This window comes from Ovis aries, chromosome 6 (genome assembly GCF_016772045.2).
Source record: "Ovis aries strain OAR_USU_Benz2616 breed Rambouillet chromosome 6, ARS-UI_Ramb_v3.0, whole genome shotgun sequence".
NCBI classification, from domain to species: domain Eukaryota; kingdom Metazoa; phylum Chordata; class Mammalia; order Artiodactyla; family Bovidae; genus Ovis; species Ovis aries.
The window spans coordinates 103363901-103609898 of record NC_056059.1 but is presented as its reverse complement, the minus strand read 5'-3'; the positions used below and the strand labels follow the sequence as shown (position 1 = coordinate 103609898).

Here is a 245998-nt window from a genome sequence, read left to right as displayed (position 1 = left end):
TGTGGGAAAGATCTCTAGGTGGGTCTGAGGGCCCCATTCTATACCCTTCTTCACTTCGGTTGGCCCCCTTTGCCGAGTTTTCTTGGGGGACTTCTATCCCCTCTCATGCTCTGGCCCACGCCTGGGTCAAAACCCTCCCCCTGGGTTCCCTGTCACTGACGTGAGGCTGGACCAGGGTGGCACACAGCATCGTGAGTCCGGCTGGCTTATGAGGAGGTAACACTCTCCCTGGGCCCCTGCACGGCTCGCCCCAGCGCCCCTTGCCGGGTTCCCACCACACGCTGCCCTGTGTATCCCTGCTGGGCAGGAGCACCTTCCCCGACACCCAGAGGATATCTCAGGCTCCTCCCTGTTCCACTTCCTCTTCCTTCTCTGCTCCTTCCCATCTGGCTTCCATGTAGAAGCTCTTGTCCACTCCCTAAGAGCTAAACACCCTAGAGTCGCTATCCCTGGGTAAGCCCAGCATTTATATTCTGCTCAGTCTCAGCCCTGCCTCTCCTAGCCTCTCTGCAGCCCTGGTCCCAGCACTGAGCTTCCCACCAGCCCCACCGCAGGGCTGCAGACCACCCCCTGAAGCCGGGGCTTGAGGACAGGGGACGCCATGGATGGGGTCTCGCTCCTGGGCTTGGGACCCTTCTCAGGCCTGGGACACTGTCCCAGTCTCTGTGTTTCTCTCTAAATCTGGGACCTGGGTACTTGTCTCCTTTTCTTTTCACTTCCCGGCTGCCTCCCCCATTCTGCCCTTGGGGATTCTGCCCCCCAAGGTGGTGCCCGATTGCCCCAGACCCCCCCTTGAATGCTGCTCTGGGGAGGACAGGACAGGCCCTTTGATGGTGACCAGTCCCCCCAGGCAAGAGTGACAGGGACTTGCATGTGGGCCAGTGGTAGGGTCCAAGTCCCCAGATCCCAAGCACCAGCACCCACAGGCCCTTGGCATGGCTCCTGGGACTCTACTCTCACCCGGAGGTGCCCCCCGGAAACCCTTGGATTCCTGCTGTCTGCCTGTTGTCCCCTAAAGTGAGGCTTTTTTGTTTGTTTTGATTTGATTAAACCTCCCCATCTCCCTGCTTGGCCTCCTTGAGGGTCTCTGTCCCCACCATGGGGTCTGAAGGCCCTGCCCAGGCATGTAATTGACTCCCATGGGACCTAGAAACTCTCAGAGGTTCTTAGCGCTCTGGCTAAAGCTGGATATCTATAGGACCCCCTCCACCCAGGGGTGTCTTCACCTCTCCGCACAGACTCACCTGTCTGCCTGCCCTCAGGCTAGATCCTCATCCCAGCTGCCCCTTCTCCTGAGTTTTCTATCCTTTTCTGGACTTGCCTCACAGAGTTCATTGTCAGTACATTTGTTGAGTCATTTCCTGTCCTGAGTGTGTGGATGTTTGAGGGCGGGTCATTGCCACCACCACAGAATCAGACCCTGATCCCATTGTAATTGGCACGCTGAGTGGGTATCTATCTTTTCCATCATTAGGACTGTTTGCTGGTAGTTCACAGAAATGAACTGGCTGACTCTGGCTGAAAAGCGCTACTGGAACTGAAAACAAGGGCTTCTCAGGGAGTTGTCCGATCACAAGCATTGCTACTGAGCTTAGGTCTGGCTGCCTGCTGCTCAAAATCAAAACACGAGTGGCAAATATTGTTAGAAATGGAAAACCCTGCTTTTAATCAGAAAGCCAACAATTTGGGGAGATGAGGCTCAGTGTCCGCAGAAAATCAACTCTGAGGGTTTTTCTTGGTGATGGAAGTTTTTAAAAGATAAAAAGGGATGTAATCTTAGTTAATCATTGAGATGGGAGAGGGGTAGGGTCATCACCATCTCCTCCTGTTACAGCCTCCTTTGCAGCCTTGTTGAGTCCTTGTGATCTTTCTTTAGAAACTGTCTTTCTTGTTCACATAGTTTGTTGATGAGATCACTGAAGGAGAAGCCAGGGAAGAGATCTGGTCATCTGTTAATTACTTATTCTTTATTTCTACTCTTTAGAACTACAGAAGGGACCAACATATTAGGCAAGGTATTAAAAGATTTGAAGGGTGGATTTGGGCCGGAGGTGAGTAGACCATGGTAGGGAGGGGGGCGGTGGCCTGGTTTAAAAATTAGTCTCAATGTAGCTTTGCTAAAGTGACAGGACAAAAGGGGTTTCCTGCTGAGGGCTGTTTCCTGTTAAGAGCTGCTTACAAACCCCCCTCTGTCAGATAATCATTTCATTTCTAGGGGATTACGGATGAAGGTCCGTTTTCTGTAACCGCATCATGCTGAGATTGGGGGCCGAGGTCTCAGCTGAAAGATATCAACATGAGTTTGAAGCATCTCTCTGGGGACAGTTTTAGTTGCCCATTTACGTATACAGGCAGAACAAGCATCTACAATTATTTTGATGCTCATAAAGATATAGATGATGAGCAATAGTGTTTGTCTCATTCTCTTGAGGCCAGTTCTTGGAATTGTTCTAGCCCGAGATTCAGTGCTGCTCAGGATGGAGCATCTTAGGTCATGGCTGCAGCCTGGTCATCACGCAGTTAGCTGTTCCCTCTGTGGCAGCCATATAGCATCTGTAAAACGACTCAGGAATATCAGATATTGAATCTGAATCTGTGACTGTAGGGTCCTAATCTCTGACTGATTGAGCCTGCTCGAGCTTGCTCTTCTGTGATTCAGGGAGGCCCGAGAGACTTCACTCTATGAACAAGAGGCATGGGACACAGAGGGGCCTTAGTACTTGGGAGGGCCTGCAAAGATCTGCTCAGTTCCAGCATTAGAAGGAAGCATCATCACTCTGATTTTCTTTATCCCTCGGAGGTCCCCTTCTTCTCTGGTAGTAAACCCTGGTCTTGAGCTGGACCTTTGAAACAGCCCTGTTTCCAGCTTCCTCTGCATGTTTCTAATTTCTGGCTACTGGGAACAATTAGAAGGCATACAACATTCTCCTCCTGGCCTGAGAGTCAGGGGAGAGGTTGGGTTGGCCTTGCTTGGGTCATCCACTGATCCCATGACTAAACAGGGCAAGACATCTGGGCCAACTCTGCTCTCAGCCTGAACACATGAGGGAGAAGAAATTTCTCCCAAGCCAGTTCATAGCCGAATTACCAGTAGAAGGGAAAGTGGCTGGTGCTGGTGATGAACAACACCGTTGCCATGCCCTCCCAGGTTGCAGGCAACCCAGGCTCTGGCCAGCAGTGCCAGGGGTCCCAGGGATGCATGCAGACCTCAGACCATCCTCCTGGGGGGTGTTGGTGGTCCCGTTCAGCCTCCTGCAGCAGCCTCTCTTCCTCCCCTATCTCCGCTTCCCCCAGCCCCCTCCTACCTCCTACAAGCTGTCCTCCCATCCTTCTCACAAGGTCTCTTCATTCTCATCACGGACGCACGCTATCCTGATTTCTCTCAGGGGACCAAGCTGCAGGGTTTAGCAAGACTTCCCTGAAGCTTGGTCCCAGTGTGAGGGAAGAGCGATGATGTCATTAAACAGGCTTCCAGGGGGCCCATGCTCTGTGCTGACCACTTATGCAAGGATCTTCTTGTTTAATCTGCACTACCCCATGAGATAGGTACTAACATTCTCCGTGCTTTGCGGATGAGAAAACTGAGGTGTGGCAAAGGTTGGTAACATCCCCAAGATCCAGAGCTGCCATCAGGGCCAGGATTTGAATCCCTGAGCTGGACACCAGTGTCCCCACCCTGAACCACTTAGCCTCTGTGCTGCTCACCTAGTGGGTGCCCAGAAAATATTTGTTGAATGAACAAATGAGTGATTAAGCAAAGACAAATGGTGAAGTCAGTTCTTATTTGGCACATCTATAAATAATGCTATCATTTGCACCTCTCACAGGCACTACATGTGCATGAAATGAGTAAGCCACTTCTCCAAACATCCATCTCCATTTTGCATGTTTGGACGTCTTTTTGCTTAATTTTGCTAATGGATTCCTTTCCATTTTTATTCTCACTTCTGCCCTTCCAATATTGCTGCTTTTTGTGGATGTCAGTTCTTCTCTGAAATCCAGCATGTCACTTGACTGTGTGGGCCCAATGTGGAAATCTAACAGCATCCAGGTAGAGACAATGGGGCTTTGTGTTTTAAAAAGGACATGGCTGTTTGAAATGAATCACTCACAACTGGGGCAATTATCTGGAGCTCTGAAAGCTTCTCAGTTGCTAGGAAACCACCTCTCCAAACTGGTAAGCCTTTGCTAAACTTTTCATCAAGCGGTTGAACTTCTGCAGGTCCTGACCTAGCCTGCCATTCTAAGCTGTGTTCCTGGCAGAGGACACGCAGGAATAGTGGCCCAAAAACATCCCTCAGACACCACCTGTGGTTCAGTGGTCCAGGACCCAAAGTGATTCAGTCCAGGACAGAGTTTGGAGACACACTGCCTGGGGTCAGATCCCGGCTCCAGCACCCACAGGTTTGTGGCCTTGTGAGAGGTACTCCTTCTCTCCTGGTGCCTTAGTTTCCATCTCTGTAAGATGAGCATCCTCTTTCATGGTGAGTTGCTGATGAAATGAAATGAGGCATACGGTGCTCTCAGCACAGTGCCTGGAGCAGCCCACACCTCAGAAGTATCTGCTGTTAATACAATAACGACTAATGACCTGACCTGTGCTGGGTAAGAAAGCTGACGGGGCAGCTGGGCAGATCACTGAGAGGCAAGCATTCCAGGTCAAGCCTCAAAGAGTGGCCGGTGGGCATCAGGAGCCTCAGAGCCTTCAGGGCTCAGGGAAGACAGGTAACAGCTAGGCTTTCATCTGAGCAGAGGCTGGTCTGTAGTTGGGAGAGATTGGGGAGGGAAACAGAGTTTAGGCCTTATTCCATGCACCTTTGAAGAAAAGTTATGACCAACCTAGAGAGTATATTAAAAAGCAGACATTGCTTTGCCAACAAAGGTCCGTCTAGTCAAAGCTCTGGTTTTTCCAGTAGTCATGTATGAATGTGAGAGTTGGACTATAAAGAAAGCTGAGCACTGAAGAATTGATGCTTTTGAATTGCGGTGTTGGAGAAGACTCTTGAGAGTCCCTCGCACTGCAAGGAGATCCAACCAGTCCATCCTAAAGGAAATCAGTCCTGAATATTCATTGGAAGGACTGTTGCTGAAGCTGAAACTCCAATACTTTGGCCACCTGATGCGAAGAGCTGACTCATTTGAAAAAACCCCGATAAAGATTGAAGGCGGGAGGATAGAGGGGCGACAGAGGATGAGATGGTTACATGGCATCACCAACTCAATGGACATGAATTTGAGTAAACTCCAGGAGTTGGTGATGGACAGGGAGGCCTGGCGTGCTGCAGTCCATGGGGTCGGCAAGAGTCGGACACAACTGAGCGATTGATCTGAACTGAACTGAACTGAACTGGATTGCTCACCCTGTGGCCCGCCCACAGCTCAGCCCAGGGCCTGGCTTGGAGGAGGGGGCCCATCCACACATGCAGCTCCCCATGTGTACCTGGCCTTCTAGGAGCCCCACCCACCCCTCTGTGCCACCATCTGGCTGCCAGCCCCCAAGTATTGCCCAGAGTACCTTGGCAGGACCCTCCGCCCTGGCTGCCTTCAAGAAAGGCAATGTGGAGGCTGGTCCCACCTTTACTGCTGGGGTTTAGGCAGGTATTTGGATCTTTCTGGGATCCTCATCTGTGAAAGTGGGCAGGAATCTGCTGAAAAGGTTGACTGTGAGATCAGAATGAAGGTACCTGAGTGTGTTCATTTCCCAGGGCTACTGTGACAAAGGGCCACAAACTGAGGGGTTTAAAACAACACACGTCTTCTCCTACAGTTGGGGGTTCAGAAGTCCCACGTGGTCTTATGAAATGAAAATGTCTCCTGCCATATTAATAAATAAGAAATGTCACAACCATCTGTGATCACTGGCCTCCAAACGTGAATGAGGGCTCCCCAAACTGGAATCCAACGGATGCTGCCCCTCCCCAGTGGTGATGGCTGAGGAGCTGGGGGAATGAATGCAAGAAGCAGCCACCTGCCACTCCTTCAGGTAAACAAGGAAACAGGATGGGCCCCAGACAGCTGAGGTGCACAGGAAAAGAATGAATTCAGTGAGCCCAGAAGCTTGCATCTCTGCCTACATAGAGTGCTTAGTTCTTTGACACCTGGTCTTTGATGTTTAGACTGCTTGCTCCCTCTGTTGCAAACCTGAGTCTGATTTCCCCTCCTACCTCATTGGAGCAGTTTTCTCAGAGATAACTGAGATGCTGTCTTCTGGGTTTGGAGTCCTAAACATTCCCACCAAACAAAATAACTGTCAGCTTTCAGGTTGTGACTATATTTTCTAGTTGACAGTCTCACTGGGCGAAAATCCAGGCGTCGGCAGAACTGTGCTCCTTCCGGAAGTTTTAGGGGAGAATCCATTTTCTTGTCTTTTCTGGCTTCTGGAGGCCACTCACGTTCCTTGGCCTGTGGCCCCTTCTTCCATCTTCAGAGGCAGCAGTGGAAGGGGGAGTCCTCATTGCTTGCTGCCTCTCCCTATGAGTACAATCAACAGAGGTCCTCTACCTTCTGGAACTCATCGGAGAGACTGTTCTCCACTGGATAACAGAGGATATGCTCCGCATTGTGGAGCCCTGTGCCAAGGTCACAGGTGTGGAGCTGTGTACCAAGGTCACAGGATAAGAATCTCTGACCAAGCCACATAGCAACTGTTGCCATGAGCTTCCAGATCTAGATTGGCCAGTTCCCTGACCCCATATTATGTAAAATACCCACCCTACTATCCACCTTATAGCATCCTAACCAACCACCTAATGCCACCATTCCAGCAGGAATTTTCTCTGTCTTGAGGCTATAAAAATTGGCTGCTAGCCTGCGAAACGGTTCAGCTCTCCCTTGAGCCAGCCCGCTGTGTCTCCCATTCTAATCAACTTTATTCTCCTCTCATTCTGCCTCATGTCTGAAAATTCTTTCCCAACCCACACATGGACCACGACACCCATCTCAGGTCCATAACCTTAATCACACCTGTGAAGTCCCAGAGCTGGTGCTCAAGTCAGCGCTGGGTGGGGCTGAGATCACGGTGTCATCACAATCGTCTAGGCATCCACCTATGCTTTCATCATCTGAGTTTGAATCCAAGATCCTCCACTTATGTTCAAGTTCTATGAATTTCGGCACAAGTTAAATCTTAATCTAAGCCTTAGTTCTTTCACGTATAAAATGGGTTTAACAATAGTACTGCCCCTTCTGCCGCAAAAGGCATAACATGAAACCTGAATGAGATACTATGCGTAAAATCCCCAGACGGTGGGGCCGCAGAGCTTAACAAGGCATTTTTTCACTACCTCACTAGTCTTCCCTCATGAAGAAATGGCATCACCCTCTATTTTTAATCTTCCCTACTTGCTCAGATGGTAAAGAGTCACCCTCAATGTGGGTCAAGAAGATCCCCTGGAGGAGGAAATGGCAACCCACTCCAATATTCTTGCCTGGGAAATCCCATGGACAGAGGAGCCTGGCAGGCTACAGTCCGTGGGATTGCAAACAGTCAGACATGATTGAGTGACTAACACACACACACCCCTTCTATTCACACATGGAGTTCAGAGGTTAGCCCCATGTCCAAGGTCACACAGACCAGAAGTGGCTTTTCCTCCTTTCTCCTCTGTCCTGGAGTGGAGAGGTTGATGGAGAACTAAGTCAATCAAAATCCTGCCAGCAGACCCACCAGGGCAGCTGCTGACTTCCTCCCGCTGGGCCTGAAGTTAAAACCTCTTCTTGAAAGTGAAGAGGTGAGGCCTGGGCTCCCAGAGGGGTGCAGAGGAACCATGGGGGACGTGAAGGGCTTCCCCACACATCCTCCGGCTTATCTCAGCCATCGCAGCAGGCGGGGCTGAGCCCCTCTGGCTTCTAGAACTAATTCAGATGCCCTATAGCCTGGCTCCTCCCAGCTCTTGTTCCTTGGGACACGGAGGCACGTGTGTAGCGGTACCGTTGGGTGAGCACTATATTAGGAGTTAACTGGGCCCAACTAGAAACTTGGCTCCAGCATCTCCTAGCTGTGTGATTCTGAGCCGGCTCCCTAACTTCTCTGAACCCCAATTTCCTCATCTGTACCATATTCTCAAGTTGGATGTGAGGGTTAGAAATGATCATGGGAGAATCTGGCAATATTTGGAAATCACAGTAGGCTATGCTCACTTGCTCCAAAACATAACAAAACAAGAAAACGAAACAAAATAAAACAATTGTCATTTATTGAGCGCTTATGTGCCTGGAACTGTTAAATTTGTCCAATTTAATCTTGCCCTTTCCCCCACAACCCCCAAACCACAAGGTTGGTATTATTATTAGCTCCATTTCCTTAGTGATGAAATAAGAGCTGAGGAAGGTTAAAAGTTGCATTGGGAGCTGGAGGCCGGAAAGCCTGGAGGTGAACCCCACTTTCACGTGTGTTCCCACCTGCCATGTGCCTCTTGCTGGGAGCCCATTAAAAACAAACAGCATTCCGAGCCTCATTTTCGATGTAACATTTGTTATTTTATTGGAAAAAGCTGGTATTAACATATTTATAATTTTATTCAACAGGTGGATAGTTTGTGAGACACCCAAGAAAACGAGAATGCACCTATGAGTTACAGAGTCCAAAATGGTCAGGCCTGTCTAATCTACCACCACGTATCCGAAGCCACCGAGCAGTCAGTCCTCAGAGAGTATTGAAATGAAAACGAAAACAACCCAACAACTTCACAATGACTATGTGAACGCGCGTACATTCAAAAAGAGCAGGAAGTTTAAACAGGAAGGAAGCAAAGTTTGTGACTATGTTACTGGCCCTTCTGCCATGTCTACTGTTACATCTTCCCTCGTCAACATCTTTTCTCAACACACATTTTACTCACAATGCTTTTATTCATTACGCTTTGGACATCATTATTTTCCAGGGATCCAAAGACATGCTTTTTCTTCTGAGAAGATCTTTTCCTTTCTTCTCCCTTTTTGGTTTGGTGTCCACAGTTTAAAACAGAGGAAGGAACCAGGAACTGTACTGAGACCTCCTTTTGAATGCAGTGTAAGCTTTGAGCTTTGTAGAAATGGTCCGTGTTAAATCTATGATCTGATCAGTAACCTCCATCTGCAAATGCAAATTGCCTCTCAGCATCTGAATCACAAAGGGAAATGATCGGTGCCAAATATCCGAATAATTGTATAAGGCCCTCAGAGCTGGATTTTGGCTTCAACAAGATTTCTATACAATTTATCACATTCTTGAACCTCTTTACAAAGGGAAAAAAAGGAATCCAATCCTGTGATTGTTAGTTTTAATTAGAATAGATATGTACATATAATACTGTCCAGGTCACCTGGATTTTACAGTGATATATAAACAAACATTCTTCATTCATGTTGATTAAAAAAAAAATCAATGGACCCATTTCCTTGTGTAATTATTGTATGGCTGGAAGTGAGTGCACATGCGTTCTGTGCTTTGACACACACAAAAGTAGACCATTATCGCTGAGAAAAATCTTGAGTTGGGTCTATTTCCTGGGTTAGGTTACATCTTGTTAAAAACAAACAAAAAAAAAGATTCAGTCGGGCCTCTGCACTCTGCTTTCTGAATCAAAATGCAAGCCACGTGGTTCCGCTGGGAGTTCCAAGGGCAAAGACAGGTTGGCGTGGTTGGCGGGTGGGCCAAACCGATCCTGACAAAGTAGGAGGGAACCGTCCTGGAAACACCGCATTCTCACTGGCCCACGAGGGGTCAGAAAAGAAAAGGTATCTTAAAATGGTCATAACATGCAATTTTCTTTTGGAGACAGTTCAGTGCATCTGGAAAAGGAGCTGGGGTCCACATCTGAGGTGGAGAGAGGGCAGAGTTCCTTATCACCAAACAAGCGAGGAGACCTGGGGGGCGGTCTTCTCCTTTCTGCATCTCAGTTCTCCCCGACCCTCATCATCATCCTGCCTCCTCTGTCCTACTTCACAAGATGAAGAGATGTTTCCAGAACCTTCCAGGCTGGAATGTTGCTTTAACATGAGCCACCAACATGGTGGGAGGGAAAGGGTCTTGTGGGAAGGCCTGGACGGAATTCCTGGCCCCTCCTTGGTTGATGCAGGCCTTGGGCCTCAGTTTTCCCATGCACACAGTGGGGAATGACAAGTTATTCAGCTTTAATCCCTGGCATGGAGCCTGGCACTCAGTGTGCAGTTGGCACGTATGGAGGAAATGAACAGGCCCTCGCTTCTCAGGGTCATGACGAAGATTCAGGAAGATCACAGAGGGAGCCAGGACGAGTTCCTGGATCTCCTGCATCCAGGAGATGCAGAGGACAGCTGCAGAATGAAAGGCGAGCCGGCACAGAGGCCATGGGGGTTACACCCGCTGGCCTGGAGGGCCGGCACCATGCCTAGCACTGGGCAAATGCTCTGAGAAGGGTGGTTAAGTGGTGAAGAAAAGACGCACCCACTGTAGGGGGATTCGGCTCCCCTTCCTCTCGAGAAACTGTAAGGGACCTGGGATATTCTGAAAGACATTAAAATAACCTAAAAGAGGAGCTCGCAAGTTCTCAGCATGGATTCACGATCCAAAATGCAAAAAGGTGAGACCCTCGGCTCTGAGACAGTGGCAACTGCTCCATTTAGCATCAGAAGAATCCCTGGCTGGCTTGTTTGAGCTTCGTTATCTGTCCCCGGAGCCCTGAACTGGGGCCAGTGAGGCGCGAAAGACACACCACTCCGGGGCTCCCGAGGCCCGCAAAAAGGAAACCGCTGGCGTGGAAAATGAACGCGCAGACGGAAAACATCCTACGAAGGCGGGAAAGACTGCACGCGATTAAAGTACGGGATGCAAGAAGTGAACTTCCAGGCCGACGATCCCGTCGGTTTACTGTGACTCCTTGTTTGTCCTGTGTTCCAATAGAAATCATCCGCAAAGGTGGGTCCGGTCCTGGGATGCTTGGAGGGACGGGGCCCGGCACTCCCCCCCGTCCCCGCCCCTGCCAGTGGCCGCTCCGGCGCGTGGCCGCTGGGGCGCCTAGTGCATGTCGGAGTTCACCTTGTCCTGGAAGATGTACAGGTTGTTGGTGGCTGCGATGGCGATGATGTTCTCGGCCGGGTGCCAGGCCGTGTGCAGGATCTTCTTGGTGAAGTCCAAGCTGTCCACGCTGATGTCGTCTCGTCGCCGCTTGCCGCCCACGCACACCCGCCGCGGCTTGAGCACCGCCCGGGGCTTGCTGCTCTCCCGCGAGGCCTCCAGGGTCACATCCCGCTTGGTGTTCCGGTCAAACATGCGGAAGAAGTTGTTGTAGGCTCCAGTCATGATGACGCTGGCGGGAGAAGGAGAGGCAGGCGTCAGCTGGGGCACGGAGGAGGAGGAAGGAAGCCAGCCGCTCCTTCCCGGGGCTGCAGAGCTATCACCGCAGGAATGGGGACCCCGTGGGAGCAGACGGGGACAGGCCTGCCTCCTCCCACCTTCTCTGGGGTGGGGTGGGGGGGTCCTCTTGTCCCCACACCATATCTGGGCTGCATCAGCACACAAACTTAGAGCCGGGAGCTGAGACCGTTGAAAGCTCGCCCCAAGCATCATAAAAACATTCCCTTGTACTTTGCCCTGTATCCCAGGCGAGAGAGCCCTAGACTTTCAATGAGACTAGGCAACAGCAGAAGGAGGGCAAAGGAAAACAAACAGTAGACACAGGGCTATATAAACTCAGCACCAAAAAAGGGCAGGCCCCCTGAATCAGCCAGACATATCCTTCCGGTAGAAACCTAGGACCCTCCTGCTGTCTGAGCAGTTGCGTGACTAACCGATCACTCCGCACACCATCCACGTGCAGGCATTCACAGACACAACCCCCGCCCACGTCCAGCTAAAGCGCATTCTCCATTTTTCTATTCACTGCCCACCTCTTCTCCCCCACCTCCCCTAAGGAGAAGGCATTCCTGTTGAATCAGAGAAAGGATGTTAATCTACACAGTAAGAGCTGGGAGAGTAAGAGTAGCAGCTACATGGATCTGGGCCTGGAGAAAGAAGGGGGTTAAGGATTTGGAGCATCTGGGGGTAGAGAATACAAAGTCACTGGGGAGGTGGGAACAGATTCTGGAAAGCAATACTGAGGGTACAGAAGTGATCCCCTTCAGTGTTCTTCAGGAGAGATGTGGGTTGATTGGAACCCCTCCTCCCTTTTGGAGATGAACTGTGCTTCCTGATGGTGTCATTGCTCCCAGAGGAGCCACAAGGACCCCTAGGGTTATGCACGTGAGCCATGGCTTCAGTATCATCTGAGCTACAGGAATAATCCCATGTGGAGGAGACGCAAGAGGGCAGGGGTCCACCTGGGTGGACCAGGAGAGTGTGGGAGCTGAGGCTCCGGCCTGTAGCATCTTTATGGGAGACCTGGGCAAGCCCATGTCCCTGGGGCCCACCTGAGAATGGACAAGTTGTGATTAAGTCACCTCACCAAGGCTATAGTTTTTCCAGTAGTCATGTATGGATGTGAGAGTTGGACTATAAAGAAAGCTGAGCACTGAAGAATTGATGCTTTTGAACTGTGGTGCTGGAGAAGACTCTTGAGAGTCCCTTGGACTGCAAGGAACTCCAACCAGTCCATCCTAAAGGAGATCAGTCCTGGGTGTTCATTGGAAGGACTGATTTTGAAGGTGAAACTCCAATACTTTGGCCACCTGATGCAAAGAACTGACTCATTAGAAAAGACCCTGATGCTGGGAAAGATAGAAGGCAGGAGGAGAAGGGGACGACAGAAGATGAGATGGTTGGATGGCATCACCGACTCAATGGACATGAGTTTGGGTAAACTCCGGGAGTTGGTGATGGACAGGGAGGCCTGGCATTCTGCGGTTCATGGGGTCGCAAAGAGTCAGACACGACTGAGCGACTGAACTGAACTGAACTGAACTGGACTGAACTCACCTGTGGACCATCTCTCACGTTGGTCTCTGCTGGATGGGGGTGGCCTGGATGTGGGTTGGGGAGGGAGGCCCTGCCTGGTCACTAACGCTGCTCAGGGAGAGGGGGCCCCCGGCAGAGGGCCGAGGGGCACAGCTCTGTGTCTCCTTTCTCACTGATCAGTCTTGCCCTCTGAGTTCTGATTCTTCACAGAAAGGACATTTTCCTTGGCTTGGGGCCTGGCGCGTCTGGGCCAGGAGCTCTCTTTTGGTTCCAGCCACGAGTGGCTCCCTGCCCAGGCTGCGTGTTTCCTGGAGACGCCGTGCACCCATGACCTGCTGCCAGAGTCACAGCTGCAGTGTTAGTGATTGGCGCCACCTCCTCTTGACACCCAAACTCTCTCTGACCTCGTGTTCAGAGACGGGTGGGTGGGTGTTTGGGGGCCATGAGGATGCAACTCCCCTTGCACAAAGTGGCTCTTCCGAGGCTGTTCTGGGGGCATCCAGGCAGAAGGGGGCAAGGCTCACTACGGCCCCAGTAGGGGGCAGAGGGCACATGCCAACTGGGTGCTTGGAGAGGAGCTCCATAAAAGGACTGTTCACACATGTTCTGGAAGGTTCTAAGGGAATCCAGGGAAAGTGCTGTGCCCAGGGACTGGTACATTTCCAGGTTTTGAAACCCGCCCCCACCCCCTACCCCCAGGCCTGAGACATGAAGGGAGGGAGGAGTCATAGGAAAGAGAGAGAGAAAGAACCAGAGACAGGGAAATCTGTGTGAAGGGGGCTGTCCTCTGAAGGAGGCTGTGCCCTAAGGGACACGGTTAGCCAAGATGACAGGGAACAAGGGGGATGAACACTCCAGCCTCTCTCGCCACCCTCAGGCTCCTTCTAGTGTGCCCCATGGTTAAACCCAGCCAGAGGCCAGCGGGCATGCAGGCCTGAGGATGCCCCACAGGGTCATCCAGACACAGTCTCTTAGGAGGAGGAGGGTGGAGACGGGAGCTGGAGGGGTCAGGGGTGGGGGACACTTCTGGGCTCACCTCGAAACACTAATTCATCATCCACAGGCAAGCATCCACCTGTGCTTCTGTCTCCACACCAGGCGGGGGCTCCGGGGGCACGTGTGTCTTGTTTGAGTCCCCAGGGCCTGGCTTGGCCCTCCTAGGGGTAAATGGTCCTTGAAGGAAAGACAACCCCCAGCAACAGCCAACAGGAGCTGACCAAGCAGAGGACAACTCCCTCCTCCCAACCCATGAAGATTAAGGATGCATCAATGCTTCGTAAACCAAATGGACTGAAGGGCCAGAAGCTTCTCTTAGTCACGGCCAGACCTGCAGGTTCAGAATGTACCTGCCCCTCATAGGTCTCGTAGGTATCGTGCAATCAGTATCTGCCGAATGAATGAATGAATGAACAAATGACTGACCGAGTGAATAAGCGAATGCCATGGAAGGGTCACTCACAGCTACAGCCACGCTTGGAAGGAAAGCTATGACCGACCTGCTGCTGCTGCTGCTGCTGCCGCCAAGCCGCTTCAGTCGTGTCCGACTCTGTGCGACCCCATAGACGGCAGCCCACCAGGCTCCGCCATCCCTGGGATTCTCCAGGCAAGAACACTGGAGTGGGTTGCCATTTCAAAAGCAGAGACATTACTTTGCCAACAAAGGTCAGGCTAGTCAAAGTTCTGGTTTTTCCAGGAGTCATGTATGGATGTGAGAGTTGGACCCTAAAGAAAGCTGAGCACTGAAGAATTGATACTTTTGAACTGTGGTGTCAGAGAAGACTCTTGAGAGTCCCTCGGACTGCAAGGAGATCCAACCAGTCCATTCTAAAGGAAATCAGTCCTCAATATTCATTGGAAGGACTGATGCTGAAGCTGAAACTCTAATACTTTGGCCACCTGGTGTGAAGAACTGACTCATTTTAAAAGACCCTGATGCTGGGAGATTGAAGGCAGGAGGAGAAGCGGACGACAGAGGATGAGATGGTTGGATACCATCACTGACTCAATGTATATGAGTTTGAGCAAACTCTGGGAGTTGGTGATGGACAGGGAAGCCTGGCGTGCTGCAGTCCACGGGGTTGCAAAGAGTCGAACACAACTGAGCAACTGAACTGAAGTCTTAGAAAGGCATGAAATGCCCTGCTCAGTCCCCCTTCTCCCCCCACCCCCAACGGACAGGGGACAGACCAGGGGTGGGTGGGGCGGCTTCTCTGACACTATGTGGGGGAGCGATGGGGGTAGGGTGGGGCTGGCAGTCAAATGGTTCTCCTTTTAAAGAGACTCATCTAATCCCTGGAGGTGAAGGGAGGGTGGGTGGAGAATTCTAATGTACTTTCTGGCTCTATTCTTTTCTGTTTTAAAATCTTAATCGGTGTGAATAGATCTGAGTGTTGTTGAGACAATGAAATGACAAGCCCCTGGAGGTGCTGAGTGGGAGTAAGGAACCCACCCCTTCCAGGCCCGCTGGCTGCTGTTCGGTTGGTGGAGAGGGTGCCCTCGGCGCCCTCCTTCCCAAAGTGGCCCCTCTTCTCTCCCTTGATGTCAGCTCACCCCGGAGAAGGCTCGGTGGGCTCCTATGTCACCTAAGTTATGACCCGTGAGGCTTCCCGACAGTGTGACCCCCCTCCCCCCCGCAGTGTGGGACAGGGAGTGGGCTGAGCCTGAAAGTGAAAGTAAAGTTGCTTAGTCGTGTCCGACTCTTTGCGACCCCATAGATGGTAGCCTACCAGGCTTCTCCGTCCATGGGATTCTCCAGGCAAGAATACTGGAGTGGGTTACCATTTCCTTCTCCAGGGGATCTTCCTGACCCCAGGATCAAACCCCGGGTCTCCCACATTGGAGGCAGACGCTTTAACCTCTGAGCCCACCAAGACTCCCCCAAATCAGAGAGGATCTGGCACCTGAAAGTCACTGAAGCTGGAGTCCGGGTCTCTGGGGCTGACCTAGGGATCCTGGGTGTGCCAGTGGCTGCCCCTTGGAGTCCTGGCATGTGACCCTTGGCCAGGTCATCACCAAATGTTATTGCTGTTCAAGTCGCTAAATTGTGTCCGACTCTTTGTGACACCATGGACTGTAGCCCAACAGGCTCCTCTGTCCTCCACTGTCTCCCGCAGTTTGTTCAGATTCCTGTCCATTGCGTCAGTGATGCCATCTGACCAGCTCATCCTCTGCTGCTGAAATGCATTCATCACCGCCGTGCCTACCCCTTAACCAGTGGCTCTGCCAGCCGTGGCATGCCAGTGTTCAGGCTGGAGGACAGGGAGGAGGGTGGGGTGAAGTCAGCAGAGGGACCATCCTACCACCCAGTGCCCAAGCGTCCCAAGGCCAGGGGATGGGACAGGGGAGCAGGGGGGTGCATGGACAGGTTGACCCTTGCCACCACAAGCAGATGCTCAGGGACGACCCCACAGAGCTTGGGAGGTGACACAGGGTACCGCTGCCCAGGCTGCACCCTCCGTTGCCCCTTCTTCCCTCCTCTCAGACACAGCAGGGCTATGAATGAGGAGAGCTGGGCAGGGGAGTGGGTGGCAGTGACCCGGGTCCCCCGTGGGTATGAGGAAGCCGGGCCAGAGTCTCCATGTGCGGGACAGACAGCAGGGCAGTGAGCATGGCCGGGGGGGCTAGCAGGGCTGGGGAGAGGCCTAGACCCCCACCCAGGCAGCGCCTTCTGCCAGGAGCAGGAGGCAGAGGCAGGGAGGAGAGAGGGCGAGGTGGGCGAGGTGCCAATGTGCATGCGTGTGTGTGTGTGTGTCGGGGGGCGTGGGGGTGGGTATGCCTGTGCACACCTGCAGAGAGAATCCTCAGGCCTAGAGGTTACCAGCCAGGATGAACTCTGACCTCCATACCCCAGGGCAGCAATCCCACCAGGCCTGTCTGGCTCTGCAGACAAGAGTGGGCCTGCCCGGGACCCTGGCAGACGCCCTGTCACTGCCCCAGCTGGTGTGCACTGGTGTAGGGCTCTGTAGGCTGGGTCACAGGGCTGGCCCGTGCAGTTTTCCCATCTATGAAACGGGGTAACAAGGGACCCCAGCCCCTGGTGAGAATAGCCCCAGGAATGGATTAGATAATATGCTAAAATGCTTAGAACAGTGCGGGGGTCAGGAAATTCCACCTCCTCTTATGTATTAAATGCCAACAGGTATTCATGGTGCTAGAGGAGACTCTTGAGAGTCCCTTGGGCAGCAAGGAGATCAAACCAGTCAACCCTTAAGGAAATCAACCCTGAATATTCATTGGAAGGGCTGATGTTGAAGTCACAGAGGATGAGATGGTCATGGCGTCACTGACTCAATGGACGTGAGTTTGAGCCAACTCTGGGAGATAGCAAAGGACAGGGAGGCCCAACGTGCTGCCATCCATGGGGTCACAAAGAGCTGGACATGACTGAGTGGCGGAACGATGAACAACATTTATGGATTCTAACCATCCCTGTGGCCCACCTGTCTGACTAGGCGCCCAAGACTATGGAAGCAGAAGGGGGAGTGGGTGACGGATCCCATAGAAGGGTGCTGCCTGCTGAGGGGCTGGACTGGGGGCCTCTCCCTTCCCTCTGTGCCTGCAGGGGCAAGAGAAGGGAGAAGGCAGCCCCCTGGTTCTCCAGGGAACACTTCATGGAACCCAGTGGGCACTGTCACACCACACCCACCCTTCCCCTGAGCCACCAGGGAAGGGAAAGTGAGATCATTAAAGTCATTTGCAACCCACACAGCTGCTAATCCTCCTTCCATTCAGGTGCGGGATCCAGAGGACACCCCTGGGGAGGAAGGAGACCCCCCCCCACACACACACCTGCAGAGGAAGGGGTTTCTTCTACCTCAGAACACCAGGTCCCAGCATCCTGCAAACCACGCCAGGTCAGACTGACCCATTGCTCCCCTTCTTAGGCATGCTCTAACACCCCAGAAGGTTCCTTTAACAGGGAAAAGGGGAGTACCTGCCCTGGCTTGCATCTAAGCAAGTTGCTTCATCTCTTCCAGTCTCGTTTTCCTTGTCTGCACCTGAAGACCACAGCCTTGGCTGCCCTGATCGTCAGCCTCTCTTATTTCCACTGGGAAAGACTCCTGCCCCATCCCTGTGGGGCTGGAGGGTCTGTCAATCATGATGCTCTACTGCTCCCTTCTGGCCAACTGTGGCATGCAACAGATCCTGTCCATGCTAAAATGGTGCAAAAGCAAGCATGTGACCCCAACAAAGCCAATCAGATCCTTCTCTGAGAATTCTTCCATATACCTAGAAGGGGAATTGTGGTCCAGAAGGACAAAGGAAGGGGGACTATTTGGGGTCACCATCCCCAACTGCAAAGGGGAGCCAGCCATAGTCAGGGAGGAATAACCTAGTGTGTAAGAAGCAGGGAGGCTCTGAGATGGGCGTGGACAGAGAAGAAATGGCCCCAAAGGTACAGTATGAGCTCTGAGATAGTCTTGCTGGAACTTATAAGAACAAACTTAGGTTTGCTTGTCTGATTCCTGCAATTGGAAGATGCTTAAAGTATTAGTCGCTCAGTCATGTCCAACTCTTTGAGACTCTGTGGACTGTAGCCTGCCAGGCTCCTTTCTCCATGGGATTCTCCAGGCAAGAATACTGGAGTGGGTTGCAATTCCCTTATCCAGGGGATCTTCCCAGCCCAGGAATTGAACCTGGGTCTCCTGCATTGCAAGGAGATTCTTTACCATCTGAGCCACCGGGAAAGCTGGAAGATGCTTAGTTGACACAAATCCCTTTTTCCCAGGCAGAACGAATCAAGGAGAACTTCCTAGAAGAGATGGTATTTGTGGTGGGTCTTGAAGGTTCAGCAGGGTTCTTTAAGACAAGACAGACAACAGGCCCATGTGTGCCAATCATTGGACTACCCGCTGCCAATACAGAGCATGGCCTTGCCAGGAGCATCACACACAAGGTCTCATCCTCAAAGCAGCCCTTGGAAGATGTGGTCTATTTGAACCACTTTCCACGTGAGCAGACTCAGAGAGATCAGACTGCTTCGGAAAGATTGAAGGCAGGAGGAGAAGGAGGTGAAAGAGGATAAGACAGTTGAATGGCATCATTGACTCAATGGACATGAGTCTGAGCAAACTCTGGGAGATAGCGAAGGACAGGGAAGCCTAGAGTGCTGCAGTTCATAGGGCCGCAAAAGTCAGATACGACTGAGTGACTGAACAACAGCAACAATTAAGCAAGTAGCTGGAGACTGGTAGAGGGTGGTCTGGGAATGCAGGGTGTCGGACCCAAAAACCTCTGCTCTTTCCTGTCCCCCGGGCTGCCCATTCGGGTCTTGCTGGAGTTGGGTAAGAGGCGCTGTGAGCGTTATCAGATGTCCACTAGCTCTTTGCTGCCACATATACAATCGGGATGCTGGAAGTTTCCCATTAACATAAGAAGGACAGGAAATGCTGAGCTATAGGATTCAGAAGGTTGGCTTTGGTCTGCAAGGGTGGGGGCCCTGAGGGGCAGTACTTGCTTCTCCCCTTAGCCTCTGAGCTCTTGGAAGGCAGGGATCAGGCTTTATTTATCTTGGGATCCTCCTCTATGGGCTTTCCTGGAGGCTCTGACAGTAAAGAATCTGTCTGCAATGCAGGAGACCCAGGTTCAATCCCTGGGTCAGGGAGATCCCCTGGAGAAGGGAATGGCAACCCACTCCAGTATTCTTGCCTGGAGAATTCCATGGACAAAGGAGCCTGATGGGCTACAGTCCATGGGCCGAAAAGAGTCAGATGCAACGGAGTGACTAACACACACACAAACACACACACACACACACACACACACACACACACACACACACACCCCTCCTCTATGGGGCTTGCTGGGCTCATAGGATGCTTTCGATGAAGTGGAAGGAAGCTGCGCATCCCTTTACCTTCCAGGAGGTCAACAGTAATTGACTGGACACTCTTGAGGCTTTAACTCAGGGGCCTAGAATGGGCTGAGGTACAGTCCCACTTCCAGGGGCACTCCAACCAGTGGGAAAGAGGCAAGGTGAAAATGTGTAATAAATGCAAAGACACAGAAGGAAAACCCAGGGGTTTTCGAGGGGGTGTCGAGATGGAGAGGAACACCCTGAGGGCTTCCTGGGGGAGGTGGCCTTGGGTTGAGTCAGTCATTTGAAGTGACAGTAGCAGTGAGCCAGGTATAATGCAGTCAGGGTTCCAGAGGGGTAGGAGCAGAGTAGGCTGTGGAGGTGGGTGGCAGGGACTGCCAGGGCTGGGGTGGCTGGCATGGCAGGAAGAGGTGGGTGAGAAGCAGGACAGCTGAGCTGCAGTCTGGGCCCCCAGAAAGACAGGAAGAGAAGGCAGCTCCCATCTCTGGAAGCCCGGCATTCACTGTTCATGGTTGCCCCCTGGTGGTGACATGGAGGAAGGGCGGGCAATGGTCACGATCAGGAGGGAGCCCAACACCAGCAGACAGACAGACACACACGCACGGACCAGTGTTGGGATCCCCTTTTCCAGCAGCAAGTCTGTCTTCTGAGACTCTAATAGACTCCCAGACCTGCTGCCAGTGTTCACTGGGGGACCCCCAATGTGTCAGCCTGGGTACAGGCCCCCTGAGGGAGCGCCGTGTCCCTCGGACCCAGCAGCATCAGTCCAGTCCCAGGCCAGGGCCTCCACTTGCTTTTCCAAGCATCCTTCAGTGGACCCCCTGTGCCCACCATTCTAGTCTGTATGAGAGCACTGTCCACGTGGAGACCCCTCAGCCAGGTGAGCCCCAGGATGTTGGCAGCAGCTCTAGGGGGTCCTCCACCCCTGGATACAGCAGGTTGGTCCCACTTGGGGCCAGCCTGCTCCAAGGGTGCCCTTCAAGTCTTGTCCCTGTGGTTCTGCCACTTCCCCCACCCGCCTTCCCTGACGGTCCCAAGGGGCCTGTGCTCACAGCCACGCAGCATCACAGCACAGAGGTTCTCACAGGACCACGGCGATGCCAGCCACACTTAGAGCCCAGCCTTCTCATGACCAGACGCTTGGGACTGATGGAGTCCACACCCCTGGATACACCCGAGTGGAGGGCTGCTGGCTTGCACCCTGTCCCTTCTCACCCATCACAGCCCTGCTCTGGTTGTGAAGTGTGATGGGTGACGTGCTGACGTCCGGGCCCAGTGTGGTTTTCATCCCCGTGTGGTCTGGTTACCGAGTCCCTGCCCTGGACCTTCCCTGTCCACACTTGCCCTGGGCTGAGCCGGGTGATGGGGAAACAGGAACTCAAGTCAGGCTCAGGTCCATTTCCCAGGTGGGCAGGGCTGTGAGGGGCGGGTACACCTGTGGAAGCCCCCTTGTCCCAGAAGATGCAGGAGCTGGAAGCGCCCTCTGGAGCCCCTGTGGGCTGGAAGCAGAAGCCATAATAGCTGGAGGCAGGTGTAGACCAGTGGCGAAAGCCTTCTGCCCCACAGGGGACGTGGCACTAATATACCCCTCACCCTTGACAGCCTGGGGAAGAGGCTGCGGGGTGAGGCACCCAGAATTGTCTGAAGATGCTTCTACTGCTGTTCAGGAGAATGGGGCTCCAAATGGATGTAGTTCCATACTGTGAAGTTTCATTTCCATCCTCGAACTTGAGAGCCCAGAGCTTGAGCCTGTCTACAGGAAAGGCTGGGGCTCCTTGGAACACCTTGTTCCTTTGGCTGGATAACAGGGAATTCTGGCCCCACCTACTCACCACCCCCCCCGCCCCGCCCCACGCCAGATCAGCAACTGGGCCCACAGGGCGAAGGTCCAAGGTCTGAGGTTACCTGTCACTCCCATTCCAGGCACATTCGAACTTGTCAAAAATGCAGTCGTTCTCATACAGGGAACAGAGTTTGCTCCGAAGGTAATCATGGACCTGGCGGGAGAAGGGAACGATGGGGTGAGTCAAGGGGATGCCTGGAGAGTCCTGGTCCCCTGTCCATGAGGAGGGTCTCACTGAGCAGGGCTGTGCCCTCCGGGGTCTGGATGGCACTCCTGACTCAGCCCTGATCACTGGGAAGGGTCCACAGCCTGGTACATGGCCAACCCCTGAGCTGTGGCCAGACGGGGACAGTCACAGTGACGAAGGGAACCACTTCCTGGCTCTGCCCCTCCCTGGCTGTGTGCCCCTAGACAGTGACTTTACCCCTCTGAGCTGTGGTCTGTTCCTCCTTAAAGTGATAAGAGCACACACCTCATGTGCTGTTCTGGGATCAAATGTAAGTGATGGGAGTCGGGTCTTGTCCTCTGGGGACAATAGTCACCGTGAGCACACTGGTGACCATCACGGAGAAAAAGAGGACGCTCACACAGGCCTCTCAAGTGTGATCTCAGTAGGTGCTATCTGTCCTGTTTATAGATGAGGCACTGAAGCTCAGAGAGGTTAAGTAACTGGCCTGAAGTCACACAGCTTACAAGGGGAAGACCAGGATGCTCTCCCAGGGTAACCTGACACCACAGGAGAGTTGGTGACCCGATCGTGCAAGCTCTGTGCCCACGGGGCCTCCTGCGTGCCAGCTCTCTTCAGGGACATGGTCCTGGCCTCTGGGTGGGGGGAGTACATGCATGCTCAGTCAAGTCCGACTCTTGGCAGCCCCATAGACTGTAGCCCGCCAGGCTCCTCTGTCCATGGAATTTTCCAGGCAAGAATACTGGAGGGGGTTCCATTTCCTACTGCAGGGGATCTTCCCCATCCAGGGATTGAACCCACGTCTTTTGTGTTCTCTACATTGGCCACTCTACCACTGAGTCACCTGGGTGGGGGAGGGGCAGGTAAATGGGTAATCTGAAGCCTGAACGCCTGGCTCTGTGTGTCTTCATGACCCAGGAGAGTCACTTAGCTGCCTGGAGCCTCAGGTTTCCTGTCTGAAAAGGGGGTCATGAGATCCCTCCCCTGGAGAAGAGTGTGAGGATTCCAGGAGACGGATGCAGGGCAAAGCACCGGGGAGCTATCTGTGACCCCAGTTACCTACAGAGGGATGGAGAGAAAGAAATGTCCAACTCCTGCTAGGCAGTGACGGTGGAGGGGGGAGGAAAAAGCAGGTTTTCATCCTCTTCTGTCTGGGAATCTCTTATTCATCTTTAAAAACTCAGCTTTAGAGGAGGTGCCCTCCTCTAGCAGAGCTTCCCGGGTGGCGCTAGTGGTAAAGAACCCACCCCCCCACCCCGCCAATGCAGGAGACGCTAGAGGCATGGGTTCAATCCCTGGGTCTTAGAAGATCCCCTGGAGAAGGGAATGGCTACCCACTCCAGTTATTCTTGCCTGGAGAATCCCATGGACAGAGAAGCCGGGTGGGCTACAGTCCACGGGGTTGCAGAAAGTCGGACACAACTGAGCGGCTGAGCACACTGAACGCCTCCTCTGACAGCCTCCCTGGATTTCCCCAGGCTACACATCTCTGTCTGACTCTTTCCTTGGGGCACCGGAGGCTCTTGACCTGACTTTGTGTTTATGTTGACCCCACAGCCTAGAAGTTTCTTTCTTTTTTTTTGGTCTCAGAATCAATTTTAATTATTTTTATTTTTTCATGATTGTGATTTTGTTGTTGTTTCCAGGCAGCTTTTCTTTATTTATTTTTAACTGAAGGATAATTACTTTACAATATTGGCTTGATTTCTGCCAGACTGGAAGGTTCTTAACCCAGGACTTCCTCAAGCCTTGGCCAACACACCCCTCCCCAGAGAAGGTTCTCTGCCCGCCCCGCCCACAAAGCTTGCTCTCCCATCCTTATCTTCCCATCTGACCTGCGCTCTTGTTTTAAATTCTGTCCATAGGCTGACATCACCCAGATGTTTCTCTCCAGCCAGGATCTCTCTCCCAGAAGCCCACACTGGACTGTCTAGCTGTCTACAAGGGTGGGCCAGAGAGCCCTTAAGGCTGAGCATGGCTGAGCCCTGGTGGTCCTTCTATCCCTCATCCTTCCACTGGTACAAAGGCTACAAATGACCATGTTTTTCCTTATCTCTCACAGCGACATTCAGCTTGTCCAGGATTCACAGTGATCCGGAGCCAGTCCCTCTCACCACATCTGTCCTACGCTGCCAGCCTGCTCCAAGCACCCCCACCCAGCTTATTGCAAAAGCCCTCCTGGTAGCTCTGTGTCTGCTCCCCACGCCCCCCAGCCTCGGTCTATCTTATAGGCAGCGAGAGGGATTCCTTGGAAACTAAGCTGGACCATGTCATGCCTCTACTCAAAACCCTCCAGGGCACACAAGTCCCCCTGGTCACCTCTCTGGCCTCAGGCTTTCCTTCCCTCCCATAGGCTAACTCTGCTCCAGCCGGCTCCTCACCATTCCTTGCATGCACTAACCGTGTTCCTGCCTCAGGGCCTTGGCACTTGCTGTTCCTGCCCCTGGGAACACCCTCCCTGCGGAAGGCTCACGCCCTTACTTCTCCTAGGCTCCAGCACGCCTGTTTCCTCTGCCGCAGCCTCTGGTTTATTTGCCATCCTTTGGGAAGCCTGTGACTATTTCACCTGCTTGTTTGCTTGATTTCTGGGCATCTTTCCTGCTGGAATGGATGTCCCTCCGGCAAGACCTATTTGTCTCGTTCCCCAACAACTTCCCAGTGCGGTGCAGAGGGCCTGGCACATCACAGGGCCTCAATACAGTTTTTAAAAAGTGAACGAGTGGTATCAGAGGCAACTGGAGACGGCGTGGCTGGGCTCCCCAGGTGGGCCACTTGTCTGAAAGAAGGAGCGGGGTCCCTCCCCAAGCCTTTCCCCTTCCTCCACTCTGCTTCCGTAACAGCCCTCGGTGACTCTCCTCCGGTGTGTGTCTGTGGCCTGAGGCCTCCTGAGCCACGGGCACACCAAGCCCAGGCTCACTGTGTTCCTGTCGGCTGGGGCCCTGGAGGGTGAGGTGGGGGCTCCTACCCTCCCTCTGAGCCCAGGGTCTACTGGGGCACGGAACGCTGGCCCAGGGTGTGGAGCGACTAAGATGAATGGGATAAACGGTGCCTGGCCTCATCCCTGGCCGCAGACTGTGGGGTGCTCAAGTTCGCCCGCCAGGCTGGCACGTGTGTGTGCTCCATGCAGTCACGGCAGCCTCACTGATGCGCTCGTCCAAACACACGGGCTCTTGTCTCCTGCACACTGAGTGCCTCCCGCCCTCTGGTGGCAGGGTAAGGAAGGGCGTGGGCTCTGGTGTAAGGAAGATGTGAGCACCGATCTAAGGTCTGTTGCTTGCTACTCTACCACCACAGATATGCCATTTAGCTCAGTTTTCTCCAAATAAAATGGGATCGAGAGAACACCATTCCCACCTCCCAGGGCAGCAGGGAGGCTTAGAAGAGGAAAGTGTGCCAAGGTCTTTGATCAATGCAGCACATGCCAAGGGCTGGCTAACTCAACACCCCTTTCTCCCTGCCTTCTTCAACCACAGAGGCCATAAAGCTACTAATTTTCCCAGTTTGGTCGTGGGCTCATCCTAGCCAATGAGTTGAAAGAGGTCTTCTGAGGAATGTTCTGGGAAAGCTTTTGAGTTCCTGATAAAATATGCCACAGATCCAACTAGCACAGCCTTTCACATGTCCTCTTATTTTCCTGCCTGGAAGGTTGGCATCGTTCCTGGAGTTGTGGCAGCCATTTTCCCACCATGGAGTATCACTCAGGAAGGTAGAAAACCAACATCATGCAAATGATGGGGAATTAAATCACCAAAGCAGCTGCTGGGACACTAAATGGGGCAGGAAGCCACTCGCTCTTTTGGGACACTCCAACTTCTCTAAAGAGAGAAAGGCTCTTATCTAGTCAGTGCTGCAAGTCAGCCAAACACAGATCTGCAATACACAATTTCCAGTGCACAGCAACTAAAGACATTAGGTACTATGTTGGTTTTATGTAGCTATTACTATTTTAGAATCAAGAGGTCAGTGGGGCCAGAAGCCAAGCAACCAGCTTTGGGCTTTGTCCTCGAGAGCAGTGATTCTCCTGCTTTATTGGGTCCTCATGTGCTTTGAGAATCTGAAGGCTCTGGACTCCACCCCTCCCCCCCCAACGCCAAAATGCTCATATTCAACATCTAGTTTCAGGGTCTGTGGGCCTTTGCTGCCTCTAAGGACATGAAAGGCTGGTGCGGGGGGAAGGTGCTAAGGGAGCTGGAACACTCCTGTCCCTGGACAGGCTCTAGGAAGGCATCAGAATGGTTATCCCCACAGGCCTGAGCAGGGGTTATGTCATTCCTGCCCCAGTCTCTGACCCCTGCACTCCTGAGCGTCAGAGGAAGAGCTGGTCTATTCCTGGGCTGTGCCCTGGGAGCAGGAGGCCTGCCTGGGTCAGAACTGGAGGGAGTGGCAGGATTTCTGGTAAACATATGTGGCTAACAAAGGAGCCCTTTCATGAATCCATTGTCCTGAGGAAGCTGGGGGGGCAGGCAGGGGGAGGGCACACCAGAACCTTCTGAGACATTGTTGTGAGCATGAGGCTGCCAGGAGCATACGTGTCCAAGGTCAGACTATGAACCCCAATCCTCCCCTCTCAGCTCTGTGCCCCTTCCCAGTGGGGCCCCTCCCTCTCCTGGGACATGCTGCACCCCTGGCCTTGGCACGACAGAGGACAGGGAAGGGGGCTGTAGGGCTCCCATCTGGGCTCCAGGTCTGCCCAGCTGTGAGGAAACTCCCCATATCATCACCTCTCAGTACCCCAGGTTCCTTCCTGCCAAATGGGGCCCATGGTGCCCTCTTGACAGGGGCAGTAAGGAATAGAGGTGACAAGTGTAGGTGGCACCCTGTATGCACCTGATGCTTGGTGACACTAAGAATTGGGCTGGGTCTTCTGATGAGGTCTTTTCCTACTCTTATCTGCATGACTGAGTCCTACATGGTTCAGAACAAATGTCACCTCCTCCAAGAAGCCTTCCAGATTGCCCCAGATAGAAACATAACTGGAGCAGCTATAAAGCAGCTTTAAAACAGTCCTATATTTTTACCAAATTGTAATATCACATGAATTTTGTCTTTCATTCCCTCATATATATGGATGAATCATAGCAGAAAAGAACAAACAACTTTCCAGGCAGGTGTCCCAGGCTTCATCCTATAGGCCTGGCTGAAAAATCCTGCCCTGAAGATTTAGAAATGTACCAAGCTCCCATTTCACCACTGCATCACCAGCTAAGGATGCTCCCTGGGAAAAGGCAGTGCTTAACCTGCCTTAATGGTAGGACTGCAGACACTGGCTACAGGGGAGGGAAGCCGTCGTCTGCACTCTCAAACTGAGCCCACTGTGAGGTTCATCTTTGTCCTCTGGGGCCTGAACTGAAGGCCTAGTCACAGCCCTGCATCTGAGCAGGAGCCAGTAAGCAGAGGCTCCTCAGCGCCCCGTGAGGTGAGGCTGAGCTTGCCCCTGGGCTGAGCTATGTGAGATGAGCTGCTTGATTTCTTGAGCCTCAGTGTCTTCACCTGCAAAATGGGCTGATGAAAGCCGCTGATAGCTGGGAAAGCCCCTCCGTGCAAAAGCACAGGGAAGAGCTGGGGGTCTCCCACCCACAGAAGGGCTCCCAGGTTTTCCAGGTCACGGCACCCACCTGGTAGGTCTCTATGGGGCGTGCCTCCATGTTCAGGTCCCAGACCTTGACCGTGAGGTAATCGCGGGTGAGCATGTACCGGCCGCTGTGACTGAACTTCACGTCTGACACGGAGGAAATTATTTCTGAGAAGAAGGAGCGGTTACTGGGGTCCTCAGGCTCTTCAAATACTGTGGAGACAGAAACAACCAGGTCACTGGGCTGCTCCCGCCTGTGAGGTTCGAACAACATACAGCTCCGTTTCCGCCCTGAGCTCATGTAGTCGTTTATTCATTCATCAAACCTATAACTAAATACTGGCAGGCACAGGCCAGAATGAATCCTCCAAGTGGGGAAGAACTAGCTCTTGGAACAGTATTTATAGAGGTCTACTCTGATCCAGATTCTGCGCTGAACTTTCCCAAACATGACCTTATCTAATCGACACTTTGGTATCTAACCAACACTTTGGCCACCTGATGCGAAGAACTGACTCATTGGAAAAGGTCCTGATGCTGGGAAATATTGAAGGCAGGAGGAGAAGGGGATGACAGAGGATGAGATGGTTGGATGGCGTTACCAACAAGAGGGACATGAGTTTGAGTAAACTCCAGGAGTTGGTGATGGACAGGGAAGCCTGGTGTGCTGCAGTCCATGGGGTCTCAAAGAGTCACACACAACTGAGCGACTGAACTGAACTGAATCCCCCAATAAAACTGTCAGGTTGGTACCATTAATATTCCCGTCTTATAGCCAAAGAAACAGGCATGGATGGTTAAAAGCCATGCCGGAGGTCTCAGAGCTGGAGTAGCGGTGCTCACTGTGCTGCTCTCTGCTGCCTCCTGCTGGCAATTCTGAACTCCAGGACCGTGAGGCGTCCAAGCATCCTGGAAGGTGCTGGGCCACGCTCTGGACCAGGTGGGGCACGCTGTGCGGTTCTAACTGGCTCAGGGGCCTCTGAGTGCTGGGCACACATGGCCGAATCCCACTCTAAGGTGTGTTGTTTGGCTGCCACAGGGGTTGCAGCAAAATCAGATCTTGCCGCCCCAAGTACAACCTGTGAGTCCCGTTGGCCTCCCACCTCCCATATTACTGCAGGCCCGCTGCTCCACACAGGACATTGCTTTCCTGGCCCCTGAAGGCAAGAGCTTCCTGCCCCTATCAGACATCCCAGAGCTGGGTCCCCAAGTAGTGTCTCCTCCCTGCCGTCTCTGTAAGCAGGCCTTCCTGACACACAGAGGTCCCTGTGCAGCGGGATGAGCTCTTCCAGGCTCAGATCTGTTGCTGGCTGTCCCATCAGTTTGCCAACCAACACCCTCACTGGCCAATCAGACCCTATAGTGGCCCTGGTCCTGTGGCAGGATGGACCTTACGGTCCCTGATGACCAAGTAGGACCTGGGCTGTGGATGGCCCTGGGCTCAGGGAAGAGGATGGGGTGGTGGGTGGGCAGCCATATCTAGCCAGTCTAGAAGGACTCAAACGTTTGATGACCTGTCCAGCTGTCCCCACGGGGCACCAACTGGGTGAATGTTCTGCCTGCTGGTCTGCTATGAGCCTCCAGGCTTCAAACAGGGAGCACAAGGTTGACCACGTGTCCCCAGAGGCTCACCAGAGTGCCCCATTTACTGGTGCCTCTTCTATGGGGACGTCCCATACGCCACTTGCCAGGTCCGTCCCAGCCCCTTACACCCCATCTGGGAACCCAGTTTCCCACTTGTCCAAGGTCGACACTGCTCCTGCCTTTCCCAGAAATACAGCCCCTGCCCAGATTCCCCTCTGCAGGGTGGCAGGGAATGTTTCAAGGCCAATCTGATGGTCTCGTGTGCTCATATCTGCAGGCATGCATTCGTTCTCTCAGTTAGCCAGTCCATGCTGAGCACCCACCATAACCAGGCACTGCTTGAGGGCCTGCGGTGCTGCACTGAGCAAGGCCCCCACTCTACTGGGGCCCCTATTCTCCTCCCAAAGACAGACAGTGAAGCTCAGTGACATGCTATACTGCGGGGGCAGTGGTGAGTGCTGGGAGGCAAGACAAAGCAAGTGAGGATACAGGGAGAATGACGGGCTGGTGATTTGAATGGGGCCTCTATGGGAGAGAACATCTGAGCAGAGATGTGAATGAAGTGAGATACCAGGGAGGAGAACTCCAGGCAGAAGTCATATCATGTGCAAAGGCCCTGGGGCAGTGATGAGCTGAAGGCCAGGGAGATTGAGAAAGGCGTGAGCCTGGAACTGTAAACCAGGGGAAGCGCGTCATCCCACGGGCAATGGGAAGACACAGCAGGGCTTGGAGAGAGGGTGGGCAAGGCGAGCTGTGGGTTTCTTCAGGATTTTGCTCCCTGTGGTGGTGAGGAGACCTCCTGGTGGGTCACCTTTAGCCTCTAAAACCTCTGGATTTTGACTGGTCATCTCACATAACTGTGTTTTGTACCTGGTAATAGTAATTAAACTGATATCTTTATTTCTGCAGATATCAACATTCATAATGTTTCTTTGTTAAGCCCCAAATTAAATCAATGACATTTCCCTCTTCTCTCAGATGCCTGGAGTAAAGAAAAAAAAAATTCAATACTGATTCCCTACTTAAACTAAAGCAGTGAGATTCTGTATTGTCTTTAAATGAACAGGGATATGGACCTAATATTTGGGGGCAAGGGGGCAAATGGATTTAAAGAAGTGTACCCCAAACTCTCAGCAGGGACCTGGGTGGTGCCCTGTACTTCCCCAGGTATGTGGCAGGAATTCTCTCTCGATTGAATCAGCATCTCTGCTGACAGAGATAAGAAGGTAAGATATAAAAGCATGGATAGTAGTATTGAAACATAGTCATTGGGCTTCCCAGGTGGTGCTAGTGGTAAAGAACCCATCTGCCAATGCAGGAGACATAAAGAGACCCGGGTTCGATCCCTGGGTCAAGAAGACCCCCTGGAGGAGGAAATGGCAACCCACTCCAGTATTCTTGCCTGGAGAATCCCTTGGGCAGAGGAGCCTGGCAGGCTATGGTGCATAGGGCTTCAAAGAGTCAGATGTGACTGAGGCAACTTAGCATGTACGCTACCATATGTAAAACAGATAGCCGGCAGAAGTTTGCTGTGTGATGCCAGGAACCCAAAGCCAGTGCCCTGGTGCAACCTAGAGGGGTGGGCTCGGGAGGGAGGTGAGAGGGAGGTTTAAGAGGAGGACGTGTGTGTATGCCTGCGGCTCGTTTACGTTGATGTATGACAGGAACCATTACAATATTGTAAAGCAACTATCATTACCCTCCAATTAAAAGTAAAATAAAAAATTTTTTAAAATATAAAAAGCATAAAGTGGGGTCTGTCTCTTGCACCCTGACTTTGTACCCTTGCCTGCTTCACTGGTTCCCTCTGGCCTCCACCCAAACCACGAGGTCTGGTCCAGCTCACTGCACTCCCACCTCCCAGAGCTCCCACACCTTGTGGGAGTTTGGTGACCTACGGGGGCCAGAATCACAGAGGAACATCCATATGGGATGTCACAGGGCCATGGCTGTGTCTTCTGCCAGCTTTAAGGAGCATGGAGCCACAAAGGTCAAAGGCTGAGAGGATGATCGAATCCATAGTTGAAAACAGAAGCTCCCAACAGCCCACGGCAACCTCAGTTCTGGCTGTCCGTGGGCATTTCTGATGGTTTGTTTTAAGCACAAAAGCACCAGAACTGAAAAAGATTAGTGGGAAGGGGTATTAACAAGCCTGAGAAAAGTTATACAGATAAGCTCTCAGCTTTCTTTTCAAACATTTCTATGACATTGTTTTGTTGCTGTTATTTTAATGTGTTTTTAAAATTTATTCTTATTGGAGTACAGTTGCTTTTCAATGCTGTGTGAGTTTCTACCGTACTGCAAGGTGAATCAGCTATACGTACACATATAGCCCCTCTTTTTTGGATTTCCTTCCCATTTACGTCACCACAGAGCACCAAGTAGGGTTGAAGTTTTCAATACAACTATTTTTGTTGTTGAAAGACTGCAGAATCTTCTGCATCAATCCCCACCCCTACTCCCACAGCCTGAACATCCCCAGGGCATTAATAAGAGACAAGGGGATCTCCCTTCTGATTGACAGAATCACTGAGGACATTTTATAGTAATTATGGCCAACAAGAGTTTAAAGAAGTGCATCCCAGAGCGTGGCGGGCTCCATCACACCTTGTCTCCCCTGCCCTGATTATTTTAAAGTTGAGAGACTCTGGAACAGCAGACACCCATGTCTCATCCTTTTTTAAAAACTAATGTTGCATAATGAAGGCTCCTGTGGCCCTAGCTGGTTCCCTGACAAACACGCCCTCCCCTCTGGGTGTCGCTGCTGTCACACATTGGAGAGGTGTGAGGAGCCCCCTGCCTGTCATGCTCGCCTGAGTGAAGAAAGGGACCCTGGGGAGGTTCTGAAGCACCTGGGATGCAAGAAAAGGGAAGTGAAACCTGAGGTAGGGCCCCGCCTCATACACAACTTGGACGTGTCCTTCTGCTTAAAGCCCTCCGTGGCTCCCAGTACCCACAGGTCCAAGGTGCAAGCTCCCACATGTAGCCGACAAAGCTCCTTCCTAATTGGGCTCTGCTGCTCCAGTCTCATAAACCCAAATTCCCCTCCTGCAGCCACATGCAGACCCCTATTCCCACCAGGGTCCCAGGGCCTTGAATAGGGTGAGGCAAGCAGAACCCGAGGGCAGGCGCCACATTGAACAGCTCACTCTTGGGGTCGCCTGAAATGAATGTCTCCTTCCATGGCACGACTTAGGCATCTCACTCGCCTTATCCTAGCCCTTGCCCTGCCATATACTAGGCAGCAGAGTGGCCAAGCTCTGTGTGACTTCAAGCAAGCCCCTTAACCTCTCTGAGCCCAAGTTTCCTCACCTGGGGGGCAAGCATGGTGAGACCTCCAGAGGTAACACCTGGAAGCACCTGGCTCAGTGAGGTGCTTGAGTAGCTGCTCAGTAAAAGAGTTGTTTTTCCCATTGTTTTTGCTCCTTTTTTCTTTCCTACCTGTCTTTCCTACCAACTCCTATACACCCTTCAGTACCCCAACTCAAATATCCTGTTCTCTGTGCAGCTTGTCCAGCTGTTCGCCAAAGAAATCAAATGCTGCCCCCTGTTGCTGGCATAGCCCAGGGGTGCCCTCTTGTATGGCATCAGTGAGGATAACCTGGTTACCCCGTGGGGCTGTGAGCTCTTGTCAGCCTGTGGATGACAGCCCAGCCTATCTTCTCTGGGCACGGATGGGGAGGTGGAGGGTTAACTGAGCAGGCAGAACTGACCAAGTGGGACTGGGAGGAAGGGAGGTTCAGGGCTGATGGAAGAATGGCCCTGGCTTGAGCCACATGCTCAGGGACAATGGTGCAGGGCAGCGAGACCCTGGAAAGAAACATGGACGGACAGAGGTGGGGCTGCAGGGCTGCGGAGGTGGAGAGCCGAGATCGGCCTGAAGGAACAGATGGGTCCTGCCTGGTCCATGCTTCTGGCTGCCCTAGCAACAGGTCCCTCTTCTGCTCTGACATTACGAGAACATCCACTTGAAAGATGAACACGTGTGTCCAGGCAAGTCCCACCTTGGGCTCCAGGATTAGCAAGGGGGTGGGCCATGGATCCTGTTAAAACACAGCCAGGCCAAAGCGCCCCGTGGTTTCCTGTGCTTTCAGAGTAAACCCAGAGCACCCCACCAAGGTCTGTAAAGCCCTCGTCACGTGGATTCTCCTCTCCAAGCACTTCTGACCTCACCCCCCACCTTCCCTGACTCTGCTCCTGCCACATGGGCCTCGGGATCCAGCTGCAGGGCCTTTGCACTGGCTGTGCCCTCAGCTGGGGGCTCTGCCCTGACTCATCCCCAGACATCAGGAGCCTCCCCAGCAGAGAGAGGGCTGGGTCTGGTCTTTCCACCCCAGATCCATTAGCAGGGGTGAGTTCTGAGAATCTACCCCATCCAGCCCCTTTAAATGAACCTGGTTCACCCCTAACTCCCATGAGTATTCTTTATTCTCAAGGATGCTGTGAAGAGCAAGTGATAAAGAGCACAGGCAGATAGGCATGAGACTTCTGGAGCCTCTAATAGGCTCTGCTTAGCTGTGTGACCTGAGGGGGATGTCTTAACCTCTCTGGGCCTCTGTGTGATAAACAATAACAGCCCCCAAAGATGGCCACATCCTCATCCCTGGGACCTGTGCGTGTGTTACCTAACATGACAGAAGGCTTTGCATATGCAAGTTCAGGATCTGGAGCTGCAGAGATTATCCTGGACTCTCTTGGGTGGGCCAGCCCACTGGTAATCATGAGGAGAGGAGGACAGTCAAAGGCAGAAGAGACGACAGCACGGAAGCGGGGGTTGGAGTGATGCATTTGAAGACAGAAGAGGCCACAAGCCAAGGATCACAGGTGACCTCTAGAAGCTGGAAAAGATAGAGACCGATTCTTCCCTGAAGCCTCCGGAAGGAATGCAGGCCTGACAACACTGAATTTTGGACCTCTGCCCTCTAGAACTGTCGAAGAATATATTCATGCTGTTTTAAGCCACTGAGTTCATGGCAATTCGTTACAGCAGCCACGGGAAAACAATACACTCGGTTTCCTCATCTATAAAATGAATAATCGAGGACTTGCATCATAGCACAGCTCTCAGGACTTAATGAGATGTAAACTTTGAGCAGCACTTGGTGGGTAGCAAGCCCTGGACCAACATCATCTGTGGTTCCTGCTTCACCCAGCACGGGGCTGGCACGGAGTAGGGGGCCCACCAGGGGTAGCGACTGTCATTCCTACCTATTCTAGGGAATCTTCATGTCTCTTGGCAAGGCCCTTCCTTTTGGCAGACTCTGTGCTGTGAAAAGCAGAAGTGTCTGTCTATTTTGAGGATTCAAGCACAGTTGTTTCCATGGTTACACTGCCATTACGACTAGCAGACAAAAGACCCAGCTTTCTACTGCTTTGGAGGACAGGAATCTGTGGGTTGGGGAGCAGCCTATGCCCCTTGGCTCTGCCCCTGATGATGGGGAGGGGCCTGGGGAAGCCACTGTTTCCCTGAGCCTCGGTTTCCTCATCTGCCCAAGGACAGAGGTCAACATGTGATCCACTTGTGATCTGGGATGCCCTTCCTTCAGTGAACAGAAAATCACAGACTTACCCATTGGAAAAATGATGCCTGGACCATTCATCTCTGGGATATCACTATCAGCCATCCCCTGAGTCCTGAGTAGTAACTAAATGGGTAGAAGTGAGATGTAAAGAACAGGTCCTAGCCTCCAAGTCTCTTTAAAACAAGATCTGGCTCCAATAACAGCCATTTGTTTTGATTAAAAATAGCAGCCTAATTGGCAATCGTCTGCTTGCTTAATTTCTCAGGAGAACTAAGAACAAACGCCATCTGGAGAACGCAGACAGGAGGGCAGGTATTTCCCCTACTCATGATTTGTGGCGAATGAGACGAAGAAAGGAAAACAGAAGCTTCAAAGTATTTTGCAGAGCCTGGTGAACAATCCTGTCACTGGCATTAATGAGAAAGTTTCTGTGCAGAATATTAAGTTTGAGAATGAAAAGAAAATTCTAGAAAAATGCATTTTAATACAAAATTAATTCCCTTAGAAAACCCATATAAACCAATAATCAAAAAGGATCTACATGTGAGTTTTACTAAGACTTCAAGGAGAAGATATATTATACTAACTGTTCTAGGGGAAAGTAGAGAGAAAGCAGCCAGCTCATTTTACAAGAGAACAATCCTCTTAATAAAACTGGACAAAGATTGTAGGCAAAGAAAATTAAAGGCCAACTTCATCTCTGATCATTTATGCCTAAAGCAGAATTTTTGTATCCATGCAAAAACGTCCTCAGGAAGGAAATTTCTTGCCCTCAGTGTCACCAGGCACTGAAAAAGCCCCCTGGGGATCAAGAGGTGCCATGTCCCTCCCTTCATACCTTGGCCCTGTCAAAGCCTTCCAGAACCTGCTGAAGATGCAGAATCCTCCGTGGCCCTAATGAATGCTCGCTGCAGCCCCCAGAGAAGGGGGTGAGAAATTCAATGGAGCTGAGTCACTGAAATAAAGTTAGAGCTCTTGCTCTTGACTTTGCGGGCTGAGTCACATGCAAATCTACACCACCAGGCATGTGACAACGACGTGCCCGGAATCTGTGTGTGCCTGGGCTCAGGAAACGGATGACTGATGGCTGTCCTGGTGGGCGGCTGCTTGTTCAGATCCCAGGGAACCAGCTGATACAGTTCCAGAAGCCAAGAGGGTCTCTGACTCCCACGTCCAGCCCACAGAGACCATCGTTCAAGCAGCGTGGGGGGCACAAAACCATCCCTATTCTCCCTAAATTCCTGAACCCACATTCAGAAACAATTTCTGGGCGTATTTCTTTCCATGATTTTCTGTTTCCATTCTTTTGGTGAAGTAGTCATTATCCTGCTTTTCGCCCCCATAGAATCTTCCAACATAATCATTTCCCCATGTCATTAAACCCCTTCTAAGTCAGTTTTTTAAGTGTCTGAACAATATTCTATTACACAGACGGCAGCATCCCGCCACACAGGTGCCTTCTGATCTTGAAGCCTTTGCCCCTGCTGTGTCCTTCTAGAAGATTCTGCATGGTGCACCGGCTCAGCGCCTCAGACTGTTCCACTGTAACTGCCGCTAGCAGTGCCGCTGACATGACCCTCCCTGCGCGCTGCTTTCCTGGAGGCTGTTTATATCACTCCCTGCCTCTCGGCATCAGATCGCCTGGGTAGGAGTTCATTGTCGTCGGTCCATTGGTTCCTGCTGCACCCCAGGGACAGTGTCTGGAGCATGGCAGCTCACCGTGTGACACCGAGTGCCCTGGTGGCCCCTGCTCCACCCAGAGAGGGAGATCTGCCCTCCCCATCCTGCGTGCCAACAGCTCAGCGCTCAGAAGGCGCGGTACCCAGGGAGGGGGCTTTCCCAGGACCATGCATGAGCTCCGCTGGAGGAGCCCTGGGGCTTGTGGATGGGGGTCAGTGGCTCCAGTGCTAAGTACCGACCCAGAGAGTGGACATCCCGCCCAGCTGTAAATGTAAGGAAGGCTGGGAGAGTGTGTGCAATGTGGATGAACCCAGAGAAGGGTGACGGGGTGAGACGAGGGGACAGAACTTGGCCAAGGAGGAGGAGGAGCTGGCAGCTACAGTGAGTCCCGAGTCTGAGTCCCTGGGAGCCGGGGCAGCACCGTCCTCTCTGGCTGCCCAGGGAAACCAGCCCCCAGGGGAAGAGAATAACCCTGTCCCTCCCAACAGCCCTCTGCCTCCTTCACCGAGACATCGATAGAGCCCTGCAGTGGCCAGCTGGTCACCACTCATTCATTGTTCGTTCATTCGTTCATTCAATATTTCCAGTCCTGCTGGAGGCACTGGGATGGATCCAGAGATGAACTAGATTCCCAGCCCTCCCGACTGGGGCCACGTCTGCTTCCGCCCCCACTGCTGCTCCTGCAAGGTCATCCAGGGAGGACGTCATGGGCTGGTCCTCTGCCTTCAGGCGCCTCTGGGGAGCACCGCGCTGGTGGACAGCCGCCAGCTCAATCCAGCACCAAGCAGCCCAGACCGGGGGTGAGGTGCACCAGTCAGGGTATCCCAGGGCCCCAGGTTCAAGTCCCACCCTGCCACTGTTTCAGTGTGAGTGACCTTGGGCCCATCTCTGGAGCCCGTTTCACCTACTGTGCAGGCCTCGGGACAGCTCATGTGACAAGATGAGCTATGCCAGTAGACAGCGTGGCTGGGCGCCCGGCTCAGTGTCCAGTGTGAGCTGTTCTGTGGTGGTTGGTTATCATATGAAGTTCCCTTGCACCTCATCCATCCCTGAATCCCCTGACACCTCTGTGGCAACCCCGAGGCTGCTCTCTGGGGGGTTCCAGTATGAAGTGACCCAGCCTGCTGGGGGAGGTAGAACAGCACAGAAAGTTCTGCACAGTGTGTAGTCGTGAGCAGAAAGCAGAAGAGGGAGCTGGCCCAATGTGGGGATCAAGGAAGGCTTCCTGGAGGAGGTGACAGTTGGGTGTGGTCCCTCTTTGACTTCCAGTGCCCAGCTCACTCCCTGGCCCTCATCTCTGCTGGGACTTAGGGTGGGGGCAGTGGGTGGCAGGACTGGGTATCTCCTGCTAGCAGTACTAAAGAGGCACTGAATCCACCCCACTCCCTGTCCCCCCGCGCCCCCGCTAGCCCATTCAGAACACCTCCATGCCCCTCCCACCCACACACAGGAGGCCCCGCCCACATTACTCAGCCATTAAAAAGAATGCATTTGAATCAGTTCTGATGAGGTGGATGAAACTGGAGCCGATTATACAGAGTGAAGTAAGCCAGAAAGAAAAACACTAATACAGTATACTAACACAGATATATGGAATTTAGAAAGATGGTAACGATAACGCTGTATGTGAGACAGCAAAGAGACACAGATGTATAGAACAGTCTTTTCGACACATGGAAGAGGGAGAGGGTGGGATGATTTGGGAGAATGGCATTGAAACATGTATACTATCATGTAAGAAACGAATCGCCAGTCTAGGTTCGATACAGGATACAAGATGCTTGGGGCTGGTGCACTGGGATGACCCAGAGAGAAATGGGGAGGGTGGTGGGAGAGGGGTTCAGGGTTGGGAACTCATGTACACCTGTGGCGGATTCATGTCAATGTATGGCAAAACCAATACAGTATTGTAAAGTAAAAAAAAAAAAAAAGGAAAAAAAAAAAGAACACCTCCATGCCCCACCCACCCACACCAGGAGGCCCCGCCCACATCCATGCCCGGCTCGGGTGCTGGCAGGCATGCGCACTTACGTTTGGAGTGCTTGTCACACAGGGCGGCCGCACGCATGTCACACAGGCGCAGGGAGCCCTTGCTGCTGCTGTAGACGAAGAGGTTGCAGTGATGCGGGTGGAACTCGGACGCGGTGATCACCTCCGTGAGGTCCTCCATGTTAGCTGGTTTGATGTCCACGATGTCTGGGCGGCCGAGTCAAGGAAGGGGTGGCAAAGGGAGGGTGTCCTCGTGGCTCTGCCTTCCCCACCTCCCCTGGGCACATCTGCTTACCCCGAGTCTGAGCTGTCTCCCCAGTACCGAGACTCCTGGACAAATAGCTGACCCCAGAGAGTCCCCAGGCTGCAGACCTGCCTGTCCAGCACCCCTTGTGGGTGCCCATCCACTGTCCCCATAAGGCGGGACCTCTGTCTCCTTCCTGACTGGCACTGTCTCTCCAGCCGGTGCCATCAGCTGCCCAGCCTCCACAGAGGGCAACCCGTGAGGTGTCTCCCTTCTGCCCCTCTTCTTCCAGTTGCCAATCAGAAGGCCAGGAGCCTTTATTGAGTGCAGGGCCATGGACACTATAGGTGAAGAACTTCAGTTCTCTCCCATCACTCTGGGCATTGTGTCTGATCTGAGTGGACGCCCCCAGACCCAGGCCCTTCAGCCCACAACATCAAGACTCTGCCCTGGGGAGGAGGTTCTCTGCCCTCCTGGATTTTCAGCTCTGACCTGCATCTTCCATTCCCACTCACGTCACCATAAAGGATGAGCATAAGGCACCAGGTGTGCCAGTAGAGGACTCCAGACTCGAATACAGGGAATGCTGGATGCAGCTGTCATCTCTGCAGGGCTGGGTGGTGTGGACAGGAAAGAACTGTGTCTGCTGCCATGACAAGGGGAAACCAAGCCTGGGGGTGGGGCAGACAGCCCCAGAGACAGAGTGGATGGAAAGAGAGATCTGCAGTGTCTTTAGAATCCTAGATCAGGATCTACCTGAAGCCTTGACCCCTGGGTGGTTAAATATGTGAGCCAATAAATAAATCTGTATTCTGTTTCATTGTTCAGTCGCTCAGTCGTGTCCAACTCTTTGTGACCCCTGGACTGCAGCACGCCAGGCTTCTCTGTCCTTCAGCATCTCCTGGAGCTTGCTCAAACTTATGTCCATTGAGTTGGTGATGCCATCCAGCCATCTGATCCTCTGTCGTCTCCTTCTCCTCCTGCCTTCAGTCTTTCCCAGCATCAGGGTCTTTTCCAGTGAGTCAGCTCTTCGCATCAGGTAGCCAAAGTATTGGAGCTCAAGTTTCAGCATCAGTCTTTCCAATGAATATTTAGGACTGATTTCCTTTAGGATTGACTGGTTGGGTTTCCTTGCAGCCGAAGGGACTCTCAAGAGTCTTCTCTAACACCACAGTTTAAAAGCATCAATTCTTCGGCAGTCAGCCTTTTTATGGTCCAGCTCTCACATTCATACATGACTACTGGAAAACCATAGATTTGACTGTACGGAGCTTTGTCAGCAAAGTAATGTCTCTGCTTTTTAATATGCTGTCTAGGTTGGTCATAGCTTTGTTATTATAGGCATACACAATGGCCTGCCTCAGGGAGCCCTGTGTGGCCCCCTCCACCTATCTCTTGGGCTAAGGTGCCTTTGTTTGGCTCACAGGGAGATAGCCTGGCCCTGCTTACCTGTGAAGGGCTGTAAGGAAGAGAAACCAGCATTTTCTGTTTGGGACCAAGAATTTTGTTGCTTGAAAAGGAAGTATCCTTGGCTGATACTTCTGGAGCCAGGTATGATATGCTGGAGCCCAGACAGAGTAAACAACCAGTCCATGGTGACTCAGCAGTAAGTGGTGAGGCTGGATTCCTGTCCATCCCCCACTGCCTACAACAGCGAATTGGAACCCCTGGACGTAGCATCCAAGGCCTAGCATACCCAGGCCCCTTTCTATCTTTCCTGCTTCAGATCTATAAGTTACTGTGCCCTGAAAGCACTTTCCTCTCGGACAGTGAAACCCTTGGTCTCTGTTCTCCCCAGCCCTGTGGGAGCTCTGCAGCCCCTTCTGAAAAGCCCTCTGAAAAGCCCCCTCCTCCCTCTTCTTTGCATGTGGGCTCTGGATTCAGAGAATTCCTCCTGGCTGCATGATCCTGGGTGAGTTTCTCCGCTCTTGATGCCTCAGTTTCCTCATCTGTAAAATGGGCTAACAGTTCTAATGTCATAGATTTGCTGTGAAGATGAGAAGAGGCAAAGCCCTTGACAACTGCCTGACGCACTGTCAGTTGCTCTTATTATTTGTATTATCTAGAAAATACCAATTGAAACTCTGAGATTCATCTGCTGTCAGCCCTGTCTCTTCCACCTGCCCCAGGCTGCTTCCTCTCTCAGTAAGAAAGAGGTATTTTCTGACTTCTATAAACAGCAGAGTTTATAAAACATCAGAAAAGATGGTTGAATCTGTTGCAATCAGAGGCACCAAGGAGGATCTATGTGCAAATGCTCAAATTTTGTCTGCTAGAAGCACACCATTAACCAGAAACTTAGAATCACATCAAAACAGAGGGAAAAAAGGAGGCAGCTCTCAGTTCCTGGATTGGTTTCCCAGGAAACTGTGGTTTCTGATTCAATAAGAAGCAGAGGTTAAATCGTGAAAAAGTGAGACTAAAGTTTCACAGAGAAAAAGAGCCAAGACATCTAGGATGCAAATTCCATCAACATCAACCTGCAGCGCTGTCCTTACGGGTCTGAGCACCCACTGACGACTTTCCACGGGACTGTGCCTCCTCCTGACCACTTTAATTCCCTTCTGAACTTCAAGTGGTGTCTGGAGAAAAAGTGCTGTTGTTTACGAAATGTCATGCACATCAGTACAGCACCTGTCAAATGTTCTGTAAACGGAGCAGATTCTCCCGCAGGACCCAGGACAAAAAAGCCAGAGAGGGGCTGGGAGAAACAAATGCAGTCCTCAGGGCACGCAGGTTGTGTCAGTTGTCAAGGGACACAGGTTTTCACCGTGTTTCCCAGGGTTACACCCTTCTCGGGAAGTGAAGATGCTTGCCTTGCAGGTGGTCCTCTGAGCATCCCAGGGAGAGCTGTCCCCCCACCCGAGGGAACTCAGGTCATCATGACTTGTTGCTTTCGTCAATGAATGGAGGACAGAGGTGACAAGTGACACATATCACTTCCAGGCCGAAGCTCCAGGAGCTAGCACGTGCTGTGACCCTCAGGTGACCTGCGGTGGACTCGTAGCGTGAGGGGGCTGCTGTCATTTCTGAGACTTTCCGATTGTTAATTCAGGGTCACCTGACCCCATTGATTGAATCAGCATCCAAATTCTCTCTCCTTTCCAGATGTCCTAAATGTTCTAGAACTGAGCTCAACAGAGAGGGAGCAGAGATATGACGTCTGAAGTCTCTGGAGAACTTCCATGGAGAAAGTTTATGAACCACTTTCTAACCTGGGAGGCCGTGGACGCTGGTGACCCGAGAGAAGGGAGTGTGGTATGTTGAAGTCTCCTTTCCCAGGTTCCCAGATCCTGGCCCCAGACTCACACAGGGGCCAAGGCCAAGCAAAGGAGTGTGGCCTTTTGCTTGATCACAGAGTCCCTGCTTCCAGCTTTGTTTCCCATGACCCACCTCTCTCTAGCAGCACTTCTGACAGCCTCATGACAACCATGTTCAGCTTTGGCCAGCCTTCTGAAGACACTCACTAGAACTTTGATCAAGGCCATGATGGCTTGAGTCCACAGGGCTTGATCATGTGTGCAGGCTCTACAGTGAACATGCCTGAACCGGAGCTACCTAGAGCCAGCTGAGGGGGAACCCACATGGACTGGGGCCCTGTGGGCTGAAGGGGCGGAGTCCCTGATGCCTGGGTCCAACCAGCAGCCATGAACCACAGCTCTTACGACTCATGCGTCACTCCGGGAATCTCTTGTTGTTTCAAACAAAGACCTGGATGCAGTCGGTGCCGGGGAAAGATGATATGAAGCATAAGACCCATTTCCACGTGATGCTGGTGGAGGAAGACAAGAACACGGTCACGGCCAACCTGTGCCTCTGAATCCTAGGGGCCACAGCCATCCCCGCCACCTCGGACAGCACAGTGTCCTTCAGGGAGTGGCCATCCAGTCGGGTCCACCATCACCTGGCTCTGCTCGAGGACAAGGCTCTCCCTATGGGTGTCCAGCTCCTTGCTGGCCACTGGGTGTGTGAGGGATGAATGACTGAGTATGTCTGTCCCTGCTAAATCTGTGGGAAGTAGGTGGGGAGAAGCCTCTGTGTGTATGCTTAGTCACTCAGTCGTGTCTGACTCTGTGACCCCATGGACTGTAGCCCACCAGGCTCCTCTGTCCATGGGATTCTCCAGGCAGGAATACTGGAGTGGTCTGCCGTTTTCCTCCTCCAGGGGATCTTCCCAACCCAGGGATTGAACCTGCATCTCTTGTCTCCTGCACTGCAGATGGATTCTTTACCACTGTGCCACCTGGGAAGCCCTGGGGAGGCCTCTATATCTCTGTAATTAATGTCCCAAACAGACACTGCAAACACTCCTCTGGGACGCCCACCCGAGTGGCCACACGCCTGTGGACTTTGAGACACTCGACCATATGCGGTGGCCTCGACGTTGGCAAGACCAGTGTTAGGTTGGAAGCTGGGGGTCTTGGGCCAAGTGTCTGGTCTTAGCTCTCTCTGGAATGTTCAGTTCCGTATGCAAAAATCATTCCTATCCGTAAACCTTGTTTTCCCCTATTTGCAAAATGAGGGGTTGAATATGACCCTGAAACACCATTTCTTTTTGAGGATTAACCCCCAAGGTGCTGCCCCCAGCCCCATTTTGGAATCAGCTGCAAGAATCCCACGTGTAGGCGGTGCTTCTTCTGTGGCAGGACTGACCTCTCTCGGGAAGATGTATAATTAGACTCATTTATGAGCCCCCCTCCCCCGGGCAAAGCTGGATGAATTATTCATGTTCTGTTTTTCCATTTAATTGTACTCCAAGTGTCTGATGGCTTTTGTTTCACTTTCAATCACACTTTGGCAGCTGAGAATGATTTTTCCCTACAAGGGAAGTTTGTGAGACACAGGTAGGTGGAGAGAGGAGCAGGTCACGCGGAGAGGAGAAGGGCAGAAGGTGGACTAGTTCTGGTCCCCACCCTTTAGCTGAGTGCAAGGTAATTTTCTCCAGTGCAGGAAGTTGAATGGTTCCCCACCGCACCAATACATATCCATGTCCTAAGCCCCAGAGACTGTGAATGTAAACTTATTTTGAAAAAGGGGTTTTGTGCACATGATCAAGTTCAAGATCTCAAAATGTGGGGGGCGTCTTCCTAGATTACCTGGGTGGGCCCTAAATCTGATCACAAGTTCCTTATAATAGGACTTCCCTGGTGGCTCAGAGGTTAAAGTGTCTGCCTGGAATGCAGGAGACGAGGGTTCGATCCCTAGGTTGGGAGGATCCCCTGGAGAAGGAAATGGCAACCCACTCCAGTACTCTTGCCTGGAGAATCCCATGGAGGGAGGAGCCTGGTAGGCTACAGTCCATGGGGTCGCAAAGAGTCGGACACAACTGAGCGATTTCACTTTCACTTTCCTTATAAGAGGCACAGAAGGAGAAGCAGACACACCCAGAGGAGAAGGCCATCTCAGAGGCAGATGCTGGAGCGATGCCTGGGGCCACAGGAGCTGGGAGAAGCACGGAAGGATCCTCCCCAGAAGCCCTCAGAGGAACACAGGCCTGACAACACCTTAATTTTGCAAACTCCAGACCTCTGAAACTGTGAGCCAATAGATTTTTATTGTTTTGAACCAAATGATGTGTGAAAAGTTATGCCATCTATAGGAAACTCAGACACCCAGATTGCTTCCTGGAAGCTGGGAAATAAAGACATGGGCATTATGCCGGGATCATAGACATCTTCCTCGACATCCATTCCAGACCGCTTCCTTCCCTGCAGGTCCCTGTTGTAGCAGCTCCGGCCCTGAAATGCTGAGCCAGGAATCAGGGCAGCTTTGGAATCCCCAGCTCCACTCCTTCCTTCATCACCTCCAGCCTGCCTCCATGTCCTGGCTCCTCCGTTTGGAGGTCCCTCTGCTCTGGCCCTCAGCCCTGGCTGCCTCTGCCTCAGAGGAGCTCCCTGCCCCTGATCAGCCCCCCAACCTCAGCCAGAGTGAACTTCCTAAAATGGGGTTGGGTTCCCCCCTTCACTGCCCTGCTCCATAGGTGCCCTTCTCTTCCTGCCCCCAGCCACAAGAGAAGGCCTTCTTTTCAGGCCGCAAACATTGGCTGACCATTTTCACTCATCCGAGTGCAGGCAAAATCATTTATACCTCAGACTTCAGTCTATACCAACTTGGTACCCATGCCCACCTGAGATGCCCTGTGGCCTGGCTCTGAGCAGATGGCATCACATCTGTGTCTGTTGTATCCTCTCTACCTGTGGGTGAGATGCCCCCTCCTGTAGATGAGTAAACAGGGGCTCAGCAAGGAGAAGCCTCTTGCTCAGGGCCAGGCAGAGGGCGGCCAGCTGAGGACAGCAACAGAATTGAGCTCCAGAATCTACAATAGGCAATATGCTGTGACTTGGGAGACAGAGAAGAATGGGGTGAGAACAACCTGACAACCTGGGGCTGAATCCAGGCTCTCTCTGGTCGCTAGCTGCGTGTGTAAGTTTCTAGAGCTCTCTGTGCTTCAGTTTCCCCAAGTTCAAAATGACAATGGTATACCTTACCCCTGTCTTCTGTCCATGGGATTTCCCAGGCAAGAAGACTGGAGTGGGCTGCCATTTCCTTCTTCAGGGGATCTTCCCGACCTAGGGACTGACCCTTCTCCTGCATTGCAGGCAGATTCTTTATTGATTGAGCCACCAGGGAAACCATCACCACCACACCTTACCTCCTAGGGTAGTGTGTGCTTACCCTAGAGACATGACCGACTCTCTGTGGTCCCATGGACTGTAGCCCACCAGGCTCCTCTGTCCATGGAATTTTCCAGGCGAGAATACTGGAGTGGGTTGCCATTTCCTACTCCAGGGGATCTTCCTGACTCGACTGAACTCACGTCTCCTGCATTGGCAGGTGGATTCTTTACCACTGAGCCACCACGGAAGGCAATTATTCAGTTACAAGATTTCTTATGATAAATCATTGCTGCTCCTTGTAAATCCTCAGTCTGCCTCCTATAATTAAGATGATGCATGTGATGACGCGCTGAGGACAGGGCCTGGTGTGGAGTAGGTGCTTTGTAAGTGAACTAGGAAGAAAGAACATGCCCGGACACTGCAGGCAAGTGCGGAACTGGCTCCCAGGGAGCCTGGATTCCACGCTCAAATCTGCCTTTAATCCATGTGGAGACTCCCTTGGGCCAGTCACTCAGCTTCTCTGGACCAGTGTGGGCGGAGGCTCCAGGAGCAGGAGAGGAAAGGCCCAGCCGTGGGAGCGTGGGAGTGTGGGCGGGTGGCCTGGGAAGTTGGCACTGCTCCTAGCAGCTGCCTGGCCCCAGCCCCTTTTCCTTTGGTGCTTGTGTGAACAAGCACAAGTGCAACCCTCCACACCATGGTCAGCAGACAATTTCTGTAAAGGGCCAGAGAGGAAATATTTCAGGCTTAGCAGGCCACAAGATCTCCTCCTGCTACCCAACTCTGCTTCTGTGATGCAAAAACAGCCACAGACAATATGTAAATGAATGGGCGTGGCAGTGTTCCCATCAAGCTTTATAAAATTCTTGGGCCTACCTCTCCTTGCTGGGCTACTCTTTGCTGACCATGGGGTTTAGAAGAGGAGTTGCAATCTTGCTGTTGCAACAGAAGCCTCCCTTTACTGCCAGTCTGTAAAATGCCTGGAAGTCAGTAAACCTCAGAAACACGGATTTATTCCAGCCCAGAGTGAAGTCTGTGGTTCTTCTTGCCAAGGACACAGGAATGTAATTCAGGTGGGTCTTCTGCAGAGTCATCAAGTTTGCAGGGATTTTTATAGAAACACCTTCATTTCCTGCTGCCAAGGGCATCTCCTGATGTCCTGAAACCGCGGCTGGACACAGGCACCTGGCACCTTGGCCGATCATTGGTCTGAAGCCACACCGCTGTGTGGGATCTCACTTGGAGGGTCCTGAAACATCAGAGAGAAGGTGGCTGCGCTTCTGCGGCCCTCGCTTCTCTGAGCGGCAGCTCTCTGAACCTCGGTCTCCCTTCCCTGTCCCAGGATCACAAGCACAAGCACTGTCACTCATTCCCCGGGCAGATCTCCGCTCACCATAAAATGAGTCCAGCACGTGAAATGAATAAATGTCATTGGTTTGTTTCAGGGAGGAGCTCCAATGAGAAATGAGTATAGAAAGCACTCCACGGACACCCAGGAATCACACAAGTATCAACTAATGTCATGAAGAGCTTTAGTGGCTATGCTGTGACAAGTGACTCTGAAGATACAGCAAGTAACTAAGCCTGGAGACACTATCAGACACTTGGAGAGTTGGTGAGGGCAGCCCCCTGCAGGCCAGGTACCTGAGTGTCCCTGCAGAAAGGGACCACCCACCCTCCAATCCCATGAAGGAGGAGAGGGAAGCAAGGGTGGAGGTGACTGGCCCAGGGCCAGAGGCAGAAGCAGAGCAAGGATGAATCTTGGCTTCCTAACTTCCAGCCTACTTAACTGTTGCTCCCACTGTCCGCTCTATTCCAGAGTGATTGTACCTCTATATACCATGGAGTTCTGCCACGGGGTCAACACCCCCAAAGCCCCTGCTGGTGGGGCTTGCTGGACTGGCTGTGTCCTGAGCAAGCTGGATTTTGAGAGTGGGCAAGGGCTCCATGATGAGAAGGATGTAGCTTTGGGCTCCACTGACTGAACACAGCAAAGAGTGGTTTATCCAGATGTCCTCGTAGGAGCATGCTCTTAGGAAGGGGAGGCTGTTACCACGGTGACCAAGCAGGAGTAAGGATGGAGGCAGCTCTCCCAAGGGTCACACCACAAAAGACCCCCCCGCCACACGCTCCCCAAGGATGCTGGTATGGAGGGGCCTGGAAGGCCTCCTGCATGTAGACGCAGTTTCACTGGGGCATGGCCAGCAAAGCTGCTTTTTTTCAGCAAATTTTCTCCAAAAGATGACCTGGCTACAAGCATGAGGTACGGGCACTCCACTAACCAAGCGAGATTCTATAGGAGGTTCCTGGCGACCCATGTCTCTGTATCAGTTTGCTCAGGTTGCCATGGTGAAATGCCACAATTGGGTGACTTAAATAATAGAAAATTATTCTCTCGTGGAGGCTGGAAGTTCAAGATTAGGGTGTTGCCAGGGTTGGTTCCTTCTGAGGCCTCTGTCCTGGGCTTGTGGATAGCTATCTCCTCCCTGTGTCCTCAGGAGATCATCCCCTCTGGGTGTGTCTGTGTGCCAGGCTCCTCCTCTTATAAATACACCAGTCACATTGGATTGGGACCCACCCTAGTGACCTCATTTTACCTTAATCACCTCTTTAAAGACCCATTTCCAGATATAGTCATATCCTGAGGCACTGGGGGATAGAGCTTCAATATACAGCTTTTTTTTTGTGGGGTGGGGGACAAAATTCAGCCCATAACAGCCTCCTTCTGTTCTCTGCTCAGAATCTTATGAACTATGATGCAGCAGTCTCACTCTGAGAAAATGCTGGGGCTACGCACGCCCATGAAAAAGGAGCCATTCTGAGTAACTGCTCACTGTGCAAGCTCACTGAAACCCTGGAGTGTTTTCTCTTTGTGATGAGTAGTTTGTGCACCTCTACCACAGGCCAGGTTATGTGATTTCCCAAATGCTTAGACAGGCAAGAAAGCTCTGACTTCTGAGTCACAAAAATCAGGGCTGGACAGTCCAGGCCCCATCAAATAATAGCTGTGTGACCTCTGGAAATCTTCTCAGCCTCTCTGTGACCTGCTTGTTTGCAAAACTTTGTAGAATGAGTAGATACCATCTGCTTTGCACGGCTGTAGTGAAGAGTTGAAGGAGATAACAACTCCATCAAGGAGATAAGAACCTAGCACATTGCTGGTACTTTGAGCAACAATTAAAGGTAGCTAGAATCAGTGGAATTCTCTTCTTCTGAAACAGACATGAAATTAAGCAGGTTGCAAATGGTATAATGTTCCTTGCACTCTAGATGGACAGTGAAGGTTTGTGCTGGATTACATGCATGGGTTTGCATCCAACTCAGGGTTGGGAGGAGAAACCCAAGGTGGGACATAGCTGGGATGCACACCTAGGTGGCTCCCTTCCATGGCACCGAGAAGGGGCAAACTAGATCCTGTCTCGACCTTTCAGGGCTCCTAGCCCAGCAGTGAAACCAGATACTAGCCCCATGATGGATGCTCCAGGAGACACATAAAGGGCACCTGTGATGAGATTTGTAACAATGCCCTGAGCTGGTCTGGAGAGTCAGTGAAGGGTCCTCTGAGGCAAAGGCATTCAGCTGAGGCCAGAGTGTGAGTAGGAGTTATCCAGGCAGAGGGTCGAGCTGGTAGAAGTGTTCCAGGTGAGGGGGAAGTATAAGGGTGAGGAGTTGAGAGAAGACAGGTTGCTTGAGTCCTAAGAGGGAGGCAGAGAAGGTGGGTGACAGGGTTCTAGCCTGGGGTCAAAGTGGAGGTTAATCAGGAGTGTGTTACACAAGTGCCATGGAGGCCTTTCAGGAAGGGACAGGAAGCACGATAGAGTTGTATGTCCCACCACCCAGAGGAAATGTTAGAAACATCATACAGCTGCCAAAGCCCATGCATCTGGTCACCTATGTAATGAATTAATCCCCTCTCTGTCCTGCAACACTGTGAAAAGCATCTTAGGATCTAAAATGAGAGCCTGAAACTACTGCATGGATGGAAATGGAAAGGCAATCTGAGTGACCAGGGCCAGGAGGAGCCATGGGCAAGTGCCCTCACTTCTCAGAACTCATCTCCACAGCTGCATACTGGCATGACAGCACTACCTACGCAGCTGCCATGAGGATTAAGGGTAGCAAGTGCAGTGCGTTCACCTCAGTGCCTGCAAGAAAAGCGGGCAACATGGCGTCACAGGGAATGTTAATATCATGACTGAGAAGCAGTGTGGCATGATGGTGACATGCACAGTTCTGTGTCCAGATGCCCCAAGTCTGATCCCACCCACTTGCCAGCTGGGTGACTCTGGGTAGATTGCCTAACCTTTCTGTGGCTTAGTTGTTCTTGTTCAGTGGCTAAGTCATGTCTGACTCTGCAACCCCATGGACTGTAGCCCACCAGGCTCCTCTGTCCATGGCAATTACCTTCCCTGTAAAGGGGGGATGTTAATCATGCCTACTCCACAGTGATGTGGGAGAATTAAGTAGGTGGGTGTGTGCACAGTGATTGAGCACTGCCTGGCACAGAGCAAGTCCTCAGTAAGAGGTGAAGGTGGTGTGCGGGGTGGTGAGGGTGATCATGGGAGGCGGCACTGGCGCCTATGGAGTCAGCACCATGGACAGCGTGCACGCGCCATCCACTGGAGTGGAAGCTGACAAACCCGAGCCCCCAAGGCAGTGGTGCTGATAACAGTTTAACAGTGTGTTTTCTGGGTGGAAAGCCGACCTGGGGGATTCAGACTCGGCGCATTTCTGTGTAGACACACCCCACTTTCCTTTTCTGGGGCAGGATGAGAAGAGGCAGCCTGTAAGGCTCTTAACAGTGGTCATGGGCCTGTGTGGATCCTGCCTACAGCACAGCAGGCTCTATATTCTCCAGCCATTCTGCTGTCAGAGCCCCTGGCACAGGAGGCACACCTTATCAAATGGGAGAGAAAAGCGAGGCTCAGAAAGCCTGAGTGACAGGCAGTGTCACAGGGCAAGGGAGTGTCAAAGGCAGGGTTGAACCCCAGGCTTTAGGGTTTCAGCATGAGAGGAGCCTTGATCAGTCCCCTCCCTGGGTCTCTGTGCAGAGAACAAGCACAGCCCACAGGTGGCTGGGTGCTGACTAAGAATTTGGATTTGCTTCACCATCCAGCTGAGCTTTAGCACCTGCTCCATACATGAGAATTAGAAATTTGTTCCAGGCTGTGGCTTGGTGTGGTGCCAGCTTCCACCATGAGAGATCACTCAGGGGGGAGAAAAATCAACTGAACCATCTATACAAGTCTCCGGGTGCTAAAAATAAAGCTGGGGTCCGTCAGCTGAGGCCTCCTGTGCAATCTGTTACCTCTAAGATGTTGCAGACTCAAGAAAACTCACCCAGCACTGCCTCAGAGCCTCAAAATGTTGGTATTAAAGGACATGAGAGGCTGTTTAAACAGATGTGGTGATGGCACCGGGGAAAAGGGGCTTCAACTATTCCAGAAGATGCAGGGATTTTATGAAAAGCAACCTTAAGTATTTGAGGAGCCTAAGGAGTGGTCTAAGGGGGCTTTAATGCCAGCCAACTGCCAGACTCCTTTATGCGAATGATCCCTTTATTCCTTACAAATATCCACATGATAAGAAAATTGGCCCATTTTGCAATAACTGAAATCGATGGCAAAGGAGATAAGGCAATGAATCTGAGCCCAATTCTGCCAGATGCCAGAGCCCAGCTGCTTCTCTTTAGTGTCTGCAGTCCCAGAGCCCTCATGCTGGAGCCCAGACTTACAAGGAGGCATCTACATCCAAAGACCTGTGAACTGTGGAAACTGGGAACTTCCTCCCTCCAAAATCACCACCTGCAACCATTCATAAGCCCTTACCATGCGCCAGGCCCTCCATTATGTGTGGGGACACAGAGAGGGCTCAGCCTGCGTTCCTAATCACAGCGGTTTCATCAGAAAATGGACAAGATGTTCCTACTAACAGATGACAAAATCCCAGTGTGACCTGGGAGTGGAGGACCAGAGGGGCTCGGAGCAGCCTGAGAGGGGCCCAGAGTGGACAGAGGAGAAGTGACTGGGCAAAGAGGGCTGTGAGTGATGCTTGTAGGCAAATAGGAGCCAACCAGGTGACTGGAGGGAGAAAGGATGATCCAGGGAAGGATGAGCACCGCCCTCATCCACCAGCATGAAGGGAAACCCAATGACCCAAAGGTGTGGGGAAGCCTGATACACGAGACCCAGGGGAGGTAAGTGAGGGGTAATGTGGGGGGCGGGTGAGGGTAATCATGAGCTGCAAGGCACTGTGGAGGATTTGGACATTCTCCAGAAGCTGATGGCTTTACCACAAGATGGCTTTGCCACTGACAGCTTTACCAAGAGGACTAATGTGGTCAGACTAGAGGTGGTGATGAACCATTCTTGTAGCTTTTGTAGAGGGCTGACTGCTGGGCAAAGTGGGCAAGGTGGAATTCAGGCAACAGTGCAGGAAGGAATGGTGCAGCCTGAGCTGAGCCTTGGGCAGAGTGAGGAGGGCAGGATTCCAGAGCCATCGGGGGAGAATGGAAAGGGCTTGGCATTTCTTTCCATGTTGTGGGTGAAAGAGGGGAAGGAGGCTGGGGCCTTGGTGACAGATGAGGGCACAGCACCCTGTATGCGCCTGGCACACAGTGGAGGCTCAGCAAGTACCAGTCTCCCCCCCTCTGTGTAGAGCAGCCAATTCTAGAATTATAAGAGGAAAGGTCCTCTGAATCCACTCTATCACTATTCTTACTGGTCAAAATAATGCCCACTTTTCTCCTTTATTAAAAAGATTTCCTTTTCTCTTAAAACCTTTGCTGAAAATCAATTCTACCTAAATAGAAAGTGTTACGACCCAGACTCCCAGTGCAGGAGACATGAGATGTGGGTTCTATCCCAAGGTCAGGAAGATCCCCTGGAGGAGGAAATAGCAACCCACTCCAGTATTCTGGCTTGGAGAATCCCATGGACAGAGGAGCCTGGCAGGCTATAGTCCATGGGGTCACAAACAGGCAGATGTGACTGAAGTGCCTAGCACACATGCACAGAAAGTGTTACTGTTTGGACACAAGGAGATGGTAACACAGCAGAAAGCTCCCAGTGGCCTGGGGGACTGAACAGCAGTATCAGAGCAAATCAAGACACTGAAGAGTAAGAGTTAAAGGAATGTGAGCCCCCACGTCCCGAGTCCGCCAGGAAGTACTCGCTCAAAAGGTATTTCAAAATTCAGAGCAATTCCCCAGCTCAGCGTGGAGTCACAGCAGCTTTTCTGGCCTCCTCCTACGTTGGAAATGAAACGCCTTTTCTAATTACTCAGCTACTATCAGACTCGTCATCACACCTACAAGCCACAGTTCTGACACCTTTCTTGCCAGGGGGGAGGCTGGACGCCATGGGATGGTGCCAGGCCTCTCTGCTCTGGGTCCCTGTGTCTTGTCACTCTGGTAGCGAAGCAGCAGCAGGCCATGGGGAGTGCCTCATGCAACCTGGGTCCCCGATGAGCTGATCTAATCAAGGGACATTTCCACAGCCACCACACGCCCTGGAGATTCCACTCAGCTCCTCCTGTCTGCCTAACTGGTATTTAGGTCCTACAGATTGAGCCTGGCCCTGGCATCACCAGCATGCTATAATGCTCATACTCCCCTAAGGGCCAAAACACTTGTATATTTGGATCAACTAACAATTCATTTTCACAAAATTAGGGTCTACACACAGGTCTAACAGAATCACGTGGCAGGATCTGCAGCCAAGGAAGCCTCTCTGGGCACCCATGGGGACCCCCCAATCCACTGATGCTCCAGCCCTCACCTCCTCCGCTGGCTGAGATTCTGGGACCAACCACTATTTTCACTCCCTTGCATATACCATCAGCCCCCATCTGCATCTTCATTTTGCAAACCCACCACCCTGGCTCCCTCTCCATCCACTCTGCATCTGCAGACATGAAGGAAAATGGGGCTGGAGAAAAACTGACACTGCCATGCTCTCTGGTCCCTCTCATTCCTCATAGCACTTATCACCTGCTCATGTACTGGATATTTGCTTGTTTATTGTATTAATGGTTTATCAACATTAAATTATATGTCCATTCCAAGAGGACATGGATCTTTATCTCTTTAAGCAATGGGTACAGAGCCTAGCCTGTACCTTTATTTTTGGGAGCTCCAAAATCACAGCAGATGGTGACTGCAGCCAGGAAATTAAAAGACCCTTGCTCCTTGGAAGAAAAGCTATGACAAACCTAGACAGCATATTAAAAAGCAGAGACATCACTTTGCCAACAGGGGTCCATCTAGTCAAAGCTACGGTTTTTCCAGTAGTCATGTATGGATGTTGGATCATAAGGAAGGCTGAGTGCTGAAGAATTGATGCTTTCAAACTGTGGTGCTGGAGAAGACTCGAGAGTCCTTCAGATGGTAAGGAGATCAAGCCATCAGTCCGAAAGGAAATCAACCCTGAATATTCACTGGAAGGACTGATGCTGAAGCTAAAGCTCCAATTCTGTGGCCACCTGATGAGAAGAGCCAACTCACTGGAAAAGATCCTGATGTTGGGAAAGATTGAGGGCAGGAGGAGAAGGGGACAAAAGAGGATGACATGGTTGGATGGCATCACTGACTCAGTGGACATAAATTTGAGCAAACTCCAGGAGCTGGTGAAGGACAGGGAAGCCTGGTGTGCTGCAGATTCATGGGGTCGCAAGGAGCCAGACATGACTGAGCGACTGAACAACAACACAGGGCCTAGCACACAGTAGGGGCTCAATTAGTATACTAGTGAAAGGCATGCTCTCCAATGAGTGGATATGGCGCACAAAGCTGACAGTAATGACTGGGCAGGTCTGCCTGCGGTCCTGGGATGGATCAGTCCTCTTTTCTTAATAACAACTAACCTGTTCCAATGTCCTGTGGCCACCATGGTCTAAAAGACAGTTCTGATACAGGCCCATATCTACAAATACCATTTTAACTATTGATCTGTCTCACGGCTTCATGACAATGGCCACACTCTATCCTACCCAGGTCCGTGTCTCCCTGGCCTACTCAGTTTCCTGGCTTCCAGACGAATCTGCTAGAATCCAGTCCATCCACAACATACACCCACAGCCTGAGGGACCCCTCTGCAAGCTGACCAGTACTAATGCCCTGCTTGAAGTGAAAAGTGATGTGAAAGTGTCAGTCGCTCAGTTCTGTCTGACTCTTTGTGACCCCATGGACTGTAGCCCACCAGGCTCCTCTGTCCATGGGATTTCCCAGGCAAGAATACTGGAGTGGGTTGCCATTCCCTTCTCCAGGGGATCTTTCTGGCCCAGGGATCAAACCCAGATCTCCTGCATTGCAGGCGGATTCTTTACCATCTGAGCCACCAGGGAAGCCTATTCCTCTCCTTAGGGTACATCAGTAGCTTCTTATCACCTGATAGCAGTTAGGAGGTGGACAGTTTTCACAACACAGATCCAGACACCAAGCAAGGCTTTCAATTACTTTCCAGTCTTTTTACTGAATGAGGGAGAAGGTATCTACTTGTGCAATCATATCTCTAACACCTGAATCACTTCCTCATCCCAGGTCCGACAGAAAGAACCAGCCTCGTCTAACACACACATTTATAAAGTCTGCACATGTGACTATTTAACTCAAAAGTATGAATCCTTTCAAACTAAATTAAATAAGAAATTCTGCTCTTTAGTCACCCTAGCCACATTTTAGGTACTCCACACTTCACAGGCACGTGTGACTTGCAGCTACCATCCTACAAATGCAAATTGAAAACTTTTCCATCATCACGGAAAGATCTACCAGACAGGGTGGAGGATGATTTTATTCCCCTTGTTTTGTTTTCATGGCATTTATCTCTATGAGTCCCTCCGACTTATGTGTGTTGATACATTTTATTTTCATTTGTGGCAGTAAAATTAATGTTCCTTTCCAAATGCACTGATTTAGGTAAAATTAAAGCCACTTAATTTAAAGAAAATTAATAAAAATTAGAAAAAGTAGAAAAGAAAATGAAATAATGCACCATGTACAGACAGAGTCATAGGTGCAAAAGGGGTTTGTGAATGACCAGTGTTTGGAGACGGTGGTTCCCAGGAGGATGTCCCCTACCCACACAGTCAACCAGGCCTGCTGCAGCTGTCCTGACCTCCCGCTTTCCTGTTTCATCATGCACACCCACAACCCACCACCCACCCTGGAACCTTCAGCAGCCGCCTCAAGCCACTGGAAGCATCCTAACCCTGCCTCCTCCTCAGTCCTCCCTGGTAGCCCAGGAAGAGAGTGCAGACCTGAGTTACAAGCAAGGCTTGCATCTCTGATACCACCCCAGTCAGGGTTGAGTCCCCCCAGTGGTGCCCTGGAGGAAGAAGCTGAGTTTCTTTCATTTGCCCTTGTGTCCCTGGACCTCAGTATGGGGCCTGGGACAGAAGAGGGAGTGATGGTTAAATGAATGAAATGAAACATAACCCCTTACACAGCTGCAGGGCTTTGTAATTTTTAAAGGGCCTTGGCATTCACAGTGTCATCAAATCCTTACAACAGCATAGCAAGATGGATCAGGCGGAGGTTACCGTCCCCACCCTAGTCCTAGGATAAGGAAACCTGGGCTCTAGGAGGTGGGAGTCACTGTCCCAACACCGAAGCCCGAGGGCAGGGCAAAGAGCACTGGGCCAGGCCACGGGACTGTCCCTGCCGGGGGGTGGGGTTGGGGGTTCTATCCGAGCATGCATTTCTTCATGTATAAAATGGGCTATGATATCACTGCCGCTGCTTTGAAGCTTTTATGTCCACCGTGAATACCAAGTGAGGTTGTGAATGACAAGCCATTTTGTAAACTGTAGAGTGCTGCGTAGAGAGCTGGGGACGGCCAGCCGCAGTCCTGTGAGTCCCACACCTGCCCCATTAGCAGACCTGGAGCTCCTGTGTGGCACCTCACCTTTTTCTGCTGGGAAGCATGTCAGGCATGGCAGTGGACTTCTGTCCCTGCTACCTATCTCAGGGGCCCCCAGTTCCTGGAACAGTGCCTGTTTTTCCCCAGGAGACCACCCCTTCCCACATTCAGACACTGTCCTGGGGTGGCGCTGACCCGTCCAGCACCAGGGAGGGGCCTGGCCACGCAGAGCATTGCATCCCCAACAGGAATGGGTTCAGGGGTGTCCCTGAGGCCCTATCAGAGCCCGTGGGGTGCTACCTGGGAGCTCGGTGGCACAGTTCAGGGAGAGCCAGTCTCTTTTCTCCTGGACTTTCCTCTGGGCATGCAAGGCCTGATGTGCTGGTGGTTCAGCTCACTGTGGAGGCCTACTCAGGTCTCCATCTCCTTCTCGGTCCCCTGTGAGGCCCCCAGATGATGGGGGTCACCCCTAGAGGAGGTGAAGGGTCAAAGGTAACCCTCAGAGGCCGCAGTTTTGAAGTTTTCATAAACTCATCATGATTCCAAACCTGGGCCTCGCTCACACTGTGAGCCAGGAGGCACCCCACTGAAGAGGCGGAACAACGCAGCAGCCCCCCGAGCCAGCTCCTTACAACAGGCCAACTGATGCCTGACCCGCAGGCTCCCAGCCCGCGGACTCGGCGGCAGGGCCACGGCAGGAAAGGATACTGAAGCTCCGGTCGGTGATGGCCAGGTGCCAGAGGTTGATGCGCAGGTCGTCCGCGGACATGTACGTCTCACAGTCACTGTTGACGGAGATGGAGTTGATGTGGTAGGTGTGGCCATTGGCGAAGACCCTCCGCGGGCTCACCTCCACCATCAGGTCCATGGGCTTCAGCACGGGCACCTGTGGGAGAGGAGGGGCGGTCAGAGCTGGGGGCGGGGGTGGGGGGGGGGGGGGGGAAGGCGATGGGGGAGGGGTGCTGGCAGGAAACATCCAGGGCCGCGTGATGGGCTTCCCTCCATGCCCTTTGTCTGGAATGCTCACCCCCTTGGGACACCTGTGCATGCTAAGTCACTTCAGTGGTGTCTGACCCTATGGACTTTAGCCCACCAGGCTCCTCTGTCCATGGGATTCTCCCAGTGAACCCCAAATCCTCCTGCAAGATCTGGAGTTTATAGCCCCTTGGATGTGCAGCCTGCCTGCTGTGGTGTCACACCCTTGCTCACCCCTAGTACGCTGCACACACCACCCCATTCTCAGGGCTCTCAGTGTGCACTGCGGGGTGTGTTGGGCAGGACTCCTGGTTCCAGTAAACCGTGAGGACTTCAGAGGTGCAGACAGACAGGCACGGCCTCGTTGATGTCTCCCAGTCCTGGCCCAGACCCGATGTCCAGGAATTGGACATTGCCATCCCCACATCACCGATGAGAAAACTAGATGCCAAGATGAACCAGACTTCCTAAGCCACAGAGGAAGAAAATGACAGAGCCAGGACCAGAAGTCAGGTGTGACTGCCCCCGAGGGTATCACCGTGCAAAGGTGTAGACCTGAAGCCTGACTGCCGCTTCAACCCTGCCCGGCCCGCTTACTGGTGTCACTGCCACTGCAGATTTCACTTCTCTGGGCCTCCCTTTCCTTATCTGTAACCAGGGTGATGCCGGTGCCTGCTCAGGGCATCCAGGAACTAATGCAGGTCAAGTGTGCCTGGAACATCACTCAGTACACAGTGCCCTCCTCCCCCTTCCTTGGGGGGCGGCCAGGGGTGGCCAGGCCACGGCTCACACAGCCACAGTTTCCGGAGTGGGTCCTGGGTAGTAGGGGGGTGGGCGCTGCTGTAGGGGTGATGGAAATTGTGTCCGAGAGAGAGGCAGCGAGTCCAGGCTTGGAGTGAGGAAGACAGCAGATTTCAGTGAAGGGCAAGGCAGACCTTTGGCAGCTAACTGCAGGGCTCCTGAGCTCCAGGAGCAAGCACTAGGTGTTAATAGAAAGGCATGACTCCAATCAGAAGTGGGAGGGGTCAGGCGATGGGGGGGCCCGCTGCTTGCACTCATGTGGGAGAAAAGACAATAGACTGAGTATGTGTGTATGTGTGTGGGGGGTGGTTTCAGGTAGCGGTAGGTGCTCCAAAGAAGAATAAAACAGGTGAGGGGACAGGGTGACAGGGTAGAAGGGGCTGATGCTAGTTTGGAAGGGTGACCAGGAAGTGATGCTTGGGATCGGGTTGAGACACGCTGTGGGGATTGAACTCGGGCTTATGTGGGACCCGAGAGAATCTCCTTGGCCCAGGGGACCTTCTCTGACCCCGCCTACTCTTGAACTGGGCCTGGGGCTCCCTGGGGCTCCCACAGCCTGTAATCCCTCATCCTAGCAACAGTGTTTCCCCCTGACAACCTCAGAACAGGTCACCCAGTGCTCCAGCCAGACACTACCACCCTCAGACCAAATTTCAAAGTTATTAAGAAAGGAGAAGAAAAGGGAAGAGATAACTGCTGTGAAGGTCTGAAGGTTTCATGAATAAAACTTTCTTCCCTACCCCTACTCTGTCAGAGGGACAGTCTAGTCAAGATGAGGCGCAGGAAGACAGACACATGATCAGTAAGGACAAAGCAGTGTGGGACACAAAAGGCCAGAGTGCACAGAGAAGGATAAGGATTTATCTGGCTTGTGCAAAAAAGGCTTTACAAAGGTGGAGGCTAATAGGGTTTTAAAGGATGAATAGGAGTTCACCAAATAAGGCAGAGAAAGGCTTCTCTGTGTGTCCCTGTGTCACAGAGCTGACCTCCAGCAGGGGGGTGACTACATGTCTATTTCCTTGGAAGGCTGGGTACACTTAGAGGATAGGCACTCAGTCTCACCTTGCTCAGCTCTGGGACCCCGGAGCACAGGGGTTAGCACAGAGCAGGTTCTCAGTAAATAATAGCTGCCTCCAGCATGAATGGTCCAGGTTAGGTAGAGGGCTGTACAGGGTTGGGGAGACTTGAGTGAAATGGGGAGGAGACAAGGTGAGAGGCTGGATAAGGAGAGACCCAGGCACCCAGGTTCTTTCCCTCTTTCTTCTCCTCCAGCCTTAGAGTCGAGTGCCAGCTTGGGATATGTGTGACATGCAGAGAAAAATCTCAGACGGTGGGAGAGAAATAAACAAGATTCCCATGGGCCACTGGCTTCGCCACAAATGCCAGGCCAATCAAGAGGTGATAATTGCATCCTCCCACCAGATGAAGCCCTCATAAACTTTCTTGGGGTTGGGAGGTGAGGGGGGCAGGGGGCACCCTCACTCCTGTTATTCAGCATCAAAGCTAATTGGCTTCCCCTCTTTTTCAGAATTTATGTGTGCAATTTGCCAATCATTTAGAGACCAGCGTGTTTAAGCATTTATTCCTCCTTCTGGGGACAACATTGATTAACATTTCATATTTATGAATCCGCTGGGCAGACAGCTGCTAAGTCGTGGCAGAAAAAACGGGCCAGCATCTCCAGTTTGCTGGTGAGGAAACAGTCCCAGAGCAGGGGAGTGCCCACAGCCACTGGAGCAGCAGTGGGCAGCACCGCCCTGGTGCCAGGCTGTACCACTGCCCCTTGGAGCATCACACACGCAGAGGGAAGGTAAGAACCCAGGGAGAAAGCGTTCCGTGAGATGTGAACTTAGCACATCTCAAATCGGCCAAGGAGAGCAGTCACCTCCTGATGCTGAGCCTCACCCAGTCTTGGGGCTCTGAGGTCCCTTCCCTGAGCAGGACCTGCCCCAAACTTAGACCAGATCTGAACTCAGGTCCTTCACTGCATGGCCAGGCACATGGCAGGTGCTCAATAAGTATGATCGCATGAATGCATCTGGCATCACTTCCAGCAAACACATGGGTGACTGAAAGCATCCACTCTGTTCCTGGCACGGTTCTGGAAGTCAGGGAGCGACAAGGTGGCCTCCGTGTACTTCCTGCAGGAAGCCGATAACCATGCCTGTGACTCTGCCATGAGGCAGGGACCTAACTTCCCTTTCACGGAGGAGACTACGATGCCGACTCTGGAGCCAGACTTCCCTGGGTTTGGATCCAGCTCTCAGTTTGCTCATCTGTAAAATGGGGATGGCAACCATGTACCCACTCTATAGGAGTTTGCTGAGAACTGAATGGGTTTTTATAGCCAGAGTGCCTGGGAGACACATGCTCTGTTTGTTTGTTCTTGTTTGTTTTTGTTCCAGATGGGGAATCAGAGGCCCATGGAGGCTGAGAGCCCTGCCCAGGGTCACCCCAGCAGGAGGTGGTGGAGGCAGGACTTAAACCCAGGTCCTGCGACTCCAGAACTCTTTCATATCTCACAGCCTCTCTGCTGGAGAAAGATGAGTCCTTTTGCTTTTAGTTGAGTTGGGAGCAAGAGTTAGCCATTGCATGGCTCTACCACTTGACCTTCCTGGCTGCTCTCACGTCAAAGGCAATCTTTGCAGCTGAGCCTTTGTAAAGGCTGCAAGAATCGTAGGTTCCAGGTGCCACTCTGCCCCTTGGCAAAGGGCTTGGAACCCGTAAAGCTCTGCTCACGGGTTCTCCCGGCTCTGCCCCTTGCTCTGCTGAGTGGCTCTGGGTGAATCGTTGCCTGTCTCTGGGCCTCTGTTTCCCTCCCTGGTTAATAAGGAATTAGAGGATGTGCTCTCCACCTCGGGTGAAACTGAGAGTACTTCCTGGAGATGCATCACCTCCCCTTATTGTCACATGACTTCTAGAAGAAAGATGATCTTTGCTGGGGAGGAAACCAAGGACACCCAGCAAGTGAGCAGCGCAGCTGAGGTTCAAGACAGGAACTTGACGGTGATTTGGATTTCAAAGGCCCTTCTGGTTCTGAGATCCTCACTGTGTAATAAACAAAGCACAGACTGCTCCCTGCTGTGGGAACCCGCCGTGTGTGACATCTTACCTGCAGTGATGTCACCGTGGACAGGTCCTTAAGCTTCCCCTCCTCGTCTTTCAGGTTATAACCCTCGGGCCTCTTATCGCGTTCGGTAATCTTCCATAGTTTGATAGTTTTATCTTTAACAACAGAACAAATAGGACACATGATGAGCACCGGCATGGAGAATGAAGGACCCACTGAGCCCACTAGATAAGGATGCATCAACCCACAAGTGGCTTAACCTTATCCTGTCCTTGGATGTATTGTTGTTTTTGTTTAGTGGCTAAGTTGAGTTTGACTCTTTTGCGACCCCATGGACTGCAGCCCACCAGGCTTCTCTGTCCATGGGACTGTCCTGGCGAGAATACTGGAATGGGTTGTCACTTCCTTCTCCAGGCGATCTTCCTGACTCAGGGGTCGAACTTGCGTCTCCTGCACTAGCAGATGGATTCTTTACTGCTGAGCCACCTGGGAAGCCCTCTTGTATGTGTAGGCTCTTTCTAATTTAACTCCTTCTCTAAACTGATGTAATGGACATCTTTGCTAAGGGAGCATTTGTAGTAACCACGCTCTCAGTCCAGTTCAGTCGCTCAGTCATGTCCGACTCTTTGAGACCCCATGAATCGCAGCACACCAGGCCTCCCTGTCCATCACCAACTCCCGGAGTTCACCCAAACTCACATCCGTCAGGTTGGTAATGCCATCCAGCCATCTCATCCTCTGTCGTCCCCTTCTCCTCCTGCCCCTAATTCCTCCCAGCATCAGAATCTTTTCCAATGAATCGACTCTTCACATGAGGTGGCCAAAGTACTGGAGTTTCAGCTTTAGCATCATTCCTTCCAAAGAACACCCAGGGCTGATCTGCTTTAGAATGGACTGGCTGGATCTCCTTGCAGTCCAAGGGACTCTCAAGAGTCTTCTCCAACACCACACTTCGAAAGCATCAATTCTTCGGTGCTCAGCCTTCTTCACAGTTCAACTCTCACATCCATACATGACCACAGGAAAAACCATAGCCTTGACTAGACAGACCTTTGTTGGCAAAGTAATGTCTCTGCTTTTGAATATGCTGTCTAGGTTGCTCATAACTTTCCTTCCAAGGAGTAAAGTGAAGTGAAGTGAAGTCTCTTAGTCGTGTCTGACTCTTTGCGACCCGTGGACTGTAGCCCACCAAGCTCCTCCGTCCATGGGATTCTCCAGGCAAGAATACTGGAGTGGGTTGCTATTTCCTTCTTCAGGGGATCTTCCTGACCCAGGGATCGAACCCAGGTCTCCCACATTGCAGGCAGACGCTTTAACCTCTGTACCACCAGGGAAGCCCCTAAGCATCTTTTAATTTCATGGCTGCAGTCACTATCTGCAGTGATTTTGGAGCCCAAAAACATAAAGTCTGACACTGTTTCCACTGTTTCCCCATCTAGTTCCCATGAAGTGATGGGACCGGATGCCATGATCTTCGTTTTCTGAATGTTCTAGTTCCTCACAATTGATCACAAAGGTGATACTGCTGGGTCAAAGGGCATGGCCCTTTCAAGGGCAGTTATCAGTCTCTCAACTGATTTCCACAAAGACCATCCTAACGAAGCTCCCTGCTCTTCACCCTTCATGGGCAGACCAAAGAGGATAAGTGGTTTCCTATTTCTGAGCAGCATCTCACCCATGCAGGAACTCAGCTCTCCAGAAGCCTCACTTCTCTGGAATCCTGCCAAGCACATCAAAAGAGTCATCTTCACCAGCTGTGATGGTTCACAGTAGGCATCAACATGGCTAAGCCACGCTCCCCAGGTATGTGGTCAAATGTGTGGCTGTTGCCCTGAAGGTATTTTTAAGATGAGGTTAACATTTAAATCCATAGAGTAAATTATCCTCAACAGTGTGGGTGGGCCTCCTCCAAACAACTGAAGGCTTTAGCGGAAAACAAAACAAACCAAACCAAGGTCCTGGGAGGAAGAGGAAGCTCTGCCAGCAGACGGCCTTCAGATTTGAGCTTGCAGCATCGGCTCTACCCTGGTCTCCAGCCCACCCGGCAGACTGGGGACCTGCCCGCCCCCACAGTCGTGTGCACCAGTTCCTGAAGATAAACGTCTCCTTATACATATGTGGGCTTCCTTGGTGGCTCAGATGGTAAAGAATCTGCCTGCAATGCAGCACGCCCGGGTTTGATCCCTGCGTTGGGAAGATCCCCTGGAGAAGGAAATGGCAACCCATTCCAGTATTCTTGCCTGGAGAATCCCATGGACAGAGGAGCCTGACAGGCTACAGTTTATGGACTCGCAGAGTTGGGCACAACTGAGCAAATAACACCATGTATCTATATCTGTATCTACATCTACATCCATATCTCTGTCTACATTCATACACACACACACTCACACATACACACACACACACTCACACACACACTCACACATACACTCGCACACACACACTCATCCTGTTGGTTCTGTTTCTCCAGGAACCCTGACAAGCACGGCAGCCCAAACAATCACTGCCATGGTGATGAGAAGCAAGGGGAGAAAACTGGTATCAACTGAACACTTGACAGGTACCCAGGGATGGGCTAGGGAGGAAAGGATGAAGCTGGGATTCAGAACCAGGGGCGGGATGCGTGCAGGGCGGAGGTGTGAGGGAATTCCTGGAGCCGACCTTTCCTCCAAAGAGGCAGGAAGAGAATGCCACTCACTGTTAAATAATGTAAAAGAAAAAAGCAGCACCTGAAGGAGGCTCTGTTGCCGGCCCAGTTTGAACCTTGTTATGATCTGATTTCCTTTTATTCTCCCAATAACCCCACGAGTCAAGAACAGCCATTGACTTTAGAAAGGGAAGTGGCAGGGCCAGGGTGTGAACCACATTAGAGGCCCCTGCCCCGGGTGACCTGTCCCTGTGGTGGGGGACCTCCCACTGCCTCTATTCCAGCACCTGGGAAGGGCCCCTCTGGCTCTGAGACAGGGTTTGCTGAACTTGACCCCAGGCCAGGCACCCCTCAGGGGACACAGACAATCAGAATGGCAGGAGCCCCAGAGAGCAAGTCCTGGGGGGTCTGCAGGAGTGGGAAAGCCCATGAGAGGGACACCTGGCTCGGCTGAGAGGTCATGGAAGGCTCAGGGGGAGGTGACACCCAGCAGAGGCTGGAGGGATGAGAAGGGGATGGGCCGGGGGGTGCGGAGAGGACCAGTGTTTGAGCACAGAGGTGGGCTGGTGGCTTGAGATTGATGGGTTTCAGGAAGGCTGTAAATGCTGCCCCAAGAAGTCTGACTCCTTCGGGGAAGCAGATGACATCATCTTGTAAGACTCACACACTCTGGAGCAGTACTGGCTGGTCTTGGGGTGCTGGGTGGGCGACACCTCCTTCCACCCTCATTGTAACCCCAGAGGGAGTCCAGGTGAGCAAACTGAGGATCAGAAAAGCGAGGCCACTCAGCAATGTCCCCAGGCTGGGACAGAGGCAAGCCTGTCTTAACCCCCACTACAGGCAACTTTGAGTATGGTGAGGTGAAGGAAGATTAACAGGGGGACGTGAATGTGGGAAGTGGGGCCTCTGGCCCCGGGCCCACCACTGGGCAAGGCAAGATGGCACCAGGAGCCACACCTCCGAGTGGACCGCAGTGAAGCAGGGGTCTGGCCTGGAGCCTCCTCAAGGGCCTGGCGAGGGCACGGGCCGTCTCCCAGAGGCAGATGGCGAGTGGCCAGCACACCAGTGCTCCTCCTGCACCCTCATGTGAGGACCCCCACCATCTAGTGAGACCCTCTGCTCTGGGGTGACCTGGGATTCTGGGTGGGGTGTGCAAACGAAGAAGTAAGTTTGTATCAAGTGTTTATTCTTTATCCTGACCTGGCCTCCTTTGTCTACCCCCAGATTATTCACAGAGATGTTCAAGGCGCTGCTATTTACAGCTGCAGAAATAAGCCCACGTCCAACCACGGAAAGAGGCTGAGCAACCATATTCACTGCATGGTGCTCAAAATATTATTTTTTTAAGGAGTTCTAAAGACCTAGGAAAATGCTCACAATATAAAGTGAGGTGAAAAGTGACCCTTGATGACAAATGTACAGGGGTAGGCATGCATACGCACGCACGCACGCACACACACACATGCACACATACAAGCCCAGACCACAATATAAGTGAGGTGAAAGACGGCATTTGATGACAAGGGCAGGCATACATACGCACGCACGCACACACACACACACATGCACACGCACACACCCACGCGGCCCAGCCACCTCACCATTGGTGGACAGCAGGGAGTGGGCGGCATTCTGCTGCGGGAGCCACTTGATCTTGTTGATTTTCTCCTCTATCTCCAGACTCTTGAGATAATCGAACTCTGGCTCATGGCTCTGGAAGGTGCTGTAGACGTCATACTCGCCCTGGCTGTGTGGCGCATTTTTGCTCTGCAAGGAAACCAGACCCTGAGCTCCGGGATGGGGTCGAGGGGGTGGGGGCGACGGGAGCTGGCCAAACCCGCACAGGGCCCGGCACAGCCATGGCCAAGGCCAAGGAAACTCTGTTTTTAAAATGTCCAAAACTTTGCTGTGTGGCCCCGGCCCAGCCCCATTGCCCCCTCAGGGCAACAAGTAAGAAGAAGGGCAACCACGGGAGCCCGCGTTTACTGAGCACCTACTATGCACGGGACACCAAGTGCTTCTCACGCTCTATCCTCTTGCTCTATCCTTGATGCCCCTCTTGCCCTATCCTTGATGCCCCTCCATGATGGGCACAACTCCTCCCACTTTACAGATGAGCAAGTGGAGGCTCAGAGGTGAATCGACCCTCTCCCCCAAGGCCAGGTGTCCACAAAGTGGTGTCACTCACTCCACTGAGGTCTGTCTGGCACCAAGACAGAGCTGAGGTCTGACCTGGTCCTTACATCCTTGGGTCTAACTCAGGCCTGGCTTGAGGAATGAATGAATTTTGGAGCAGAATTAACATTAGGGCGGAACATCCTGCAATGTCAGGCATAGGGATAGACTGGGATAAGGTATTCTCTTCCCCTGCCACACACACCGACTTTCCTGAGAGGGTCCCCTCCCGGTTTAGGCAGCCAAACTCATTAGAATAAGGACCAAATAGTGAGCTGGTGAGTCCATCGCAGGCACTAAGGACCACTTCTTCGTAGACAATTCAGGCTTATATGACAACCTGGAACTACAACTACTTGGGAGCAAAGTAAAGAAACTCAACCAAGCACAACTTCAAGCTTCCTGTTGGCCTTTCGAGAGTATCTATTTATATTTCTTTTCCTCTTTTACTTTTGGAAAGCTTCAACCTTCTTCAACATTTTTGCCTCTCATTCACTTCATCTCCTATCAGCACTGGCTATGGCAAAGGCCAGTGGGACCGGAATTAAGAAAAAAATTAAAGGAGAAATATTCAAAACTGAGAAACCTGCCTCTGTCAGTTTAATTTCTTTCTGCAGTTTGTCAAAAAAAAGATGACTTTGCAATCCCCAGTGGGGGCCTCTGAGCCTTCTTATGAATCAAAAATGCTCAAGCTGCAGGACTGGGCTTAGATAACCAAGAATGGCTACCTGCCTTCTGGCTATGTGTCCTTGATCAGCTACTGCAAACCCTCTGAGCTCTGGTCTCCTCATCTGTAAACTGAGGATGGTAATAGCACCGAATGGCACCTCTAGGGTGGTGGTGAGGGAGGGTTATGGGAATGAACGTGGGTGAAGGCAAACCTCAGGGCACCTCGGTGTAGGGATGATGCTGAGGAACTGGAGGAAGGAGAGTGATCCTTCAGCCCCTCTGCCGTCACCCCTTCATCCTTCCCTCTGGTCCCCTCGTCTCCTCCTCCTTGTCCGGCTTCTCCTCTCCTCCCTCCCCCTCCCCTCATTGCCTTGGTGTTGCACCAGCCTGTCTTCAGCATCTAATCCCAGCCCCCTCTGGGAAGCAGGGTGCTGTGTGTGACCGACAGGCCACACCCAGTCTTGCTTTCTATCCCTGGACTTTGCTTACTGGCTGGGTGACTCTGTAAAGGTCCTCATTTATGAAATGGGGTTTCGGTCCCCACCCTTGGAGGTGGGCAGTGAAGAGTAAATGGGAGACGCATCTGTAGTGTCTGCACGTAGTAGGTGCTCAACAAATACGGCCTTTGAACCACCAGGTTTTTCCAGTGGTTCAGAAACATGCCTCCAGGCAGGCTGTTCCAGACAACAGAACTCACTGGGGCAAAGCACTGAGTCAAATCATCAACCCTAGACGGAGGGCCGGCCCACAGCTGTGGAAGGTCCCTCCTCCACTCCACCCAGCTCTGGCTGAGACAGCTCCAGCTCACACAGGCACTGCTGTAATTATTCGCTCAGGCATGTCTGACTCTTTGCAATCCCATGGACTGTAGCCCGCCAGGCTCCTCTGTCCATGGCGATTTCTCCAGGCAAGAATACTGGAGTGGGTTGCCATGCCCTCCTCCAGGGGGTCTTCCCAACCCAGGGACTGAACCCAGGTCTCCTGCATTGCAGGTGGATTCTTTACTGTCTGAGGCACGAGGGAAGCACGCACAGGCAGAGGGCAGTTTATTCAGGAGTCTGTTTGTCCAGGGTCTAGGACACAGTGACCACTCAGCAGAGGGGGCTCAGAATATGGTGCTCTGAGTGGAGCAGGTGGATTCCCTCCCTGAGACCTGCCGGGTCCCATCCCTGCATGCCAGGGCACCCTTTCCTTCCGGCCCAGGGATCCCAGTGGGGTGCTGCGCGTGGCACCCGGGGGGTTAAAGCCCAGGATGAGTAGCCCTCCCTCCCACCAGGCCCCGCCGCACCTCCGGTTCCCGCTGGAAGATGACAACTCGGCCACCCTTGTCGCCTGTGGCCAGCAGCTCCCCAGTGTGGTTGAACTCGACGGTAGAGATGATATCAGCTGTGGGGTGGGGGGACAGAGACAGGAGGGCGTGGCTCATTAGGACCCAGTGATGTGCAGGTGGATGGAACTGCTCCCTCCCGCCCTCCAGGGTCCCCATTGGGCAGTAGGAGCCCTGCCTGCGGCCCCCTCCCCCTCCGCAATGGCTGTAGGACCTAGACCTGTTCACGGGAGACTTTATTTCCTTCCTCCTCCCCTTCCTTTCAGAAATAGTTGAGAGGGGGTTGCTTTATGTGCATCCAGGTGACCCGGATGCAAATCTGAAACTCACTAGCCTGATTCTGGGGGCCACAGAGACTAACTGTAGCCCTCCCCGCTCCCTACTGAGGTCCCCAGGAATGGGACTCCCATCATCTTCACATTCTTGGTCTAGACTCTGCATGCACCCAAAGCGTTGGTCGGGCTTCAGCACAGTGGACCTACTTTCAAACAAACTGCAGAACTGACCACTCCTCCTGGCGGTGGCCCCAGGTGGGCACTCGACCAGTCCCTCGGCTGGTATCCCTCCTCCCCGCCTCTCACCCATGTTGTGTTCTCCTTAGAGCGGCCAGGAAGAGGGTCAACCTTAAGGCTCCCAAATCATGGGGTGCTTCTGCTCAAATCCCCTCCTTGCATCTTTTCCTACCCCAGCGATAGCAGTTCCATTCTCCCTCTGGCTCAGGCCTGAGCCTTGGGATCGCCCTGACTCCTCTCTCTCACCCTCCACGTCCAATCCCATTGGCTCAGCCTTCGAGATACACCCATATTCCATCACTTCTCCTGCCTCTTGCCTCCAGGACGTGACAGTCTCCTAGTGGGGCTCCTCTATTTCTCCCAGCCGGACACAAGTTGGTCTCGACAGAGCAGCCAGAGGGAGCCTTCTCAGAACTTTCTAGAGGCTCCCCACTGACAGAAAACAAAAGTATCAGAATGTCTAAAGCCTTGAGTGGCCTGCAGCCCCCAGAGGCAGGCCATATCAGGAGCCCAGATCTTCACCCTGTCCTGTTCCTAATCCTGGCACTTGACAGGGTACCACCCCTTGTGACTGGCTTTGGCCTGCAGGATGCCAGCAGACAAGCAGTTGTCCTGAGTCTCTGCTGCTTCCTGGAGCAGGACCTGCCCAAGCCTGCAGCACAGCCATCCTGCTCACCCAGCCCAAGCAAGCCAGGGGACTGCACAACGAGGCTGACTCTCACCTTTACCAGGCACATTTATGAACTGACCACTGTGGTTTCTGTGAAGGCCAGAAGCAAAGATGAGAAAGGACTTTGACTTCCTGCGTAAATTTTGGTCATTCAACATTCCTTCATGTTACAGTCCCAAACCCTCGGCAGATGTGTGATAACCAGTGTTTATTATTGAATGCTCCGTGTTTTAACTCAGCAAAAGGTAAGGAACCCCCGCATCCTCCACTACTCTCAGCCTAGCTCTTCCATCCCAACTCTGGGTTCCTTGCTGATTCTCAAAATACTAGCTACCTTTTGTCTCAAGACCTGCTCTCTAACCTCTAGTGGTTTTCCCACTCCTATTTCCAATTCCATACACATCTTTTCCTTTTCCAGTCAAGTGCCTGACCCACATTGGCCTCTGAGCCACAGGGAAAGGCCCGCTCTCATGGTGAAAGGACATCACAGTGGGGACACAGGGAAGCTGGTTCAGATGCAGAGTGCTGGGCTGGGTGTACTCACTGATTAGGATAAGAGCACATGTCATTCAACTTAAAGACGTGCGTGCGTGTGCTAAGTCGTTTCAGTCATGTCTGACTTTTTGTGACCCTATGGACTGCAGCCTGCCAGGCTCCTCTGTCCATGGGGTTTTCCAGGCAAGAACAGTGGAATGGGTCACGATGCAACTTAGAGGGGGATAAAAAGCGAGGAGACCAGCTCTTGGGAATCACGGAGAGGCTTGTTGAATGTGGAACCGGGAAGAGCATCAGGCCCCAGCTGCCCAGCACTGTCCCTGCGTGGAAAGCCTGCCTGGCTCAGGCACACAGGAAGGCAACAGCTGGAGCCACAGCCCAGCACGGCCCGCTTCCCACACGTGGTGCTGGTTCTCACTATTTCATGTCAGCACTCCCTTAGGGGGAAAGAACAGGATATAGAGCTGTGTATAAAATGTTTTTAATTATATAGCCCAGTGATCACAGCCATGTTAGACAGCAAACAGAGGGCAAACAAGCTGGAAGAGAATTTTCTACCACCCTAAACAGAGGCTGCTTTAGGGTAACTGAAAGAATTTTTTTTCCCTCTTCTTTCTATGTTTCCATGTTTTCCAGATTTTCTGTAACGAATGAGTATGTTTTTAATAGCTTTTGAAAGTCACTCAGTTGTGTCTGACTCTATGATCCCATGGACTATACAGTCCATGAAATTCTCCAGGCCAGAATACTGGAGTGGGTAGCCATTCCCTTCTGCAGGGGATCTTCCCAACCCAGGGATCGAACCCAGGTCTCCCACATTGCAGGTGGATTCTTTACCAGCTGAGCTGCCATGTTAAACAGAGGCTGCTCTAGGGTGCTGAAAGAAAAAATTGTTTCTTCTTCCATGTTTCTATGTTTTCTAGATTTTCTGTAATGAATGAGTACATTTTTAATAGCTTTACTGAGGTTGTAATTGATATACACAAAATGCATGTTGTTAATGTATGCAATTTAATGAGCTAGGACACATGCATAATATATATTATTTTTATGATGGAAAAAACGCTATTAAACTAAAATGCCAATGTAACCACTGGTATCCAGAGCAAATGTGGTCATATAAATGCTGGGCAGTTACCACAGTAACAGACACTAACGTCTGCAGGAAATTTACAATTTATATGTCAGTTTTATATCCATTGCCTCCTTTGAACCTCATGCCAGCCCCTGAGGGAGATATGACTATTATTTCTGTTGGCAGCTGAGGAGATGGATGGGGGCCCACTGACAGTGACAACCCCCTGAGCCGTGCATGGACTAGTCAGAAGTCCTGGGTTGGAGTCCTGGCTTCAACACATGGGCTATGTGGCTTGGGTGGGCTACATCACTTCTTGGAGACTCTGTTTTGCCATCTGTAGCATGGCTATCGCAGAGTCTGCCCAGGATTAGAGACTCAGGAGAGATGGTGGAGATGAGAGCCTTTGGAAAGGAGGAAGAATTATGAAGAACCTTTTGATGAAGGTGAAAGAAAAGAGTAGAAGAGCTGGCTTGAAACTCAACATTAAAAAACCAAGATCATGGCATCTGGTCCCATCATTTCATGGCAAATAAAAGGGGGAAAAGTGGAAGCAGTGACAAATTTTATTTTCTTGGGCTCCAAAATCACTGCAGACAGTCACTGCAGCCATGAAGTTCAAAGATGTTTGCTCCTTGGAAGGAAAGCTATGACAAAGACAAACCTAGACAGCGTAGTAAAAAGCAGAGACATCACTTTGCCACCAAAGATTCATATAGTCAAAGCTATGGTTTTTCCAGTAGTCATGTGTGGATATGAGAGTTGGTCCATAAGGAAGGCTGAGCACAAAAGAATTGATGCTTTCAAACTGTGTTGCTGGAGGAGACTCTTGAGAGTCCCTTGGATTGCAAGGAAATCAAGCCAGTCAGTCCTAAAGGAAATCAACCTTGAGTATTCATTGGAAGGCCTGATGCTGAAGCTGCAGTGCCAATACTTTGGCCACCTGATTCGAAGAGCTGCCTCATTGGAAAAGATCCTGATGCTGGGAAAGATTGAGAGCAAAAGGAGAAGGGAGTGAGAGAGGATTAGATGGTTAGACAGCATCACTGATTCAATGGACATGAATTTGAGCAAACTTTGGGAGACAGTGGAGGACCGAGGAGCCTGACGTGCTATGGTCCTCGGGGCTGCAAAGAGTCTTACGTGACTTAGCCACTGAACAACAACAAAGGACTATAACACCAAGGAATGATGAATGACCAAAATTCACTGGACAGAAAGTCAAAGCTCTCTCTTATCTTTGCTTCTGGCCTCCACAGAAATCACAGTGGCTAATTCAGAAACGTGCTGGATAAAGGTGAGATTCAACCTCATTGTGCAGACCTGGGAGTCTTGACAGCGGGACATGCCCTCCAGTCCCCTTCTGCAAACATTGGCAGAGCAGCTACAGACCTCAGGCCAGGGCAGTGCCTCCCCAGGCCCAGGAAGGGGCTGGTGCGTGTTTAACATCTACTCATTGTTACAGTTCAGTGTCTTCTAGGCTTTGCCTTTGGAAAAGTTGCCTCCCCTGAGAGGGGGAGGTTCTCATCCGAGAAAGTCCATCCTTCCATCTTGGAATGTTTGGCACATCTCCAGCCTCAATACCACCTCCCCCAGGAAGGCTTCCTGGAGAGCCCTCCTGTTCCCCTGTACAGTAGTCCCTCCTACATCTACGGTCTCATGACAACTGTGTGCCCCTCCCTGGATGGTAGATCCTGCAGAGGAGATAGCAATTGGAATAAGAGGCAGCACTTGGGTGAGTTTCTCATTTTCATGACTGAAGCGACTTAGCAGCAGCAGCAGCAGCCTTAGGACAGGTCCTGGTCTTTGGCTACTGAAACTCAGATAGAAAGTCATACTCATTGACTCAATAAGACAGAATCTGGGGAAAACCTAGTAGCTGGAAAATGAGGTACTTAATCCTGGGAAAAGGGATCTACAAAGGAGTCCCCAAATGCAACACATAAACTCTAGTCCAGTGTTTAGCTGGTTGCAAACTGCACACATACAGCAGACTGCATGCAGAGATGTTAAGTCTAAAAGAAGTGAACTGGGATTTGTGCTGGGACTGAGTTTCAAGTTGAGTTCAGCCAAGTTATGTGTGTGCGTATGTGCATGCGCGTGTGCGTGCGTTAGTCAATCAGTCGTGTCTGACTCTTTGCAATTCTAAGGACTGTAGCTCAAGCCAGGCTCCTCTGTCCATGGAATTCTCCAGGCAAGAATACTGGAGTGGGTAGCCATTCCCTTCTCCAAGGGATCTTCCTAACCCAGGGATCAAATCAGGGTCTCCTGCATTACAGGCAGATTCTTTACCACCTGAGCCATCCAGGAAGTCCTCAACCAAGTGAACTGTTTCAAATGCAAAACAAAACAAAAACGCTCTTTGGAGGGACATACCAAACATCTAGTATCTCTATAGTATCGTCATTCTCAACACCGAGGACATTCTCCAAAGTCATACGAAGATATACAAAGAAATAGGAAAATATCACCCAAACTGAATATAAAGACAACAGAGGAAACAGACCCTGAAGTTTCCTGGATATCAGGATTAGCAAATGAAATAGTTATTATAACTATGTCCAAGCATATAAAGGAAAATTTGCTCTCACTGCATGAAAAGAAAGATAATTTCAACAGAGAAATACAAACTATTTTAAAAAGAACTAAACAAACAATCTATAACTAAAAATGCCATATGGGTAAATCACAGAACTGCCTAACAGGAAATCTGAGATGACAGAAGAGTCAGTGAACTTGGAGATATATTAATAGAAATTACCCAATCTGAAGAACAGAGAGAAAATAAATCAAAAAGGAAGACACACAGATTCTCAGGAATCTGTGGGACAACATCAATAAGTCTTTGTATATATACTTGGAGTTCCAGAAGGAAAGGAGAGAATAGAGTAGATGACTTGAAATAGTGACTGAAAAATGCCTCAATATGTTGAAAGTCTTTCATTTACAAATATAGGAAGCTCAGCTAACTCCACGTAGGATAAATATCAATAAATCACAACTAACCTTCAAACTGCTGTAAACCAAAACAAAGATGAAATTTTGTTAGAAGCAAGAACAAAAATCATATATATTCAGAGGCACCAAGAATCAGATAACTTCCCATCAGCCAACTTCTCATCAGAAATAATGGAGTCCAGAGGCTTTTAGGAAAATGTGAAAACCTGTAAACCCAGGCTTCTGTATCCATGGAAATACTTTTCAAGGATAAAGAGAAAATATAGACACTTTGGTGAGAGCTCTCCATGGACCAATGATTTAATCTCAGGACAAGCCCACTGACCTATTACCACTCTCTTTTTAGAGATAACAAAATTTGATCGAGAGGTGACATAGTTGCCTGAAGTCCCACATGGTGCAGAGCTTTTGCAGTGTACTCCCCTGGCAGGAACCTGTTCCCATACTGTAGGGCCCAGGTGCCAACAGCTGATGCCTCAGGCTCAAGGTGCCAACTCAGCCGCTGGGAGAGGTCTGCCAAGCCCACCCATGACTGGCGGGTGCTCCAAGCCTCCCTGCTGTGAGTGATGGCAGCCATATGAAAACCCATGGCGCCCTTCTACTTGTGTGGTCCCCTCTTCCTTCTGCTGCAGCTCTGGGAGTCCCCCAGATGGCGAGGCAGAGGGGGAAGGGGCAGCTTGGACCACTGGACAAAGAGCCATCAGTCAATCTTCTGGGACTGGGTGCAACGCAGCCCTATCGGTGCAAGCCCAGAGCCACCTGGTCCGGGAGTCAGAAAGCCACCCTGTGGTCCAGAATGGGCTCAGGGAGAAGTCAGAGGTGGTATCCCAAGTAATCAGCCCAGTGACAGGTCCACACGGAGAGCCAGAGCCAGAGATGGGCAGTCAAAGCCCGTGCTGTGGGTTGAATTGGGTCCCCCAAACATATGTAGATGTCCTAACCCCTGGTACCTGTGAAAATGTTATTCCATTAGTCATGTCTGACTCTTTGCGACCTCATGGACTGTAGCCCACCGGGCTCCTCTGTCCATGGGACTTCCCAGGCAAGAATACTGGAGTGGTTTGCCATGCCTTTCTCTAGGGAATCTTCCTAACTCAGAGATGGAACCTAGGTCTCCCATCTTGCAGGCAGATAGTTTACCATCAGAGCCACCAGGGAACTGTGACCTTATTTGAAAATAGAGTCTTTGCATATGATTCAGTTAAGATAAGGTCCTCCTGGATGATGTTGGCCCTACACCACTGACTCGTGTCCTGAGAAGAACAAGGCCAAGTAGAGACACACACAGACCTACAGGGGGAAGGCTCTGTGACAACGCAGGCAGGGACTGCAGTATGGCATCTACTAGCTGAGGAATTCTGGCCCCACGAGGAGCTGGAAGAGGCCTGCACCAGATTCTTCCCTGGAGCCCTCAGAGCGAGCACGACCCTACGGTTACCCCGACTTCAGTCTTGCAGCCTCCTGAATTGTGAGGAAAGAAGCCTCTGTTGATTCAAGCCACTGAGTGTGCAGTAGTTTGTCACAGAAGCTCCAACCAACATGCAGAGAGAACAGAGAGGAAGCAGGAGGCTGTGTGGGCAATGGCCTGGAGCACCCAGGCCCCGGCCTGGGCTTCGGTTTCTCCTGGCACCGCGTGGGGGAAGATCAGCCCTTGGAGCTCTAAGATGCCTGCTGTGACCTTTTCATCAAGAGGAAGGTATGCCAGTCCCAGCCTCAGTACACACCCCGCGTGTGTGCTAAGTCACTTCAGTCGTGTCCGACTCTTTGCAACCCTATGGACTACCCACCAGGCTCCTCTGTCCATGGGATTTCCCAGGAAAGAGTACTGGAGTGGGCTGTCATTTCCTCCTCCAGGGGATCTTCCGGACCCAGGGATGGAACCCACATCTCTTATGTGTCCTGCATTGGCAGGCAGGTTCTTTACCATTAGTGCCACCTGGGAAGCCTCACCCAAATCGCGCCCTCTCTGAGCCCTGACTGTCTCCTCCATAAAACAAGAGCTGTCATCCTCGCCTGCTCACAGTTCTTCTAGGGTTTCTGTGAAATTCACACCACTCTGTGGACCGGAAAGCTCCCTGGAAATCCTGGCCGAGGGCTGCAAACTGGAGGAGGAGATTAAGCTGCTCATCAGGGGAACTCCTCCCCCATTCGTCCCTCACCATCCATCACTGTAAGTGCTGTCGACACTATTAATGATCCATCAGCGTCAGAGCTCACGGCAGAGAGGGGGCCCTTGGAAAGCCCAGCTTGATCCTTCTGATGGGATTGCTGCATTTAATTAGTATTGTCGGAGTTATCAGGGCTGCTGCCGGGAGAGACAGGTGGGAGAGGAAACAGGTTCTGTCCGCTATTGATGAGAGTGTTTGGTGAGAGGAAGGAGGCTCCGTGTGTCCGGCGTCAGTCAAGGATGGGACTCCATGAGCACAGCTTACCCAGCATCTTCGTATGGGTTTGCATGGGAGGAGGGGCCAGGCTGAACCCTGGGGATAAGGACCCAGAGAGAAGCCCAGCAGGTTCTCAAGGGCTGCTCCAGATCCAGGGAGATGTGCGGGAGGTGAAGAGGTGGCCAGGGGGACTTCAGGATGGCAGGGGGTAGGATGCAGGAACGCCTCGTGGAACAGCAGTCACACGGGAGTGGTGTCTTGAAGAACAGGAAGGGTGGCAGACTAATGATGCCAATGCCCCCTTCCTCTATTCACATCCTCTACAATTTGATTTCTGGGCTCCTCCTATCCAGAGGTGGGGACCGTTCCCCCATCCTGGACTCTGGCCTGTGACTTGCTTTGGCCAACAGAATGTAGAGGAAGGTAGGGAGTGCTGGTCCAAGCCTGGCTCTCAAGCGGTTTTCGGTTTCCGCTCTCTCTGAAGCCTCTGCTACACCTCGGAAGCAACCCCAGGCTATCGTGCTGGATGATGGCGAGAGACCACGCGGATGAGCTGGTGCAGCTGAAGCCATCCAACCTAGGCCAGCCCACAGCTGGTCCATCACCAAACATGGCAGCAAGCCCAGCAGGGACAGCAGAGATGCCTCCTGACCCGCAGCTACAGTCCACACGAGAATGCATGTGTGCACAGGCTCAGTCGTGTCTGACTCTGCAAATCCACGGACTGTGGCCCACTGGCTCCTCTTTTCGTGGAAGTCTCCAGGCAAGAATACTGGGGGGGGGGTGCCATGCCCTCCTCCAGGGGATCCTCCCAACCCAGGGATCTAACCCACGTCTCCTGCATTGGCAGGCCGATTCTTTACCAGTGAGCTACCTGGGAAGCCCACACTAGAGAATGAGCACCACCAATACGCGAGGAGATACCCAGCTGACCCAGAGACTCAGCGGCGAAAGTGCAGGCTTGTGGTTTGAAGCCACAGAGCTGTGTCTGTTACGCAGCAGCAGCTGACTGAGACAAAAGGGCTGCTGGCAGAGCATGGCCATCCCCTCCCGTCCCCGGTCTGCTTTTGGAGATCACCTTTACTGTTAGAGGTGGGGAAATCATTCAAAAGGAAAGACTTTCCTGATCAGCAAAAGCTCTTAGCTCTAGCCTACTTTTCCAGTAGGACTCGCACCCACCAGCCCACGCCATCCCCACCCCCCCAGCATGCCTGTTTCCTCTGTGCTGATGGCCAAGCTGCCCCTTCACAGCTCAGCCAGCAACTCTACTCACTCCCCTGGTCTCAGCTCATATTGCTAAAGCCACCTGAGTCCTGTGTGCCGCCCTCTGGGTCCCTTTGTTCATATCACAGCCTCTCACAGAAGCCCTGTGACTGCCCTGGAGGTGGCCACAGGAGGGCAGAAGCCTGAAACCGGCTCCAGCTCAAGGTCTCACTTACTGCTCACTGGGTTGTAGCCTGGAGTGAGTCTCACCTCTCTCCTCCTGTAAGATGGGGTGCTCTCACTGACTCCTGCAGGTGGGAATAGGATGCTGACACGGGGCTGCTCCTACCTCAGTTCCAGCACAGGCACCAGCCAGATGGGCATCAGGACTGCAGGGCAAGGTGAGTCCTGAGAACCCGCTCCACGGTGCTGGGACCCGATGGACCAGAAGGCGTTATACAAACACTAACCCCCGTGCTGCTTCCTGGGAACTGTTCTAGCATGTTACATGTGTCATGAATGATCTTTCCTCCATGAAGTTGCTGGAGGGATACTCTTGTTCCCATTGTACAGATGAAGAAACTGAGGCACAGAGAGGATTAATAAGTGGCCAAAAGCTGCCCAGCTGGTGGGATTGATGCCAAGGCTGGCTCTAGAACTTGACTCTCTGACCTGGTGCTTCCCAAGATATTTAAAGGGATCAGAGATGGCGGGCAGGAAGATTGGTGAAGACATTTCTTGGGAGTAGCAGGTCCCAAGGGGTGAGTTCTCCCCGACACCTCCCTTCCCCAAGCCTAGGGAGATCCCCATAGAGCTCTAAAGTATGCTTCCTAAAGGTAGGAGACTCTGGCCTAAGACTCTGAGAGCAAAAGGGATCTGGGGTCTGGACTCTGACTCTGCTGGCGATATGGAAGACCAATTGCTTTCACCTGTGTGCTTCCTGGGGACAGAGGACAGCTGGCATAGGTCCTCTTAGCCCGGCCTGCTCACTCCCCAGGGATCAAGGAGAATGCATCAGAGGGAGACCACTGTGTCCAGGAGGTGAGGAAAACCACTAGACGTATAGCTGGGACTATCCAGGTCCAGGGCTCTGCAAAAGGTTGCTTGGCAGAAAACCTCCAGACCACCGGCACAGGACCCATGATAGAAGCGGGCAGCTGCGTCCACCCTCCAGGCCCACCCAGAGCAGGCAAAAGCACCAGCAGCCTCACAGCCAATGGGGGGTTGTGGGCAGAAGCTGGAGGACTCCAGCCCTTTTCCCATTGCACTAACAGGCCCTGCTGTGGGGACGCAGGAGAAATGCCATGTCTGGACTGTCAGCTGGGACTGGACATTCATTACTGGGTGTGGGATGAGAGGTCACTTAGCCCTCCGAGGGTGATCAGGAAGGCGTGGACCTGCCTGGGCCCCCACTTCACAAGCAGATCTGGTGAGAAGATTACCCCTGCATCCTGAGCTTGCTGGAGGGTGAGGGCTGGGGTCAGAGGTGGGGTGGAAACAGCTGGGATGCCATGCCTGGGCCAAGGCAGGCCTTCCTGGACAAGTCACCTGCATGGAGATAGGTGGGAAGGGGCTTGTGGGAGGTTTGAGGCAGGTTTGTGTGGAGCGGGTACCTGCTCCTACCTCCCACCTATGCAGCCAGAGGCCAGGACCCCGGATCTGTCTGTGAGGGGCTGGCCCTCTCACATTAGGGCAGGAAGGAGACATTCCTCCCCAGGGGTCCACAGGTGGGAGAGTCACTCGGGAGCCGTGGTCCTGGCCCACAGTTGGGACATCCACCCTGCACCCAGGATCTAGTTCCTATTTCACTTCTTTTTATCTGGTGACCCTGCACCCCCTCCTTTTCCGAGATCGAGAGGCATTGGGAACTACAAAGACCCAGAGCCCTGATGGCTGTGCTGGGAACTGCCCATGACGCCTCATCTCGTCTCTCCATGTCCCGAACGGGGCCATGTGGGTGAGTCCTGGACCCAACACACCTCCATCAAGCTAGCTTTGCAAAAGGAAAGTACACCCAAATAGAAGACCCAGAGTGAACATTTAAACTGGGCCTAGTGTTAATTAATTTTAAAGGCTAAAATAATAATAATAATTCAATTATCTCAGGACCTGCTCAGAGAGCTCCAGGTGAAACGGAAGGTTGAAACCTCAAACCATGGTCCACAAATGTGCCTACTGGTCATCAGCCAGTCAGAGCTGAGGATGGTGGGGATATTTGGCTCAGATAATGGCCTTTGGAGACAGGGGCTGCAGAGGGAAGCCTGGGTGAGGAGAAGCTGGATGGCCTGCGGCTGGCTGATGTTATTATGTCCTTAAAGTGTAGTTATGCCATGGTGCTGGTAACCGCCTGGTACAGGGGAAGATCTGTGTTCAAATCCCACTCTTAATGGCGGTGTGACCTTGGATAAGGCACTTCACCTCTCTGCACTGATTTGGTTGTCTGTGAAACAGAGATGGCCTTCCACACCCTCCAAGGCTGCTGGAAGGTTTACCCTGCATATGGCAGGCATCCAGAAAGCCTGTTCATTGCTAACTGACTCAAAAGAAGATTAATGGGGAGTCGTGGTTTACATCATCCTTTTAAGGGAATTGTTGACTAGAGTGTCATGTTTTTAATGTGGACTGTTCGATAAAAGACTAAAAGAAAAAAAAAGAACAGAGTTTCTGTTTGGGATAATGAAAAAGTTCTGGGAATGGATAGTGGTGATGGCTGCATAGCACTGTGAATGGAATTAATGTTGCTAAACTGTATCCTTGAAAATAACGTGGTAAACTTTATCTTCTGTATGCGTTATCACAAGAAGTTAAAAAAATTGAGTACTTACTGTATCCCAAGCAATGCTGTAAACACTGGGAACCCAGAGTGTTCATGCCCCACAGAAGCTCACTCTCTAGTGCAGAAAACAGACGCTAAGCACATTTTCATAAACATATGACTTCTTCTGTGGAGGAGATAAGAGCTGAACATGGAACAACAGACTGGTTCCAAATAGGAAAAGGAGTACGTCAAGGCTGTATATTGTCACCCTGTTTATTTAACTTCTATGCAGAGTACATCATGAGAAACGCTGGGCTGGAGGAAGCACAAGCTGGAATCAAGATTGCCAGGAGAAATATCAATAACCTCAGATATGCAGATGACACCACCCTTATGGCAGAAAGTGAAGAGGAACTCAAAAGCCTCTTGATGAAAGTGAAAGAGGAGAGTGAAAAACTTGGCTTAAAGCTCAACATTCAGAAAACGAAGATCATGGCATCTGGTCCCATCACTTCATGCAAAATAGATGGGGAAACAGTGGAAACAGTGACAGACTTTATTTTTTGGGCTCCAAAATCACTGCAGATGGTGATTGCAGCCATGAAATTGAAAGATGCTTACTCCTTGGAAGAAAAGTTATGACCAACCTAGATAGCATATTCAAAAGCAGAGACATTACTTTGCCAACAAATGTCCGTCTAGTCAAGGCTATGGTTTTCCAGTAGTCATGTATGGATGTGAGAGTTGGACTGTGAAGAAAGCTGAGAGCCGAAGAATTGATGCTTTTGAACTGTGGTGTTGGAGAAGACTCTTGAGAGTCCCTTGGACTGCAAGGAGGTCCAATCAGTCCATTCGGAAGGAGATCAGCCCTGGGTGTTCTTTTGGAAGGAATGATGCTAAAGCTGAAACTCCAATACTTTGGCCACCTCATGTGAAGAGTTGATTCATTGGAAAAGACTCTGATGCTGGGAGGGATTGGGGGCAGGAGGAAAAGGGGACGATAGAGGATGAGATGGTTGGATGGCATCACGGACTCGATGGACGTGAGTTTGAGTGAACTTTGGGAGTTGGTGATGGACAGGGAGGCCTGGCGTGCTGCGATTCATGGGGTCGCAAAGAGTTGGACACGATGGAGTGACTGAACTGAACTGAACTGACAGCTAAGATAAAAACTAAAGTCTGATAAGGAATGGGAGGGTTGGAGGTACTGTTTTAGTTAGAAAGTCAGGGGAGACTTCCTGGAGGAGGGGGCACTTAAACAGACCCCCTCTACCTGAAGGAAGCAAGAGAGGGAGCCACATGGATATCTGGGGGCATGGCACATGCAAAGGCCCTGAGGCAGCAGAGAGCTTGGTGTGCTGCAGGTCAGCAAGGAGGGCCATGTGTGAAGATGACAGGGGCAGAACATGAGCTCAGAGATCCGGGACAACTCCCAGATTCGACTGCAGCATGGCCCTCCAGGTCCCTGGACCTTGCAAAGACAGGCTTGGGGCTTTCCGTAAGTGAAAGAGAAACCACAGAGCACTCTGAGCCAGGAAGTCATGATCTGACTTGGGTTTAACAACACTCCTATCCTCATGTGTGTCTCTTGCTAACATAGCTGGGCTCTTCCCTTCTGTGCCCTGTCCAGGGTCTGGCACGTTGGCATCTGTCGGGAAGGGTTTTTTAAGTAAATGCCACAGAAGCAGAAGCTCACCAGGCAGGTGGAATGTGGGAGGGGCCTCTGTCTCGTCCCTGTCACTCACTTCTCACTTGCCTGACTCAGTTCCCCTCGTGGGTCCTCACTCTGGTTCCTCATGTCTTAGGAAAGGCACTGGCAACACGATGCTTTTTATCATTGTTGCTTTAATTTTAGCAATTAAAATTAAATTGCTTTTAATCAAAAAGCAATTTAGCTTTTTAATTTTAGCATTAAAAAAAGTTGAGATGCAAGTCAGGTAACACAAAATTCACCATTTCAAAAAGTGTACCTAGGGGGTTCTTAGTATATTCACTCTGTTATGCAGCCATCACCACTATCCATTCCAGAACATTCCCAGCACCCCAAACAGAAACCCCAAACCTCTTAGCAGCAGTCTTTCCTCTTTCCCCATTCCCTCCTCCCCTCTCCCCTGGTGACCACTCATTTGCTTTCTGTCTCTAAGGATTTTCCACCCAGGATGTTCACATAAATGGAGTCATACAGTGTGCGGCCTTCTGTGTCTGGCTTCTTTCACTCAGCATCGTGTTTTAAAGGCCCATCTGTGTTGCAGCACCAATCAGGACGTCACACCTTTTCATGGCTGAATAATATTCCATCATGGTCATGACAGTTTTAAAGGCAGGTCCTATTCTCTTCAATCAGAAAATAAGGCCACAACAGGGCTTGGAGGGGGCTGAGAACTTATGAACTGCCTTGGATCCTTGGATCCCAGACCCCAGCTTGCTCACAGCTCTGCAGGCTGAGGGGCTGTTGTGGGAGCCACAGTAAGGATAAGACAGCTCTGTCCCTACGGTGAGTGCTCCAGGAGAGCCAGCATACGAGGGAGGCCATGAGCTGTGGCTGCCAGCTCCTCCCTGCCAGCCCAGATGGGCCTCTGCCGAGTAGCTGTTGGCTTGGCTGGTGCAGAGGCAGATGGGCTTGGGGCAGGGGGGACAGGGCAGCTGTGGACTGGCCTGTGGTCAGCAGACCCGGTCAGCCTGTTGGGTTTGACATGAGGCCAAGTCGGATGGGCTCACAGCACGGACAACTCCCAGATCTCTCTGCAGCACGGCCCTCCAGGCATCATCCCTTAATCAGAGCCCCGTGGGCCCTTACATTGGTCAGGTGGCCTGAGGCCAGGGTCAAGATGAAAGGGACCAAGAGAAGACTTGCGCTTGGAGCATAAGCTCCTGAAAGTCCCACAGTGCCATGACCTGGGTTTCTCTCCTAAAGATGAACATTTCCAGGGCCCTGCTCAGAACCACTGGATCAGAACCACTGGCACCTAGAATCTGCATTTTGACAGGTTCTTCAGTGACACACTGTTTGAGAGCCACTGGTAATGTTTTAAGTGTTTTGGGAGTGAGATTGCTCCACCTTAGTTGGGCTGCCTGGTTCTCAGCAAGATACAGACATTCTCTGAGCCTCAGTTTTCTGATCTCTGATCTCTACAATGGGTATCATACAATCATCTCAGGACTGACTGAGAGGATTTAGTGAGGCAACAAGAAACTGCTCAAAAACTGTTAACTGCAATTGCGTGCGTGCTCAGGTGCTTTGGTCATGTCTGACTGTTTGCAACCCTATGGACTATAGCCTACCAGGTTCCTTGGTACATGGGATTCTCCAGGAAAGCATACTGGAGTGGGTTGCCATGCCCTCTTCCAGGGGATCTTCCCAACCCAGGGATCAAACCTGTGTCTCCTGCATTGCAGGCAGATTCTTTACCTACTGAGCCACCTAGGAAGCCCCTAGCTGCAATTAGTAGTATACTATTATTATATATGAAAACCAAGTCAGAGGTCTGCCTGGATATTAAAAGAAAATGGGGCAGGGAGAATTAATAAATGAGAGAGAGAAAGACAGAGGGTTTATGATATGGAGAATTAGCTGCTGGGGGACTTGGCTCTGGCTTCCACCCTGTTCTGGCTATCGTTTCATGCCTCAGTTTCCCCATTTGTGTAACGGTGATAGTAAGAGTGACCCTTGCTGGAAGGCTCTACAAACTGCAATGTGTTGTCCGGTGCCAGGCGAGGAACCCATCATGAGGAGAAGAACGGAGGCCTGAAGCTTATCCAGACTGACTGCTTGAGTCTGGGCCAGGCCAGCTGGCTGAGGCTGGCTCCCGTCCTCCCAAGGCCTGGCTCCTGAAAACCCCATCCTCTCTGGGGCTATCTCAGTTCCTCGGGCCCGAGCCAGCAGGCAGGCAAGTGTGGCCAAATGGCCCTGTGACAAGAACACCCTTCGGGCCCCATCACATCAGTGTGTCCATCTGACCTCTTGCCAGACCTGTGTCTGTACCGGGTAGGAGGGCGGGACTCAGGCACTGAGCTGGGTGCTGAGGTCACGCTTGGCAGAGCTGCTGGTCCCTCTGACTGTGTCTCCAGCCTCTGCCATGGCCTAGCCTATTGTGCTTTTTCTCCTGGACAGCTATGCTACCTCCTCTTGGGGTTTCCTGCCTTCATCCTGGCCTGAGCCACCCGGTGGCTGCAGGGGCATTGCTCATCATACACAACCTTCCCTAGAGCCTCTGCGGCTCTCCATGGCCATCGCCAGCCCTCTGTCCACTCACAAAACAGCCATCACCTTTCAGGCATCTCAATGGGGCCGTTTGTTTATTTGAGAAGTATTTACTGAGCCCTAATGCTACTTGCCTGGTGGCTCAGATGGTAAAGAGTCTGACTACAATGGGTTCAATCCCCGGGTTGGGAAGATCTCCTGGAGAAGGCAACCCTCTCCAGTATTCTTCCCTGGAAAATCCCATGGACAGAGAAGCCTAGTAGGCTACAGTCCATGGGGTCGCAAAGAGTCAGACACGACTTCACTTTTCACTTTACTTTCAATGCTAGGCAACAGGAATTGAGAGGTGGGCCAAATGGGCACCTTGAAGCCCCTCCCACTCCCACCAGGCTGTCCCGTGGGGGAGAGCAAATGCAGAGCCAGTCTACTCTCCCTTCCCCTTCTTTTTTATAAAAAATTGTTGAAATAGAGTTGATTTACAATGTTGTGTTAGTTTCAGCTGTACGGCAAAATGATTCAGTTATCAGTTCAGTTCAGTTGTTCAGTCGTGTCTGATTCTTTGTGACCCCATGAACTGCAGCATGCCAGGCTTCCCTCCCACTCCCAGAGTCTGCTAAAACTCATGTCCTTTGAGCCGGTGATGCCATCCAACCATCTCATCCTCTGTCATCCCCTTCTCCTGCCCTCAATCTTTGCCAGCATCAGGGTCTTTTCAAATGAGTCAGCTCTTTGCATCAGGTGGCCAAAGTACTGGAGTTTCAGCTTCAACATCAGATCTTTCAAGGAACCCCCAGGACTGATCTCCTTTAGGATGGACTGGTTGGATCTCCTTGCAGTCCAAGGGACTCACAAGAGTCTTCTCCAACACCACAGTTCAAAAGCATCAATTCTTTGGTGCTCAGCCTTCTTTATAGTTCAACTCTCACATCCATACATGACTACTGGAAAAACCATAGCCTTGACTAGACAGACCTTTGTTGACAAAGTAGTATCTCTGCTTTTTAATATGCTGTTTAGGTTGGTCATAACTTTCCTTTCAAGGAATAAGTGTCCTTTAATTTCATGGCTGCAATCACCCTCTGCAGTGATTTTGGAGCCCCCCAAAATAAAGTCTCTCACTGTTTCCCCATCTATTTGCCATGAAGTGATGGGACCAGATGTCATGATCTTCATTTTCTGAATGTTGAGCTTTAAGCCAAGTTTTTCACTCTCCTCTTTCACTTTCATCAAGAGGCTTTTGAGTTCCTCTTCACTTTCTGCCATAAGGGTGGTGTCATCTGCATATCTGAGGTTACTGAGATTTCTCCCGGCAATCTTGATTCCAGCTTGTGCTTCCTCCAGCCCAGTGTTTCTCATGATGTACTCTGCATAGAAGTTAAATAAGCAGGGTGACAATATACAGCCTTGACGTATCCCTTTTCCTATTTGGAACCAGTCTGTTGTTCCATATCCAGTTCTAACTGTTGCTTCCTGACCTGCATATAGGTTTCTCAAGAGGCAGGTCAGATGGTCTGGTATTCCGATCTCTTTCAGAATTTTCCACAGTTTATTGTGATCCACATAGTCAAAGGATTTGGCATAGCCAATAAAGCAGAAATAGATGTTTTTCTGGAACTCTCTTGCTTTTTCCATGATCCAGTGGATGTTGGCAATTTGATCTCTGGTTCCTTTGCCTTTTCTAAAACCAGCTTGAACGTCAGGGAGTTCACGGTTCACGTATTGCTGAAGCCTGGCTTGGAAAATTTTGAGCATTACTTTACTAGAGTGTGAGATGAGTGCAATTGTGTGGTAGTTTGAGCATTCTTTGGCATTTCCTTTCTTTGGGATTGGAATGAAAATTGACCTTTTCCAGTCTTGTGGCCACTGCTGAGTTTTCCAAGTTTGCTGGCATATTGAGTGCAGCACTTTCACAGCATCATCTTTTAGGATTTCAGATGGATATATCTTTCCTTTTCTCCTTTCCCTTCTGCTTCTCTTTTCTCAGCTATTTTTAAGGCCTCCTCAGACAATCATTTTGCCTTTTTGCATTTCTTTTTCTTGGGGATGGTTTTGATTGCCACCTCCTGTACAGTGTTATGAACCTCCGTCCATAGTTCTTCAGGCACTCTGTCTATCAGATCTAATCCCTTGAATCTATCTGTTACTTTCACTATATAATAGTAAGGGATTTGACGTAGGTCATACCTGAATAGTTTAGTGGTCTCTATTTTCTTCAATTCAAGTCTGAATTTTGCAATGAGGATTTCATGATCTGAGCCACAATCAGCTCCTGGTCTTGTTTTCGCTGACTAAATAGAACTTCTCCATCTTCAGCCGCAAATAATATAATTAGTCTGATTTCAGTATTGACCATCTGGTGATGTCCATGTGTAGAGCTGTCTCTTTGATATCACAGTCCAAGTCTATGCCCCACCACCTAATGCTGAAGATGCTGAAGTTGGACAGTTCTATGAAGACCTACAGGACATTCTAGACTAACACCAAAAAAAGATGTCCTTTTCTTCATAGGTGTGCTGTGCTTAGTCACTCAGTCCTGTTCAACTCTTTGCAACACCATGGATTGTAGCCCACCAGGCTCCTCCGTCCATGGGTATTCTTCAGGTAAGAATACTGGTGTGGGTTGCCATGCCCTCCTCCAGGGGATCTTCCCAACTCAGGGATCAAACCTAGGTCTCCCGCATTGCAGGCGATTCTCTACCATCTGAGACACCAGGGAAGCCCTCATCATAGGGGCCTGGAATGCAAAAGGAGGAAGTCAAGAGATACCTGGAGTAACAGGCAGGTTTGGCCTTGGAGTACAAAATGATTCAGTTATACATATATATAAAGATATATATATATACACATTTATAAATACATCTAAAGAATACATATATATGTATTCTTTCTTTTTACATTCTCTTCCATTATAGGTTATTACAAGATATTGAATATAGTTCCCTGTGCCACACAGTGGGCTTCCCAGGTGGCGCAGTGGTAAAGAATCTGCCTGCTAATGCAGGAGACCCAGGAGACTTGGGTTCAAGCCCTGGGTCAGGAAGGTTCCCTGGAGGAGGAAATGGCAACCCACTCCAGTGTTCTCTCCTGGAGAATTCCAAGGACAGAGCAGGCTGGTGGGCTACAGTCCATTGGGTCGCACAGAGTCAGACACGGCCGAGCGCGCATACATGCCGCCTAATTGTAGTGCCACACAGAAGGACCTTGTCATTTATCTCTTTAATATGTAACAGTTTGTACCTGCTAATTCTAAACTCCTAATTTATCCTCCTACCCTCATTCCCCTTTGGTAGCCATAAGTTTGTTTTCTATGTCTGTGAGTCTTTTTTGGTTTTATAAACAGGTTCATTTTTATCATTTTTGTTTTTTTTTAGATTCCACATATAAGTGATGTCATACGATACTTTTCTTTCTCTGTTTGACTTACTTAGTATGATAATCTCTAGGTCTATCCATACCGCGGTAAACCCTCCCTCTTCCTCTTGAAAGGCCCAGTGTCCCAGCCTCTGGGTGACATTCTGGTACAGATGATAGTCCATCCTGTTAAGGTGTCCTGGGGCATCCCCTGAGAGGGCTGAAACACTGGGATGGATTTGGGAGGCAGAGGGGTGGGGTTGCTCCAGCTCTGCACTGGCTGCAGACCATTATCAGCTCAATTTCTGGAGGCTCAGTTTGCTCACCTGTAAATGGGCACTATGGTGCCTGTGCGATGAGCTGCTGTGTGGGTGGAGGCTCAGCATGGAGCCGGCACACAGCAGGCCCATTTGTTTTCTTGCTGCCGTCTCATGCGTGCGTGCTCAGTCGCCTCAGTCGTGTCTGACTCTGTGATCCTATGGACTGTAGCCCGCCAGGCTCCTCTGTCCATGGGATTCTCCAGGCAAGAATACTAGAGTGGGTTGCCATGCCCTCCTCCAGGGGATCTTCCAGACCCAGGGATTGAACCACATCTACCTACATTGCAGGTAGATTCTTTACCACTGAGCCACCATCTCAGGGCACCCGCTTTGCTGGCAGAAGCTCCTTGGGCCACTGGGATCGCTGGCAGAATGAGACCTGACTTCCCTGTGGCTCCCTTTTCCAGCAGCTGCTGGCACAGCTGCTCCACTTGGATCACAGGGCAGTGGACAAGGAGTGACTTTGGAGGTGGTCTCCAACCTGGTTACATACTCACCGCCCAGGTGGGAGCTGGGTCCTGGGGGACTCACGCTCACTGGGCACTAGCTAGGACCCTGCTAGGACAATCACCCATATCTCCTGCTTGGCAGGGGGATTCTTTACCACTGGACCACCTGGGAAACCCTAAATGGGTTTAATACCCATTAAATAATACAACTTCAGAGAGTTATAAGGATTAAGTGAGCGAATATGTGTGCATACTTGAACAGGATATAGATTAGCCAAAACAGTTTTACAGGAAAACAACTCCAAAGTTGGAGGCCTTAGCCAACCTGATTCAAAGATTTACTATGAAGCTATATGAATCAAGCCGGTGTAGTATGGGTGAAAGGACAGACACATGGATCAATATAACACAGAATCTAGAAATAGATCCCCCCAATCCATGGTCAGCTGGTTTCTGTTAAAAGCACCAGGCAATTCAATGAGGAAAGGATAGTATTTCCAATAAATAAATTAATTTATGAGAAAAAATTTAATATCAACCCTTCCCTTACATCGTATACAAAATTATGCTGAAAAGGGTCACAATATAAATGTTGAAATAAGACCTAAATGTGGAAAAGCTAAAGCAAAAAAACTTCTAGAAAAATATATCTAAGAAAATCTTTGTAACTTCGATTTTTTCAGATAAGACATAAAGAGCATGAATAACAAAAGAAAAATGGATAAACTGAACTTTATCAAAATTTAAAAGTCTTGCTCACTGAAAGAACCTGTTGTGAAAGTAAAAAGACACAGCACAGAATGAGAGACAATATTTGTAATCCATACAAGTGACAGATCATTTGTATCCGGACCTCATACAACTCAATCATAAGAACATAAACCATCCAGTTAAAAATGGGTGAGAGATTTGAACAGACAATTCTCAAAGCAAAATACATGAGTGACCAAGAGGCACATGAAAAGATGCTCAACATCATCAGCTACCAGGGAAACCCAAGTTAAAATCTCAATGAGATACCAATGTACGCCCATCAAAATGGCTGAAGCTTAAAAGACTGATCGCAAGTGGTGATGTGGTACAATCAGAAATCTCCACTGCTGGTGGGGGCACGCAACCGTGTCATCCCTTTGGGAAACAGCTTGGCAGCTTCTTACAGAGCTAAGCATGCTGTGCTGAGCTTAGTTGCTCACTCGTGTCCGACTCTTTGTGACCCCATGGATTTAGCCCACCAGGCTCCTCTGTCCACGGGATTCTCCAGGCAAGAATACTGGAATGGGTTGCCGTGCCCTCTTCCAGGGGATCTTCCCAACCCAGGGACTGAACCCGGTCTCCCACACTGCAGGTGGATTCTTTACCATCTGAGTCACCAGGGAAACCCAAGAATACTGGAATAGGTAGCCTATCCCTTCTCCAGGGGATCATCCCAAGCCAGGAATCAAACTGGGGTCTCCTGCATTCCAGGCAGATTCTTTACCAGCTGAGCTACCAGGGAAGCTCCAGAGTTAAGCATATGCCCATCATATATCCCAGCCATTTCTCCTCACCGAGAGTAACAAGAGCCCATGAACACAAAAAGACTTGTACACACCTGTTCCCAGCAGCTTTGCCCACAGTAGCTCAAAACTGAAAACCATCCAAATAGCCATCAACAGGGCAAAGGACAAATTGTTACAGGTCCATACAGTGGAAGACTACTCAGGAATAAAAATGAACAAACTATTGATACATACAACAATTGGATGAATGTCAAAATGATTCCGTGGAGTAAAAGAAGCCAGGCAGAGTGTGTCCTGTATTATTCCACTTACATGAAATTCTAGAGAGTGCAAACTAATATATACTGTCAGACAGCAAATCAGTGGTCACCATGACACAGAACAGTCAGGGGTGCACCATACAATGGAACAAGGAAATTTGGGGGGTGATGGAAATGTTCCAATTCTTAATTCTGGGGGTGGCCTCATAAGCATATACAGCTGTCAAAACTACGGGACTCTACACTTGAAGCAGATGCAGCTTATTGTAGATAATGACATTTTTTTTAAAAGTCTTTGTTTGCAGTAAAAGAGAAAAGCTCCAGCGGCAGGCACCTACCCTCTTTGGAAGCCTCCAGCAAACTGCTGATTTAACACCCTGAAGACTCCACAGGCGAGCCGACCACCCGAGTAATTACATTAAGGGAAACAATCAGTTGGTGCATTTTTCATCAACTGAGATCATTCATATTTATCAAACTGCTAATTCATCTCGATTTGTCCCAGGAGATCTGATCCACCCTGGCCTGGGCATGAGAAATGGGTTATGCCAGGCACATGGAAGAACCTCATTAATTGCATGCTGAATGAATTAATAACGGCCCCGTCTTCCCGGGTACACTCAGCTTTTATCAGTGGCCAATGGGAAGCCAGAAGTCAGTGTGGGCAGCCTGAGCTGACCCTGGGAGAAGCCCAAGGCTATACTCTCCTGTACCAACAAAGCTCTTTCCAGGACACTCTCAGATGCCAAGGCTCGGAACAGTGAGAAAAGGCAAAATCAGGACCATGTTGGTATGGCATTAAGGATGGGCAACACAGCAGAGAAGCTCGAAAACCAATGGCAGCTGATATCAGGTCAGATGCAGGCTTCTTCCAGAAACGTCTAGCCCACCAGGATGATAGAAGTTTGAAGCAGGATAAAACTGCTGTGGACAGTTAAGCCAAATGGTCTTCGCTGGGGGGTCTGTAAAGTCAAGCCAGTCACTGCTGGTATTTCTCTTTTGCTCCAGCTCCAGGTTGGACACCCTCGGAGGTCTAAGATGCTGAGTTTCCTTGGCTGTGCAGGAAGTGGCCTAGGGACCACAGCTTTCTCTTCCACCTTCTTCTTGAGTCTTATCAATCACTTAAGTCAGCAGTTCCTAGACTGTGGTCCAAGGACCCTGGGCATTCTTGGGGTCCTTCCTTTCCCAGCTGTGTGAGTCAGGATGTTTTACCACATTTCTGCCAAATAAAATATCACAACCAACTGAATACAGCAGTGATGTGAGAATCCAGCTGTCCTCTATTAAGCCAGACATTAAAGAGATTTACAAAAGTGCCACTCTTCTCAGTAATTTTTTTGTTTAAGAAAATATAGTTATTTTTCAGAAAAATATTATTTATGTTAACATGTGATGGATTTGCTATTTCTATTTTTAGTGAATGAATATATATGTGTGGGCTTCCTAGGCGGTACTAGGGGTAAGGAACCCTCCTGCTGGTGCAGGGGACAGAAGAGACGTGGATTCGATCCCTGGGTCGGGAAGATCCCCTGGAGGAGGGCATGACAGCCCACTCTACTATTCTTGCCTGGAGAATCCCATGGATAGAGGAGCCTGGTGGGCTACGGTCCATGGGGTCGCAAAGAGTTGGACACGACTGAAGTGACTTAGCATGCATATACCTATCTAAATGTTTCAGTTTTAATATCTTTTTTTCATTTTGTTTATTCCAAAAATTTATTCAAGTATAGTAGATATACAATATTGTGTTATTAATAGTTTCAGGTGTACAGTAAAGTGAATCAGTTATACATATAACCACTCTTTTTCAGATTATTTTCCATTTAGGCCATTACAGAGTACTGAGCAGAGTTTCCTGTGCTGTCCTATTGTACTGTCCTTTTCAGTTATTTGTTTTATATACAGTAGTGTATATATGTCAATCCCAGTCTTCCAGTTTATCCCTCCTCCCCTTACCCCCTGGTAATCATGTTTGTTTTTTACATCTGACATCTTATTTCTGTTTTGTAAATAAGTTCAAATGTACCTTTTTTAAAAAAATACTCTACATATAAGTGGAATCATATGATAGTCATCTTTTTCTGTTTTACTTTATTCGGTCTGAGAATTTCAAGGGCCATCCATATTGTTACAAATAAACACTGACAGATACAGCCCACACATGCAGCAGCTCTTTGGGATAAGAAATCATTTTTAAGAGTGGAAGAGGGTCTTAACATCAAAACATTTGATAAACACTGCCCTAAAAGTATTAATAGCTGGGTAATTTGGGTGTTTGATCTATTAATGTATCTATTGATCCAAGCAATGTTCCTTACTTCTTAGAGCTCCTGGCCCATGGAGGACTCGTCCAAGTTCCTAGGCTGGTGCCATTTGTTACAAGATGCCCAGAGCTTAAAGGAGATGTTAAGGTGAGTCAATGAGACATGATGATGAGCAAACGTTCCATTGGTGGCTTGTGGCTGCCAAGTCTTGGATAAGGGACCGCCTCCACTCATGGGGTTGTTACAGTCAAGAAGATGTGGGAAGGAGGCTGAGCTGGGAGGGGCCAAGAGAACATTTCAAGGGGAGAAAGGATCTCAACTCACACAGACAACTCACACAGTCAAAAGGGGAAGCATGTCCGATGCACATTTTGGTCAAATGGTGCATGACCAGTGCAAAGATCAATATTTGGCCAAAGATAAATATCACCCTCACAGAAACAACTTCTGCGTTATGGGAATAAGTGTGAAATTGTACTCAGCATTTGAATTACTAACCCTGTTAGGAGTTATTCAGCTTGCCTGCCCTTCTAGAAAACTCTGACCCATGATGAAGTCTTTTCTCTCCATCTCCTGGACTTAGGTGATGGAGAGGATGCAGTTTTGTGAAGCAACCCTACAAATGGACACAAAGGTGCTTCTGAGCGCCTCCAGGAGGGGAACTAGTCTGCCTCCCTCACCTCTATGTTTGTTGTAAGTATTATTACTTATCCTGTAAACTGGGCTTCCCAGGCGGCTCTAGCGGTAAAGAACCTGCCTGCCAAAGCAGGGGACATAAGAGATGTGGGTTCAGTCCCTGGGTTGGGAAGATTCCCTGGAGGCGTGGATGGCGACTCACTCCTGTATTCTTGCCTAGAAAATCCTATGGACAGAGGAGCTGGGCAGGCTACAGTCCATAGGGTCACAAAGAGTAGGAGATGACTGAAGCAACTTAGCATACACACACACATCCTATAAGTCGTTTCATGCATTGGCTACGAGAGTGATCTTCATAAACCTAGGACTTTGACCCCAGACAGCTCAAGGATGAAAAGATGCAGCTATCTGACCTCTCAGAGACCAAGAGCAAGGTCAAAGTGTGGATCAGCAAGCGTGGGGCTCAACACGTGCCAAGCCCTAAGATTTGGTGCATTCTGGCCTGAGGTTCCCTTGGGGCTGGACTCAAGGACTTCCATCTTCCCCTTCAGGATCATGAACCTGGGAACCCTCCACCGTCCTCACTTTACCCAAGTGGCTCTGGGGGCCACAACCATGAAGCCATGATCACGGATCAGCTCCAGGTGCCCTGGCTGCAAACTCACAGAGGAAAGTCAAAAGCTCAAATGGCAAGATCTGTGTGTGGGGGGCATCTCCCATCTGGACACCATGCTGGTGCTGAAGGGTGATGAGAGCCGGCTGCCACTTACATACCTACTGGACACCCAATGTGGTACTAGACGCTTGGGTGGACCAGCCCATCAGGCAGTGGAGCAGAACAGCCAATGCCACCAACATCAGAGCCTAGGGATCCAGGTTCCAAGCCTGGCGCTGACACGCACTAGCTGTGTGATTTAGGGCTGGTTACTTAATCTTTCTGTGCTTGGCGTCCTCTTCCACACATTGGGATTCATGATATGAGGGTTATCAGGTAACTCACAGGGCTGCTGGAGGGTAAACAGTAACAGATGAGAAGTAGATGCTGCTGCTTTTATCATGTCCTCTGGTCCACCCAGAAGCCAGGGAGATGAGGCTTATGGTCTTTACTTTATGGCTGAGGACGCTGGGAGCTTTGTATCCACACCTGCCTCACTTCAAACCTCTGCGGTTTCTGCTTTACCTATGGCTCCTCATAAGAGCTGTTCCTGTTTCACCAAATGAAAAATTAGCTCATCTTTGCTACTTTAGACCCAAGATGGAAGGCATGATGAGCTAGAAGGTGGGGTGCTTGGCTCTGCCACTTCCTAGTCACACGTCCTTTGTCTTCTCCTCTGCAGAATGGGCACAGTGCAGCCTGCCCTTCTTCCCTTCCTTCTTTCTCTCCTTTTCTTTTCCTTGTTTCCTTCCTCCCTCTTTCCATCTTAGCAAACACGTGCTGTGTTACCACACCAGGCCAAGGGTGAATCAGACAAGGAAGCCCCTGCCCTCAAGAGCTCCTAGTCTTGTAGGAAAGTTAGAGCTATAAAGAAGCACCATGTGGCGTGGCTGGTGCGTCCATGGAGGGAGACGCAGGGACTATGGGGATCCAGCCAGGGGATCAGGGGGTGGCTTCCTAGAGGAGGAAGCACCAAAGCTGAATCCTATAAGGTCACTGCTGATGGGGAGGCATGCGGGTGGGAAGGGGCATGCATGGGCATGGCTGGAGTGCCCATCCCATGGAGGATGGTAGTGGTCAGAGGGAGGCAGACGGGGCCTCAAACAACACTCATCTGTAAGGCCTTGAAGGACCCACTGAGAAAGACAGGTCCATCATGGAAATCTGTGTGTGTCCTCTTGCTGTCTATTGACTAACGTGCGTTTTCTAGAACCAGCTGGTAAATCAGGAGGTGGAGGCGCTGTAAATCCTACCGAGGCCAGAAGGAGCCACTTTGGGCTAATTAGAACCACGGAGCAGTTTGAGGACTTCAATTACCGCTCTCGGCAGGAAGGCGCATCCCCACATCTGTGGGGGTGATTAAATCCACAGGGATGTCGCTCATGGTGCAAGGTATTAAAACGAGGTAGGGTCCCGGAGCACACGCCTGTCTTCCTCATGTAAGATTGTTCATCTCAGGGGTCAGAGTGCATGTCAGGAAATGGCTTGGAGACAAGAAAAAATAAGAACTTCCACCCTTCCTCCTTCTCCTCTGCTTCCTTCCCCGTCCCCAATGTTTTATTTGATTTAAAAGGAAGAAGGAAATGAGATTGCACTTAAGTCATAACTCTGTTGCCAAGTGTGTGAAGTTTATGGGAAACGCTGGACCGGGGTGAGGCTGTTGGAGGCCAGGTTCTTGGAAAAGCCACAGTCATCACTCAACCAGCAGCTGATGCTCTCTCAGAATCTTTTCCCCTGGTTCCAGGGGCTTAAAAATATACAAACACCTCATTGGTTATCTATTTTAAATATAACAGTGACCTACTGTATAGCACAAGAAGCACTGCTCAATATTTTACGGTAACCTAAATGAGAAAAGAATTTGAAAAAGGATAGATACATGTATATATAAACTAACACAATATTGGTAATCAACTATGCTTCAATATAAAATAAAAATTAAAAATACATTAAAGAAAACTTTGAAAATATATTATTTGAGGGGCTACACTCTGCCACTCAACCTTGATCACTCTCACAGTGGGAGAGGAGCACTGGGGTGGGATCAGGGACACAGCTCCCTCCTAGTGGGCTGCCAACTCGTTCTTTGACCCTGGCTCTGGTGCTTGGTCATCTGTAAAGGGGACAGTGGTGGCTGGATCAGGAAAGCAGAAATTCTGCAGTTCTACAGCTTGCTCGTGTATTCAGGGACTCAAGTTGCCAGAAAAGCTCAGGACACCCAGTTAAAATTGAATTTTAGGTAGTCATTTTTCAGTATAATCTTATCTCACATATTGTATGGGACATACTTACCTAAAGAATCATTTCCTGAAATCAAATTTAAGTGGGGCGCCTGTCTTTTCTTTTCGGCCATGTTTTCACCTGGGCATATGGACTCTTAGTTCCCCAACCAAGGATCGAACCCAACGCCCCTGCATTGAATGCGCTGAGTCTTAACCACTGGACTGCCAGGGAAGTCCCAGGCAACCTGTCTTTTTATTTGCTGAATCTGGCGTCCCTATCAGAGATACAACCTATTCTAAGTAAGATTTAGATTCCAAATGGGTAGGAGGGGAGATGGGAGAAGGAGGTGAGGATGGACTCCGTTAGAATCTGTCCTGATCAATCAGTCCTCTTTGTCGAGCATCACTGAGCCTGGCAGAGCAGAACTCAGAATGCACAGGCGTAAACTGCACTTACTGGGGGTGCATTTTGCACTCAGAGAGACTCAAGTATATGGCCCCCCAAACCATGTGTTTCTCATGACAGTCTGAGAAGGGATGGTGCGGGGGCGGGGAGGGGCGGCACTGAGGCTTCTAAGGAAAGGGAGACCCAGAGTGCGGAGGGACTTGCCCAGGTTCACACAGCTGGTCCAAGCTCAGAGACGCCCTGGGAGCTGGTCCCCTGGGCCCACCCGTCAGATCAAGTGTCCAGTGCAGACCCTGGTCTGAGCTTCAGCTTCTGCAGCTGACCCCACCCAGTCCTCACAGGACTTCCCTTCCAACCTGCCCATCCTCATCCCTCTCCGCTGAATTGTGGTCAGTGATGGTCACTGACTACCGTTACACACCGGAAGTGGGACGGGCCTGCTGCTGCCTTCCCAGAAGTTAGTCTCATTTCTCACAGCCGTACATTCTCTCAGTTAACATGGTTACTAAGGTTAATCAGCTCTCAGTGCATGCTGGCGTTGCCTCACCGACCCTCCCACACCTCCTATAAGGCAGATTATTATTATACCCATTTCTCACATGGGGAATCTGGGGCTCAGAGAAGTGAAGTAACTCATACGTGGCAGAGCAGGGACTAGAAACCACCTGAGGTGTCCTGGGTCCTGCTCCCTTTCGGAGGCCATCAGAGTTTGTCCACTCTGCGGAATTAATGTCCCTGAGGGGACCTGTGAGGTTTCCTTCTGTAACCAAGAGGTCGACTTGCTAGTGGGGAAGGGCTGAGCACCATAATGGGCCTCTGTAAGGCTCCTGAGGGACTTTGACGGGTTACCGGGGGGTGGGGGTGGGTGGGGGGGAGGCGGCGGGGGCGTTCCCATCTAAGATTTGGTTGAAGGTGCCTTGATCTCCCAGAAGTTCAAGTTCTTCTTAGGCATCAAGGCCTCCCAGGCCCAGCGAGGAGCTGGTACACAGAAGGCGCCCTATAAGTGCGTGTAGAACTTGTTCTTCCACAACCAGGAAAGCAGCTACGTGTAGATCCTTCCACCACATCCTACCAGAGCTGCCAGCCCACGGAAAGTGGATGCCTCTGACCTTGCCCTTCTGCACTTTCCAGATTCAAGGTGCATTCATATCCAACACACGGTTGAATAGATGGGACATTAACTGAGACAACCAAGCTGCTGGCTTGTCATCCGTAGAGACGAAGGAGTTGAGACTTGGAGGGATGGAGACCTTTCTGAGATGGAGCGGGGACTGGGGTAGAGCCCAGCAATCAGGATTTAACAGGCTCCCTGGAGAAGGCAGGAGTACCCTGGGGGCAGGGGTCTGCTGCAGGCACGAAGGCAGGGAATACGGAAAAGCAAGGTGGATTCAGAGCCAATTGCAATGGAGATTCTGATGTGCAGTGTGTAGCCCAGATGAAAGGGGTCCTATGCAAGCTGAGAGACGAACAGAAAAGTGCTCCTTGGAAAATGAGATGAGTTCATAGATGAACTCTATGGGAAAAACTGGTGGCTCAGAGGTTAAAGCATCTGCCCGCAATGCGGGAGACCTGGGTTCGATCCTTGGGTTGGGAAGATCCCCTGGAGAAGGAAATGGCACCCCACTCCAGTAGTCTTGCCTGGAGAATCCCATGGACAGAGGAGCCTGGTGGGCTACAATCCACAGGGTCGCAAAGAGTTGGACACGACTGAGCGACTTCACTTTCATAGATGAAAAGGGCTTCCCTGGTGGATCAGTGGTAAAGAATCCCCCTGCCAATGTAGGAGATGCGGGTTCAATTCCTGGGTCTGGAAGATTCCCCTGGAGAATGAAAATGGCAATCCACTCCAGTATGCTTGCTTGGGAAAACCTATGGACAGAGGAGCCTGGCAGGCGACAGTCCATGGGGTTGCAAAAGAATTGGACGCGACTTAGTGACTAACCAACAGCAATGGATGAAAAAGGCTCAGAAGAGCGGCACAAAATCAGCGTCATGTGACTGTTAGGGATTCTCCCGGCTGTCACTGCCCTGTGCCAGTCAGCACATCACATCCGCTACCTTCTCTAACCCTCTCAACCACAGCTAGCTAGGTAGTTCAGTTCAGTTCAGCCGCTCAGTCGTGTCTGACTCTTTGTGACCCCATGAATTGCAGCACGCCAGGCCTCCCTGTCCATCACCATCTCCCGGAGTTCACTCAGACTCACGTCCATCGAGTCCGTGATGCCATCCAGCCATCTCATCCTCGGTCGTCCCCTTCTCCTCCTGCCCCCAATCCCTCCTAGCATCAGAGTCTTTTCCAATGAGTCAACTCTTCGCATGAGGTGGCCAAAGTACTGGAGCTTCAGCTTTAGCATCATTCCTTCCAAAGAAATCCCAGGGTTGATCTCCTTCAGAATGGACTGGTTGGGTTTCCTTGCAGTCCAAGGGACTCTCAAGAGTCTTCTCCAACACCACAGTTCAAAAGCATCAATTCTTCAGCGCTCAGCCTTCTTCACAGTCCAACTCTCACATCCATACATGACCACAGGAAAAACCATAGTCTTGACTAGATGGACCTTAGTTGGCAAAGTAATGTCTCTGCTTTTGAATATGCTATCTAGGTTGGTCATAACTTTTCTTCCAAGGAGTAAGCATCTTTTAATTTCAAGGCTGCAGTCACCATCTGCAGTGATTTTGGAGCCCCCCAAAATAAAGTCTGACACTGTTTCCACTGTTTCCCATCTATTTCCCATGAAGTGATGGGACCGGATGCCATGATCTTCATTTTCTGAATGTTGAGCTTTAAGCCAACTTTTTCGCTCTCCTCTTTCACTTTCATCAAGAGGCTTTTAGCTCCTCTTCACTTTCTGCCATAAGGGTGGTGTCATCTGCATATCTGAGGTTATTGATATTTCTCCCGGCAATCTTGATTCCAGCTTGTGTTTCTTCCAGCGTTTCTCATGATGTACTCTCCATATCATATACATCTATATCATTAATGAGGCTGACAATAGGTAAAATAAGCAGGGAAGAGACCCCTGCCAGCATGCAAAACAACAAATTGAACTGAATTCTTGTCACTAAATGGGTGTGGTACTCTGCATAGAAGTTAAATAAGCAGGGTGACAATATACAGCCTTGACGTACTCCTTTTCCTATCTGGAACCAGTCTGTTGTTCCATGTCCAGTTCTAACTGTTGCTTCTTGACCTGCATACAGATTTCTCAAGAGGCAGGTTAGGTGGTCTGGTATTCCCATTTCTTTCAGAATTTTCCACTAGCCTCTCTATTTTAAGGATGCGGAAGTCAAGAAAGAAGGGTTAAAGGAATTTCCCATGGTCACAGGGCTCCTGAGTAGAAGAACTGGGTCAGGTCACCCCCACAACCCACCTTGCCTACTCCCGCCGCAGCCTGGCCACCTCCCACCCTGCCTCTGGGGAAATGGGAGCGCAGTGCTCCAAGCTGGCTCTAAACAGACACTGATTTTCTGAACAAATGAATGGATGGACACATGAATGAACAAATGAAGGGGCAGTGAAGGGGAATGAAGAGGTGAATGAATGCCACAGGGAAGATAAACATCTTCAAGCTCAAATATAAAGGGAGGATTCCCAACTTAACGATGAGGAAGGAACCCCTAGGGCAACCCCATGCGAGCAGTCATATTAATACTTTCATTACCATTTATGGCTTCCTGGACCCATTAGCAAATCCTCCAGGCTCCTGGGGGGTGGGTGGGGGGTGGTGATTAGAAAAGGGAAGGGGCTGGGCTTGCTCCAGGGGCCACACCAGAGGGTCTGGGTCTACGAAGCAGCCCATCTTGAATCCAGATGCTGACATGACAACATCAAGAAAACCTCATTTGCAAACCCAAATTACTGCCATCCTGATGATCATATAAAAGAAGGATGGGCGTATAAAGCAAGCCATGAACAAGCACGATCACGGTAACAGCGGTGTCAGTGAGGAGGTGGGAGAGCTCGTGAACAAAGGTTTTTGTCATCAACACCCATTTAGTGACAAGGATTCAGTTCAATTTGTTGTTTTGCATGCTGGCAGGGGTCTCTTCCTCACTTATTTTACCTATTGTCAGCCTCATTAATAATATAGATGTATATGATATGGAGATAAATATACAGCAATGATAATTATAGTCACAATGATGACATTTAGCATTTATAAAGTGCTGATGCTGAGCATGGACCTATTCAGAGCATGTTACAAGCATCACTGTATCTACTTTCGAATGATTTAAGACATTCTTGCTTTTCTGCTGTCTTTCGATTCGCCTTCCTGAATGCACATGACATACGTGTTCATCAAATTAACCCCCGTCCAATCCTGGCTAAAGTGATCTAAACCCCAGACGGTGTGGACCAGCACATCCTGTTACATGGGAAATAATGCCAAGTAGAGCTGGCCTTTCATAACCCACTATGACAGCATGTATATCATGGTTTAGAAAATAAAATGCTGTCTCGTTCTCCTTGCTTCTTCATTCTCACTGTCACACATGACTGTTTCACTTTGGTGGGCTGAAAGGTGGCACCGCAAAAGACGTGTCCATGTTTTAATTCCTGGAACCTGTCAGTGTGACCTTATTTGTCACAGTCTTTGCAGATGTAATTAAGAATTTCAACATGAGATCATCCAGGACCACCTGAATGGACCCTAATACTGGTGACAAGTGTCCTTATGAGAGACACACAGAGGAGAGACACACTGAGAAAAGGGGAAGGGCGCAAGTGATAAGAGAAGCAGAAATTGGAGCAACGTGGCCATAAGCTGAGTTATGCGGGTGGACTCCAGAAGCTGGAAAAGCAAGACTTCTTCCCTAGAGGGTAGAATACAGCCTTCCCAACACCCTGATCTCAGACTTCTGATCTGCTGAACTGTGAGAAATGAATTCTTGGTGTTTTAAGCCCCTGAGTTTGCAGCAGCCCCAGAAAACAAATACACTCGCTGGTCAGAAATGGACATTGATGATGGGCTACCTGACTGGGTCAGCAAGGACTCAGCAAAAACAGGACACAATGAGTCAGGATGAATGGACTGAATCCTTCAAAACTCTAGCAGATTTTATGAGCATGTATTGTTGGTAAGCCAATATTTTAAAGTCAAATACTCTTAACTAATGGGCTGTAAAGTCCCTAAACTATTTTTAACTGTTCAAAAGTGGGTGAAAATACAATCAAAAGGATACAGAGCAAGGTCATCATTCAGAGCTGCACTGCACTGCACAGTGGCCACCAGCCACATATAGTCACTGAGTCCCTGAAATGTGTCCAGCCTAAACTGAGATGTGATGTCAGTGTAAAATACACATAAGATTTCAAAGATTTAGTATGAAAAACAATGTGAAATATCTCATTAGCAATGTCTACGTTGATTACATATTGGCCGTATTTTGGATATGTAGGTAAATTATTAAAACAAATTGCACCTATTCTTTTTTACTTGTATAATGCGGCTACTAGAAAATTTAAAATTACACATGTGGCTCACATTACATTTCTATTGCTCAGTGTTGATTTAGAGAGTGCTGAAAATTTAAGTTATTGGCAGTTTAAGAGATGGGTGTGCCATTAGGTTGGTTACAAGAAAATACTTGAATGGCAGAAAAGACTAGGCATCCCCAAAGGGTTAAATGTTAGATAAACTGCGGCAGTGACTTATTATTGCCCCTAAGCCACTGTTGCCCAACCGGCATCAGCAGCAACAGAGTTCTTTATTATATGACCACGCCCCCACGCTTCCCTCAGCTGATTGGATCAAGAGGTAGACACCTCCTTTAGAGGCAGCCAATCACTAGGCTGCCCAGAGAGCTGAGCCAATCAGCTCCAGAGCGGGATGGAGACCAAGTCTGAGTAGTGAGCTCCGAAACTGTGAAGGATTTCTAGGGGTTGCCGGCCTGCAGGCTGAGGCCACAGAGAAACACAAAATTGATCTTCCATATCACTGGGTTCTGCATACTCAAATCAAAGAAGGTTCCCAAAAGCAAGACTTGAATTTTCCCCAAGTCTGGGAACTATTTACATAGTATTTACACTGTATTTACAACTATTTACATAGTATTTACATTCTATTAGGTATTCAAGTAATCTAGACATGTTTAAAATATACAGGAGGATGTGCACAGATTATAAGCAAATATTATGCCATTTTATATAAGCGACCATCAGCGGAGTTTGGACCTTGGGCGTCCTGGAACAACAACCCTCCACCCTCTGCAGCCCCCACCCCTGCCCCGCAGATACCAAGGGATGGCTATGATCCAGAGAAGGGCATGGCAATTACAGCAGTGCTGAAGAATTCAGATTTCCTCGTCTTGCCCTAGAAAGTCTGAGGGGGGCCTGGGGATCTGTGTTATACACAAGCCTCTGAGTGCACCTGCTAAAGAGGTTTGTGGGTTCACACTGTGAGATCCGACCCCCTTGCCCCCCAAGGACAGAGCTTTCGGAGGCCAGTGAGTAGAGGGGGAGGCTGGAGCATGAGAAGCAAACCAGGGGCCGCTGCCTTGAGTCCAGTTCTGGGGGCCAGAACCAGCCAGGGGTATCACTGTCTGAGAGACCCCAAGAGGATCCCCAGAGCATCCTCACTAGGGGCCCCATCCAATGTGGCCTCAGTGAGCTCCCTGGAAAACTGACCAGTGGGTGCCAGGCACTCGGTCCACTAGAATGGAGCAGATGGACCTAGAATGCCCTTCCTGTCTTCCATTTGACAGATGTCTGATGAAAGCTGTTTTCATCACTACCTGAAGCCTTCCCTGGTTTCAGAGTCTGGGGACATCTCTCAAGGAAGCAGAGTTTACAGTAATGAGCCAGCCTTGCATCACCATCAAAACACGTGTCCCTTGAGTGGCCTAAATAAACAGAGGGCCCCAGCTTCGCACCACTAGCAAGCTGGCAAGAGATGGACACACCTGCTTAGAATTCAGCTGCTGAGCCTCAGGGCCACTTTCCTTGGGACCCAAAGCAGGGAACCCCCCACCGGCAGCCTCGAGTTGCTAGTGAGGCTGTGTATAAGCTGTAATTACAGCTGCTCATGAGCCGGGAGTGGGCTGGGCGTGCTTGATCACGCAGAGCCTAATGAAGCATCCTGTGTTCTACAAACCTCGCTGCATGATTTAATTAACCCTCTGCGCCCTCGCCACCCACTGTGAAGGAGGAGACCCCCCACCCCAGCTTGAGAAGCAGTGACTCAGTAATTGGGGGTGTTCACTAGAGGGAGATTTGGTGGGGGAGAGAGCTCACTTGCCCAATAGAGGGGTTGGGGATTTGAATTCAGATTTAGGTGGAAGATAAAATATCAAAAAGATAATGTGGGGTGGGGGGCATGCTGGTGACACGCACCCTGTGGTGCAGTGGCAAGAATGTCTGGTTTGGGAAGGAGGGACCATGGAATGTGTCATTCTGGCTGGCGTGTGCACGGGTGAAGATGAAACCCGGCCCTGCCACTTAGTGAGGCTGGACAAGCTGTTCTTTTTCAGAAACATTTATGCAGGATCAGAGTCGTTTACATATGCTGATTATTTCATCCTCACCACAGTCCTCTGGAGTTGGCACTGTTATTTGTTGTTGTTGTTGTTTAGTCGCTCCATTGTGTCTGACTCTTGCCACCCAATGGACTGTAGTCCACCAGGCTCCTCTGTCCATTGGATTCTCCAGGCAAGAATACTGGAGTGGGTTGCCATTTCCTTCTCCAGGGGATCTTCCCCACCCAGGGGTCAAATCTGCGTCTCCCACATTGGCAGGGGGATTCTTAACCACTGAGCCACTAGCAAAGCCCATGTGACTATTATTATTCCCATTTTAATGATGAGGCAGAAAGCGAAGAACTAAAGAGCCGCTTGATGAACGTGAAAGAGGGGAGTGAAAAAGTTGACTTAAAACTCAACATTCCGAAAACTAAGATCATGGCATCTTGTCCCATCACTTCAAGGAAAATAGATGGGGAAACAATGGAAACAGTAAGAGACTTTACTTGGGGGAGCTCCAAAATCACTGCAGATGGTGACCGCAGCCATGAAATTAAAGACGCTTGCTCCTTGGAAGAAAAGCTATGGATCAACCTAGACAGTATATTAAAAAGCAGAGACATTACTTTGCCAACAAAGTCTGTCTAGTCAAACCTCTGGTTTTTCCAGTAGTCATGTATGGATGTGAGAGTTAGACTATAAAGAAAGCTGAGTGCTGAAGAATTGATGCTTTTGAACTGTGGTGTTGCAGAAGATTCTTGAGAGTCCCTTGGACTGCAAGGAGATCCAACCAATCTATCCTAAAGGAAATCAGTCCTAGATATTCATTGGAAGGACTGATGCTGAGGCTGAAACTCCAATACATCCAGCCTGATGTGAAGAACTAACTCATTGGAAAAGACCCTGATCCTGGGAAAGATCGAAGGCCAGAGGAAAAGGGGATGACAGAGGATGAGATGGTTGGATGGCATCACCGACAGGATGGACACGAGTTTCAGTAGGCTCTGGGAGTTAGTGATGGACAGGGAGGCCTGGTGTGCTGCAGTCCATGGGGTTGCAAGGAGTCAGATATGACCAAGTGACTGAACCTAACTGAATGATGAGGAAACTGAGGGTCAGAGAGGGCCAGTAAGGTGATACTCAGCCAGAAAGTGGTGGGGCCAGGATTCCAGCCTGGCTGCCTGTGCCGACCTCCAGTGCTGGTATGAAGACTGGTGCTGGGGATATGATGCTCTGGGCATGGCATGCAGCAAGGAGGAGCAGGAAGGAGGTTTCCTTCTCCCGGCCCCTTTCAACTTTTCTCCCATCATTCCTCCTTAGGCTCCCCCTGCTCCACACAAACAATGTTTCTCCCCAAACCAACCACACTCTTGTAACTTTTTAAATTTAGATTTCTTCTCCATCTGGACTCTTCCATCAGCCTTTTAACCTGCTGGCTCTGCTACCCACTGTGATTACTTAGTATTCATGTGCCTCAGCTTCTTCATCTGGGAAATGGGCATAATAATCCCTCAAGGATTGTTTTGAGGATTAAACGAGTCAGGAGTTGAAAATGACTTACTGCCTGGCAAACAGTAAGGGCTATTTATTTATTTTTAAAAATTTTACTGAAGTATAGTTGATTCACAAAGTTGTATTCATTTCTGCTATATAGCAAAGTGATTCAGTTATTATATACATATATAAAAGTGAAAGAGGAGAGAGAAAAAGGCTATGGTTTTTCCGGTAGTCATGTATGGATGTGAGAGTTGGACTATAAAGAAAGATGAACATGGAAGAATTGATGCTTTTGAACTGTGGTGTTGGAAGACTCTTGAGAGTCCCTTGGACTGCAAGGTGATCCAACCAGTCCATTCTAAAGGAAATCAGTCCTGAATATTCATTGGAAGGACTGATGCTGAAGCTGAAACTCCAATATTTTGGCTACCTGATGCGAAGAGCTGACTCATTTTAAAAGACCCTGATGCTGGGAAAGATTGAGGGCAGGAGGAGAAGGGGACGACAGAGGATGAGATGGTTGGATGGCATCACTGACTCAATGGACATGAGTATGAGTAAACTCTGGGAGTTCGTGATGGACAAGGAGGCCTGGTATACTGCAGTCCATGGGCTCGCAAAGAGTTGGACACAACTGAGCGACTGAACTGAACTATTCTTTTCCTTTATGGTTTATAACAGGATATTGAATATAGTTCCCCGTGCTATAACAGTAGGGCCTTGCTGTTTATCCATCATACATATATTTATTTATTATTTTTGCCTGTGCTAGGTTTTCACTGCTGCACAGGCTTTTCTCTAGTTGTGGGGAGCATGGGCTACTCTCTAGCTGCAGCGTGTGGCCTTCTCATTGCAGGGGCTTCTCTTGTTGCGGAGCACGGGCCCTAGGGCACAGGCTCAGTAGTTGTGGTGCACAGACCTCACTGCTTCGCAGCATGTGAGATCCTCCTGGACCAAGAATCGAACCTGTGTCTCCTGCATTGGCTGGCAGATTCTTTAACACTGAGCCACCAGGGAAAGCCCCCATCCTGTGTACAATAGTTTGCATCTCCTAATCCTAAACTCCTGATCCTACCCTCTTCCACTCCCTCCCCCTTGGCAGCCACAAGACTGTTCTCGAGTAAGGGCTATTTAAGCGATAAATATGAAGTCAGTTGCCGGTTCCCATTTTTCCCTTAGCCCTTCTTGCTGGTGGGAGTGGGTGTGATAGGCCCTTCCTCCATCAGGCTGATGAGAACAGACTTGGGGTTGGGCCACACCCACCAGCCCAGCTCAGTAAAGGAGCTCTCCAGGGGTCCAGGCCAATAATAAATAAATGATCACGGCAGTCACAGAGATGGAGCATCTCCCCGCATTGCACACCTGCTGTTCCTCTTGCAATCACCATGGCAACGCCAGGAAGTGTTCACTGGATTCGCATTTTAGAGATGAAGAAACTGAGGTGCAGGGCGTTTGAGCGACTTTCCCAGTGTTACTTTGGACAGTGCCACGAGGACCGGGGCAGAGGCGGTCTAAGCTGTTGTGTGCTGGGGAGCTGGGTTCAATCATAGCCAAGCTGCTTTGGGGGAACAGAGACAAACCCAAGTGCATTCTGAGCCGAGGGCTCAGGGGGCACAAGGAGTCCAAACCCCATTCTGAAAGGTGCCCTTGAAGAAATGTGGGATGTTTAGCCAGAAGACGAAACTTAGGAAGACAAGGCTTGCTGTGAAGTCTCCAGGAGGTTCTCATGGTAAAGAGTGTGATGGCTTGGTTTGTGGGGCCCAAGGGACCAAATAAGTCCAGTGAGTAGAAACTCAGGAAGATAAACTCAACTCAGTTTATGGATGAACTTATCAATTGAAGCTGAAAGTAGAATGATAGAGAGGTGGTAAGCTCCCCGTCACTGGTGGTATGCAAACAGAAGGGGCAGGTTCCCTTGTAGAAAATGCTATGGAGGGAAACTGAAGCATCCTTTGGGCACTGGGTTTCCTCTGGCCCTGACCCTGACCCCAAGGAGCTGAATAAACAGGTGGCCCAAGTCCACCCTGGAAGGGAGCTCCTCAGAGCAGTTGCCAACACTTCCCAGTGATGGCTCACCCTGGGCCTGTGTCCAGGGAGGAGCATACAGAGTAAGCCCTCACTGGACAACTTTAAAAAGCTACATTGGATAAAAGGTCAGTTTTGATTATGAAAGTGAAAATGTCAGTCGCTCAGTCGTGTCTGACTCTTTGCGACCCCATGGACTGTAGCCTGCCAGGCTCCTCTGTCCATGGAATTCTCCAGGCAAGAATACTGGAGTGAGTTGCTGTGCCCTCCTCCAGGGGATCTTCCTGACCCAGGGATCAAACCTGGGTCTCCTGCATTGCAGGCAGATTCTTTACTGTCTGAGAGTTATTTTTAAAAAGCCATTCTGTTAATGACTTCAGAAGCTGACAATTATTTGCCAGTCAAAAGCAGAGAGGCGTCAAACCTGGACTGGTGATTAGTTTCTTATTTGATATTATACATGTTTCAATGCCATTCTCCCAGAGGGATGGTATGGGAAGGGAGGTGAGAGGGGGGTTCAGGATGGGGAACACATGTACACCCGTGGTGGATTCATGTCGATGTATGGCAAAATGAATACAGTATCGTAAAGTAAAAAATAAAATAAAATATCACTTAAAAAAAAGCAGAGAGGCGGAGGACACAATATTTATTTGTAAACAATGTGCTGGGTATCATGCTAGAGGTTGCCATTGTTCATCTTACTGTTCCCTCAAAATAACTCTCACGGTGGGTGGTATTACCCATTTTACAGGTGAGGAAGATGAGGCTTAGGGAGGCTAAGTTCCTGACAAATGTAATGAGGATTTGCATCTTTATTTTTTTTTTCAGCTTTATCAGTTTATTTCATCCTTGGTTTAGCAGGTAATTTAAATGTCTTGAAAAACATCATCAGGTAAGAGAGAATAAAATCATAATCATTTCCATAATGTTTCCCTCTTCTTTTAAAAGTGAGTATCAGTTTATTATTATTATTATTATTTTACTTTACAATATTGTATTGGTTTTGCCACAGTGGGAGGGGGGTTCGGGATTGGGAACACGCGCATCTTTGTTTTTATGTCCCCAGACACACAGCAGGTGCTCCTTAGATGCTGGCTGTGTGCTTGAACAAAAAATGAGGAAATCTCCTAGCAGCACAACTTCTGAGCAGAGTCAGGATCGAACCCCAACCTGAGGGTCTCAAAAGACTGCACCTAGTGCTTTTGTGCCCCTGGAACTTAACAGTTTTATCTTGTCTCCAAGTCTGACAGCATTCTCATCTAGAGCCCTGCACCAGAAAGGTGGGCCAAGTACCAAAGATGAGTCTAACAGAGTCACAGACCTACCTGCTCCACTCATGGGACCGATACACAGTCATTTCTTAAAGATTTCCTGCTCTTTCCTCTGAGAATAAACAGCGAACACACACACACACACTCACTCACTGACACACACACTCCCCACCAGCTGAAGCTGAACCCTGTTTATTCAGCTACTTGGGGTCAAAGTCAGAATCTTCATACTTGGCCCGATTCTATCGCTGATGAAGCACCATTGGTGATGCCAGCCCAACCCAACTCAACCCGTAATTAAATTTGCCAGGAGGGTGGGGCTGGGTGGCCGTCTAGGAGGCCATGACTCTTTGTCTTGGGGAGGTCATCGGAGTCAGGGTCTGATCCCTGGTGGGTGAGAAGAACCTCGCTGCCTTCTCTGCCTACACAAGAGCACGTGCCTTGTTTTCTGTGATGATAGCAGTGAAAGCAGGCTCAGATCCCCACTGCAAGCTGGTGCACGAGCCCCATTTTTATATTTCAATACCCCCAACAACCATCTTGTTGGCAAGGAGAAAAACTGAAACCCTGAGATGTGGAGTGACTAGCCCGGGATCATAGCTGGTAAGTGGCAGAGCTGCAGTCCCTACCCAGGACCGGCCAGCTCCTGCCACCTCGCTATCCCCTGAAGCCCCTGCTCACTCCCTCCTCTTCCCCCTGGGGCTTCATCCTCCACCTGCAGCCCCCACCCCCAGTGTCAGTCCCTTCATTACACTCACTTCCTCAGAATCAGCGGCTCTGAGATCAACACCATGCTGCCAGTCAGTTGCCAAACAAGAAGCCCAAACCCACCAGTGCCAGAGGGGCCACCGTGACAGCCCACACGGGGGCTCAGAGCCCCGCTGGAACCACCAATGACACGTCTCAAGGCGAGGTTTCCAGCTGTTTAAATCCGTTAGACTTTGGCAGGTGCTCAGCATCTTATTTTAAAGGCAAATCTGCGCCTGTTTTACTGTTTCTGCCCAGCCCAGTGTGTCTGGTGTGTGTCTGGGCCTTGGTGACAGTGATGCTTCCCAAAAGCTTCTCTATGTCGCAAATGCTGTGCAGAGGCTGAGCGGGGGCCAAGGGCTTTGAAGAGCTGCGGATGTTCAGGCGGGGCCCTGAAGGTCATCCATGGGCCCCCAAGGAGATCTCCAGCCAAGACCCTCATTCCTCCCTTGATGGGGAACTCACTACCTCCCTACACAGCCCATTCCAGTTTTAAGGGAGCTGCAGTGGTGAGAACACAACCCTCCAAGTCTGCCCTTACTAGTTTCCTTCTTTGTTCCAGGTCTGCCAGCTGTGCTCACACAGAGCATTCAACCCCAGCATCCACAGGATAAGGACCAGGTCCACTTTTTAGTTCCCATCCCTGCTTGTCAAACTGGGTCTTTCTATTTGGGTTTTCACCAGCAGTTTAAATATAAGATGTCTAGAACTGAACCCGTGCGTGCTAACTCACTTCAGTTGTGTCTGCCTCTTTTGTGACCTCCCATCAGCCTCCTCTGTCCATGGAACTCTCCAGGCAAGAATACTGGAGTGGGTTGCCACATCCTTCTCCAGAGGATCTTACCCACCCAGGGATCGAACCTGCACCTCCTATGTCTCGGGCATTGGCAGGCAGGTTCTTTACCACTAGTGCCACCTGGGAAGCCCCAGAACTGAGTCCATCATCTTCCGAAACAAATCCACTCCTCCACTTCTCCACCCATCAGCCCACTTTAAAGCTGGCGTCAGCTTAACGCCCCTCCCACTGCCTTCTCCATAAAATGTCCTCCCTGCAGTACACTGGGAAGACCTCCAGGCTTCTAGAATCCCAAGGGTAACTCAGGTGGGCTCATCTCCAGGGCCCAGGCTGACTGGTTCCCTCTGGATGCTGCTCTAGCTTCAGGGTAAACACATTTTCTTGCAGTGCCTCTCAGGTGTGTGGGGGGCGCCCAGAGACCCCAGTCCATGGCCTCAGCCTTGCAGCAATAACTTGAAGATGCCTCTTAGTCAAGGGCAAGCAACAAGGTTTCTCAGGACTGAGTCTGATTAAGGCAGGAGAATCTAATTACGGATGGGATCTGGGCTGTGTGTGCACACAGGGAGGGAAGGACTAGCGCTTGGAGAAGCCACCATGGGGTGCTCAGTGGGGTCACCATGCCTCAAATGGCAGCCTTCCTGGCAGACTTCTGCCATTCAATCCAATGATCTGAGATGATGGAGGTTTCCCTTGGCTCAAGCCCATGTGCCTGACAAAGCCCTGAGCAGGAAGCTCAGGAGAGGTGGGGAGAGGGTGGCAGGAAGGCTCGACTGGGTCCCCATCCTGCCACTTGTCTTGCCTTGTAGCTTTGGGTCAGGCACCTCCCTCGCTGAGCCTCTGTTGCTTCATTTGTACAATGAGGTGGCCATGGTAACCCCTTGACAGAGCCGGGATGGGAAAGATCCAAAGGGGTAGGGGACGCAGACCCACTCTGGAGGGAGAGCGGGCTGGACAAAAATGCGAGGTTTTGCCATTCAGAGCCACCTAACACAGAGCTATTAGTAAGAGCGCACACCCTTTGTTCCAGGCTCCTTTTGCTGGCCACACCTCACTGTGTCCTCGAGCTGGGCGTGACAGGGAGGGCCTACTGGGCTCTCCTGCAGAGGAAGCAACGTTAAGACATTCACTGAGGGTCACACAGCTGCCAGACAGCAGAGCTAGCATCCAAATTCGGGTCTGCCTGACTCCAAACTCTGAGCTCCCAACACCAGCATCGTGCGGCTTTTAGAGAGATTGCCCTCTTCTCTAGATTCTTCATCTCCAGGACCGAACTTCTGGCTGCACTAAGGTTGTGATTTTAGATGCTCAGCTGTGTCTGACTCTTGCCGACCCCATGGACTGTAGCCCACCAAGCTCCTTTATTCATGGAATTCTCCAGGCCAGAATACTGGAGTGGGTAGCCTTTCCCTTCTCCAGGGGATCTTCCCAAGCCAGGGATCGGGCCCAGGTCTCCCGCATGGCAGGCGGATTCACACTAGGGTTTGGCAGGGCTCAAATCACGCCACTGGCCTGGACACCCATCAGGCGTCCCTCACGTTGGCTGACTTTACCCTCTGCCATCGAACACTGCACAGAGGTGACTCAGCCAGAGCACCTGCCTCCCAACAGGACAATGACACCGGGAAGTCGCTGTCATGGAAGTGGGAACTCAGACGAGGGCCCAGACCAGAGAGGGCTTCTAGAAGCTTCCTTCAAACAAATCTCCCCTGAGCTCTTAGTGAGCCAGGCTCTGTGCTCAGCACCAGGGAGCGGAGTTGAACCAGAGAGACAAGCCCTGGGATGGACATAGGATGTGCCAGTCCCCTGCGGCCTTCCTTTGGGAAAACCAGTCATCATTCCCATTGACAGTTCTGAAAACTGACCCTTGGGGGCTCCAGACTGGCTCCTCCATTAGCACGTGGCACAAGAGCAGAATATGACCACGTGGCCTGATGACAAAGTGGGTCTCCCTACAAGTGGAATTAAAGCCTTGAGTCCAGGCTGGCAAACTGCAGCCGGTGGACCAAATCCAGCTCAGGATCAAGGATGAGTTTTGCATTTTTAAAAAAACTGTAAAATAAACAATGATAACAAAGCAAAGAAAAAATATGCAACAGATACTGTATTTTAGGCCTGCAAAGTCTAAAATATTTACCCTGACCATTTACAGAAAAGGCGCGTCACCCCTGCTTTCAGTCCAACACCCTACTTAGCAGATGAAGACAACTGGGGTCAGAAACTTAGGGGCTGGCTTTGTGCCTTCATTTCCTTTCCCACTACAAACAGGGAGACCAGAAATGCATTGTCTCCCAGTCTGGAGGCTAGAAGTTCAAGGTCAAGATGTCAGCGGGGCTGACTCGCTCTGGAGGCTCTGCGGGAAAGCCACGCTTTGCCGCTCCCAGCTTTCAGTGCTGGCCAGCAACACTTGGGATTCTTTGGTTTATAGACGCATCACTCCAGACTCCTCCTCTGTCTTCATGTGACATTCTCCTCATGCATCTCTCTTCACACAAAGACACCGGACACTTGATTTACCGCTGGTGGATCAGTGGTAGAAGAATCCGCCTGCCAATGCAGGAGATGCGGGTTTGATCCCTGGGTTGGAAAAATCGCTTGGAGAAGGGAATGGCAACCCACACCAGTATTCTTGCCAGGAAAATTCCGTGGACAGAGGAGCTTGGCGGGCTATCGTCCATACGGTCACAAAGAGTCTGACACAACTGAGCGTGAACACATGCACAGACGCTATTCCAGTATGATCTCATCTTAAGTAGTTATGTCTGCAAAGATTATTTCCAAGTAAGGTCATATTCTGAGATTCTAGGTGACCATGAACTTGCGGGTGGGGGGGACAATATTCAACCTCCCATAGTCTGGAGCCTCTAATTTTTTCCACCCATTAATGCTGCCTCCTCTGGGGAACATATCGTCAGAGGTGAGGACACTTTTCTCTTACACACACACACACACACACACACGCATGCACACAGATGCTCTACTCCACATGACAAGAGAGCAAGACTTCCCAAGGACAGGCTGTGGGACAACACGCAGGCTGGCACACGGCCATGACAAATGGCTTGTTTCTTGCCAAGTCCCACTGCCAATGTCTCCTTCCATGAAAACTAACCGCCGGCAATAAAGGTGAGGATAAGCTCGTTCGTTATGCACGAATCAAAAGCAGCCCGCTCTCTCCCATCCACCTAGCAGGCAGCAAGCCTCTCACAGGGCCGGCCAGGATTTGGAGCTGCCCGTGTGGCTTCTGGTCCCAGGGACCCCGTGCACTTTTTCTACAAAGCATCAGCCACATCTCCTGCCTGTGAGCCCCAGGGGCAGGCCCCTCACTGCTTCCCTACGCCCAGCTCTTGCTCCCACCTGCTCAGGTCTGGAAAGGGGCCTGCTGCTGGCTGGTGACCTGCTGGGGACACTGTCACCCTTGACTGCTTCACTGTGCTCTTCAGCTATTGCAGAGCATGCTGACAGAAGCAATGGATTCTGGGGACTTGCAGGTGGTACTAAACAGAGTAAACACAGAAACCTTATGCCCAAGCAAAAAAAAAAAAAAAAGAGTTGGTAAATGTGAGATGGCATGGCCATACAGTGCAACCCCTGACAGTGAAGGCCCAGATAAGCATCTGACATAAAAAGACGGTCAAGACACTCCTGGTGCCAGGATTGTGCTTGCACTCTCAAACACTCACCAGTATGTGCTGAATGTTACTCACAGGTTGATATTTGAGAGGATACTGCGGCCCGCAGTGAGGGGGACAGTCGGTTCTCTTTGGTGGGCTTGCTGAGGGCTTCTGGGAGAATGGGCACAGGAGCTGGGCTCCCAGATGGGTGAAGAGTGTTCCAGGCAGAGGGATCACTGTGATCAAAGGCAGGAGGCACAACGCCACGTGGGAAGCAGGTAACAGAGCACAGCTCTGACCTTCTCCTGTCTCCTCCACCTTGAGGGCACTGGGGGCGGGGGCGGGGGGGGACACACAGAGGAAGCAGTGGGCTTCTACTGTCCTTTGACTGGTCCATGGGAATCCCCTTCCTATTTGGGGTGAACCTTCACTGCAGACAGTCCATAGAAATGGAGCAGCCAGACCCTTCTCTCTGCTTCACTTCCTTTTGGGGCATGTGACCTGGGATCAGCCAATCACATGTGTCCTGACTAACACGGGCCAATCAGATGCTCCCCCGGAGTCAGGCAGGGGGCTGCCCAAGGAGCATCAGTCTTCAACCCCATCCTGGTCTCAGTGGCCTTGGAAGGCAACCCTGGGGTCAGACAGCTGATCGGCTCCACAGAAAGGCAAGCCGTGTGCTTCCTGCTTCTTCGCTTCCCAGGCTGCCATTTAAAATCCTGGTCTTCCAGTTCTCGAGAATCTGCAAGGCCCTGATGGAGCCCGGGCGGGACTTATTCCAGGCAGTTCAGAGCACTCTGATTGGCACGTAAGTGCTTAGTAAGTGTTTGTGCATCACCTTGACAAACAGCTCCGGGTAGCGTCACCCTCTCTGTGCCAGGTCCCCACGGGCTGCCCCAGACCTGCCTGTCATGGCTTACAGGAGATAGTCCCTGAACTGCAAATCAGCGAGGGGACTTCCAAGGTGAGGGTGCTGAGAATACAGAGGAGAGGGCACGGGGCTGCCCAGGGAGGGAGCGTCCTGGCTCAAGAGCAATTCTCCACATCTGCTGAGACCCGGATGATGAGAAATTACAGTCCTGCCCCACCCACTTACAGGGATCATGGCATCAAATGAAAGATGGGGGTGTAAAAGGGTGTGGTGAACAGGCCAGGTACAGACAGTCTACAAAAGGACTGTCACTTTACTTCTCCTTGTCATCAAATGCCTTTTATGTGCTGAGCAGAATACAAGGTGCTGAGTCAACTTGAAGAAAAAAACCCAGAATTCCTCATAATGTGTCACCAACAGCTTCTGGCTACATAATTGGGTCTTGCCTTTGAGCCTGCAGCCCCAATGGGACATTGGTGGAATTTTTTTTTAACTAAGTAGAGTCTTAAGTGGTTAAATCTTGTGTCTCACAAGTATTCTACAACCCTAAAGAGGCACAGGCCCAAAGGGGAAGCTGAAACCCAAGTCTGGGAGGTTGATGGGGCTCCTACACACTCACATTGTTGTGAATTTGCAACCAGCCAGTAATAACACTGAAATTTCAACAGCCGCCTCTGAGCTTAGCACCCACTTGGCCTGAACCAGGCTTGGAGAAAGACAAGAGGACCAGGGTTCAAATATCAGCACCTACCAGCATGTAGAGCTTAAGCATACTTTTCATTAAAAGAAAAAAAAAAATTACTCCCCTCACAGGGGCGTCCCTGATGGCTTAGTAAAGAATCAGCCCACAGTACAGGAGACCAGGGTTCGATCCCTGGGTTGGGAAGATTCCCTGGAGAAGGGAATGTCAACCCACTGCAGGATTCTTCCCTGGAGAATTCCATGGACAGAGGAGCCTGGCAGGCTATAGTCCATGGGGTCACAAAGAGTCATGACTGAGCGACTAACACTCCTCCTCCCCTAATAGAAGCTAGAGAATTAAATGAGTCCCTTCTCCTCTTACAGGTCTAGATGTTAGAAATCCAACATGAAAGTGTTGGCAAGGCTGATTTCTCCTGAGGCCTCTCTCCTCGGCTGGTAGATAACCACCTTCTCCCTCTGTCCTTACAGGGTGGTCGCTCTGTGTGTGTGTGTGTGTGTGTGTGTGTGTGTGTGTGTGAGATAATCTCCTCTTCTTATAAGGACCCAAGTCAGACTGGATCAGGGCCCACCCTAGTGACCTCATTCTACCTTAATCACTTCTTTAAAGGGCCATCTCCAAATGCAGTCACTTTCTGAGGTGCTGGGAGTTAGGGCTTTGTCATGTGAATTTGGGAGAACACACTGCTGTTTTAACACAGTAACAGATGCAAAGACTCCAGCACAGTAGGACCTCAAGAAATGTCACAGCTGCTTGACTGCAGTTTTTCAAATAATAACTATGACTGACAGAGGACCTACCAAGTGCCAGCCACACAACGTGCATTTACATGCACCATCTCTAACCCGAGCAAGAAGGGTTCATCATCTGTCCTAGGCCTCCCTCCCGCCCTGCCATAGCCCCACAGGGAGGGGACAGCCTCACCCTCACCCGGCACTGACTCAGTCCTTCCACAGATATCCATGGAGCCCCACTGCATGCCAGGCCCTGTGCTATCCCTGGGGGTAGTTCAGTAACACGCGGTCCCTGCCCTCGGGAGGTTTCACTCTAGTGGGGGAGACAGACCCTGAACAGGTAGATGGCATTGGCGAGGTGCACCAGCACGAGACCAGGGAGGACCTTCTCGGCCCTGGTGTGGGTTCCTCACTGTTGATGGGGTTTGACAGTGTGGATAAAGGGCATACTCAACAGAGGGGAAAGGTGCAAAGGTGTGGGGTTGGGACCACGTCCCTGTGTTTGGAACTATTGGGACCATCTCCCACACTTCCCAGAGACCTGGCACAAGAACCTCCCCTTGGAGAGTCTATTTCTTTACCTCTAAACAGCTAACCTCACACCTTGGAGCCACACTTTCAGATTCAGATCCAGCCTCCACCACTGCCTAGCTGTGTGGCTATGGGAAAGTCAGGTGGCCTCTCTATGTCCCAGTTCCCTCCTCTATAAAATGTGGATAACAGAGTCTCCACCTTTAGGATTGTCTTGAGCAATAAATGGTTTATATGGACAAAGGATTCAGCCTGAGTCTGGTGCCCCAAAACTACCAAGAAAGCATTGTGACTCGTATTCTCATTTGTGCAGGATTATTGTAGGGATGGGAGCAAGAAAGTGGCAGTGCTGAGTGCCCCGTGGCAGAGGCTGCCTGAGGGTCAAGGGCCTTCTCTGCTGGGTCCCTGCAGCAGCCCAAGTTGCTCCCTAAATGACAGCTTCACCATCTGCCTCTCCCAGGAGACAGTGAGTCCCCAGGGCTGGTGCTCAGTGACATCCATCCCACACATTAAGAACAGGCTCAGGAGCTTGGTGCTGGCCACGCTTCCCCTGGTGTGTGCTGGCCATAAGCTTCCCTGGTGGCTCAGTTGGTAAGGAGTCTGCCTGCAATGTGGAAGACCTACCTTTGAACCCTGGGTGGGGAAGATCCCCTGGAGAAGGAAATGGCAACCCACTCCAATATTCTTGCCTGGAAAATCCCATGGACAGAGGAGCCTGGTGGGCTACAGTCCATGGGTTGCAAAGAGTTGGACATGACTTATCAACTAAACAACAGCAACGTTGGTATATTAGTCAGAAAAAACAAAACCGATGTTTCTATTTTTGTTTCTCCAAAGAAACAGGATCAATGGGATGTTTATATGGAGAGAGGGATTTATTTTAATGAATTAGCTCACACGACTAAGAGACTGAAGAGTCCAAGCAGGGTCACCCAGCACACTGAACACCCAGAAGGAGTTAAGGCTCCAGTCTGTGCCCAGATGCATTTGTTACACAGCTCCCCTCTGCCTGGAAGAGAGCAACCGATTGGATGAGGCCACAATATGAAGGATAATTTGCTTTACTAAAAGTCTACTGATTTAAATGATACTCTCATCCAAAAACACTCTCACAGAAACATCCAGAATTATGTTTCAGCACATATCTGGACACTACAGCCTGGCCAAGTTGACAGATAAAATTAACCATCACAGTTGGCAAAGTCTTTCTACAAAGGCCAGGGGTGGATGCGTAAGGTTTGCAGGCCACACAGCCTCTATTTCAACTTCTCAGCCCTGCTCTTGTAATGAAAAAAGAGTCGCAGACAATATTTAAATGAACAGACACGTCTGCATTTCAATAAAACTTTATTTACAAAAACAGGCAGTGGGCCTGATGTGGTTCATGGGCTGCTGCTGCCACACCCTTGTTTTAAACCACAGGACGGTGCAGAAGCAGCCTTAAATTTCTGACCACATCACTGCCTTTTTCTCACTTACACACTCCATTTTAATTTTCTTTTCTAAGCTGATTTTTCACATCCCTTAAAATAATTAATGTATGGCTCAGATCAGATAGTCAATAATCAATTAACAGTAAATCGCAGGCCCTAGTACCTGAGAAGACAAGAACAAAAGATCGAAAGCCTCACTAAGATGTGTTTTCACTGAAGACAGCAAAGAAGAAAAACCATTAAAGAAATCAACGACACATTTTCAAAAGAAACTTAAAAGTAATCGGCTGAGCATGATGATAAATCCGCGCACCATCGATCAGAGTTATAGCTGAGAGTCCATGGTGCAAACAGTCTGAGGTGCCCAGCAGGCCTGACCGCTGCTCTAAATCAAACAGACTGCAGAATACACCTCCCTGCTCCCTCTGGCTTCTCACTCTCTGTAATAAGAAAGCTCTGAAGGGATGAAAAGCCAAATTTATGACCTGCCTCATACTGTTTAACCAGCTCCTTGAAGCTTTATTGTGTGCTAACACCACAGACATTAATTCTTGATCGAACGGAGTTCACTGTCGGGGGATAAACAGATGCCCAGTCACATCCGAGAAGAAAGGGTCTGAGTGCAAGCTGGACCCCGAGGAGCCAGGGTGGAATGAGGGCCAGCTGTGCCCCCTGCTGCATCCAACAATGTCTGAGGACCCTACATGGAGGTGGCCAGCTCCACCTGGAGGCTCAGAGAGGTCAAATGCCTTGCCCAGGGTCATATATTGTATCTACAGGGACCTGATCCCTGCCTGTAGGCTCCAATTTCATAATCTTAGGATGCTACCCAGGGCTTAAGTGGTTGTAGCGCCACATATCTGGGCCAAGAGCAAACCTGGACATGTGGATACCCATTTAAGAAGTGGTCATGGGCTTCCCTCATAGCTAAGCTGGTAAAGAATCCGCCTGCAATGCAGGAGACCCTGGTTCGATTCCTGGGTTGGGAAGATCCGCTGGAGAAGGGATAGGCTACCCACTCCAGTATTCTTGGGCTTCCCTTATGGCTCAGCTGGTAAAGAATCCACCTGCAATGGGGGAGACCTGGGTTCACTCCCAGGGTTGGGAAGACCCCCTGGAGAAGGTAAAGGCTATCCACTCCAGTATTCTGGCCTGGACAATTCCATGGACTGTACAGTCGGACAGGACTGAGTGACTTTCACTTTCACTTCATATGAATCTATGTCGTTTTCCATGATGAGCTACATTCTCGCCAGTACCAAAATCAATGAAAGTTGCCACAACTGCATCCGTGATGTCTATGGTGCCTCATGGCAGCCAATCACACTGTCTCCCCTGACCCTTTAGCGGTCCTAAAGGGGTCCATGAAGATCACTCAGACTCCCCAGAAGGAAACCAAAGCCCAGAGAGGTGAAGCAAGCCCCCTGAGGCCACACAGCCTGCACCAGTGCTCTGCTTCTGATGCTGTCTCTGCTCCACCCCTACTGCCTTGTAACAGAGAAATTCCAAAGGGGCCACAGGTCCAGGAAGAGACAGGTGACTCCTCTATGTGAAAATTCCTGCCAGGGTGTTGGGGTGAATTGGTTTTCAGAGTTTCGGTGTGAGAAGAGGCCCCCAAACCAGAGGTTCCCTATTATACCGAACACACTCAACTTCACAGTAAACCTCCTGCAGGTAGGGATAGAAAAAAAGTGGCCATTGGTCATTATAAAATGTCTTTGATATGTTCATTTAGAAACTTCAGGTCAATTTTGTGATCTATTCATTCCTTCTTTTGTCAAATTATAATTTCACAGATACTTATCACTGGTTTTTTTTTTAATGTAAATATTAGAAGAGGAGGATGCTAGAGCTGGGCACCCAGCCATTTACCCCTCTTTGAGAAGTATGGCCTTAAAGAAACCCACTCTTGGGAGGAGAGTGCCTGAGATCCTAGATGACAGATACCATCAGGTTTTCAAGGCCCAGGAATAAGCATAACCCAGGAAAGGGGGAGAGGAATTTTGAAGGAGGGGAAGGCAGTTGCTGGCAAATGTTTAACAACTGGCTGGACCCTGAATTGTAGCATCTGCCCACATCCATGGTGTGAATACTCCTATCACGACCAATTTTAAACTACCCATAAGATAATGACCAGCTCACAGATCCAAAATGAAGTTTGCAGCTGACTCTCACCAACCAGTGTGAGCCGCCCACAACACCAGTGGATGAGGCCCGCCTCCCGGGTAAAATAAGACAGGGCCTCAGGGGCTTGCAGAGGCCTCCACACCCCAGGCCCATAGCAGTGTGGCTGCCTGAACCCCAGTGTAGACAAGCACATCCGCGGGGATCAGGCTGAAACTTTCTTCTCCTGCAGCCACACCTCCCCTGCTCCCAGCCTGATCTCCACTGAGGACACTTCCTTAGCAAATAACTTGCACTCCTTTCCTCATCTCAGCTTTGGGGGAGCTGTTGATAGGGCCTGGAGCCCTACAATCTCAAGCCCATCCCTGACACTGTCCAGCTATGCCATTCTGGGGTGGAGGCTGGGCCAGCGCTTAACCAACCTTTCTGGTCTCCTGGCTCCCTTTCCATACTTGTCTGCTCTGAGCCATCCCCGGGGACCCTGCCCAACACAAGTCAGACCAGGTCCCAGCCTTGCCTTCTGTATACCACATATCACCCCCGGGAGGATCTGGGGCATGCCAGCACCCCCTACTCAAACACACTTCTATTTCTGTAGCAAAACATATGAAAATTTGCACTAAACAGATAAATAAAAACTCTAAATCAATTGAAGACATCAGTTTAAGTCAGGTTATACTGCCAAGCAAGTTATAAAATATCTTTTGGCGCTTTTTGGATTTTGGAATACTGTTGAATGGATTTCTATGTGTGTAGACACAAGAGTTTTTCTATCCTATTTACTCAGAAAAGGAATAGCTGGGCTGTCAGCCTGGGACATCATTCACATTTCTCCAAGTTGGCAAACTCCTTTCCAGGGGGTTTGCTCTCATTTGGAAACAGCAACCCACTCCAGTATTCTTGCCTGGGAAAATCCCAAGGACAGAGGAGTCTGGTGGGCTACAGTCCCTGGGGCTGCAAAGAGTGAGACAGAACTGAGCATGCATGCAATGCAAAAAAGAAAAAAAAGTGCTTCTTATGGTGGTGCACCTGAGAGAGGTGTGCTTGTGTGTTTCTCCACCCCATCCAACACCTGGGATCACGTGACTTCAAGATCTCTTTGTGGATCTGCGGGGTGTAATATGGTACTGGCCCCTTTCCCCATTCATTCATTAAGAACTCAGCAAGAGGGCCTCCCTGAGCCCCAGGATGAGTTGGTTGTCCCCTCCCTACCAACCCACTCCAGACCTCTTATCGCCTGACTGTGGCTGGTCTGTTGCCAGGTTAGCCACCCCCATTGGGCCAAGAGGCATACGGGCTCTAAATCCAGACACTGGGTTCAACCACAGACACAGTAATTATGGTAGCTAATTTGACTATTAGTGCCAGGCTCTGTCCTGATTATATCATTTGAATAAACTCAGTTGCTTTCGAATTGTGGTGCTGGAGAAGACTCTTGAGAGTCCCTTGGACTGTAAGGAGATCAAACCAGTCAATCCTAAAGGAAATCAATGCTGAGTACTCATTGGAAGGACTGATACTGAAGCTGAAGCTCCAACACTTTGGCCACCTGATACAAAGAGCCAACTCATTGGAAAAGACCCTGATGCTGGGAAAGATTGAAGGCAAGAGGAGAAGGACATGACAGAGGATGAGATGGTAGGATAGCATCACCAACGTAATGGACATGAATTTGAGCAAACTTCAGGAAACAGTGGAGGACAGAAGAGCCAGGCGTGCCACGGTCCATGGGGTCACAAGGAGTCAGACACATCTAAGTGACCGAACAACAATCCTCAAAAACCTGAGGAGGTAGTGCCTTGGCCCTCTTGGGATGCTATAACAAAAATAACTTAGACTGAGTGGCTTCTAAACAACAAACATTTATTTCTTTCATTTCTAAAGGCTAGGAAGTCCAAGACCATGGTGCCAGCACATTCAATGTGTGATGAGGACCCATATCCTGAGAGACAGTTGTCTTTTCACTAGAATCTCACACAGCAGGAAGGACAAGCTGGCTCTATGGGGTCTCTTGGATAAGACACTGTTCCCAACCATCAGGGTTCTATGCCCTCATGACCTCACCACCCCCCAAAGGGCCTACCTCCTAATATCAACACTTTAGGGGTTAGGGGTTACATACATACAACATATGTATTTTGGTAGGACACAAACATTCAGCCCATAGCGGTAGGTACCATCAGTAACTCCAATACATGCCTGAGATTCTCAGATGGGAGGTAACTTGCTCAGGGTCACATCTAGTATGTGGAAACTGAAAGTGAAAGTCACTCAGTAGTGTCTGACTCTTTGTGACCCCATGGACTATACAGTCCATGGAGTTCACCAGGCCAGAATGCTGGAGTGGGTAGCCTTTCCCTTCTTCAGGGGATTTTCCCAACCTGGAGTTTGAGCCCAGGTCTCCCGCATTGCAGGCAGATTCTTTACTAGTTGAGCCACCAGGGAAGCCCAAGAATACTGGAATAGGTAGCCTATCCCTTTTCCAGCGGATCTTCCTGACCTAGGAATCAGACCAGGGTCTCCTGCATTGTAGGCAGATTCTTTACCAACTGAGCTATCAGGAAAGCTCTAGAATTTGGACCAGCCAGCAACTGGACTCAAACAGCTTAGGTTCAGAATGTCTCTAAGCTGTGTAGTCTTTGGTTTTGCAAAGGGCACAACAAACTCTGGAGCAAACTGCAGGAGACAGTGGGGGACTGGGAAGTCTGGCACCCTGCAATCCATGGGATCACAAAGAGTTGGACACGACTGACCAACTAAACAACAACAATAACAACAACAACACAACAAAACCAATAGGGAAAACGAGTCCCCCTAGCACCCTTCTCCTCTGCACCCAGCTCTCCCACCTAGTGGCAACCTCTGTTGGCAACCTCTCCCAACTGTGGCAAACCACAGTTTCAAATGTGTTGTACTATTAGGAATACTCCATGCATAAGCAATCAGAAGACAGCATATTTAATCATAAACAGTGTCACAAATAACCCACATTTCTGCACCTTGCCCAACTCACCTAAAAAGTCTTAAACGTTGTTCTAGATGAGCATACATCAAGCTCCCTCATTCTTTTCATTCCTGTACATTATCATCAGTTCAGTTCAGTCACTCTGTCATATCCAACTCTTTGCGACCCCATGAACCACAGCATGCCAGACCCCCTGTCCATCATCAACTCCTGGAGTCCACCCAAACCCATGTCCATTGAGTTGGTGATGCCATCCAACCATCTCATCCTCTGTTGTCCCCTTCTCCTCCTGCCTTCAATCTTTCCTAGCATCAGGGTCTTTTCAAATGAGTCAGCTCTTCGCATCAGGTGGCCAAAGTATTGGAGTTTCAGCTTCAGCATCAGTCCTTCCAAGGAATATTCAGGACTGATTTCCTTTAGGATGGACTGGTTGGATCTCCTTGCAGTCCAAGGGACTCTCAAGAGTCTTCTCCAACACCACAGTTCAAAAGCATCAATTCTTCGGCGCTCAGCTTTCTTTATAGTGCAACTCTCACATCCATACATGGCTACTGGAAAAACCAGAGCTTTGACTAGATGGACTTTGTTGGCAAAGTAACGTCTCTGCTTTTTAATATGCTGCCTAGGTTGGTCACAGATTTTCTTCCAAGGAGCAAGTGTCTTTTAATTTCCTGGCCACAGTCACCATCTGCAGTGATTTTGGAGCCCCCCCAAAATAGTCTTTCACTGTTTCCATTGTTTCCCCATATATTTGATAATGGATTAGCTATGAAATCTTTTAAAATGTTTAATCATTTTTGGCTGTGTTGGGTCTTAGTTGTGAAATGCAGGATCTTTTGTTGCTGCACGTGAGATCTCTAGTTATGGCGTACGGACTTAGTTGCCCTGCAGCATGTGGGATCTTAGTTTCCCTGTTAGGGATCAAACCTGTGTCTCCTGCACTGGAAGGTGAATTATTAACCACTGGACCATCAGGGAAATCCCTAGAAGTAAAATTTTTGAGTCAAGAGTTCCTGAGAGTTCCTGCTTCCCTTATATCCTCACCACCATGGTATACTAACAGACATCTTGAAACTTGTCTATATGCTAGATGAAACTGGTATCTCATTTTAACTTGCCATTTGCGTATGATGTGTGAGACTGACTACACCTTTTCATATATGTAAAAGATATCTATATTTCCTTTTGTTTGAATTGTCATCTCATGTTACTTTTCTATTGAATTCTTGAGAGCCATTCTTTTTGCATTATAAGAAAATTAGTCCTTTTTCTGTGACATGTCTTTGTGTTAACCTTACCATACCAACATTTCCTAGGTCACTCACTATATATTTTTTTCAATCCATAAATTCAAATTTTACATTTGGGGAATGTTATGGCCAAAGAAAAGAATGGAATATTGCTGTTTCCTGCAACATGGATGAAACTAGAGTTGATCATTCTGAGTGAAGTAAGTCAGACAGACAAAGACAAATATTGTATGATATCACTTATATGTGGAATCTAAAATATAATACAAAATAACTTATTTACGAAACTGAAACAGACTCATAAACAGCAAACAGACTTATCGTGACCAAAGGAGAAAGAAAGAAGAGAGGAATAAATTAGAATACGAGATTAATAGATACACACCATTATATATAAAATAGAGGGAAAATGAGGAATACTATGCATCCCAGGGAACCAACTATATTCAATATCTTATAATAACCTATAATGGAAAAGAATCTGTGAAAGAATATATATAGGGATAAAGAAAATGTGATATATGTCTGTGTGTGTGTGTGTGTGCGCGTGCGTGTGCGCGCTCAGTCACCCAGTCATGTCTAACTCTTTGCAGCCCCTCTGTAGCCCAGGACTATAGCCCACGGTAGCCCTGGCTCCTCTGTGGAATTTTCCAGGCAAAAATACTAGAGTGAGCTGCCATTTCCTACTCCAGGGTATCTTCCTGACCCAGGGGTCAAATTCATGTTTCTTGTGTGTCTCCTGGACTGGCAGGTGTGTTCTTTACCAATAGCACCACCTGGGATATATACACCTATATATATACATAGGGCAGATAGAGGTGATGGAATATTCAGCCACAAAAAGAACGAAATCTTGTCATTTTTGACAACATGCATAGACTTTAAGGGGAGAAGGGAATGGCAAGCCACTTCAGTATTCTTGCCTTGAGAACCCCATGAACAGTATGAAAAGGCAAAATGATAGGATACCAAAGAGGAACTCCCCAGGTCATTACGTGCCCAATATGCTACTGGAGATGAGTGGAGAAATAACTCCAGAAAGAATGAAGGGATGGAGCCAAAGCAAAAACAATACCCAGTTGTGGATGTGACTGGTGATAGAAGCAAGATCCAATGCTGTAAAGAGCAATATTGCATAGGAACCTGGAATGTCAGGTCCATGAATCAAGGCAAATTGGAAGTGGTCAAGCAAGAGATGGCAAGGGTGAATGTCAACATTCCAGGAATCAGCGAACTAAAAAGGACTGGAATGGGTGAATTTAACTCAGATGACCATTATATCTACTACTGAGGGCAGGAATCCCTCAGAAGAAATGGAGTAGCCATCATGGTCAACAAGAGAGTCCAAAATGCAGTACTTGGATGCAATCTCAAAAACGACAGAATGATCTCTGTTCGTTTCCAAGGCAAACCATTCAATATCACAGTGATCTAAGTCTATGCCCCAACCAGTAACGCTAAAGTAACTGAAGTTGAACGGTTTTATGAAGACCTACAAGACCTTTTAGAACTAACACCCAAAAAAGATGTCCTTTTCATTATAGGGGACTGGAATGCAAAAGTAGGAAGTCAAGAAACACCTGGAGTAATAGGCAAATTTGGTCTTGGAATGCAGAATGAAGCAGGGTAAAGACTAATAGAGTTTTGCCAAGAAAATGCACTGGTCATAGCAAACACCCTCTTCCAACAACACAAGAGAAGACTCTACATATGGACATCACCAGATGGTCAACACCGAAATCAGATTGATTACATTCTTTGCAGCCAAAGATGGAGAAGCTGTATACAGTCAACAAAAACAAGACCAGGAGCTGACTGTGGCTCAGATGATGAACTCCTTATTGCCAAATTCAGACTTAAAATGAAGAAAGTAGGGAAAACTGCTGGACCATTCAGGTATGACCTAAATCAAATCCCTTATGATTATACAGTGGAAGTGAGAAATAGATTTAAGGGCCTAGATCTGATAGAGTGCCTGATGAACTATGGAATGAGGTTTGTGACACTGTACAGGAGACAGGGATCAAGACCATCCCCATGGAAAAGAAATGCAAAAAAGCAAAATGGCTGTCTGGGGAGGCCTTACAAATAACTGTGAAAAGAAGAGAGGCGAAAAGCAAAGGAGAAAAGGAAAGATATAAGCATCTGAATGTAGAGTTCCAAAGAATAGCAAGAAGAGATAAGAAAGCCTTCTTCAGCGATCAATGCAAAGAAATAGAGAAGAACAGAATGGGAAAGACTAGAGATCTCTTCAAGAAAATTAGAGATACGAAGGGAACATTTCATGCAGAGATGGGCTCGATAAAGGACAGAAATGGTCTGGACCTAACAGCAGCAGAAGATATTAAGAAGAGGTGGCAAGAATACACGGAAGAACTGTACGAAAGAGATCTTCATGACCCAGATAATCATGATGATGTGATCACTGATCAAGAGCCAGACATCTTGGAATGTGAAGTCAAGTGGGCCTTAGAAAGCATCACTACAAACAAAGCTAGTGGAGGTGATGGGATGCCAGTTGAGCTGTTTCAAATCCTGAAAGATGATGCTGTGAAAGTGCTGCACTCAATATGCCAGCAACTTTGGAAAACTCAGCAGTGGCCACAGGACTGGACAGTTTTCATTCCAATTCCAAAGAAAGGCAATGCCAAAGAATGCTCAAACTACCGCACAATTGCACTCATCTCACATGCTAGTAAAGTAATGCTCAAAATTCTCCAAGCCAGGCTTCAGCAATATGTGAACCGTGAACTCCCTGATGTTCAAGCTGGTTTTAGAAAAGGCAGAGGAACCAGAGATCAAATTGCCAACATCTGCTGGATCATGGAAAAAGCAAGAGAGTTCCAGAAAAACATCTATTTCTGCTTTATTGACTATGCCAAAGCCTTTGACTGTGTGGAGCACAATAAACTGTGGAAAATTCTGAAAGAGATGGGAATACCAGACCACCTGACCTGCCTCTTGAGAAATCTGTATGCAGGTCAGGAAGCAACAGTTAGAACTGGACATGGAACCACAGGCTGTTTCCAAATAGGAGTATGTCAAGGCTGTATATTGTCACCGTGCTTATTTAACTTCTATGCAGAGTACATCATGAGAAACGCTGGACTGGAAGCAACATAACCTGGAATCAAGATTGCTGGGAGAAATATCAATAACCTCAGATATGCAGATGACACCACCCTTATGGCAGAAAGTGAAGAGGAACTCAAAAGCCTCTTGATGAAAGTGAAAGAGGAGAGTGAAAAAGTTGGCTTAAAGCTCAACATTCAGAAAATGAAGATCATGGCATCTGGTCCCATCGCTTCATGGGAAGTAGATGGGGAAACAGTAGAAACAGTGTCAGACTTTGTTTTTTGGGGGCTCCAAAATCACTGCAGATGGTGACTGCAGCCATGAAATTAAAAGACGCTTACTCCTTGGAAGAAAAGTTATGACCAACCTAGATAGCATATTCAAAAGCAGAGACATTACTTTGCCGACTAAGGTCCATCTAGTCAAGGCTATGGTTTTTCCTGTGGTCATGTATGGATGTGAGAGTTGGACTGTGAAGAAGGCTGAGCGCCGGAGAATTGATGCTTTTGAACTGTGGTGTTGGAGAAGACTCTTGAGAGTCCCTTGGACTGCAAGGAGATCCAACCAGTCCATTCTGAAGGAGATCAACTCTGGGATTTCTTTGGAAGGAATGATGCTAAAGCTGAAGCTCCAGTACTTTGGCCACCTCATGCGAAGAGTTGACTCATTGGAAAGGAATCTGATGCTGGGAGGGATTGAGGGCAGGAGGAGAAGGGGATGACAGAGGATGAGATGGCTGGATGGCATCATGGACTCGATGGATGTGAGTCTGAATGAACTCTGGGAGATGGTGATGGACAGGGAGGCCTGGCGTGCTGCGATTCATGGGGTCGCAAATAGTTGGACACGACTGAGCAACTGAACTAAACTGTAAGCTAAGTGAAATAAATCAGACAAAGACAAATACCTTATGATCTCACTTACATGTGGGATCTAAAAACAAACAAAAAACAGCCGTGAGAACAGATTGGTGGTTGCCAGAGACAGTGGGCTGCTGCTGCTGCTGCTAAGTCGCGTCAGTCGTGTCTGACTCTGTGCAACCCCATAGAGGGCAGCCCACCAGGCTCTGCCATCCCTGGGATTCTCCAGGCAAGAACACTGGAGTGGGTTGCCATCACTCCCTAGGGCCTGGATATCATCTTGCTACTCCTAGCATGACACTGCACTGTTTTCCTTAAATATTTTTCTGTTGACATTCAGTTCCTAAGTTGTATGTGACTCTTTGCAACACCATGAGCAGTGGCATACCAGGCTCTTTTGTCCTCCACTATCTCCTGGAGTTTGCTCAAAGTCATGCCCATTGAGTCAATGATGTTATTTCTAACCATCTCATCCTCTGCCAGCTCCTTCTCCTTTTGCCTTCAACCATTCCCAGCATCAGGGTCTTTACCAATGAGTCAGCTCTTTGCATTGAGCGGCCAAAGTACTGTAGCTTCAGCTTCAGCATCAATCCTTGCAATGAATATTTAGGACTGATTTCCTTTGGAGTGACTGGTTTGATCTCCTTGCTGTCCCAAGGGACTCTCAAGAGTTTTTTCCAGCACCACAAATCAAAAACATCAATTCCTTGGTGCTCAACCTTCTTTATGGCCCAACTCCCACAGGCATACAGGACTAGTGGAAAAATCATAGTTTTGACTATACAGACTTTGTTGGCCAAGTGATATCTCTGCTTTTTAATATGCTGTCTAGGTTTGTCATAGCTTTCCTTCCCAGGAGCAAGTGTCTTTTAATTTCATGGCTGCAGTCACCATCCACAGAGATTTTGTACTTTGCTCATTGACACGTCCTGTCTGATTTCTTTGGGCATCCCAGTTTAACAGTCACCAAGGTGAAGGACAAGCACCTTGCCCCATTTCCTCAAAAAAGCCAGTAAAGTGTTAGGCTTAGCTGTCAAGAAATACAACTGGAATTGTTTAGAAATAAATTACATCTCTAGCTTAAGCCATCCATCTATTCTGCTGGCAACAGGAGAGCTGAGACATAAGGCCTGAAAAAACCTCTTGTGCCCATCTGGCACAACCCCTTCCTTTTACTGATGCATATCTGGGGCTCAGAGAGGAGTACTCGGGCTTGATCAGAGCCAGAGGAAGCTGGGAACAGAGCTCTCATCTAATGCCTCCTCAACCAGGTTTTTGTCATTTATAAATCCTCTGGGCTCCTTATTTTCAAAACTGAACTCAATTGCACCAAAGAGGAGAAGCAGAAGGAGTTGTGTCCCTGCCATCTGTCTTCTGTGTTTACTGAAATGTACTTGTAAAGACTCATAAAGAAGCCCTGTTAGTTCAACGCACAGAGAAAGGCATGGTGTCCAGTGATGTGCGCCATCCTTTTCCCAACTCCTATGGAAATGACAGGTGGTGTCAGCCAAGTCATCTGAGAGCATCTCCTTTATCACTTCAATGCCATCCCCCCCTCCACTGTCTGCTGCTTCACACCGTGTTCACTGAATCCTCACAAGCCCATGCAGACAAACTGCCTTCGCTTTTGTGTAAGTGAACCAGGGTCTCCTACTCTATAAGTAAGTTTCCCATCCGAACAGAACCATGGACCCGTGGCAGGGAGGAGATAGAAATATTTTGGCTCATTTTTCATCTTTCAAACTTCTGAACCAAATAGTTCTGCTGTTGGCTTAGCTGCAGTTTCACTAGTTTTTCTGAAAGGCAAACAGACTGCATTTCTTGAGTCTGCGCTGGAATTCTCGTAAAACCTCTTTCCTACCCTTTTTCATCCTCAGCAACTGGATTAACAGTCCTGAGTCACAGCCCTGTCACAGCCCTACCTCTCCTGCATTTAATCATGCTGCTTGCCGTTGGACGGCCAGCACTGCTACAATCACTGCTTTTGCAAAGCAAATTAGGTCTTACACAATTCGCAAGCAGGAGAATGATGTCGGTTTAATGTGAAAGTCGGATTGGTTCAAACACAATTTGTCTTGGTGTGTTAACGTTTTCTGCCAGCCAGTAAAGCAGCTGAACATGAAATACACAAGGGCTGAGCCCAGCAGCTGCAGAGGAGCTCAGGACAGGAAATCATGCCCTTTACTGTACTTCTTTCTCATGGTTCAGTCTGAAAGTGTTTGGTGGGCAATTGTGAACTTGGGGCTTGTTTCCATCTATACTTCAGCTTCCCTTTTCATCAAATGACCTTTGCCTTTTTTTTTCCCTCCAAGATAGACTTGTATAATTGCTAGAATATTTATTTATTAGGAATTTAATGTGTTTTTATTTTTTAGAACCGTGCTGGATGTTTATGGGATTCCCAGGTGTTGCTAGTGGTAAAGAACCTGCCTGCCAATGCAGGAGACATCAGAGATGCTGGTTCGATCCCTGAGTCTGGAAGAGCCCCTGAAGGAGGGCATGCCAACCCACTCCAGTATTCTTGCCTGGAGAATCCCATGGACAGAAGAGCCTGGTGTGCTATAGTCCATAAGGTCACAAAGAGTCGGACACGACTGAGGTAACTTAGCATGGACACACGCACAGATGTTTATAGGACTGCTACTATTTTGTTCGTGTTCTGGTTAGAAGCTACATGAGTTTCCAGTGGTCTGCCCCAGCCTTATTCTGTCCATCAGCCTGGATGTTGGTAAGCATGCAATTTTGCAGATTAAAAGGATTCTCAGGGATGTATATATATCCTTCTTGAGCAGGAACGCCCACACTTATCTTCATAGTTACTTCTTGCTCTTGGCCTGATTTTCTGGTTTCCATGTATGAGAGAGGGTCAGTTTTTAAAGAAGAATATTAAGTGAATATATGAGTGGTATGTGGGCTTCCCTGGTTGCTCAGGCGGTGAAAAATCTGCCTGTAATGCAAGACACCTGGGTTCAATCCCGGGGTTGGGAAGATCCCCTGGAGAAGGGATTGGCTACCCACTCCAGTATTCTTGCCTGGAGAAGTCCATGGCCAAAGCAACCTGGCAGGCTATAGTCCATAGGGTTGCAAAGAGTTGGACACGACTGAGTGACAAGCACGCGTGAGTGGTATATAGGTGGTCCCTAACTCACTGTTGTTTAGGGTGTAGAAGTCTGCCATAGTGTGGTGGGCACAGAGAAAATGTAGTATGTGATGAGCTCAGTCAGAGGACCTCAGAACACATAAGACAGGTCACACGTGAACAAGGGATGCATTCACACTGAATCCTTGAGCAGTCCCAGAGATGTGGTAAGAACTCGATACATGGTATTTGCTACTATGATCACCAAACCAATTTCTAGGAAAAGCAAGAATGAAATAAATAGGATGCTTCTCTCTAGAAACAGGCAGAAGAGCCCATGGTGCCATTCATGGTGACAGCAAAAGCAGTTCAAACAAATTTGCTTTCCACATTGGTGAAGGAAATGGCAACCCACTCCAGTATTCTTGCCTGGAGAATCCCAGGGACGGTAGAGCCTGGTGGGCTGCTGTCTATGGGGTTGCACAGAGTCGGACACGACTGAAGCGATTTAGCAGCAGCAGCAGCAGCAACCCTGCACAAGCGTTGGTTTGCCAGGATCAACAGAAATGACTAATTACTCTAGTCCAAGGCTTTAGAAAGATAAAGAATTAGATTTATTTTAAATGTAAGCATGCTCACTCTTGTTGAACTGACTTGTTCTGCAGTTTGTGACGAGCACTGATTTATGGTATTACATTCATACAGGGCTGCTTTTCTAGTTTCTAATGCTCTAAATGAGACATGGATTAAAAGGAAAATTAGAAATCTAACTTTAGCATGGTTCAAAATAGCTCATTTTCATCCCAGGAGAGCAGAAATGAAAAGTATCTTTCCTCTTATTTTTGCTTAAATTAGGGAGACATGATCTGCGCTGATGGGCACTTCTGGTCACAACCAGTCCTTGGGTCCACGCCCTTCCCCTGGAAAATCTGCAAGTCTCCCCACTGCCCCCTTGCCTCCAGGCTCCCCTATCTTGTTCATTCTTCCCTCCAGGTCCAGAGATATGCCTAAAATGAAAATCTGACTCTTACACTCCAGCTTCAATATCTCTTTAGGATGGCTATACCTTCATGGTCAGGCATCCAGGCTTACGTCTCAGAATCCTTACTGTCCATATCCACAGTTCCAGCCCCATCCTCTAACCTGAGTCTAAACCGCACCTTGCTGTCTGCCATTCCTGTGCCATCTCACACTTTTTAGTGGCCAACACCTCCATCCAGCCTGCCCTCTATTTTCAATTCACTGATTGGAAAATTATCTTGAGACTAGTTGAAAGACCACTGCCCCATCATTATCCATGCCTCCATCACTATCCAGAGTTCTCAGAGCCCAGTGGCCCCTCTTTCCTAGAAATTTCCAAAATGACAATGTAGTTGTCTCTTTGTCCAATGTCCTTCCCTCCACAGATACTTCACCAGGGCATGGCCATGGGGACCTAGCCATCTCTAAGTCCCCAGTGCCTAGCAGGGGGTTAGTGAACAACCGGAAAGCAACATAAGTTGGATGGTGGACAGATGAACTGGTGAGCAAATACCCCATGGATTCATTTTCTGGGAAGATCTCAGAAAAGGGTATCTACCTTCAGAGATTCATGCCTAAACAATTAGTCCTGTGTCCTGGCAAGGTCAAGCCAGAATCCTAATCCTATAAAGCAGGAAAGCAGAAACAGGGAAACACAGAGTCCTGTTAGATCCTGTCCTCTGGGTCAAGGATTTGCAGCATGGGTGTCAGAGGGTTGAAGCTGAAACTCCAATACTTTGGCCACCTGATGTGAAGAGCTGACTCATTGGAAAAGACCCTGATGCTGGGAAAGATTGAAGGCAGGAGGAGAAGGGGACGACAGAGGATGGGATGGTTGGATGGCATCACCGACTCAATGAAGATGAGTTTGAGTAGACTCCAGGAGTTGGTGATGGACAGGGAGGCCTGGCGTGCTGTGGTCCATGGGGTTATGAAGAGTTGGACACGACTGAGTGACTGAACTGAACTATCAGAGGGTGGATCAGCAACTCCCTAAGGGAGGCCCAAGGTCCTGGGGACCCTGGTACTGACCAAATGATGACCTGGCTTTCAGGGGTGGGAAAACAGGCAGGGTGTAATATGCTGGGGAAGACCCAAGGTAGCACCCAGGGGGCTTCCCCCAAGCACCAGCCCCACCCTCCCCGGTGCTGTCCATGGTGCTAAGCAACATCCAGGTGCTTTCCTGGCGTTGACCATGGTGCTGACTCCCCGCCTCAGGTTCAGCCCATGGCCTCAGCACTTCCTCCCCATCTGGCATTGCCTCAGAGCCTCCTGGCACAGCCATTTCCTGGGTCCTATCCTTGGTACTTGACTGAACTTCTTGCTGAATGAGTGCTTTGGTCTTTTCCTGTATTAGCTTGGGTCTAGAAGCAGACCTTGAGGCAAGGATTTGAGAGCAAGTGATTAGGAAATGTTTCCAGGAAAGGCCAGGAAGGGTGTGGAAGTGTGACGTGAATGGAAAGGAGACCAAGAGTGGAGTGAGATCATGAAAAGTGCCAAGGAGTATGATTTTCGCTCAGTCTATTGGGGAGTGGGGGTGGGTAGGTTCTGGGGACTGTGTAGGTCACTCATCAGAGTGTCCCAATCAGGAGTGAGGAAGCTGGGGTATTTGTGCCACCACACCTATCAGGCAATGGGTGAAGGCTGCCCCTTAGAGGCCAGAGGTCCCCAGAACCTTCTGGCTCCCCAGTGCATAGGCAAAGGAGGCTCCAGCAGCCTGAGGGAGACTGGGGTGCAGGCTCTTGGAAGAGAAAGCATTTTGGAGGCCTTTTGCAAGAAAACAGCACAGGGGTCTGAGGGAATGTGGGCAGAGTCTGGACACTCTCAGCCACAATCCCACCTCCAGTCTCCTAGCTCCACACTCATTCCTGCAGGGGTCCTTCTCAACCCAACTCTAGTAGACCCTTGCTAAGCTCAAAGTCCTGCCTGAACAACCCCCACCCTCTGACTGCAGAGGAAATCCAGTTTCCTCAGCCTGCCCCTCGAGGTTTCCACATCCTGCATCCCAACTCCCACCCTGCACTTTATAGCCTTGCTTACTGAATGGTCTTCAGTCCCCGCACACACTCTTTCTCACTGCCTGGACTTTGTTAAGGTTGTGACCTTCTGCTGGAGAGCCCTCCCAGGTGTACCTTCCTAGCTCGTGGTCCAGGCATCACCTTCTGCAGCTGCGTTACCCACTCAGCATCCCCGGGTCCCTGTCCCTCGCCCATGCCTAGACCTCCATGCCTCAGCCTGAGCCTCTGCTCCCCTCGTTACCATCCCAGACAGGAGGAAAGGGACCTCAGAGGTGAACTGGGTACGTATACAAGATATGTAACAAAGGGTGGTGTTGTGAAAAGAGAGGGGATGGGACCCCCCCCCACATCCATAAGAGATCATGACACCTCCCAGCATCATGTGTCTGTGCAAGGATCCCGCCCCTGAGTCTCAGGACCTTTAACTTGGGAACACAGACCCACCAGGCACTGCCAGAAATAAATGCCTGGTGCTCACAGCTCTCAGCCAAACGTGGTTGCTTCCCACTCCACCCTGCTTTCACTCTGCACATCTCACAGGCCATGGCAGAAGCCGCCTGACCACCTGGTCAGACCCAGCACACAGTCCATCTAAGCCAAACCTTGACTGTGGGTGGGAGAAGCCAGTTGGCCAAGATGACCACCTCCCTCCCAGATCCATCCTGTTCCTCGAGCTGCTGAGCTCAGGCTGTCACATTCTGATTTGACTCAGAAGACTGTGACATGTGGCATCTTGGCAAGTGATGAAACTTGCCAGCGGCTTGGGTGGACCCAGGGCAAGGAGACCACCAGACTGTCTAGCATGCCATCTCCCTTGCTGGTTTCCAGCACCTGGCCCGCCCCTCCCGGCCATCTGCCCCCCTCCTGCCCCCAGCAGAAGGCTTGCACTCCCCTCCGACTCTCACACTGCAGAAGAGTCTCCTGCCTGGGGAGGGGGGCAGTGGGAGGGGGAAGCGGTAGCTCCTGCCTGCTCTTGCCAGGAAAGGAGGGGAGCAAGTGGGCAGTGACTGAGGCTCAGGACCAGCCCACTTGGACACTCTGGGACCCCCACCAGGAAGCCAAAACTGCCCTTGGCCACCTGCTTCAGCCTCTGGGACCCCCAATCCATGATCGTCATGCTCTGCTGACCATTCAGTTCGATTTGATTCAGGCAGCATTAGGCCCCCCTGGGCACCACAAACAGCATGACTGCGATGGGCCAGGGAGAGGATGCAAGGACAACAAAAATGATCAGAGCCGCCCAGATAAACTAAGCACTGCCGTGTCCCAGGCACTCACTAAGTATCTTGTATGAATTAGCTCCTTTAAGCTTCCATTGCCCAAGAATCTGGTACAGTTTTAGTATCTCCATTTTACAGATGAAGAAATGAAGGCACAGAGAGCTTCAGGGCTCACCCCAGGCCACACAGCTGCAAGAGGGTGGGGCCTCGACTGCGTGCAGTCTGTCTGACCCGTGTCTAGGCTCCGACTGCTGTCCTGGCACGGAGCAGCTGCTGGCTGCACAGCTGGGTCCAGGGCTCTTTCAGTGATGTGTTCTGGGTCCCCAGAACTCACCCACGGGAGGCACCTGTATTATTTCTACCCAGCGAGGAGATGGAGGCTCAGAGAATTTGCATGACTTGCCCAGAGCTACACTGAAGATTTGACCTTGAGTCTTCTGAGCCCTGAAAGGCTATATCCTGAATTGCACTGTGCTCCCTGCTTGGTGGCCATCAGCCACCATCTCCACACATTGTGGGAGGGCCTGTTCTCCCCACCACCATCACCCTCTGGCCCAGGGATCCTGGAGAACAAAGCCCTACAGTGGCTCCAACTTTTTAAACTTCTAGGAGAGATGAGGGCCCTCCCTCTCTCTTCCTCAGCCCTGCTCTCATGAGGATCCCAGTACATACCTGGCAGCCGCCAGGTCTAAACCTGTACTCCAGCCTGATCAGCCTTAACAGAACCATGTGCTAAGTCACTTCAGTCATGTCCGACTCTTTGCAACCCCATGGACCGTAGCCCACCAGGCTCCTCTGTCCATGGGATTCTCCAGGCAAGAATACTGGAGTGGGTTGCCATGCCCTCCTCCAGGGGATCTTCCCAACCCAGGCATCGAACCCACATCTCTTAAGTCTCCTGCATTGGCAGGTGGGTTCTTTACCACGAGTGCCACCTGGGAAACCCATGTCATCTCTCAAAAAGAGTTTGGCTTCTCCATCTTCTACTAATTTTATTACAAAGGTTTTGATAGGCAAAGACGTCCCGTGGCATACATGGGGTGCCCTTCAGATCAAATCTGTCCTCTGGCTGTCTAATACTGCTGCAGGAAGCAGTCTACCCTGGTGTGCAAAAACCCCAGGACACCCTGGGGACCTGGGGGTCACCAGGCACCTTGAGAGGAGCCACCTTATTCCTGTGTGAGTCATCCCTGCTTATGAATATTTCCCACAAGTCACTGCCGCAGCACTTAGCTGGAACAGTGATCGCAAGCCTTAGCAGCTGGATGGAAAGAACATGAGCGAAAGGTCAGGAAGCCCTGAGTTCATATCCCACCCGGCCACCTCCAAGCTGTGTGACCTTCACCAGTGGCTCAACCACTCTGGGCCTCATGTTCCTGATCTGTATTAACAGCATGGCAATGCTCGCCTTGGAGGAGTATAAAGAGGCTTTGGAAGATGCTGGGTGCTCAGTAAATGCATTCCCTCCCTACTCCACCCCCCCTCCCCAGGAGTCCTTGCAGACCATCTGGTCCAAGGGCTGCAAACAGATGGCTCCTGGGTGCATCCTACCCGGCAGCCTAGCTCAGCCCACGCAGGCTTGACAGCAGCATGACGAGGCTGGTATTGAGTTGGCCCAATCCAACAGCAGCTCAAGCCACTGTTCCTGGTCACATACTTCAACTGCCTGTGCCCTGTGCCAATGACGGAGTTTGGGATCCAAACACCTGATTGGAAAAGACAGTGATTCTTCACTTCAGAGTCTACTAACAGGGGTGGAGGCTTAGTTGCCTAATTTCTTTGACTACAAGGAAGCTGCAACCCCTTGGAAGGGCTGAAGCTGAAGCTGAAGCTCTAATACTTTGGCCACCTGATGCAGAGAGCTGACTCATTGGAAAACACCCTGATGCTGGGAAAGACTGAAGGCAAAAGGAGAAGGAGGCGGCAGAGGATGAGATGGTTTAGATAGCATTACCACTTCAATGGAGATGAATTTGAGCAAACTCCGGGAGACAGTGAAGGACAGGGCAGCCTGGCATGCTGCAGTCCATAGGGTCACAAAGAGTGGAACTCGACTGAGAGACTGAACAGCAACAATAAAGCTGCAGGCTTCCTTGGTGGCTCAGCTGTAGAGAACCCACCTGCCAGTGCAGGAGTTGCGGGTTTGATCCCTGGGCTGGGAAGATGCCCTGGAGAAGACAATGGCAACCCACTCCAGTATTCTTGCCTGGGAGATCCCACGGACAGAGGAGCTTGACACGCTACTCTGGGGTCACAGAGTCGGACACAACTCAGAGACCAAGCAAGCACACACGCACAAGGAATCGGCACATAAAAGGAGAATCACAGTGCAAAAAGACAAAGCGTTTCCATGTTTCCGAGCAACAACAAGATGGTTTTACACTCAGCAGTTTCTACTGTGACATAGACAACAGTCCTACATAGGTCAGAAGACATCCACCAAGTGCATAAGTAGGCTGCAAGGGTCATGTCTGGGCAGCAACCTCACATCCATTGCCCAGAAGTATCAAAAACCCCTCCCCAAGCCTTTTCAGGGTGACTCCTAGTAATCTCTCTGCAACACCTAAGAATATTCCAGAAACATTCTTGTGTCTGTTCCCCAGGTTAGACAGGACATGCCCGGATCATGTGCATGTCTGCATCAGCAACTGTGCACTTAATTAATCCAACTGGAACCAGTTTAGGGGAATTTAATTAACTAAGTTCTCGAAAGGACAGACTGTCAGAGGAAGTTCAGCCTGTTCACTTGTTAACCAGATATTCAAAGAACAAGCGAAGCGACTGCTCTCATCTCCCACAAAAGCAGAGCTTCGTAAGTAGGCTGGGGGTGGGGGATTGTAAAGTTTTAGAAAAACAGAGTTCTAAACATCGCTAATCCAAATGGCACAAGAGGTCTTTCTAAGCACACGTTGAGACTCATATTCCTGCCCCATGTGTGCACGCTAAGTCACTTCATTCGTGTCCGACTCTTTGCGACCCTATGGACTATAGCCCACAAGACTCCTCTGTCCATGGGACTGTCCAGGCAAGAATGCTGGAGGGGGTTGCCATGCCCTCCTCCAGGGGATCTTCTCGACCCAGGGATCGAACCCACACCTCCAAGGTCTCCTGCGTTGTCAGGCAAGTTCTTTACTACTAGCACCACCTGGGAAGTCCTATGTTCCCTGCACTGTGGCCTTAACCCATCTGCCCTACAGGCCTGGCAACCAGGCCTTTGGGAAGCAACTGGACCCTGCAAAGAGCACTGGAGTTAGAGTCAGGCCTGGGCTTGCATCCCAGCTCTGCCTCTTCCCAGGTGTGAGCAAAGATCACTCTGCCTCCCTGAGGCTCAGTTTCCTCATCTGTAAAATGGAAATTAACATCCCCCATCTCACAAGACTAGTGTAAGAATCTATGCAAGCTACAGGCAGGAAGCCTGATACCCACTGTGTCCACTCAGGGACTTGTGAGAGGTGGTGAGTCTCACCATTCTGAGGGCTCTTCTGCAGGTATCTGAGACCCCGAGGCAGTTCCCAGGGGTCTACCTGCCGCTACCTGAGCTTGTCCAGCATGAGCCCCATGGCCATGGAAATAGGGATGACACCTGTTACAGCATTCCCTACTTATAGCCAACCTTCCAACTGCCCCTCACCAACCATCTATGAGGCAAGCAGGGCAGGCACCTGTGTTCCCATTGATCAGATGAGAAAAGTGAGGCTCAAATAGGTCATACAGCCCACACTGGCACTCCTTCACTGAGCAAAGCATTCTCTGGTGACAAAACAAATCTGCTGGATAAAGGAGTGAGTGGATGAATGCATGAGGGCTTCAGGAGAAAACTAAGGAGTGGATGGATTTCTCCAGGCAACGGCTGGTTAACGGATTTGAAGCACACAGGCCCTGCCAAGAGAACACTGGGTGGTTGCTGGCTGGAGCTCAAGACCAGCTGGAGAAAAGGGAGCTGCAGGCGAGGGCAGTCCTGAAGTCCCCAGGAGCCAGCCAGGGTCTCACATGAAGGAGTCTTGGGGGCCTGGGTGGGCAGTGCTGGATAGGTTACACTCAGTGGCAGAGGAGAGGGGGGAGCCGGAAACCCCCAGCTTGAGACCCACGAGGTGCAGAAAAGGTCCCGGTAGAGGCCTCCACACCCTCCAGTGGGGGGGACACGCCACCGAGGCAACTCCCACTACATTAGCACTCAGAGGAGCCTCCCACTCTCCGTTTCCATGGGAATCCCCTTGAAATAACCCCATCACGGCTGCTGTTCTCTGCGGAGGACGCGCTCAGGATAAATGTAATGGAGGGAGGCAGGCACCCAGGATGCCATGGAAATGTCAGGGTCCAGCCCCGCACCAGGCACACACTCTCAGCAATGGAGACGATCAGGTCCTCAGGGCAGACTTAGCCTTCACTCCTGCATCTACGGGGGCAACAAGACCACTCCCTTGGCAACTGAATGACAAGAAGGAACCTGGCAAGGGCATCTAAAACAACAGCCATCTGTCTCCCTTTGAGAAGGCTCTTTTCGGCCCCAGGGAAGCCCAGGTTTGCAGGGACACGGCCTGGGGTCAAACCCAGCAGCAGGATGGGAATAAGCCTGTGAATTGAAGCCCCCTTTTTTCAAGTGTCTTGGGTCAGAATGGAGGAACACAGAAAGCACCACATGCCCCAGAGCTCTGATGTCACTGGTTCCGCCTCCCCACCGTGGAGTCGGTGTGTGTCTGCCTGTGTGTGTTTATAATCCTAAAATATGGAAAAAGCTCTCTGGTTCACATAGCAAATATCCGCTGAGCCCTCCTGGAGGCAGGAGAGTGGCCAGCCCGCTGCTCGTCCTCCTGGGATGCGGTGGCCAGGTCACCCGCAGTCACACGAGAAGAGCACGCTCGGCTCCCTGGTCTCTCTGAAGACGTCATTCCTGCAAATGCTTACCTGGGCGCGCCTCGGAAGCCCCTTCCTGTTTCCCTTGTAGTTCTCACAGTCACCCTCTGCTGTGAGGCCTGCTACCCCTGCCTTGGTGATGGGAACACTGAGGCCCAGAGGTCACATGGAAAGGGGTGGCTGGCCAGGAACCAGGCCCATGTCTCCCCTTTTTTAAAAAATTAATTAATTTTTTAAATGGAGGCAATTGCTTGACAATGTTGAGTTGGTTTCTGCCCTGCTGCTGCTGCTGCTGCTAAATTGTTTCAGTCGTGTCTGACTCTGTGCGACCCCACAGACAGAAGCCCACCAGGCTCCCCCGTCCCTGGGATTCTCCAGGCAAGAACACTGGAGTGGGTTGCCATTTCCTTCTCCAATGCATGAAAGTGAAAAGTGAAAGGGAAGTCATCGCTCAGTCGTGTCCAACTCTTAGCGACCCCATGGACTACAGCCTACCAGGCTCCTCTATCCATGGGATTTTCCAGGCAAGAGTACTGGAGTGGAGTGCCATTGCCTTCTCCTGGTTTCTGCCCTACAACAACTCAAATTGGCCATAACTATATATCTATATCAATATCTATATATATAGATATATCCCCTCCCTCTTGAGCCTCTCCTCCACTCTACCCTCATCCCACCCCTCCAGGTTGTCACAGAGCACCTGGCTGGGCTTGCAGACAGCACTCTTAACAGCCACACTGGGTTGGTCCAGGGGGCCCAGCCCACCAAGCTCCAAGCTGTAGCCAAAGTCTCAGGCTCAAGTCCTGGTGGACCCTCAGGGTGAGGCCCTCAGAGCCTGCTGCCCCATGTCCCTGTCTCCTTGTGTCTCAGGAGGGAGCCCTTTCCTCCCACTGGTCCCAGGGCCCACTCCTCCCTCTAAGCTGGAGCCCTGGTTGCCAAGTCCTCTCCAAACCATCTACTCCTAGAGCAGAACTCCTGGAGAACCTGCCACTTCCAAGCTTTCTTCTTCGGTGCCTGACTGGCCCCTCGCCCCAGACAAGCAAAGGACCACAAAGCAATGGCTGTGACACCAAACGTCTGTGCTTTCCCCCAAAGAGGCACCTGCATGAAGGTCCAGGTAAACCTGGGATGGGCTGGGGGCAGTGCTGATCTTGGCAGACAGCAAAACGTCCTCAACAATGACCCTTTCAGACAGCCCCCACGGGTCCCCCCACACTCAGCCTTCGTGACCAACCAGCCAACCTCCATCCCTAAGAGGTGTCCTTGCAGTACCCCCGGCCAGCTCTCGTGACCAAGGACACCTGAGTGGGGGGACAAGGGCACAACGTTCCACTAGTGTCTTCCCACATGGGCTACCGGGGGCACAGAGGAGGGCCTGAGACTGCAGCAGAAAGAAAGGCTTTGTGCCAGTGAGGAGCAGAGAAATAGGCACCGCTAAACTTGGCTACATCAATCAGAATAAAAATGCACATACCCTTTGACCTTCCAGTACTCACTTGTGATAATTAATCCTCAGATATATCACGTGTATACGTGTATGTGCACTAAGTTGCTTCAGTCGTGTCTAACTCTGTGTGACCCTATGGACTGTAGCCCGCCAGGCTCCTCTGTCCATGGGATTCTCCACGCAAGAATACTGGAGTGGGTTGCCATGCCCTCCTCAAGGGGGTCGTCCTGATCCAGGGATCGAACCCACGTCTCTTATGTCTCCTGCATTGGCAGACACGTTCTTTACCACTAGAGCCACTTAGGAAGCCCTCAGATATACTGCATAGGTGTTAATTTGCTGATGCTGAAGCTGAAACTCCAGTCCTTTGGCCACCTGATGCGAAGAACTGACTCACTGGAAAAGACCCTGATGCTGGGAAAGACTGAAGGCAGGAGGAGAAGGGGACAACAGAAGATGAGATGGTTGGATGGCAGCACCAACTCAATGGACATGAGTTTGAGTAAACTCCAGGAGTTGGCAATGGACAGGGAGGCCTGGCATGCTACAGTCCATGGGGTCACAAAGAATTGGACACGACTGGCAACTGAACTTACCTGAAGTGAAATGGGAAAAACAAAACAAAACAAAACAAAACAAAAACCAACAAGTGAGACACAGCCTAAAGTCTCTCTATAGGTGATTATTTAATCAACTATGCTCCATTCCCACAATGGAATCTCTGCAGCTGTTAAAGAGAATGGGGCAAGCTCCATGTGCCAATTCAGGAAGAACTGTATTTACATGGCACACCAGTGGGCTGCTTGCTCTAAATGGTTGTTGCCCTATGAATACATGACTGATTTTCTTTAAAAAAATTTTTTTACAATGCTGTGTTGCTTTCTGCCATACAACATACACATAATATTCACATAATATATGAATCAGTCATAATTATGCATATATCCCCTCCATCTTGAGCCTCCCTTCCCTCCCCCCATCCATACCTCTAGGTCATCACAGAGCACCAGATTGGGCTCCCTGTAATATATAGCAAGTTCTCACCAGTTATCTATTTTGTATGTGATAGTATATATATGGACATGAACTTGGGCAAACTTCTGGAGATGGTGAGGGACAGGGAGGCCTAGCATGCTGCAGTCCATGGGGTCGCAAACAGTCAGACATGACTTGGCAACTTAACAGCAAAAGAAGTGTATGTATGTTAATTCGACTTTCTCCATTTGTCCCACTGTCTCCTTTTTTTAATAAAAAAAAATGAATTTGATTTTTTAATGACTGTAAAAGCAATGGCCAGTGAAATTCCACTAAATAAGTATTTGAGAGAAATGAAAATATAGAGCCATACAGACAGGAGGCATCATGACCCTGCAGCTCCCCCGACTGCCACCCTCTGATGCCCCGTGCCCTTCAGCCGGTCCCACCCAGCCTCTGTGGAGAGGGGCTCCAGTGTTAGGACATTTACCCCTCTGTGCACGGCAGGGTCGGACACAACTGAGCGACTTCACTTTCACTTTCACTTTCACTTCCATGCATTGGAGAAAGAAATGGCAACTGACTCCAGTGTTCTTGCCTGGAGAATCCCAGGGATGGGGAAGCCTGGTGGGCTGCCGTCTATGGGGTCGCACAGAGTCGGACACGACTGAAGTGAATTAGCAGCAGCAGCAGCACGGCAGGGTGAGATGCACAGAACAGGCAGGAGAGCAATCTAGTCCACAGGAAGGTGAATATCTTAAGTCCCGAATACCAGGTCACCCAGGCAATACTCATGGGCTCCCTCCAGCCCCTGCCTGAGAGTTCTGGAAATGGACGGTGTCCTCCACAGGCCCTGGTCTAAGAGGCCAGAGTCATCTCTTCCCTTTCTGTGCTAAGTCGCTTCAGTCATGTCTATCTCTTTGCGACCCCATAAACTGTAGCCTGCCAGGCTCCTCTGTCCATGGGATTCTTCAGGCAAGAATACTGGAGCGGGTTGCCATGCCCTCCTCCAGGGGATCTTCCTGACCCAGGGATCAAATCCCTGTCTCTTACGTCTCCTGTATTGGCAGGTGGGGTTGCCCACTCCCAGTATTCTGGCCTGGAGAATTCCATGGACTATACAGTCCATGGGGTCGCAAGGAGTTGGAAATGACTGAGCGACTTTCACTTTCACTTTCACTTTCTTTACCACTAGTGCCACCTGGGAAGCCCCTTTTACCAGATGCCTGATGCGACTCATTGGAAAAGACCATGATGCTGAGGAAGATTGAGGGCAGGAGGAGAAGTGGACGACAGAGAATGAGATGGTTGGATGGCATCACCGACTCAATGGATATGAGTTTGAGCAAGCTCCGGGAAATGGTGAAGGATAGGGAAGCCTGGCATGCTGCAGCCCATGGGGTCGGGTCGCAAAGAGTCGGACACGACTAAACAACTGACCAACAACGACAAATGCTGGTGAGCTATGATTTCCAGAGAAATATGTGGCTCTGAGGCTCCTGGGGCCAATGAGGACTGAAAAGAGGCCAACCCCAATCTGCCTACACAGGCTGCCAGGGGAGCTTCCAAGCTGCGTTTCCATGGGATTCCCTCCTAATTTTCTCTCATCACACTGCCTGTCCTAGATGACTCTGAAGGGGCGACCCAGAGTAGAGCAAAATGAGCTCTGGGAAGTTGCAGGGTGTGGTGGAAATGGCATTTGCTTTAGAGTCAGGCAAAGGTGAGGATGAATTCTAATTCCACCACCCACTGGGCTGCGCAACCCTGGGTAAGAAGCCTAACCTCTCTGAGCCTGTTATCTACTGGATGGAGATGGGTGATACCAGCACCAACAGCAGAGGGCTGTTGAGATAAGCATCAGGTTTCTGCTGGTTCAGTCACTCAGTCATGTCTGATTCTTTGCAACCCTGTGGACTTCAGCAATCTAGACTTCCCTGTCCATCACCAACTGCCAGAGCTTGCTCAAACTCATGTCCATTGAGTCGGTGATGCCATCCAACCGTCTCATCCTCTGTTGTCCTCTTCTCCTCCTGCCTTCAATCAGGGTCTTTACCAGTGAGTCAGTTCTTTGCATCAGGTGGCCAAAGTATTGGAGCTTCAGCTTCAGCATCAGTCCTTCCAATGAATACTCAGGACTGATTCCCTTTAGGATTGACTGGTTGGATCTCCCTGCAGTCCAAGGGACTCTCAAAAGTCTTCTCCAACACCACAGTTCAAAAGTATCAATTTTTTGACACTCAGCTCTCTTTATGGTCCAACTCTCACATCCATATATGACCACAGGAAAAACCATAGCCTTGACTAGATGGACCTTTGTTGGCAAAGTAATGTCTCTGCTTTTGAATATGCTATCTAGGTTGGTCATAACTTTTCTTCCAAGGAGTAAGCGTCTTTTAATTGCCTGGCTGCAGTCACCATCTGCAGTGATTTTGGGGCCAAAGGAAATAAAGTCAGCCGCTGTTTCCATTGTTTCCCTATCTATTTGCCATGAAGTGATGGGACCAGATGCCATGATCTTCATTTCTTGAATGTTGAGTATTAAGCCAGCTTTTTCACTCTCCTCTTTCACCCTCATCAAGAGGCTCTTTAGTTCTTCTTTGCTTTCTGCCATAAGGGTGGTGTCATCTGCATATCTGAGGTTATTGATATTTCTCCTGGCAATGTTGATTCCAGCTTGTGTTTATCCAGCCCAGCATTCTGCATGATGTACTCTGCATGTAAGTTAAATAAGCAGGGTGACAATATATAGCCTTGACGTACTCCTTTCCCAATTTGGAACCCGTCTGTTGTTCCATGTCTGGTTCTAACTGTTGCTTCCTGACCTGCATACAGATTTCTTAAGAGGCAGGTAAGGTGGTCTGGTATCCCCATCTCTTGAAGAATTTTCTACAGTTTGTTGTAATCTGCACAGTCAAAGGCTTTGGTGCAGTCAATAAAGCAGAAGTAGAAGTTTTTCTGGAACGCTCTTGCTTTTTCCTATGTTCCAATGTATGTTGCACTGGCCAGTATCCAGCACCTACTCCACAATCACTGGCTTTCCCTTGCCTGTGTTGACACCCCCATTTTAAACCTGAACAAAGGATAGGTGAAAGGCTACCCAGTTCTTCATCTGGGTCAGAAAAAGATTGAGCAATGGGTCAGCTGCACTCTCAATGCTCGCCAAGGCTGGAAGAAACGCTAGATGATTTGCACAGTGGTACAGCTCAGGGGACTCCTGCCCTTCAGCAGCCCAGCCAGCAAAGACGGAAGGCGGTGACAGAGCTGGCCAATGAACGCATGTGCCATCCTGGACATGCTACTGGTTCCTGGGTATAAGGAGGTTCGTGCAGACCTGAGTGAGGGCATTTTGGCATCTGCAGATCTGGGGTTCAAATCCCAGCCTACTCACTTAGGAGCTGTGACATCCCTGCTTCCATTTCCTTCTCTGTCAATTAGAGGTAACAATTCTACATCCAGGGATCTTGACCCAGGCCTGTTCCTGCCTTCCCCTTCATTTGACTGACCCTTACTCACCCCTGGAACCCTCTTCTCTCAGCCTGCTCCTGCTTCCCCTCTTAGATCCTAGAACTTTCTCAGAGTCCTGTCTCTCACATACCCTCAACACCAGTCTCAATGCTGGTGGAAAATAGGTGCTGATAAATACATGCTGAGTGAAATCACTTCTTCCAGGAAGCCTTTCCTGACTTCCCACCACCTCAGCCCCACTTGGGACACCCCAGCCTCTAGGCTCCTCCCTGCCACCATCCTATCACTGTCCCCTTGTCCATCTGGTCTGTTCTCGGGACTTATCAGGGCATGAACCTTATCAGTCATGTCCACGGCCATATTCCCCACTCCTGGCAAAGTGCCCGATACACAGTATGTTCTCAGTAAACTGCTGGCTGTCTGGGTGAATCCATGCACCAAGATTCCTGCACATCTTCTATAAATTCTCTCAAACCTTTGTAGTAGAGCCTGAAGTCAGGCAAGTTGATTCCTCCAGTTCCATTCTTCTTTCTCAAGATTGCTTTGGCTATTTGAGGTTTTTTGTATTTCCATACAAATCTTGAAATTATTTGTTCTAGTTCTGTGAAAAATATCACTGGTAGCTTGATAGGGATTGCATTGAATTTGTAGATTGCTTTGGGTAGTATACTCATTGTCACTATACTGATTCTTCCGATCCATGAACATGGTATATTTCTCCATCTATTAGTGTCCTCTTTGATTTCTTTCACCAGTGTTTTATAGTTTTCTATATATAGGTCTTTAGTTTCTTTAGGAAGATATATTCCTAAGTATTTTATTCTTTTCATTGCAATGGTGAATAGAATTGTTTCCTTAATTTCTTTTTCTACTTTCTCATTATTAGTGTATAGGAATGCAAGGGATTTCTGTGTGTTGATTTTATATCCTGCAACTTTACTATATTCATTGATTAGCTCTAGTAATTTTCTGGTGGAGTGTTTAGGGTTTTCTATATAGAGGATCATGTCATCTGCAAACAGTGAGAGTTTTACTTCTTGTTTTCCAATTTGGATTCCTTTTATTTCTTTTTCTGCTCTGATTGTTGTGGCCAAAACTTCCAGAACTATGTTGAATAGTAGCGGTGAAAGTGGGCACCCTTGTCTTGTTCCTGACTTTAGGGGAAATGCTTTCAATTTTTCAGGCTCTACTACAAAGCCACAGTCATCAAGACAGTATGGTACTGGCACAAAGACAGACATATAGATCAATGGAACAAAATAGAAAGCCCAGAGATAAATCCACACACATATGGACACCTTATCTTTGACAAAGGAGGCAAGAACATACAATGGAGAAAAGACAATTTCCTTAACAAATGGTGCTGAGAAAACTGGTCAACCACTTGTAAAACAATGAAACTAGATCACTTTCTAACACCGCACACAAAAATAAACTCAAAATGGATTAAAGATCTAAATGTGAGACCAGAAACTATAAAACTCCTAGAGGAGAACATAGGCAAAACACTCTCTGACATAAATCACAGCAGGATCCTCTATGATCCATCCCCCAGAATTCTGGAAATAAAAGCAAAAATAAACAAATGGGATCTAATTAAAATTAAAAGCTTCTGTACAACAAAGGAAAATATAAGCAAGGTGAAAAGACAGCCTTCTGAATGGGAGAAAATAATAGCAAATGAAGCAACTGACAAACAACTAATCTCAAAATATACAAGCAACTTACGCAGCTCAATTCCAGAAAAATAAATGACCCAATCAAAAAATGGGCCAAAGAACTAAATAGACATTTCTCCAAAGAAGACATATGGATGGCTAACAAACACATGAAAAGATGCTCAATGTCACTCATTATTAGAGAAATGCAAATCAAAACCACAATGAGGTACCACTTCACACCAGTCAGAATGTCTGCGATCCAAAAGTCTGCAAGCAATAAATGCTGGAGAGGGTGTGGAGAAAAGGGAACCCTCCTACACTGTTGGTGGGAATGCAAACTAGTACAGCCACTATGGAGAACAGTGTGGAGATTCCTTAAAAAATTGCAAATAGAACTGCCTTATGACCCAGCAATCCCACTACTGGGCATACACACTGAGGAAACCAGAATTGAAAGAGACACATGTACCCCAATGTTCATCGCAGCATTGTTTATAATAGCCAGGACATGAAAACAACCTAGATGTCCATCAGCAGATGAATGGGTAAGAAAGCTGTGGTACATATACACAATGGAGTATTGCTCAGCCATTAAAAATAATACATTTGAACCAGTTCTAATGAGATGGATGAAACTGGAGCTGATTATACAGAATGAAGTAAGCCAGAAAGAAAAACACCAATACAGTATACTGACACATATATACGGAATTTAGAAAGATGGTAATGATGGCCCTGTATGCGAGACAGCAAAAGAGACACAGATGTATAGAACGGACTTTTGGACTCTGAGGGGGAGGGAGAGGGTGGGATGATTTGGGAGAATGGCATTGAAACATGTATACTATCATGTAAGAAATGAATCGCCAGTCTGTGTCCGATGCAGGATACAGGATGCTTGGGGCTGGTGCACGGGGATGACCCAGAGAGATGTTATGGGGAGGGAGGTGGGAGGGGGGTTCATGTTTGGGAACACATGTACACCCGTGGTGGATTCATGTCAATGTATGGCAAAACTAATACAGTATTGTAAAGTAAAATAAAGTAAAAATAAAAATTTAAAAAAGAAAATTCTCTCAAACCTGTCAGCCTCTTTCTCTTCCTATAGGGTTAGGCTTCTCAGCATGATTAAATTTACCTGTTTTTGGATTTATTCTCTCCTCACCATCCAATGCTTTCCCACTAAATCCAGCTTCTTATAGAGAAGAATTTCACATAAAAAACATTAATGGTGAATATGCCTTCTCTTCCATTTCCTAGATTTCTTGTGCTCTTTGCAATGGATAGTATGTGATCTCTGAGCGCTGAGCGGAGAGTCAGGGAAGGGGGTGGCAGGCCAGCTAGGGGGTGGGGTGGGGGGGGCATCTTTTGTTCCTTCCCTGTGCACAGCCCTGGAGAAGCAGCCTTGGGTTATAAATCCAGCTGAGCCTGTTTTATGGAAAAGGTGCTCCACTGCTGATAGGTTTTTATAGCTGCCTGTTTACAAAGCCGAAGCATAATTAAATCTTGCCCACCTCTCCATAGTGCCAGCTGTCCCATGCAGCCAGGTTTGGGGTGGCCAGGCAGACAGAGGAGAAAGGAAGCTCTCTCCGCTGTGCCCCTCTGACTGTACTAAGTGCCCTTCACCATCCACTGCCCACTCAGGCCCCAGTCCTCTGACGGCCTGGGTTGGATTGCTTTGGAGACCCAGTGAAATGGGCACCCCTGTTCCTGTCCAAGTCTGATACCCCCCCACGCGGGAGAAGGGGCTTCCCCAGTGACTCAGTGGTAAAGAATCCGCCTGTAGTGCAGGAGATGCAGGATATGTGGGTTAGATCCCTGAATCGGGAAGATCCCCTGGAGACGGAAATGGCAACTCACTCCAGTATTCTTGCCTGGAGACTTCCATGGACAGAGGAGCCTGGTGGGCTACAGTCCATGGGGTCGCAAAGAGGCAGAGGCGACTGGGCACATATGAATGCTACGCACAGGGGAGAGAAGAGAGTCAGGTATGTTAAAGTCAAACTCAGGGGAATCCTAGCTCCAGAGAAGGGCCCAGGGGAGGATGGGGTACACGTGGTAACCCCAGTGGGACTCGCTCTCCCACTCTCTCCACTTGCTTTCCCAGAAACGCCCCCCAATCCCCACCGGCCCGCACCAGGTGCAGGCAGCACCATCCCAACCCAGGCCTGGACTTTATGTAGGTGGATTCTTTACCAGCTGAGCCACAAGGAAAGCCCACTTTATGTCACAACTTGTCACAAACCCACAAAGCAGAGTACACTTCCCGCCCCACCACTCAGCAGCAGCCAGTGTGGAAGACCCTTCCTCTAGAATAAGGGCTGGGGAGCAAGGGCCCCCAAAAGCCTGGATGGGAGACAGGAGGGACCAACATTGCTGAAAACACAGACTTGTGCCTTTCTTAGTGAGAAAAATGGACCCAGCCACCTCCTGCTGGCCCACGGGCCGCCTGTCCCTGCAGAATGACTCGCACGTCCCCGACTGGGTTCCCAATGTGTGAGCATGGCGTTTAACCCTCACGGTGCAGCTGGCTTTTCCTCACTTCCCAGTTCCTGGGGCACACCCTATTTCGCCCTCCTCCCATCTATATCTCCTGGATTATTTTCCTGGGTCAGCTGGGGACACTGCTCCCGAGCATGTGGGCCTCATTCCCACGTGCCACCTTCTTGGGCACATGCCCCTGCTTCAGGGAACACACTGGCCTGTGTGCCCTCAGGGCAGAGTCTTCATCCCACAAATGAGGAAACTGAGGCCCAGCGAGGCCAGGCATCTTCCCTAGGGTCATAGAGCTGGCCACCAGCAGAGCTCAGGCCACACAGTGGTCTCCAGGCCCAGCATCGCCACTTGTCACCATGCCACACAGCCCCTTACCAGGATACAGGTCCAATCTCGTACTTTTCAGCCACTGCCCCAATTTCTCACCTGCCCAGCTCTCCTGTTCCCATATGGACATAAACATGTAGCCAGACAACCGTCCCAGTTTGGACTAAGGAAAACTGGGTCACTATAGGGGAGGGGCCAGAACAAGGCTTGCCTGAGATTCACAGAGTTGATCTACCAGGGCTCCCAGCTCCAACAAACCCTCCCGAGCCTGGGTCAGGGGAGTTGCCTGGAAGCAAAGTGATCAATCAAGTCCTTAGCTCGAGGCCATGTGGGTCCTTGGTGCCTTCCCGAGCTGCCGAGCTGCCGGATGCCCAACACTCTCCTGAAATACAATTCACCCTCTGGGCCAGCACAGATCAGGATTTTCTCAGAACATCACGGGATTGCAGGAGACCTTGGGGCTGAATTGGCCATGCTGCCACCCTGGCAGGTTTGCATTCACTGCCTCTATGGGCTGCCCCCAATGCCTGGCTCCAGCTCCTGACAGCTGTACCACAGGACATCCTCAGTTGGTCAAAAGGCAGGACTGGGATCATGGTGGGTCAGAGCTGAGAGTCAAGGCCTTTGGAGGTCCCCTGGGGGATCCTTTCTGAGGATGCAGATAAGCATGGATGGGTTGGGTGTGGCTCCTTCCATCTGGGGTTCCACTCTCAGCAGAAAGACGAATATCTGCTGAGACCTTTCTGTGTATCAGGAGCACGTAATGTGTTATCTCAGTCTGCCCTTCAAGAGACTCCCAAGAGTCCTCTGGCCCTGATTTCAGAGCTGAAATTATAGAAGTATGAGGGGGACCAAGGCAGGTCAACTGCACACAGGCCGTGGGTGCAGGAAAAGGCTGACCCCAGGGTGACCTGAGTCCCCCGGTGCCCAATTACTCAGCAGATAAAAACACTCCACGGACAAAGCATGCAGGGAGGGGCCCCCAAAGGGAACGCATGGAGTCAGAAGTCATCGGAAGTGCCCATGGCAACAGGAACCAGCCCCAGGGCACCCCAGTACTGCGTACTCCTGGCCAAGGGAAGTCTTAACTACAGGGATCCTCAGTTTTCTCAGCTGTAAAATGCACAGGACTACCCCCACCTCTAGGGCTCTTCACAACTCAGTGAGATGGGGGGACAACATTGATGTAGGGTTGGCAGGGGTGGATGGTGGATCTGCCCGCCCTGTGCCCCCTGGCTGGCGTAGAGGAGGGCTTTGGGAAGCTGTCCACTCAGGGGCATGCTATGTGTGACAGGCCTGCAGTTGATACAGGCAGGGTCCCTCCCATAGAACAAGCCACTTTGGTGATTGAGTTTTCTCCCCAGTGAACCTCAGGCTTTCAAAGATCTACCCTTCTTCCCAACTGTACAACATGGATGAATCTAGAAGACATTCTGCTCAGTGGATCAAGACAGACACACAGGACAGTGTATGACTGCCGTGTTATATGAATCCTTGTTGCTGATTTGTTACTAAGTTGGGTCCAACTCTTCGCAACTCCATGAACTGTAGGCCACCAGGCTCCTCTGTCCATGGGATTTCCTAGGCAAGAAAACTGGAGAGGGTTGTCATTGACTGAACCCACATTTCCTGCATTGGCAGGTGGATTCTTTACTACTGAGCCACCTGGAAAGCCCATATGAATCCTAGAGGAGGCAAATTAATGGACAGAGAACAGCTTAGAGGTTACCAGGGCAGAGGGAGAGGGGTCACTGTTTAAAGGGGCAGGGCTTCCGTTTGAGTAACAAAAGCATTTTGGAGACAGATAGAGTGGTGATGGTTGCATGATATTATGGGTGTAATTAGTGCCACTGGATTGTACCCTTAAAATGGCAAATTTTATTCTATGTATATTTTACCACAATTTAAAAAAAATTGGGTAATATACAAAAAACCCATTGAGCTGTATACTTTAAATGAGTGAATTGCATGGTATGTGAATTATATCTTAATAAAGTTTTTTTCTGTTTAAATTAGAGATGTGAATCTTGGCTCCTGGGTCTCTGGCTGGCCAGGGTCCAACAGGGGAGGTTGAGCCCATCGACAAAGGCCAAACCAAGGTGCCCACCAAGGTCCTATGACCTGGACCCTGGTGGGCAGAGACTCTTTCCATCAATTTTGTTGATGCTCAGAGGAAAGGGAGACCCCCACCCCCACACACACATACACATACACACTTACTCTGAGGCTGGGGGTCTGAGGAGCCTCTAATATGGCCCAATATCCTCTCCCCACTCCCAGAGGAGAAGGGCCTGGAGGGGCAAGGTCACTGCCTGGGACACACATGGATGATTTTAAGATGATGCTAGCCCACCTCTCGTTCAAAACAAGACTGGAAGACAGCCCGAGTCTCAGCATGTCCCTTCTCCCTGGGCTTCTGGCTCCCCATCTGTTGAATGCAGACAATGGCAAGGGCTGCCCTGGACAATGCGTGGACATGGCTCACCCAGCCTGGCTCACTGGCACGAAATGGCGGGCAGCTTCCATCCCTTCCATCACATGAACTCAGAAAACGGTCCCCCATCACCCACTGGGTGGATGCCATGTAGGCTGTGTTTGGGATAGGCCACTAGGCTATAATGGTTTCCAATAAAACTGCTTCCTCAAAGCCAGGCATAGAAGATGATCTGGGAGGTCGGAGTGTCCTTAGAGTCAAGCTGAGAAGGAAAACCAGCCAGCTCACCTGTTCCCTTCTGCAGTCATTCCCCCTGCCTCCTCGGCCCACCGCCACCACCACCACAGGAGGCTGCCAAGAAAGAAAGCGCAGCTTCACCTAAGGCCACCATTCCAGATGTGGGCACAGCCCGCCTGCAGTGGGAGAGGGCTGGGGGGAGTGACTGACAGGCTGCATCCCGACCTGATCCCCATTTGTATTAATAATTTCAGCTTGATGCACAGAGGGAAGCGGGTCTGTGAGTATTGAGTCTACCTCCAAAAAAAGAACTTTTATTCATCTCTTAGTTTCCATATTTTCTCCAGCTTTATTGAGATATAGGGCTTCCCTTGTGGCTCAGCTGGTGAAGAATCTACCTGCAATGCGGGAGACCTGGTTTCGATCTTTGGGTTGGGAAGAATCCCTGGAGAAGGGAAAAGCTACCCACTCCAGTATTCTGGCCTGGAGAATTCCATGAACTGTATAGTGCATGGGGTCACAAAGACTCAGTCACAACTGAGTGACTTTCACACACACATTGAGATATGACTGACATATAACACTGATTAAGTTTTGATACACTTATAGGTTATAAAATGATGACCACCATGGCCTTACTAGCATCTCCATCTCATCAAGTTATTATCATTTTTTTGTGGTGAGAACTATTTCAGATCTACTTTTTCAGCAACTTTCTAATGTATAATACAGTATTACTAACTATAATCATTACACTATAGATAATGTGCTGTGCTATGTGCTAAACGCTTCAGTCTTGTTCGATTCTCTGCGACTCTATGGACTGTATCCCACCAGGCTTTTCTGCCCACCAGGTTCTCCAGCAAGAATACTCGAGTGGGTTGCCATACCCTCCTCCAGGGGATCTTCCCGACCCAGGGATCGAACCTGCATCTCTTATGTGTCCTGTATTGGCAGGTGGGTTCTTTATCACTAGTGCCACCTGGGAAGACTATACATATAGATTATATATTAGATCTCCAGAATTTATCGGAATATACCTGGACCTTTTGACCAACATCTCCCCATTTCCTCCAGTCCCAGCTCTGGCAACCACCATTCTAGACTCTGTTTCTCTGAGCTTGGCGTTTTTAGATTCCACATTGAAGTGAGATGGTATGGTATGACTTCACTTAGCATAATGACCTCAAGGTTCATCCGCATTGTCACAGACTCTAGGCAACAGTACGGAATGCTTTTCGTATTGAACAGAGAAAGGGTGTTGGGGCGAGGCCTCTGCTTCCTCTGAGTGGTCAGGAAGACAGAAGGCGGAGCAGCACCTCCAAGGTCAGGCACTCTGGCCGGCTCTTGGCTTGGCCAGCCACCTGCAGCAGACCACGCTTCTCAAAGGGGGCCCCAACCCTGTCTCCCATCCCATCTGTTCTCCACAGTGTGACCTGGCTTTTCCTGAACCCAAAGGTAGAACTTCACTCCCCTTCAACCTGGGCCAGCTTGTGACTTGACTAAAGTCACACAACGGTGATGTGAGACCCTGAGCAGGTCAGCAAGCCAGGTCTCCCACCTGGTTCCTGGGGCACTTGACTTGGGAAAGCTAGCCCCTCCCCACCCCACTCCTCCAGGAGTCTGGGTGCCCTGAGACCACCATGCTGGAGAGGACAGTTCTACAGTCCCCAGGGAACCAGCCCCACCACACACAGAACACATGAGTAAAACCATCTGGAGCCCTCCAGATCAGCCTACCCACCAGTTTAGAAGGGAGATGCAGCGTTGCCATGTACAACAGATTAGCCCAAATTCCTGACCCACAGAATTCTGGGGACATAATAGAATGGCTGTTGTTTTAAGACACCACAATTTAGAGTGGTTTGTTATGTAGTAATAGTGATCATGGGCTTCTCAGGTGGCACCAGTGGTAAAGAACCCACCTGCCAATGCAGGAGACACAAGAGACATGGGTTTGATCCCTAGGCTAGGAAGGTCCCCTGGAGGAGGAAATGGCAACCCACTCCAGTATTCTTGCCTGGAGAATCCTATGGACAGAGGAGTCTGGCGGACTATGGTCCATAGGGTCGCAATGGGTTGGACATGACTGAAGCAAATTAGTACGCGTGCATGCACACAATTGTGACCATAAGAGCACTGTGTGACTTTAGGTGTATGACCTCTCTGGGGCTTCGTTTCCTGTTATACAAAAGGGGGTCATGGTGGTTCCGACGGTAAAGAATTCACCGGCAATCCAGGAGACTTGGGTTTGATTCCTAGGTCAGGCAGATCCCCTGGAGAAATGAATGGCAACCCACTCCAATATTCTTGCCTGGAGAATCCTAAGGACAGAACACAACTGAGCTACTAACACTTTTCTCACTTCTTTTTTTTTTTCATTCCCACCACCTCCTAGAGCAGGTGTAAAGATCTATTGAGATGATGAACATACGTCTCATGATATCACAGCAGTCAAGAAATGGAAGCTTCCCTCGTCATCATCAACACCATTATTATTTTACCAAGAACACAACATAGTTGCACACATGGAGAAAGGTTCACAGCATGATTCCTCTCCTGCACAGGCAGAGTCCATCACCCAACAGACACACATCAAGAGACAATGAACACAGCCATAAGTCACGATGCGCTGGAGGTGAATTGATCTTTTTTTTCTTTTTTTAAAGCAAGAGACAGAGACTGATGGGTTTGCTGTAATCTGCAGATTACTCCAGAGCTGCATTATATATGTGGACTTACTCTTTTAAAGATCACCCACATGCAAAATTTTGCTAAATCTGATTTTTAGTTCAGCAGGCATGATATTCAAATCTTTATTCAAGCCCTTTAAAGACACTCCTACATTTTCACCCAGAAACTGTATTCCCAGATATCCAGAGACAGGAATAACCTGACATACAGAAAAAGATATAAATTTCAAGGATGCTCATCACATCTTTAAACACCCAAAGTTGGGATATAAGTGTGCAAGAGTGGGAGGTCTCTCAACCCTCCACCACTGTCATCCACACCTACCATTTTTAGGAACATGCTTGGGTTGACCAAAGACTACGAGAGGAGGCTCAAGCCTTCTTTCTCCACTATGCTTGCTGCTCCAACCTGGCCTGGACAAACTCTCTTTCCCACGACTTTTGCCTCCACCCTCTTCCACTGCTGACTCTGGGCATCTTCCTGGGGTCTTCTTGCCTCTCTTCAAAGTTCTCACATCCCCATCTGGACTTCGCTCCCCCAAGTCACTCTCCAAACTTCCAGAGACCTCTGGTCAGTTTTGGTTCTCTCTTCCTTCTCTGCCTGGAGAGGTGGCCATGCCCCTTGTCTCACCAGCAGCCTGTTTGGTGTGTTCATCCGCCATAGCCATCCAGGAGCACCAGGACCAAAAGTTACCAGTCCAGCAACCCTAAGAGTCTCACTGCATCTCACCGCTGAGCTTCTCCCCATACCATCCTTACTGCCTGGTACATCTTCTCCCCGACTCCCTACTTCCCTGCTGGACTTGCAAGCTACTCATCTGCTCTGACCTCAGCCTCTCTGCTCCCAGGCTACACCCTAGCTCCCATCACTCCGTGTTATGATCACCTGTTTATATCTCCTTGGTTCCAGAGGTTCTCACCCTATTCCTCCTCTTTCCTGCATCCTTCCCCACCCACATCCTCACTGCAGATGATGGACCTCAGTCTGATGGATAAATCCATAGGTAGTTATTGAATAAATAACTATATCTGCATGATAGTCATTCAATTCAGTTCAGTTGCTCAGTCACGTTTGACTGTTTGCGACCCCATGGACTGCAGCGTGCCAGGCTTCCCGTCTATCAGCAACTCCTGGAGTTTACTCAGACTCATGCCCTTCGCAGTGGTGATGCCATCCAACCATCTCATTCTCTGTCATCCCCTTCTCCTCCCGCCTTCAATCTTTCCCAGCATCAGGGTCTTTTCCAATGAGTCAGTTCTTCACATCAGGTGGCCAAAGTATTGGAGCTTCAGCTTCAACATCAGTCCTTCCAATGAATATTCAGGACTGATTTCCTTTAGGATTGACTGGTTTGATGGACTGTTAGGCAACCACTAAAAATTTGTTCAGGATTCCCTGGTGGCTCAGTGGTAAAGAACCCACCTACAGTGCAGGAGATGCAGGTTCCGTCACTTGGTGGGAAGACCCCCTGGAGGAGGGCATGGCAACCGACTCCAGTATTCTTACCTGGAGAATCCTATGGACAGAGAAGCCTGGCAGGCTATATATGATCCACAGGGTTGCAAAAAGTCAAACAAAACTAAAGCCACTGAGCATGCATATACACAAAAATTATTCACTTGGAGTATATGATAATATACAGGAATGATCCAGCATGTTAAATATTTTAAAAGAAACAAAACTGTATTTATACTACAATCTACAGGGGGCAGTAAGAGAGAAATACAACAATATTGGAACAACGTTTGCAGGGCTATGGAATCAAAGACATTATTTTTTTCCTCTCTTTATTCTACTTTCTGCATTTTCAAACATTTCTGCAATGAGATAAACAGAGGAAGAAAATTAAAATCTTGCAAGGAGCATCTTAGCATACATGCACCTTAGCTCCCAGAGTATGACAACATGGGGCACATTATGATGATGGATTGTATTTTCACAGCTTCAATAAAGAGCATTACCTCTCCTTGGGGAAAATATTCAGTTTTTTTTTTTTTTTTATCACCTTTCACACTGAAAGCTGGCGTAAGAACCACTATTGTTCAGCCCTTGACTCCTTCAGTCAGTTCATTCCATGATGAATTGTTCCTGAAGCAGACAGGCTGGCTAGGAGGTCTGCACAGTGAACACTGTAGACAGGAGGCGTACGCCCCTCTCCCAGTGACCCATCAGCTGTCTAACCATTTCTTCAGGGAGCAATTTGAGTTATTTAATATTCTCCAGTTGCCACTTGCAACAAAGAGGATGCTGACTCCCGTTCTCGACCCATGGTTCACCATCACCATGCCCTTGACATGTGGAAGGGCCACACAGGATAGACACTGCCCATCTGGCATGAGCTTAGGGAGACCCCACTTTGCACAACTGTGTGGAACCCTAAAATGACCATGCAAGCCAAAATCACTCAAAGTGATCTTAATAATCAAGGTGAAAAATTAGAAGAGTTTCATAATCTTTGAAAAACTTTTTAAAAACCTTAAAAACTCTCTTATTGATGGTTATAAATGTATAGGGAAGTAGAAGAGTAAAACTAGTATTTTATTTAGTACCCAGTCATGTAAAACACAATATACACTGAGAATTCCTGGTTGTTTTTTTTTTTTTTTTTTTTTTGTAAAAATTGTAACTAGGCTAGTTTCAACAGTGCCGGCTCCCTCTGCTTGTTGGATAACTTATGATGCTGGGCAAGCATCTTTCTTTGCCTTGGAGAACTGCATTTCTAAGTTTAGATCAGCTTCCAAGATTCTGTTCTCCGCACCTTCAATGTTGTGAAATATCTTTAAGAGTTCCTTTAACATGAAATATGTTGCCAGTGTCACCACCCCTAAGACATCTTACTTTTTTTTTTTTTTTTTTGGTCACAGGCACTTGCCTCATTTATGCCAATTAGTTCAGCTTGACTTAGTTCCCCTGGCTATACAGAATTTCAAGAGGTTGCAACTTCAGCATTCCCAGAGTGGGAGATTTCCTCTATAACTGCATTTTACATTCAATCCAAATTCTTCTTCCAGCATTATCACTTTTCTCTCTCTCTCTCTCTCTCTCTCTCTCTCTCTCTCTCTCTCTCTCTCTCTCTCTCTCTCTTTTCTGAACAGCATCTTTGTGGGCCAAATGCCCTCTTTTGACTACCCATTTTTGGAAAATGTCACGTGGGTTTATCACCTGGAAATAAGGAGGCACCATCACTATATGTTTTGCTGTCTGTGTGTGAATTCACAGACCCACAGGGACCAACCAGTGACAGACACTGAAAGAAATGACTTGGTCACGGATCACGATGCTTGTATGTTATTTACTTAGTGATCCTTGGGCTGGAGAGCAACTGGTAAGGTTTGTTCTTGATGCAGTTACTCACAGTTACCATTCAGGGGCAGCTGAAATCTGGGTTGTGTGATTGGGGCACTGGCATTATTGAACTAAATTGTGGTGCTGAAATCTGTACATGTTGGAATGGTGCAAAGCTAAGATTGCCTATACCCAGAGAGTGCGGCCAGGGGAAGAGTGGCATTTGGGGGAAAAAAAAAATTGGACTGCTCTGGGATCGGATTTGAAGACATGCCATTTGTTCACTCAGTCATTCAAATGCACAAATACCCAGCACCTAGGAAGTACAGGTGGGTACCAGGTGTTGAGCTGTGTACAGAGGAAGCATGCGCGTCTAAGATACATATCTGCTGATGCTGCATGAGACAGGACTCCAGGTCCTATGTTTCAGAAGGGCCAGGTTCCCATCCTATCTTATGATCTGAGCTCAGTCACCCCTCTTGGCTGGGACTAGGAACTAAGGTTCTTTAGTTATAAGGAACAGAAATTGACGCAGGTTAACATAAGCAGGAAGGAAGTTATTGGAAGGTCCAGAGGGAATCACAGAATCTAGGAGACACAGAAGCTGGACAAGCGGCCTCAGAAGGAGCCGGGCAGGACTGGGAACTCAATTTCGGGGATCTATGGCCATTCCAGCCACTTATCTCTGTGCAAACTGTCTCAAAATTCAGTGTCTTCACCGAATGAAATGAGCATGAATTCCTTTCGATCTAAATTCTGGCCCATGTCTTCAAACAGAAACCATTTATTTTGCTCATGGGTCTGTAACGTGAGTAGCTCTTGGTGCCGATGGCGTCACTGCTGAACAACCTGCCCAGGATCTCTCAGCTGATGAGTGGTGAGGAGGGATCCTGGAATCAGAAGGGGCATGCCTGGGGATTCCCACCACCCAGGCGACCACCCATCAGCATCCAGTCCTGTCAGAATACTGGGGTCCAGCCAGGGATTATGGACAACAGGGTTTAAACTGTAATTCTTTACAAAATAGCAACAACTGTCTTCAGCAAGTCAGGGTGGAGGACTGAGCTCCATCAGAAAAGACTCGGGAGACAGAATAACCACAAGCAGATGCAGGACTTTAGAACCTGGGTCAAACCAACCAACTATTAAAAAAAAAAACAAAAAACACGATTTTTGAGATACCTGGAGACATTGCTAAAATGAGCCAGAATTAATCAATGTTTGTTTATGCTGCACTGAAGTAGAACTGATTCACTAACATGGACCAGAATTTAGATTGAAAGGAATTAGTACCCATTTTGTTCAGTGAGATACTGATACTTGGTTATGCAAAAAAAACACCCTCACCTTTCAGAGGTGCCTGCTGATGTAGGGGTAGAATAACAGTCTTGAATTCACTTTAAAAAATAATTTTTTTTTTTTTTGGCCTTACCACACAGCATGCAGAACTTCCCAGACCAGGGATTGAACCCATACTCCCTGGATGCACAGAGTCTTCACCACTGGACCACCATAGAAATCCGGCACTTAAAAATTCTTAAGCCAAGGGATTTCCCTGATGGTCCCATGGCTAAGGATCCACGCTCCCAAGGCAGGGGTTTGACCCCTGGTCAGGGAGTTAGATCTCCCATGCTGCAACCAAATTTGCATGCCGCAACTAAAAAGATTCCGTGTGCTGCAACTAAGACACAATGCAGCCAAATGAATCAATAAATATATATTTTAAAAAATTCTTAAGCCAAAAGAATGGGAAGGTAAATGAAGAAAGTACAGCAAAATCTTGAGAGCAGCTGAAAGATGAGGGGATGGGTGAAAAACAATCGATATACAATTTTCTCTTTTGGTACATATTTGAAAGGTTTTGTTAAGACTTTATTGAAATTGTGAAAAGAAAATCAGAAGCTGATAATGACAGTACAAGTAGCTCCCTTTTACTGAGATGTAAGCACAATATGCACATGATTGCACTTAATACAAAAAGCCCGAGTGGCAGGCACTTCTCCCCCTGCTTCAGGGAGGGGGAAACTGGATCGGAGGCTGAAGAACCTGCCAAAGGTGCCCAGCTGTGCCAGGAGCGGAGCCCAGGCCCAGCAGCCCCTGGGGTCACGGCTGCAACCTCAGCAGGGCAAGGGGGCAGGAGGATGCAGGAGGCCAGGCTGGTCCAGAGGAGGCCCAACGGCTGCAGTTGGAGATCCCATCTCTGCTTGGGGCAGCCGGAGCCTCTGAGCAGCCTTTGTTCTGCCTCAATGTGCCATTCAGACCAGGGTTCTTAAGGACAATGGGTCCCACTGTTCAAAGGGGCAATGCCCATCCTGGGCAGCACAGGAGTCCCAGGTGGGTCCTAGTCCCCAGGCAGGCTGGCAACTGCAATTGAGGTTCAGGCAGAGAAGTCCAGATTCTGTCAGGGGACAAGCACATGTCACTTTGCACATGTGCTTGGAATGCACTAGAATGTATCTCAATACACCACCACTCCTGACCCAGGAAAGGCTGCTCCCTTTGATGCCAAAGCACCTGTTCTTCACAGACCTGTGATCACCCCCACCACTTACCCTGCAGTGGAGGGGACCCCTTCTCTCATTGACCCATCTGGATTAATTTCACCCCCACGTGCCTGGGACAGGTGCAGTTCTAGCTGCATGTCCAGCATAAGCACTGTGCCAGGCAGTCCTGGGTTCAAGTCAAGAGACCCTTCAAAACTGGGTGCAGAACCAGAGCTGAATGGGCCACCTGTCACTGCTCTGTCAGTCTGACTAAGCAGTGCGGAGATCAGGAGAGTGGGTTCTACAGGCAGATGGCCAGCATTCAAACCCCGGCTTGGCTCTTTACAAACCAAGTGATGCTGGGCAAGTGCCCAAGCCTCACCTTTCTCCTTTGTAAAATGCAGACAACACACACACATACACACATACATTGGGGTTTGTGGGGATCCAATAAGATGAAGCATTTAGCATTGCAATTGACATAGAGTATGTGCTCAGTAAATGGTCAATCATAATAATGGCTCAAAATCCTTCAAGCTAGGCTTCAGCAGTATGTGAACCAAGAACTGCCAGCTGTGCAAGCTGGGTTTTGAAGAGGCAGAGGAAGCAGAGATCAAATTGCCAACATTCACTGGATCATGGAGAAAGCAAGGGAATTCTAGAAAAACATCTGCTTCATTGACTATGCTAAAGGCTTTGACTGTGTGGATCACAACAAACTGTGGAAAATTCTGAAAGAGATGGGAGTACCAGACCATCTGACCTGTCTCTTGAGAAACCTGTATGCAGGTCAAGAAGCAACAGTTAGAACCAGACATGGAACAACAGACTGGTTCAAAGGAAAGGAATATGATAAAGTAGATATTGTCACCCTGCTGATTTAACTTTTATGCAGACTACATCATGCAAAATGCCTGGCTGGATGAATCACAAGCTGAAATCAAGATTGCTGGGAGAAATATCAACAATTTCAGATATGCAGATGATACCACTCTAAAGGCAGAAAGTAAGGAGGAACTAAAGAGTCTCTTCATGACGGTGAAAGAGGAGAGTGAAAAAGCTGGCTTAAAACTCAGCATTCAAAAAACTAAGATCATGGCATCTGGTCCCATCATGGCAAATAGAAGGAAAAAAGTGGAAGCAGTGACAGACTTTATTTTCTTGGGCTCCAAAATCATGGTGGACGGTCACTGAAGCCAGGAAATTAAAAGATGCTTGCTCCTTGGAAGGAAAGCCATGACAAATCTAAACAGTGTAATAAAAAGCAGAGATATCACTTTGCCAACAAAAGTCCGTGTAGTCAAAGCTATGGTTTTTCCAGTAGGCATGTATGGATGTGAGAGTCGGACCATAAAGAAGGCTGAGCACTGAAGAATTGTCGCTTTCAAATTGTGGTACTGGAGAAGACTCTTGAGAGTCCCTTCGACTGTAAGGAGATCAAACCAGTCAATCCTAAAGGAAATCAACCCTAAATATTCATTGAAGAACTGTTGCTGAGGCTGAAGTGCCAGTACTTCGGCCACCCAATGCGAAGAGCTGACTCATTGGAAAAGACCCCGATGCTGGGAAAGAGTGAGGACAGGAGGAGAAGAGGGAGCAGAGGATGAGATGGTGAGGCAACATCACCAACTCAATATACATGAATTTGAGCAAGCTCTGGGAGATAGTGGAGGAGAGTAGTCTGGTGTGCTGCAGCCCACAGGGTCACAAAGAGTCTGACTTAGCAACTGAACAACAATAATAGCTATTATGTTTGTTTCATTATTGTTTAATGATGAAGACCAGGTGAGTAACTCTGCATGAGGGCTAACTGTGCTAAGTAACAGGACTCCCTAGGGCACCATGGGGCTAGTGGAAAGCAAACTATTCTGCAAGCCAACGGGGAGAACTAGGGGTGCAGAGCATAGAGTCTCATGGAAATATGTCGTCACCAAATTGAGCCCAAGAAGACCAGGTGCCAGGTGTGTGTGAGCACCTGAGTGATGCTTACTGATACTGTTCTGACCACTTGGCAGTGTTCAAAGCTGGCTGATCCACCCTTCTTCCTGCCAGCCCTCTCTCTCCCTTCCCTTCCAGGATTCTCCTGGGTCTGTGACTCCAGAGCCTTCTTGTTTTATCTTCTAGCTGGGTGGACAACAAGAATTCTCATTCTCTGTCCCTTAGATGTTGGTGCTCTGGCCTCAGCTCTCTTTCTTTGTTCCTTTCGCCCCCACCTCACTCTCCCTGCCCAGAGATATGGGTATCTTCTGTGCCTAGTGCATAGTGGGCGCTCCAGAAATATTTTGTTGAATGAACAAATGGGTGAATGACCTTGTTCTTCAATGTTGTACATCTGGCATCTCACCTCCCTCTGGCATGTAAGAGGATCAGTAAATACCGGTTGTTGAACACAAGGGGAAAAGTGTTCAACCTCATTGGCATTCAGACATGCATTAAAACAAGTATTTTTTTCATCTATGATATCTGCAAAGGTCAAATAAATTAGAATACCCAATGCTGATCAGCATGAGATAAAATAGAGAAACTTTCTGGAGAATAATTGGGCAGTGGGTGTCAAGAACATTAAGCACATTCATAATTTCTACATAAAGTTGCACGTGCAGGATTCTCTCTGAGCAAAATTATTTCAGATTTATTATTTCAAAATTATTTCAAAATTATTTCAGGGGGAAGAATGGGAATAGGGTGTCTTCTTACAAACATAGCATTCTTTCCCTCAGTGTTAGTTATAAAGGAAAATAGGCAGCCTAATTATCCAGCAGTCGGAGGTGATGAGTTGAACTATGACATCTCTCAGGGGAAGAGTGTGCAGCCAATAAAATGATGGTATTTGGAGGCAGGGCTGAGGGAACCTGTTACACACCCCTCATCCCTGAAAACACACAAGGAAGATGGACCAAAGGGAAAAACATATCTTTCTTAATGGTAAATTCGGGGGCAGGGGGGAATGAGCTAGGGACCCCCACTCCACTGCCCCACCTCCTGGGCCTGCGGGGAGAGACAGATCTAAAGGCTGGTCTCTGAAATGAGGGAAACAGGCTTCTTGTTGGAGCAGAGACCTTAATACTATAGCTCCGCCCAGCAGAGAAAAATGGTCCGATGAGTGACAGGCTCTCACCAGTTCCACCAATCATAAAAGCCAAGGGAAGTGGGGTCAAGGATTCTGCCCTCCTCACTACAGCACAATAGGACTATTTGCAGAGGAGCCTGGGGGGCTACAGTTCATGGGGTTGCAAAGAGTCACACATGACTTACGACTAAACGACAATAACTCATAGGGTATCGAATAATTGATCCTTTGAGATTTTCCCCTTTGGCGCAGTGGTAAAGAATCCACCTGCAAATGCGGGAAACATAGGTTTGATCCCTGTGTCAGGAAGATCTTCTGGATTTTGGCAACCCACTCCAGTATTCTTGCCTGGAAAACTCCATGGACAGAGGAGCCTGGCGAGTGGACTACATTTCATGGGCTTGCAGAATCGGACATGACTGAGTGTCTGAGCATATTGCATTTGTGGGGTCTAGCGCAAAGTGAAAATGCAGAGGATAAAGAGCAGGGAGAAGTATCACTAAAGGTACAAAAATATAAAGCTTTCCATTTTTACCCATGACTGGTCCTAGTTATTTGCTATTTAATGACAGTTGAAAAAAAAAAGTTTAAATTATTAACATGGATTTTATCGGCCAGTGTATTGTGTAACTACAGCTTTAAATGCAAATGGAAGAGCACTGAACTAGAATGCAGAATCACTGAATTACACAATTTGTATCTGGGAGCTCCTGCAGGTATACATAGCTTGTTCGTATAAGAGCAGTAAGAACACTGCACGTTTTTATTTCACTCTTTGACGCTTGAGGGTTTTAGACACATATCTCCACTCTCAGTGATGAATGAGGGTTGATGGGAACAGGAACTATGGTCCGCCTTTCCCTTTCTTTTGATGCCATCATTTTCAGCAGTAATGACTAGCTAGACCAGGGATGTTCTCACGAGTAACAAAGGTTATGTTAGGGTTCCTTGGTCCATGTGCTTCTTAGAATGCCACTGCCTCCTTCCAGCATTCAAAACAAGTTTTCTGGTTCAAAAAGAAAGCATGGCCTCTCCAGGCTATCAGTGCCTCTATTTACACCATCACGGACATGCTGACTGGTGCTGACTCACAGAATTCTGGTGGCTCCAGGATGCTCAGAAGCTCAGTGATATTCCAAGTGACCCCAGGTAAGTGTGATATGGAAGCCGCTTAAGGAACAGTGGAGTCGCTTGTTGCACATGTCACTTCTGTTCACCGTCATGCTCCACTATCCTATCAAAGGTAACTCACAAAACACAGGTTTAAGGACACAATTATTAAAGATTTCAAGGTGGGGACAGTGGAGAATTAAACCAAGAACGAGGTTCTTGGTCCTTCTGAGCATGTGAGCATGGGGCCTACCTGGATTGCATGCCCAGAAAACCAGCCCTTCAGCAAAGGGACTGGAAAATTCTTATAACCTCATGCTTAATGAGAAAAGTACCCTTCAAAATGGTTTATATGGAAAGCTTTTATTAAAAACAGACATGGGCATTTGCAAAAGATGGGAAGGAGCTATGGCAAGTGGCTAACAATGTTCATCTAGAGGCCATTCTTTTCTCTTTATCTGCATTGTTACTTTATAATCCTTCCTATTAAGCACCAGCCTTTCACACAGCCATGCTTCAGGTCTCAAGACCTAAAACACCTCTCAGCAAAACATCCGTTAGCTATGCTGACTTTAAAGATAAAGACCAAAAGCTGCAGCAGGTAAAAACAACCAGGAGATGATGTGGAAGCATTGTATTAGCATTTGATTGCCTCTTGCAGAAAGAAAATGAGAAAACCTCTATCTACTTCGTGACTGCACCAACCTTTAAGTGAGGGCTGGCCTCCACGACAGTTTGAGGAAACTGATAACAATAATAGCCTCTGCCCAGAGTGGACTGTTGGGAGTCCATGAGGCCTTGTGGAATCCCAGGGCAGGAAGCAGTACAGGGAAACTGCAGCTCAGAGAGGTGATGTGACTTTACAGGGGACAGCCCCCGGTGTCCCATTTCAGCCTCCCACCCTGCCCCCATGCCAGAAGTGGAAACAACGTCAGCTCATGAAACCCCAGGAAAGCTTATGAAAGGGACAGTTCTAAGTGGAAGCAAAAGGAACCAAGATTTCAAAAATCAAAGGCCGGCTCTCCCGCTTTCCCTCTGGGCTGGCTCAGGTCACTGTCAGACATAACCTCCCCTCTGAGCTCAATTTCCCTAAGGCTAGAGATGAAGTTGGGTCAGCCAGTCTGATATTTCTGTGGGCTCTGGGTGTATTAGTCATTCAGTCGTGTCCTACTCTTTGCAACCCCATGTACTACAGAGCCCGTCTGTCCACGGAATTCTCCAGGCAAGAATACTGGAGTGGACTGCCATCCCCTTCTCCAGGGTTCTTCCCAACCCAGGGATCAAACTCCATCTCCCACATGGCAGGCAGAGTCTTTACCATCTGAACCATCAGGGAATATGCAGCTAAGAGCTAGTCTGACTCCAGCTCCTAAAGAACAGACATTGTTATTCATGGACAATATCTACTAAGTCCTGACTGTGCCCCAGGCCCTGGGCTGGGCATGATCACATGCACCAAGCCATTTAATGCCATGAGTCCACCGAATGTATTCCATTCACAAAGCATGGTGGGGAGTCCACAGAGAAGGTGCAACATCAAACACTTGCACATCCCTCACTTCAAGTGACCTGCTGAAAAACCTGGAAGAGAAACTAAGGCTCCCGCCCAAGATTACAGACCCAGAGCAGACCTCACCAGGAATGCAGGTCTCCAGACCCCACCAGGAACCTAGGTCTCCTGACAGCAGACCTTGGGATCCCTCATGTGGCTGGAAGTACCAGGAGGGGAAATCAGAACTCTGCAACTTTGACTTGAGTGCGTGAAAGAGACCAAAGAGGATTTCCAAAACAGAACACACACACACACACACACACACACACACACACACACACACACACACACACACACACACACACACACAAACAGCTACCTCCTGGCTTTAAGTATCTTGTGTTTTGGTCGTGAGTGACAGGGCAGCTTTTCCGTTTTCTCGACAATCAGTAAAGGCTGTATGAGTAGGGGTGCTGCTGGCTGCAAGAAACAGACTTGGCTTCAAGTTTGAAGCAATGAGTAAATATAGCAGCTTATGGAACTGGAAGCCCAGAGGTAGGGTGAACTTTAGGCCTGGTTAATCCAGGAGTCACCAACATCTCACTCACTGTCTACTCTGACAGCAACTGTGTTGTTGTCTTAAGACTGGCTTCCACCATGGTCTCAAGGCAGCTGCTGGGGGGGGGGGGGGGGGCGGGGCGCTTCCGTGTTCCATCACAAGAAAGGGACCAGCTTCCTGCAGCTCTCTCTACTCTCCACTCAACCTCCAGAAAGGACTTCCATGTTCATTTTCGAACCAGTCACTGCAAGGGAGAATGGAAGTACCCTGGTTCATCCCTGCCTGAGCAGAGCCAGATGCAGAAAAGGATGTGTTTGGTAAATGCTACTGCATGAAAGAGGATGAACGTATTTCCTAGATTCAGTCTAGCCTAGCCTAGAAATGTCTATTTAACTCATGCTAAAGCTGAGTCTGGGTTTCCCTGGGGGCTCAGTGATAAAGAATCCAACTGCTAATGCAGGAGACTTGGGTTCAGTCCCTGAGTCAGGAAGATCCCCTGAAGAAGGAAATGGCAACCCACTCCAGTATTCTTTCCTGGGAAATCCCATGGACACAGGAGCCTGGCAGGCTACAGTCTACAGGGTCGTAAAAAGAGCTGGACATGACTTCAAGACTAATCAAACAAATGAAAACCTGAGTTCTAGGACTGCAGCAAGAGAACATAGCCAGGAAGAGTCCTTCTTAAAGTCATATTTGGCTCTTGAGAAAAGTCTAAACAGAGACACCTTGGCATTCTCTGATCCCTGGGACCCCTTTCTCTAGGGCTCAGGTCCTTCCACTGTCCTGAGAACCTTAACGGTACTGCTCTCCCCCAACACACATCCATTCCGCAAAGTCCTCTGTGCTCCACGGTGACACATGCCCATGGCTAGTGACCACAAGGTGTTAATGAATGACTAACAAAACCGAAACTCTTCCCAAGGTATTTGGGATTTTACAAGAGGAAACTGAGGAACTGGGCTCCCACTGGAGAAGATGACATTTAACTCAAGACCTGAAGGATGAGAAGGAAGAGCAGGAGGTGGGTGTTCCAGGTAGTGGACACAGCCAGTGCAAATACCTTGAGAGAAAGGAAAAAATGCCCTGCTTAAGGAACAGGAAGTAGATCACAGTCACTGGGGTGTTGTGTGTGTTTGCGGCCAAATGACCAGCTGGAACAGGGATTTGTACACTTGGCACTTTTACAAACTCCCAGCATCCATTATTTGCTTGTGAAGCTCCTCCAGGAACAAGACTTTTAAATTCTAACAGTACCATGTATAAAATGCTTCCAATAGGCCAAAAGCACTGTGCCAGATGCTGTCTATATTAGCATAACCACCGATATCCCCAATAATTCTTTAAGACAAGTCATTATGACTTCTCTGTTTAGAGGGGGAAGTGAAGCTCAGAAAGGTTTAGTAACTTGTGCCTGTTGCACAGCGCATGAAGATTCAGAAGTAGGACTTGAACGCAAGTCTGTCTGACATCGGAGGCTTCCCTGGTGGCTCAAGTGGTGAAAGAATCCGCTTGCAATGCAAGAGCCACAGGAGACATGGGTTCGATCCCTGGGTCAGGAAGGTTTCCTGAAGGAGGGTATGGCAACCCACTCCAGTATTCTTGCCTGGAGAATCCTCGTGGACAGAAGAGCCTGGCAGGCAACAGTCCATGGGGTCACAAAGAGTCAACAGGGACTCAGCCGAGCATGCACGAGTGCTGTCTGACACCCAAATCCGTGACCTACTCTGTGCTCTGAGCACAAAATATGGGCAAGATGCAATAGCAGGAAGGTCTGTTTCCATGCAGGGTGGCCAGAAATCTCATATAATTCTAATACTTATTGTTACTGCTTTCTTGGCTAGACCCTGTTCTCTGAGGGCAGGAACTCTGAATCCTGTTTCTTGCTGCACTTCTAGGATCAGAGCCCTATCCCCTGCACACAGTGGCACTCAGTCTGGGATGTGGACAAAGGCTAAGCCTCAGTTTCTTCATCTATGAAATGGGCATGTGCGGTATGCGGAACTCCTGTGAGGCCTCAACACATAATGGGTTCTCCACACACGTAGGCTGCTAGTTCACAATTTGTAGTTCTGGGGTCAGACCTTCATCCACCATCTCACCTGTGCTGTGCTGTGCTTAGTCACTCAGTTGTGTCCAACTCTTTGCAACCCCACAGACTGTAACCTGCCAGGCCCCTCTGTCCATGGGGATTCTCTAGGCAAGAACACTGGAGTGGGTTGCCATGCCCTCATCCAGGGGATCTTCCTAACCCAGGGATCAAACTCAGGTCTCCCACATTGCAGGTGGATTTTTTTTACCATCTGAGCCACCAGGGAAGCCCACCATCTCACCTAACCCCCACATAAACCCTAAAACTTGTAGACAGAGTGGTATTATTCACTCCCATTTCACAGATGGGGAAAGAGATTTGTCCACATAATGGGGCTCCCTTCTAGAATACAGGCTGCCTGGGGGCAGGACCTGTGTCCAGTTCCCAGGGCTAAAGCACTAGTAGATGGTCGGTAAATATTTGTTGCATGAATGAAGAATTAACAATCATCACCTCCTACTCTGATAACTATGCACGTCTCCCTTGTTCCTCCCTTCTAAGAGCTGGTGAATTCATGAGAAAAACAGGGAGAGACAGGATAAAGAAGGAATTAGGGTTTGCCAATGTCCACCATGAGTCAGGCAGTGCTTTTTACTTTAAGTCACACAGACCAGCGCCTTGTTCCAGCATCCTCCATGCACAGATGAGAAAGGAGAGGCTTCTTCCAGAAAGCCAGATCAGGATGACCTGCCAAGATCCCCTCTCCTGGCTCCAGCCAGACCACTGGGGGACCTGCCAGCAACTCAGCAGCCTTTCACCTCTGCCTCTCAGCAGGCTGCCAGCAAAAAGAACACCCAGGAAACACACTGATCCTTCCTCGGCCTCTCCAAGACCGGCGACAAAGGACCCTTTTCAGATGCCCTGGACCCCCGCTTCCCCAGGAAACCCCTAACTTGAGGTAGAGCCCTCAGCTAGCCCGAGCAGCCCTGCCCCCTCTCCCTACACACACCTATCAGCAAAGCGTGACTCAGCGCTTCTCCTCCGGGGAGCGGGGAGCGCCACTCTCCACCCTATACTCCGCCCAGGTCACACATCCAGCCTCAGAATCCCGGGGTCGGACGCCTGGGAGCCCACCCCGCGCTGATCCGGGGCTCTCCAGGCCTCCGCAGAGTTCCGACGGGCTCCTCGGCCTCATTTCCGGCGGAGCCTGGCATCAGCGCTGGCTGGACAGCGCCCGGAGTCGAGTCACGACCGCTCGGAGCCCACACGGGTTCCTGACCCGGGTTCTCACGCGCCCCAACCCCGCGGCACGCAAAGCCCTGGGCTCCTCCCACGGAAGCACCCACCAGGGGACCTCTTGCTAAAACCCACCAACACCTCTGCAGCCAGTCCGGCAGCCCCTAGGGAAGACGCAGTCAAGCCCCTTAACCCGGGAAGGTCTCCGGGCACAAGGGGTCCCCACCAATGCATGCCGACACCCCGCGCGGCCGGCCCTTCCCCGTCCGCAATGGAGGCTCCAATCCGCGGGCGCCTGGCTAAGGCCTGAGAGCTTCCCCACCGTTCCCTGGGCAGGGTGGAGCCGGGGTACACTTGAAGTTGCTACTGGCTTATAAGAAGGGGTCGCTGACCCTCTAGATCCCACCAGCCTCGGAATGGGGAGTAAGGCCAATTTGGGGCATTTCCAATGCAGGGCCTGTTTGGGGTAGCAGGTTCCACTTTGGGGTTCACCAGTGTAGGGTCAGCTGTTCCTGTCTCATTTTATTCACCAGGAAGGAAAGATCCACCCCAAACCTGCCACCTTCTCTCACCCCGCTAAGGGACCTTGCTTCTGCCCACAGGGAGGGGCCGAAAACCTCGAGCCTCTGGGGCAATCTGGCCACGGAATATTTTTTTTTCTCCTCCTGGGTCGCTCTTAGTCTCCGGGGAGTGGGCAGCCTAGAAAATTCTGCCGGGCTCTGGACTGGGATGAAAGGGCAAACCCAGGATTTTAAGCCACTAAATTCGCCTGGGATGTCTTCACCAGAGTAGCCGCAGAGGTGGCCTTTACAAAAAATGAGGGCCGGGGACGATTCAGGGTGCCACCAGGCCTGGAGGCGGAAAGCTGCCCGCCGGAGGGCGGCGCGGAGGAGGGCGCTGCCCTGTCCGGCTACGGAGCAGCAGGAGACCGACGCCCTCCGGCTCCCTCCCTCCCGGACCCGGGCGGGGGTGGGGTAGGGTGGGGTGGGGGGACACGACACACAGCGCGCGGTCCAAACCTTCGGAGGGCATTCGGTGCGACGGCATCCCCACGCCGCGGCCGGCCGGAAGGGGCCTCAGACAACACGTACGTTACCTTCAGTCACATAGCTGTGGTCCCGCAGGAAGCTGTGGTTAATTTTCCGCGTGTCCGTGTCCTCGCCCATTGAAGGCCGTGCCCGGTGCCCTGGGCATGCCCCGCCGCCGCACACCGATGCAATCCGCAGAGGTCGCGCCGGGCGCGCGGGCCATGCCGCCGCAGCCTAGCAAGGGCGCGGGCCGCCGGGGCCCCGGAGGGCGGGCATCGCGCGACCAGGGGGCGGCCGGGGAACGGGCGAGGGCGGCCGAGGCGGGCGCCGCGGTCAGGCTTGAGCGCGGAGGGCGGGCGGCGGCCGCGGGTGGGGACGGGCCGGGTCCCGGGCGCGCATCCCGGCCGGCGGTGCGCGCTGCGTCCGTGCGCCCCGGCGGCGGCGGCGGCGGCTGGGTGCCGGTGCGCCTGGCTGCGGCGGCGGCGGCGGCGGGAGGGGACGCGCGCGGCGCTGCGCCGACCGAGCCGGGGCCGAGCCGGGCTGCGCGGACTGGGGCCGCCGCCGCCGCCGCCGCCGCCGCCGCTGTCGCAGGCCCCTCCCTCGCGCCGCCCGCTCCTCCGCCCCCGCGGCCCGCGCCTCCCGCCGCGCGCCCGCCGCCCAGCACCCTGCAGGTGGAGCCGCGCCCCCCGGCAGAAGCTGCCCCCTGCGCTCTCAGCCTCGCGGATGGACACCTTTGGTTCCTGGGTATGCCAGCGGGCGAGGGAGGAAGGAGTTGACCAGCTGGCGGGAGGCACTGGGCAGCTGAGCATTTGGGGGCCACTTTGCGTGCCCGGTGGCTCAGACGATAAAGCGCCTGCCTGCTATGCGGGAGCCCCGGGTTCAATCCCTGGGTCGGGAAGATCCCCTGGAGAAGGAAATGGCAACCCACTCCAGTACTCTTGCCTGGAAAATCCCATGGACGGAGGAGCCTGGCGTTCTATAGTCCATGGGGTCGCAAAGAGTCGGACACGACCGAGCGACTTCACTTTTTTTTTTTTTTTTGCGTGCCCAGGTACTCCTGGTGGGTGGAGAGCTTAGAAGAGAGGAGGACCTTCAGAGGTGCTGGGGGCGGGTAAATGGATCCACTTCTGCCCAACCGCACAGACACCAGCAGGTCTTCTTAGGTGTTCAGCAACACCTCTTTGAAAGGGACAGATGGAAAGGTGCAGACTGCCCCCGACGGGTACCAGGGCTGAAGGGGCCCTTGGCCCGAAATAGGAGGCCAAAACCCAGGTTGGGGTGCAGCTGGTCTCTCGAACCCCTGCAATTTTGTGATGCTCTCCTCCTCTCAACTGTTGGGGGCTGGAGGAGGGGGACTCCAAGCATTCCCCAAACTGCAGTGGAGGCAGAAGAGTCCAGAAGGGGCTAAGGCAGGAGGCTGGGGTTATGGGAAAGGCTGGAGAAGGTGGAAGCCCCCTGAGGTTTCTGGCTGGGGAGTGAGAGGGAGTTTCTGAAGCTAGAGCTGGGGTTTTATTCCTTAGAAACACCCAGAATAAAGTTCCTCCCCACCCCCACAAGCACCCTGCAGGGCATAATTGAAAGGGCAGGACCCAGGAGGGGCTTGGGGCTCTGCCAACATCCCCTGGATGCTGAGCGACTCAGGGCAGGTCCCCTACCTCAGCTTCCTCAACCACGCCCACCTCTTAGCACAGGTATGCAGATTTAGTGCAAGGACCAGGGAAATGCAGGGACCCTGTGGATGTAAAAAGTGAAAGTAAAGTCACTCAGTCTTGTCCGACTCTTTGCGACCCCATGGACTGTAGCCTACCAGACTCCTCGGTCCATGGGATTTCCCAGGCAAGGATACTGGAGTGGGTTGCCATTTTCTCCTCTAGGGGATCTTCCCGACCCAGGGATCGAACCCAGGTCTCCCACATTGCAGGCAGACACTTTACCATTTGAGCCACCAGGGAAGTGAAAGAGGCTGATATTCACACCTTCTCTTACCCACCAGCCTGGGCTGCTCTAGTCCCTTGAATCTAAAACCGGAGTCCCACTCTGTGTCCATTCCCCTCTCCCCTCTCTAACTCAGTACGGAAAGTGGCTGTGACCTCAGACACTGGAAGACAGACAGACTGGGTTCAAGCCCTAACGGTGAGGTAGCCCTGGGCAAGCACAACCTCACCTGTTTATTGGATGTGATCACAGGGCTAGTGTGGCCAGTCCATGCTTAGTAGGGGCCTGGCCTCACAGGTGCTCTGGAATGTTCGTTGTTATCATCAGGCTGAGCCTCACTTCTCTGAACTTGGAAAGACCCCTCACCCCATCTGTGAGTGCTGAAACATCCACCCCATCTTCTGGGATACCCTGGCTTACCAGGAATAGGGGCTTGACCTGGCCCAACACAGTGATCTACCCCTTTCATCAGCCTCTGACGCAGGCTGGGGACCTGGGAGTTTATGGTCTTGAACCTTGCTGGGCCTCAAGGCTCAGTTTCAGCTACTTGCACCCCCGTGAAGTCTCCTCTGACTCCCTCGGGGTTCCTGAGAACTGTCTCCTCCATTCTGAAGCCCTCCCACACCAGCACCAAGGCTCCTGCCTCAACATCCTGCTCACTCCCACCCCAACCCTGCTCAACCTGACACCATCCATTGCTTCCTCTCTCATATCTGGAGGCATCTCTGTTTCTTGGCACAAAGCTGAGTTCCGCATCCTACTGCCTGTCTGTCCTCGTGACTCCATCCTCTCTCTCTCTCTATGGCCTCCTCCTTATTGTTTCATTTGTGATGAATGTTTGTTGACCATCTACTATGTGAGGGCATGTTTCCAGCACAGTGGTAATGAGAACAGAACAGACCAAACTCTCTGCTCTTATGGGGTTGATCTATTAGTGGAGCAAGATCAGCAAGACAATATACATATATAGCATGGACGTCACGATGAGTGAGAAGTGAAAGTGGGGTGCAGAGATGGAGGTGGATGGGGGTCTATTTTATAGAGTGGAGAGAACCCTTCTGAGAAGATGTAATTGTGTAATTGCTGTCACCTACATCAGGAAAAAAGACCACAGCTGTCCTCACGAGGTCTGTCTCATCACCCACTCTCTGCCCAGCAGATAACATTCACCTCGACTTCTAACACTGTAATTTTGCTGGTGGGAGTGGGGGTCTTTCTGTAAATAGAATCATAGAACATGAATGTTTTTCTACCTGGTTTCTTCTGCTCACCATTGTTTCTGAGCTTCACTCAATTTTTTATATATGTGGTTTGTTCATTTTTCACTGTTGTATAGTATTCCGTTATACAGCTACACTGTATAATGTACCCTCCTGGTGATGAACATTTTGTTTGTTTTCTGTTGGAGGTTAAGTTCTCTTATTCTCCTCCTGACTTAGGGCCTTGGAAAAGTAAATGTCAAGATAAAGCCTCTATAAGCCAGAGTCCATGCATGATTACAAAGAACAGGGACCTCATTAGACATATAAAACGAGTGAGAAATTAACATGTGCTGTGTTTGGGCACTGAGACTGGTGGATTGTTTTTTCACTGCAACATAACCTCTCCTGTGGAGACCACTACATCCCTGTGTTCCAGCTGGTGGTGGCTAAACACTTCACATGTGTTATCTTGTACTGTCCTCAAACACGTGAGGACTCTTGTCTCAGCCAGAACGAAAACTAGGCTGTATTGAAACAATGGATGACCTTTCAGAATTCTGCGCCTTATGGAATCTATTTCTCACTCATGCCACATGCCCTTCACAAGTTGGCTGCAACTCTGACCCTTGTCATATTTATTCTGGGATCCAGGCTAATGGTGCAGCCCTACATTGGGCATTGCTGGGGTCATGGTAGAGGTGAAAGAGAGATCCGGGGCATGAGCTCACTCTTAGAACTTATTGGCCCAAGTAAGTGACATAACGACCACTCATGAGTTCAAAGGGCAGGGAGAAACACTATAGGTCACATGGCCATTAATGACCTTATGACCTATGACCCTAATGGCACGTACAAGTACAATCCTCCACCAAGAAGGGAGGATATAGTACAAATGTTTTGCGCTAGAACGCAACCCACTACAGTACTCATTTTATAAATAAATAAACAAACACCAAGCCACTTCCTAAGTCACCCAGCTAGTAAGTAGCAGAGCTGAGATTTACCCAGGTCTGTGAGACTCCAGAGCTTGTACAGTCTGCCCATACAAGCTGATGCTGATGCAACTCTCTCTCTGCCACCTTCCCCTCTGTGACTACCCAGAGGGAGTTCCCACAGGGAGTTCAAGGTGGTCTCTTTTCATTTCTGGAAACCATCTGCCCTGCCCTGGAGTAGCTGCCTGAAACAGTAGTTGGATGGATCTTTTCTCCAGGGAAAGGCTAGACAGAAACCCACCCACCCACTCCCAGTCTAGGTCACAGTGCCTCTGGATGGAGACTTGTCTAACAACACTGAGATGCGCTGAGACCCATCAGATAGCAGTGTCATCAGGGAAGGACCCAGGGCTGTCATCTGGTCCCACACTCACAATTTTAGTCATTTTCTGCCATTGCAAAAGTGGCACATAATAAAAAATGTGTATATAAAGGAAAATAGACCAGGGATGATCTTGAATTCATTGTACCAGAAACCTTTTGGAGTGTCTTATTCCTAGGCCTTTCAAGGTAAAGTTTTTGTTTTTACACAACCATGATCCATGCTTTATATTCTGTATATATTTTAACGTGTGTGTGAGCATGCTAAGTCACTTAGTCGTGTTCAACTCCTTGTGACCCTATGGACCATAGCCCACAAGGCTTCTCTGTCCGTGGGATTCTCCAGGCAAGAATACTGGAGTGGGTTGCCATGCCCTCATCCAGGTGATCTTCTCAACCTAGGAATCCAACCTGCATCTCTTATGTCTCCTGCATTGCCAGGCGGGTTCTTTACCACTAGTGCCACTTGGGAAGCCCCATTTATTTTAATGAGATAGTTCAAATAAACAAGAGACTGGAGTATATTATTACAATCCCCCGCTTTTGAATATTGATTCAAAAGGAATCAATATTAAGATTCTAACATGTTAGCTTCCAATCTTTTAATGTAAGAAATAGAATCAGAGACATTGAAGCTTTTTTGCATCTCTTTCTAGCCCTAATCCTCCCATTCTCTTTCCAAAGGGGAACACTGTCCCTAAATCTGTTTTCTTCTCATCCATGTTCTATTCTTTAACACATGTACATGCATTATATCATTTCATGTAATTTAAAAATGTATACAAACATTACCATATTGATTGTACCATATTGCAAATTGCTCTTTTTCTAAGCCTTGTTTTTCAGCTCTACCTGGTTTCTTCATTGATCACGAATGCTGGGAGAAAACAATCAATGGTGTGCTGGAGCCTGCCCCGAGAACCTTCTTGCTGATTGCGTTTCTCTTCCAGACTCTGTGTTCAGTAATATCACGGTAGTAACTAGAAATCAGCCCTATTGGGAATATGTATAGCACAGAAATCAGCAAATGCTACAGATTCTGGCTTTTCCACCTTGCTGCATGCATGCATGCAAGAGTCGCTTCAGTTTTATCGGAATCTCTGTGACTATAGCCCAGACTGTAGCCTGCCAGGCTCCTCTGTCCATGGGATTCTCCAGGCAAGGATACTGGCGTGAGTTGCCATGCCCTCCTCCAGGGGATCTTCCCAACCCAGGGATTGAACCCACGTCTCCTGCATCTCCTGCATTGCGGGCAGATACTTTACCCACTGAGTCCTCTGCGAAGCCCTTCCCTCTAGATCAGTTTAGTTCAGTTCAGTTGCTCAGTCATGTCCAATTCTTTGCAACCCCATGAATTGCAGCACGCCAGGCCTCCCTGTCCAGCACCAACTCCCGGAGTTCACTCAGATTCACGTTCATCGAGTCAGTGATGCCATCTAGCCATCTCATCCTCTGTCGTCCCCTTCTCCTCCTGCCCCCAATTTCTCCCAGCATCAGAGTCTTTTCCAATGAGTCAACTCTTCGCACGAGGTGGCCAAAGTACTGCAGTTTCAGCTTTAGCATCGTTCCTTCGAAAGAAATCCCAGGGCTGATCTCCTTCAGAATGGACTGGTTGGATCTCCTTGCAGTCCAAGGGACTCTCACGAGTCTTCTTCAACACGACAGTTCAAAAGCATCAATTCTTCGGTGCTCAGCCTTCACAGTCCAACTCTCACATCCATACATGACCACAGGAAAAACCATAGCCTTGACTAGATGGACCTTAGTCGGCAAAGCAATGTCTCTGCTTTTGAATATGCTATCTAGGTTGGTCATAACTTTTCTTCCAAGGAGTAAGCGTCTTTTAATTTCATGGCTGCAGTCACCATCTGCAGTGATTTTGGAGCCCCAAAAAATAAAGTCTGACACTGTTTCCACTGTTCCCCCATCTATTTCCCATAAAGTGATGGGACCGCATGCCATGATCTTCGTTTTCTGAATGTTGAGCTTTAAGCTAACTTTTTCACTCTCCTCTTTCACTTTCATCAAGAGGCTTTTTAGTTCCTCTTCACTTTCTGCCATAAGGGTGGTGTCATCTGCATATCTGAGGTTATTGATATTTCTCCCTGCAATCTTGATTCCAGCTTGTGTTACTTCCAGCCCAGCGCTTCTCATGATGTACTCTGCATATAAGTTAAATAAGCAGGGTGACAATATACAGCCTTGATGTACTCATTTTCCTATTTGGAACCAGTCTGTTGTTCCATGTCCAGTTCTAACTCTTGCTTCCTAGTTAAACATTGACAAGCATACCAGTGACTACAATTAATTTATTATTTCTCTCATCCTCTCCACCCACTTGGATGAATATTTAGGTTGTTTCCAACCTGTCAGAGTTTCAGACAACAATTCAGTGACATCATTTTACCTGATTCCTCACACCCAAGTGTAATGGTTCTCCAGGAGGGACACCTGGAGGCAGGGTTACACTATATGTACATATTTCACTTCCTATATGTTGCCACATCGAGAAACAATTTATACTCCTGTATGGACTTCCCTGGTGGCTCAGACGGTAAAGAATCTGTTCACAATGTGTGAGACCTAGATTTGATCCCTGGGTTGGGAAGATCCCCTGGAGGAGGGCGTGGCAACCCACTCCAGTATTCTTGCCTGGAGAATCCCCATGAACAGAGGAGCCTGGCGGGCTGCAGTCCATGAGGTCACAGAGAGTCGGACACGACTGAGTGATTAAGCACAGCACACATTGAATTCTGAGTGTCACTGGAAACTGATATAAATGCACCTCAAGTTGGTGGGTCAGCTGATAGCCGGTAGTAGTTTAATTTGCATTTCCTGATTGCTAGTGAGGTTGAGAATCTCCATTTTCTCTTCTAAGAATTGCCTGTTACTCCCTTTCGACTTTTTTCTTACTGATTTTCTGGAGCTTCTTATATAGTTTTACTACCTGTTCTCTGTCTGTTCGTGTGTGTTATGAAACATTCTCTGCTAATCTGTTGTTCATCTCTTAACTTTGTAGTACTGTTTTCCTTCAGAAGTTGCTAATTTTGATGTAGTGAAATTTATCAGTATTTTCTCTGATGTATTTTGCCTTTTTGTCTCATTCACTATATCTCTATCTTGTGAGTATGAAGGTAGGCTATAGAATCTCTTTATATTTACATTTCACCCCTCTAGAGCATAATGTTCTATCTGGAGGAAAGTAAAGCTCTAACTATATACTTTTTCCATATGAAGAACCTAGTATCCAAATCAATGCTCGACTAGCCTATCTTTCTCTCTCTAATTATAAAGCCAATTTCTTCTATACCAAGTTCTTGTATATATGTGGGCATGTTTCTGGACTCTCTATTCTATTCCATTGGTCTTTTTTATCTGGCCCATGTGTCTTAGATAGTATAGTTTTTTAATAAGTCAATATCAAATAGATCAAATGGTATAGTCTTTGCTTTTCTTCAAAACTGTCTTGACTATTCATGGACCTTTGCATTTCTATATAAAATTTCAGCTTATCAGATCCCTGTTGTCGCTTTTCTTGAAACAGCAAAGAATTTATAAATTTAAACTTATAGATCAAATCGAAAATGATATTTTCCACTTGGGAAATGAGAGTTTTCTAACGCTAAGTTGTCCCATTCATGGGCATGATCTGTCTCTGTATTGATTCAGATGATCATTCATGTTCTTCAATTAAGCGCTCTAATTTTCTTCCCAACAATAACAGCAAACATTTATATATTTGTACGTGCCAACTACTGTCCTAAACACTTTATATTTAACTCAGATTAATCTTCCCAACTTCCCAAAGATGTAAATATAATTACTGTCTCCCTTTTACAAATGGGGAAACCGGCAGGGTGGTCAAGTAATTTACCCACACCAGTCAGCAGTACAGCTGTAATGTAGAACCAGGTGTTGTGGGTTGGAGGCCCTACTTTGACCCCCCACTGCTATACTGCTTCCATATGGAGCTTGTACATCTGTTCTTAGATTTCATCTTAAGTGCCCTATAGGTTTTACTGCCTTTGTGAATGGAGTTTGCCTCTCTTATATGTTCTAAATGGTATTGCTCTTCAGGAGAAGTGTTACTGACTTTTGTGTGCTGTCTTGTACCCAGAGGTTGTGTTGATCTATCATATGGTTTTAAATAGTTTGAGAGCAGATTATCTCGGATTTTCCATGTAGACCATCATGTCTGCAGTTAAAGACAGTTTGCGCTTTTCCTTGCCATTCTTTCCCCATTTGCTGTCTGGCTCAGTTGGTTCCACTATAACATAGAGTTGAATAGCACTGGCGACAGAAGGCATTTTTGTCTTTGGTCTAGTAATGCTTTTAAAGTTCCATGTGAAAAAAAATAAAAGTGTTTGCTGTTGGGTTTTCTCATCCCTCCTAATTTTCTGGGAGAATTTATCAAAAATGAATATCAAAACTTGTCTAATGTGGGTGTTTTTTGTTTGGCTAGTTGCTTTGTTTTGCTGTACCTATCCATATGATCATAGTTTCCCCCATAACAAGGGACAAGGCAAAGACAGCCATTTATACCAGGACTATTCAGCATTGTACTAGAGGTTACAGCCAGTGCAATAAAGCAAGAAAGAGAAATAAAAGACATTCAAATTAGGAGAAAGGAAGTAAAACTTGTCTTGATTCACAGAAGACATGATTGTCCATATCAAAATCCAATAGGAGCTATAAAAAACTGCCAGAATTAATAATAAATTCAATAAGTTTTCAGGATATAAGATCAATCAAAGTCTAAATTTTAAAGATATCATTTATAATATGAGATACGGAGAAATAAATCTAAAAACAGATGTGAAAAACCTATGCACTGGAAATTAGAAAACATGAGATAAATTAAAGAAGACCTAAATAAGTGGAAAGTGTCCTATATGTTGGAAGACTCAATATTGTTAACATGTCAGTTCTCCTCAAATTGATCTATGAACTTGACACAGTCCAAATTAAAATGCCTTTTTTAAACTGACAAACTGTTTCTAACATTCATACAGAAATGGAACTATATATATATATATTTTTTTTTTTTTTTAAGATTCTTTTCTATTATAAGTAATTTTTTTTTGGCCAGGAAACTGTTGTTTACTTCACATTCTCTGGACCAAAGTAAAAACATCACAACAACTCCCAGCACTGCCTTTAAAAGAGGGCATCTCATTTCAGTAAAAACAAATGCACTTCAACAGTCAGGATGAGGAAGCAATCTAAATGTTCATCAATGGATGGCATGGAATATTAGTCAGCTTTAAAAAAAGAACAGAATAATGCCGTTTGCAGCAACATGGATGGATCTAGAGACTGTCATCCTAAGTGAAGTAAGTCAGACAAAGACAAATGCTACATGAATTGCTTTTATGTGGAAATCAAAAAAAGTATGTTACAAAGGAACCTATTTACAAAACAGAAATAGACTCACAGATTGGGAGATTGGGACTGACATAGACACATTACTATATATAAAATAAATAATAAGGACCTACTGGGTAGCACAGGGGGCTCTACACAATACTGTAATGCCTACACAGGAAAGGAGTCAAAAAAAGAATTGATATATGTGTAGCTGATTCATTTTGCTGAACACAGGAAACTAACACAACACTATAATCAACTATATTCCAATAAAAATTAATTAAAAACAACAACAACAAAAATAAAGTCACCTCACCACCTCCACTGCAAACCTAGAAGTACTTTGAAGGTGTGTAGTGCAGTTTTTATAATGATTCTCATCCACAAAGACACAACACACATTTGGTACAACACTGTGCAATCCAGGGGCCCTCAACACTAGGGAATTTTAATATTCATTTAAAACTTACTCCTTTCCAAAAAAATCATTTGAGATATTCAGTTCAGTCACTCAGTCATGTCCAACTGACCCCAGTTGTGTGACCCCAGGGGCTGCAGCAGGCCAGGCTTCCCTGTCCATCACCAACTCCCAGAGCTTGCTCAAACTCAAGTCCATCCAGTCGGTGATGCTATCCAACCATTTCATCCTCTGTTGTCTCCTTCTCCTTCTTCGCTCAATCTTTCCCAGCAACGGAGTCTTTTCCAGTGAGTCAGTTTTTCACATCAGGTGGCCAAAGTATTGGAGCTTCAGCTTCACCCATCAGTCCATCCAATGAATATTCAGGACTGATTTCCTTTAGGATGGACTTGTTTCATCTCCTTGCAGTCCAAGGGACTCTCAAGAGTCTTCTCTAACATCACAGTTCAAAAGCATCAATTCTTTAGCACTCAGCTTTCTTTATGGTCCAAATCTCACATCCATACATGACTACTGGAAAAACCATAGCTTTAACTAAATGGACTTTTGCTGGCAAAGTAATGTCTCTGCTTTTTATAGGTTAGTCATAGCTTTTTTTCCAAGGAGGAAGTGTCTTTTAATTTCCTGGCTGCAATCACCATCTGCAGTGATTTTGGAGCCCCCGAAATAAAGTATATTACTGTTTCCATTGTTTCTCCGTCTATTTTCCACTGAGCGAGGGGACTGGATGCCATGATCTTCGTTTAATTAATAATTAACAGCAAAAAAAAAAAAAAAAGGATGGAAACAAGGATTTATTGATCAAGGCATGTTGTATAGACCTTTGATTATTTAATCTTCACAATGTACTTTAAATGCAATGGAGGGTTTCATCCAGCACTGAGGTACACGCCGCTTTCCACGTCTTAGTCTCCAATAGTTTGCATTTCTTCCCCCTATTATAAGTAATGGTTTTACTGGATGTCAGACATCTTTTACCTTGTGGGCCAAAGATGCTGGATATGTTTATAACTCTAGAGGTATTCTTGAGCTTAACTCACAAGCAGTTTGATTCTTTCAAGTCTTACTTTGGTGATTTGCTAGGCACATTTGAACCAATTCTGAATCTCAGACATATTATCTTCCACTACTAAGGCAAGGCTTGCCTGAGCAGGCTGCCCAGTGCCCCTGAGGAATGTGAATTTTTCCAGCAGGCACTATTCCCAACTCTCTCTGTGTGCTCAAAACACTGTGCCCTCTGGGCCTTTTCAATGATCCCTGCCCTAACTTTGGGCAATTTCCTCCTATGCATAGGCTGATCATTTCTGAGTTGAGTGTTCATGCTCAACTTCTCCCTACCTCTGGAACTTTCTCTTTCTCTTTGGAACTCTCTCCTCTTCATTATTCTGCCCCGTGAGCCCCTAGCTTTCTTGCTTTCTCCAGAATCTCAGCTCCATTTCCTCAGCTTGAGGATTTTATCAGACTCGGCTTGGACAACATCTCCCTGAAACCTGGACAGGGAACTCTCCAGGCATCAGCTGGAGCAATCCTGGGGTCTCCTTGTGTTTTTGTTTCTCGCTGATCACTGTCCCCTTTCCGGCCTATTGTCCAGCGTCTTGAAAGCCACTGTTTCACATATTTTGTCTTGACTTTTAGTTGTTTTGAGTGGGAAGGTAAATCTGATTCCTGTTGTTCTTTCCTGGCTGGAAAGCCATCAGGTACATTTTAAACTTTGAGTCATCCATCCATGCTTGAATACAGAGGAGGGGTGGGTACTTCCTCTTCCTCCTGCTTAGCAGTAATTTAGAGCCCCAGCACAGCCCCCTCCAGAGCAACACTCCCCATGACTTCCCATCATTACCCACCACCCTACCCTGTCAGGAAGGGGTGGAAGAATCCTTGCAAACTGCTCTTAACAATTTTCTTTGGAATTGATTTCATCTTGTCCTCCACATCATATTACTTGGCCACCTGATGCGAAGAGCTGACTCACAGGAAGAGACCCTACTGCTGGGAAAGATTGGAGGCTAAAGAAGAAGAAGGCAGCAGAGGATGTGATGGTTAGATAGCATCGTTGACTCAATGGACATGAATTTGAACACACTCTGGGAGACAGCGAATGACAGGGAACCCTGGCGTGCTGCAGTCCATGGGGTCACAAAGAGTTGGACACAACATAGCGACTGAACAACAGCAACAACATTTGTTTTATTTGGATGTCTCAGTGAGAACTGAAGGAGATGATATACACAGAGCCTGGTACATCTCAGGTGCTCAGGGAATATAGATTTCCCCATTTCTCCAATTTTGCCAGTCTACCACTCAAATAGGTCAAGACTTGAGGGGATGGGGTACTTAGAGCAACACCTCTCTGTAGTACCAGGTAGGGGAAGAGCCTCTCTCCTCCATTTAACCCCTGAATTAATCGCATCCACAGTGTTCAGACCTTAACACCAAAGAGGAATGGATCACATCCTGTTGTACCCTGTAGACTAGATTCAAGCAAAATAAATAGGCTCAGAATTAATCCCCATCCCCAGGCCAGCCCAAGGGAAATTTGGAAAGCAGGCAATTAAGCATGATGGAACAGTTTGACTTAAGGAGGGAAATGACCTTTCCTATACATTACTCTCCGGTGATCAATAATTCACAATGTTGCCGGCTGGGTGCACGCCCTCCACGCATCTACCCCTCCAACCAGCCCTAGCAAGAGGTCCCTGAAGGCCCCATGCTCATCCCCATGTCCCACCTGGACCTGGTGGTATCAGGGAAAGAAGACTCCAAGTGTCCTGCAGGTAGGCTCCTGGGAGCTTGGTGCAGCTTCCCAGAACCAGACTCTCATCTGGGGACACACATTCATCTTTCAAGGGGAGACTCGTTTGTGTTTCTTACCAGCAACTCCAAGCCACCCTTCTCATGACACTTCCTCCATGAAGCCCTCCTTGATTACTTCAGTGCTTGAAGTCATCGCTGAGTCCTTAGAACATTTATTCACCATCCATTAATTAAATTAGAAATTATTGATCACTATTAGGTATCACACCTACAAGGGACAATGGAGTAGAAACCAATGAATAACATACATTCCTGACTTCAAGAGGAACTTCCCTGGTGGCTCAGATGGTAAAGAATCTGCCTGCAATGTGGGAAACCTGGGTTCGATCCCTGGGTCAGGGAAGATCCCCTGTAGAAAGAAATGGCAACCCACTCCAGTATTCTTGCCTGGAGAATCCCATGGACAGATGAGCCTGGTGGGCTGCAGTGCATGGGGTCACAAAGAGTCAGACACCACTGAGCGACTAACAACAACCACTGACTTCAAGATCGCAAGGAAACTTGAGGGACAGATTCATGGGGAACCAGCTGAGACAAATGGGACAGATGGGACAAAGCCATCGAGAGGACCACAAGCCATATTAGCACTAATTCTCAAAAATGAGCTCACGCGTCTCCAAACAGAGTCTGAGGAAACCTACACATCCCAGGCCCAAGAAGGAATATTAGCCACAGAGAGAAGCTAAGGTTGAGGAACCACTCCCATGCCACATTGTTGTTCAGCTGCCCAGTCTTTGAGACCCCATGGACTGCAGCACGCCTGGCCTCCCTGTCCCCCACCATCTCCCAGAGTTGTCCCAAGTTCATGACTATTGCATCAGTGATGCCATCCAGCCATCTCATGCTCTGATGCCCTCTTCTCCTTCTGCCCTCAGTCTTTCTCAGTATCAGGGACTTTTCCAATGAGTCGGCTGTTTGCATCAGATGACCTCTGTTTCCCTCTCCCCCATGGGCCCCAGTGCCTGGCAGGCAATAGGAGTTCATTTAGTACTTGTCGGATGAATGAATGAATGAAGCTTGTCAGAAACTCAGGTGACCAGCCCTTCTCCTTCCCTCCCAGCACAGTGCCTCCCATAGGGAGTGGTGCAGCCTGACCAACAGAGTTTCTGCAGTGGGCAGATGGTATAGGGCCGGCTGTAGTGGGTGTCTTGGTGGGTCAGCCCAAGGGCCATGCTGGGTAGCAGGACCATCCAAGCTTCCCTCGGGGAACCAGAGAGGGAAGTCCAGTGGGGCTGTCAGAACCCTGAGACCTTGGAGAGCCAGGGAAAGAGGCAACTGGTTCATACAGGAGGGCAGCTGGGTCTGTCATGGAAAAAGGTTGGAGGGGGTGGGCTGTCCCTATGGCTGGGCTGTACCCACTAGTCTTGCTGCAGGGCTTGAGAGCTAGTGTCCTTGAGGGCCCAATGTTACCAGGGGACAATGGGGAATGTTGTTCAGCACCCTTGAGTTGCAAGTGACAGCAAGGCAATTCAGAAATGGGTCACAAGCCCAAATCTCAGAAAGCAGAGCCAGCCTGGGGGACACACGGCCCTGGAGCTTGTACTTACTGGACCTATCTGCCCCTCCTCTCTGTTTCTCCAGGGGCTGGCCTAGTCTTGCCCACCTGTGGCTTCCCTCATAGCTCAGTTGGTAAAGAATCCGGCTGCAATGCAGGAGACCCCGGTTCAATTTCTGGGTCGGGAAGATCCACTGGAGAAGCGATAGGCTACCCACTCCAGTATTCGTGGGCTTCCCTTGTGGCTCAGCTGGTAAAGCATCCACTGTCAATGCAGGAGACTTGGGTTCGGTCCCCAGGTTGGGAAGATCCCCTGGAGAAGGGAAAGGTTATCCACTCCAGTCTTCCGGCCTGGAGAATTCCATGGACTGTATAGTCCATGCAGCCTGGAGTGGGGGGACTCAGTGTCACCTGGGCACTCCTGACTTATTTGGAAGGAGAATCCTGGGAGGATTGCTGATGCTCCTCTCTTTCAGGGATCAGTTCCAGAACCTTCGGTCCACGTCTCAGTGGACGGGGATCCCATATTCCCACAGCAGAGACCAAGTGATGACTCTGGAGATCCCCTTGCAGATAGGCTGCCTGCATGCACATGCTTCCCAGGCTCCGACTGCCGGGAGCCTGCACTCACTACAGAGAGGGCCCTGCGGAGTTGGGAGACTCGGGAACACTGACACAAGGAGCAAGATGGCCCTCGGCGGCACAAAGGCCTATGTGCCGGGCATGGATCCGGGGAGCAAACCTGTGTCTCTTACATCTCCTGCATTGGCAGGTGGGTCCTTTACCACTCGCGCCACCTAGAAAGCCCACAGGACACACATAGGCCTGCAAAGAGCATGTGTGTGGGAGAGACGCAGCCTACATGGGCCTTCCTCCCAGCTCCTCACCCTCTGTTCCTCGCATCACTCATCTCTCCCTCCCGGGCTGCTCTGCACACACCCACCTTCCTCACTTCCTCCCTCTCTCCCCATCCCCTTCCCTCCCATTCACTTGTTCAGTAGCCAATTCCAGAGTGAGCTCTGGGGAGTGAATCAGGCTGGGGACAGGACCCGAAGGGTCCATGGTCCAGAGGATAAACCCGAAGCCCTACTGCAGGGAAGGGGAGGTCCCGGGCTGTGGGGCACCAAGTGTAAGGAGTACCGATGAAGTCAGAGGGAGGGGACATTTGAGCTGGGCCTTGCAGGATAAGTAGGAGTTTGTGGGAGGAAAAGGCAGGTAAGGAGCCGGCAGGTAAAGGCCCGAATCCAGGCTCGGTCACTCAACAACTGTTGGATCTCCTGCCGGCCCTTTCCCAGGGGCCTCAGTCTGCTTGTCCCATGAGCTAGACAGCGGAGTCTCACCCCCTGTCAGGTGCCCAAGCCCACAGCACAAGACCTGGCACAGGACGGCCCAGTGAACTGCAGTCGCCCCCAGTACCCCCTCTTCCTTCCATGATGTCCCCCCTGTGGAGGACCTGAGTGGACCTGGGGACCCCCACATGATCTGCTTCCCTCTGCCCCCCACCTCCCCACTCACTCTGCTCTAGACACACTGGCCTCCCTGCTGTTTCTCCAACCTGCCTCAGGGCACCTGCTCCGTATCCCTTTGCCTGGATTGTTCTTCCTTCATCTCTAAGGCTTAGTCCCTCACTTCCTTTAAGACTTTGCTTAGATGAGACTATCCCCCAGTTTATAATTGCAATCAGCACCACCCTGCCCTCCAGGACACTCACCCCTATTCCTGGACCTTTTTACTTGGCTTGGCTTTTTTCTTTGTAGCATAAAATATACTTGGCTTGTTAAACATGACTATTATTTAGTGACTGTCTGCCCACCCCCTCCACACACATAAACTGAATGTCAGCTTCACCACGTGGGGGACTTCTGTCTTGCTCACCTTGGAACCCCGGCAGGGCACCCAGAGGTATCAGTGTGTGCCCAGCCAGAGAACAGTCCTGTTGAGAGGCTGGAGCCCTTGGTAACCTCAGTGAAGACAATGAACCCTGACCATCAAGATGACACACTTCATACGCTTTGCACAGCAGCAGTGCTATGTTAGAAAGCGGACGGCTACTAAATCGATTTTCTGCAAAATAAAAGATAAATTCTCATTGGTGTCTTTCTGAAGGAGAAGCCATGTCAGCAGCTGGCTTTCCATCCTCGCAGCTGAACACATACGTGAAAGATTATAGACACGGAGGGGCTGGATCCCCTTGGCTTTACTCTAATTGCTGCTAACTGTTCCGTCCTCTGGGTTGCATTTACATCCTCCTCCAGCCCCCTAGCCCGATTAATGGTTTCTTTCCTTTGGTCAGAAGCCACAGCTTTAAAATCACACCCACTTCAGTGTACTCTGTTACCTAGCAACAGTCATAAATCAACAGAACGTGCCAGAATGTTAAAGCAAACCTCCCTGTTAGATGCTTTCTTTTTTTTTTTTTAATCCAAACATGTTCATTGACCCTCATGCCTCTTCTGCACCCACCTTTCCACCCCTGGCTTCACAGAGCACCCGGCTGTGTGCATTTTAAAACTGTCTTATGGTCTGTCTGATTTTGGAGCAAGAATCTTTTGTGCTTTCTCCAAACTCTGGCCAGTGCCCAGGAACAGGAGCAGGCCTGTCTGTCCAGTCTGCATGCTCCCACTTCAGCCCTGCAGCTGGGAGACCTGGGTTAGCCCTGCAGGGTGTCTGGACACAGGGGAACCTTGGTTCTTACCACAGGTCCCCAACTAGCCCATCAGCGTGGTACCCCGGGTGGGTCAGTATGGATGGAAAGTCCATACCTGGGTGCCCTCACAGTAGAGTCCATTCTGCATTCACTCACTCGTCTGTTCAATCACTCAGTCTTTCCACAGACAGTTACAGAGCACCCCCAGCATGCCAGGCTCCTACAGGCAGAGAGGAATAAAGCTTCCCTTCTGAGATCTCTCATTCCACTGGGGAGGAGCCGACCAAAACACAGCAACGCAGAAGCAACACCATTCGCCGGGTTGAGGACAGACTCGGTGCAGGCGCCCAGGCTACGGGAGGCAACAAGACAAAACCAGTCCTGAAAACTTGAGATGCCTGCACCCACAGAGCACGCCAGTGCAGCAAGTGGCACCGTGCACAGAAGTAAACGGGTGAGCCCAGCAGGCTGGAGAGGGGTCACGTGACCAGGCAGGCCAGAGGCCTTCCAGGAGGAGGGGCTGCCCGCCCGGAGGCCTAAGGAGCAGGAAGGCCTCTGCTGGGGCTCCGGGTGCAGGAGACGGGGGAGGATGGCACAGCGGGCCCCTTCCTAGCTGCCCGCCTCTCAGCATGACTGGAGAACCAGAAGCTGAGCTTGCAGTGTGGACTCCAGCCAAAGAGCTCTGCTGAGCTGCTGCTGCGAGGGTTTGAAGTAAGGGAGAGACAGAGCAGACAGATTTCATCCAGAGAAGGAGCTCCTACAGTGCCGGGGGGGTGGGTGGTGAAGACAGGGGCAGGTTGCTGGCGTGGAAAGTGACGGTGTTAGTTGCTCGGTTGTATCTGACCCTTTGCGACCCTATGGACTGTAGCCCCCTAGGCTTCTCTGTCCATGGGATTCTCCAGGCAAGAACACTGGAGTGGGTTGCCATGCTTTCCTCCAGGAGATCTTCCTGCCCAACCCAGGGATGGAACCCGAGTTGCAGGCGGATTCTTTACCATCTGAGCCCCCAGGGAAGTCCAGTTTGCTGTCGGGGATGAAGACATCGGGGGGCCGGGGTGGTGTCGGCCTGGCTTGGCGACACGCTGCAGGGAGGAGAAGGGGAGAGACTGAAAGTCCCTGGAGGGAGACTGGATAGGTGCAGGGGCCTAGGGAGGGGCTGGGGAGGAAGGAAGGGAAGACCCTATGCCTGTGTGACCAGGGAAGCTGGGCGAGGACCCTGACCAGCCGTTCAGCCAGCCTGCTGAGTGGACTCCACGGCCAGGACAGAGTCCTCAAGCCCAGGCCGCAGTGTTGGTGAGCAGTTAGCCTCCCCTCTGAGAGCCTGGAGGCTCTGGACAGGCCACCACTTAGCCCATCCCTCTGCCATTGGCACGGTTGCATCCCTGGAGCCCACCCGAGTGACTGCAGATCAGTGTCAGCAAAGCAAATGCCAGATCAACCATTGAAGAGGCTGGGCCCTGGGATGTGGGCAGTAGGGGCAACAAGGCAGTTGATGGGCTGGATATGAGATCGACTAGCTGGGACCCTGGAGAAGGGAGGGTGCTGGGCGTGGTGCTAGCATGCAGTGGAGGCTGGAGGTCTGGTGTGGAGAGATGACTGATCTCATGTGGGCTGAGTGACATTTCTGCCTGCCCCCGACATCCTCCCAGTGAGAGGACAGACTCAAGATCCCATCTGGGCTCATCACAGGCTCCGGTGGTGATTCAGAAGGAAAGTAATGCTGAAAGGCAGAGGAGGGGGGGAGCAGACTGCCTCTGCCTAGAAAATAGAGACAGAGATCCCTGAACCCTTCTCTTTGGACTGCAGTGAACATCAGCTTCAAGAGAGCAGGTCAAAGACTTTGGAAGAGCAGTGCTATCCAGGATGGAGGGAAGGTTCTAGACCAGTTTTCCCCAGCTCTCTCCTGCTGGGTGTGTGAAGATGAAGCAAGTCAGGGTGAGTGGGAGGCAAGAGGGAGGGAGTGAATGTAAATAGCAAGCAAGGTTGACCCAGTGCAGGAGAAGGGTGATACCCGAAGAACAAGCGCTTGGATCTGCTTGCAGGGTGGTTCCAGAACCCCAGAAGGTGATGAGGGTTGATCTGAATCTATGATCCAGCGGGAGTTATTCAGAGGAAAGAGGGAGAAGAGAAATGAAACAACATTGGTGCCAAAGCAAGACGACAAAGAGCTGTGTGTTCAAGAACGCAGCAGTAAGATTAGGGTAGCTAGTAGTTACTTATCTTTATAAGAGGAATGCATTTAGGAAGAGGAGAACTTGCCCTATCTGAGAGCAAGATTTATGATAAATCTGCGGTCTTTTTTTAAAAAGATTTTTTTAGATGTGAACCATTTTTAAAGTTTTTGTTCAATGTGTTACAATATTGTTTCTGTCTTATGTTTTGGCTTTTCAGCTATGAGGCATGTGGGATCTTAGTTCCTAGACCAGGGATTGAACTCATGTCCTCTCCACTGAAAGGTGAAGTCTTAACCACTTCACAGCCAGGGAAGTCCCAAAGCTTTGATTCTTGAGACAGTGTGATATTGGCACAAGGGGAGATGATCAGACACAGAAGAGGATCCAGACAATGCAAATAAGGAGACTAAATGTAACAGAGCAGGGTGTTACAGGTCAGTGGGAAAGCGTGGAGCACTCACTGAAGGTGCTGGAAGATTTGTTGTCCCGTTGGAAAAAAATTACTTTAGATCTCTACTTCAAGCCCTACCTCAGCAAACTGAATATTTAAATGTGAAAAGCATTTCAAATTTGAAACTTTTATAAGACGTTATAGAAGAGTATCCATCACTAATTCAAGAGCTTAAGACACCATAAACAAAGACAAGTCACATGCAGGGAGAATGCATCTGCCACATACGAAATGAACGGGTGATGAATGAAGAAAATATGCAGAGAACTTCAACAAGCCAACAGGAAGTCAAAGAACAAGATAAAAATGCTTGCCCAAACCAGGAACAGATATCTCTTAGAAGGGACCGTGAGAAGTGCCTGAAAACATATGAAAAGATCTCCAGGGAAGATTTAACTCAATTAAATTCATGGGCAAGACCATTAACACCCATCAGATTTGCAAAATCCAGAAAGTTTGTGAATATGGAGAGCGGGTGAGGTCTTTCGCTGCTGGGGATGGTCAAACTGGCACAATGGATTTAGAGCACGGTCGGAGTTCCATCAGTAAAGCTGGTGACATGACACCCCAAATCCAACAATCTCTCTCTAGTCAACTCCCTAGAGAAACTCTTACAGCCCATAACCTGGGAGACTACAGTAATGGCCACAGGGCATCAACCTGAGAACAAAGTATGGGCAACAACCCAAATGTCTACTCACAACAGGATGGATAACATCTGCACATTCCTATAGAGAAATGGTGCACAGCAGGAGAAGGGAACACAGAACGCTAGCTATGTCAACACATAACCTTGAGTGAAAAAGGCAACTACCTGAAGGACACTCACAGAATGTTCTATTTATATAAAGTTCAAAAGCCAGGGGGGGCGGGGATTCGGGATGGGGGACACATGTACATCCATGCCTGATTCAAGTCAACGTACGGCAAAACCCACCACACTATTGCAAAGTGATCAATTAAAATAAATAAATAAATAATTTAAAAAAAGAGCCAGGCTCAGCTAAGTGCTAGATGGTTTAGGGTTATAGCACATAAAACTGAAGCTGCTCAGTCATGTCTGATCTTAGTGACTCCATAGACTGTAGCCTACCAAGCTCCTCCATCCATGGGATTTTCCAAGCAGGAGTACTGGAGTGGGTTGCCATTTCCTTCTCCAGGGGATCTTCCCGACCCAGGGATCGAACCCGGATATTGTTCAGAAGAGTAGTTACTTTCATGGAGGGGGAGGGTTTGGGCAGGAAAGAGCACATTGAATAGTGTGTTCTAGGCTCAGGGTAGAGTCCACAGCTATTTTCATTTATCAGTCTGCTCCGTGATCTACATGCACACATATTACGAATTACCTTTCTGTATGTATCAAATAATTAATCACTTTAAAAATAGAAAGTCAACGTGCCAAAGAAGAAGTGACGTGGAAATGATTCCCTGGGAGGGCACTGGAATATTAATGAGGGACAGCAGTTTGCCAAAGGGGCTGTGAGAGGTGACACCCTCGGGGTGCGTTCCCAGGTGGAGGAGCAGATGACGGTGCAGAGCCCCGGGAAATGAGGCCAGCAGGAGCCACCCAAGCAGACGGCTTGTCCTCTCATGCGGAAGGCACCTGTGCAGCCCACGGTGCTCCTTGGTTGTGGGAGGGCCGTGGGGGTGGGAGGTGGAGACACAGGGTGACCCCAACTGTCCCCAGCAGGAGAAAGGTCTCTTCTCTAAGTCTTCCCTTGGTTACTTTCGTCATCTTTCCCCGTCCTGGGAGGGACTGCACCATCTGACTTCAGGAGGCTGGTACTGAAACAGGTGCCCCTAAGTCTGTGTCCTGTGATGAGGCTGGTCTTTTGGGTGACAGGTAACCAGAAGTTCTCACTCTCTCCCTCTCTTCCCCTCCATCTCCCTTCCCTTGACAACTCAGGGCCAAGTGAACCATGGGGAGTACCTGGCAGGTAGAGGCAGCAGGACTTGGGGGTGGGGAAGGGGAAAGAGAAGGGCAGTACTCACCGTGTTTTTCAGGCTCCTGCCCTGGACCCTGGAAACTCCTTTGAACCCTTGCTCAGGGCTCCGTGATGTGTGTCCACTGGACGGACAAAAGGAAAACGGAAAACCATGAGCGGCTCAGGGGAAGGACTAACTCTCTAATTTCCCAATCATCTAAATCCTCTGGCTCCTGAAACACCTGAACGGATGAAAGAGGTGTGAAGTACACTTAGAATACTCCTGAGTCCTTCCTCGGCTTCCTGCCCACCCCCAGCAGCCTCGTGTTCCCCACTCCTCTGCTTCGGCCACAACACGCCCAGCACAGTCCCACCTCAGGGCCTTTGCACCTGCCGTTTCCTCTGCCTGGAAGCTCCTACCCAGTGCTGCCCGGCTCCCACCCTGGCTTCACTCAGGTCTCTGCCCAAAGGTCCCTTCTATCTCTGACCACTTTAAGCAAGGAATGACCCCCTCCCCACCAGCTAGTCTCCCCCTGCCCTGGCCAGGCTTTCTTTCCTCCAAGTGCTTCCACCCCTGGTCAGTATATAGAGGCTTACCTGTCCATCCATGCCTTGTGTGTCCCTTCCCATCAGGAGTGAGCTTCGTGGAGGAGACAATGGCTAGGTTTCCCCAGGTAGAACTGAGCCTAGACATGCTGGGTCCCTGATCAACATTCAGGAAGTGAGTTACAGCTGCACATGAATGGATTCTAGGACTTCCCTTCAGTAGAAGAATGGAGACAGGAGGAGACAGGAAGAGGGGAGTTGCCCTGACTCCATCTGACCCAGCCCATCTGGGGCAGAGGCCTGGGACCGACCATTACTGGGAAGGAGGCCTGTGTATCTAGGGGAGCCTCTGACACTGGGCCCCTCACCCTGGCCCCTGTTGTCCCCAGAGGGGACACAGCCTGTTGCCAGAGCCTGGTCTTAAGGTTCTGTGTGACCAACAGGGAAGTTTCCTTTGAACTGAGTCTGGGGGGTATGTGGGGACCCTGCCCTGAATGACTACTAGTCCCAGGTCCTGCTGGTGCATACGTGTAGGCACCCCTGGGTGAGTGGCTCACTAGCCCCGGTGGGGGACACACCACTGTCATTCAAGGATTATCCGGAACCCTCAGGTGTCTGAGGGGGCTGGGTGTTAAGGGTAATAAAAGCTGACTTGGGAACAACCGTCACTTTAGTTCTGGGCCTTGGTTTTCTCAGCTGTAATGTAAAGTACTTGGCCTGGCTGATGCTGGGACCCTTCCTATCTCTGACCATCGGCAACTTTAGGACACCAAGGTTGGGGGCAAATGTTGATGCTGTAGCGATGTCACAGGAAGGCTGAACTCCGTTCTACTGATGGCTGCTGTGTTTGTTGCTCTGAGCTTGCCTTCTTTGGGATTGACCTCCAAGGCCACCTGCTTGTTTCAGCTGCAGAAAGTTTTGAAAGAGCACTCCCGCCCTGCCATTGTCCTGTGGCTTTGCCTTTCCCTCCACTGGATGCATATTGGAGAAAATCCCAGAGCTTCTCCTAATTTTCTCATCTATAAGAATTGAGGCTATAAATGTGTCTGTTTTATGGGTTGTGTTTGAGGATTACCTGAAAAACGCTTGTTAAATATATAGACCAGTGGCTGATATAGAGGAAGTGCTTGACAGATGTTAGTTGTTATGGCAATAATGATGATGGTGGTGGTGGAGGTGATGGTGGGGGTGTTGTAATGGGGGCAGCTTCTGAGGATGGTGATGATGGTAATGGTATGATGGTGATGGTGATGGCGATGACTGGTGAGGAAAACGTCGAGGATGAAGCATCACCTGGGCCCAGCGTTTTGTACAATGATGGAACGTATATAAAAGTGCGCAGCATGGTGCTTGACAAAGTGCCTATGAACTATTGACTTCAGTTCTGTTCCTCTCAGTTCAGAACAAATGTATCATCTTATGATAAGAATTAGTGAAGTCAGATCCAGGAAAACCACGCTTATAAAATTCTGATTTAACAGCCGTAGCTGGTCATATCAGGATTATAGAAAAGACTTCACTGCACTTTATGGCATCTTGGGGAATTTTATAAATAATATAATTAAATTTGCTCTCATGGTGAGGTTTTAAAAAAGACTAACTGCCGTTAATATGATTACATCTTAGAGCTGGAAAATCTTACCAAGGAGAACACCTGATTCAGTCACCCGCTCACCACTAATTCATTCATTCATTCACACACACTTAACCAACTCCCACTCAAAAATATACTCAGTTTTGAGGACCTCAGATATTAATGAATAAACTGCATTCCTGGAGGCCTTGTTTTTCAATTCAGTAGGACAAACAGGCACTGGGATGGGATGGGGTCTGTTGGAACAGTTTTTGTCTTCCGGGAACTGTGGAGCAGACAGGAGGAGGGGAGGATGGGTGAGCCCAGAGCAGCCTTCACCGGTTGGGAAGGAGGGGTGTGCCTGCGTGCTGAGTCGCTTCAGTCCGATCCGACTCTTCGCAATCCCGTGGACTGTAGACTTCCAGGCTCCTCTGTCCATGAGATTCTCCAGGCAAGAAATATTGGAGTGGGTTGCCATGCCCTCCTCCAGGGGATCTTCCCAACCCCGGGAATGAGGGTGAGGAGAGAGCGAATGAGTAACTTCCTAGGAAATGGGAGGCTCCACAGGAACTTGGAGGCAGGGGCTTTGATGACGGGGCTGTGCAGACTGATGCCTGTTCTTGCGGCTCCGAGCCACTGGGTGGCGGGCTCGAGTGAAGCAGCGGAGAATGAAGAGTGGAAGGGTTGGTCGCTCAGTGGCGTCTGACTCTGCAACTGCGTGGACCACGCTAGGCTCCGCTGTCCATGGGATTTTACAGGCAAGAATACTGGAGTGGGTTGCCATTTCCCACGGCAGGGGACCGTTCCCACCCAGGGATCGAACCGTGTCTCCTGCATCTCCTGCACTGGCAGGCGGATTCTTTACTACTGCATCACCCAGGAAGGGGGCTTCCCTTGTAGCTCAGCTGGTAAAGAATCTACCTGCAATACAGGAGACCTCGGTTCAATTCCTCAGTCGGGAAGATCCGCTGGAGAAGAGATAGGCTACCCACTCCAGTATTCTTAGGCTTCCCTGGTGGCTCAGCTCAGCTGCTAAAGAATCCGCCTACAATGTGGGAGACCTGGGTTCGACCCCTGGTTTGGGAAGATCCCCTTGGAGAAGGGAATGGCTATCCATTCCACTATTCTGGCCTGGAGAATTCTATGGACTCTATATCAATAGGGTCACAAAGAGTTGGACTCGACTGAGTGACTTTCACCTGGGAAGCCCCAGAGGAGACAGGTGCTCTCTGAGGGTGGCAAGCCTGGACCAGCTCACAGAGGGCATCCCAACTGAGCCAAGGAGCTTCAGCTTTCCTCTCTGGGAAGTGCAGACTCAGGAAACACTTGCACACAGGAGAAGCCCCTGGCAGTGCGGGAAGGGTGCCCCTGGAAGGGGGGAGGATGGGGAGGGGTCCCCGCAAGCCCCGTCTTCTTGCTTGCTCAGTTTTGTGCATTAGGGAGTGCCCGCTTTGCAGACACTACCTTTTCTCTCCCTGAATGAATCACCGACAGTTCAAAATAACTTAGGCAAATATTTTGCAAATCTCTGGTGAAAATAAATTAAATCAACATGAATTCTGAGGCACTCTAAAAATGTTCAGATACAGATGGGGTGTGCTTATATTTAGGAAGCTGAAGACTACAAAAGGAGAACCATGTTAATGAGCAGTGAGTTAATTTTTTGTAAGGAAAAAATAACTTACCTCCCTTTGACTTTTCTCTTTTTTTCATTTTAGAAAGTACAAAACCTTGTATAATTGAGTAATTCTTTTTCCATGGATCTAAATAGCAGGTGAAAATATTGTGCAATTAATCTTTTCAATTTTGTGAGCCTATGATATTAACCGAAACTTAATTTCATCTATTGAATGAACCATCCTCTGGATTGAAGCCAGGAGGAGAAGCGGGTGACAAAGGATGAAATGGTTGGATGACTCAATGGGCATGAGTAAGAAAGAGCAAACTCCGGGAGTTGGTGAAGGACAGGGAAGCCTGGCGTGCTGCAGTCCTTGGGGTCACAAAGAGCTGGACACGACTGAGTGACTGAACGACAACAGCAATTGAATGAACCACCCACTGGGGGATTTGTCATTGTATTCAGTTCAATTCAACAAGCATTTATGGAAGACCAGGTACAATCAGGTACTGTCCAGGTGTTTGCACCTCTGTCCTAGTTAATCCTCGCCTCTTAATCCTCATCCCTCTTAAGGCAGTGCCATTGTGGTCACTTTTATGGAAGAGGTGGCTTGAGAGGCTGCCTGGTGGGCCCAAGTTCTTAGCGCTGATAAGTGACAGAGCTGAGCACTTACTTAACCCACTATTGGCAGATTCCAGAGCTCTAGATTATTCCAGAAGTGCACCTCCCTGCCCTGAACACACGGGGATGTAACGTACTGCAATGCACAGAGGGGAGAATGTTCACATCATCTGAACTATTGAATTGAGGACAGTCAGATACTCGAGTTCTAGAATATTCTGAAAGGATGGGGGATGGAGTTTAGAACAGGATGAATACAGTCAGCTTGCAGCAAAGCTTGGGGTATGTATTCATTTCCTGGGGCTGCTATAACAAAGCACCACAAACTGGGTGGCTTCAAACAACAGAAATATATCCTTTCTTAGTTCTGAAGCCGGAAGTCTGAAATCAAGGTGAGCACTGGGCTACTCTCTGCCTGGAGGCTCAGGGAAGTTCTCTTCTAGGACCCCCTCTCAGCTCTGGTGGTTACCTGCAACCCTTGGCATTCCTTGGTTCTTAAACGCATCACTGTAAGCTCCGCCTCCTTTATCACATGGCATTTTCCTTGTGTGTCTCTGTGCCTCTTCTTATAAGGACACCTATCTTGTTGACTGAGGGCCCACCTCCATCTATCATGACCATTGGCGTTTCTGGTGGCTCAGATGTTAAAGAAAGCCTGCAATGCAGGAGACCTGGTTTCGATCCCTGGGTCAGAAAGATCCCCTAGAGAAGGGATTGGCAACCCACTCCAGTATTCTTGCCTGGAGACCTCCCATGGACAGAGGAACCTGGCAGGCTATAGTCCATGAGACTGAAAAAGTTGGACATGACTGTGCAACTAACATATTCACTTTATCTTAATTTGTTTCCATCTGCAAAGACCCTATTTCCAAATTAGGTCATATTCACAGATACTAGAGTTTAGAACTTTAACATATCTTTTGCCAGGACATAATTCAACTGCAGATGGTGACTGCAGCCATGAAATTAAAAGACACTTACTTCTTGGAAGGAAAGTTATGAGCAACCTAGATAGTATATTCAAAAGCAGAGACATTACTTTGCCAACAAAGGTCTGTCTAGTCAAGGCTATGATTTTTCCTGTGGTCATGTATGGATGTGAGAGTTGGACTGTGAAGAAGGCTGAGTGCCGAAGAATTGATGCTTTTGAACTGTGGTGTTGGAGAAGACTCTTGAGAGTCCCTTGGACTGCAAGGAGACCCAACCAGTCCATTCTGAAGGAGATCAGCCCTGGGATTTCTTTGGAAGGAACGATGCTAAAGCTGAAACTCCAGTACTTTAGCCACCTCATGCGAAGAGTTGACTCATTGGAAAAGACTGTGATGCTGGGAGGGATTGGGGGCAGGAGGAGAACAGGACGACAGAGGATGAGATGGCTGGATGGTATCACGGACTCGATGGACATGAGTCTGAGTGAACTCTGGGAGTTGGTGATGGACAGGGAGGCCTGGTGTGCTGCGATTCATGGGGTCGCAAAGAGTCGGACATGACTGAGCGACTGAACTGAACTGAACTGAATTCAATCTACAGCAGGATGCTAATACAGATGAGGGCTGATCACGAAAGGCCTCTTGGAGGAAGTGACAGCTTTAAAGGTATACTCAAATCAGCTCTTACTTGGTGAATCTCAATGAGCAAACCAGACATCCTGGAAGTCTGAGGTGGGAAAGAAAATCCTTCTTTTGCTTGAAAACCAAACAGTGATGTAGAATCCCAGACCCTTCTCAGCATAACTGGGGAAAGGTAGATAACATGCACGGGGCAGTCAGCACTTATTAAACCCCTGCTATGTACTGTGCAACCAGCTGGGAGGCACTATTACATTGCTGACCAGCCAGGGCTCTGGACTTAGAGCTGCTTATGTGACCCTGGCTAGTGGCTTGTCCCTCTGTGTCTTGGTTTTCTCCTGCATGAAATGAGAACACGCAGGAAAGTTCAGTTCTCATCAGATCCTCAGCCCAGTGCCTATTATACAGTATCACAGCCACAGATCAGCACATGTGTGCTCACTCAGTCGAGTGTGACTCATTGTGACCCCATGGACTATAGCCTGTGAGGCTCCTCTGTCCATGGGATTCTCCAGGCAAGAATACTGGAGTGAGTTGCCATTTCCTTCTCCAGCGGATCTTCCTGACCCAAGGATTGAACCCAGCTCTCCTGCATCTCCTGCAGGTGGATTCTTTACCACTGAGCCACCTGGGAAGTCCTCTTACACAACAGGCACTCAATAAACATCATCCCTTCAGCAGACATTTATCAAGCTTTTACTGGGTACCCAACCTGCATTAGGCATTAGTGTCAGTTTCCAAGGCTGTTGTAACCATGCATTGTCGCAAAACTCTGGAGGCCAGAAGTCTGAAGTTGAGGTGTTGGAGGATCCTTCCTGGCCTGCCCTCGGCACCCTTGGCTTTCTTGACTTGTAGCTGCAGCACTGAGATCGCGTCCTGCCTTGTCACATGGCCTTCTGCATGGGTGGCTTTTGTTACCAGGACACCAGTCATATTGGATTGGGGCTCACCTAATCCGGTATGACTGCATCTTAACTATATATGCCATGACCCAATATCAAAGTAAGGTCGTGTTCCGAAGCCCTGGGGGTGAGGACTTCCTTCAACTTATATTTAGAAGGAGCACCATTCAAGTCATATCAATGTTGATGATTGCTGTTTCTGGCAGGCATCCTCAGGACATGCGTCCGTGTGCTCCCAGCTGCCCACGATTTCTACTGCAACTCCAGAATCCTGACATGGGCAACTCCAGGAGCCCCAGGGCCATACTCACTGTGCAGCCTGCAAAGTGGACCATGGCGAGCATTCCTTGTCTGCACAGCAGAGCTCCCCCTCCACACCATCCTGCGAGGTGGGGATCACCATCCCTGTTTGCAGAGAAGCAAGCTGCATCGCAGAGAGGGGCTGGTTCTCCTTTCACCCCACACCCACAGGACCCAGCATGATGTCCAGCCTCCCAGCTCTGTGCATCTGTCCACCCACCTCCCCCACCCAGGTGTGCTCAGCACCTCCAAACTTCGGGCCCTGGGACTCCCCACCCACAGGCCTCCAGAGGCTTGTATTGTCTATTACTGTTTTCATCAGATTCTGGAAGAGTTAGAATAGCTAGGGCCGGCCCTGTGCTGAATTTTCCACTAAAAATATATATTCCATTTACTGACCTGCCCTTCATTCCAAGATTATGCAATTTCTACTTTTCTGGCATTAACACAGTATTTCTTTTATAACATGATCGTGGTGATAAGTGATGCTGTTTGGAGAAGTCCTTACTTGGCAAAATGAACAGCTGACAACATCATTGCCCCTTTAGTTTCTGTGGGAGATATTGGTGCTTCCTGAAGTCCTGACCCAGATGGCCCCAGACTCCTTTCCACTCTGCAATCACCTGACTGTCACGGTGAGCAGGGTGCAGCAGGGCGCTACCCACTGCCATCCCAGAAGTGTCAGGAGCTTAGAAGCGTCAGGCACTATTTATAGACAAGCACAGTTTTCTTTAAAAAGCTCTGCTGCAGTTGGCTCCCCCATAGCTCTTCACACTCCCAGAAAGAGACCTGGTACAGCCTTCCCCTTCCCCAGACCCCAGTGGCCAGAAAGAGACCGCAGTGTGGACCCCCACGCTCCTCCCCAGCAAGGCCACCGGGGTGCTGACTGGGCCAACGTAAGCAGACCCTCTGGGTCAGAGGTAGGATTGGCCTTCCCTAATGATGCCCAGGGCTTCCCTTGGTGGCTCAGCAGGTAAAGAATCTGCCTGCAATGCGGGAGACCCTGGTTCGATTCCTGGGTGGGGAAGATCCGCTGGAGAAGCGATAGGCTACCCACTCCAGTATTCCAACCCCAGGGACCACTGAGGGACAGCCGCCCTGTGCGACAGACACCATGCTGGATCTCAGCACAGAAGGGTGACCTTGGAGCAGCCACATCGTCCAAAGCCAGGCTGGGCAACTTGGTAGCTGGGTGAGCTCAGGCGACTTACTTAACCTCTCTGAACCTCGTTGTCTCCTCCATGCAACAGTCACAAGAGTGACTATTTCTCAGGGATCACATGAAGAGTACGTGTGACCAGGGAAAGCGCTGGCAGGTAGATTCCTTATGTGGGTAGGCACTGTTATTACCATCAGTGGGCTTCCCTGGTGGCTCAGATGGTAAAGAAATCTCCTGCCATGCAGAAGACCTGGATTTCATCCCTGGCTTGGGAAGATCCCCTGGAGAAGGGAAGGGTACCCACTCCAGTGCTCTTGCCTGGAGAATTCCATGGACAGAGGAGTCTGGTGGGCTACAGCCTAGGGGTCACCAAGAATCCAACACCATTGAGTGACTTTCACTCACTCACTCTGAGTATTCATCACCCCCATTTTGTAAATGAGGAAACAGTTTCTAAGAGGTTCAGTGTTGCTAGGAAGCAGGAGAGAGAAGGTGCTGTCTCGTGGGCTGTCTGGGAAGCCCTCCTAGAAACACATCCCCTCTCCATGCCCCTCCTTTCTACGTTCAGCGTTTCAGCTGACAACCCTGGTTGGGAAGGCGGAAAAATACGTGGGTTTGAAGCTGGGCAGACAGGCTTCAGATCCCAGTTCCTGTGCTCCTGGAGGGCTGAGCATCTGCTCCTCCCTGCCTGGGTGTCATGGGATGGGGCAGTCTGCCCTCCAGGGCTGCCTGGGCTCAGGGTGAGTCTGGCTGATTCTGAGGCTCAACCTGGGGAGCCCTTTGTCCCCAAACTTAAACCATATTTTCTACTATCAGCTTCCTTGGTCACAAGGCTGCTATTTTTGATGTCCCTTCTGCCCGTTTGTGTCTGCCTTTTCATTAGCTCCAAGTCTGGCAAAGAGGTGATGTGTTGGCCTCTTGTATTCCACTCCCTCCTAAACCTACATCCAAGAGACACTGAGCAGGCCACTGGGCTTCACCTGCCCCGGGACAAATCTGGGCCTCCTGAGCCTGCCTTTCCTCCCTCCCTCCCTCCCTGGAGGGCAACTCAGCTGCTCACCTTGTCAAGACCCTGGAGTTCAGCCCTGCCTCCTTCTCCCCAACCCCACCCTAGTCCCTTTCTCCTGCTTTAGTGCCAGTTCTGGGTTGGAATCTGAAGAAGTAGGAGAGCTGCTAGTGTAACTCAGTTCAAGGCCAAAGGCCTGGGGGTTGGTGGGTGATGGTGTTAAGTCCTGATCTGAGTCCAAAATTTTGAGAAGCAGGAACAGGGATGTCTGAGGATAGGAGAGGCTAGAGAGCTCCAGGGGACAGAGAATTACCCCTGCCCCCTCACCCCCACAGTTCAGTTCAGTTCACTCGCTCAGTCATGTCCGACTCTTTGCGACCCCATGAATTGCAGCACACCAGGCCTCCCTGTCCATCACCAACTCCCAGAGTTCACTTAGACTCACATCCATGGAGTCCGTGATGCCACCCAGCCATCTCATCTTTGGTCGTCCCCTTCTCCTCCTGCCCCCCATCCCTCCCAGCATCAGAGTCTTTTCCAATGAGTCAACTCATTGCATGAGGTGGCCAAAGTACTGGAGTTTCAGCTTTAGCATCATTCCTTCCAAAGAAATCCCAGGGCTGATCTCCTTCAGAATGGACTGGTTGGATCTCCTTGCAGTCCAAGGGACTCTCGAGAGTCTTCTCCAACACCACAGCTCAAAAGCATCAATTCTTTGGTGCTCAGCCTTCTTCACAGTCCAATTCTCACATCCATACATGACCATAGGAAAAACCATAGCCTTGACTAGACGGACCTTTGTTGGCAAAGGAATGTCTCTGCTTTTGAATATGCTATCTAGGTTGGTCATAACTTTCCTTCCAAGAAGTAAGCGTCTTTTAATTTCATGGCTGCAGTCACCATCTGCAGTGATTTTGGAGCCTCCAAAAATAAAGTCTGATGCTGTTTCCACTGTTTCTGCATCTATTTCCCATGAAGTGATGGGACCAGATGCCATGATCTTAGACGCCCACCCCTCCACATACACCTTTTTGTTCTATTGGGCCCTCAACAGATTGCATGAGGCCCACCTCCACTGGGAGGGCATCTACTGACTGACGTCTGTGACTCAGATGCTAATCTCATAAAAATCTCCAGGCAGGAATGGGTGGATACACATAAATAAATGTACAGGATCCCAGCAAAGAAAATGAGACCTCGAACCCTACCTGCTTGTTCCAAGGAACTGTTACTTTTTTCAGGTGTGATGATGTCATTACGCTGACGTGAAGGGGTATTTGGCAGATTCATGTTGATGTATGGCAAAACCAATACAATATAGTAAAGTAATTAGCCTCCAATTAAAAAAAAACCCTCCAGTCAAGGGAAAAGAACAAAAGGAAAAAGGGAAGGATGTAGCCAGTGCAGCGAAATCTTGATAGATTTTTAATCTGAGTGATGCCATGGCTGAGTATGAGCAGGTATCTTCATAATTTGAGGGCTAGTCCCCCACCCAGATTCTCAGATGAAACTGGGACGTTAGAAACATTTGGAGTGACTGCCTTCCTGGATTTTCTTGGTGGCTCAGATGGTAGAGAATCTGCTTGCAATTCTGCAATGCAGGAAACCCAGGTTTGATCCCTGGGTCAGGAAGATCCCTTGGAGGTCATGGCAACCCACTCCAATATTCTTGCCTAGAGAATTCCATGGACAGAGGAGCCTGGTGGGCTATGGTCTATCCACTTGCAGAGTCAGACACGACTGAGGCAACTTAGCACGAATGCTTTTCTATGATGGGGGTCATTGTCACTCCGTCCTGCCATCTCTCCTTCTCCCTCTTCCTATGTCAACCCACCCTTTTCCAGGAGGATACTGAGAACCCCTCTCATGTCCTGCCCTTTTTCATAATGGCCATCAGAGGGCACAGTCGCCTAAGGCAGCTGCTGTCCTTGGTCTTGCAATTACGACACCAGGTGGAGCTCCTTTAGTATTGAATCCCCATGGACAGAGGACCCTGGCAGGCTACAATCCATAGAGTTGCAAAGAGTCAGACACGACTGAAGCAACTTAGCATGCATACAAGAAAATTATTTAATGGGGCTTCCCTGGTGGCTCAGACAGTAAAGGAGCTCCTTCAGTTCAGTTCAGTTCAGTCGCTCAGTCGTGTCCGACTCTTTGCGACCCCATGAATCACAGCACGCCAGGCCTCCCTGTTCATCACCATGCCCGAGTTCACTCAGACTCACATCCATTGAGTCAGTGATGCCCTCCAGCCATCTCATCCTCTGTCGTCCTCTTCTCCACCTGCCCCCAATTCCTCCCAGCATCAGAGTCTTTTCCAATGAGTCAACTCTTCGCATGAGGTGGCCAAAGTACTGGAGTTTCAGCTTTAGCATCATTCCTTCCAAAGAAATCCCAGGGTTGATCTCCTTCAGAATGGACTGGTTGTATCTCCTCACAGTCCAAGGGACTCTCAAGAGTCTTCTCCAACACCACAGTTCAAAAGCATCAATTCTTTGGTGCTCAGCCTTCTTCACAGTCCAACTCTCACATCCATACATGACCACTGGAAAAACCATAGCCTTGACTAGACGGACCTTAGTCGGCAAAGTAATGTCTCTGTTTTTGAATATACTATCTAGGTTGGTCATAACTTTTCTTCCAAGGAGTAAGCGTCTTTTAATTTCACGGCTGCAGTCACCATCTGCAGTGATTTTGGAGCCCAAAAAAATAAAGTCTGACACTGTTTCCACTGTTTCCCATCTATTTCCCATGAAGTGATGGGACCGCATGCCATGATCTTCGTTTTCTGAATGTTGAGCTTTAAGCCAACTTTTTCGCTCTCCTCTTTCACTTTCATCAGGAGGTTTTTTAGCTGCTCTTCACTTTCTGCCATAAGGGTGGTGTCATCTGCATATCTGAGGTTATTGATATTTTTCCCAGCAATCTTGATTCCAGCTTGTGTTTCTTCCAGTCCAGCATTTCTCATGATGTACTCTGCATATAAGTTAAATAAGCACGGTGACAATATACAGCCTTGACGTACTCCTTTTCCTATTTGGAACCAGTCTGTTGTTCCATGTCCACTTCTAACTGTTGCTTCCTGACCTGCATACAGATTTCTCAAGAGGCAGGTCAGGTGGTCTGGTATTCCCATCTCTTTCAGAATTTTCCACAGTTTATAGTGATCCACACAGTCAAAGGCTTTGGCATAGTCAATAAAGCAGAAATAGATGTTTTTCTGGAATTCTCTTGCTTTTTCCATGATCCAGCAGTTGTTGGCAATTTGACGTCTGGTTCCTCTGCCTTTTCTAAAACCAGCTTGAACATCAGAGAGTTCACGGTTCACGTATTGCTGAAGCCTGGCTTGGAGAATTTTGAGCATTACTTTATTAGCATGTGAGATGAGTGCAATTGTGCGGTAGTTTGAGCATTCTTTGGCATTGCCTTTCTTTGGAGTTGGAATGAAAACTGACCTTTTCCAGTCCTGTGGCCACTGCTGAGTTTTCCAAATTGGCTGGCATATTGAGTGCAGCACTTTCACAGCATCATCTTTCAGGATTTGAAACAGCTCAACTGGCATTCCATCACCTCCACTAGCTTTGTCTGTAGTGATGCTTTCTAAGGCCCACTTGACTTCACATTCCAAGATGGCTGGCTCTAGATCAGTGATCACATCATCATGATTATCTGGGTTGTGAAGATCTTTTTTATACAGTTCTTCCGTGTATTCTTGCCACCTCTTCTTAATATCTTCTGCTTCTGTTAGGTCCGTACCATTTCTGTCCTTTATCGGGCCTATCTTTGCATAAAATGTTCCCTTGGTATCTTACCAGACTCATTCCCACAAGGTATATCTTAAGATAACAGGATTAGTCAGAAGGTTCTGGCTGAGAAGGAGAAGCTTGTCTTTGAGCAAGATACATAGTTGTATATTGTTGTATCAGCTGTTGGATGTTGTTTTGATAATGACTAGTTGTATCCTTGTATCACAATTCAGAAAATTCAAGTTCTCAGTAATACAGGAACATATCTGAAACCGTGTCCACAATGGACAGTAGACTCTGTTTTGGATGACTGAATCATAGTCACTCCATTTTGGTTTTTTAAAAATGCAGCCTTCTCTTTCCCTATTTTCTTCAATTTGAGTTTGAATTTGGTAATAAGGAGTTCACGATCTGAGCCACAGTCAGCTCCTGGTCTTGTTTTTGGTGACTGTATAGAGCTTCTCCATCTTTGGCTGCAAAGAATATAATCAATTTGATTTCAGTGTTGACCATCTGGTGATGTCCATGTGTAGAGTCTCCTCTTGTGTTGTTGGAAGAGGGTGTTTGCTATGACCAGTGCATTTTCTTAGCAGAATTCTATTAGTCTTTGCCCTGCTTCATTCTGCATTCCAAGGCCAAATTTTCCTGTTACTCCAGGTGTTTCTTGACTTCCTACTTTTGCATTCCAGTCCCCTGTAATGAAAAGGACATCTTTTTGGGTGTTAGTTCTAAAAGGTCTTGTAGGTCTTCATAAAACCGTTCAACTTCAGTTTCTTCAGCATTACTGGTTGGGGCATAGACTTGGATAACTATGATAATTGAATGGTTTGCCTTGGAGACGAACAGAGATCATTCTGTCGTTTATGAAATTGCATCCAAGTACTGCATTTCGGACTCTTTTGTTGACCATGATGGCTACTCCATTTCTTCTGAGGGATTCCTGCCCGCAGTAGTAGATATAATGGTTATCTGAGTTAAATTCACCCATTCCAGTCCATTTTAGTTTGCTGATTCCTAGAATGTCGATGTTCACCCTTGCCATCTCTTGTTTGACTACTTGCAATTTGCCTTGATTCATGGACCTGACATTCCAGGTTCCTATGCAATATTGCTCTTTACAGCATCGGATCTTGCTTCTCTCACCAGCCACATCCACAGCTGGGTATTGTTTTTGCTTTGGCTCCATCCCTTCATTCTTTCTGGAGTTATTTCTCCACTGATCTCCAGTAGCATATTGGGCACCTAATGACCTGGGGAGTTCCTCTTTGGTATCCTATCATTTTGCCTTCTCCTACTGTTCATGGGGTTCTCAAGGCAAGAATACTAAAGTGGCTTGCCATTCCCTTCTCCAGTGGACCACATTCTTTCAAGTCTCTCCACCATGACCCACCTGTCTTGGGTTGCTCCGCAGGCATGGCTCATTACCTTATTACCAAATTCAGACTCAAATTGAAGAAAATAGGGAAAACAGCTAGACCATTCAGATATGACCTAAATCAAATCCCTTATGATTATACAGTAGAAGTGAGAAATAGATTAAAGGGCCTAGATCTGAGAGATAGAGTGCCTGATGAACTATGGAATGAGGTTTGTGACATTGTACAAGAGACAGGGATCAAGACCATCCCCATGGAAAAGAAAAGCAAAATGACTGTCTGGGGAGGCCTTACAAATAGCTGTGAAAAGAAGAGAGGCAAAAAGCAAAGGAGAAAAGGAAAGATATAAGCATCTGAATGGAGAGTTCCAAAGAATAGCAAGAAGAGATAAGAAAGCCTTCTTCAGGATCAATGCAAAGAAATAGAGGAAAAAACAGAATGGGAAAGACTAGAGATCTCTTTAAGAAAATTAGAGATACGAAGGGAACATTTCATGCAAAGATGGGCCCGATAAAGGACAGAAATGGTCTGGACCTAACAGAAGCAGAAGATATTAAGAAGAGGTGGCAAGAATACACGGAAGAACTGTATAAAAAAGATCTTCACAACCCAGATAATCATGATGATGTGATCACTGATCTAGAGCCAGCCATCTTGGAATGTGAAGTCAAGTGGGCCTTAGAAAGCATCACTACAGACAAAGCTAGTGGAGGTGATGGAATGCCAGTTGAGCTGTTTCAAATCCTGAAAGATGATGCTGTGAAAGTGCTGCACTCAATATGCCAGCCAATTTGGAAAACTCAGCAGTGGCCACAGGACTGGAAAAGGTCAGTTTTCATTCCAACTCCAAAGAAAGGCAATGCCAAAGAATGCTCAAACTACCGCACAATTGCACTCATCTCACATGCTAATAAAGTAATGCTCAAAATTCTCCAAGCCAGGCTTCAGCAATACATGAACCGTGAACTCCCTGATGTTCAAGCTGGTTTTAGAAAAGGCAGAGGAACCAGACATCAAACTGCCAACAACTGCTGGATCATGGAAAAAGCAAGAGAATTCCAGAAAAACATCTATTTCTGCTTTATTGACTATGCCAAAGCCTTTGACTGTGTGGATCACAATAAACTGTGGAAAATTCTGAAAGAGATGGGAATACCAGACCACCTGACCTGCCTCTTGAGAAATCTGTATGCAGGTCAGGAAGCAACAGTTAGAAGTGGACATGGAACAACAGACTGGTTCCAAATAGGAAAAGGAGTACGTCAAGGCTGTATATTGTCACCGTGCTTATTTAACTTATATGCAGAGTACATCATGAGAAACACTGGACTGGAAGAAACACAAGCTGGAATCAAGATTGCTGGGAGAAATATCAATAACCTCAGATATGCAGATGACACCACCCTTATGGCAGAAAGTGAAGAGCAGCTAAAAAACCTCCTGATGAAAGTGAAAGAGGAGAGCGAAAAGTTGGCTTAAAGCTCAACATTCAGAAAACGAAGATCATGGCATGCGGTCCCATCACTTCATGGGAAATAGATGGGGAAACAGTGGAAACAGTGTCAGACTTTATTTTTTTGGGCTCCAAAATCACTGCAGATGGTGACTGCAGCCATGAAATTAAAAGACGCTTACTCCTTGGAAGAAAAGTTATGACCAACCTAGATAGTATATTCAAAAACAGAGACATTACTTTGCCGACTAAGGTCCGTCTAGTCAAGGCTATGGTTTTCCAGTGGTCATGTATGGATGTGAGAGTTGGACTGTGAAGAAGGCTGAGCACCAAAGAATTGATGCTTTTGAACTGTGGTGTTGGAGAAGACTCTTGAGAGTCCCTTGGACTGTGAGGAGATACAACCAGTCCATTCTGAAGGAGATCAACCCTGGGATTTCTTTGGAAGGAATGATGCTAAAGCTGAAGCTGAAACTCCAGTACTTTGGCCACCTCATGCGAAGATTTGACTCATTGGAAAAGACTCTGATGCTGGGAGGGATAGGGGCAGTAGAAGAAGGGGATGACCGAGGATGAGATGGTTGGATGGCATCACGGACTCGATGGATGTGAGTCTGAGTGAACTCCGGGGGATGGTGATGGACAGGGAGGCCTGGCGTGCTGTGATTCATGGGGTCGCAAAGAGTCGGACACGACTGAGTGACTGAACTGAACTGAACTGAACTGATCCTTCTCTTTGACGGTTAAAGCAGATGTACAAAACTTTTTTAATAGGCCTTAAATACACTGTTTTGGATAACAAAAATTTAAGTTAAATCCTAGATAAGTCAGAATGACTTCTCCATACGTGAAAATTTCCTCCATCATTTCCCCCTTTTCTTTGCAAATCTTTTAGAGTAATACTGATGATCCAACTGTCTCTCTCCTGATGGCTCTTTGTATCACTTGGTGGTAGGCCTCCTCAGTTTATATACACCGGAGAATCCCAGGGACGGGGGAGGCTGGTGGGCTGCCGTCTATGGGGTCGCACAGAGTCAGACATGATTGAAATGACTTAGCAGTAGCAGTCTATTTGTATCAAATGACCAAAATACTGGAGTTTTAGCATCAGTCCTTTGAGTATTCAGGGTTGATTTCCCTTAAGATTCGGAGAAGGCAATGGCACCCCACTTCAGTACTCTTGCCTGGAAAATCCCATGGACGGAGGAGCCTGGTAGGCTGCAGTCCATGGGTTTGCACAGAGTTGGACACGACTGAGAGACTTCACTTTTGCTTTTCACTTTCATGCACTGGAGAAGGAAATGGCAACCCACTCCAGTGTTCTTGCCTGGAGAGTCCCAGGGACAGGAGAGCCTGTGGGCTGTCGTCTGTGGGGTCACACAGAGTCAGACATGACTGAAGTGACTTAGCACATCCTAGTTATCCACATTAGGGAAAAACTATTCAGACATAGTGAAAAAGTCCATTTCCTTTTCACTTGGCTTGTATTATCGGAAACAGATACACAGGCAGAAACAGGCAACCCAGAGCTCAGTAATCTGTCAGTGTCGGAGTTCCCTGGCATGAGACCAGAAGATTGCCTGCATGCTGTTCCAGATGGGTGTAATGATGGGCCTTGGTCTATCAGGGAGTCTCCCAACTATTATTAAGTTGACCGAGGGATCCCTTGACTCAGAAGGGAATATATGGTTGAAAATGTGCTTCCCACAGAAGCACAACAAGCCCTATGCTTTCCCAAATCCCCAAAAGAAAAGTGTCAATTAAGAAAACCCAACAGGAAAGAATAACCATCTTTGGATAACTCATCAAAGTTATCCAAAAAGAAAAACTCATCAACTGTGAGTTTACACCACTTACCAGATTTGTCTCAGAGATGAGCACCAGAACCTTGTTTCCCTCACCACAGAATAGAATGAACTGTGGCTAGCCATGCCTCTCAGAGGCAAGCACCTGGGCTTTTCCCTAAGACAAAGGTGAGAAGGCAGCTGCTGGACAGGTCAGAGAGCTGCCACTAGCCTGGAGCCGATGTATCATGGGCAAGATGCCACTTGGGATGGGAGTCCCATTGAGACTGCCAAAATTGTTTGGGAACTGAACTTCAGGAACAGTGATTTTTTTCATGAATCTTAAATACCAACAATCTGCTTTTGACCAGACTATGATGTACAACCTGGTAGTCAGAAATTTTCAATTGGTGGGAGTCTGGCTTATGTAAAAACAACTCAAGGATATGGCTCAGGATATCATCTACAGCCACTGAGAAGGAACTAAATGTCCTTGACTTAGCTTTATGGCTAAACTGTTATTATTTTTCCTTGCCCGACTTTATTTCTGCATTTTCCTACTTCTCTGATTAAATCTGCTCTTTGCAACTTGGGGAAGTCCCAGAAGGAAAATTTTTTGATAAACAAGATGTCAGAGGCATGGGGGAATGGGGATTTGTCTTTGGGAAGCCTTGGCTGGTTCCTTGCTTAGTATCAGTGCTGGAACAGTCAGTCTGCCATGTTCAAGTGACATAGCATCTTAACCAACCTAAGCATCCCTATAACCACTGTGACTTGAGCTTTTTAGAGCAAAATAAAAACAGATGCAATGACCACTTGACAAGTTCATGTTCTGATGGGACCGGACACACCCAACAGTGGACAAGAGGAACGTCCATGCTCTTTTCACTATAAAATTGAAAAGTGAGATCAAGTTATGTCTGTGGAAACAGCTGTCTCTTTGGCCAAATGCTTTCTGAGTTCAGGCTTTAATGTTGCACAAACCACATCATTGCTTTTTTTCATAGAGGAGCTGGTCTCACATGCAGTCGACTCTTTTTGAGTCTTCTGGGTGTAAAAGCCGCAGGTGCAAGGGGCTCCCCTTCCTGTGACACCTGTCATGAGCTTTCCTTCTTGTCCTTGCTGTTTGAGCTCCACCAAGGCAAGGATTTGTGGGTGTATCCCTGCTATTTCCGAGTTCTGGAACAAGTAGCTGCTAAATAAACATTGAACACATTGCACTGTTAGTTACTATAAATCTAAAATATGTCCCTGACTTTCTGTGCTGTGATGGGTTAAATGGTGTCCTGTCCCCAATTAGTATGTTGAAGCTCCAACCCCCAGTGCCTCAGAATGTGACCTTATTTGGAAATAGAGTCTTTGCAGGTGTCATTGCCTGATTGATGGCATGAGAGTGAGCCCCTAATTCAGTATGATTGGTGTCCTAATGAAGAGTGAAAATCTAGACACAGACAGGCAGACAGTGGGAGAAGGCCATGTGAGGATGAAGGTACAGACCAAGCAATGTGTCTATAACCCAAAGAGCAGCAAAGGTTGGCAACCTGCCTCCAGAAGCTTGGAGATTCTCCTCCACAAACTCAGAAGGAAGCAGCCTTGCTGTTTCATTTTGGATTTTTCTATGGCTTAAGCCACTCAGATTGTGGCAATCTATTACAGTATCCACAGGAGACTTCTACATGAACTATTTGTTGGTTGGCTGATATCTTTCCAGGCCAAGTATAACCTCCAGACCATTCAGGGTATTGAGATGTTTAATCATCATTAATCTCATAGTGTGTAGGAACCCTGGAAATAAAAAAAAGCAGGGGGCTATTGATACGAAACTCAGTAAGTGGTAACCTTTCACTGTGGGATGAATGAGATCCTGAAGAAATCTGACGTGGGGTCCCAGGAGCTTCTAACATACTAGACTATTTACCAATTCTGGACACTCATATAAACATAATTGGACAGTATGTGTTCTTCTGTATCTGCGTACTTCACTACATATAATGACTGCAAGATTCTTTGCTCCTTTTTATAATTGAGGAGTATTCTACCGTGTACATGTGGCAGGTTTGGTAAATCCAAGTACTACGGATGGACACGAGCTGTGTCCAGCTTTTGGCAACTGTGAACAATGCTTCCGTTAATTTGCATGGGATGGTTTCTGGTGAGCATGTGTTTTTAATCCTTTGGCCACAGACGAGAGTGGATGTTACAGATTTCTTGTCAGAATACTTTTTACGTTGAATGTCCCCTGTTTCATGTGGCGTGTGGTTTTCTTTCCTCTCTTGGTGGCCTGAGCCGGGAGGCCTTCTTGCTCGGCTGGTGCATCCCTGGTGTAGGTGAGGAGCCTGGGGTTGGACGCCCAGCTTGGCCTCATGCACAGAGCTCGGTGCTGAAGCTCCTGCATGTGGACCACGGGTAGAGACATGGCGCCGGTGTGTCACCAGCCTGGGCCCACCTTGGGAGGGCAGCCGCACACAGTAGGCCCGTGTTTAGCATTGGTCCTGACGGGAACCACCAGGGCCTGCAGGCAGATGGATTTTGGCACCACTGTGGGCATTCCTGCTGTGTTTAGAGGAACTTCCTGTCTTGCTTCTTGGAATGGAGGAGGAAGTGTGAGCATGTATGTAATCATTCATGAGAGGAGGGGAGGGGAGAGAGAAGGTTGGCTCTGGTGTGCAGGGGAAGAAACAGATCCTTAATGCAGTTTTTTATTTAAGAAACAAAAATACCCCGTGTCCATCCATTTCCTGCCTTCGCCCACCAGGTCAGCAGCTGTTCCTGCTCAGCATTCCACTTGGCTATTCTTCCTGGGGCCACAGAATCTGCCAAGGACTCATCTCTCTTCAAAGTAAATGAAGAACGTCCGGATTTCCTTTGGATGGATGGTGATGGTGAAACCCCCTGGGTGCAGTGAAGGATGGCTGGAGCTGCCTGAAAGGACAGAGATGATCTGTCCAGTGTTGCCCCTTGGAGCCACCAGCTCTCCCAGGTCGCCTCTTTCCAGCATCTGCCCACAACACTGCTCCCTATCACACCCTGGCTTTCATGCTTCACCCTTGGGCTGAAACCTATTTATCCATACATCCAACCATCCTTCGATCCAACCATTCATCCATCTCTTTGTCTAATCATACATACATTCATTCTCATTCACCTCTCCAACCTCCGTCCATTCATCCATCGTCCATCCACCCACCCATCCATCTGTCCTCCTTACGTCCATCCATTCATCCATCACATATCCATTTATACCTCCATGCTTCTCTCCATCTTCCTTACTTCTATCCATCCATCCAACTTCTACCCACTCAACAATCCATCTTTCATCCTTTCTCCTTCCTTCCACTTCCTTAATTTGCTCACAAATCCATAACTTTATGAATCATAATTTATAAATCCATAAATCATAAATCCATAAAATAATAAATCCATAAATCATAATCCATAACTTGCTCATCCATCTTCCTTACTTCCTGTCATCTGTCAATCCATCCATCATCCATCCATCACCCAATAATCTAGCCATCCAGCATCCATCCACCTACCTTCCTTTCTCACAACCCTTTTTCCTATCAACCATCCTTCCATTCATCCATTTACCAAATAGTGACTATGTATCTACCTATGTACCCAGACTATGTTATATGCAGTAGACAAAGAAGATATAAAGAGTCAGATCAAAATGAGGGGAAAGACAGCGCAAAGGAGGCACCTGACCCAAACCTGAACCTGGGGGAGCATGATTAGGAGTTGTCCAGATGTCCAAGGGCATTCCAAGAAGAAACAGCACGAGTAAAGACTGAGAGGCATGAATCAGGCTGAAGCGGTTTCCAAGAGCTAAGTGTGGGGTGGGCAATCTGCACGGGAGACATCAGAGCTGAGGGTACACTTGAATTCTGGGTGGGACTGCAACCTTGGACATATCTATAGGTGTGTGTACATGCGCGTGTGTGCACGCGCGTGCACACACACACACGCACACACACACATGCTGAATGGAGTCCTGGCAAGTGGAGACTGAATTGAACCCTTCCTTAACCTACTGTGGTAGATTCAAGAAGGCTTAGACTCTGAGAAGGAGAGTGGCTTATTCAGGGTCACACAGGTCTTAGGGGGCAGAGTTGGGATCTGAGCCAGGTCTGTCCAGCTCCCGAGCCCAGATGAGGCACAGGGAGGGAATCCCCGGGTGGGGGGTCAGCTTGAACCAGAGGTGCACAAACCTCTGAGGTGGCTAGGTTCCTGAGCTGGCCAGTGCCAGCGGTGCAGTGTGCTCACATCCCAGGTCCCTGTGAGTGAGCGCTCCTCCACGGACACCACAGAGCCCAGACCCCGCAGCACGGACTGCAGGACAGGAGCACAGGGAGGGGTGAGCACCCAGCCCCAGAGCAGAGGACCAAACAGTGGCAGGCATGGAAACACCCAGGCCCAGGGCATAACATCTTCCTGTATGTCATTCTCAGAGTAAATCTCCATGGAAAGAATAGCAGTCCCATTATATAGATGAAGAAACTGAGGCCAGGGAGGCACATTCTTCCTAGGGGGTCTGAGCTGGATGGGCACGCCCAGGAGGTGGCAGGCACTTAGAACTGCTCTCATCACTGAGTCCCTCCTCCCAGAGATGCTCAGAGGGTGCCCTGTATGCCCCTGGGATGCAGTCAGTCTTGGGTATCCATCCCATTTTCCCCAAAATGTACTGACTGTGCAAAGAGGGAAGGCAGGGCAGTCATTCTGGCCCTGCCCTGGAGAGGACAGTCTGGTGACCAGACGGCTACGGGTTGTTCTGCAGGAGCTTCCCTGTGCTGATGGCAGGAGAAAGGGTGGAGGGTGAGGCTCCGCTGTTGCTACCATCCCCCCTCCATCCCCCCCTGCCCCCCCACCCCCCGCCCATCTCTACATCTGCTTCTGAGGCTGGTACCAGCTTGTGAGCAAGAGGTGACAAGTAGGAAGAAACAAAGCCAGCACGCTGATAAGGTCAGGTGGGAAGATGAAGTTGGCCTTCTCTCTGATGAAAGTGGGGCAAGGAAAGAGATCATCCCCCCACCCCTGTCTCCATGGTAAGAGCTGTGAAAGGGGGACATTGGCTCTGGGTGAGGTTGTTGGGATTCTCCCAGATTGCATTGAGACCACAGGTATCAGTGAAACCAAGGCAACAACAGAGAAATTTACAGAAATTCCCTGTGACCAGGAGATGAGTAAAGAGCTCAAAGCTCCATGAAGAGTGCAGACTGGAAAGAAATGAGGTGTCTTCACGTATCTTCTGGGGAAAGGATGTGACTGGGCTGTGCAGTAACAGCCTTCCCTGGTGGGGGGGGTCAGAGGGTGATATTGGGCTCAGAGGGTGATGTTGGGGTTGGGAGGGGAAGGAGGACAGAGGTTGGAGTCTGGGCACAGAGATATCCATCAGCCCCCAGGGTGCCAGGCACCTGTGTGTATACCATCACCCAAAACCTCTCAGCATCCCTGTGGATAAAGACTCTGACCTCCCCATTTACAGATGAGGAGACTGAGGCTCAGAGCCCAGAGGCCTAGACACCCAGCAGAGATGCCTGGACGTTCACCTTGGACTGTGTGACTCTGATCACTTACCAGGAAGTCTGTTCAAAATTTCCTTCTTTTTTTTTTTTTGGATCACTCAAATGCTATTTGTGTTGTATAAAAAGATTTCATTTCCCCTGGTGGCTCAGATGGTAAGGAATCTGCCTGTAATTCAGGAGTCCCAGGTTCAATCCCTGGGTTGGGAAGATCCGCTGGAGGAGGGCATGGCAACCCACTCCTGTATTCTTGCCTAGAGAATCCCATGGACAGAGGAGCCTGGCAGGCTATAGTCTGTGGGGTCGCAGAGTCAGACATGACTGAGCGATGAACACTTTCACTTCTCATAAAGATTCACTATGAGAATAAAGGAGAAAACAAACAAAACACATGGATGTTGGAATCACTGAAAAATCAAGACCAGGAAGAGAGAGGAAGCGGGGAGGGGTGCCCTGATGCCCCCGACACCAACCCTCACTCCCTTTCATGATGGCCTTGATGCATGTCTTTGCCAAGGTGGCATCTGAGTCAGGATCATCACACTTGGGCTTTGCCTGCCTTGCGCTCATCTGCTCGTGGGTCCTGACTCAGTGATCCAGGAGTGGGATGTGGGGTGGGGCAGGTTACCTGCAGATTCACCGTCACAGGCTGAGACCGGACAGGGTCTTCGTCCACCTCATACAGATGGCGGAGCCGCAGCAGGACTCGGCGGGACTCTGCCTTGGCCTCTGCTTGATTGTCTTGGGGGCAGAAGGAAGGTGGCAGTGAGGACCTCTGACCATGCCTGGTACTTGACACACTCACCTCCTCTTCACATCTTCAACGTCCCTAAGAAGCGGCAAACATGGTGCCCACTTGACACCAAAGAAACCAGAGCTCAGAGAGGGGTGGGCACTTGCCCAAGGCCACACAGCTGGCATGGAAGGAAGAAGGAGAAGGGAGAATTCCAACCCAGACTCAGGCAATGTTGAGGCTTCCCACCACCCGCACAGGGACAGATGCCAATGTCTGGAAAGTCTTCATCCTCACTCACTTTATGGTCATCACTGGTCCTGTCCTGAAATCGTCCAGTTCTCTGGAACATACTCTCTGCCTTGGCCCCTGTGAAGGGTCTCCTAACCCCAAGGCTGACCCAACCATGAGCAAGGTTTTTTCCTGCCTCTGAGATGAGGAAGCATGTGTTGTAATACTGCATTCATCTGCTGGGTCCCTGGTGACCACACGAGAAGGACTTCCCTGCTGACAGCCTCCCCCCACCCCCGGATATGTGGGGTAAGGGCAAAATAACCCTGTTTTGTGTTTGGACCGTGAGAATTTGGGTTCTTTGTTACTGCAGCATAGAAGGCTTGCAAAACCTCTTCTCTGCCTTCCTAGTTGAAGTGCTTACGGATTGCAGCTCTAGAAACAGACAAGGTCTTCTGGCTCCTGAAAAGGATGATGTGGTGACGGTGGTGGTGGTGGTGATTATGGTGTTGATGGTGATGATGCTGAAGACATGGTTGTGATGAAGACGGTGACTGAGATTTGGGATTCTAATGGTCTAGGGAGGAAGGGGGGCCTCACACCATCCACTGATGCTCCCCAGAGTTGGCCTCAACTCACTTCTCTTTAGAAGAAAGGATTTGCTTGGTCTAGCCCCTTTTCCTCCTCTTAGGTACAAGCTGCCTCCATGAGGCATGCTCTCAGTGGGCTTGGCAACACACACAGGTCTATAGGGAAGGCTCTACCATGCCAGGGGGTTCCCCCTTTCTCTTCTGTGACACACGGAGCAATGCCCTAGAGGTCTGTGTTAGGAAGTCACTTGTCTACAGGATCGAGCCACAGCCTCCAATGCCCACTTTATTAGCTACAAAGGTGATATTTGGCCTCTGCTTCTCCCTTTCCCTCCTGCTTCTCATCCTGCAGACCTTACACTAGAGTGTGCCAGCCCTTGGAGGGTCTCTGGAAATAGAGGGGTGGCTGAGGCACGGTCAGCCCCATGTTTGAGATGCTCAGAGTGTAAATAGTAGTTCAGTTGCTCAGTTGTGTCCAACTCTTTGCGACTCCATGGACTGCAGCATGCCAGGCCTCCCTGTCCATCACCAGCTCCCAGAGTTTCCTCAAACTCTTTGAGTCAGTGATGCCATCCAACAATCTCATCCTCTGTCATCCCCTTCTCCTCCCACCTTCAATCCTTTCCAGCATCAGGATCTTTTCCAATGAGTCAGTTCTTCGCATCAGGTGGCCAAAGTATTGGAGTTTCAGCTTCAGCATGTCCTTCCAATGAATATTCAGAACTGATTTCCTTTAGGATGGACTGATTGGATCTCCTTGCAGTCCAAGGGACTCTCAAGAGTCTTCTCCAACACCACAGTTCAAAAGCATCAATTATTTGGCGCTCAGCTTTCTTTATAGTCCAACTCTCACATCCATACATGACTGCTAGAAAAACCATAGCTTTGACTAGACGGATCCTTGTTGGCAAGAGTGTAAAGGGGCAGATAAGGTGCACCAGGGGCTTTGGCAATATGATGCGTTGCTTCCTGGCAGTTGTTTCCTCCACCAGGATGTCCTCGCAGATGCCCTGCTGGGGGTTCCCCTCTGTACACCGTCACTGTGCTCTAGATGGCATCCAGGCCCACCTGTCCCTGGCTTGCTGAGTGACCTGCCTCTCAGTGGGCCTTCGTCTCATTTGGCAGAAGGAACCGGGTGACCTCACAGAGCCTGGATGATTCTGGGGAGAGCACTTTTGTCTGGTGTCGGGCTCAGGGACCTGGTTGACCTGTGAAGACAGGAGTGAGTCTGGATGTCTGAACACCTGCCTCACCTTTCCGAAGATTCTGCATGTGCTTCGTGTGGTTTGAGTTGTACGTCCAGCCTGGGATGCTGAGGATCTGCAGGTGGACGCTTGGGGGCAGTGTCACAGCCTCTTGATGCTGGGGGCGTGGGTGAATCCTGGCAGTCTCTGCAAGGCAGATGGATGCAAGAAGAGGGCCAAACGTTTCCTCTGGGCATTCAGAGTTCTCCCACCAAGTCACCCATTCCATTCAGTCTCACACCCCTCCCACCTGTGGCCCACACCACAGGCAGCCTAAAGCATCTATTGTTGAAAATGCCTCAAACCACCTTGAATCTCTAGTGCAGCCATTTAAAATTACAAATGAAGAGACAAGGCCCAGAGAGGGAATTTCATTTCTTCCAGATCACACAGGAAGTTAGCTTAGATCTCTCTTTGCTGTTCAAGGTCTGAGATGTCAGCTCCCCTTGTTTGTCATCTATTGCTATCTCCACTTAGAAGGACCTCAGCTCTCCTCCTTCTAGGAAATGTTCTGTTCAACTCTGGGCTCAGGCTGGAGTTGCTGGTGCCTTAGAACACCTCAGGCCACAATGATTGGTCAGGCTTGGATCATGTGATTTGGTCAGGACCAATCAGATTCCAGATGTTCTAGTTGGTTTTAGAAAAGGCAGGAGAACCAGAGATCAAGTTGCCAACATCTGCTGGATCATCAAAAAAGCAAGAGAGTTCTAGGAAAACATCTAATTCTGCTTTATTGACTATGCCAAAGCCTTTGACTGTGTGGATCACAGTAAACTGTGGAAAATTCTGAAAGAGATGGGAATACCAGACCACCTGACCTGCCTCTTGAGAAACCTGTATGCAGGTCAAGAAGCAACAGTTAGAAGTGGACATGGAACAACAGACTGGTTCCAAATAGGAAAAGGAGTACTTCAAAGCTTTATATTGTCACCCTGCTTATTTAACTTATAGGCAGAGTACATCATGGGAAACACTGGGCTGAAAGAAGCACAAGCTGGAATCAAGACTGCCAGAAGAAATATCAATAACCTCAGATATGCAGATGACACCACCCTTGTGGCAGAAAGTGAGGAAGAACTAAAGAGCCTCCTGATGAAAGTGAAAGAGGAGAGCGAAAATGTTGGCTTAAAGCTCAACATTCAGAAAACGAAGATCATGGCATGCGGTCCCATCACTTCATGGCAAATAGATGGGGAAACAGTGGAAACAGTGGCTGACTTTATTTTTCTGGGCTCCAAAATCACTGCAGGTGGTGACTGCCACCATGAAATTAAAAGATGCTTACTCCTTGGAAGGAAAGGTATGACCAATCTAGACAGCATATTGAAAAACAGAGACATTACTTTGTCCACAAAGGTCCATCTAGTCAAGGCTATGGTTTTTCCAGTGTCATGTATGGATGTGAGAGTTGGACTACAAAGACAGCTGAGCACCGAAGAATTGATGCTTTTGAACTGTGGTGTTGGAGAAGACTCTTGAAAGTCCCTTGGACTGCAAGGAGATCCAACCAGTCCATCCTAAAGGAGATCAGTCCTGAATATTCATTGGATGGAATGATGCTGACGCTGAAGCTCCAATATTGTGGCCACCTGATTTGAAGAATCAACTCATTGGAAAAGATCCTGATGCTGGGAAAGATTGAAGGCAGGAGGAGAAGGGGACAACAGAGGATGAGATGGTTGGATGGCATCACTGACGTATGGACATGAGTCTGAGTAAGCTTCAGGAGTTGGTGATGGACAGAGAGGCCTGGCGTGCTGCAGTCCATGGGGTTGCAAGGAGTCAGACACACAGAGTGACTGAACTGATCTGACTGAAAAAGATAATATCTCCTTTGAATCTTCTTTGGGTTGTAATCTTTTCACAATAACAGTATCAAAGGTTATTAACTCCAGGTCCCATAATAAATATAATAATGATGAAAAAGTTTGAAATATTGTAAGAATCAGAAAAATGTGACACATGATGTGAAGTGAGCAAATACTATTGGAAGAATAGTGCAGATAGACTTGCTCCATGCACTGCTGCTGCTAAGTCGCTTCAGTCGCATCCGACTCTGTGCAACCCCATAGACGAAAGCCCTCCAGGCTCCCCCATCCCTGGGATTCTCCAGGTAAGAACACTGGACTGGGTTGCCATTGCCTTCTCCAATGTAGGAAAGTGAAAAGTGAAAGTGATGTCACTCAGCCATGCCTGACTCTTCGCAATCCCATGGATTGCAGCCTACCAGGAGAATCAGGGAAAAGATGTACAGGGGGATATGGGTGAGTCCCAAATCTACACTTACTTACTAGCTGTATGATCTTAAATCAATGAACTTCTTTTGAACCTCAGTTTGTCCATATTTAAAATGGAAGACTTGAATCTGAGATCCCTGAGATCCTTCCCTGCCCCAAAGGAGCTCGGACTCCTGGGGGCACCAGCTCATTTCCATCACTCACCCCAGGGCAGGGATGACAGCTGCTCTGAGAGGAGGCCGTCTTACCGCTCAGCTCTCGAAGCAGCACTATGGGTCTGTGCTGCAGCGCCACCCCGCTCCTCTGGCCGAGGTCCCTGGTGAGGGTCGAGGGTCCCAGCAGAAGCCAGAGCACCGAGTGGACAACCGAGGTGTCGTTCAGCATGACGTTGACAGACAGGGCCCATGGCTGTTTGACCAACAGCCGCCGATGGAGCATGACCTGCAGGGAAGAGTCATCTCACAGGCTCCGCCTGGCCCCTGGCTGGCCCGTGGTGACCAGAGGGGCCTCCTCCTACCTCCATCTGCCCGCTCCCTTGGCTGGAGACGCCGTGAGCCTGCTCTGACAGCAGCACCATCCTGCTCTGTCTGTCCTGGATGAAGGCGGACTGAGTCATGGGGTAGTAATTCTGTGGGCAGAAATATTGCCAGGCTGGTGGTCATGGTTATGGGCCAAGTGGGCCACCTGATCAGGCATCTCCCTCGGGCCCCCACAGGCACAGCAGCAGCTCAGGGCGGCACTGGTAGCAGCAGGGAGGTGCTCTCACTTGTGAGATGGATTCCCTGGGATTCAAATCCAGCTCCAATGCTTCCTGACCTTACAAGCTGGGGGACTCAGGCTGCCCAAGCCTCAGTTTCAGTTCAGTTCAGTTCAGTTGCTCAGTCGTGTCCGACTCTTTGTGACACTATGAACCGCAGCACGCCAGGCCTCCCTGTCCATCACCTCAGTTTACCCACCTGTAAAAGGGGCTCCCAAACCATCCCTGAAAAACTGTCGCAGGAAGGGAACGAAGGCTTGTGTGTCAGTCCAGTCTGAGGTAGGCTAATGGTTGCCCGATAGTAAAGGGCTCAAGTCTGGGCTGGAAAGCGGTCACACAGTCCACACTCTTTGCTCTGTTGGAGCAAGATGTCCTGGGCTGAGCGCCTTGGACTCTCTGGAGCCCAGGCCACAGGGGGTGAGAACCAGTCAACAGGGATGAGAGGGACCAGAAACTCAAGGAAGACAGAGCAGGGAGGGGCCACATTCCCCACTGGAAGGAGAAAGAACTAACATGGATTGAGGCTCAGGAGGTGCCCAGCCTGGCACTGCTCCTGGATCATCCCAGCTGATCGCACAGCGCTGGGGGGAGGTTACCCCCTTTCCCAGGAGAGCACTGAGGCCCAGGGAAGCCAAGGGACTTGCCCCAGGTCACGCTGTGGGGGTCAAAGCATCTCAGAGCTGAACTGATTTCAGAAATCAGCTGCGCTGTTTCCCAGGCAACCAGGCAGTGGCTCGAGTAAGAGCAGCAAAGGAGGGTCACACCTGCTCAGGCCTGGACAGGCGCCATCTGCTTCATCCTCAGAGCAGTCCCAGCGGGCCAGTCATCTGACAGAGGAGGACACGCGGTGCCCTCAGTGGACCTAGGGACTTTCCTCATATGTGGGGGCGCCAGAGCTCCGACCCCAGGGCTGAACAAGCCTGGGTCTCAGCCCCTAACGGCTCACATGGGCAACAGAGGTTCTGGAAGATGCTCTGGAGGCCTCTGCCGCTGGAGCTAAAGGGGGTCCCTCCAGTCTTCTGGCAAAGTGCCATCAGGACTGTCTCTGTGCACCCTCTGACCACGGAGCACCACAGAGTGTACCTGGGCGATGTTGTTTTCATGGTGCTTGTAGGCTCTGCATTGCATTTTGGTACCATTGTTGTCGGAGTAGAGGATCCGCCCGGTGATGAGATTGGTGCTGGTCCTCAAGATGGCCTCGCAGTTCAGCTCCAAGGGACCCACCCTGTACTCCTGCTCTATGCGATGACCCAGCAGCTCCCCGTCAGAGCCCAGGGGCCTGGGGGCCAGCCGGGAGTAGATGGTGTACGTGGGGTCACTGTCATTCACCGTCCTGGAAGAGGAGCAGAAGAGATACGTCAAGCTGGGGGAGACTTCCGGACACCAGTCTCTCCTCCTTTCCTACCTTCATCTCCTCCTGTTTCCTCCCTCCCTCCTTCTTGCAGGGCCATGTGGGCAGAGGGGCTTCTTGGGCAATAAAACAGGAAGAGCCTCCCTTCCCTGAAGGCCCGGAGCATCTGGCCAGGCCTGGGTGTCTTATTTCTCTGCTGTTAATGAAAACACAAGAACTGCTTTGGTGTGTAATGTCATTGCCACCATGGGCTACTGTCCCACCTCTGAACTTAGAGGCCACCAAGGTGACACAGCGCAGGCAAGCACAGCTGGGACTGCAGAGGCCGGACCAACTCATGTCTGCACCGAACTTTCTTTGAGACAGGATCGTGTGTGAGCACACACGCAGACGCATTTCCCCATTCAGCTGCCCACGAGCACCCACCTGTGCTGGGCACAACCAGAGGGGCCAACCTCACCTGTAGAAGTATTGCCGGATCTCGGTCACGAGCTCCCCCTTGACGATCTCCATTCCCACAGTCTCCCACGCTGACTTCATGGTTTCATTGGAAGTAAACACATAGTTATCGGAAATGGGTCCCTGATCCTCATCACTGTTCACCTCGTACTCCATGAACTGCTGGGCCACTTGTATGGTTTGGTTATTCTGCAGCGGTGGGAAAGAGAAAAGAGCGTTATCCTCTTGCTGATGTCCCGTCCCTCTGATGGGAACCAGGCTCACAAGCCTCTATACAGACACCAGCCTGGAACCAGGAGTGAACAGAAGTGACCTCTGTAGAACCTGGGGGGGCATATCTGTCAAGGGAATATTACTGAGCCCTCAAGAGAAATGAGGGTCTCGTCCATGCTGCCATGTGGACGAATCTTGGAAAAGTGATCCTATGTGAAAGAAACCAGTCTCCCAAGGATCCCAGGTGGTGTGATTCCATTACAGGAAATGCCCACAGAGGCAAATCCAGAGAGACAGAAAGGAGATACCAGTAGCCAGGGCCTTGGGGGAGGTGAAAATGGGGAATATGAGGATTCTTTTTGGAGGTGATGGAAATATCTGAAAACTGTGGAGTTTCCTGCATACCTCTGTGAATACAGGAAACAGCACAGATGTGTACGGTGTAACGTGGTGACTTGTATGGTATGTGAACTATATCAACACGCTTGTCATATATGAAGGAACACAGGCCCTCCTCCAGCAAATGCCCTGGGGTGGTCTGCACACATGGTGGCTGCCCCCCTCAGGCCTCTGCACAGGCAGGTCCTTCTAAGGAACCACTGTCCGCTTGTCTGATCCATGGATTCCCTCCAGAATGCAAGGCCTCAGGCCTGGCTCTGGGTGTCTCGTCCTTGCCAAGCCTCCTCCGAGCCACCCTCTCTCTGTTCCAACAGGCTTCCCTCTCTGACTGTGTGGCAGGTGCTGGTTGTACCCCTACTGGGAGGTGAGGGAGCCCGGTAAGAAGCACACCTTCCCTCACCTGAGCCCAATGCACCTGAAGACACACAGAGGGCAGGCAGATGAACGGCAGGACACTCCTGGGAAGGGCTGGGTGGGGAGGTGGCTTGGGTGTGGGGCACCTGTGGGTGGGCAGAAAGGGATGGCGAGCTGGAGCCGGCCCTTCAGGGGAGTCCCAGAAGGGGCGTGGGGCCTGAGTGATGACAGAGCCCAACGCCAGCCTGCAGGCTTCACCTTTCCCTGCCTGACCAGGGAGGCTCACATGTGCTGGGGTTGTACCCCACTTCTCCGGCTCCCCTACACCCGCTGCTGACCTCTCATGCTGGGTCCGGTGGGTCCTGGTTGCTTTTGTGGCACAGCCTAGACTCACACAACCTAGAAATGAAGCTGGCTACACAGCAAGGGTCTTCACGACCATCACGTCCTTGCCATGCCAGTGAGGAAGTGAAGAGGCAGGTGGGGCATTTCCTGCCCAGGTCCCAGGACCCTCCTGGCCTCAGAGGCAGCAATGGCTGCACCTCACCTCTCCCAGATGCTGTGCATCAGGTTGGTGTCCTTGTCCAGGTACACAATGTAGCAGTCATTCTCCACGTGCGCCAGGCGCCTGCCCATGCTTGAGTCATGTCTCCTGGGTCTGTGGCCAAACTGCTTGGTGTTGGCCATCATGGCCTCAGTCTCCTGAGTGTCCCCCTTGGCCCTCCTGCTGGGCTTGATGACATAATACCGGTAACTGAGTCCTGGGATCGTGGTCAGCACAAGCAGGTCATAGACAGATGGCATCTCCTTTGAGTTCTGAACCTGCAAGGCCAGAGGGACAGGATCACATGACGGATGTCACGGGGGGAAGACATCTCAGTCTCCTTAGCAACTCTGGGCTTACACATCTCCTGGATGGAGTGCTCGCTCCCCATGGGGGCAGCAGGGTCATCCATCATTGGGCTGAGCTGGGCTCCCCTCCTGCATCCTCTCTGCTCAACAGGTCCTAGCCCAGCCCCTTCTCCTTCCTCCTTCCCTTCTCCTTTGGAACTGAAAAATCATCGTCCCTCCTTCCCAACTCTCCCTTCTGTTTCCTGCCTCTGAGCCTTTGCTCACGCTGTTCCCTCGACCCAGAGGGCCTCCTCTTTGGAGGGAGCTCTCTTGTCTCTTCATCCTCCAATTTCCCAGAGGAAGGAGATTTTCAGGTCATCCCCCTAGGATTTTCCCTATCTCCAAGTTATCTGATTTAGGGATGGGATGAGGACTCTGGGTCCATGCAGGGAGCCCCCTGACTCTATGCAGGGAGCCCCCTGACTCTTTAGGGAACAGGTGCCATCTCTGGGCTTCTGATGGGGGTTTTGTGGTAGGGTAGGGGGGCTATTAGCAAATTTATGTGGCTCCTTATAAGATGGGCTGGGACCTGGGTCCCCTTGCTGCAGTACTGCAATGCTTGGACACACTTCTCCTCCAGCAACAAAATGCAAATTGTATGGGACCAAAAATAACCACATGCATGTCCAGTTGGGGACAAAATCTGGACAAAAGATACAAAAAGACAAAATAACTGTCACTTTTTTTTAAAGAGTCTAGAGGGAAAGCAGGGGTCAGAGCAAAAGCATGGCCCTGCACACACCACCACCTGAGGGGTGGACAAACACCTCAGCCACCCCTCTGACCCAACTGCTGGGCACACCCCCACTCTTGTGCCATATAAAGAGCCAGCTCCCCTCATGGAGAACAAGCAAGCAAGGGAAGCTGTTGTTTGTTTTCACCCCCATGCTGCCACAGGGACCCCAATAAAGCCTTGCCTGAATTTCTTGGTCTGGCCTTTGATCAACTTCTATTAATTAAAAATGTCAAGTACCCTGGTCAGTGGGGCTTCCCTGGTGGCTCAGATGGTAAAGAATCTGCAATGTTGGAGACCCAGGTTCAATCCCTGAGTCAGGAAGATTCCCCTGGAGAAGGAAATGACAACCCACTCCAGTATTCTTGCCTGGAGAACCCCATGGCTAGAGGATCCTGGCAGGCTAAAGTCCATGGACTCGCAAAGAGTCAGACACAACTGAGCCACTAACACATTCATGCTGGTCAGTAACAGACCCTCCAACTCAGCGTTTCTGTGAACAAAAGTAAGCATCTTGCCCCACCCATACCCCCCAAACCTGTCCTGAAGCTTTTCCTCCACTACAGATATCACAGGCCACATTCTTTACCTTCTTATTTTATTCCTGTCTGGATCCCCCTGCTAGAATATGAGCCCCCAGGGGGCACGGAGTTTTGTTGGCTTGGTAATTAAAATTTCTCCAGCACCTAAATTCAGGCCTGACACATAGTAGGTGTTCAATCATCTTTAAGAGCGTTTACTCTTAGTGGGTATCACTTTTGCTTGGGGAGGAGGATGTTATGTGTTCAGTCTGCTCAAGCCAACACCCATCAATGTCAGAGGAACCCTTCCTCTCGGTCTCAGCTAAGGACTACTTCCTGGACAGCTAGGTCCTCACTCCTTGCCTTAACTGTCCAGTTCTGTGTCTGTTTCCTGAATCCATGGGGTTTCCAGTGTCCAGGGGCCCAGAGTGGGTGTTCAGGAGTGTTTGCTGAAAGGTTGCTAATGGCAGAAACTCCTCCACCTCCCCAAGGAAGAGTCAGCTGGGTGACAAGTAGGGTACTGTCTGGGACCACATCCATTTCCAGGTCTTGGGAGGAGATGGGGCGGGACCACCCACTCATCCTGGATGAGGGTGTTGCCAAGACAGGAATTTGCCCCAGCCCCTAACAAAGCACTTCCATAAAGACCCACTTGTAAGACTCTGCATGGATTTTCCTACACAAAGTGGGAATTTTGATAATACTATGAAAGTGAAAGCATTAGCTGCTCGGTTGTGTCCGACTGTGGCCCACCAGTCTCCTCTGTCCGTGGGATTCTCCAGGCAAGAATGCTGGAGTGGGTTGCCATTTCCTTCTCCAGGGCATCTTCCTGACCCAGGGATCGAACCCGGGTCTTCAGCACAGAAAGCACATTCTTTACCACATGAGCCCCGAGGGAAGCCCTTATAATATTGTATACAGTCCTTTGTGGGGGGATGCCTCCCACGCAGCCCAGACCACCAGGAGACCTCCCGGGTTGGGGACGGAAGAAGGGATTTCAGGCCAGATCAGATGCCCAAAACCTAGGATCAGTGCCTTGGGTGGATCCCGCTGACCCTGAGGACAATGTCCTCATAGTGACAGTGGGGTTGTCATTGCTCACTAAAATGGCCCTCACTTCTCTGGGGTCCCTGCCTAGAACAGAGGCAGCAATCGCAAATGCAACCGAGGCAGGATTCCTGCCCATACCTGTGCAGGCACGGGGTGGCCTGACTCATCTGTGACGCTGACCTCGGGGAAGTCCACAGTCAGGGTGATGATGGTGGTGACTGTCCAGGCCAGGGGGTTGTAGATCACGGCAAAGTATCCCCCAGGCTCAAGGCCTGCACACACACAAGAGGTTTACTTGCTGCCATGTGACACACTCCACACTGGGTGCCCCTTGGAACAAGGGAAACTGAGGCAGGTGAGACAAACCCTGCAGACTCCAGGAAGAGGGACAGACAGACACGGGGCCTCAGACATGCAGCCCCCTCCACACTCTGTTCATGGCACTGTCCCAGTTCCCAAATGTGGGGTGGGGGTGTCCCTCCAGAAGCTGAGGGTCCATGTACTCCTCACCCATCTCTCCCTGTCAGCCCAATTTCCTAGTGAGTACACTGAGGTCCAGAGAGGTAGAATCACCTGCACAAGGCCTGGCGACTCACCTGGATGGGGACTCAGAGTCTGAAGCTTAGGTGGTCGGGCCCCCTCCCTGGTCCCAGAAGCTCTCTTCTCAGAAAGGGGCCTAGACTCTGCCAGACTGCAAGGGGCTCCCAGCAAGGGCCTTGCTTACCTGTGTGGGCTGGGAATCTGTCCTGGATGATGGCAGACATCAGCTTCTGCACCCCATGCATCCCGTTGCTCAGGCATCCCACAAACATGTCACTCACCCTGGGGGTGTGAGTCCCGGTGATGGCTTCGTGGTGCTGGACCTGTGTCCCCACCCCGAGCAGGACAAGAGTGGGGTCGGGGCCTGCTCCTGCTCAACACCTGCTCTCCTGGGACCCACTGGGCATGGGCTCTCTTTCCCTCTTAGCAGGTGCTAGTGGAGAAGGTGGGGGTTCCCCCCACTTTACAGAAGAGGAAGCTGAGGTCAGAGAGGCTGATGGACTTGCCCATCATTGAAGACCTTGTGAAAACCTATACGTGACTCCCTGACCTGGGACATAAAACAGACTTTCAGAGGGACCCTCCCCAGCTTGATCCCCGAGGAAGGCTTTCTTATCTCTCCCTGCTATTCTTTGGAACTCTGCATTCAAATGGGTATATCTTTTCTTTTCTCCTTTGCCTTTCGCTTCTCTTCTTTTCATAGGTATTTGTAAGGCCTCCTCAGACAACCATCTTGCCTTTTTGCATTTCTTCTTCTTGAGGATGGTCTTGACCACTGCCTCCTGTACAATGTCGTGAACCTCTGTCCACAGTTCTTCAAGCGCTCTATCAGATCTAATCTCTTGAATCTATTTGTCACTTCCACTGTATAATGGTAAGGGATTTGATTTAGGTCATACCTGAATGGTCTAGTGGTTTTCCCTACTTTCTTCAATTTAAGTCTCAATTTGGCAATAAGGAGTTCATGATCTGAGCCACAGTCAGCTCCCGGTCTTGTTTTTGCTGACTGTATAGAGCTTCTCCATCTTTGGCTGCATAGAATATAATCAATCTGATTTTGGTGTTGACCATCTGGTGATGTCCATGTGTAGAGTCTTCTCTTGTGTTGTGGGAAGAGCGTGTTTGCTATGACCAGTGCATTCTCTTGGCAAAACTCTGTTAGCCTTTGCCCTGCTTCATTCTGTACTCCAAGGCCAAATTTGCCTGTTACTCCAAGTGTTTCTTGACTTCCTACTTTTGCATTCCAGTCCCCTATAATGAAAAGGACATCTTTTGGGGGTATTAGTTCTAGAAGTTCTTGTAGGTCTTAGAACTGTTCAACTTCAGCTTCTTCAGGATTACTGGTCGGGGCATAGACTTGGATTACTGTGATATTGAATGGTTTGCCTTGGAAACGAACAGATCATTCTGTCATTTTTGAGACTGCATCCAAATACTGCATTTCAGACTCTTTTGTTGACTATGATGGCTGCTCCATTTCTTCTAGAAGATTCTTGCCCACAGTAGTAGATATAATGGTCATCTGAGTTAAATTCACCCATTCCAGTCCATCTTAGTTCACTGATTCCTAAAACATCGACGTTCACTCTTGCCATCTCCTGTCAAACAGGAGAATTTGCCTTGATTTATGGACCTAATATTCCAGGTTCTTATGCAATATTGCTCTCTACAGCATTGGACATTACTTCCATCACCAGTAACAACCACAGCTGGGTGTTGTTTTTGCTTTGGTTCCATCTCTTCATTCTTTCTGGGTTATTTCTCCACTGATCTTCAGTAGCATGTTGGGCACCCACCGACCTGGGGAGCTCATCTTTCAGTGTCCTATCTTTTTGTCTTTTCATACTGTTCATGGGGTTCTCAAGAAAATTGGAGATACCAAGGGAGCATTTCATGCAAATTTGGGCACAACAAAGGACAGAAATGGTATGGACCTGACAGAAGCAGAAGATATTAGGAAGAGGTGGCAAGAATACACAGAAGAACTGTACAAAAAGATATTCACAACCCAGATAATCACGATGGTGTGATCACTCACCTAGAGCCAGACATCCTGGAATGTGAAGTTAAGTGGGTCTTAGGAAGCATCACTATGAACAAAGCTAGTGGAGGTGATGGAATTTCTTCCAGTTGAGCTCATTCAAAAACTAAAAGATAATGTTGTGAACGTGCTGCCCTCAATATGCCAGCAAATTTGGAAAACTCAGTAGTAGCCACAGGATGGGAAAAGGTCAATTTTCTTTCCACTCCCAAAGAAAGGCAATGCCAAAGAATGCTCAAACTACTGCACAATTACACTCATCTCACACGCTAGTAAAGTAATGCTCAAAATTTTCCAAAACAGGCTTCAACAGTATGTGAACCATGAACTTCCGGATATTCAAGCTGGATTTAGAAAAGGTACAGGAACCAGAGATCAAATTGCCAAGATCTGTTGGATCATAGAAAAAAGTGAGAGAGTTTCAGAAAAGCATCTATTTCTTGTTTATTGACTATGCCAAAGCCTGTGATTTTGTGGATCACAGCAAACTGTGGAAAATTTTTGAAGAGACGGGTATACCAGACCACCTGACCTGCCTCCCGAGACATCTGTATGCAGGTCAAGAAGCAACAGTTAGAACTGGACATGGAACAATAGACTGGTTCCAAATTGGGAAAGGAGTATGTCAAAGCTGTATATAGTTACCCTGCTTATTTAACTTATATGCAGAGTACATCATGAGAAACGCTGGACTGGAAGAAACACAAGCTGGAATCAAGATTGCTGGGAGAAATATCAATAACTCCAGATACGCAGATGACACCACCTTTATGGCAGAAAGTGAAGAGGAACTAAAAGTCTCTTGATGAAAGTGAAAGATGAGAGTGAAAAAGTTGGCTTAAAGCTCAACATTTAGAATACTAAGAACATGGCATTTGGTCCCATCACTTCATGGCAAATAGATGGGGAAACAGTGAAACAGTGAGAGACTTTATTTTTGGGGGCTCCAAAATCATTGCAGATGGTGACTGCAGCCATGAAATTAAAAGACACTTGCTCCTTGGAAGAAAAGCTATGGCCAACCTTGACAGCATATTAAAAAGCAGAGACATTACTTTGCCACAAAGGTCTGTCTAGTCAAAGCTATGGTTTTTGCAGTGGTCATGTATGGATGTGAGAGTTGGACTATAAAGAAAGCTGAGCACTGAAGAATTGATGCTTTTGAACTGTGGTGTTGGAGAAGACTCTTGAGAGTCCCTTGGACGGCAAGGAGTTCCAACCAGTCCATCCTAAAAGAAATCAGTCCTGAATATTCATTGGAAGGACTGATGTTAAAGCTGAAACTCCAATACTTTGGCCACCTGATGTGAAGAACTGATTCATTAGATGAGACCGTGATGCTGGGAAAGATTGAAGGAGGAGGAGAAGGGGACGACAGAATATGAGATGTTTAGATGACATCACCTAGTTGATGGACATGAGTTTGAGTAGGCTCCAGGAGTTGGTGAGGGACAGGGAGGCCAGGCATGCTGCCGTCCATGGGGTCGCAAAGCGCCAGACATGACTGAGCAACTGAACTGAACTGAACTCCCCAGCTTCACCTCCGTGGCCCAGTCATCCCACAAGTACTGCTAACCTGCTCCAGACATGCTCCACACGTGACCTTGACACTTGTCTGCATCCTACAGGGGCAATATTACCTCTTCCTCATAGAAGAGAGTTGAGTCTCCATCTCCATGGGGTGAAGCCATGTTTGTCCCCACTCTGATGGTTGGGAAAGTCAATCCGTTTCACCACCCACCCGACTCCCACAGACACCATAACTAGTCCTGCCAACAGTTCTCCTTATGAATGCCATGGCCAGTGTGGCACATTTCTGACTGGAGACAAGTTTTAGCACTTCTTGGTTCTCATCAGTATAGTGGGGGACAAGTGGAGATGGAAATTTGGGGACATCTTTTGTGGCAGCCACCGAGATCAGCAGTTTATATGTATCATCGTATTCTACTGCCTGCCATCTGTCTAGGTGGACAGGGGCTTCTGATTATCCAGGGAGAGAATCAGGCTCAGAGAGGGAAAGTCACTTGCCTGAGGCCACACAGCTCAACTGAGATTTGAACCTGCATAGGATGTTTGGGGCACCAGTACTGCTCTACTTTGCCCTTTACCCTCTGGGTGAATCTGGTTCTAAAGCTCAGTGAAGCCACAGGTGGAAGTCTGGGGACCTAGCCTTGATGCAGCTTCATCATGCTCAGGTCCTGGGACCCAAGGTGACCTCAGTGTTCTCATCTGTCAAGTGGACCTGTAGTGACCGGGGACCAGGAGGATCTGGTGGCCTAGGGAGGGGGAAGCACACACCCAGGAGGGTCCAATCCTGTTCCTGCCACTGAGAGGTGTGGCTTTACCTCGGAGACTGCCCAGGGGAGCTTCTGGAGCTGCTGCAGGACCCAGGCCTGGTCCAGGAACCGGTGTGGAGCCAACATGAATCGTGTGAACATGAACTCCCCGGCGTAGAGCAGAGCACTGGCTCGCCGCGCCAGCCCCTTGAGCCCGCTGCGGGAGGCGTAGAACCCGGTCCAGGAGTGAAACATATCTAGGAGAAAAAGGCCAGTAAGTGGCTAGGATGTCCTGGAGCCCCCTAAGCCTCAATCCTGGAAGACAGAGGAAGATGGTGTTAGTGAAGGGTAGACTCCTACCAGATTACCCGGGGAGGCAACCTGGGTGGGGGTGATATCAAGGCTCCTGCCCCAACCAGGCAAGCAACTGCCCAGGAGCCCTTGAGGAACTAAGCAGGTGGCAAGGTCAGGCTGGGCTCGGCCAGGCCTGGAGAGGCCTGGGAACTGAAGGACTGTGATGGGGACAAGATAGCTCAGTGAGCGTGGGACCCTGGGAAAGCCTGTGAGCAAAGGTCCTGGAGGACTTCAGGGGAGGAGGGAGTGGGATGAGGGCCAGGAGGACAGGACCCAGAGGGGAGGGGCCTGGAGTGCTGGCAGCCCCTGCGTGTCACTTTTAGTGTGAACAGGATCCTGGAGAGGCCTGCATTTCAGTGGGTCCCTCTGGCTGTTTGCGGAGAGGGGTGGGAGGGATGAGAGAGCCCAGAAACCACTGTCCTGACCCTGGACTGAGAGGACAAGTGTCGGCGGGGGGTGGGTGTCGGAGGCTGGAGCCTTGAGGACAGGCTGTGTCTCAGCAGGTGGCTCACTGTTCCCTACTATTTCTGCTTCCTGCCTCCTCCCCAGGCTGGGCTGTGCTCCCTGTTCTTCCCTCAGAGGACTTGGCTCAGACCAGGAGGGGTAGCCACATGGCCGGGGGAAAGATCACAGCTGTGGGGCCAGATGCAAGGGTCCTCCACACAGCACCTCCCCCACACTGAGTGTGGACAGGTCAGGCACAGCCCCTCCACAGCCTCAGCTCTAAGCTCAGCACCAACCTGCCAAGGCTGTCAAGATCCCACTGTCCTCCGATCAGGACCCAAGCCTCCTCTCTGATGTCCAGTCTCTGATTAAATGGTGCCTCCTCCAGCAATTAGCAATGTAGCCGCACCCACTCCACACACCCACAGGACTTATCTGTGTCTTTTCCATCTGGATGCAGCCGCTTCCGTACAGACGTCCTCCCCCCTCGCTCCGGCCTAACCCTCCCTAACCCCCCTCCCCCCAACCCCGGCCTCAACATAACCCCACATACATCCTTGTACCCTTTCCCACCTCAGGTGTAACCAGGCCTACATAGAGGTATCCACTTCCACCTGGGCTGGAGCCCCGCCCACACCCATGTAGCCCCTCTCACTTCCCATTAGGGGAGGAGAAGCCAGTCCTCCCCTAATCATAGGTTCCCAGGAGGTGTCCTGAGAGCTAAACAGCTTCCCTTCCTCACCACTCAGATGAGAGGCCAAAGCCCAAGAGGCACGACCAACCCAGGTCTGGGGGAATCAGAGCAGTGCCCAGACTGGAACCAACCCCTCTTGGTGGGGACCCATCCTGGTGTCTCTTTGCAAGGGAAGGAAATGAGAAAAGAAGTATTTATGGTTGAACTGCCACGTGGGTGTCCCTCCAGTCCTCCTGGAACCCACTTCACTGATAACGAAGTAGGGGCTTAGAGAGGTGACGTCACTTACTGGAAGCAACTCAGCTTGCAAGGCGAGGAGCTGTGATCTAAACCCAGGTGAGCATCCGAGTCACCGTGTGAGGCCAGCCCTCCTGAGGCACTGTGCCTGCCGAATGGTGAGGGCAGGCAGGGGACAGGCCCAGGACAGACCTAGCTCCAGGGACCCTGGCCCCATGGTGAATGTTCAGCTAGAGGGTGCCCCTGTGAGCTTACCTAACCTGTCCCGTGTGGATAGCCTCATATCTCCTCTCTCCCTTCCACAAGGACCTCTCCAGCTGAGTGACCCAGCATGGACCTGGGGCTGGGCAAAACTGGCTGGAGGCAGGGCCTGATTTCGTGTCCCTGGGATGTCCTGGCTCATGGGGACCTGGGCCCTTTCCAAACTTGATCCTACTTTCTTCAGCCTCTTGGTTTCTCGTTCTGTGCAAAGACGGAGCAGGAGGGCAAGGCTCCTTTAAGGACTCTGGGGTTTTATGCAATCAAGGTTGCAGAGGATTCGACCATTTGGCCAAAAGCATTCCCTACTGATGTCCTAATCAGGCCCTGGGCCGGGGTGTGGGGGTGGTTCTGTCTCTCCAGCTGTCAGTGGGATGCTGTGTGTGGAGAAGTCCTTCCTGGCTGGCAGACAGGGGAGCCGAGCCTGCAAGGAGCTCAGCATAGGGGACAGTGGGGTTGGGCCTGAGAGTGGTGCTGATTCTGGGCTGCCTTTAGGTCACTGCAGGCCCTGAACTAAGATTCCTTAGGAGGGACTGCCCGGATCATGTCCCAAGTGGGACCTGACCCCACGTGGCTGAGATGCCATCATAAACTATTAACGGCATCTGCTGTACCCTCTCTCTGGGTCAGGCACTAGGCTAAGGGCTTTCCTCCTTCTCACCTCATTTTTGCCTTTGATGCACTAAGCACCACTAACATCCTTATCTTCCCGACAGAGGACAGATCGCAGGGTATGCATGTATCCAGGCAGAAGGCTTACTCCAAGACTTTTCACCCCTTAGACCAAAACCATCCCAGACTCCAGGACACAGGCTTGAGGAAGACAAGGTTCCCCAATAAGGACTATGTGGTAATCAGTGAAAACTGGGGCCCTGGGGGCAAGGAGGGGCCAAAGGATCTAGCCTTAAAGTCAGGAAAGGCTTCCTGGAGGAGGTGACTCTACAAGGCAATGAGGACTTTCCAGGAAGAGAGGGTGGGAGGAGAGCACTCCCACAGGGAGCACTGTAGTGAAGGGCATAGAGACAGGAACCTGCCGAGTGTGGACCCTGGTGAGAGGTTCAACGTGCTGGGACCAGGCTGGATACCTTGGTGGGTCAGGTAGGTGCAAGCAGCACCCATATCTCCCCCAGTCCCCCTAGAAGGCTCCAAGCTCAGGGCTGAGAAGACACTGCATTTGGAGGCATTTTAACTCCCTGGCACAAAATTGACACCTCAACCCCCAGAGGCTCATACCTGAAGAATACGGCAGGAAGTCACAGTGGTCTCGGACCTGCACTGGCTCATGTTCAGAGTACAGAGTTTGGAAGTATTCGCCCAGCGTGGTGTACACCATCAGGACCCCAAACTGGGATATGTGCTTGTTGATGTAGCTCATTAGATGGTCCATGTTGGCAAATTGCACTGAGGCACTGAAGAACTGCCTGTCGCATCCCTGCAGGCCAGAGAACAGAAGCAGTGCCTTGCATTTCTGGGAGCAGAGCCCAAACTAAACAGGGTGAATTTCCCTTCAACTCCCCAAAACCACCCTCCTACTCCCCATGGTGGCCAATAAACTTCCAAGTCAGCTGGCAAGCTCAATGCCCTGAGTGTTTCCTTCTCTCTCCCACTCTCTTTATCACATTATAACTTACACCCCTAGTACTGGTTTATCATATAATTGGATATTTGTACTTTTACAGCACCTTTCCCCAACTCTTCTTCACCTTAACCTCACCTCTGGAAATCACGAATCACCTCTTTTTTCTATAAGTTTTTTTTTTTCAATAATTCACATATAAGTGAGATCATGCAGTCTTCCTCTTTCTAACTGATTTCACTCCCTGAACATTTGTTAGACTCCATCAGTATTACGACTTATTAATGTCATTAATAGTAACAACATACTAAGTATAAATAACAATGGTAATAGGTTGCTCATGTTTATTGCCATTAATTTCATCTTCAAAAAGGTTGTCAAAATTCAATAAAGTTGGTAAATTCCTATATATCTGCCAAGACTGACTCATGAATAAGTAGGAAATCTGAACAGACTGATCACCAGTTACAAAACTGAGTCAAAGTCAAAAAACATCCCAACAAACAAGTTCAGAGACAGTTTCATTGGTGATTTCTACCAAAAATTTAAGAGAAATTAATACCAGTGCTGCTCAAACTCTTCCAAAAAATGAAAGAGGAGGAATTGTTTCCAATCTAATTCTGTGAGGCCAACATTACCCTGACAGGAAAAAACAAACAAACAAACAAAAAAAGAATCCTGCAGAAAAGAAGTGTACATGTTGATATTCTCGATGAACATAGGTGAAAATATCCTCAAAAAAAAAAAAAAAAAGCATTAGCAAACCAAAGTCAGCAATACATGCAAAAAATACTACACCATGGGGTTTATTCCAGGGATCCAAGTACAGTTCAACATTCACAAATCAATGTGGTACACCACACGGAGAAAATGAAAGATAAAAATCACACATTCAACTCAAAAGATGCATAAAGAGCATTTGACAAAATTCAACATCCTATTATGATAAAACTCAACAAAGTGCATAGGGAAGGAACATGCCTCAACTTAAAAAAGGCCATAAGTGACAAGCTCACAGCTAACATCATGCATTGATGAAAAGCTAAAAGCTTTTCTTCTGTGATAGCCGGTGGGAGTTTGATGTCTGACACAGGGAACTCAAAGCCGGTGCTCTGTGACAATCTGAGGGATGGGGTGGGAGGGAAGAAGGAGGGGGGTTCAGGAGGGAGAGGACACATGTATGCCTATGGCAGATTCATGTTGGTATATGGCAGATACCACCACAATATTGTAAAGTAATTATCCTCCACTTAATATAAATATTTTTTAAAGCCTTTCTTCTAAGATCAGGAAAAAGTCACAGATGTTCACTCATCGCTTTTATCTAACATATTATTGGGAATCTTTGCCATGGCAATTAGGCAAGGGAAAAAAAAGCATCCAAACTGGAACAGAGGAAGTAAAACTTTTGGCAGATGTAATGACATTATATGTACAAAAACCCTAAAGACAAAATCTGTTAAAAGTACTGAATCCAGTAAAGATGCAAGATACAAAATCAATATACAAAAATCACTTGCCTATTAGTGTTTCTATGCGCTAATAACAGACTCTCAGAAAGAAACAAAACAATTCCACTTTGCATCAAACTGATTAAAATACCTGGGAATAAATTTGACCAAGTAGGTGAAGTATCTGTACAGTGAAAACTATAAGACATTGATGATTGAAATTAAAGAAAACACAAATAAATGGAATGATATTTTCTGTTCACAGTTGAAAGAATTTATATTGTTGAAATATCTATATTACACAAAGTAATCCACAGTTTCAATGCACTCCTTATGAAAATCCCAATGATGTTCATCACAGACACAGAACAAACTATCCTAATATTTGTGTGGAACCACATAAGACCCTGAACAGCAAAAGGAATTTTGAGGAAGAAGGATGAAACTGGAGAAATCACCTGCCCTATTTTCAAACTAGACTCCAAAGCTACAGTAATCAAAATAGTCTGGCACTGGAATGAAAAAAGACATGTAGATCAATGGAAGAGAACAGAGCGCTCAGAAATAAGCCCAGGCATATATGATCAACTACTTTATGGCAAAAGAGCCAAGAATATAAAATGAGGAAAGGAGAGTTTCTACAATAAATGGTGTTGGGAAAACTGGATGCACTGTCTAACACCATGCAGAAGAACTAACTCAAAATGGATTAAAGAATTGAACATAAAACGTGAAACTACGAAACTCCTAGAAGAAAACATAGGTGGTAATCTCCTTGCTGAGGTCTTAGTTGCTGGACCAAACTCCGCTTCACTCATGCCATGCTAAGCAAAGCCAAACTACTGATAACTGGGTTTGGTTAAAAAAAAAAAAATATATATATATATATATACACACACACACACATATGTGTGTGTGTATACATATATGTATACACACATATCTATATCTATCTGTCTATGTATCTATGGATAGAGAGTTTATTTTCAGTGCACCAAGCAAGGAGAATGGGCAGCTCACGCTCAAACAATCCGAACTCCCAAATGGCTTTCAAAGGAGAGTTTTCAAAGGCAACATTCGATGTGAGAGTTACAGCATGTGTTATCAGCTCATGGAATTTCTTTTCTTTGGCCGGTGGTATTAGGGTATTTCTGGCTCCAGTTAACCTGAGGTCTACATACTGGTGGTCAGCACACAGTCAACTTCCTTCACCTAGTGTGGGTTTTTGTGCCTGCAAAACAACTCAAGTACGTGGCTCTCGATAGTGCTCATAGTCCCTGGGGGATCTGCAGGTCCTAAGCTAGTCTTATTTCCTTTTGTTACTGCATTCCTTTGTCTCTTCATTTTCTCTTTTCTTTGATTGAATTTGCTCTTGGGAACTCAGGGAAGATCTAGGAAGCTAAAGCTTTTCTACAAACAAGAGGTGAGGGACAGGAAGGGTGTGGGAGTCTGTCCTTGAAAAGGGTCCTGCTGGGTTTCATTCTGATGATACTTCTCTTTTGTGTTTGACACCCAAAGCAAAGGCAATAGAAGAAATAATAAATAAGTGGAATGACATCAAACTAAAGAGTTTTTGTGCAGGATAGGAAACTTCAAGAAAATGAAAGGACAACCTACCAAACAGGGGGAAATATTTGCAAATTATATGTCAGATAAAGGATTAATACCCCAATTATATAAGGAACTCATACAACTCAGTAACAAATAACTGGTTAAAAATTGAACCAAAGACCTGAATAGACATTTTCCCAAAAAAGACATACAGATGGCCAAAAGACTCATGGAAAAATGCTCAACATCACTGATCGTCAGGGACGTGCAGATAAAAAGCACAAGGGGATACACCTCACACCTGTCACAATGGGTTTCCTGTCACATAGAAGAAACAACGAGTATCGGTGAGGATGAGGAGAAAGGGGAACCCTCTTGCACTGTTGGAGGGAGTATCAATTGGTGAGGTGAAGCCACTGTGGAAAACAGACTGGCAGTTCCTCAAAAAATTAAAAGGAGAGCTACATATGATAGCATCTGGATACTTATCCGAAGAAAGCAAAATTACTAAAGATGTCTGCACCGCCATGTTCATTGCAACATTATTTAAAATAGCCAAGGTATGAAGTCACCTAAGTGACCATCAGGGCTTCCCTGATAGCTCAGTTGGTAAAGAATCCCCTGCAGTGCAGGAGACCCCAGTTCGATTCCTGGGTTGGGAAGATCCCCTGGAGAAGGGATAGGCTACCCACTCCAGTGTTCTTGGGCTTCCCTTGTCTCAGCTGGTAAAGAATCCACCTGCAACGCGGGAGACCTGGGTTCGATCCTGGTTGGGAAGATCCCCTGGGGAAGGGAAAGGCTACCTACTCTAGTATTCTGGCCTGGAGAATTCCAAAGACTGAATAGTCCTTGGGGTTGCAAAGAGTCGGACACGACTGAGTCACTTACACTTCACTTCACTTCACTTCTAAGTGTCTATAAAGAGAGGGACAGATAAAGGAAATGTGATATATATGCAGAATGAATTGTTATTCAGCCATTAAAAACACACACACACACAAGGAAATCCTGCCATTTGCAACAACATGGATTGGAACTTGAGGGCATTATGCTAAGTGAAAGAACTCAAATAGAGGAAGATGAATGCTGCATGATGTCATTTATGTGTGAATTTTAAAAAAATAACATGAAAAATAAGCTCATGTATAGCGATAAACTGGTGAATGCCAGGAGTAAGGGCTGGAGGGTGAGGGGGGTCAAAAGGTACAAACTTCCAGAAGCAAAATAAATGAGTCATGGGGATAAGTGTATAGCATGGTGACTGTCGCTAACAATGCTGTGTTCTATTTTTAAGTTGCTGAAAGAGTAGATATTAACCTTTTCATTACAAGGAAACATTTTATATTTATGTGTGGTGACAGATGTTAACTAGATCTATTGCAGTCATTTTTCAATATTTACATGTGTGGAATCATTAGGACGTACATTTGGAACTAAAATTATGTTATATGTTAATTATATCAGTAAAAAAAGAAAAAGAAAGAAAGTGAAGTGGCTCAGTCGTGTCTGACTCTTTGCGACCCCGTGGACTGTAGCTTACCATGCTCCTCCATCCATGGGATTTTCCAGGCAAGAGTACTGGCATGGGTTGCCATTTCCTCCAGGGGATCTCCCAGACCCAAGGATCGAACCTGGGTCTCCCGCATTGTAGGCAGATGCTTAAAAGAAAGCAGCAGTATAAAAAAGTTCCCCTTACAGTCACAGTATTCTAAATGAGCATTGTTGAAGTTTGACATAAAGTATGATTATAGTGAGACTGTATGTAAGAGGCAGGGCCCACAGGAGGCAAAGTCTTACTTGGAGATGAAATTATGCAATGCATACAGTTGTTCAAATGCATTGCATGTGTATCTCAAATCTTAGACTCAATCTAATATCTATCATCTCTGATTCCATACATTAAAGTTTGCAGCTCCTGGCTCACAGAAGTTTTGCAGAGGAGACCTCTGTCCAACTCTAATGGGCACAAGGAAATAGGAGCAAAGAAAGTTCTCTTTAAGCTTTGACAGGCGAGCCCAGGCAAAATTAGTCCTAGAAGTGGCCAGTGTGACGAGACCATCAGAGGTGATCAGTTCTCAGGATGGCTACCCTGGTGCTCAGATAGTAAACAACCTGCCTGCAATGCAGGAGACCTGGGTTCAATCCCTGGGTCAGGAAGACCCTCTGGAGAAGGGAATGGCAACCCACTCTGATATCTCTGCCTGGATATTTCATTATTCTGTTTCTTTACTTCCTACAGATGTTTTCAGTTATGCATCAAGCTGCAGTGAAAGTAATATGTATTTATATATTTTGACTTTGTCATACCAATTGGCCTATAGACCTAATGTATAGAGTTTTGTTTGTTAAAAATTTTTACCAATATATACACCTATATAAAAATGTAGTAAATAAAAATAGCAAAGAAAGTAAATAGCATTTAAAATGGTAGTCAAGTGCTAGAAAGCAGGCTGTGGGACTTACCTGATTGAGTCTGAACACAAATTTCACTTTCCCAACTGCCCTGCTAAGTAGCTGTGTGGCCTTAGAGAAAGTTTCTTAACCTCTCTGACTCTCAGTTCCCTCATTGGCAAATGGGATACCATGCTGCCTGCCCTCTAGGCCCAATGGGGCAGATTAAATGTATAAGACAAGTGTATCCCATAGAACAGTGCTTAGGGCACAGTAAGTGAAAGTGAAACTGAAATTCACTCAGTTGTGTCCAACTCTTTGTGACCCCATGGACTATACTGTCCATGGAATTCTCCAGGCCAGAATACTGGAGTGGGTAGCCTTTCCCTTCTCCAGGGGATCTTCCTAGCCAGGGATTGAACCCAGGTCTCCCACATTGCAGGTGGATTCTTTACCAGCTGAGTCACAAGGGAAGCCCAAGAATACTGGAGTAGGGTAGCCTATCCCTTCTCCAGGGGATCTTCCCAACCCAAGAATTGAACCAGGGTCTCCTGCATTGCAGGAGGATTCTTTACCAACCGAGCACCTCTTAGGTGCTCCATAAAGTTTAGCTGTGATAACAATGAGGATGCAGGGTTGGGCACTGTCTCTTGGGCATACTTTTGGCACTTGACCTCAAATTGAACCTATAAAGCAGGTCTTGTCATCATCCCCATTTTACAGATGAGAAAACTGAGGCTTAGAGGGTCTTAAGTCTCACAGCAGCTGAGTAAGCAGCCAGGATTTAGGCCCCCAGCCCTGCAAAGCAAAAAGGAGGAGATGGCTGGGTAGAAGTAGGAGCCCCACCTGGGTGAGGGGCTACATTTCAGATGGAAGAGTCTGCGGTGATCCAGCGTAGGGGAAAGAGCTGGTAGAGTGGGTCAGGACTCGAGGGGAGGGGGCTGCAGGGAAGGAGGCCTGAGCCAGGGCTGGGATGGCTGCTAGCCCACAGCCTGGATGGAGACTGATCTGGTGAGAGGTGGGCCTGAGTCCAGGGTGGACCTGTCACAGCAGTCCTTGGGAAGAGTTGGGGAACCAGGGCCTGGGGCCCCGACTTACCCAGGGCCAAAGCATGTATCGTGTCAAAAACCAGGGGGCTCGCCTCCTCACATTGTAGGACAGGGTGTCAGCATAGTGTTGGACATTGCTCAGGGTGACAGGTACAGTCTTGTTGGGGTCCATTCCATCCCAGGGTGGATCTGGGAAGACATCTTTTTCATTCCAGTAAAACCCTTTCCTGAGAAACAGGAATGTTAGAGGAGACACCCTGCTGGGGGGACAGGCCTGCTCGGGGCCTCTGTCTCCCATCAGCTGGACAGACAGGCAAGTGGTGGGCAGATGAGAGCCTTGCGGACAAGAGTCGCCACATTTCAGCCCTGTGGGGTCTTGGGCATGTCACCCAGCAGGGCGCCCAGAGCATGGTAGTGAGTCCCCCTCCTCCCACCAGGCCTCTTCTCCCAGCTGCCCCTTCATCCTGCGGACAATCTCCCCTCTTCAAAGAGGGGTTCACCCCCTGCCTGCAGCCTCACAGGCTCAAAGGGACAGAAGGGGACTGAACCCAGGTCTTCCAACCAGACAGCCCACAGGAGGGCTGTTCCCATGACTTGGATCCTTGGAGCCGCCTCCTGAGCCCAATGTTGCTGCCCTCCCGGCTGTTACCGCAGGACCTTGGCTGGGTGTCTAGACCTGTTATTCTTTCTGTAAGATGGGTGCTTGGTGAATCCCCTCAGGGCTGGCTGTGAGGGTCGGGGCTGACGTGCTTCAGGGAGAGGGCTGGGAACAGGGTCTGGCCCAAGGCAAGAGCTCACGAGCAGTAGCCATTCTCATCCAGGACGTGCGTGAAGATTTCCTGCTGCGCCAGCAGGGACCTGGATCCTCTCCTCACAAACTGCATCTCCTGAAAACCCAGAGGGAACAGTGAGGGCTCAGGAGCAACAGGGCTGCTGGGCTCCCCTCCCCAGAGCCCACCTGAGTCTCATGGCTGCCTGCACCCCGCTCCCCTCTCAGTGGCTCATGGCCAACGTCTCCCTCTGCTGCCCCCTCCTCAAGATTCCTCCTGACCACCCAAAGCCATGGGGGTGGAGGAATTTGCCCTTCAGAAGGCGCCTGCCTGCATGCTCATCCCACCCCTCCTCAGGGCAGGACATGCTGTCAGAATCTGCCAGCCATACTCTTTCTAAATCTGCTGAATCCCTCCCACACAGGGATCTCATCACCTCTCATTAAGGGCATGGTCCATTTTCAAGTTCTGATGCTTAGAAAGTGCTCAGCATGAAGCAGGGATAAAATCTTGCATCCAGGAGAACTGCCTCTGATCCATACACAGTTCCTGACGCCTCTGTGATTTGGCTTCTGCACATGAATCTCTGGGACTCACACACTTACCTGCAGGAGACTCGAGCTGCTATGGGAAGCGTGTGCAGCGCCAGGTGTGACGCTCAGTGGGGTCATTAAAAAGCTTCCTTCTCTTGCCTGCTGGGAGCCCAGATCCTCTTTGATAACTCCATGCTACCACTGCTCTCCAAAACTTTATTACCGGAGTGATCCTGCATGGAGTCCTTACATTTTTGGCCTTAATTTCTCCATCTAGGATAATTTTAGCACTACCTGTTTTGGGTTGAATAGTGTCCCCCAAAAAAACATATGCTGAATTCCTAACCCCTTTAGCTCATGTGACCTAATTGGAAATAAGGCCCAGGAAGTTATTGAGAATAAATTATCATGAGGATGGACATTTGTCTACTACGAGTAGGGATAAAAGGAGAAACTGGACCCAGACAGACACTGAGGAAGATGATGTGACGACACAGGCTGGCTCCAGGCCAAGGACTCCTGAGGCTCCCTGAAGCAGAGAGAAGCCTGGAGCTGACCCTTCCCAGACCCTGCGTCATCAGAAGACACACGGCCCTGTCCAGGGTTGATCTTGAAGTTTTGGCCTCCAGACCTGTGAACAACATTTTCTGTTGTTGGGAGCTCTCAGTTTCTAGTACCTTCTTAATTCAGCCTCAGTAAATGAAAAACTACATCATGGGCTGCTGTGAGGATTAAAGGAAACCCAGAGGGCAGTGGCTCCCACCAGGCCTGGACTTTGTAGATGGCAAAGGCACTGTCTGTGTGGTTGTTGAGTGTTACATTCACTCCTGCTCGCTGCCCACCCATCAGATGAGTTATTATGTCCCGGGTACCCTGAACCCCCCACCGCCTCCTCTCTGCATCGAGCACGGTTTACTGAGTGCAGATCTGTGCCTGTCCCTTTGAAGACTCAAAGAAGAAGGCAGCGCCAGCCCAGCTGAAGGGGGAAGGGGACTCAGAGCCACAGGCATCCGAGCTGATAGGCATCTGAGCTGGGCCTGCAGCTCAGCCAGGAGCTAGACCTGCGGGAGGAGAGAACCATTGATGCCGGAGGGGACAGCAGGGCAAAGATGGGGCTGGGACATCCTATGCCCTGTGTAGCTGCCAGCATCCCAAATGCTCAGGAGAATAGCAGGGGCTCTGAGATGCAGCGAGAAAAAGAGGGGAAAAGCAGAGGTGAGTTAGCAGCAGTGGATGCAGCTC

The 245998-nt window shown here is 49.5% G+C and overlaps 2 protein-coding genes across 3 annotated transcripts; both read right to left on the bottom strand.

Moving 5' to 3' along the window:
• Positions 1-8456: 8456 nt before the first annotated feature.
• Positions 8457-172149, bottom strand: PPP2R2C (protein phosphatase 2 regulatory subunit Bgamma). Of its 2 annotated transcripts, none has more exons than XM_004009985.6 (9): positions 171982-172149; positions 67390-67487; positions 64859-65024; positions 60650-60762; positions 56470-56647; positions 38087-38251; positions 27313-27482; positions 21573-21664; positions 8457-11267 (listed from the first exon to the last, which is right to left on the bottom strand). In XM_004009985.6, exons 1-9 carry the CDS (start codon positions 172049-172051, stop codon positions 10976-10978), a joined length of 1344 nt encoding a protein of 447 aa, XP_004010034.3. In that variant the 5' UTR covers positions 172052-172149; the 3' UTR covers positions 8457-10975. The 2 variants fall into 2 exon arrangements, with proteins under 2 accessions (XP_004010034.3, XP_012035719.1); XM_012180329.5 differs by having other exon boundaries at positions 171905-172029.
• Positions 172150-213909: 41760 nt separating this feature from the next.
• On the bottom strand, positions 213910-245045 carry LOC105607321 (epididymis-specific alpha-mannosidase-like). Its single transcript, XM_042251621.1, has 13 exons — positions 243503-245045; positions 236669-236867; positions 233518-233705; positions 229316-229454; positions 228730-228863; positions 225944-226218; positions 224432-224623; positions 223704-223953; positions 222381-222491; positions 222112-222304; positions 219636-219773; positions 217457-217569; positions 213910-214228 (listed from the first exon to the last, which is right to left on the bottom strand). Exons 1-13 carry the CDS (start codon positions 243749-243751, stop codon positions 214010-214012), a joined length of 2400 nt encoding a protein of 799 aa, XP_042107555.1. The 5' UTR covers positions 243752-245045; the 3' UTR covers positions 213910-214009.
• Positions 245046-245998: the final 953 nt, after the last annotated feature.

What these genes read in the sequence shown, in the direction of transcription:
- PPP2R2C (XM_004009985.6), bottom strand. Translation starts at nt 172,051, where the DNA reads ATGGGCGAGGACACGGACACGCGGAAAATTAACCACAGCTTCCTGCGG. An exon ending in TCTTCCAGCGGGAACCGGAG is followed by an intron (nt 65,025 to 67,389) that starts GTGCGGCGGGGC and finishes GTTTCCTTGCAG; the next exon opens with AGCAAAAATGCGCCACACAG. An exon ending in CTCCCTGCTGTCCACCAATG is followed by an intron (nt 60,763 to 64,858) that starts GTGAGGTGGCTG and finishes CTGTTGTTAAAG; the next exon opens with ATAAAACTATCAAACTATGG.
- LOC105607321 (XM_042251621.1), bottom strand. Translation starts at nt 243,751, where the DNA reads ATGGGAGACAGAGGCCCCGAGCAGGCCTGTCCCCCCAGCAGGGTGTCT. An exon ending in ATCCGGCAATACTTCTACAG is followed by an intron (nt 223,954 to 224,431) that starts GTGAGGTTGGCC and finishes CTCCTCTTCCAG; the next exon opens with GACGGTGAATGACAGTGACC. An exon ending in CATGCAGAATCTTCGGAAAG is followed by an intron (nt 217,570 to 219,635) that starts GTGAGGCAGGTG and finishes TCTGCCCCCAAG; the next exon opens with ACAATCAAGCAGAGGCCAAG.